This window comes from Ochotona curzoniae, unplaced genomic scaffold (assembly GCF_017591425.1).
Source record: "Ochotona curzoniae isolate NIBS_2020 unplaced genomic scaffold, NIBS_Ocur_1.0 scaffold_3208, whole genome shotgun sequence".
NCBI lineage: Eukaryota > Metazoa > Chordata > Mammalia > Lagomorpha > Ochotonidae > Ochotona > Ochotona curzoniae.
In genome coordinates, this window is record NW_024467106.1 from 16390889 (window position 1) to 16674848 (window position 283960).

Here is a 283960-nt window from a genome sequence, read left to right on the forward strand (position 1 = left end):
TTATTTTTTAGCCTAAACGCACACCCGGTGCTAATGACGATGCATTTCTGCAGGAGTGATGGTGACACGGCCGGCTCTGGAAGGAATGCGCTCCTGTGGCAGAGCACCTGGCGACAAGACATTAGGTAGCTTCAGAAGAGTCACGGATAGCCCTGGCCTGACGCAGCCCCTCCTGAGTTCAAGGCCACGCCTTCCCTCAAGACCCGTGCACCCTGTCTTCCTCTCCGGCCAAGCCCAAACACGTGGTGAAAGAGCAGACATTCCCAAGTCCATAAGTTAAAAAAGGAATCTCTACTTCTGGTTTCTAGTAGAGATTTTGTGGTGGCTTTTTTTTTTTTTTTTGGTCTTTTTTTTTTTTTTCCTTTTTCCTCCTTAACAGATTACCTGACAAGCATGAAGGGTGATGCTAGGAAAAAACAGAAAGTCCCCCAAATGTGGTCATTTAGAGGACAGAACGAGATGTGGGACAATGCCTCACATCAGAACGGTCCTTCGAAGTCTGTGGTGAAGACGGTAGCACCTTCAGAATCTTAAATAAGGTTTTCTTCAAAAAAAAAAAAAAGTCACATACACTCCGAGCGCCCCTCGGGAGCACCAGTTAGCTCACGGTGGGAGGTAGCAGACGGGAGCCCCCAGCCCTGGGGCCGCGCCCCTTCCCACCCTCACTGCTCTCCCTCAGCCTCCACCTTTCCCAGGTGAAGACCACAGTAACGCACTTCCTGCTTTGTGTTTAAATAATCTATATAGACATCTTTCTTTCCTTTCCTCCTTTTTTTTTTTTTCATGTCTCCTTTGTAATATTGCACATCGAAAGTTCCCTGGCGGGGACCAGCCGACGAGACGCTCCGTTCCCTCCTGTTGGCGTCAACGTGGGGCTCTTTGGGCAGGAATCTGGGGTGGGAAGGGGCTGGTGGCAGAGCTGGGGGGTAGGCCACCAGGAGACAGAGCTGGGGTGCCGGCCCAGCTGGCTTGGGCTAACTCTTTGGTTGGTCTTTGGGGCTAAGATGGGCTGGGACAGCTGGGACAGCCTGTCCCCTGCTCCCCACTTCTATTGGGCAGTACGAACACAGCTGGGGCCTGCCCCAGGATGCTAGAACAGGGGGCTGCCTCTCCTGCAGTCATCTGCCCCTGGGGACCCTCCTCTTACTCCCCTCTCCTCATCCCTCTTCTACGAGGCCTAGAGGAGCCCGGAGGTCAGAGGAAGCACGCGGGTCCCACTTCGAGGCGGTACTGCTTCCCTGATGAGGCAGGCGGGAGATTGTCCACACCCACGATGGGCAGCTGCTGGGGGTCCTGGGTGCGGAAGGTGAAGAGCGTCCGATGCCAGCGGCCGTCCTGGACCTGCAGGTGGAAGGGAAAATGAACATGTCAGCTGTGGTCTCATAGCCCAACCTGGCACCCACCCCAACTCTCTCCTGCCTTATTTCCTGCCACCAAGTCACAGTAGCTGGAGGAATTTCTGCTACTAGAACTGCTGGTTTCAAGGACAGGGACTTTGGGGGCGAGGGCAGCCTGAAGTGGTTAAGGTCACAGTCTGAGACATCAGCCTCTCATACGGGTGCTGCTCCACTTCCGTTCAGTTCCCTGCTAGTGTGCCTGAGAAAAACAGCAGATGATGGCTCAAGTGTTGGGGTCCTTGCATCCATGAGGGAGACCTGGATGGAGCGCCTGACTCCTGACTTTAATCTGGCACAGCTCTGGCCACTGTGGCCATTTGAGGAGTGAATCAGTGGATACAAGGTCTCTGTTTCTCCCTCTTTCTGCAACTTGGCCTTTTAAATAAATAAATCTCTAAAATAAAATCATAAGTATGACATGAAGATGAAGTTGAGTGTCCTATTAAGGCAGTATCAAATGCTTAGGCAGAACCTTATGGCACAAATAGCCTTTGCCCTCCTCCTAACAGGTGGTTACCTTGCAGCCATCCACAGACACCTCTGGCCTGAAAGGACCCCCAGCCTCAAAGATCTGTCCGTTCCAGGCCCGGAAGCGCACCGCCCGCTTGGCTGGGATCTGCCCGGTGCCCTCCTGCCACACCGTCAAGTTCAAGCAGTGGATGGTGATATGCTGCGTGACCTCAGAGCTGAGCAGGTGCAGAAAATTCATCTGGACCCGGCTGACAGCAAACTCAACCTGTGGAGCAGACACAGCCGGGGATGGGGACATGGAGGCTGCCTGCAGCTCTCAGAAGTCCCCTTGGGGTGGGGTGCTGGTGTTGGGGTGGGAAAAGGACCAGGTAAGCTCTAACTCCTTCAGAGACCAGGAAGCTGAGGTCCCCACATGAGCAGGTCCCACAGCCCTTGGCTGCATAGCAAGCACATTCTGTCAATTGTACATCCAGAGGGTCCTGAAGTCATCTGCTCCCCCCGCCCCCAAATTCTACAGGTGGTCTCTGGGGCTGCTCTGAGATCCAGAGGCTGAGAGAGAGAGAGAGAGAGAGAGCAGATTGCATTTTGTGTAGCCTTGTTAAGCCTCAAGATCACTGAGGAGAGAATAATCCACAGGAGCAGTGGTTTCTTGCCCACGTCACGCCTCTCCTGCTTCTGAGCAGGTGGCAAAATGGGTCAGAAGGGCAGTGGCATTTGTCAATCCCCGCGCCAGCTGCACCTTACCTAATCTGTGAACCACAGGGACCTGAGCCTGCAGAGGTCACTGTGTGTCTGCTGGCGCATAAGCTCTGGCTATAGAGGCAATACCGAGTCTGACCTCCCTGCCTGACACATGGGAGTGACCCAGCAAAGACTCGCTGACCAGCTGGTGACTGGGAATCTCAGGCTCCAGAGCTGGTTTGGGCAATGCCAGGCAGCTCCAAGAGCTTCCAGGAAGGCAGCTGGGGCTGAGGGAAAGGCACATCTGGGATTCCCACCTCGGTTTGTTGACGGATTAGCCTGCATCACCTCAAATGCTCAGCATAGACAGGAGTACGAGGCAAACGGGGCAGAGCAACAGCTACACACATGTGCCTGCAATCACTTGCCCCATCGGGGCTGGGTTCACATGGGCTGTGCGTGGGTCTCAGCATGCATGGCCAGTGGCTCCGCTTTAGACAGGAGGCCCAAGCGGCTGCTATCTTAAGACTCATCAGGGTCAAAATCGCTTAGAGGAGCAGAAGCCACAGAGGCGAGCGTTTCACTTTGTCTCTACACAACACTCCAAACCTTGGAAGTAAGGGCTTTCTAAAGCCAGGCAGCAGGCCAGGCCAGTGCTTAGAACAGAACTCAGCAAACCCAGAGGGCCAGCCTGGGATGCCACGGGGGCAGGGGATACCTTGGAGGCCGTGATGGGCTTCAGGCACGTCTGTCCTCCGTGAGTGAAATTGCAGGAGACTTCAATGGTGTCAGAGGAGCAGCCAAGGTTGGGGTCCACCCAGTAGGTACCTGCAGGTTATGTACGAGGGGTGATGGAGAGGTCTGGGGAAGAGCCCAGGCCCTGTTGGGCCCCTGATGGGCAGGGTTCCCAGGAGGTACCTTCCCTGCAGTGGGTGGCACAACTGAGGCCTATGCTGTTACTGGAGGGGGTCCTGGGAAAATGGGGTCCAGGGCTTACACCCCAAGAGTTAGGCACTTTAGCCTCTTCATCAGGCCTCCTAAGAGCCATGGCCAACTCGGGGCCTCAGTGGCCACAGCTGGTCAGCTGAGAGCCTGTGACAGGCCTGGGGCATCGCTGTGCCAACACTCTTTTCCCTGTCCCAGAGGGAGTTGTGCCCACAGTGGGATGGGGGGCAGTCTATGGGCTCTCGAAGAGGCTGTTTCCCACACCGTCCCCATAGCCCAGCTAGACAGGGTCCAGCCCTGTGGTGGGGTAACTGCCGGGTGCAACCCTGAAGGCAGGGCTGAGAATCCAACTCCTATCTCCCCGCTTTCAGCCCCTGGCTCCTTCCAGAATGTTCTTCCCCACAGCCCTGCCAGGCCCGCGTACCATCCGCCATCTTGTGCTCACAGTCCATGAGGTCCCGGCAGACCCGGGCGGGATTCTCCTTGGTACCCAGGGGTGTCTTAATGCTCTGGATGAGGTTGCTGAGGTAGTGTAAAGTTTTGAAGATCTGCCCTCCCTGATCCAGCACCAGGCGGTCCGAGGAGCTATAACTCTACCATAGGAGACCAGGTAGGCATTATTGTCCTGGCCTGGTCCAGCCCAAGGGTCCGCCACCCCAGCCCCCAGACCCTGCCGGCAAGGAGGAGCAAGCAGACATGCTTGTAGCAGGGCAGCACAACAGGCAGTGAGCTCCCCATCACAAGAAGGAGGCAAGGCTGCCCCGGCAGCTAGCAACAGGGTCTCTGAGTGAACTGGATCTGGGCCAGAGGCTCAGCAGACACTGCCGGAGCCCTTGGCTCCTGCAGCAAAGCGTGGGAAGCCCCTCTCCCTGACTCCATCCAGCAAGGTTGCCGAGACCCCCAAGGGGCCTTCAGAAAGAGGTCCAGGGTGTCCCAGGGCCTGCTGTCCCAGCTGCCTCTTCTGAGCCCCAGGAAGACGTCTTCAAGGCCAGGGCCCAAGAACACTCAGTGCCCACCAGTGAGCAATGACCCCATGCACACCCCAACTTGTTGCCTCAGAAGGAACTCCATGTGGACAGAGTGCCTGCAGCAAGTACCTCGGCTCTAAGCATTCCACTCGTGTCCATCCACGTCTGGAAAGCTGCCCCGAGGTCATCTTGCTGCTGTGCAGGAAGTAAAAGAGGGTGGGCATCCTGCACCTCCCACATGGGAGTCTGGGGTGTCCGGCCATGAGCTCTCCCCCTCCCCCTCTCCCGGTGGGACAATGCCTGAGTGACAAGTCCAGCTCAGAATTCTTTCTCTCTCTTGGCAGACAGAGTGCACACCCCTCTGGCCCCTCCCTCCCAGCCCTTCTATAGCTCCCCAGTGCCCTCAGGATTCAAGTGCAGTTCGGCATGACTGCAAGGTCCACTCGGAGTGCTTTCCGGTCACATGCACTCTTAAGGAGCTTTTGGAGGCCCTCTTGTAAGCAATAAAAAAATGAGAGCATGACATGGCATGACCCCAGCCCCGCTCAGCGGACATGCATGAGTCAGCTGCCTCTCTCGCCCTCCTTCCTCTCCCTTGGGTCTCACCCCTGGGAGGCCAAAGCGAATGCCAACTTACAAACTGGATTGGACTTCCTGGAGGACCCTGGAAAAGAAGACCGTGGGGTCAGCAGTGGGTGGGGACTGAGGGACTGGATGCCAGGGTGCTGGCAGGCTGTCAGGGACAAGCTGGTCTCTGTTCTCCCGAAAGACTGGCCACCCTGCCCCCACCTCAGGGCTGCTCTGCACGTTCCTAGAAGTTATGGGGTACAAGAACTGCATGGGCTCCTACAGTCTGGCTTGTTCGTCTACAAAGCCTTGGGTGTCGTTCAAAGGAACCCCACCTCCTGCCTCCGGGAGCCCAAGATGAAGTGAGTACTGAGTTACCTACCGGTGGGCCGGGCCGCCCTCTTGGGCCAGGAGGACCCTGTGGGAGAAAAAGAAAAGTGACCCGCCATTCCTCCAGCCTCTCCCCCACCCCATTCCCCGCCCCTCCCAGGGAACCAGGTACCCCTGACACACTTGGGTACAGATGGACTGGATGGAGCCCAGAGCAAGAGAAGTGCCCAAGGACATCAGCAGTCACAAGGACGAGACCCCAGGGTACTGCCCTCCACACTGCCCCCAACCCTCACACCAAGCCCACTCACCCTCGGACCTTGCAGTCCCTGCAGGCAGACAGAAGCAGGAAGAGAGGGTTAGGCAGCTGGGCTGAGCTGGGGTCCTACCCCAGAGTGTCCCCTTTGCCCAGCCCCTGGCAGCAGCACGGCCCCTGGCCCATCCACTCACCAAGTTTCCCCGGCTGCCTTTGTCCCCTTTTGGACCCTGCAATGAACCACATCCCAGGGGACAGTGATCAGAGGGGAAGCGCCGTGCCCCATGTGGGGAGACTGAGGCACAGACTGGCTCACAGAGACCATGTGCATCCAAGAAGAAGGGGAGCGAGCAGTGGTCATGCTCAGATCTCCCAACATACCGGAAGTCCGGAGGGTCCCAGGATCCCGAGGGGTCCAATGATGCCTTCCTTGCCCTGGAGGAGAGGGACCAGAGGCTTGACATCCTTCCTTATCCCAGGTACCCGAGGGGAAGGATGGAAGGAAGGACGCTACAACCGGTGGCAACAGCTCAGTGAAGGTGGGTGCGGGAAGGCTAGGGGGGCGGCGGGGAGCACAGAGGGAAGGGACAGGAGAAACAGGAGGACAAGTGCTTGGGCTGCTGGGATACAGAGGGGCTTACCATCAAGCCAGGAGGCCCCCGTGGGCCCTGGATGCCTTTGAAGCCGACATCTCCAGGGGGACCCTGCAGGATGCAGAGGAAATAATAGGGCTTGTCTGTCCACAGCAGCCACCAGGCAAAGGTCCAGCAGCAGCTCCTATGGCGCCGGGACCCATGGCAGGTTCCCCCAGGCCCAAAAAACATCCACAGATATTTAGCAGGTTCTAGCCTCGAGCTGCGCGGTGCACCAATCCATTGGTTGATTTGCTACAATCCTCAACTATGAGCTTTCCTATTTTCCAGATGGGTCAGCCAAAGCCCAGAGGTACCAACTGGCTTGCCTGAGGCACCAAGAAAGTACACTTTAGAACTGGGCTTGGAGCTCAGGGCTCTTGGAGTAAGACTGGGGGTGAGAGAAGGCGAGATGTTCTTGCTTGAGTCCAACTGACTTTCAGCCTGGGCAGAGATTGTTTAATGAATAAATGAACTAATGAATGGGTAGATGGATGGGACCTTCACCCCTCCCCTGCCCAGGAACAGTGCGGAGTGGGGACCATACCTTGGGCCCAAAGAGGCCAGCCATTCCCGGGAAGCCCATCTCGCCAGTGTCACCCTATGGGGAGAACAGAAGGGTTGGGACGAGGGCAGCAGGACATGAGTGCCTGGCTGTCCCCCAGGAACCTTACCGGGGCCCATGGGCCTGGCATCCTGGGTTGCCCTGTGTCGGGAGGATGATCACCAGCACCCAGCAGCTTGGGACCCACAGCTTCAGGGAAGGGAACAAAGACCCCTCCTACACGCCCCCCGGCTCCATAAGGAGGGAGTCTCCATAGATAACCCTGTCAGTCAAGAGCTGCTGCGTGCCTGGCGCACCACTTCCCATGCGTGCTCCATCAGCCTAGGCGGACGATATGGCAATATGGCCATTGCTCGCAGAAGAGGAAATGGACACTCTGACAGCAGGACCACACCTCAGGCCCCCATGGACCCCATGTCATGCAGTGCATGAGACTCAGCCCAGGGACCTTTGTGACCCAGGCCCCTATCTCCAAAGGAGGCAGGCATGACAGGGCCGGCGGGGAGGGCCAGGGGACTTGGCATCCACAGAAAGCCCTGGGTTGGAATTTCCTGTTCATATATGGTGACACCTGTGACAAATCACTTCCCCTTACTGATAATTTTGAGAATTGCCTGTATTAATGCCCAGGATAAACACAGATGGCCCCTGACCTTGGATAGTTCTACTTCTTCGTGGCGCTCAAGCTGCATGCATTGCTTAGAAACTTGACTCTGAATCTGATCTCGCCCCACACCAGCAGCATCAGGACACTCCTTCCGGATGCTGTGCAACAGCAGTGAGCCTGGGCTCACAGTAGGGTGTGCTGTCATGGAAACAAGTGATTCCCTGTGGCCCGACCATGCATGGTGCTGCTATGATGGCCAGTAAGCCAGGGGCAGTAACGATATCTTTAACTTACAACAGGCTGCCTGGCAGGTAGGCTCTGCTCAGCCAAGGAGCACCTATAGCGGATCTTATTGTTGAAGAGAATTGCATCATAGGACGTACCACAATTTGTTGCTCTGTCTGCCATCTGACGGATGCATGTCTTTCCCCCCATGTGGAACTACTACACATGGATGGAGCTGGGCTGATCCGAAGTTAAGAGCCAGGAGTTTCCTCCCACACAGGTGCAGGGGCCAAAAACTTGAACCACCTTCCACTTCTCTCCCAGTCCATAAACAGGGAGCTGGATTGCACATGGAGCAGTCGGGACTAAAACCAGTGTCCACATGAGGCTGACTGCAGGTGGACGATTAACCTGATGAGCCCGAGTATGGACGAATGTGCTCATTCGTCTTGGGGGTGGGGGGCGGTGCACAAAATGGCTGGATGTTAGGGTAGACATTTGTTGACCTTTTCAACCAACCACTCAGCTAGTATGAAAATTCCAGACACTTCACACCTTTGCCAACATTTTGTATGATCAGCTGCCATATCATCCTTGGTCACTATTCTAATAGCGTGGGAGCATCCTAGAGCGGTGTGATGAGCATGGGGCAGTGGCCAATGACCTCAAGTTTCTTCTTGTGGCTTCCTTTGCTATCTGTGTATCTTCTCTAAGGGATTTATTCAACTCTCTGACCCACTTTTTTTTTTTTTAAACTGGGATGTTCATTTTTAAAGATTTGTTTTTATCGGAAAGGGAGACGAAGAGACAGAGAAAGCTTTTCATTCACTGGCTCACTCCCCAAAAGCCAGAGCAGAGCTGAGCTGACCCAAAGCCAGGAGCCAGGAGCTTCTTCCAGGTCTGCCATGTGGGTGCAGGGTCCTAATGTTGGGCCGTCCTCGACTGCTTCCCCAGGCTACAAACAGAGCTGGAAGGAAGTGGGACAGCCAGAACACGAACCAGTGTGTAGGTGAAATGCAGGCACTTGCTGGCTGAGGATTATCCAGGTAAGTGATGAAGTTGGCCCCTGCTCATTTTCTTAATATTGAGTTTTAATAACTCTTGATATATCCTGGATTAAAAATCCTTCCTCAGAGATATGATGAAGCACAATTTATCAGCTTTTCTTTTAGGGATCCTGATTTTTGATATCATACGCAAAAGCATCTGTTTAATTCAAGGTCTTAAAGATTTCTACCAGCGTCATTTTAGGTCTTACAACTAAAGCCTGTGTTGATGTCTGTACCTGGTAGGAGATATCCACTGGTCCAGCACCACTTGTGGGAAAACACAATTTTATCTTCATTGAATTGCCTTGGTTCAAGGTCAGTTGTCCATATGGGGATAGCGTATTCTGGGACCCCTAGTCTGTTCTCTGATCTATTAGGATATTTACAGCAATATCATTGTGAGTCTGAAAATGAAGCTCCCTGAGCTTGAGAATGAACTTGTCATCCCCCATAAGAGAAGCCCGAAGAGGTTTCAATGGCAACCAGGCTGAATCCTCAGACCAATCTGAGGCAAGAACTGATGTAACAACATGGAGTTTTGGAGCAGATGTTCCTTGCAGTTAATTAAATTTAAACTTGCTTCTAACTAGGGGTGTGCGAGCACGGGCTGCTTGCTTCCTACCATCCCCATCTGCATTTTGTTCCCCTTCTCCCCTTTCCAGGTCCTGGGAGAGACGGAGCACTGTGCCAGGAGTCCACAAGGCTGGGGTGCCCAGGCCAGGATGGCCTGTAGCGCTGAGAGCATGGCACTGCCCCCAATGGAGGCAGCTTCTGTGGTCTGGTTGTCCTGTAACTGTGTGTGCACGTGGGCAGTGCACGCAGATGGACATGTGTGTGCCTGAACAAAGCATGTGTGCATTCATGTGAGTTTGTGTGTGTTGCATATGTGTACAACCTGGGTGTGCAGGTGTGTGTGTGTGTGTGTGTGTGCAGGCAGCACACAGTGGTATATACATGTCAGGGTGCACACACTCACCGGCTGGCCTTTGGAGCCAGGCTCCCCCTGGCTCCCAGGAAGTCCTGTTCCGCCCTCTGTGCCTCGCTTGCCAGGGGGCCCCAGCTGCCCAGGCAACCCGCTTTCACCCTTAAAGAAACATCAACATTGTCAGTCAGCAGAAATGGTTGGGGGGTGGGGAGAATTGGGAGAAGTAGGAGGGTGATCCCAAGGGTCTCTTTGGGTCTCAGGACGGTGTGGGTAACAGATTGGGGCCTTGAGAGAGAGCAAAACTTGCCCAGCTTTCTCTGCCCTCCCCCGCACCAGCTATCCACAGCCCGTCATGCAATTCCCATTGCAAGCCTCCCAGTGCTACAGTCTGCGGCTCCTGCGGCCAACCACACTGCAAGCTCAGGGAGGGCACGAGTCAGGCTTCAGCCCTTTCTCTCAGCCTCCCCTTTCGTGTCTGGCCCTGGGTTCTGGCTCCTGCTGGCACCAGAGGGTTCCCAAGGGCTCCTTGGAGGAGAAGCTCTTGGGCAGGAACTCCTGCTGTTTCACGAAGAGCCACCAGAGGGTGCACGCGGACAATGCAGCTGGCAGTAGCCACGCTGGACCAGCCGTGACCTTGGGGCAGGGACCTCGAGAAAGCTCCATGACATGGGCTGCATTGCCCAAAGCCCTGCGACAAGACTGCCTGAAGAATCCATACGACTGCAGCCAGTGCCAAGGCAGAAGCGGGGGAGGGAGGGGTCTGACCTTGAATCCGGGGGGTCCCTGTGCTCCTGGCAAGCCTGCCACGCCTGGATTTCCTCTCTTCCCCGCAGGGCCCATGAGGCCAGGGTCCCCATCGTTCCCCTGCTCGCCCTGGAAAGCAAGCAGCAAGGGTGGTCTTTCATGTTTAGAAAGTCACAGAGGCAGGACAGCATGGCTGGGATGGGGTGGAGGTGGGACGGAGCTGGGTGTAGCAGGAGGTGGCTCTGAGTAGGGACCAGGTAGCATCCTAAACCAGGAACCCTACACATTCAGCAGATGAGCGGACCCCGCTGGGCATTGAGGGGCCACACTCCCAGTCCCCAGGGGATGCAGCCAGCGTGCCTCCCTGGGAACTTCTGGATCTGATGGTCCTGCTCCAGTCCTGGCTTCTCTGGCCCATGGCCCGAGGAGCTCCACAACACACACACCTGCTCTCCAAGAGAGACATTCTCCGTTAGCTCTGCTCACCTGCTGTCCAGCTCGACCGTCCCTGCCAGGAAGCCCATCTGGTCCAGCAAAGCCCTCGGGGCCCTGTCTCCCCACCACGCCTCTGGGCCCTGGCAGGCCCTGCAGGCCCTATGAACACAGAAGACATTGGTGAGGGTTCCTGCAGAGGGGCAAGTGGCTGGAGGGACAGCGGTGGCAGCCACGGAGTACTCACCTGGACCCCCCTCCGGCCCGGTGTCCCAGCCTTGCCTGGCTTTCCCTTTGGTCCCTGAAAAAGCAAGGGCTGAGTGACAGAGGCCTGCCTGGAGGAGGTGTCGACCCCCAGGAGCTCTGGAAGAGGGGCACTGAAAGGAATCTGTGGCTTTCTGGGTGTCTGATACCACAAGGAGGCCACACACACTGGCCCTGGGATCTGCAATGCTGTGGCTGAGCAACTCTGGGCATAGGATAACCCACAAATTTCCCCTACCACACACACACACAGACTCTGATTCTGACCATTCCTGGAGGGCTGGCCTAACTTGTTCTCAGGAGTGTAAGGTTCCTGGGGTGTGAGCCGAAGGGACAGGCTGGGCCAGGGGAGGGCACTACGGCAGTGGCAGCACTGGCCAAGCCTCTATGTAGGGAGGCACAGGGGTACCAATCTGAGGCAGGAAGTCCCTTCTCCCAAAGACTCTAGGTGTCCTGCCCTTGCACACTGGCCCTGGTCCCCTCCCACTGTGTACCCCAGGGGACCTGGCCTGGGCTGTTAGCTGGAGGGTGGTGGGGGTCTCTGGTCCCAGGTGGGGCTGACCTCAGATCAAGGCCCTGTAAGCTGGGCCTTGTCCTCCATCCCTGGCTGCTTAAAGGGAATGAAATGGCTTCAGTCCCCTCCTAGGCCTGCTCCTGCCTCCTTCCCCTCTCTCCCTGCTCCAGGCAGCTGCGCCTCAGTTTCTCCAAAGTGAACATGCAAACCTCTCACCTGTTCACCTTTCGATCCTTTGAGTCCCGGCCGTCCCCGGGGTCCAGGATGCCCCTGCAAACAAGGTGAGATGACGCAAAGCAGCCCCAGGATTCTCTCCCGGGGGCGGGCAGCCAGTCTCCGCCTGGAGGGGGAGGGCGGGGAGGGGTTTTGGGGTGCAGGCTTTGGGGGCTGTCCCAGCCCTGCCTGCAGGGAGGGTTGCCATAAACTTCGCAGGGCCCAGCTCCTCCACCCCCGGTGTCCCCCGACCCTGGTGGTGGGGGGGGAGCGGACAAGCAGCACCACTCACGGGTTGTCCCTGCTGGCCCAGCTTTCCTCGCAGGCCTGGCACACCCTCCTGCCCCTGGAAACCAAGGAGAGACAGGTGAGCACCCATCTTGGAGCAGGTGAGGGCCAAGGCTGGGGCCCAGGAAGTTGTGAGTCACTGGGGCTTCCTTGTGAGCAAAAGAGGGTAAGACGGTGACTCCAACCCCACCCAGCCTGGATGGAGGTGGGGGTAGGGGTGGGGTTGCACTGCCTGGTGGGCAATGGGCAGCCTATGCAAGGTGCGGCCACCCCTGCTGTGTCGTCTGTGTCCCCCTGCAGTGTGAAGAGAGGCCCTGGCAGACCAACGGGGGCTTGTGCCTCTGGCTGGGGCCCTGAACTGGACAGGAGGGCTTGTGTCAACTGAAGCCGTCCTCAACTAAACTCCTGCACCCACCAGCAGGGGGCACTCTGCTCTGGTACTTACAGGGTATCCAGGGTCCCCAGGCTCCCCGCGGTCTCCTCGGTCACCCACAGGGCCCTAGATGACAAGGACAACAAAATTGGGACTCCTTGATGGAGGGGACACCCCACCACCACCCGGCTGGTGCCCAGCCTCCCCTCTTCCCTCTCTAACATGGGGCAAGTCAGGGTGCTTACCCGATCTCCAGGTGGCCCTGGGGGCCCCTCAGCCTTGCCATCCTCGCCCTGCTCGCCCTGCAGACACAGAACCGGCTTTAGGACCACAGAATGTGGAGACACCAGGCCCAGGGCTTTGGGCACAGGTGAGCCCAGCCTGGGCAGAGCCACACCCGGAGAGTCTGATGTCAGACAGCAAAGGGGTAAGGTGGATCTGAGGTGGGCCCCGGAGGCAAGGAACTGGAACTGTGGCACCCATAACAGAATCCTCCTTGCTGTCACCTGCCTGGGACCTTCCTGGGGATCAGGGAGCTTAGCTGGGGCTATCAGGGCCATGTCCCAGCAAGTCCCTCCTGCCTCTGAGCTAACCTCCCTCATCCTGGGAAGCGGAGGTGGGGAGGAGTGGATGAGGCCCCTGGGCAAGTGATGGGCATCCCCAGAAGTGACGCACAAGTCCCTGAATGGTGCCTGGCCACACTAGCAGTGGTTGCAGCCACAGGTCCACTGCCAGGGCTGGGCACAGGCAGGCTCCCCAGAGCCTCCCAACCCTGCTGCACAAAGCAGGTGCTGACAGCCCCACTTCACAGACAAGGCTGCTGAGGCCCAGGTTAGGGTGTGACTGGCTCAGAGCTGTTCAGCCTCAAGAACAGCCTCTTTCTCTGAGTGTGGCCAGGAGAACCTAGACAAAGAACCTTGGGGCCACAGAGAAGGCCACCGCAGGGTTCTGCCTGCAACTGCCTCCTGCGGGCAAAAAGGATGTAGTGCTCCACAGTGCCTGCACAGAGCTCAACCCATGGCCATGCTGACCCCAGCAGTGACCGTGAGTCGCACAGCTGTGACCAGAGAGAGGCTGGGGCAGGGGCAGTGTGGAGGGGAGGACACCACCCTAAAGCCCTGGATGGCAGCTGCCAGCTGCAAGGAGACTGAGCAGGAGCCATCGCAGGTGTGTGGAGCGCTCCAGCTCGAGACAGCATGGAGGCTGACGTCAGGGCATGTGCAGGGACAGGAGGGGCCGCTGGAGAAGCAGGAGCCGGAAACTGTCTCGAGAACAAGACCGCAAACTTGGCCAGGGGCGATCCTGGGAGCTGGCGGCCACGTGACTTGGCCCTTGGCCGCTGTGGCTGCAGGGACTGAGGCTGGAGGTAGGCGGGGCCTGGCCCAAGGCCTGGAAGAAGCTGTGCCCAGGGAATGGCTGGGAGAACAGGGATTCTGGCTTCTCCCCACCCACTCTGGTGGTGAGCCGTGTTGGAACCCCCACAGTGGCAGGCAGCAGGAGGTGGCAGGACTGGGGAGCGGGGTTCGGGGATGGGTCCAGTGCTGCCCTAGCATGTTCTGGGTGCCAAGCAGCTCCTGAGACTTCTCTCATGCACAATCTCATAGCTGACACAGTTGTGCAGCCAACACCCCGACCACTACCCGCCACTGTCCTTGAATTTATGCCTGAGTGTCACAGAGACAGTCTGCCCTTAGCCCTGGTACATACAGGTTCTGGGAGAAATCCTAGGTCTCCACCTGCTCTCTCTCCCTTCTCACAGCCATTCAGGGCTGTGAGCTTGTGATCATGGTCGCAGCCACGTAAGCACGTGTCCAACAGTGACCATGCCCAGAGGGAAACAGCGCCCAGGTCTGTCCTAGTCACTGTGGTCTGTGTGAGCACATGCTGCAGTGTCCCCGCTATCACCAAACCCTGCAACTATGCATCCACAGAGTACGCATTGTCTGAAACAGACTCGAGACTGCTGTGCCCCTGAGGGGTCCCTGCCCAGCCCCTGGATAAGCAGCCAGAACACATCAGAGGAATGAGCTGACAACGCCTTAGCAGCTGTAGCCTGCACCTGACTGTCAGGGAAGTGAGATCCCATACAGCCCCACATCCTAGGGCATTTAAGAGATACAGGGCAAGGCCTCAGGGGCCCTGGGGAACTGCAGTGGGCCTCAGCAGGTTAGGGCAGGTTCTGTGCTGGGTTGTTCTCAGACAGCCCAAAGTGCCCCTGGGGGCACGATGGCTCCTCTTTGCTTTGTGTCCCCGGTCACCATTCCCAAGCCAGCCTCAGCAGCAGGAACCCCAGGATATAGACCATGGGGAGCTGATGCAGCCAAGGAAAAGAGGGCTCTTGGAGGCAGAGGCCACCAGCTAGGAATGGTTCTGGCCAAATCATCAGGTAGGCGGGAGGGACTCGACATTGGGTTCCTGACTGTGCTGCGCTCTACAGAATGGGAGCCTGCTGGTACCTGCTGGCCTCCACATCCCCTGTTCCCTGAACGTGGAGCAGGTGTTCCACTCAGCCAGTTTCCTTCCGGCAGTCACTCCGCCTGATGTGGAGCTGCAAGTCGGAGTGGAGATACCTGCCACTCTGCCACTGTGGTCCCTGCTTGGCTGTAACCGTGCACTTTCCCATTGGTCACCTAGACCCGTCCCTCACTGTGGTCACCCGACCTCATTCCCATGCCATGCCTCACAGGGACAGCTTGTACTCTGGCACTTGTCACATGAGTCCATGTCCCCTGTGCGGCCCCAGGTCCTGTGGGGGCAGGAATCATGGCTACTCCTAGGCTCCGAGATGACACCTGATCCAGTGCTGAGCCTGGACCTGCTGGTCCTGACCTTCCAGGCATGACGGCAGTGACACTGGCCTTGGGGCTCCCTCCTGACCAGCCACAGTGTTGGCTGGAGTCGCTATGTGGGTCCCGTGTTGCTCTTGGGCCACCCTAGGACTCAGGTTGGCCCTGGTCCTACCTCTCTGAGATCAGGCACACCCACCTTTTCGCCTTTGGGTCCAGGGGGTCCAAGGGGTCCCACAGTGCCTTTGTGTCCCTGCAGATAAACAATAGAGGTGGGCACATGGAGTGGGGAGAGTGAGGACTCAGAAGGGGGGAAGGAAAGGAACCCAGGCTGTGCCGCTGGGCCCCGACTCTGCCCAAGCTGGCTATGTGGCCGTCTCTAAGCCCTGGTGTCCCCAGAAGTGTGACCTGGGTTTTGCATAGCCGTCCCTGCGCAGGTGCCAGCTTAGATGAAAATAGGCTAGTCTGGGATGGGGAGAGCAGTCGGGATCTCCCAGGTTGAGGCTGTAGACACCTCCGGAAGTGTGGCAGAGGTCTTGCGTGGTAGGTTCACCATCTGCCCTGCCCCTGCCCAGCCTACCCATGGGCCCCAGGCTCATGCAGAGAGCTTGATGTCTGCTTACATCATAACCAGCCAGTCCTGGCTCTCCTTGGGCCCCCATCCGTCCTGGAGCTCCCTAGGAGGGGAGAAGATCCTGGTTGGCATATAGTGGTGGGGGAGGGTGTCCCACAGCAGGGGTCCTCCAGCCCCTCCCCATGTTTGAAGAGATCAAAGTAGGCAGCGAGCAACCCCGGCCCACCCCACCTGGCTATGGCCCTTCTGACTCCCGACTCCAGTGGGGCATGGCTGCCCACAACGGCCAGGTTTCCTGAGATCTCACACGCTAGTTTCGAGTGAATGAAGCCACCATTAAAAATCAAATGTGGCAGACCTAGAGTTAAATCTCTTGTGTTAAAGATATGTCACTGCAGTGGCTGGAAATCGGCCACGAGGGAGTGTGACAGCACAGTCACAGGTGACACCATAGAGCAGACAGGTGTTGACGGTCACAGACCGTCCTCTCCCCACATCTCCCCTCCCCCCTGCCAGGGTCTTCATCTCCCAGTAGACCCCTTCTCTCAGGGCAGCCCTGCAGCCTCAGAACATCATCATGGTCAGCCAGGGCCCTGCAGTGGTTTCCTCCTGGTCCTCCCGTACCTGCTTCCCTAGGGTGGCTGGGCCCTTAGCACAGCAGGGTTTGTCTCTGGGAACACAAGGAGTCTCCTGAGGGACCCTTGCTCTGACCCCTTCAGGTGGCAAAAAGGGGCTGGAGTCTGTGAGCTTTCCCAGAGAGGAGCTACAATTCCCTGCAGGTCCCCAGAGGGCCCAGGGGATCAGGGAGGGTGATGAATCACCCAGGAATTCGGCAAACAGCCACGCAAGGGAACCTGGTACCTCCCTCCCTGCCTTTGGCCCTGATCCCCTCCATCCACACACCCCAGCCACAGTGTCCTCACCGTTGGTCCCAAGCTGCCCCGTGACCCTTTGGGGCCTGGGGTACCAGGGGGTCCTGATTCTCCAGGGACGCCCATCTCACCCAGCTGTCCTTGGTAGCCCTTGGCACCCTACAGTGGGAGGAGAGACGAGCTGTGAGCAGACCTGCAGAGTGAGTGGGCAGACAAAGGGGCCTGGCCCTCACAGCACAGCGGGCAGCCTACCTTGGCCCCGGCCCGGCCCTTCTCGCCTTGCTTCCCTGGTTTTCCTTCTGGACCCTGCAGGGAGAAGGAAAGTAAGAAAGGAGGGACAATAGAGGCTGAGCCAGCTGGTACATGCTGTCACTTGGTGGCCCTGTGACCTTGACTATGACATGGGGAAAGTTGAGACTGGCGCAGGGTTGGGCTGTCACCATGGTTACCACCAGGTACCCAGTGGCATTCCAACAGGCACAGTGGTCTGTATGGAGCTCTCTCCATAGGCCAAGCACTGCTCTAGCCTGCTATGGCTCTGTCCAAGTCAGAAGGGGTCCCAAGGGGTGCAGTGGCCTGCCCAGAGCCAGCAGTTAGCCACGGAACCTTAATTCCACAACAGAGCTGCTGGCTGCAAGACCAGGAACTTTTTCTACCTCCCAGCTCTGGGTCCCTAGTAATGTCCCAAGGTAGCAGGAGGCATTTTCTGGGCTCCTGTGTCACTTAACGAGTGTATGTCACTTCTGTATGATCCTGGAAGCCAGGGTCCAAGGCAGGGTCTGCCTCTCCGAGGCGTTAGGCAGGACTGCTCCTGAGGACCCCAGGTGATGGCCTGTGAAAGGCCACTATGTCCGCTCCCTGGCAGGACATCCCAAACGCTTCCCTGTCGCCTCTCCAGAAGCGGTGGGCAAGGCTCACCAAGGTGTGCTGGTGAGAGTGTGCGCTCAGACACAGCTACAGAAGCAGGGAGAGTACCCGGCCTGGGCTTCCTAGGAGGAGACACAGAAGGGTAGGGCAGGTTGCCCTTGCTGGCATCGAGGCCAAGCCTGGAGGAGTCAGAGCATGTGTGTGAGAGGGCACAGAGGCCCTGGGTAGGGCTGCCAGCATCCCTGAGCCTGGTCCACTTCAATATGGAGATCTTGGACCAGCCCTGCAGATAGATGGCCTGAAGCCACGTGTGGCTGGAGAGCTCCAGAAATATAAGACTCTTTCAATTACTTTAATTTGAAAGCTGATAACCCACGTCAGTTCCTGGGAAACTTTTAAGTGCATTTGGAACAACTTGGGTACATGAAACGCACCTTCTGCGGCAAATGTTACCATGGCTGGCGTCAGGGTACAGTGGGCTAAGCTGCTTGGACCCCTGCACTCAGGTGGGAGACCAGGATGGAGTTCCTGGCTCCTGGCTTTCTCTTATAGCCATTTAGGAAGCAAAAGAGGGGAGAGCTCTCTCTGTCTCCCTCCCTCTCCTTCCCTCTCTGTCACTCTTTCAAATAAATGCATAAGCTTTAAAATAATAAACCTTTAAAAAAGTTGTGAAATTTAATCCTGATCAAATATCTCCCATGACAATTTGCATCTGAATGGAAATGCGCTGGCTCAGCACACAGATCCAATTTCAAACACTCAATACTGAAAAAAAAAAGAGAGAGTAAAAATGCAAAATCCCTCCCACTGCATTCTTGCTTTACTCCCGTGTTGAGATGGCAGTGTTTGGAATATCTGTACTTAATAAGGCCTATTACCAGCAACCATGTCATCTGTTTCTTTTTTACCTTTGTACAACGTGGCTAAGAGAAAAATCCAAACTGACACATGTGGCTCCCATTCTGTTTCTCTTGGACATCGCTGGCTGGGACAGTCCCAACATGGGCTGATGCTCTGGTTATCAAACATGAGCCGTCCTCCCCACCAGACCCATGGACCAGGCGCTGTGGCTGTGTGCCCTTGTGCACATTCTTGAACCCTTGGGAGGAAGACGCTCTCCTGGCCCTTGTCGAGCTGAAGGTAGGACCTGAAGGTGGCCTGGCTGGGTGAGACAGAGCCAGGGCTCCCTGCTTTTTGGGCACATTTTGTCCCGAGTTGGTCCCGGCTGGACTGTGCAGGAATTGCGTGCAGTGGCCGGTGGGATTTGCTGGCCCCTCCCTTGTCAGACAGGATGAGTCAGCAGCAAGGCCCGGGGTCTGAGCTAGGGGACTGGAGACTGGTCTCAGGACACGCCTCCTGCAGGAATGCTGGGCCCTCCGAGCCAGTGCGCCCCATCATGGGCGTCCCGAGTCCCCCAGGAGCCTGCAGTGGGAGAAGCCTGCAGAGCCCCAGCCAGTAGTCCCAGGTGCCCGGATGGGACAACATTCTTAGAATCGCATGGTGAGGCGTTTCTGTCACTGTGAGGACATGGGTGCCAGAGTGCATGACACGCAACATGATGACATCACACATGATGACTTGCCCTCGTGGAACCCACGTGGCAGCCACTATCCACTGCTGACCAGAGCTGTGTTACATGACACGTGACTGTGTGCGTTTCTGAGAAACCCTGGATGACTCAAATTCTATTTTTAAACATCCAGCTGTTTGCAGGCCAGCAGCCCTGAGGTCCAAGATACTGATGGTCAGCCACCTCGCTGCCCCCACCATGTAACACCCCATGCCCCAGTGTGGCTCCACCTTGCTGCCCCTACCATGTAACACCCCATGCCCCAGTGTGACCCCAGGGAGACTTTCCAATATCAGCATATGAGGATTGGGAGCAAGAGCAAAATGCAGACGTTAGCACCAGAATCACCATTACCACCACCATCACCACTACCACCAGTGCCACCATCACCATTACCATCATCATCATCATTACCACCACCACCATTACCTATGCTACTATCTTCCTCTCCCCACCACTAGCTGCTGGTCCTCTCTTCCTCCAAATTGATAAAGAGTGGTTTAGATCTCCGGTGCATTTTATGAAATGTTTTCTCATCTCAAGCTTCATGCAATCTTCAAGATGAGAAAACCAAAGGCCATAGAGGGCAGCAATTTGCCCAAAACCGCATACAGAGTAGGTTGCTTGTGCCAGAAATGGGTTCAGCCTTGGACCTCTGCCTCCAGGGTGATTTGTGCCACTTGTTCTGTCCCTACGGCTGTGATACCCATAGCTCACTAAAGAAGGGTCCCGGCAATGCTGGAATGCAGGGTGCAGTTAGCACACATTCCTTCCAAACCCTTCCTCCCCTAAAGGCCAAGGGTTGAGAGGAGAGACACAGCAGACTCCCTGGTGAGGAATCGTGGCCAGCACCCCCGTGGCTCAGTTCTCCACTGCGGAGTCGGGCCCAGGGGAGCCTGGCATGGCTGCAGGGCTGAGCGCCTCCCGGGTTTCTCCAGTTGTTGGGTGAGCTCATTCTGTCACAGCTGTTTTGGGGGATTAGCACTCCAGTTCTATTTTTAGGAAACAAGCATTTTCCCACCACTGTAGCTGTTACAGGCTCATTTGGCTCCATCCTGAGTGAGCCACGGCAGTCCTGCTGGATAGAGCAACACCATCCAGGGCAGGCACCAGTGCACTTGGGCTACAGGCTGCAGGCTACGGAGGAACTTGACTCTGCACTTGGGCCTGAAGGATGAATGGCAGTGCCAGCGAGGAAGCCGAGGTGTGGCCTCACACCTGCTGGCATTGGTGCAGGCCTGGACGCTCAGGGCCACCTTATCCGCTGTCCCCTGGTGGGGCAACTGCAGTGATCCAGAACTCGCCAGTGGCACACCTCCTTCTCAACTGTAAAAACCAGCCTGGTCCCACTGTAAGGCAAGCTTTAGCTCATCTGTCTGAGTCTGGAGATGCTCTCAAACCTGGCTTTCACCTGCTGCCCAGTCTGTGCCTCATAAACCCGCAGCCGAGGCCTAGAGACGCATGCCACACGGGAGTGGCGTGTGAGTCTGGGGCCTGCCATTTCTCACTGGGTGAGTCTGGGCAAGTTCCTCAACTTCTCAGATTTTTGCCAGAGCTGCTGCCATCTGTTTCAAACAGAGAACATTCTCGAAAGCACTGGGCAGGGTGCCCACACATGAAAACAGGGAGGTTGTAAGAGCAGGGATGCATTCTGAGTCATCTCATTAGCCTTAAGGAGCTTGATCCAGACAGCACTTGCAAACGCCTATGGGCCCACGAAAGACACTTCTGTGAAGGACAAAGGGCATTGCCGCTCCTCCTGTACTTCTAAACACCAGCACTTGGTCACCTCCTGGTACAAGACTGGATGTTAAAGACGCACATGCAAACCATTTGTCACAGGACTTCTGGGGACAGCCTGCACACTCACCCGGATTCCAGTGATGCCAGGGGGGCCAACGGGCCCCTCCTCACCTTTCAGCCCTTCCTGGCCTTTCTCTCCACGTTCACCATCGGGCCCTGGATCACCCCTGTCCCCCTGGAGGGACGTGAATAGGGAAGAGAGAGAGAACAATTAATGTCCAAGCCCATCTGAGCCCTAGACCCCTGGGCTTCATCCCAATACCCATGGCCAACCAGACCCCTGGAATCCCTTAATATTGCCAAGAGCTGCAAGGGGGCCAAGGCGGGGAGCCACAGGATGCCCTGGCCTCAGCCAAGATGGGCCCATGGGTCCAGAGGAAGGCGTCAGCTCAGGAAGACACCAGAGACACACAGGAAAGGACGGAAGAAATGATCACCAAGAGAAACACTTTGCCCTGTCCGTCTCTCAAACAACTGTGTCCAGGCCTCTGTGCTGAAGTAGTTAACAACCACAACAGCGAGGGACAGGTAACAGCTTAGATCGCTGTGTGCAGGGCTCAGGAGGAGGCAACTGCTGTCAGGCAGGGAGGCCAGAGAGCATTCCTGGGCCAGCTGCACGTGCACTCCCTGCATGGTCCTCCTGTCCCAGTCCTTGCTCCTGTCTTACTGTCCTGCTGATGCATCCCTGGGGCATCACTGCTCACTCCGTGTGGTTACCCTCGCCGACCATCTGCATTCCAGGGGTGTCAAAAAGTCTGTGCCATGATGGCATTCGAAGGCCAGTTGACTTGAGTACCAGAAGTTTTGAGGTACACGCAGTTTGTTCATGCTACACACTGTGAAGTTTTTGTGAAGTTTTTCCCACCTACCCCAATAGCCGTGACCACGTGCTACCTGCATCTGGGAGCCTCTGCAAGCAAAGTGGCTTAATCCTGTGAGAAGCCTCCCAAGCAGGTGCTCTTTGCATCCCATTTTACAGATGAAGTCAAGGTAGGGCCAGGTCATCTGACCTGAAATCCCGTAAGTGGAGAATGGCTGAGCTGGAGGGAGGGGGATGTCCCCTCACAGAGTAGGAGGTACCCAAGGTATTCTTGGGACTCCAGGGTTTGGGGGAGCCTAGGGTTACCTCCCAGGAAAGGCAGTGCTTGGCATGGGGTTAGGGAGCCCAGAGCAGCTGGCAAGTGTTCCCAGCTTTGCAGAGAGGTTTTGAAACAAACCACACATGTGTCCCCAAGCCGGTCTTATCTCATCACTGTCATCTCCGCTTGTTCCTGGAGTGGCTTGGGCAGGCCAGACCGGAGCAGACGGAGCAGTGGCTGCTGGGGACAGAGCAGTGGTCACCAGAAGGCAGGGCTGATGGGTCATGTGGGTCTGTGGACCACCCAGGTGTCCCATGGGAGTGAACATGGAGTCATGTGTAGGAGAAAGGAATGGGCAGAGGTAGGGATAGGCAGGCTGGGAACAGCAGAGGGCAACTCTGCTAAGTTTGTTTCCCTAGCACCATGCTCCACCAGGACACTGACTCATACATGTGTGTCCAGAGGGCAGAGGGCAGAGGCACAACTCAGGCTGCTGGGGCCTGGGACCTGGACTGGCCGAGAAGAGAGGTTTGGGGTTGCCATTTCTAGGTGCTTACCACTGCTTGAGGCATGTGGGTGAGGTCTATGGAGAGTGGGAGTGGCTGGAGCACTTTCTAGCCCATGATCCAGGTAAATGGAGAGACTCTCAGTTGGTTCATATCCTAGCAATACAGATCTGGGCACTAGACTGGGTTCTTGGGGCCTTCCCACTGGCACGCTCTGCTTCCAAACCTGGCTTGGCATGAGGTTTGGCTGGTATTGCAGACTTCCCCGGACAGAGCCCCACTCCTGGCTATTCTTCATGGCCTCCTGTTCTGACATTCAAAGGTAGGCAGGTTGCTGTAGGCCCTGCAGGAGCCCAGACCCCAAGCATGACTCCAATCCCTTGCCATGGCCCTGGCTTCCTACACAGCTGGAGTAGAGGGTCTCTTGTACCCCATGCGAAATGGGCTCTAGGGATTCCTAGAAGACCCCAGAATTCTGGGACATCTGCCCTCTCAGGTGCTCCAGAGAGCCTTAAAACTGCCTCAATCTACAGATGGAACAATTGAGGCCCAGAGATAGCACAGGTGCCCTGCTGCCACACAGAACGCCATGACAGGCACAGTTTAGGCCCAAGGGTCTGGTTCCTTCTGACGCCCAGAGGACTATTCCATCTGCCGGCATCCCTGGATGGGGCTGCTTGAGTTCAAGTTCAATAGCTACATGACCCTGGGCATGTCTGATTTGTAAAATAAAGATCAAAGCATGACTGTGAGTACAGAAAGAATCCAGGCAAGGTGCTGAACAGGTGCAGGCAGAGGGTCACTGTTGTTGATCACCTCCACCCTGGCCTGAGAGACAACAGGCAAACAAGGACTCCAGGGTACACTGCCCACCATGGTGCTCTTCTGATGGTGACATCCCAGTCAGACATCACGGTGGGAATAGTCCCTCCTGGGATTTGTGCAAAGATGCTGTGCATCTGAGTGACAGCTCTGGTTCAAGCACTATGAGAGAACTGGCCATGGAGGGAGTGAAAGAAGATAAAGTCGGGGCCACAGAGCTGTGAACCAGGAAGGAAGAAAGACTGCACGAGACAGTGCAGCCTGGAAGACCCCTCTTGCTCCACCCCAGCAGAGGATCCAGGGAGCAGATAGGCAGCCACCTGGAAGTGGAACAAGGCAGTGCTGTGTGGTGCCATAGGCATCTCCTCTGTGGAGTGGGGATGGTCCTGGTCCTTACAGGGAAGATGGAGCAGGTGAATGCCTGTGACACAGCGTGTTTTAGCCACAATACACACCAGCATCATCCTGCCGTGCACAGCAGTGTGTACTTGGCAAAGGGTGTGGAGGCAGCTGGTGGAGGCTCTGGACCTGGCTGCTCCCTGGGAGTGAGAGAAGCTGGACTGTGACTGATAGGGGGCGCTCTCATGCTTGCAAAGAACACCCAGAGCCCAGGGCCTGTGCTTAAGGCCCTCTGGGATTGCCTGTACCAAGAGGAGTATGGGAAGGGGAAGCCGAGGTCCAGGGAAGGAAGTCCAGATCTGAGATCACGTGATAGTTGGGTGGCAGAGGGGCTCAAGGCACATGGGACTCAGGACTGGGGAGCTAACTTGCATAGAGGAATAGCCAGGCCTGGGTCAAAGATAGGGGACGGAACTGCAGTGAGGCTAGCAAACCAGAGAACAGGGCCTGCCCACACCTGAGCTGAGCCCCGTGCTTCCAAGATCCCAGCATCCTGGCTCCCAGGAGATCCTGGACGGAGCAGGAGGCCCATGGGAAGCTAACAGGTTGAGTGAGCCATGAGTTTGAATTTCAGATCATCAACTCCCAGCAGATGCTGGGTAAACATACCTCTGCCTTCCTCTAAGCCCCAGTCTTCCCTCCTTTAAAACAGACACGCTGAGCAGTGGAGCAAGCAGAGGAGCTAGAGCCGGCCGAGTCCAGATTTGGGTCCTGGATATGCCCCCTATTAAGCTGTCCATCCTTAGGTAACCTGCTTAATTTATGAGTCTCAATGTCTGCATGGAAAGACAGGACTTCGCTCTAAGCACTGATAGAGGTGCCACCATGTAAGGCTTAGTGCCTGATGGGTCCTGCCCAACAGTGTCCTGGGGTGCACAACTATTTCCTCTCCATCTCTTGGGACGACTGAGCACCTGGTGTGAATCTGACTGAGGGTGGGTACCCAGGAGCCGTGCTTAGCCAAGTAAAGCTGATGTTTGAAGAAGAGCATCTGGGCAGACAGATGGGCAAGGATCCAGGCGTGAGCAGGCAGCCAGGGCTGAGGATGAAGGCAGCAACCACTGGGCAACGTGGACTCCCCACCCACAGACCTCTATGGGGTCTGATCTCAGAGCTTTGTGGGAACACATGATTTCTAGGAGGTCCTGGATGGGAGGGTGGGGCCTGGCCAGATCCTGCCCACAGGGCACTTACCTTCACCCCATCGGGTCCCACAGGGCCACTGTCGCCTTCCAGGCCAGGCTCTCCCTGGAAAAGATTGGGGGAAAGATATCACTGGGGAGAGTCCCACACTAATCCCATTTCTAAGCTGAGGAAAGTGAGGCCGACTCTCAGGGAATCTTGCCAGCAAGAGCTTTAATGGCCTTCGGACCCTCAGACAGGTTCCCTGCTGTCCCCACCGGCTCCCAGCATGTCCCTGATGCCTCGGTTCCCTAACACCTGTCCAATGAGGTGAGGTGTTCTCTAAACTTTTAGAACACTCATGGCAACTCAGGGCCAGAGGAAGAAGGGGTGGTTAGACACAACAGGTGTGCAGATACTGCTCAGCTTGCACCTGCAACAGACATCACTAATCAATCCACCTACACATGACTTTTCCGACACAGGCCTTCTCTCTCTCATTGCTGTGCACTCAGTGTGTGGCCCACACGTGTCTGTCATTCTCCTCTGTGCCATCTGCCATTGCTTTCCCAGGTGCATTAGAGAGAAACTGAATTGGAAGTGGAGCTCAAACCAGAGCCCCTATGGGACGGTGGAGGCTTACCATACTATACTGTAACTCAGCCCTACTGATCAATTGGTAGCATCTGCTATCTCGGGGTGCCAAGCTCATCCTTCCCTGTTCTCTCTTAGCAGGAAGCATTGGAATGAGGGAAGCTGACTCGAGGGCCTTTAGCCCCTGAGCTGGACCCTCTGTGTCCACACAGCACCCCTTGGTGGGGGGGTCCTCCACTCAATCTAATCAACCAGACACAGAGCACAGAGTGGTGGGCACAAAGTCTTGCATGACTTCCCAGAGCAACACAAGCTCCACTGGAAAAGGAAAAGTTGCATAGAACGGGTTTTTTCAGTACAAGTACATGGAGCTTCATCTGTCGGGAGGCTGTGGGACTGATCCAAAAGAAACCAACTCCTTGACCGCAGGCCTTCTCAGAGCCTTGACAGTGCCCTTGTTAAGGGACCACAAGAACGCAGAGCAGGCGGTGAGTCCCACTGGTTCTGATACTGCATGACGTCAGCATGCAGAAGCTGCCAGGAGAGACTGGACGGGGCTGCAACCACTCTGGCTCCAGGAGGTTGGGTCAAGCCCTGTTCTGCCCCCTGCTCCCAGGCACCCTGGGGACTTCCCAGGGAGACTGCTTTTTGCTTCCACTTACCCGCTGCCCAACGAGGCCCTGTTCCCCAGCGGCACCCAGGGGTCCAAGGTCACCCTAGGAGGGAACAAACACAAGGTCGGTCACCCATTGAGGAGTAGCAGCCAGGCCCACTTCCCTCAGCTCTGCCCTGAGGGTCAGGAAGGAGGAAAGGAAGGGCCAGTGATCCCCCACTCCCAACCAGCCCCTGCCACAGGCTTCTCCCAGTCAAGGGCAGAGGGATGAACACCAGGGTGGCCACTACCTCAGAGGTGACAGTAGAAGCAATGCTGTCATCTAGCCTTGTTCTAGGGACCCTACTATGTGGGCCCCCTCGACTGCTGCCACAGCCCTGCAGGGAACTATAAGCATCCAGTTCCAGGGAGGCCACTATGCCAGCACGGACTCGGGTCTGGATGCAAGGATTCCAGCTGGCATGGGGTTCATCAGCCTCTTGCCTCTCCCCTGCAGACTCGGAGGAGGAGGCCCTCCTGAGCTGGAGCAGGGGTCGCATGCCCTCTGGAAGACTCCAGAAGGATCTCTCTCATCCAGGGAGCTTCAGTCTGCAATCTGTGCTGACATGTGAGGGCACAAGGAGGAACACAGCAGGGCTAAGTCCCCCCGCCACCCAGAAGGGACGACCCCCCCGCTTCCAGCTGCTAACTTCCTTCCTTGTCATCGGAGCAAGTGATTCCGGGAACAAGCCAAGTGTGACAGTCTCAGGCCTGCCCCAGCACCCTCTCCAAAGGGCAGGGAGGCCCAGCACCAGGGGCGATCTGCCTCCGGTCCCACAGCCCGAGCCAGCTCCCTTGGGCCCTGCCTCCACAATGGTCCCCAGCCGGAAGCAGCCAAAAAAGCCTGAGTGACGAGTGGTCCAGGGCTGGGGCGGGGCACTCCCCAGAGCCCAGATCAATGGGCACCTGTGTCTCAGCAGGTAATGAGGGGCACTGGCGCTGGAATGCAGATGCTATCGCATGAGGCCAGCGTGGAGGCAGGGGCAGGTGCCAGGGAAAACATCGCCAGGCAGGGGGCAGGGGTGGGGGGCCCTGGGGCCGGGTGGACACTCGATGGTGGCTGTGGCCAGGCCCCCCGCTGCCCAACTAGGAGCACAGAGAACCCATTATCCAAGGCACAAGAAAAGCCTGTTTCTTCTCCAGGGAGAGAACTCGGCCGCCAGCTGGGAGCCCATTCCAACACACCATTTTTCTCCTCTTTTCATCTCAGCTCACCTTCATCCCAGCATCCCCTGGAACGCCTGGTTCTCCCACTGCACCCGGCGGCCCCTGCAAGAAAATACCACGGGTGCCTCCCAGAGCTGGGCCCGGTTGCATGCTATACGTGAGACAGAGGGGAGACTGAAGCCCAGAGAGGGCAGACAATGTGCCCGCGGTCACCAGCAGGACAGACACACAGTGGCGAGCACTTGGAGCTGGCACTTGGAATGGGGAGGGGGTAGGAGCGAGGAGGGGGCAGGAGCGGGGATGGTCAGGCCCAGCCTGGCCAAGCCTCAGGACTGCCTGGCGGCAGCTGGAACCTTTTCCCTTCCCACCAGTGTGGTTTACCACAGTGGGAGCCCTGGGCAAGCGTGGGAAGAAAGATGCTATGATTGGTGTAGGGTCAGCGAGGAAACACTGGGTGCCATCTGTCCAGGGCTGTGTGATTCTAACCTTGCTTTCTGCAGGTAAGCCAGCGCTGCCAGGGCAGGAGGGGTCCGGAGCTAGCCCCACTGGCACTGGGCCTTGCACAGCCCCCTGGGACCCGGTTTCCCCCTCTGGATGAGACTCAGGTGCCTAAGGTTCTTTCCAAGTCTTCCTGAGTGGTCCTCAGTGGGCAGGCACCAGCCCAAGTGCCAGGAGGAGCATTGGAGCAGGAGGTGGCTGCTTCCAGGGATGCCTGAAGGGCCTTGGAGACCCTCCCAGTGGGTCCTGGCACCCCTTGATGCCTGGCTCTGGGAGTCAGCTCCCTCACTCAGCTCTGTCCTTTCGGCCCATATGCTTGGTTCCTATCCTTCCCTCCGTGCAGCCTCTAGGGCAGGGCGTGGCATGGCAGGGCTCTAGAGGAGTGTTGGGGGATGCTGGGACATCTGCAGAAGCAACAGCAACAGACAAGGGTCCCTAAGCACTCACCTTGGGTCCCATGTCTCCCAGAGGACCTATTGGCCCCTGGGGTCCCTGAGGGCCCTGGAAGACACACAGATACATATACAGTTTTGAGGTAGCAGCCTGGGAATTCTTTGGGGTCTGAGGCTAAGCAGCCAATTGTGGGGGACAGAGGACAGGGAAGGAGGCAAGGGAGGGACCTGCAGCCCCAGAAATTATGCAGTCTGCACCCAGAGCCTGAGCCTGCCCTCCTCACCATGCACACCCACTGGACCCTCATCTCAAGCCACCTGCACCTTACTATTCACCTGGGATGAAACCCCTCCGACCTAGAACCCCCCCTGCACTAGGGCCTGCCTCACTCTGGGTCCATTCACCTGGGGTCTTGCCTTTGGGAGCCTCCATTCCCACTTCCATCGCCCTGCCCCAGGCTATGTAGGGTTCACAGCTAACTTCCGGGCAACAGCAGTCTAGCTAGTGGAAGCCCTCTGCCCTCCATCTGCAGGGTCCTGGATTTCATCCACCCAAGACCCTTGAGAGTTCTATTCTCTCTCTCTCAGATCTCCAGCAATACCACTTTCAGCAGCCCTGACACCTGGACTGGCCCCCAAGGTCTTCCCTCCCAGAGCAGTGTTGAAGGGCTCCCTGAGCTGGTCCCCCCCCCCTCCGGATTCTCTGTTGCCTTGCTGGTCTGTAACCTACTTCCTCCCCCAGGCCCCGACCTGTGGTAGCTGGCAGGTTTATTCTCATCCTCCTCCTTCTCTCCCTCCTTCCTGTGGCCCTGCACTGGTTATGCACACTCTGCACATTTTCTTATTTCATCTTCACAACAGAACAGCTGGGGTGAAGACAGCTAGCTGTCTCATTTTTCTGGAGGGAAAAGAGATCTAGTAGGCTTGGACTCAGACCACAGCCGGCCCTTGGCCAGGACTCCAGCTACTTCCCTAGCCCTTGCTCACTCCTTCCCTCATCTGAGCACTTGTTCCCCAGCCTGGGAGGGTAGCTCAGCTAAGCCGGCCTGTGTAGGCAAAAGTCCCAAGAGGGAAAAGATGCATACCGGTTCTCCAGGGAGGCCCTTGGTGCCAGGTGGGCCTGAGGGACCAGGGAGGCCCTGCGGAAAAAGACAAAGGCAACTGGGTCCCTCCACGGCCTTCTCCATCCACCTGCTCCTCTGATCCCACGGGTTTAGGGACCCAGACAGCCTCCAGAAGGAGGGCAGTGTGCTGGAGGGGCTTCATGCAGGAGCAGGTGGCCAGGAATCTGTGGATCCTAAAGCGGGATGAGGACTCAGTTAACGTGGCCATGATCCCCACCCCAAAAGTTCCCACAGAGAGAACTGCAGGAAAGACTCACGGGAAAGCCTTGTGCGCCAGAGTAGCCTCGCTCTCCAGCTGGCCCCTGGAAACACATTTTGGGGGGGACCATCATCAGAGGTGTATGTCTTGAAGCAGGGGTAGGGAGGGGGTTGATCAGCTTAGAGTTGGCCCTGACATACCTGCTGTCCGGGCTGGCCAGGTTTGCCCTTTGGTCCTGGAGGGCCCTGCAGGAAGCAGAGCATGTGAAGGTGTGTCGGGGGGAAACTGCAGGAGAGACCTGATGCAGGAGGGCCTTTCCCCAAAGAGGGACCTGTGAGACCATAGCGCACACCCTCTCCCCATTGTGCAAGTGAGAAAATAACCATATCCTCCCCCAGTGGGTGTAGCTTGCAAGCCCACATGTGCTCAAAGAGCTCTATCCATGGGGTAGCCAGAGGTGGGGTTGGCTCTCAGAGGCTGGGGGTGCAGGGAAGCTTTGGGGACGCTAGTCTTGGGACTCCTGAGCCAGCCATGGTGATCAGTACCTTCTGGCCCTTGGATCCCTGCTCCCCAGTTGGTCCATCCGGTCCTCGGGGACCCTGAAACAGGAAAAAGAGATTAACTAGCATGGTGGATGGCAGGGGTCTCCCACAGGTTGAGAACCAAGAGGGCAGGGCCACCTGGTGACTTGGGCCTCATTCTTGCCTTGCACAGCCTGGGGCCCAGCCTTCTTCTTCCCCTGCATCTGCCACTGGAGGCAGATCACTTGTGCAGCACCTGTTGAGGTGGCTCTGCAGGGGACACAGCACAGGGAGGACTTGGCTAGAGTCCCTGCCCTTACAAAATGAGGCTGGTTGTGAATAAACTTTCAGTCTCCCAGCTAACCCATCTCTCAGATGTGGAGACTAAGGGTAAGAGCTCAGAGACAGATACAATGGGAGCAGAAACTGGTGCATGGGTCTATGGAGATAAAATGATAGGGGCAGACATGGAAGGGGGATGGGTCTGTGGCCAGGTGTGTGGTACAGCCCCTGTTCTCCTCCAGCTAGAGGTATGAACCAACAGGCTCAGGTCAGAGGAGATACTGGCTCCCTTGGGCTCTGGTCAGACCTGCAGACAGGTGTCTCAGACACCCCAGAAGCAAGTGGAGTCCACCCCAACGCCCAATGCACAGATGGAAAGACCGAGGCCCAGCCACAGAAACTACACATTAGTAGTTGGTATTCCCTGCGGGGTACCCAGTGCTCCATGGAGAGTTGCCTCCATGGGGATGCTCCAGGGCCATGGAGAACAGTCTGGCGTTTGTTCCATGGTGGGTTGAGGGGGCCTAAGCTGGGAGAACAACGGGATCCTGGGAAGGTGTCTGGCCAGCCCTGGGCCAGGAGTCAGGAAGACCAGCCTGTGACATTCCCAGACCAAAATAGTGGTGACATGTGTGAGTGTGGATGGGGACAGAGAAAGCTAAATGGAGGGAAATTAATGAAAAAGCAAACAAGGACATTTTGAATTAACAATTGGGCCAGAAAGTATGATGTTTCCATGTAATGGTTGTCTGTAGCTCCCAGCCTCTCTACCCCATAGTCTCCTAGGGGCTCTGGCAGGGCTACAGATTGATCAGGGGCCCAAGGCCGGGTGGGCAGGAAGAGGGTGGGAACTCCAGCACGTGGCTGTACTCCTAAGAGACAGGTTCTGTCCCTGGCCGAAGCACAAGCTCCCCATAAAGGGGCAGCTCTTGGCATACAGAGCTCAGAGAGGCCAAGAGCCTAGCCTGAATCCCATGGCACACTGCTCACCCTTTTCAGGAGAGGGGCTGTGTGATGCTGTGATGGTAGGGACATCAGCAGCAGCAGTGACACCAGTGACAGCTGCTGGCTGGCCTCCTTTCATAAGGGTATGGGCTTAGGATGGCAGTGAATGCGCCCCCAGTGACACAGCTAGCCAGAAGAGGTGTCAGCTAATGCCAGGCACTATTGATTGGCAAGGGAGTGAGCTTGCCATCATTGGGCGTATGTAAGCCACAAAGTAGAGGAGCCTGTGCTGGGGAAGAAATGTGCAAAAATTGCTCTTCTCAAGGAGATGCATAATTCCCAGGGAGCTCAGGGAGAAGCTGGGACTGGCTTGAGGGAATAGGAGCAGCCTCCAGCCACCCTTCCTCCCTGTCTTCCAGTGAAGGGAAAGGAGCCAGGGCAGCTGCATGCCCTGACCCTTGCTATGAGCCACCTGGCAGCTTATCCCCCAACAATCTCAGGCTGTAGGCAGGCCTGGGCTTCCATCAGAGCCACATGTCACTGTCTTGTACATGCTTCCCAAGAGGCTTGTAGCCACAGCCAGGGCTGCCCTCGAGCCAGGCCTGGAGCCTCAGGGTCAGACTTGGCAGGGAGGAATATCTGGCCAGCCATTGTAATGTATGGACAAGGAATGAAGGAATGGGAGGAAAGAAACGTAGACTACATTGGTCTGAGGCTCTTGCTGAGCTCAAGATGTTGGTTAGTGATGGGCTCTGTGACCATCTGCCCAGGCTGATCCTCTGCTGGCCCATCTCACAGTGGGAGGCCCCAGGTGCACGGGGAGGAGTCAGTACCAAGGCCAGGCCTGCTGAGCTTCCTCTTAGCTCCCCACAGCAACACGCAGCCTTGGGCTCTTGGCTCTCAGAATCCACAGCCCCCCTGGAAGGGGCCACTCCAGTCACACTAACTCAGTGAGATGAGAAAATCCCAGAGAGGTTAAGACACTGGCCCTGGGTCCCACAGCTGGCAACTGTGAAGGCTCAGCCTTGCCGCCAGAACTGGGAGGACGAAAGCAGGTAGGTGTCCGGTAGGTGGCCCCAAGGCTAACGCAGGCCTGACTTACCCGGAGTCCCTTGGCTCCCCTTGGGCCTGGTGGGCCTCGTGACCCTGGAGGACCCTGTGGGTGAGAGAGTGGAGAAGGCTTTGTCAGGGACAGAGAGCAACACAGGGCTAGGAGTGCGGTGGGCAGAGCTCACAGTCTCAGTTGGACACTACACAAAGTCGCCCTGCCCCAGCTCCTGCAGCCACCAGCTGAGAGACGGGGTAACATCTGGGCCAATGCCCTGGGAGGGGGGCAGGCCCTGAACTTTCTGGGTAGCAGAAAAAGGCTCCCTAGATGAGCCGCTTCTTTCCTGTTTATCTCACGCCAACACAGAGAAGCTTCGGGGCCACTTCCAACCAATGGGCTCCCCAGCTACCCACCTCCCTTTGCGTCTGGCATTAGCCAGGGAGCAGGGAGGGTGATGGCCCAGCCTCCAGCCCTCACTGCCACGAGAATACATTCTTCTACCGCTACCCAGGATAGAAAGGGCCCAAAGCCCAGCCCTGGAGTGAGTGTGAGAAGCAGAGGGGGTCTAGCGGAGCAATCAAGGAGGGAGGCAGAGCAAAGATGGGCTCTGGGGGCAGAGGGAAGCTGCCCAGTTCATGGTCATCTCAGACTGATGCAGAAAGGACAAGAAGGGTTAGGAGACACAGGGTCATTAAGCCAGGTGGGCTTTGTTGTTTGCACCAAGCAGTCTGTTGAACACACAGCACAACATGCCAGAACATCAAGAAGCCATGAGGGTGAGGAAGGAAGGCGACGAGCAGAAGCGGGTGCCTCCCTCCTCGCTTCTCTCCTTCCAAGCCCAGGTCCCCATGCCACCCATGAGGTGGGTAGCCCTCTGACACACCTCCGAGCTCAGACGGGGTGGGCTCTCTTAAACAAGCCAAAGCCAGCCCAGCTGCCATCTGCAATCCTTCCCAGGATTCTCTCCTCCCATTAGGAAAGTCAAGGCTCAAGGAGGCTGAAGCCTGAACTGCAGGAGGCAGAATTTGGTGATGGACTCTGAACATCCTTTTGCCTGGGTTTTGGTCGTACCTTGGGCACCTGCTATCCTAACAGATGCCAAGGCTGGGAGGGAGGCTGGACATTAGCCATTCGCCTGGGGAGACGGGTGCTAGAAATCCCAAACCCTCATCCTCTGGCCTTGCCAACCACATCATCAGCCTCTCGAGCCCCCAGACAACTATTCAGGTCTTCAGGAAGTTCATGGAAAATGTATGTAATTTAAAAAACAAAAACAAACCAAAACACCTGCAAGAGGACAAACACTGTGGTGTAGCAAAGTAATTCTCTGCCTGCAGTGTCAGCACCCAATATGAGCACCAGTTCTAGTCCGGGCTGTTCCTCTTCCCATCCAACTCTCTCTTTATGACCTGGGAAAGCAGCAAGGATGGCTCAAGTCCTCAGGCCCCTGCACCCACACGGGAGATCAGGAAGAAGACCTTGGCTCCTGGCTTTGGATTGGTTCAGCTCTGTCCAGTGTGGCTATTTGGGGAGTGAACCAGCGGACAGAAGATTCTCTATCCCCTTCTCTCTGCAAATATGTCACACACACACACACACACACACACACACACACACACACACACACACTTTAAATAGAGGAGGATAAGAAGAGTCCTTGCAGGGCAGAGGGAATAACACAGAGGAAGGTGGTTGTACACTCCGTCAGAGCCAGAGGGATCGTGGAATTTGATGTTAGACTTAGTTCTGGTCACTGGGTGACCACGGGCAGGTTCCAGACCTCGATCACCTCCCTCCACATCTTGCAATGGGGGTCAGCACGCTACAGGAGAATAGGGATGTCAAAGTGATTGGCCAAGAAGGAATGGGTGGTAATATTCCTTTTGTGATAACAGCTCACTGTCAGCGGTGTTGTTAATTACTGCTGCTGGCAAGCCATTGTGCCGGTTGGCTTCACAGCGCTTTGTCAGGGCCGGGAGCTTGCTAAGCACTGCATCACATGCTGGCCTATGCATTTCTACTAGCGGTCTCATGATGAAGATCACGCGAAGCTGACTTAACAGATGAGGAAACCGAGGCTTGGAGAAGCTAGCAACGTGGCCAGCCCCTTGGCTGAAGCAGGAGAGCTGGGATGTGACTCCCACGTGGACTCCAGTAAGTCAATTTTTTGAGTCTCTGTGCTGTCCTCTTCCCCCTAACAGCATGAGGGGTAGCCAGTTGCCTGCACAGAACCCCACGAGACCCAAGAGACTAGCCCCCTGATTCTACAGTGCATGGTCACTGGCAACCCTGGCATCTGACCGCAGTGAGCATCTGATTGTGCTATGTTAGATTGGGCCCACGTCATTTTTCTGATCACTGACTCAGATGCCCCACTGTTCTCTCATCTTCCACTGGCCTTCCATTTGATCCAGTGACTCCTTCCCAGGATTCTCTCCTCCCATTAGGAAAGTCGAGGCTCAAGAAGGCTGAGGCCTAAACTGCAAGAGGCAGTTTGGCAAGTACACAAATCAGATGGGAACTGAGCTGGCCCTTCTCACTGATGGGAGTGGGCGACCTGACTGTCCATCAGAGGCTCCTAGGTCCTCCTCACCAGAACTGAGCTCATCACTCATCAGCTCTATCCTGATTGGGGTCTGATTTTCTACTTGCTGACACCCACCCTGGAGTGGGCCCCCAGTGCTGAGCCCTGGCCAGAGCGGAAATAAGTGTCCTTTCCCAGACTTCACTCTCCATCAATTAAAGCAGGAGAACCCCAAACAAGTTTTACTTGCTCCAAATTAGAACCACCTTGCCCCTGGTCCACACTGTCCTTTGATATCCCAGTTCTCCTGCAGCCTGCTGAGGACATGGGAGGAGTTCCCAAGTCTGGGTCCTCCTAGCTGCACCCCTTCCCAAGTCTCCCAGCCTCTCCCATCATGCTCTACATTCAAAAATGTCTCTGCTTCTTCCGAGCTTAGCCTCCCTGGCCAGAAGCTGTCCCATCTTCTCCCCTCACAGCAGACAACATTGATTATTGGAGTCTTTTTGCCAGGTGGAGACTGGCTCTGCCTTGCCTTTTGCCCCAGCTCCTGCACCTGCCCAGACACAGGTTACCCCTGTATCCTGCATCAATGGACTAGCAACAATGCTGCTAGTACCCAGGACGCTAGAGTGATGACCACTGATGACCACTGAAACAGATGTCAGCCACTGTTGCATGTAACTCACACAGTCACACTGTCATGACCACAATCTTGTCTCTGCTTAGATGAGCAAAGTCTCCAATGACTTGTCTTGCGAGGGAGAGGCAGAACTCTGATTTGGTTTCTGGTCTCTCCTATGCCGAGGCCTCCTTACTGCCCTCCACCCCAACCCCCTGGCAATGGGTTTAAACTTAGGGGTCCCGAGGGCTTTGCTTACTGGGGGTCCAGGCTCTCCAGGGGTCCCAACACCACCTGTCGTTCCAGAATGACCCTGCCAAGAAAGAAGAAAACAGAGGGGTCAATAGGGGGAAGCGCCTCTCCCTCCTTCAGTTCTACCTCGGCTGGCTCAGCCCAGGGCATGGGGCCAGCCACCAGGCAGCCCCAGTGGGAGAAGGAGCCAGTCATCCCAACGGAAGGGGCGGAGGGGCGGGGCTGTCACCTGAAGCTGCAACAGAGAGGGATCAGGATGCAGACTTACTCCTTACCATCGACCCCTTAGGACCAGGTGCTCCCGGAGGCCCCATCATGCCTCGGTCACCCTGTGGCAGAGAGAAAGCAATACAGAGAGGTCATGGCTGCGGTAGCCCCTGGCGGCAGGGAGGGGGCAGGACCTACAGGGACCTGCCCAAGGCGTGCAGAGTCCCCTGCCTGTCTCCTGGCCACACCTCCCATGTAGTGAGCTGGGGTTTCACTCACTGAACACCAAGACCCGGGGTGATCCTCACTGCAGTGAGCCACATGGCTGTCCCCCAGGCCAGGGCAGTCCTCAGTAAGGGTGTGATAATCACATTGTCCCCTTTAGGGTCTGCATCATTGTTTCGTGCCATCTTCACAGTCAGGACAGCATGGAGATGGCAGGTGTAGCAGGCAGAGCAGCCTGTGTCAGGTTAAAGTCCTGGCTCTGTTTGTGGGAGGCTATTTCTTGCATCCTCCCAACCGACAACCACTGCCTGAGCATTTGCTATGTGCCTGGCACCATGTGCCAGACCCTGATTAAAGCATGGCAAACAGAGCTGGACCTGCTTGTGTGCGGCAAAACATGCAATGTCTCAGGGAGATGGCCTGCCTCATTCCAACAGCTGCAGCTCGGAGTAGCTGCGGAGAGGGAGGGGCCAACAGAGGCCCCCGACACCTAGGTGGTGGGGAGGGCTTCCTTCTGGAAGCCCAGTTGGAACCCACAGCTGAGAGATGATGAAGAGTCACCCAGGGAAGGAAAGGCAGGGGTGGGGAGAGAGGACCTGGTCCAGGGCAGGGACAGCCACAGGCTGGAGGTGAGAAGGGCCACGGGACATGTGGACAACACAAAAGGACACAGTCAACTGTGCTAGGGGACCTCAGCTCTGAGGGGTATCACCATGCGAGGAAGTGGGATTAAGGGTACATGAGACTTCCTGGACTAACCTGTTTTTGCAATTTTTTATGAATCTTTAATTATTTAAAAAGAGTTGGGGTTGGGGCCAGCACAGTGAAGCAGCGGACCAAGCTGCCGCCTGCGACATCAGTGTCACATATCAGTGCCACTGAGTTCCGGCTGTTCCACATCTGATCCCACTCCCTGTGAGCACATCTAGGGGAAGAAATCAGCAACCTGGGTCCCTGCACCTGAGTGGGAGACCTCACTGGAGCTTCAGGCTCCTGGCTGTGGCCTACTTGAGATCTGGTGGTTGTGATAATTTGGGGGGGGGGGTGATTCTCTCTTCCTTTTCTCTCCCTCCCTACTCCCTTCCTCTCTGCAGCTCTTTCAAATAAAATAAGCAAATCTTAACTAAAAAGAAGGGGGAGGGATTGGATTGTGGCATAGCACCTTAAGCCATGCCTGAAACAACATCCCAAATGAGTGCCAGTTCAAGTCCTAACTGCTCCACAACTGAGCCAACTCCTTGCTGATGGTGTTCGGAAAAGCACAGAAGATGGCCCAAGTGCTTTGGTCCTTGGATGTAAATGGGAGACCTGGAAGAAACACTTGGTCTTTGGCTTCAGTCTGGCTTCACTTTGGCCAGTAGGTCTATCTGGGGAGTGAACCAGCAGATAAGACATCTCTCTTTCCCTCACGCTCTCTGTAGCCCTGCTTTTCAAATGAGTAAAGTATATCTTCAAAAGAGCATGGTGGGGCCCGGCGCGGTGGCGCAAGTGGTTAAGGTCCTCACCTAGCACGCCCGGGATCCCATATGGGCGCCGGTTCTAATCCCGGCAGTCCCGCTTCCCATCCAGCTCCCTGCCTGTGGCCCGGGAAAGCAGTCGAGGACGGCCCAAAGCTTTGGGACCCTGCACCTGCGTGGGAGACCCGGAAGAGGCTCCTGGCTTCGGATCGGCATAGTATCGGCCCGTTGCGCTCACTTGGGGAGTGAATCATCGGACGGAAGATCTTCCTCTCTGTCTCTCCTCTCTGTATATCCGCCTTTCCAATCAAAAAATAATAAAAATAAATCTTTAAAAAAAAAAAAAAGAGCATGGTGATGGTGGCAGAGGGTTTGGGGCCCTGGGGTGAGGCCCAGGGGTGGGCCCCAGGGTGGGCCTGGGAGGTCAGGAGTGATGAGGCAGCCTTTCTTGTCTTCAGTTGTCCTGTGTGTCAATGAGACTAACACTGATGAGACCCACATGGCCAGGCAGAGAAGGTGCTGCCCTGAGAAGACAGAGCCATGAAAGGGAAGGCACGCGCCTTCAAGGCAATGGGCTGCTCTTGAGCAGTGTGGCTTGACAGAGTGTGGTCTTCCTGATGAACTTGGTGCACACCTCAGCTCTGTCACTTACTAACTACCTGGGTGACCACCTTGGTCAGGGTCTCATCATCTCACCTGCAAACCAGAGGTGTTGGGCTGGTGGAGGCAAGAAAGCACCCCAAGGAGACACTCGCTCTTCATTTCTCTAACAGAGGGGCTGCTGCCTCCTGCTGCCCACCCCATGCAAAGCCAACAAGCAATGATGAGGGGTCGTCACAAGCGTCAGCTGCTTTTCACACAGGTATCTGATGAAGAGTGATAGCAGGAGGCAGGGCAGCAGCGTGCCAGTAAAAGGACATTGGCCCAGTCCATGAGGGAGTCTGGTATGGCAGGGGCAGAGTGGCCTGCAACCTGCAGGGCACCTGGAGAACTTGAACCCCCAGGCATGGTGTCTTCCCCTTTCTCCCAGTGCAGCTTACCTTTTCTCCCACGATCCCTGGCTCCCCGACCAGACCGATGAATCCCAGAAGTCCCTAGGAGACACAGTGAAAAAGGCAAGAGGGAGCGATGTGACTTAGGGACACTGCACTTTCAAAGCCCCCTGCCTGTGATTCCCCCACATCCCTGTGGAGTGCCAGGGCCCAAGTGTCACCTGCCCTGTGCCAGTGAGGAGAACATGGCCTCTCTCTGGGCACTGTCCTAACTCCCTTCGCTCTACCAGATGGCTCTGATCCTGTGGTCAAGCGCTGGGGCTGCTGCCAACACCTCCAGGAGCACCACACACACTTTCTGTGCCAGAGCAGGCTGGGAGGCAGCCGTGTTTGGAGAGCTAGGCTGGGCAGGGTAGCCCTAAAGGGTGGCTGGTAAGAGGCCATCTGTCCCCATCTTGTGGGGTTCTGGGGTGGTTTCAAAGCGGGAAGTAGACGCACTGGCTTGGGCAGAAACGCCACAATAGCCTCTGCCAAAAGACCAGGCTATAATTTGGAAAGTGGAAGCCTCTATACTATCTTTTGAAACATGTGCATAGGCACACACACATGTACATATACACACCTGCACACACACACATAGTGTGCATGCATCCACAACATGATGACCACCTACTTGTATGTTTTGGGAGCTATTTCATGTTCAAGACCTCCCACCCCTTCCCTGCTTGAGGACATGCATGCAGGGGTGGGAGCAGGATGAGACGTTCTGTAGAAGTCAAGAGTGCAAATGTAGTTTTGGAAGCACCTAAAGTTGCAGCCCATAATTTCTGGAAGAAATAGGAAAGACTGGGGTTTGAGTGGATTTGTTCCACAAACCCTGCTTCCTGTCACCCCAACCCTAGCCAAGGCAGAATGAGAACCTGAGCTGCACCTGGCACAAGAGGCGAGGGAGCCTCTCAGTAGCAAAGGGTTAACCCTGAGATCCACGCTTCCTGCTCCACAGATAGGGACAGCTTCAGCCAGGACCAGCCATGTGTGGCTGCTGCAGCCTGGGATGGTGACTCTGGTTGTGGTTCCAAAGCCCACACGCACATGCCTCTTCACCTTGAGGACCCAAAACACACGGCAGTGAGTGGGTCCAGGTCACTCCGAGGTCATGGCTACATAGAGGGGGAACCAGGTCGATCCCAGATGAGATGGACCTGGTACCTGGTATGAATGAGGACATGGCTAATGTGTCCCAGAAAACAAGCAAGTATGAAGCAAGTATGCATTTAACTTCTGCAGCCATTCACATTAAAGCAATAATAATAATAACAGAGTACTTCCAGGGCGCTAGCAGTGTTATCAACACTGACTATCCCAAGCACTGAACCTGACATGTTATTGAAGGCACTGTCATTGGTGTGAAGATGCTGGACCTTCCAGAGTGTTCCCTGAGCCTCATCTGCAAGATGGGCACAACCAAGCTCCCTCCCTCCCTGCCAGGGTTGTCCTGAGCATCGGAGGTTATGCACAGCACCTACAGGTGCTTGACAAACAGCTCTCCCATCTCATTGCAGCTTATTTTCAAAGGGCACAGGGTCCAAGCTCCCACAAAGGAGCAGTCAGACATTCAGGGGATACAGAAGAAAAGGAAACAAAACTGTGGAGCTCCTGCCTGCCTGGAGCTCAGAAAGAAATTTCATAGCTACTTTGAATTTATGAGTTGCTGGGTCCTGGAACACAGGCAGGTCAAACAAGAAGCCAAACAGAATCCTAATGAATAAGGACCATACATACAGCAAGTGCCTGATTGCCTCCTTCACACATGCCTCACACTAGGGGCTCCTGGGGCACTGTCTGGGAACATCTGGGAAGGCCTGTCCTGTGCATGAAGCCAAGACTGGTCCAGGGAAGGCAGCCCCAGAGGCCAAGGGTTTCTACCTTATGGGTCAAGGAGAGAAGTAACTGTGAATGCCTCAGGTGTGCTGGCTCCACAGTGCTGGTAGAGTGCACGGGGAGGAGGTGGCACTACAGGGGGGCATTGTGCAGGTAGGCTCCAAGTCCCCAGGCCCGATGCCCACATTGCCTGCAGATGGAGGGCCAGGGTCTGCACTGGGGGTGTTCCATCCTCCTTCTCTTCCCCCTACACACGGCATTCTGTTGGCCCAGCACACACTCAGGGTTAGGGGCTCACACACTTGGCTTCCCTAGGACATAGCTTCCTGCAGGCAAGGCCCTTGCCTTGTCACCAGCACTTAGGACAGGACCTGGCAGGCAGTCTGCATGGCACCGATCAGCTGGCAGATAAATGCCAACACTTAGGGACATGGGAGATTTCTAGTCTCTGGGGGACAAGTCGTAGTCCAGCAGACTTCAGTGTCAGCCTTGGCTCTGACAGCTTCGACTGCCTTGAGAGACCTGGGATAAGCTGCTGGACTGCAACACAGAACTGAGGCTCCCCAGTCATAGGGTGTTGGGAGGTGGAAGGAGAAGACTGCAGGTGACAGTCCAGATGGCATTGGGACCTAGCAGGTGGCCAGAGCATACAGCTGTCACTGTGATTACAACTCAGTTCCGTCAACAACTCTGTCATGGGCATCCCCTTTAAGTGCCTGCCCCTTCCCTGTGACCACATGGAGAGGGGTCAGGGACTTGACCAGTGTGGCACCCAGCATGTCCTAGGGCAGTCATAGGGTCCAGCTCTGCCTCTATCCTACTCACTTGGTCACCCTAGAAGACCACCTCCTCTCGATGATGCTCCAAATACCAATATGCACTGGATTGGAGGGGTCTCTGTGAGGCTCTGAAGGTGGATTTCAGAGAGCCCATGAATTTAAATCAGAAAAATGCATAATTTTATTTAACATTATCCTCTAATTGATACTGAACATTTCCTTCTGAGTGTAGATAAACAACCGTGTTACTAAGGTTTGCCACCATTTCGAAACTTACGGGACCTTAGGCAAAATTTCATTGTTTAGTGCATTCATAGAGAAAAAAATATAATAAGGACCTGCATTGTAGCACATTAGGTTAAGCCACCACATAACATTCTGATATTCCATATTGGTTGATGTCTAGCTGTTCTGCTTTAGATCCAGGTACCTGCTAATGCATCTGGGAAAGATGGTCTAAGTGCTTGGGTCCCTGCCACTCCCCTGGGAGACTCAGAATGAGTTCCTGGCTCCTGGCTTAGGCCTGGCCCAGCTTCAGCCATTGTGGACATCTAAAGAGTAAATCAGAGTTTGGAAGATCTCTCATCATCTTTCCTCCTCTCTCTCTCTACTAATTGCTTTCTAAATAAATAGGTCTCAGGCCGGAGGTGTGGTATAGCTCAGTTTAGCCTCTGCCAGCAGTGCCAGCATCCTATACGAGCATCGGTTCTTGGCTGTTCCACTTTCAATCTAGCTCCCTGCTAATGGCCCTGCAAAGGATGGTTCAAGTGCTTGGACCCCTGTAAGAAGTTCTTGGCTCCTGCCTTCAGACCGGCTCAGCTCCAGCTATTACAGATATTTGGTGAGTGAATCAAAGGATGGAAGATTTTTTTTCTCTCTCTCTCATTTTCTTCTCTCTGTGTAACTCTGCCTTTCAAATAAAAATAAATCGGAAAAAAATTTTTTTAAAGCATATATTGGGACATGTCGCAGTAAAATGTATTTCCTAGTTGCAATATAATTGCTTCTCTTTGTTTATTTTATGCATTAAAAAAATTCTACTCCATGAAGTGAGCTCTGTGGCTTTAGAATTGGGCACCAATGTGAGCTGCACCAATCCACTATTTAGGATGGAGTACCATTCTCCTCAGGCCTGGGGCCCTGCTATTAGCATAACTATGAAATTGAATTTGCTGATCACACTGCCCTCCCCCCCCCCCCATTAGGAAATACATCCAGGCCACTGTACTCTTTCCAAACTCCCGGTCTTCCCACCAAATGTGCTGAATGACACTGGAAAGCATTCAAAAATCCAGGCCTCCTCCAACTTGAATTCCTCTTTCCCCCAGCAGATGCTGCAGGTCCAGTGAGGAAGCACAGGCTACGTGACTCTCACGCCACTGACGGCAGCAGAGACTGCTCCTGCAGGGTTCCAAGCACCCTTCGGCCTCCTTCCCAATGAGAAAGCCCCTTCAGGGGGTCTCATGAGACAGCAAGGACATGGCCACCCTTCCACGGATGTCAGTTGTGAGGCAACGAGATAGGCATTGTGTGTCCACCCAGCCCACAGGATTCCCTCTCTAGACTTGGCTAATTGAAGGCTGTCAGCCCCGAACCCCCTTCTAATGGCCGGTTGTGACTTCTTCAGCAGACCTCGGCCTCGTCTCCCAGTCAGCCAGAGCCACTAGTTCAAATTTCATTCTTTGTAATTTAGGGATGCCTGGACCAAGAGCCCCGGCATGCGGTTACGTTTCTCTAACTGTTGGCATCCTGATGGGTAGCAATGGCTGCCATGTGTCCAAGTCCTGGCAGCTTTGGGTAAAAGCACCAAAACCATGGTTGCAGGCAGGCCGTAGGCAATGGCTGTTGTGACGGCGATAAGTGGCTTTGTCACACAGGGCTGCAGGTCTCCAACAGTCAGCCTGCTCTGCAGCTGCCCTGAGGTGACACATGGAGTGGGGGGCAGGAGGCACAGCAAAGGGCTCCACAGCACACTAGTTGTGCTCAAGGAATGGGCTGTGTTCACACATAGTCGCTCACTTACCTGCTCGCCCATGGGCCCCGGCCGTCCACGATTCCCAGGTTCTCCCTGCAAAGAAACAAAGAGAAGGATGCACTGGAGTGGGAGATGGGAGGCACGGGCATTCTCAGGGCCACTGGCCTTGGTGACCACTGCAGTGCAGGGCGGGACCCGCAGCTTCATCTCCAGAGCATGGCCCTGTGGACCTCAAACACACAGCAGGAACAGAACCAGATATGACACTGAGTTTTCCATGCCCTCTAAGTGGCCTTGGGCAAATCACCTCGCACCCTGAAGTGTATATTTCACCTGGCTCTGTCACTAACCCATTGCACTTGTAAAGGTGGAAAGTGAGGCCCAGAGAGGTGTGCTGAGCCACTCAGGATCACACAGCAAGCAAGCAAGAGCAGGGGCTAGGGCTAGAACATGGGTGTGTCTGAGAAAACACTCATGCCCGTGACATCTGGCTGCCCCTCTGCAGGAGCAGCAGACAGTTAAGAGGTCAAGGTCTCCAGGGTCTAGATGCCAACCTATTCTGGATATGACCCCAGCACCAGGTTGGCCTCACTGGTGAGTTCTGTCTCAGCTCTGGGCTCAGCCTCCCCAGCTGTGAATTGGGGAACTGAGCTCGTGTTGTCTTCAAAGTTCTTCCTCGCCTTCAGAATTAGGGGCTCTGGCCTGGCAGCTTTGTCCCCGCCCCCCCATGCTGGGTGAGTCCCGCTCTGTGGGTGACCACAGGTGCCTTAGGGTCTCCCAGCAGAAGCTGGAGAAGCCAGCAGGAGACTGTTCGTGTCACCCCCTCCCCTGCCCTGCCATCACCCAGGCCCCCTGTCCCGTCAGCATCTGGGGCAGAAAGCTGGCCGACTGGCTCACAAGGAATGTGGCCCTCCCTGTCAGCCTCATACCCAGGCAAACCAGAGACTGGGCTCTTCCATCCTGGGGGGGAAGGAGCTGCGACCTCCCTGGACTTGCCAGCTCTGCCCCAACCTCCTCCCATGGGTTTGACAATTTGCAAACCTGACCCAGCAAGCTTTTGCCCCAGATGGCTGGAAATACCCAACCCCTCCAGGGCAATCCTTTGCAAAACCATTCAACCAGGTTATGATTCCCTTACCCTGGCCCAGATCTTATTTTGTGATGACTTAGAAAAACACTCAACCCAACAAGGGCAATGCAGACTTGTGGGACACACATGGGAAAAAACATGGAAAATCTCCCTGTCCTCCACTCTGAGATAAGCCCTTCCTGCCTCCGTCCAGCAACATAGCCTTGCAGCTCTCCGCTTCCCCCTTGCTTCCTCCAAACAGCCCCTGCCAGGTGCAGGCATCCCCCATCTACTTCCCATTTCTTGAACAAGCCCACATCGTTGCACTTTTAGGTTAGGTCTTTCATTTGTTTTTCCCTATGTTACCCATACTTGGGTGACAAATGGAGACCAATTATTCTTTCCCTTCACAACTGGATCTGGGGCTTAGGCTGGTCCTGGGGTGTGCAGATGCTGTACCGTCCACCCTCCACTTCATTGAGGCATCCCTAGGTGCCCTCACCTTCAGGCCATCTGGACCAGGCCTCCCGGGAAACCCCTTCCTGCCGGGCAGACCCTGCAACAGACAGAGAAAGAGCAGGCGAGTGAGGCAAGTTGGATAGGCACAGTCTTACTGGGGTCTGGGGAGATTGCAGGACCTGGCCCAAGGTTGCCATGTGCTGGAGCGCACCACAGTATCCTGGAAAGGCTAGGACAAAGGACCTTAATGCCACAGGACAGCCATGTGTCCTAGAACACAGAGACGGTCTCCTGCTGTGGGGTTCTGGAAGGAAACAAAAAAAAGTTTCTGTGCTGATGTCCTCCTTTGCAAGCTAGGAGGGAAGAGGACCCCTGTATCAAGGAGCAGGGCCAAATACCAGGGATCCTGGGCAACACAGATTGGAAGAGACTGGCCCTCAACCTGCAGCCTCGGGAGAAGGCTCACAAGGCCAAGGCTGTCCTCCTAACAACACTACGATGCTCCTTCCAGTTCCAGGAGTGCATGTGCTGCAGGGCGTGTGGGATTCCAGCAGCCTGAAACCAAAGGCAGAACTCAGAGTCCAGCTGCGTTCTATTAAGCCAGACATGAAAGCGATTTGCAGAAGATGCTAAAACAATGCCACTCTTTCCATTGTTCTGCCTCGGAAAATATGGTGATTTCTGGTGAAAACATTATTTTTTTTTTTCGCTAACATGAAATGGATTTGTTACTAATTTTCAGTGAATTAATGATCACATTGGAAATTCTTTTTTGTTTTAATGACTCATATCAAGAAACATACGCCTACCCACAGAAATTGGATCCCTAGGCTTTTATCAGAGTCTAAAGAGGCAGGGGCTGGCGTTGTGGCACAGTGGGTTAAGTCACCACCTGCAATGTTGGCATCTCATACGAAAACCTGAGTACTGCCTTCTCCACTTGTGATCCAGCCCCCAACTACTGTTCCTGGGAAAGCAGTCGACAACAGTCCAAGTGCTTCGGCCTCTGTCACTAACATAGAGACCCAGATAAAATTCCAGGTTCCTGGCTTCAGACTGACCCAGCCCTGGCCACAGGAGCTGTTTGGGAAATGAATCAGTGGATAGAAGATCTCTCTCTCTCTCTCTCACACACATACACATACAATTCCACCTTTCAAATAAAGAAATAAACCTTGTGTGTGTGTGTGTGTGTGTGTGTGTGTGAGACTCATGAATGCTGGTCTCCATAGTTGCTAGCATGAACTTGGGAGAGAGATCAGAAGCTTCTGGAAGGATGCTTGGAGCAGTGCAGAGAATCCAGCTCTCTGTTTCCAGGCAGGGCACCCCTCACTTGCTGGGCCTCACCCATCTCCTCGCTCTATTCAATTAAAAACAAGTAGTGTCCCTCACAGGAAAATCCAGCAAGAAAATGGGCATGAAAGCGCAGACACAGAGTGCAGACAAGGGCATGCAGTCTCCTGCCCCTCTCCTTTGGGTTTGTCCTTCTGCAACTGGCTGGAGGTCCTTCCTGACCACCGCTCCTAGGGCCACAGACCCCATCTCCCCCAGGCCCGAACTCACCTCCAAGCCCGGGGCTCCTGGCGGCCCCATGGGCCCCTCGTCTCCCTAGAGACACAAAGAAGGGGAAGGAAAACAGAAATTAATGCATCAAAGCTCTTAGAGACCTGTGCTGGGAACAGAGCAGGGAGGGTACAGGGAGGGACTGAGCTGGGAGCAGGGTGGGAGGGGGCTGGGGGTTGGGCAGAGCTGGGAGCAGGGTGGGGAGAGCCAGGGGTGAGCGCCCCTCTGCAGTGGAAACATGCACGCTGCTCCCTGGCCCCTGGCGAAGCTGTGGCTTGTGGCCCAGCAGCCAAGCCATGTGGCTGACTCCCAGGGAGTGGCAGTGAGGAGCGGCCTCTCGTGGCAGCTCATAGGTGTGGAGGGCTAGGCTCTGGTGGGCCTCAGCCTCACTACACCTCAATTTCCCCAGCATGGAGAAGACCCTCCCACCCCAACCCCTGGCTTTAGGGAAGGCCGGGAGGACAGCGTCAATGATGTCAGCCTTCTTTCTGACATCACTCAGGATGGTGGATGTTTGGTGAGTGAGTGGATGAGTGAGAGAGAACAGACACAAGCAAGGGGCAGGCATAGGAAATGTTCTGGGCAGTGATGAGGGGTGTGTCCACAGAAGCACACAGCCAGTATACTGCTGTCTCCCTTCCTCTGCCTTCCCCTCCCACCTCTGGCCCACAGGCATCGCCAGGCAAGCCGGCGCCCCTCCCCTCCTCCCGCCAGCTCAGTCATCAGACTGGCCCATCCTGGCAGGCCAGACCTAACCAAGAAGCTCCTTCCAGAGCTACCCCCCAGCTTCCAGGAAAGCAGCCCCACGTGGCAGCTGCCTGAGCCAGCACTGCGGCCTGGCCAGACCCAGAAGCAGCCCCGAGAAGGGATCTGTGTCAGCCACTGGTCTGTGGTCAGGGTGACTCCGTGTTTCCCATACCCCCTCCCCCGGGACTGGAGCCTGAGCTAAGGGGAAGCCATGGGGAATCTCATGTAGTCCTGAGGCTCCCTCAGCCCAGAGAGAGGCCCTGTCAATCCCAACCCACTGTACCAAGTAACTAATGAGCCAGTTCCCTCGGCCCCAAGCCCCATGCTAGCTGTGCAAGTCACAAGGGCTTTGGGCTTGCCTGCTACTAACCTGGAGACCTGGTAGTGTCTCTGTACTTCTCTGAGTCTCAGTGATCTCACCTGCAAAATGGGCTCCCCTATCAAGGCCTCAATCAGTGGTTTCTGTGAGCATGAGCAGCTACAGCAGCTTTGGGAGAGACAATCCCAGGAGAGCAGAGGGTGACCTCTGCTGCCAGGCCAAGGCACAGAAGGTTCCGGAAGGGCCCCCGGGTCAGGTCAGTAAGGATAAACTGGCCAGAGAGCCTGAGGCAGCCACAGACCATGCACTCTTGCTGTGGCTTGGGCCTTCAGCACCCAGGACAGAGCAGGCTCAGGCCAGGCTGGACAGCGCAGGGACTAGGCAGGGGACAGGGCCAGACGATCTCACCTCAGGCCCCAGCTGCCCACGGGGTCCTGGCAGGCCTCGGGCTCCAGGCTTACCCTGGAGAGAAGGGAACAAAAAGATCATCTCAGAGATGACACCTCCATGTCTACCACAGCTGGCAAGCCAGGCTGCTCCTGCATGTGGCACTGTGCTGGGCAGGGACTCACCTTCATGCCTTCCGGACCATTGTCCCCAGGGGGTCCAATGTCTCCTGGGAATCCCTGAGGGGAAGCAGAGAGCAGCGTCACTCGAGGCCTCCTCCACCCACACTCCACAGGGAAGTGCTAGGGGCTTGGAGCCAGGAAGGACACATATCTGGTTTCCATCCCTCTCCATCCCATCCTGGCTGGGATGTGACTTGGGGAGAGGTCTGAAAGCACTTTAACCCTGCCATCCTCAGTCCATAAGTTGGGTTCTTTTTTTAGCATTTATTTTAAGGGCAGAGTCAGAGAGAGTAGAGACAGAGAGGTCTTCCATCTGATGCTTCACTCGCCCGAATGATTCTCACAGTTCTCAAAAGGGATGCTGGTACCCAGCCTAAAGCTCAGAGAGCTGGTGGGGGAATTGATGAGAACATCCAGGGACTTCCAAGCTAAATCCCACCCAGAATTGTCAAGTGCTGTGCTACCCCTAAGACTGAGAGGGAAGAACGTCCCAAGGTACTGTTGCCTGGATGGCTCAGGGTACAGGTACCATACCGGAACTTCCAGTTGAGCTTCCTGCTCAGGCGCATCCAGGAAGGCAGTATGGGGAGCTGTACCATGGCGTGGGAGAGCCAGTTGGAGCCCCCTGACTCCTGGCTTTGAGCTGGCCCATCCCTAGCCGTCATGGACATTTGAAGAGTGCACCAGCAGATAGCAATGAGATCTCTTACCAAGTGTGTAGGAGTGTCTGTGTATATCTCCCTGCCTTTCAAATAAATAAAGAAAAGTACTGGCTCAAACACCCTCTCCCCCTTTCTGCTGGCAACAGCAAGGATAGTTCTGAACGTGGAGCTAACACAAATCAAAGCCTATCTCCTTCAATATGCAAAGCAGAAAATCCCTGTGCCCCTTCCCCTCATCACCGTGTGGCCCTAATTAAGCTCCTTGGCCTCTCAGGTGTCAGCATCCTCATCCACGAAGCAGTGATCCTAACACAGTCCACAGGCCTGCTCTGGGATTGCAGATGCAACACTGCAAGTAGGAAGCCGGCACCCAGTATGCCACCCCTCAAAAGCCCACAGCCCAAGGGTCGCAGGTCCCCAAGGGTAGGGAAGTGTGTCTTCGGTGAGAACTTGGCAAAGGAGATGCTGATCACATTCTGGTACTTGCACACATCTGGCTCATCAATGAGCAGAGGAGATAGCTCGCCCGGGTGTTTCTGAGCTGCCGCTCCCTGCCCCGGCAGCAGAGAGAGGCACAGGAGCCAGCAGAGGCGCTGACAGCCTCGTCAGCTCCTGCCTTCCGCGGAGCAGAGCGTCTCCCAGTGATGGAGTCAGCCAAGCCAAACAGAACAGAAATGGGCGAGGCACCACCGCCTTGCACTGGCCCGGGACCCAGCAGAGCCAGAGGAAGCCTTTTCTGCTACCATGTGGCATAGTGATTCCAAGGAAGCCGCTGCCCTGTGCTGCAACTCAGTTTGCTCCCATGTGCATGGTGGGAGCAGTGCCTCCCTCAAGAGGCTGATCAAAGGTGCCGACCCTGAGTTGACACCAGGCATGCTGGCACCAGGGCCAGCCTTGGGACATTCAGGAGCACAGACACCCTCCCTGAAAAGACTGCTGAGACACCTGGACTCTCAGTGACCAGGGTGGCAGAGAGGCCGACTCCATCTGTCTAAAGATATGATGGTGTCATGGCCAAAGTCAACACAATGGAAAATCAGAGCCGGCAGCTTTCAGGAAACATTTTATAACCCAGCTAAACAAATCCAAAAGTGATCTTTGGAAAGAGCTGGAGAGCCACAGGGTCAGACTTAAATCTTGGAGGCAAAGACCTTGGGGATGAGCAAGGCCCAGAGGTCAGGTGGCTGTGGGCAATGGTCAGGGGCTCTGCTGGGGGGTTGATCCCAGGATGGATGGACAACAGTCCCGGCTCCTGCTGGTCTTTCCCCAGGCCCGGTCTGCTTCATGGGGAACTCAGCCTCACCCCCCACTAAAGGCAAGCTGAGTAGATAGGTCAATGTCAGGTATCACAGCCACGCAGTGAGAGTGGCTGCGATTAATGACCAAGCCCAACCTTCATCATTGCCCACTTAGCATTCAGAAGTCCAGCCTCAGGTTGGATACCTGGCACCACACACCTGGGAGCTCCAAGGGTTGTATTCTGGGTGCCTGAGGGCCCCCAGGGCCACTAGGAGAGCTCCTTAGCTTTCCTACAGAGGACCTCTGTGACTTGGGAGGGTCCAGCTAGCCAAACCCAGAGTTCACACGGAACTATGCAGCCAGGGTGGCCACAGGCTAGGGAAAGACTTTATCTAGCTCTTTGGTCCCCACAGCCTTTGAGCATCACAGGTGGGACAGGAAGAGCAGCGAAAGACAAGGAAAGATTGCCGATCTAGCAGTTTCTGTTCTAAATCTCGTCTCTGATATGTTGTGTGAGCTCAAGCCAGTCCACCCCCGCTCTGAGCCACAGTTTTCCAAGGATGCTCCAACACAGCCTCAGTTAGACATGGGGAAAAAGGGTAGCACCTACCTCAGGGCCAGGGGGCCCAGGAAACCCAAGAGATCCTTTGTCTCCAACTCTGCCCTGCGAAGAAGAGATTGTTGGGGTGCAGGGGCAGGCAAGGGAGGGCCCAGGCTTCTACCAGTCACCTGCCTTTCCCCCTGGCTGTGGGTGGAACAGGAAGTTCTAGGGAGTGGTGGAAATCTGTTTCAACAGCAACAAGTAGCCTTGTGCAAACTCTTGTGTGCTAGCCATGGGGTGGCGGGCCAGTGGCTCCCCCAGCTTCCTCATCTCAAACAGAGGAGTACAAATAGGCCCCCGAGTCCTGTGGGTATGCTGCCTTCAGAGTCACAGCCCATGAGGGGCTGATGCCCATGGCCGCTAGACGTCACAGGTACCTTACAAGGCACCTAGAGCCTCCATTTCTCCTCAGGGTGCTATCTGTGATATCCCTTGGACCTCAGTGGTCTCATCTGCCAAATGGGCACACTGCCATTCCTGCCATGCCCTCTTACCCCTTTCACCCCTCAGGCTGTTGCAGGAGGAAACAAAGTCTTGAGCGTGACTCTGCCCCCAGACGCATCTCTTGAGTAGCAGGGGGGTATGAGGGGAGGTACTCACCAGAGGTCCTGGCTTCCCCCGTGCACCTGGGAACCCTGGCAGCCCCTGGCTCCCCTAGAAAAGACCCAGAGCAGCCTGGGGTTAGTGCACAAGAGGAAGGGCAAAGCCCATGTCTGAGGACTGGCAGCTCCTCCCCAGCTTCCCCTGCTGCAGATGCTGGCCTGGGTGACACCTGCCAGGCACCTTGGAACCTGAACCCCAGGAATACTATGGTGAGACACCAGTCTCTATCCTCACCAACACCCAGCAGAACACACAGTTGGGCTGCGTGGCTCACAGCTTGGGGACACTGAACTGGGCCAGGATGGGCTAGCTGGGAGGCTGGGGAATGGACTCAGAAGGTCTGGGAGAGGGCCACACAGTACAGGACCCAGGCACTAAGGTCTCAGTAGGCTTGGGCAGGGCTGGACTCTGGAAGCCAAGGCCACCAGGGTTCAACCCTTGGCCAACCTGTGCAGCAGTAAGGCCAGTTACTCCCTCCTTCCAACGTGTCCTAGACATTATCCACCATTGGGTCGTTTAGGGCCCTCCAAACCAGGAAGGTGAAGGGCAGGAACAGGAGAGTGTCAGAGCAATCCGCTGATGGGGTCCTGCAGGCCTGGGTGGGAAGCAGGACTTCCCTCCTGGAGCACAAGGCCACCACAGAAAGTGGGTGAGCTCAGAATGTAGCTATTCCCTCAGAAGAACAACTTGGTGACAGTAAGGAAGACAGACTGGGAGGGAAGAGGTGGCAAACAAGCTAGCAAGCTATGTGGAAATTCAGCAGTGATCAACGAACAGCTGAGGAATAGAAAAGACAGAACTATTGGAAATGGAGCTGTCGCACAGGTGTCTTGGTCCCAAGGGGCCCTGGGAAGGAGTCAGGCCTGGGGAGCAGCTGGGCAGGAGCAGGGGTAGGGAGGAGTGTGCGATGTAATTACCTTGTCTCCTTGGAAGCCGGGATCTCCCGACACACCTGGAAGCCCTTGTTCACCCTAAGTATACACCAGCAAAGAAGGTTACCATGGCAACCATAAGCCCTTGAGAAGTACCACCCCCTCCAGACCAGTACCCAGGGTACAGCCAGGATCAGGTTGGCCCCAAGTCAGACGTGACCAGGAGCCTGGATGACAGACGACAGGACGGGCCACCCAGATGGAGACAGCAGGTCCTACATGAGTGCCTGCTGAGGCACACAGTCACAGACATTGAGCTGCCTGGGGTCAGAACCCACACTGGTAAAGGGACTGGACCCTCCTAGAGCCTTCTACCCAGATATCATTAACCGGCGCAATCCCCCTGAGTGACATAGCCCGTGTGCCAAGGCCTCAGCCTTGTCAGAGCTGAACATCTGTGTTTACTACCTGATTTGTGTTACCATCAGGCTGTGAGCTCTCGCCCCTTCCCTTTGTAGGAGCTGCCATGCCAGCCATCAGCATCTACTTCTTATTAGTGGCTTTCCTCAGCTACAGCATTAGATGCCAAATTGCCTGTACGCAGGGTGAACTGGCCTCTGCTTGGGTCTGGCATTTTTCTAGGGACAGTGGATGGCATGGGCCCTGGGATGCTGGTCCGGGGAAACGTCCCTGGCACCCCTGCTTTCTGCTGTGTTATGGTTCCCAAGCAGCTGCAGGCTAGTCTGGAGAACGGCACTTCCTGAGACCAGAGCCGCCTCAGCCTGTCCCCACCATGGCCAGCTCTTAGGACTTCACAGCCCCAGGAGCCGGCGGCAGAGTGGGGAGAACAGCCCAGGCGGAATGGAGAATCTTAGAAAAGCCATACAGTGCAGCCAGGGCCATGACCCAGCAGGAGGACTTCCTCTGCAAGAGAAAAAGCCAGCACTGAAAAAAAATTTTTTTTCATAATTTATTTTGATTTTTCCAATTTGGAAAATCCTGTACAACATTCTGGAGTTTTAAACATCAAGAAGCTTATTATTTTTTTTTTAAAATAAAAGTTGAAAAGAGAAATGAGATTAAAAGAAAAAGGAAAAAGAAAATGGGATGAAAGGAGAGCTGGAAAAAGGCCCCTAGGAAACCAGGACAAGGGGTTTGGAGAACGCTGGGCAGCAGCCGGTGTGGCTCCAGAATGCGCCTCCATGCTGGCGAGGGAGCCAAATGGTTGTAAGTGGGACTAAAGCCGGGCTGGCTCATGGAAACTAGGGAATCTGGGCAGCAGTGACCACAGAGCACTGAGGGACAGTTAGGTCATCCCCGGGACCACAGAGAGGGGGTGCACAGATTCAAGCAGAAGACAGTGACAGAGCCCCCCAACCCGCTCGCCGCCTCTCCCCACCCGCCCCATCAAGACTTCTTTGATTTTCCTGAAAACTACAGCCATGAAAATAATTTCCTTCCCCACCCCCTTTTTTTTTTTTCCAGAGCTTTCTCATTTCTAAGTGTCCCCGGCAGCCCCCGGCAGCAGCCCAGCCACTTCCATGTAGCGCATTTTTTTCCATGTTCCCAGTGCACCAGGGAGGTAGGGGCCAGCTCCGCAGAGGAGCCTATAAAAGCTCCCGGGCCTGCACTCTGGCTTTCCTTCTGGGCACCGGTGACTTCAACATTTCCAGGGCACTCATGTTCCATCCCTCAGGAAAAACAGGTAGGTGTGGGCATCCTCCTGCCCCCGCCCCGCCCCCACCTCCACCAGGAAGCTCGTTGGGGAGGATCCTGGGAGGGGACGCTTCACAGGCAGCAGGGCAGAGCTGGGGGAAGGGGGCCTCAGGGGGTGGGCTCCAGCAGGAGGCATGGCCATGACAGGAGGCAGAAGCGATGGAAGCAGGTGGAGCAAGGGCCAGGGCTAGTGCTGTGCTTGGCTGGCTATGTGGGAGTGAGCTTTCAGAACATCCTCTGGGTTCACGCCCATCCTGCCAGCCCATGCTGGCTGCCCCCAGAAACCCATCACATCTTCCTTTGACAGGTCCGTCACCGCCTTTGGGGTCTCAGCATCCTCGGCTGTGACAAGTAGGCACTGGAGAAAGGGTATCATCTTCTCTAACCTTCTGACTTCTGCTCTCTTGAGAGCCAGAGCCCGGGATCTAATTCTGACCCTCTACTTACCTGCTGTGTGGCCTGGGGCAAGCTTATGTCTTAGCAGGTGGAGGAGGAATGGATTAATTCATGTAGCAATCAGGTGGTGCCTGGCACCTGGCACTACGACTCAGGTGCAGGAGAAGGCAGACGGGAGGAGCCAGACCACGGGCAGCAGGCAGCCTCTCAGATCCCCTGTGCATACTTGGCACACTGCCCCACAGCCCTCCCCCTATCCCCTCTTAGCGGTCCTGGTTTGCCAAGGGACCAGGGTTAGGACAGGGCACAAAGAGTACAGGACCCTGTGTCATTCAGATGCTGCCTGCCTTGGGCTCCTTCTCCCTCACCAGTTCTGCTTTGGCACAGGGTGAAGGGGTGAAGGCTCCTCACAAGGTAGGGAGGTCTCCCCCATGGCAGCTGGAGGAGAGGCAGATCGGTGGCTCAGAGGCCCAGCCAGGTTTCCTCACATCTGCCCACAGCGCACTGTCTGGGGCAGCGATGGGTGGGGATCTTTTTCCGGCCTCTTTTCCCCAAGGCTATGGGCACTCAAGGAACCCACCGTGGTCCCAGCTCTGCTCCCCAGACCCTCAAACAGCCCCCACCCCTTTACACACACTGCTCTATCTGGCAAGATGTGCAAGCCCACCTGCCTGAGCCTGCCTAGACTGTCCAAGAGGAAGTTAGGAAGCAACAGGGAGGAGGCAGAGTGCAGGGGATGGACCTGGAAAGAAACCAGCAGCAGCCTCCGGCGGGCAGGTGCAGGCGGAGAAGGGGTGGCATGCAGAGGGCCCACAGTGCAATAAGGGAGCATTCAGATCACCTTATCACCTTTCAGTCCGGGCTCCCCCACGCTGCCCATCAGCCCCTGCAAGACAAAACCCCCCCAGGGAGCCAGATGTGAGGGGGGGCTCCAGGGCTCCTGTCTGCCCCAGCTCACACTCGCTTGCTTGCTCACTCCAAGATCCCCAGCTGAGTGCTTCAACCCAGGGCTCAGAGTTCTTAGCTGTAAAATGGGACAAGGACTGCCACAGATCAGAGTAAGGGTGTGGAGCCACAAAGCTATGAGACGGGGCTCTGGGGACAGCACCTGAGGCAGAAAGGGAGGGCTTAGACTACAGCAGTGTCACAGGCATGCTGGTTCAACTGGGCTGTCCTGGCAGTTGCCGCCTGCCCTGCCCCCGCAAGCCCCTCCCACTTGGGGAGGAATTCAGTTTACTGGTTTGTCATGGTGCTGTCTCACCTCTCCACCAGACTTCCAGTGCTGTGGGGCCTGGGACCACGTTGGTCTCCTGCTCAGCCCAAGGACAGTAGTCCCATAAAAACATCTGATCCCAGGGACATGCAGATGATAACTGACTGGTGTCAGCCCAGAAAGAAGAGAGCTCCTGCCCTGGCCACCTTCTGCTTCCCACAGAACATCTACCCCGCATCAGCAAAGGTCACCCCCCTTCTCCTGGGCTGCCATGGGCGGCGTGCCCAGCTGGGAATTGGCCACCTTGCTTACCTTCACGCCCTTGGGTCCTGGGTAGCCAATCGGACCCAATGCTCCCATGTCACCCTGGGAAGAAAAAGAGAAGAGAATGTGTGAGTGACAGTGGCTCCAGGAGGACCAATCCCAAGGTTTCAAGTTCAAGGACACAATTCCTCTCAGAACTGAAGGTGGTCCTTGTTCTGTTTACCTGCACTCAAAAGCCAGAACACAGTTCATGCTTTCATTGCTACCCCTTCTTTACATAGTAGAGACCAAAGGACTCAAGGTCTTTCCTTTGACTTCTCTGGACCTCAGTCTTCTCTATAAAGTGGGGAGAGTGATCCCTCCCCATCCTACTGCTGCAAGAGCTAAGTGAGGCAACAACCAGAGCTTTCACAGACCCTCAGAACAAACTGTCAACCCCAGCATAGAAGATGTCCCTGCAGGAGACGGAGCTCTGCAGGCAGGGCCTGGCCGCCGTAGGGAGGAGATGGGGACAGACCGGGTTGCAGGGCCCTTTGCAGAGAGCTCTCCTAGGGAGGAGAGGCAGAAGTCACAGTGAGGCACAATCAGGCTGAATGGGAATGAATGAGCGAATGAAGAATCCCATTTGCCTCCTAGCATTGCTTCAGCAGGAGCTGATTCACCTGGGTAGGGAAGGCTTGGCTGTGCCTGCAGGCGTTCCTGGCTGCCAGTGTGCAGGGTGCTACCTGAATCTGGTGGACAGAGGCTGGGGTCACATTTAGTGTCTCCCAAGGCACAAGAAACCATATCCAGCCCAGGATATCTATAGTTCCCGAGACAAAGAAACCCTGATGGAAAGGGAAGCCACTTTCTGTAATCCTCTCTCTCCCTCCCGGCCAGCACAACAAAGAATATACTGAAGTGATATACTGAATATCCTCCCCTTCCTCCTTTGCCTATCCTCTGCGCTAAGTGCTGCCATGTGACTTTAGTCAACATGCTCGCCCTCTCTGGGCCTCAGCCTCCTACAACAACCTCAAGTCAGACTATGGCAGGCAGGAGCACGGCTCAGACTGTAAGCTCTGGAGACACAAAGTCCTCAAGTTTCTGTTGGAGCTGCCTGGAGACGTCTCTGGGGGTAGGGGGGATGGGGAGCTGGCCAGAGAATGAAGAACCGCATTTCTGCCAGATTCCTGCAGCAGGCAGGACAAGCGAGCAGTGGATGACAAAGCCTGGAAGGTGCAGGTCCCACGTGCAGCGTGGTCAGCTCAGAACAGAAGAGGCCTCCCTGGCCCTGACCTGCCGTGGAGGGGATGTGTGACCCCAGGGCAAATAGGTGACAGCAGTAACACAAGCACACCTGCACCAGGCAAGACCTCAAACCGGTGTCTTCAGCAGGTCTCTTGGTTGCTGAAGCTTTCCTCTTCTCTTCCTGGATGAAGGGAGTGAGGGGTGGCCACCCCTAGCCCCCATGGTGTGCAAATAAATACAGATAGCTCCATGGAAGGAGGCTATTCTGCAGCTGGGCAGCAGGGCAGGGTCAGCCAGAGGCTCTGAGAACACACTGTGGTTCAGCACATAGGCCTAACGGCAATGTGGTGGGTGGAGCTCCATTCAGTACCAATTGGCATAGCCTGTGGATACTGGGGGGTAGGAGTTCAGGGCCAAGGGGGCAGTTGGAAGATTGGCAGCGAAGGGGCTGAGGCCCAGTGTGATCAGCTACACACACAATTCTCTCCCCTCTCATACTCATGCATCAAAAGGAGAAAAGCCCCTGCCACCCCGCATTAATCCTGAGCCTCCAGCATGGCACTGCAGACTCAGACGCCCACCAAAGCCATAGTCAACCACACCAGTAACTGGTCAGGACCCCACATGTGCCAGCTGGGTACTGGGTACTTAGAGCAGTACTGGGTACTTAACTCTAGCCAGATGTTATCGGAGTGCTGGCATGGGCTTCCACACCCACTGCCAACAGCGACGCCCTGCTGTCTGCACTATGGCTAATCCCACTCACACTGTCAATGAAAAAACCAGAGAAGAACTGAACCTGGCCCAGAACTGAGCAATATCTGTGGCTAAGGCAGCACCAGGACCCAGGTCCACCTGCCTGCCTGTCTGTCCCCAGCATCACAGGCTGTTGAATCCACAAGGCTGCCTTGTGGCTCTCACTCATGCATGAGTAGCCAAGAGCACAGGTTTAACACCAGGCAGGGTAGACACCCAGGTCAGGATGTGTCAGGGACTCCTCCCAGCCCCAACCAGCCCACACAGCTGCCCTGCTGTTCTTTGGGCCATTTCCCTTCCCCTGATTCCAACTGCCTTTGTGCTCTGTTCCACCCCTCTGCCCAGCCACCATGTCCTCAGAGCTAAGGTCATATCTCTGACCTCAGGGACCATGTCCCACCCCGCTGTTGGGCACAGAGCCCCCCACTTTCTGCTTATAGCCCTCCCAATACAGACTGTCATTTCTGTGCATGCCAGTGGGGACACAGCTAGCACCAGCCCAGGATCAGGTGGCATCTGGGAACCTTGCTTCTGCAAGGCCAGCATCTGGTACAGGACACAAAGCTAAGGGGGACTGGATCCATGTGAGATTGGCTGCCAATGGCTTAGTGAAGGGCGCAAAGAAAACCTGTTCATCTCATTTACAAACCTTCAAAGGGAACTGTCTGCAGGGACAACTGTGCCTCCTTATAGAGTCCACAAAAAGGGGCCAGCAGCTCAGGGGAGCTGGGGGGCTGAGGCCTTGTCTGGCTCCAGCTCATGTGATTGCCAAGGCATCATCTCTTGCAGAAGAAATACCCTGGTACGACAAGTTCATGTGCACATGCATCTGCCATCTTGTGCAGCACCCTGAGGCTTGCAGAGCTGGCCACATGAAACATGGGAAAGATCATGAGGTCTAGGGTCCGGTCTAGCTGTAACCTTAGGCAGGTGCCTCACCCTCTTTGAGCCTCCCTGAATTGTGAAATGGTGATTCCTCTCCCCACCCTCAGAGGGCAGGCAATGAAATTTCTGTACAGGGGCAAGGTACGTGAGGCTTGGGGAAGCAGCAACCAGCAGGACTCCTAATTTTGCTTTATAGACAAGAAACAAAGCCAGATGATCCCCATGACAGGATGTGGTGGACTGTTCCACCGAACTCACATGTTGTGGGTTTTGGCTGGAGCGAATATTCATTGGGTCTCATTAAACAGAGGAACCCAAATCCCCTCTGTGTCCCTCAAAATAAAGGAAGACAGAAATTGTCTTTGTTGAGCAGATTCTGGAGCCGGGTACCATTTGCTTGAGGTCCAGCCAAAGGGTTTCAGTTACTCAAAGGAGCCGTGAGGAAGCCCGTGTACCTCCGGGGCTGCAGGGAGCCCCTGGTGACTGCCGGAGACTGGGGACAGTCAGACCCTGGTAAGGAGTCTGACTCTTCCACCCTTCCCCCAGTCAGTGAGTTGGGGCATGGTGACACTTGCACAGCTAATGCCTGTCAAGCACATGCAGAGCTCTACAAATACTCACTATCCTCTTGTGTCCTTCCTCTGGCTTCAAGGGCCAAGAGAGTGGGGGAAGGTGGGGAAGGCTGGGGCATCTGTCTGCATGCAGATCACAGTGGCTGACCAGACAGAGGCGCTGGGCATGCGTGACCCTCCATTCCCCAGGGCTATCAGTACACACCATTCCCACATGCTCATCTGGAAACTTGTGTCTCCTGGAATACCATAGATGACTCACCATGCTGTTTCCTGGTTAGAAAATTCCTTTATTTCCCAACTCATTGGAGAGAGAAATATTTCCCAGGTACAGAAGCTGCTGTTCCCCCAAAGTCCAGAGTGGGACAGTGAAAGGGAGCAGCACTTGCTTGGAGAACAGTGGTAACGGGGGACTCGGGTCCAGCCCTGTGACACCTGCCTCCACGAGGCAGCAAAGGGCATCTAAGCACAGGGCTCAGGGAAGATAAAAGTGGACAGAGAAAGGCCTGGGGCAGGAGGGATCTGAGAAGCAGCCTAGATCAGTGTAGTGGTTAGGAGAGTCCCAGAGTGAGCACAGGGTCAGAGAAAGAGGGCTGTGTCCCCAGCTCTGCTTACTCTAAAAGGGGCAGGAAAGAATGTTCTGAACTGGAGTTGGAAGTCACAGTTAAATTATACTCCTGTCCTTTTCTGCCTTGTGTGTGATCTTGTCCAAGGGTCTCAATTATCCTGACTGTTAATTGGGATTCTCCTAAGAGACTCTGCAAATGGAGTCGTGCGAATGGACACATGAAATGACAGATGCAAAGTTACGTTTGAACGGCAGATAAACAACAAAAGGTGTTTCCCCAGTATGTGCACTCTAAATACTGCAGCTGACATTCAGGCGCAGCTCAGTGTCTTAGATCGTATTTGGCTACACTAACCACGGACAGCAGGAGCTGGGAATGAGCTGCCAAGAACCAGGATGCCTGAGGGCTGGGATGGCCAAGTCTGCGCCTCCAGGATCCACAGTCACCCGGCCAAGCAACACTCTTGCCTCTCTCAGGACAGTGTAGCAGTGGCTGGGACAATGACAATTGGAACTGTGTGCCAACCATGACAGCCAGGAAATGTAAACTCCTAAAAAGCTCTGGGGCCTGGGATTGCTGCGCCTGGAGGAGAGGCCTAGAGAGGAAGTCACTGGCCATCTTTGCCCCTTGAACAGCCGCTGCCAGAAGCAGCAGGACAGACTCAGGCTCCCTATACAGGGAAACACTCAACAATGAGAGCCCTGTTAGAATGGCCCCGACTCCTGGGGACAGAAGATGGTGTTCAAGTGACCAAAACATCCAGGAGTTTCCTGCTGGCTTACAGGGAGCTAGACTGCAGACTTACGGAGAATTCTCTAACTTCCATGATAAACGTTTCTTTTTCCAAAACATCTAGGTCAGCACCTTGTGCCAAAGAAGGTACTTGGCAAAGTTTTATTGAATGGACAATAGGGTCAGCAAGTGTGTGACTCACATGGTAACACTTGTTTATCCCAAGCCAAGGCAGACATCACTAATCAATGGCTGTGGCCTTTCCCAGATAAGTTTTGAAGGGACTGAAATCTTTCTCAATTCAGCAATTCCAGAAGCTGCTCTGAGGCATAAAATATTCTGTGCACATATGCATGTGTGTCTGTGATTGCACAATCCATTTATAAAATAGCAACACAAGCTAACACAACTGTATCTTTGGTGCTCATGGCATATGAGGCACTTCAGAAATATTGGTTCATTTAAATCTTTACAATGACCCTCCAAGCTAGGTACTAACATTATGCCTATTATTCAGATGAAGACACTGAGGCACAGAGAAGTTAGGACATTTGCTTAGGATTTCCATTAGCAAAGTGGCAGAGCTAGAATTTGAATTCAGGCAGTCTGGTACTAGAGACTGCCCCTAAGCCACTGGACTGGACTGAACTATGTCCTGACATAAGCGGATCCAGGCACCGCACTTTATAGAAGGGGTCCTGAAGACTCAGGGACACAAAGTCACAAATGAAGAAATAAGCCCAGGAGGTGACAAAGCCAGCATCCGGATATGGATTGTGTCCTAGCTCTCCCAAGCTTTGTTCCCTCCACCCACCCAACCACCTGAGATGGCCTCTGGGAGCCCCAGGGGAGGCCTCCTCCTGGGAGTGAGGCCACCCCTGCCCCAGCCTCCTTCCAGACTCACTGTCTTCACACATTGCTGTAGTAGCAGAGCTGGCTACTCATTTGTAAAGCTAGGGGGAACAGCAGGCATGGCCCTGCCCTCTGCCTCAAATCCCATGAGCCCAGGGTATGTCCCCAACCAGCCCCCACCCCAGGCATCTGTGTACTTACAATGAGGCCGGGGAATCCTGGGGGTCCTGGCAGGCCCAGCTCCCCCTGCAGATAGAAAGCAGGTGGTTATATCCCTGTTCCGACAGGGCCGCTCCCTCTGGGCCCTCCTCCAGGTGGTCACCTGGCGGGGGCTCTTTGGGAGCAGCCATTCTTCATTCCTAACCACAGAATCCAGGGGGCTGTCCTGGGTCTGACCTGGAATTAAAATGAGACTCGGCCTTTGCCATCAGTGAAATGGGTAGGGTGGGCTTGCACAAACAGTAACCTCATCATGGTAACAAGAGTGTGCAGAATGCTTGTTATCTCACATCTACCCTTGAGATTGAAAGACAGGGCTTGGCAGACAACATGACAGGCCCAAGTTAGGTGTGAGGGGATCAGAAACGAAGATGGGCTCTAAGCTAAGGACTACCTTTCCAGTCTCCCTACTCCCTCTCCACACAGGGCTGGGAATTCTTGGAGAATCTTTCCCACTGATCCAGGCTCTTGTATTTCTTCCACCAGGGGCTTCTGAGATGCCAGAATGCTTCTACCAGGGAATTCGGGGAAGAAGCTATGGGTATGATTTGCCCCCTAAAGTTCAGAAACTGCACCTCTGAAAATGGATCTTCCTTAATCACTCCAGCAAAGACAGGTGGACAAGCTAGACTCATGATCAAGGTGGAAAAGAACAAGACTCGGGGCTCTAGAAGTTGTGCCTGGCGCCAGCATCTCTTGGAGGTTTGTGTGGGTCAGCCCAGGTGAGAGGTCGTCCGTTGGCCACTAAGAAGGAGATGAGGAAGGAAATTGGGGAAACTGAAACCCATCAAAGGTAAGTGACAGGTTGACGGTCACTTAGCAACTTCGTGGCAGAGTTCAGAGTCGACTCTAAGTCCTTCTGCACCTTTACACCACGAGTGTCAAGAAATCCCTGCCCCTCCGTGAGGGAACTTTCAAATGATATGGCATAATGGGCTGGTTAATCCAATAAGGAACACTAATCCAATGGGAACACTGCTCTGACTTCCCATTTTCTGCACCTGCAAGTTCCCCCTGGTTTTTCCCTCGTCCCAGTTCTGGTGGTACCATACAGTCTTCCCTGCTTTTCCCTCCACCTTCGATGCCATCCGTCTCACTGCCTCTTGCACAGTGGACTGGGCAGGGAGCTTGTGAACCTCCAGGAACTGTGCCTTCATCAGGTGGTATTTGCTATCAGCTACCTGAGTCACCACTTACCACCTCCCAGGGTACCTACCCATTAATAGGAAGATGGCATCTGAAACCTAGGCACTCTGATATGGGCTATAGGTGGTCCTTGTGGCATCTAACTGCTGCATCAAACAGTTATTCCTATCAGACATTTTCAGTAGCTCTACCCACTTAGCACCCACAGGTGGGCCTAGTCCTTCCCCAGGCCTCAGTTTCTCTCTCACCACAGCCCCAGGGACAGGCATTCTGACCCCTCCCACCATACCCCAATGTACATACAGGGAAATGGGGGTTCCAAGAGGTGAACTGATTTGTCCAGGCTCACGCTACCGGGAAGCAGTGCAGCAGGATTCTAACCCAGGTGCATCTGGCTGGGGTGGGGGAGGGGCAAGATTAACCCCTTGGGGTGCCTGGCAGGCTCAGGCTCAGGGAGCAATGATGGCAGTGAATCAGCCCATCATCAGGCGCAGAGCGCACAGGCAGGCAGGGCCGCTCAGGCAGGGGGTCCCAAGGAGAGGTAGGGGCTGTGGCGGGTGTCCCAGTGAACATCTTTCTTGTTTGAGACAGACCCGGAAGAGGCGGCCTCAGCTCCCTGGGGCAGGCTGACCTGGCTCAGAGAGGGGACAGGGCCTGGGCCTCAGATTATTTACAAACTCTATAAACACGCTGTGGTGGAGAAGCCTTTGGAACTCGGCTCTTCTCTCCAAACAGGGCCTGCAAGTTGTTCACTTTCCCAACCGCTGGGGCTCATAAACATTGCTGAGGTTCTGTAAGATGACAATGGTGTGGGGAGTGGCCATGAACTCCCCTTGGTGTCAGGGATGGGTGCAGCCAGGGATGTGGCAGACAGGAACTAGGTCCAGGGAGGAGGTGCCACCTGTCTGAGAATCCTCAATAAGCAGATTGTAAGGCTGGGATTTGACCCAAGCAGGTCTGTCTGACCCCAAAGCTGAGGCTCCTGAAGTCAACCTGGCTTGCTCTCTCTCTTCCCCAACACTTGAAAACAATTACCGGGTTTCCATCGAGTCCAGGAGGGCCTCTTTCTCCAAAGTCTCCAGGGAAGCCCTGAGGCAGGAAAGAGAACAAAACAGGGTCAGAGTATGCACCTGCACGGGGCTTAGATCCCCACCCCCATGGGGGACAACACGAGGACAATGTCTGAGGACACCCACTACTTCCTTTTGGGTCCTGCAGTCACCCCCTGCCATCAGCTGACAGGCACACAAAGAACTGCGCAGGGGAGGGTGGGGAGCACACACCATTGACCCTCTTTCATAGTCCATACCACCCGGTCCTGAGCCTGGGACCTCGTCCTCTGATGGAGTGGGAAGGACACCTACTGGGAGCCAAAAAGCTGGATCTGGACCTGGACCGCTTGTTGACTGTCTGATGGTTTTAAGAGCATTTTCACCATCACCAGCAACCCTGCCCCCAGCCTCAGTTTCCCCACTGATCATAAGGGGAAGGACTCTGTGGTGTGGTCTAGTCCAGACTACCATCCCAGGTAACCAAGATCCTTGTTTTACTGGTAGATAAAATGAGGCTGTGAGTGGTCAGGTGCACATGAGATCGTACTGCTGGCGAGCATCATTAGCAGGGACTCCACAGGTGAGCTTCAGCAGCTCCCAGGGAGGTGGAGCTGCCCAGCCCAGGCAGGTCTGCCCGCCTGGCCCTTGCCTGACCCCACTCCATGCTCTCTGGGGAGTGCACAGCTGGGAAAACATCAGCTGTACAGGCCAGGGGAGGGGGTGGAAAACTAATTCCATTCCTACTTCAAAAGGAAAAGAAAGTGCTCAAGTGCAGAATGTGGGGAAACCTGCTCTCTTCCCCTCCTTGAATTCACATCATTGTTTTTCCAGAGAAATCTAATAAAAGGCCAAGCACGTGTCTCCCTGACCCAGTGGCTGGCTGAATTGCACCACCAGCAGCACAGATGCCTCTTGGAGGGTCATTGTGGCTCTGCTGGGGCATTAAGCCCAAAAGGACAAACCTACAGACAAAACCTGCAGCAAGGACCAATCTTTACTGGCCAGTAGAGACCAGGAGATGTGCCTCCGGCAGAACAAGCCTACTCCCTCCTCCAAATCCCTCCTCTGTCCGGAAGTCCTCTGAGAGCAGGAGAGCAGGCCACCCCCACAGAAGGAATCACTCAAAAGCAGGAAACAAGGACACAGCCACAAGGTCCCAAGCAAGCTGTACTGGCATTCAACAGCCATCCTCCAGAGAAAGGGGTTATTGGTCCCATGTAGCAGATGGGGAAATGGAGGCTCAGCGAGAACACATGACTTGGCCTAGGTCAGAAAGCATGAGGCAGAACACCCCACTATATAGACTGCCAGGCTCACGTGAGCTGTGCACAGGCAGAGCCTGGCATGCAAATGTGGTTGGAATGTGTGTGTAGTAGGTGGTGGAGGAATACATGTGTGCATGTGTCTCTGTGTTGGGGGCCATCATCCGGTCAGGGGTACACCTAACTCCACCCAAAACTCCCTCCCTTCCTGTCATTTTGGGGTCCCCTCCTGGCAAATTCTAGCCACACCTCAACTCTACCCCTCTCTGCCATGATGTAAGGAAGATCTGTCTCACTTCCTGAGACAGGAGACATCGGCCCAGTGGGCTGCATCCTTTGGAAGGCTTTGAGTTTCCCACTCTGGCCTTGGAGGCCAGGGAAGAGAGGCTGGCAGGACATGAGAGGGACCTGGAGGATGCTGTCCTGCTGGCCCGAGGGGCACAGACATCACTGCTCTGTTCTCCAAGTACAGCGTCTGCAGCTGGCCTGGAGAGGCCACTTGCTATCCTGCAGTCTGGCTGTGTGGCCTGGGCAACCCCTCCCTGGCCATGTCTCCCCCATGTTAGGATTGGTGTGGGGGGGATATGAGAGCTCCCCTTAGGTGCAGGGATGCCACCCAGCCTGGGCACTTGGACCATGACAGTAGCCACAGCTCAGCAACTGTCTGCAGTACCCAACAGGTTCACTTCCTGGCCTGAGTTTCATTCTGAGACTGCTCCAGGCAGATCCTAGGATTCCTCTGAGATTCAACAGCCAAGACCCACGACCCCACTTCAATCCTGGCTCCATCACACACGGGCTTCTCCGAGCCTCAGCTTTCCCTGCTGTCCAAGGGTCAGAGATGTTGAGAGTGAGCCCTGGGAGCAGGGTGGGCTGCAGTAATACACAGGTCCAACTCTGTGGCAGGATGTTGAGCCATAAACCCAGTGGGGGTCACTTCCACAGCCAGAGTACAAACAGTGAAGGGTGACAGTGGGATACATCAGACACTAACAGTGACAGCAACACGGGTAGACGCCCAGTGGCCTCAGGAGACAGGATCTAAGATTAGCTTCATGCTACAGATGGGGAAAGTACAATTTAGAAAGGTTAAGAGACATATCCAAAGTCACACAGCTACAAAACAGCAGGGCTGTGACTTGAACATTATCAGGCTGACTGCTATGGCTATGAACTGACCAAGAGGATGGAACAAGCCTTGGACCTCTCAAAGGCATCTTTCATGACCCTTGAGATTACAGACAGGATAGACGTTGAGGGCTGAGTCGCCCGGCTGTTCCTATCTCCTGTCTCTGTCTTTACGCTCCCTTCCTACAAAGGGTTAAGCAATAGCTGCCAGGAAGCTAGGGAAGTCACTAAGAAAAAGCACAATTGTTGGGGAAAAAGCAAGCATTCTGAATGTACTGGAACAAACCCTGGATTGAAACCATCACAGATGGTCCCAGATGGAAGCAAGGCATTCTTGATCTTCAGTTCCTCCCTGCACCAATGGGGAAACTGAGACCCAGAACATACCTGAGGCCCCAATTCTCCAGCTTTCCAGCAGAAAGGCCCATGCCCAGTGGCCACCTCAGGGTCCCCAAAGCCTGGCCCTCTGGATCTCAGAGCGGTGGCCACCAAGCTGGGCACGCGAGCCCCCACATCCGTCCTGTCTGCTTCCTGTCCGCGTCAGGCAGCCACATGGCCAGCATATTCAGCCTGGTCAGCAGCAGGCACTGGTCCTCCACAGGCCTGAGCTCCTGGCGGCAATAGGCTGGCCCCAGGCCCAAGGATGGAGCCTGGCTCCCTGCCGAGCCCCAGCCACGTGGTTTCTGCACTGCCCCAGGTCGGGGCCCCTCTAGGGAACTGTACACTTCGTCCTTGGAACTGAGCAAGGCCTGGGAGGAGACTCCATGCTCTCTCACTCCTGCAGCTCGGAGGTGAAGCAGGAAGCCTCTGAATCCATCTCAGCCTTTCCCCTGCCTCTGGGTAGGGTCCACCCCAGCTGTCTGCTCCAGAGGGTGGGCTTGGGGGGAGCAGGAAGCACGCGACATCTGGGATCTAAAGTCAAGCTGAGGCCTTTATGGCTTGGCTCACTAGCCTACAAAAAAGGCAGCCCTGCCTTCCTCCCCAGGCAGGGCCAGGCTAAGGAAAAAGAGAGACATTTACGATCCCTTATGTGCCTTTGTCAGGCTGCATAGAGTTTGTGCCCACAGGGGCAACTCCTCAGTCCTGGAGGAAAAGGAGCCCCCCCCCCAGTGGGTGCCTCCTGGCAAGGTTTCAGTTCTGCCGAGTCACCAAGTTCCTCCCAAGTGCATCCTTGACACTACACTTGAAGCAGCCTGCATTCTTCACAGAAAGCTGTGCCTCCAGGAGTACAGACTCAGACAGAGTTCTGGCCACTCCACAGTATTCAGTATGCTACCGTCTCTTAGAAAATGCAGCCAAGGAGCATCACCTTGGGGAATACAGAGGACTTGGGAGGGCAGCATCGTCCACAGGGACCCTAGAGTCACCAACAGCCCTGGGAAGGCTTGGAGTCACATCTGGGACATTGGGCACCCTAGCTCCCAGCTCACGGAATCATCACACCTTATAACCTAATCTTTCTGGTCCTCAGTTTCCCTACTTGGAAATCAGAGTTCTCTGTCTCTGGGATATCTGCTTCCCAATCTGGCAGCCAGGGAGGGCCTTGAGCTTGAAGCTGAAACGCACAGTGTTAAAAATCTTGTGCTGCCCTCCTCCCCTCCCCAGGCAGCTGCAAGGCCTTGGGCAAGCCCCAGTGGTCCCTGAAGCACACAGAAGGTGGCTAGGGTAATAGGCTGGCCTTGTCAGGCTCCCAACAGACTGGTGGGGAATTCAGAACATACATGGCAAAAGGACTCACATAGCACCTTGCCAACCTGTGGCAGAGATCCTGACTGGGAGGTATGGGTTAGTCCCCTATTACAACTACCCATAAAGGCCAGGCCAGGCTGGAGACAGCTGTTAGCCAAGCTGCTAACATCTTCTCCCTCTATACATTCTCCTTCAAGCAGGAGATGCAGGAAGTTAAGAGAGCTGCAGGAAGCAGAAAGACATGAACAAAGACAGCAAGCCCGGAGCCTGGGTTCCAGTGCTGGCCCTGCCACCGATTTGCTGTCTGACCTCAAGCAAGTCACTCACCTGTGGCCTGCACCTGCTCATGCCTGACAGCCCCACTGTGTTTCTACCTTCATTGTCTCATTCTCGGTTCCCATCAGCATGAGGCCCTCACAAACCCTCCTTGCAGATTAACAGCAGAAGAGGCCAAGTGCAAGGACCCAGGGATTTGCTGGCCAGGAAAAAATCAACCAACAGCAAAACCATCACCAGTGAAACTGAAAACGCAGCCCACTGTGGTCACTTTCACAGCACTGCCTAGACATGGTCTGGTCCTGAACTGGGACAAAGATAAATCAAAATTTATGGAAGGAGCCCTCTAGCCCTGGCCCCCAGGGAGATGAAATAGCTAGCAGCACTGGCTACAGACAGCCCTGAAGATGGCGCGGGGCAGGTGGGCAAAGCCGTAAGGACTGAACTGATATGTGGTCTATTACACCCGTATTAAATCATATCTGATTAGCCCTTGCCAACTTGCTGGCGGTGCCGGCTGGATCCCAGTTGGGGCTGTTGTCAAGACTTTCCTAAGCATTGTGTGGGCCCCAAGCGGTTTGGTCGAGAAGCCTGGTTTTCTCCTACCCATGACTGGCACCCTGGTGCCAGGGCCCTCTCCTGCCTCAGAGTAGTAAGCAAGAAGCCAGGAAGTGGTGATTCAGTAAATGCATTTCAAGCCTGGCAAGGCTTCAGAGGATCTCTGAACTAATAGCTTTGGTGTGAGTCTGTTTATCTCATCTGGACTTATTGGGGAAATCCTACATGGTTAGAACAGTACACACAGAGAGGCCTCAATAAGTGGCTCTCTGTCCCCTTAAGGAGGACCTGGGGTCAGGAGCACACTGTGTAGATGGCTTTTTCTGCTTACCCATCATCAGCTGGATAATCTAAGGCCACCAGCCCCACTGTACATATGTGGGAAACCAGCCCCAGAGAAGAGTAGGTGACTGGGCCAGAGCCCCAGGATGCTCAGCTCCTCTGGGCCATAAAGGAAGAAACCGAAGCAGAACCTGCTACTGTTCACTGAGACCCACTAAGTGCACAGCAATCCCAGGAGCCAGATACTACCATCCTCATCTCAGATACAAACACCACCATTCAAAACAGTGTGAGCCCAGAGCCTTGGCAGCTGCTCTCACTGTTACCTGGCATATCTTCCCTCGAAAGTCCCACTGCTCCCAGGCTTACTCCCTCAGGTGCCTCACCAGTGAAGGAGGTTCCCATCACAACTTTGCTGACAGCCCACACCCAAAGCCCTCAGGGTCCAAGCTCCTGGCCTCTCAGCAGCCCACATGATACAACCCTCATTAATCACACCCTCTTTCATTCCCCCATCAGGGACTGGGTGGGTCTGTCCAGCTGCCCTATGGAAGGTGGGCCAAGCACTGCAATAGGCCTTGTAGACCACACAGGTCCAGGCCTGGGGGTGGGTCTTCCTTCCCCATGCAGCCCCAGCCAAGCCCACAGATGGCCCAGCCTCACATCCAGTCATGGCGAACACACCCAGCCCACTGCTTGGGCCTACATGTGCTAGGCGGGATGGGGAGGGCAGGTGATATCGTTAAGAGCTCAGGCCTGTTGGGAGGTGATGAGGTGCCACGGCAGAGCAAGCTATCCTGGGAAGGGCCTGGTGCCATTCTCATGAAAAGGGCTCCTTCCTTGCCTGGCTCCATGGCCCCATCACACCAGCTGCCCCCCATCCTCAGCCCCTGCACTGCTACAATGCCATTTCCTGAGAGGCTGTCCCCTCTCCATGCCCTTGGAGTTCCACAACCATGAGCCAAGCATACCTCCTGGCTCTGTGCAGCATCCCTCCGCAACCACAGAATCACAGACCCCTCCTGGTGCCCCAGGGCCAGCTAGGGCTCACCACAGATAGCCGCAGAGGTGGCTGGGGGCTGGACCCAAGAGAGGCGGCTGGGAGTTAGACCTCCATGACAGTCCTCTACCTCTCGGGGCCTCAGTTTCCCCTTGTGAGTGAAGGCATAACTGGGTATAACTCCATTGTCTCCCAGGTATGGCCATTCTACAATGTCCCCACCAACTGAGGACCCCGAGGAGCTATCTTGCCACCCCTGAGCTCACAGCTGAGGACAAATGCCCTGACTTGAAATCCTGACACCATGGTTCCTCAGCCACTTAATGAATGTCTCTGTGACTTTACTTCTTCTGCATGCCCAGAAGATTCCCGAACAAGAGGAAAGACCACTGCAGAGGCAGAGACAACACTGCAGACCCCACCAGGGTCTCCCCTGCCAGGGACTTGGCCACACATCCCTGTCCCTCCAGCTTTGTGTATGCGCATGAGAAAAATCATAGAACAGGGGAACCCCCAGACAACACAGACACTGTGTGATCCTCTGAAAAGGGAGCACACCGCCCCCCCCCCCAGCACTATCAGGCCCTGGACACAAGCACCCAGGACAGAAGCCCCCAGACTCAGTGTTGCCCCAGTGAGTGGCTAATGCCCACAGGGAGAGAGGAACCCTCCCGTGGAAGCCCTGATCCCCACCCAGCAGCAACAGGACTTGTGCACAGACATTGAAAGCAGAACAATAGGCAAGCAGGGAGCAGTGGAAAAGGCCAGGCCACACGGCCCACACGAGGTCAGGGCACCCATAGAGTCTATATAATAGACACGGAAAATCTTTACCGGCCTACCCATCTTGCCCCTCTTGCCAGGAACGCCAGGCAGACCCTGTAGTGGGGAGAGAAAAAGGAGAGGTCAGGGAGGATTCCAGCAAGGGACAGCCATGCCCGCCCCAAGCCTGACCACAGGAGCAAGTCCTAGAGGGCTTGGAACCTGGGTCCCATATACAGTGGCACCAATTACATGTACACTGGCTAGGTGGTCCTAACACTCTGTAGGGTCAAAGTCTACATGGACCTATGCTAGGGGAACGAAAGTCCCCTATGCACCTGGTATTTAACAGATTCTTAATAAGTGCTGCTTTTGCTTTCCTAAGATTCCCCATCCTCAGATAACTTCTAAAGTTATACCTGCATTCCCAAATGTAGACTCAGGCAGGGAGGAATAAAGTCTCCTGGCCACCAGCCAGGGGCTTCTAATAGACCTGAACTCCAGGCTCAGGATCTGTGGGTACTTCTTGTACTCGCCTAAACCAGACCCAGCCCCATGCCCAGGAAGCTGCTTCCACACCAGCGACCAGGAGCCCACTGCAGCCTGCCCCACCTCTGGCTCCCCCACACCTGCCCTCCAGCTCTACTGCCCACAGCTAGTTTACAAGCTGCCACCACCCTGGCCTTGAGATCAGGGGACACCCAGTCACAACTACTGGAATAGAGGGAGGATCTGTCTGATACAGGGGGCCGGTGGGTGTTTCTGTCCTAGGGCATACCAGGCTCCTTCTGGCTCTGTGGGTCCTAATGGTCCCTTGGGTTCTTCACAACTTGGCACTGCCACAGGACACCAGCCTTTGGACAACAGTGGAAGGAGTGGCATGGCCAAGTTCATATAGCTTTACTGGCCCTTGAATATATAGAGTGGGCCTGTTTCTTATTTGCTGAAAGCCCTGGAGTGGCACAGCGCTCTAAAGTGCCCGCAGACCCTCGCCCCCACTCACCCTCTACCTCAGCACTGAGTGGTGAACTTGCCACATGATCACACGTCCCTGGCTTTGCACACGCTGCTCCCTATGCCTGGAACGCATCTGCCTTGATCCGTCCCCTGGGCAGACTCCTGCTGAACCTACAGACACCTCCTCCAGGAGGGGTCCCATGACTTCTCCAGGCTGGGACCAGTTGGGCAGGGACTAGGTAGAGGGATAGATATAAAAGAAGCAAACTTACCCGTTCTCCATCAGACCCTGGCAGGCCAAAGAGCCCTGGGAGTCCAATGTAGCCCTAGGAGAGAGCAGAAGGGGGATCAGAGAGGTCGAGGGGTAGAGTGTGGCAAGCACAGCACATCCCAGCCCGCCTTTGCCATCCCACGCCTGGCTCCTCTTCCTCGCAGTGGCAGTGTGGCTCCTCGACGACAAAGGCCTTGAGGCAAGTGTATATGCCCATGGACTGCATGGTGCTGGCTTCCACGATGTAGTCCAAAGGCACATACCCTCACGCCAGGGAAGGGCATGGGCGCCTGCCCCATGCCAGGACTCCGGGACCTGCAGGAGGAAGCTTGTGGCTGGATTAGAAGCTAGCGGGTCTCCCAGTCCTACCCAAGCCAGACATGCTTGTGGGGGCCCATGGTTCCCACAGCAGCATCTCGCAGGCCTCCAAGGTGTCCACAGCCCAACCTGTGTGACCGTGATATAAGCCTTCCTGATGACTTCGCAGAGCAACTGTTGTACCAGTCACTAGACACACATGGAATCAGGCTTGGGGGCTGTCATGACACAGTTTGTCAGTGATGGAGGGGCTGGTCCCTGGAGCCAGGTTCTGACAGCTGACATGAAGGCCAGGGGGCTCCTCTAGTGCAGGAACCCTAGCCTAAAGGGTGTCTGGCCCGCAGCCCTCGATCACACTGTTCCATCCAGCAGGCATGCTCTTTCTAGCGCTCAGGATGGCAGGGTTAAGCCCTCCAAAGCCTGCCCTCCTGTCTCCTCCTCTGCCACATGGCCCTTGATGTCCCCAGCCAGGACCACCCTCAGCCCTGGTACCAATTTGCACCTCAATAAGTAGTACTCAGCACTTGCTCCCTGTGTTTCTGTTCTTTGCATACAAGTTTTGGACACAGCCCAGGGCTGTTTCTGCGTTCTCAGTCTCTCTCACTCCCTATGGATCAATTTCACAGCAGCGGGAACGAAAGCTAATGTGCGTGGAGCACCAATTGCACACCATTTCTGTGTACCAAGAAGAAATCATTCCATAAGATCACTGCTTCATCTTTCCAGATCCATTTACCCCCATTCATAACATTCTCAGTCTCATGGCCCACACAGCAGCCCACACCTTAGGCAGCCCTATCATCCCACTAGAGGTAGGATGGACCTCACTCCCATTTTACAGGCAGGAAATCTGAGGCCCATGGGGATCTTGAAGAGAGATCCAGCAGTTCTGGCTTAGACAGCCTGTCTCTACCAGGCACCACTGTCCTCAGGAGGGTGTCACCCCTGTTTCTATCGGGTCAGCTGGGGGCAGTCGGGAGGCCTCTAGGAGTCCCAGGCAGCTGAAGCGGCCCCCGCTCTGCGGATGGCCCGAAGGACACAGTTAGCAAGCGTCTGACGGTTTGCACCTGACCCACGGCCAAAGCTCCAGCAGCCCCCAGGATGCCCAGCCCTAAGGTACCAAGCTGCCCTCCGTTCTGAGGGAGCACTCAGGTGCAGGGTGTGGGGGGAGGCCTCAGAGCCCTGACCTCCCACCAAGCCTCGAGAGGGACCAGTGATACCCACCCAGGCCGCACCTGGGAGGCCCTGGCCAAGGACCACTTACCCGACTGCCCTTGGGGCCAGGATCTCCTACTGGTCCGGGAAGTCCCTGGAACACAGAAGAGAACAGGGCAAGGACATATGGAGACAGTCTACCTGCTGCCCACAGCCCGGCCTGGTCCTGGCTCCTTTGGGACTTTGCTACTCCCTCTGTGCAATGGGTCCAGGGTTAAATCAGTGGTCTTCAAGCCCAACCCCAACAGTTCTGGCTGAACTGTTCTAGTTGGATCCCTGAATCCCTGCACTCCCAGCCACACTCCTGAGCATCCCTGTACTGCAGTGTTTCAGCCCCCTGGTCACTTTGTCTTGGGACCCGCACAGCAGGGCAGCTCTTGCCCCCGACCCTGGCCCATTGCCTCCCTCTGCCTGGGGCACCCGTGGCCATTTCCACATCACCATGGCCACAGAGCTTCCAGAAGCCATATACTGCACCTGCCTGCCAGGGTAACCTTTGGCCCCTGGACTGCCCTCAGGTCCTGGCTGCCCCTGTAAAGCAACAGAGAGAACCATAAGGAAAGGAGAGACGGTGTTGGCTGCAGCCTGCAGCTGAATGCCTGGCCACAGTGGGGCTGGAAATGGATAAAAAAAAAAAAAAAAGCAGCAGAAACGTGAGATGAAACAAAAGGAATGGGAGGCCAGGGGCCTGCTGGGATCCCAAGCCCACCCTTCAGTGGAACCAGTCAGACCAGCTTGGAGGGACAAAACCCCCTCTGCTTGCAGCCCAGGAATAAGAAAGGCCCGAGGAGGCCTGGCCCATGCTCCCACGCTGGCACGGCTGCTGTTTGACTTGGGCCAGAGCAACCCAAATTCCTGCAAACCCCACAGCGGCGGTGGCGTGGATAATATCCCTTAACATTGCTCTGAACAGGCCAGCTATTCATGGCTCCAACCGGAGTGGAGAGGCTCGTGCCAGTCCTGGGCCAGCCAGGACTCTGCTCTCCCAGGCCAATGTGGCTGGAGGGAAGCGGGGGGAGGCGGTGTGGGCAGCCTAACAGCCAGGTTCCCAAGATTGCTGCAAGCCAAGCCAAGAAACCAGAGAGCAGCAGGGAATGCAAGCAAGCAGGGCAGGACAGGGCTGGGCCTCACCTGTTCTCCAGGGTGCCCTGCTGGTCCAGGATAGCCCTTGTAGCCCTGTTAAAGGGAAGAAGATGCATGAGGCAAAGAAGACACTAGGCACCTACAGACAGCCGTGGGGGCGCCAAGATTCCCTGCCTGCTTCAGTCAGCACTGAGAGCACCATGCCAGTGGCCCAGCAGCCACTTCCTAGATGTACCTGCTTTCGGACTTTGCAAGCCCCAGCAGCTGCGTCTCAGCTCCCGGCTGCCCCAGGACCAGAAGAGGTCATAGGGCTGGTTGCTCCTTGGTGGAGTTTGTGAGCTGTCCTGGTCCCCAGGGACTCAGTTTGTGGCTGAGTGCTGCTGGATCCCAACCATTCCTTCCAAATGCAGAGGCCATCAGGAGCCATCAGAAGATGGGACAGAAGAATTTGTCAATCATGCACAGAAAGAATAGGACCAGAGGCCAGAGATATGCCTAGCCCCCTTGGAGACACACACATACACACACTGCCCATGTGTCCCTCTCTCCAGCTGGTCCCTGCTCCTATGCCAGGGAGGACAAGGCCCAAATGCCCAACAGCAATGCCCCAGGACCCACATTGACCTCTGTCCTGATGATTCAAATAGCATTGGTTCAAGGCATGCGTGGGTCAGCTCTCTGGGTCGAACTGTTTGTGTGTGCTCCCACGCAGCCCTTAGGGCCACCACCTGGCTGTTTTATAAGAATTAGGGTGTCTCCAGAAGAGACCCCAGACTTCAAGCTGCTGGCAGCTCAGAACTACAGCGACAGTCAGACTAAGCAAGTTCTTCTGCCTCAGAGGTGAAACTACACCCCAGCTGTTAGATTCTCTTACAAAGAGAGCTCCTGTAACGATTTACACAGGGTCTGGTTGTCCTGTGCAACTCTGGGTGGATTACTGGGCCTCTCTGAACTTAACATGGAGCATCAGAACCCTGAGGCTCTTCAGCTTTGGTATTTCAGAACCTTAGAGTCGTCAGAGTGCCCCAGAGAGTAAACACACACACACAACTGGAGATGCACTGAGGTTTCCAGAATCCACACATGCCCAGACTCCCTGCACAGGCTGCCACTTCCCCTCTGGGGGAGTGTGGGGAGTAGCTGATGAGCTCATCAAGCTCTTGCAGCAGCCAGATAAGGTGGAGGGCACGAGCCTCACCTCCACTTCACAGAGAAGAAAACTGAGTCTCAGGGAGCAGGAGCCACCTGCTCTAAATCTCACTGCTGAGCAGCAGTAGGTACCCAGCCACTGGGCCTCAGTGCCATCTAAGCCCCATGGGAAGCCTTACCAACCTCCCCCAGTGCCTCCAGCTCAAGCACCTGCACCAGTGCACAGAGGCACCCTCGTATGGTGCCCCGCCAACGCCCCAATTATAAGCAACAGCATCAGTTAGATGAAGAGGTCAGACAAGCTTACGAGCATTCCTTCTGTACCCATGCACGCATGCCCAGCAACACCTTTATGCTCACATCCTGAGGCAACACAACTGTGGGAGGGCATGGTGGCTGGGGCGCAGGCACAGCCAGCCGCCCGCACACAGAGCAATGAGGACTTTGATTTCACACTGGGCTGCATTCCCGGGCTGTTCCCCAACTGGGTGCCCATAGGACCCAGTGCCAATGCTTTCCACCTCTCTAAGCCACGTTTCCTTGCACTGCACAATGGTCACATAAGGGTTGGAATGTGCATTCCATGATGTCACGTGTGCAAAGCCCCTAGCACGATATCTGGCATTGGATCCAAGGCCCTGCAGAGATGGCTTTTATCACTGTGATCTTTGCATCTCATTCATTCATTCCACCAGCACTTACTGAGTCGGTATGTGCCACCACCATTCTAGGCAGAGGACTACAGACAGCCAGACAACATCCTCCATCACAATGGCAGTTTACATTCTTATTAAGGAGCTATGAAAGCCCAAATAAACATAAATATAACACTTGGCATGCATGCAAGGAGGGGCGGGGAAATGCTGAATGCAAGCCGAGTTTCAAATGTGCAAAACAGGAATATTCCAGGGACTGGGCACACAATCAGGTGAAAGCATCTAACTCTGCCAGCCTGCACACTTACGAAAGGTGAAGGCAGCAAACTGTAGGTTATGCATTGTTTTTCACTTAAAGAGAAAAATCTAGAAAGAGAAAAATGAATAGTTGGAGGTGCTGAAAACTCTGAAATAAAGTCAGCAACATGAGGGCATGGGACAGGGCAGCCCAGGGAAGGGTGGTCGCTGCAGGGTGCTGCTCTCCAGGGAGATGCCCCAGTGGGTGATGGGACATGGGTTGGAGCCTTGGGGCCAAGCATTCAAAGAAATGCCAAGGCCCTGAGGGAAGCATGCTCATCAGGTTTATAAGCCCAAGGACGGGACAAGAACAGCATGGGTGAGGGTCAGGGGGGGAAATAGGAGTCAGAACATGGAGCACGCTGTTAGGGAGACCGTGAGAAAGCCCAGGGAATGCAGTGTGGGGACACTGCAGGGCACAATGCCATGTACCACCTCTGCCAGCATTTTCTATGCAAAGCTGGCAAAGGAGGCCCACACAGAGGCTGTTCCCAGCTGAGATCCAATCCAAGCCTGGAACTCCCAGCTGTGTGACTTGGTACTGGTGGTTGCCCTCTCAGAACCCCACTCGGCCAGTCCTCTGCCTGAGCAAATGGGGGCCGCAGAACATGGACCCCAGAGAGTCTCAAGAGAGGGAGGGCCATGAGGGTTCCTGCCACTTCCTCTGTAGCCACAGAGAGACTGACAGAAACCCTTGACCGTGGCCATGAACTTCTCGGTGCCTGCAAACTGGCCTGTCACAACAGTGTCTGAGCAAAGCTATAGGCGATGGAGGGAGAGGTGCTGACACTCCCTCAATGCACCTCCACAGTGTTTACCACGTGGGCCCAGCAAACAGCTTCAAATGACAGGGCCCAGGCCAGTGGGGACTCTAGGCCATCATCTTCCCCAGGGCCCTACAATTAGGAGGTGGCCTCGATGGCAAGGTGGATGCCCAAGCAGGCAGTTCCCTGTGAGTGAGAGAAGCTGGATGGTGCTGGGTGTGTGGGGGATGGGCAATGGGAATACAGAATGCCCCAGGGAGCTCCAGGAACCCCCAGCAGGCGGGTCCCCACAGGACCTGTGTTTATAGCAGAACCCAGGCTATATTTTGATTTGGGAGCCAGATTAATCATTGCTTACAATGCACACGGAGAAACCAGACATCACCTCACTGTTGCTACAGACAGTCTCCCTGGCCGGCTGTGAGGCTATCACACTTAGGGCAGGCAGGGGTGGGTCCTGTGGACCAAGGCACACTCAATGGTTCACCAGGCTGTACGGAACTGCCTCATTTCCTGACACTCCACCGTCCTCACTCCAAAGCTACCGGTCACCTTGGCTGCTTACCACCCACACTGGGCAGTCAGGAAGACAGAATGAAATAGGAAAATACTCCATGATCCTGTGCAGGCCTATTTCCCCAACAGTCAGATGCCAGACACCAAACTCTACTCATGGGTCCTCGAGACAGGTGGGGCAGGAAGGTGTAACTTCTGTATGGCTCTTTTATTCACTCATCCCATAGATGTGTGTCTACCCCAACAATGGCTGACAGCATGTCCCAGAAGTCAGGTCACCCGGCGAGTGGAACGAACTCTCTCTTATACTAGGTGGAGGGAAGAAAAGCCAGGTGCAAGGACAGGTTAGATGCACCAGCTGGGAGGCTGCACAGTATGTCAAGGTTTGAAGGAGGAGCCGTGGTTGGACTGGAGACATGACACACAATAGGAGAGACACCAGCAGGACTGGGTACCTAAGCTGCGATGCAGGGGAACCTGCAGAAAAATCCCCAGAGAGGCTCCATGGATCTGGGGCGCCACCCCCAACCAGAGCTGTCCCTCGGCCTTGAAAAACGCTCCCAGATGACTCCCTTCCCTTTCCATTTCAGGACAGCTCCCAGAGTGGCCATCTAGGGTGGCATCAAGAGGGTGAGTAGGGGCCCAGCGGTGTGGCTTAGCGGCTTAAGTCCTTGCCTTGAAAGTGCTGGGATCCCATATGGGCACCGGTTCTAATCCCGGCAGCTCCACTTCCCATACAGCTCCCTGCCTGTGGCCTGGGAAAGCAGTCGAGGACAGTCCAAAGGCTTGGGACTCTGCACCCATGTGGGACACCCGGAAGAAGTTCCTGGATCCTGGCTTCGGATCAGCATAGCATCGGCCGTTGCGCTCACTTGGGGAGTGAATCATCGGACGGAAGATCTTCCTCTCTGTCTCTCCTCCTCTCTGTATATCTGACTTTCCAATAAATAAATAAATCTTAAAAAAAAAAAAGAGGGGGAGGGGCAAGCCAGGCTGGAAGGAGGATAAAGAAGTGGCAGTTTGAGTACCAACTCCCTCCTGTTAGTCATAGCCACCTGGGCCAATGTGCTAACAAAGAGTCTGAGGTTGGACCAAAGTTTGGCTTGAAGCTCACTGGTGATATATGCAGTGGCAGGGGAGGGAGGAGTGCGTGAGTGGGGATGGAGTCCAGGCTTGTGTTCAGCACTGTGAGAAGCCCCAAGTGGGGACCCAAAAAAGCACAGGTTGGGTTCTGCCCTCTGAGCGCTAGCTCCAGTCAGGGACACCCACGCAAGGCTCCCTAGGTAGAAAGCCCATGGGCCCCAGGGGCTGCGCAGACAGGCTGGGTAGTTGGAAAAGCAAGCCGCATCTTCTGCCCACAACAGGTGCAGGGGCCAGGCTCTGGGGAGGACTGCATCTGAAGATTGAAGCCAAGGGGCAGCGGTGTGAGGTGTATGTGGAAGAGGAAGATGTAGGGGACACCACAGAGGCAGAGAGGGGTGAGAAAGCAAGAAATGCCCCCCGCCCCTTGGATGGAACGAAGTCAGGACTCCCCTGCAGCTCAACTGCTCTTCTTTTGTTTTTAAGATTTACTTTTTTAAAAGCAATGGAGAGAGACTCAGAGATCCTCCATCCATTGGTGTTCATTCTTCAAATAGTCGCAACAGCCACATCTGGGTCAGGTGGAAGCCAGGAGCTGGGAACTCTGTCCAGGTCTCCCACATGAGCGGTTGGGGTCCAAGTACTTGGTGCATCATCCACTGGCTCCTAGCGGCATTAGCAGGGAGATGGATCAGAAACATGGAGCAGCTGGGATTAGAATGGGCATTCTGACCACAAGACATGAGCATCTCTCAAGCACAGGCTTAGTTAAGCTGCAGTGCCACAACCCATCACTGCCTGTCAACAGGGTTTCCTGAGCTCAGCCTGTGGGTGAAGTAGGGGCTGTTGTGGTTGAGGGGATGGTGGGTAGGGGCTGTCCTGGGCACTGTGGGATATCCAGCCATGTCTCCAGTTAACAGTACTCCTTCTTCGAAGCCTGCCTAACTGCCCCTAGGGCGAGAAGCAGGTCAGTGCAGGGTGCACATGGGGTGCTGGAGGAGTTAACCGGCCAGCAGTGAGAGGATGGACAAGACTTTCAGCTGCTTCTCTGCCAACATCCTCAGTCAGTCATTCACACATGCATGCTCAGAACCTGATGCTTGGCTCAGAACAGGGACAACCCTTTGAGTAACCCTGCAACCCAGGTCACTTGCCCAAGCTCCATAAGCAGGAGTGGGACAGAGCTGGGACTGTGGATGGTCCAACCTGAGCCACCATAGGGCAGGCAGGGAGGAGACCCTCTTGTGCAGAAGAGGGTCAAACTTACCAAGAGAGGAATGGCCTAAAGGTCAGGTTCAAATCCTGGCCCTACAGCTGTGTAGCCCACAGAAGGGCCCTCCAGTACGACAGCAGTGCCTGCAGGTCTTGACTGGCAGTTGGCAATCAGTTGCTGGCATTCTGAGGCCCCTGTCTCAGTTCCACTGAGCTCAAATCCAAGCAGTTGGAACACAATCCCCACTGTGCTCTTAATGTCCAGCGGGGTTAGATGTCCACAGGGACATCCTGTGCCAGTGACCTCAGTTATCACTGAATGCCAGAGCCAGCAGAGCCTGGTACCCAAATGCAAGTTTGTTGAATAACTAGAAAACTGATGCCCGAGTGAGTCAAAATGAAACCTTGGTTTTCTCAGCTGTAGAATAGGCACAGGCCATCCAACTCCTAGAGACGGCTGGAAAGAAGTGACAAGACAGAAACCTGTCTGCCTCCTCTCCCTTGCCAACAACCCTCCCAGTCTGCCCACCACAAGCCGCCCCCGCTCCAAGTGCTTTCCCTGCAACCTTCTCCATCTTCAGCCACGCCTCGTGCTTATGCTGTGCCCCACACAAGGAGACCAGTTTTCGGGGCTGCAGGGGAACAGGGATTTTTGTCTCTGTTTAGCTCTGTGACTGACACACAGTAGGTGCTGAGTACATTCTTGGTGAGTACATGCATGCATAAGATGACTGGATCTCCTTGAAGTGGCACCATGATTCAACCTGCTGGTGAGCAATGGGGCTGCTGACCTCACTCATGCATGTCCCTGCCCCCTTAGGGACCCTCATGGAGACAACACAGAAAGTCACACTGGGGGGTCAGGGTAAAGCAGCCACTGGTGTCACCAGACACACTTAGGGGAGGAGAAAACCTTGCAATGCTACCCACCCATCATCTTCTCCCTGCCAACCCCCCACCCCACTCAGGGCCCCTGCCTGAGCACCAGCTGTGAGGGGGACACCGCTGGCCACAGACCAAATTCCCCCAGGTTTGCCTGGGCAAGGAGGTCTCAGTTAAGTGTTTTGGCTGTGCTGCAAGATCTTCCTTAACTCAGCAAAGATGCCTCTCCACTGAGAATGGGTGCTCTTGGCCTCCCTGGACGTCTGCTGAGGACAGGGAGCCTCAGAACCCCAGGTAGGAGCCAGGCTCAGCCTGATGTGCCCATTGCCCCCAGCCTCGGCTAGACTTCCAGCCCCATGCAGAGTGAGACTACCACTGGTTGCTTTATAAGCTGGGACTGGAAGGAGCCTTTTCCACTCACACCTCATCCATCAGGAATCACCAGAGCCTGCCGGGAAAGGGGGGGGGGGGAGAGGCAGTGGTGCCCGTGTGTTCCTAGAGCCGGGAAGATCACATTTCCGGCTCTCTCACAGCCTAGCTCGCTGCCTGGGGCTGACCTCCAAGCACTGAGGCATGGCCAGCTCATGCCACAGCAGGAGCAGAAGGAGGGGGTATGCAGACGAGGTCCTCTTCATCCCCCTGTACCACAGGGACCCCTGGAGCAAGGGCAGGATGGAACAGGAAACACCGCAGCCATCCAGATGACAGCCAGATGGTCCAGAGAAGGGACAGCTGGGAGTCACAGCTGGGAGCCAGGGAAGAAGTTTAGGACATGGCCCCAGTCCATGTGTCTACCCGACAACCCATCAGCATGGGAGAAGAGCCTGCAAAAAGTGGCCAGCCCTCAGCCTGAGGGGCATTCCTGTTTCCTGAACACCTGTTATGTGCAGTGTCCCTACTAGGCTCAGCAGGGAGAGAGCAACAAACAGGGGTTTTACACTCGCAACTGGCAGGGCAAGACTCAAAGTTGAAAACAACTAAGCTAAGCTGCACTAAGTGACCTGAGGGCTGGAATCTCCCAAACGGCTCCCTGGAGTAGGCACAACTAGAATAGACTCTAGAGGGATGGAAGACCCTGGCTGGAGAAGATGGAAAGGAAGGAGTTGGGGGAGTGGGGATAGTGAAGGCTGCAGACCCCACAGCACATCCAGGCATGTCCCCTTAGCTATCTGCAGGGACCAGGACCAAACTGAGAAGACATGGCAAAGCTGGGTCCAAATGGCCTGAGCGCCTACTCCCTAAACCTGCTAGCCCCAGGCAGGCCTGGCTCCTGGGTCACCTAGCCCCAGACTGTGGGGAGCCAGGAAAGGGTGTTGTCTCTCCATTTCATACAGAGGAGCAGGCAAGTGCTCAAAGACAGACCTCCAAGGCCACTGAGGCAGCAGGATAGATGTGGGCCCTCTCTGCTCTGCAGCCAGAGCTCTTGACAGAGCACAGGTACCCTGGGGGTTGGCCTCTGGAAGCAGCTAGGCCACCACCAGGGCAAGCAGAACAAAGCAAGGATGCTTCCTGCTATACCTTATTAGCTATGGAGGTCCACTGCAAGGCCAAGCCACCTCTCCCTCCCACCCCTGGAGCCGAAGGGGACTGGCCTGGATGGGGGCAGGAGAAGCAGGTGGGCTTCAACACCTGGATTGCCAGGAAGTCCCCACTGGGCAAAGCCAGGGGTCAAAGTCAAAGTGTACCTTGCGTCCCAGAGGTCCTGGATTCCCGGCGAGCCCCGGCAAGCCCACATCGCCCTGCAAGACACAGACAGGAAGATGAGAGGGTAAAGAGGATGAGGGCGGTCCTGGGGGGCAGAGACCCTGACCAAATGGCACAAGTGACCTCCCATACCTTGCTGACCCCAAATGGGGTTCATGGAGGGGTGGAGGCCTCAGAGGAGATTCAGGGGAGGCCCCAAGGACAGGATTGGGGGGACAAGGGCAGGAGAGAGACAGGGTCTGTAGCCTGCTTCCACATGGGGAATAGAATCCAGTACTGAATCTGACTCTGACGGGCACACTGCAGTGCCGTGCCAAGTGGTGCTCCCTGGGTGTGTCTGAGATGCCTTCCTGCTACTGGGCAAAGATGAGCATCAGGCAGGGGGTGTCTTCGGCACCTCCACTCGACTTGAGAGCAGGACAAACGACCAGGGCCTGGGCACAGGTGTGGTGGACCTGGACTCCAGCAAGCCATCCCTCAAGGGTCTCTGTTTTCTCATCTGCAAGCTGGACCCATCTGCCAAGGGTGCTGAGATTATGAAGTGGGTCAGATGGGAGTCATATGGGGACAATGTCCTGGGAGCCTGGGTCATCCAGTACATGCTTGCTAAATGAGGTGGGAAAAAACCTAGCAGTAAGAAGGTGAAGCTATGGGCTCCTGGGAAAATAGATAAGAGCCACAGGGAGCTGGGAAGAGCAGCCAGACACCAGAGCCAAGCGAGATGCCAGCCAACCTCGCCAGGGGTGCTGGGCTCCCCTCTTCCCACCTGTCCTGCATCGCTCCATCTCTCTTGCTGGTTGCATCAGGAACAGATGGGGGTCCTTCAGCCAAAGCATCTTCTCTTTGGCGAACAAGTTTTCTGGTGGACCCTGCCCACTCCTGTCCCCTTTTAGAAAGCCACTAAACTTGCTACTGCAAACAACAACCACAGCCTCAGAGGGCCCGGGAGAGCTCAAGGTTTTGGCTGAGAACTCCCTGAGCTCAGATGCCCAGGAAACATCTGGATGCCAAAATTCACCAAGCAGGTCATGCAGGAAGCCCTGCCAGGTGCTAAGCAAAAAAATGGCACCCAAGGTGCGTGTCCCATCGGTTTTGCTGGCTGCTTACTGCCCAGGAAGAAGGCAGTTGAAATGACCTTGGCTCTAGCATTGGGCAAGTTCAAGAAGAAAGTCACACCACACTCTGACCTCTCTACATGGGCTTCCTCCATGGCAAGATGGAAGGCCACAGCCTATGCCAGGTTCTATATCATCTACTCCCCATCTTCCTTGTGCACTGGGTCCCTGGAACCTACCTTGGCCCCATCGTGGGCCTTTCCTGGTGAGAGCCCCGGGTCCCCTTTCTGTCCCTGAAACAAAAACAATTCCACTTTGGCCACGGCATTACCTAGAGATGATCTCTCCCCACAGACCCTGCTGGAAACCCTGCTCCCCACCTGCCCCCACCCACATGCCTAGACAGGTCCTCTTGGACACCATTATTCCCACCCTGACACCTTCCACAGCTCCCACTGAGCGCAAGATTGGACAAAGTCCAAACCCCTCTTCGTGTTCATGTCCTGTGCCACCTGGCTGCAGTCATCTTGTCCAGACTCCAGCCTCCTGCCACCAGCCAGACCCACATGGAGAGTCTGCTCGCTCTGGCTCCAGACTCTGACCCTTCCTCGCGGCCTGGATCACTCAGAAAGTTGCCCTTTTGGAAAGTCAGTCCATTCCAGTGTTGCCTCCTAACAGCTCCCAATCCATGTCCCCACCTCCACCCCACTCTGTGCTCCCTCTTGTTCCCAACTCAGAGCAACCCGAAGTTGGAAGTCCTGGAATAAAGGCCTGGGCCTGCCCTGGACTCACACGGGTTCCTAACCTGGAAAATGGGGAGCAGATGTACAAGCATGCACACGACTCACCTGGCACACACACTAGGTTCCCAGGTTTCTAGGCACTGGGAAAACAGCTGTGACACAGGTAGGGGCTGGTTTGGCTCAGCATGCACAAATGAAGACAACTGGGGCCTTCTCTTCATTAAGAGCCCTGGCTTGGTTCAAGAGTGAGTGCATGCAGAGCCGGAAGGAGACAGCAGAGGGAAACGCAACCGAGGTCACCATTTGTGCACATGAAGGACAGGACTGGGGCTCTGCAGTCACAGCCTGTGCTGAGCTGGCAGGGCAGAGGGGCAGGAGCACATGGGTCCCAGGGCTCTCAGTTGCAAATAGAGACCCTGGATGCTTCCCCTATACTCCTTCCTCTTACTCCTAAAGCTCCCAAGCCTCCCAGATGAAGGCCAGCAATTCCTCATCCAGTCCCCAGGACTCCTCTCTTATCTGCTTGGACCTCCCAGGTCACTTTCACTGAGGCTACCTCCGGATCTACCTGGCACCACAGCTGCCCCTCATGGACAACTCTCACCCCTGCTGCTCACACAGCCAGCTCAATGCCTTTTATGTCCATGGTGCAAGACCAGGCCCAGGGCTACTGAGGATTCCAATGGCCAAAAAAGGGCAGAAGCTTCTCCATACCACCCTGGCCCATCTCACGCTGCAGCTACCAGATGAGCTGGGCTCAACAAGCTCTCAGAGGTGGGTCTCGGTGCATCCTACTCTGTGATTTTACACAAAGGAGAAACTGAGTCCCAAAGCAATGACAGATCTGTGCCCTGGCCCGGGGCATTTTAAGATTTCATGAATTTCCCTGTGTATTCTCAGTAGTCAGCATAGTGCTTAGAACATAAAACCCTGCCCAAACCCTCCACCCGTGGGGACAGTATTTATTAACGTCGGTTATAAGCCAAATTCTCTGATGAACACAAGAAAGACCAGGGCAGAAGTGGAGACATTCCCACGTTTATGGAGACCTCTCAAAGGAAAAATGAGTGATGGTAATAAGCACTAGAATGATTTCTAGCTCTGGAATGATTTCTAAGCTGCGGACGCATATACTCATCCATTTAATCCTTCACGCCTATGAGGCAGCAGCTATCACTAACCCCATTTTACAGCAGAGGAAATGAAGGCTTAGCAAGGATCAGTCGTTTGTCCAGGATCCGGCAGGCAGCCTGCCTGGGTCCTGAGCCCAAGATCCTGACATTGCAATGTGCTGTAGTGACATTGGAAGACAGGGGAAAGGCAGGGAGGACTTTCCCCTGATGGAGGACAGATCCCTCCCTGGAGAAAAGTTGGGATGGCAGGGAGATCTTTGCCCCTGGTGAAGAGCAGAGTTCTCCTTGGAGGACAGTGTCGGTGATAAAATCACAGAAAGACAAGGCAGACCCAGATGAAGCCACAGCTCCAGGTGGCTCAAGGTACTCCTGGATGGGTGAAGAAGGGATGACCTTTGGGATGCAGAAGTCTGGCCATCTCCCCTACCAGACCCTGCAAATTCCTCCAGGGGTGAAGTTAGGAAAATAGAAGGTCTAACAAGCGTTTAAACCATTTACATCACAGCCAGGACAAGAATCTGCTCACCAGACCCAGCCCTCCAGCCAACAACCCTGTGTGTCCTCGAGCAAACCACTGGCCCCCTTCAGTGAGGAACAGTGGGCTCTACCTGGAATAGAGTGGGGTAGGGAAGCACTAGAAGACAGAGGGGAAGATATAATCCTTTTTTTTAAAAAAAAAAACTATTTATTTATTTGAAAGACAGAGTTACAGAGAGTAAGAGAAACTGAGGCAGAGAAAGAAATCTTCTTTTTACTGGTATATTCCTATAATGGCCACACAATGGCCCTTGGGCTTTATCTGAGTCTCCCACAATGCATGGAAAGAGTCCATTGCTTGGATCCTCTTCTACTGCTATCCAGGCCAGTAGTAGGGGAATGAATTGGAAGTGGAGCAACCAGGACCCGAACCAGCACCCACAAGGGATGCCAATGTTACAGGGAATGGATTAACACGCTACATGCTAAGTACCCTTTCCTGCAGACAGGGTTGCAATGTGGAGGAAAGAAGGGGCTCTGGGTGACTGAAGGGCTGAGACAAAGGAGAGGCACACTACAGAGGCGGGGAAATTCTGGGCTAACACCTCCCCTATGGAGACACATCTAATCTCCAGTACCCAGCAAGGGTTAATCCAGAGCAAGTGTCTCACACTTCACAGAGGAGTGGACAGCGCTCGAGGAGTCCCCAGGGAGAGCAGGACAGGGTCAGAGCTGGCCCCAGAACTTCCTCTGAAGATCTGCTGGATCTCTATCCCTGTGACTATTTCATGCGTTCGGAATTCCAGGCTAATGCAATAAGGCAGGAAAAATAAATAAGGACTACCAACTTTTGAGGGAAAAGAGAGACCAGTAAGTCTTTCTTTACAAGCAATGTAAGTGTCTATGTAAAAAAAAAAAAAAATACAGGAAGCTAACCGAAATGCTATTAGAATTAGTAAGATAATTCAGTCTGGGAGGATAATTATAAACTAAACACAGACGGCACAAAAATATAAAAACCCATATCTCCCCTCAAGAGCTGAGAGGCAGCGAGGAAACATAATGGGGAAAATATTCTATTCATAACAGTAACAGAAATATAAAATTTCCAAGTATGAGCTTAATAAGAAACATGAAGGGCTTATGCAATTAAACCTATAAAAAGCTTCCTGAGAGACGTTCCCAAAACAGACAAATGGGAAGATATGCTGCGTCTCTAAAGAACAAAATGTAACATTTTAAAAATATTAATTCTTTACAAATTAATGTCTATATCTAACACAATTCCAATAAAATCTCAAGAAGTTTTTTTAAAAAGAAATTTGCAAGGTGGCCATAAAGTTTATGTGGGAGAAAAATAGCCAGAAATGTTTCATAAGAAGAAGGGAGGGGACATAGGACGAGAAAAGTCAATATCATAGAAGATAGTGTTTTACACTTGATCGTAGCCAAAAGGCCGAGAAACGATAATAAGATCGTATTTTACTAGCATTCTCGTCTACAGCAGAGCAACAAAGCATCATGCCCTGGCCTAGCACAGATCCTGGTCTGTCACATGACAGTCAGTGGGGGGAAGCTGATTCATAATTGATTAACTCTGAGACTGAGAGATAGTATCTCCTTCCTATCTACCTCCACCCCCAATTAAGATTCATTTCAAATGGTATAAAATCGTTAAGGGTGGGGGGGCCAGTGAGGTGGCTTAACAGGCTAATCCTCCACCCACAGCACCAGCATCCCAAATGGATGCTGGTCTGGTACAAGTTGCTCCACTTCGAAACCAGCTCCCTGCTTAAGGACTTGGAAAAGAGCTAAAGATGGCTCAAGTCCTTGGGTCCCTTAACCTACATGAGAGACCAGGAAGAAGCTCTTAACTCCTGGCTTTGGATCAGCTCAGCTCTGGTTGTCATGGCCATTTGGAAAATGAACCAGCACATGAAAGATCCCTCTCTGTCTCTCTGTAAATCTGCCTTTCAAATTAAAGTGAATAAAGCTTTTAAAAAAATTAATGGTATGGGCAGTGTTGTTACATGACGGACTAAGATTCTAATGGTGATGCTAGATCCCATATCAGAATAGGGGTTTCAGTTCCCTGCTTTCAATCCTGCTCCTTGCTAATGTGCCTGGATAAGGGGCAGAAAATGGCCCAAGTATTTATACCCATGCACCCAAGTGGGAGACCAAAGTGAAGTTTTTGGCTTTGACCTGGCCCATCCCCAAATATCACAGCCATTTGAGGAGTGAACCAGCAGACAAAAGCTCTCTTTTTCTCTGTCTCTGCCTCTTTCTGTCACTCACTCATTCTCCCATAAATAAAGCAAATCTTTCTAAAAAAATTTTTTTCTTTAAATTGCCAGTGGCCAATACAATGGGTAAGGCCAATGCTCCCATATGGGCACCAGTTCAAGTCCCAGCTGCTCCATTTCTGATCCTGCTCCCCGCTAATGCACCTGGGAAAGCAGTGAAGGATGACCTAGGAGCTGGGTCCCTGCACCCACATGAGAGACCTGGAAGAAGCTCCTGGCTCCTGGCTTTGGACCAGCCTAGCTTCAGTCACTGCAGTCATTTGGAAAGTGAACCAGTGGATGAAAAATATATCTCTCAATATCTCTGTCTCTGTAACTAACCTTTAAAAAATTAGGTGTTCAGAGGATATTATGAAATGTCCATGAATAAATGTGAATATCTATATGATCTCAAAATGGGAAGGAATTTCTAAGTATAACAGCAAGCTAAAGAGGCACATGCTTACCAGCTCAGTTGAGCCCTTCCAAATGATCTGGCATATTCTAAATTCCTGGTAAATGCTAGTTATTATGGCTCATCTGAAAAAGGGTTCTCACATTGCCATTCATTAAAGTCATCATGATACTGCTAATAAATAAACAATAACCTATAAGGTGGATGAAGTTTTAATAACTTCAACATGTAAACAGGAATGATTTCTACAAGTCAATAACAAAGGACAACATTTCCAATCTCAAAAAAAAAAATTCATGAATGGAAAAGTAAAAATGAAAAACAGACATGAGAAACCAACTCATCTCTCAGGGCGGGAAACCTTTTTCTGCCAAGGGACCATTTGGGTATTTATAACATCATTCACAGGCCACACAATATGATTAACTTAAAAACCAGCCTGCTATAGATTAATTGAATGTCAAGTCCTGCCTGCGGTTACCTTGGCAGGGCCAGTCCAAATGAGTTTGCAGGCTAGGGCTGGACGATCCCCACCCTGTGGGGACAATCAATGAAACAGTAATGAATGGCTTTCTTCCTAATACATAGTCCTATAAGGCTGGTGGGAGCATGATTAGCTCAACTTTGCTAGAAGGTGATCACTAATTAAATAATAGCTCCATACTCGCTCAGTTCTTACACACAAAGCATGCAATCAATGCATATTAATGTGCTGACATATACCTTGGAGATATGCACACACACATGCAGCATAAGCTTTAGAAAATCCTGTGTGAGAGGATCTGTTACCATTTCCCTTTATAGAAGTGGAAATGAGGAGGGGGGAAGGCAGGCAGTAGCACAACAGCTCAACTGGTTGATCCTCCACCTCCAAGTGCCGAGGTTCCCATATGGGTGCTAGTTCATGTCCCAGCTGCTCCACTAAACCTGGGAAACCCATAATAACTAGCATTTACCTCTCATGGGGGAGAGGATAACCCCAAATCTTGGGACCCTGCATCCACATGAAGAAGGTTTTGGCTCCTGGGTTCAGATCAACCAGTCTCTGGTGCCTTCCCAAGCCATAAACCAGGAACTGGATCAAAAGTGGAGCAGCCGGAACTAGAAACGGTGCCCATAAGGATTGCAAGTGCTTCAGGTAGAGGTTTATCCTGCCAACACCATCATAGCAGCCCCTTTTCTTTTTTCAAAGACTGATTTACTTGAAAGGCAAAGTTTCAGAGACAGGGAAAAAGACAGTGAGAGAGGTCTTTCATCCACCAGTTCACTCCTCAAATGCAGGCAATGGCCAGGGCTGGGTCAGGTCAAAATCAGGAGCCTGGAACTCCAGCTGAGTCTTACACATGGATGGTTGGGTTCCAAGCACTTGGGCTATCTTTCCAGGTGCATCAGCAAGGAACTGAATTGGAAGTAGAGCAGCTGAGACTTGAACCTGCACACCTACAGGATGACAGCATCACAGGGGCTGGTGAACACCACCCTTGTCAGGTGTCCAAGGACTCTGGACCTGTCTTGATGAATCCTAAAACCCTCTTACTCAGCTTGGCCCCACATCTACTACAGTGGTTGGTCTCTCTCTCCCTCTCTCTCTCTCTCTTGCTTGCTTGCCTGCAAATCCCTCAAGGTCAGAGACCATTCTGTCTGTGCCCCTTGAGTTTCCAGCACCTTGCACACGCTGACCTACTGGCCCTCAAGCAGCACTTCACCCAGGACAGCACCATAGCCACAAAATGACTGCTACTCCTTACGACAATCGAAGGCAGGCAGCTATGCTTGTTATTTTACTTTCTTGATGAGGAAACTGAGGCATAGAACACACATGGTTTTCTCATGGTCCCAGAACTAAGAGGTGACAGAGTTCTCATTGGAACCTGGGCCCTCAGGCTGCACAGTCTGTTCCCCCAACTGTTGCATCCTCCTAAGGCTGTGACTCTCCAGGCAGTGGATGATTGAATCCATCTGCAGAATCAACCCTGAGGCCTGAGCTCAGCCCACACTGCCTGAAAGACTCCAGCCTCTGTGACTCCTTCTCAAAACCCTTGGCACCATGTGGGAGCCGATGAGCCCTCTTCTTGACCTACTGGGGTATTTGCAGGCAGATGGTACCTGGGTACAGCCATGGGCTTCTGGAGGCAAATCCGGTTATCGTCTGCTTCTGTCCTATACCTGCTGTAGAGCTCTGGCAAAGCTTTTCCAACTGGCACATCCCAGGACCCAATGTCCTGCCCTCCCATGGCTGGGGTCAAATCCCAGCAGGTCACCTAGAACCTGTGACCTTTCATTCTGGAAAGTCAGGAACCACATTTTTGCTTTTGCATCTTTTCCTGATCCTCCCCCACCTGCCTACCTCCACCCCAAGATAGGTGGAGGGAATTTTATCCCACAAAGCCATAGGCTCTGGAGAGTAGACAGTACTAAAAGAGATGACTGCATGGAAGCTGGCCTGAAGCAAGGGGGGGCTCCATGCCACCTGTGCAGGTCCTAAATGGCTGATTTCCCCTAGAAGGGTAAGTAGCAGGTGCCTCATGACCAATGGAAGATGAAGGGACAGTAGCTGGTCTGGCCACCAACACCACACTTAGGGGGTGGGAAGGAAGGCCAATTAGTGACCCTGCAGTTGACTTAGCAAATCATGACCTTGCACCTGGCCCAAGGAAAGGTCAGAGGTTCTCTTTACCCTGGTTACCTGACAGACAGCACAGGCTGGCCTAGGCAGCCTCCTATATGGCACCCCTCTGTTCTTGCTGGCCCGCCCAAGTGTCCCACATAGTCCCAGTTGCTGTTCCCTTGGCTTCCATTCCAGCATCTCCATCCCCTCCTCCATCTCTCCAGCCACTCCCTGAGCTTCCTCCTGGCCTTCTGAGCCTCTCACCCCAGACATCACCCCAGCCAACCCTGTGCTAGGCCTGCATTCCAGGAATGACCCAGGAGCCCAGAGGCTTGCGTCAGCGTATAGCAACACAGCACCAGCCACTGTGATCTCACCAAAGGTATACTGGATGCCTGCAAGAGGGCTCCCTGGGGCAGAGGGCATCCCAGTTGGCCATACCCCCAGGCTCTGTCTCCAGGTCAGCATGTTCCCAAATTCAGAATTCCTGTCCAGAATGATGGACCACTGGCTGACCCACAGCTTCCCCAATGCAAAATCTTCTTAGGCCTTCCTCTGAACCAGTCACCCAGGCTTTCACCAGAGCTGCCACGTCCCTCAGCATGCTGTCTGCCCCACTGTCTCTACGTCCCAATGTGGATATGGGCTGGCCTCCTCTGTCCTCATATCCTTTGGTCTCTGGCCCCTACCAGCTACCCATCCTGCTCTTGGCATCTAGTGACCTTCCCAAAACTCTGGCCTGCCACCTCCCCCTCCAGGCCAAAAATTCCCCAGGGTACACAGTACAAGCAGTGTCAACCTTATACCTTCCTGGGTGTGACAATCAAGAACCTCCCTTCTGCAGCAACACATTACCTAGCCTCATGGAGGGGTGAGGTCCTAGCCATCCTCCTCTCCCTCTCTCCCACCTAGAACTTGAGAGACTCCTCAGTAAGGCCCATGGGGGCATCCAGCCTGACTAGCAAAGCCCCTTCCTGCCAGGAACCCCAGCAGGTACCCAAACATGGTTCTACCGCAGACCCATTGAAGGCCAGACCCCACAGCAATACTTACCTTGGCTCCAGGTGGCCCAGGAAGGCCTGGATTTCCATAAGGCCCAGGAGGACCCTGTCCGGAAAAAAAAAAAAAAAACAATTAGATGAGAAGACAGGAGCCATCCTAAATCCAACACAGGTGCCTTCCTCCTGCCTGTTGGTGGGGCATCCTCTCCCCAAGCAAGCCACCATAGCAAGGTTCCAGCTACACAGCCTACGATGGGAGTCTCCTACCTCCAAGGATGCACCTTGTACATGGCTCCTCCCTTTATCCCGCCATCTTAAAGGTTGGTGCTCTAATTCCTCCCACCTCTTGGAGGTAAGAGGCCAGTGCTCAAAGAGTTCTGACCCTGGAGCGTAGGCCCTTGATTCAGTTTCCTGCCACCGGTCCACTCTCTCCCAGCCTGGACTGGCCCAGCCTTTCCTGCTTCCTCAGGCTCAAACCATACTTGGCCATTTGCTTCTCTGTTGGTGGCTCCTTCTGTGCCCACCTAGACATGTCTTTCCCATTAGTCCCCTGCAGCTGAAGCCTGACTGAGCCTCTGAGGCCTGGCTGGAAATCCCTTTCTCCCAGTAAATCTTTTGGAGTCCTATGGTCGACTTTCACAGGAGCTCTTGCATCCCAGAGTTCAGGGAAGGGTGCACTTGATGTCTTTTGGCGCTCATGGCTGCAGCAGGCAGCTGGAGCTCTCCTGCAGACCACTCCAAGCTCTCAACTTGCAAGGCCCTCCAGAGACCATACAGCTGGGAAGGATGGACTTGGTCAAGGTCACAGAGCAGGGTTGCTGCCAATTGAGAGTGGGGTCCAGAGCTGATTCATGCCACTGGATTTTCCCAGGCCATATCCAAATCCCCTCTCTATGACAGCTGGGTCCTTTCAGATCTGCTTTCTCTACCAAGAGTCCTAGGTTTGGGTTGTCCAGGCTAACAACCTAACCAGAACCACCACAAGTCGGGACAGACCCAAGTGAGGGTCCTTGTGTGGCAAAGATAATCAGTGGCACCACAAGGGCACCACTGGCTCCCATCTGCCACCAGCCCCTGGACCCACAGCCTGGGTCCTGGCCCTTCCTGCCCCTTGGGCCAGTTAGGAGTGAACTTGCTTCCTTCTTCACCCTCCAAGTCTCCAGCTGCAGCCCGGCTGATCCATTCCTTGAGGTCTCCCCATGTCCCCAGGAGGAACACTGCCCAACAGAGAGCATGCCCCTCGGAAATTTTAAAATACCACATGAGATCCTGCATCTAGCACAGTCAGCTCACCAAGCACCATCTCCTGGATCTGGGGGAATTTGGCAGCGTACAGATCACTCTTGGCAATGCCAGCTCAGTTCCTTCCCTACCCCTGTAAATAACCTTGACCCAGTGCTGCCTAAGCAACGTGGAGAGCTCAGGGGTGGACTCCCAACTCTGGTGGCTCTTGTGGTCTCAACCATGGGACTCAGCTGGAATGGAGCACAGGTAAGGGGGAATGTTTGAAGAAGGGGTCCCTGGTAGTGAGCATCCCCACAGTCAGGTGTGGGCTGTATGAAGTCAAGGGTGGATGGCTGCCTCTCCCCAGGCAGGATCCCAGCTGCCCCACAGAGTGTGGGCTGAAGGGCTCAGCCACCCCAGCTTCCTGCCTCCCCACCCCCGCTTCCCCAGCCCTCCACAGCCATTGCTTTGCAGCCGGGAGACGCATAGTTGATCCAGAGCCAAGCAGACCAATTCTATAAATGTTGCAACCCGGGAGAGCTGGATGGGGGGGCAGGACCCGGGATTCCCCCACATCCCTCCACTGGCCCTCAGAATGTATGGAGGAGGCAGGGTCCAGCACAAAGCTTTGGGTGACCTCAGGTGGAAACCTGCACCCCAGGGCCACCCTCTGCATGGAGCAGCTGGGGCTTTTTCTTCCAGCACTCTATTAGCTTGGAATTTTGGGATCTATGGAATTTCCAGGCTAGGAACAGGGTGGTGGGGGTGGGGTGAGGTAAGCTAAGAGCCTGGAGGCGGGTTGGGAAAGGAAGTCACCAAGGGTTGGAGGGGGAAGGGAGGAGGCCTGCAAGTGTCTTACTAGGGGCTCCCTGATTTCATAGATGGGGAAACTGAGGCTGGCGGAAGGAAACTAAATTGCCTCAGATCAGGCATGGTGGAATTGTTTGGGATGTCCAGATTAGCATTCCTTACGTAATCACACTTCCTGCACCAGGCAACAAGGGAGAGACCCAGTGCGATAAATACCTGACGGCCTTCAGGCTGAAAGCAAGAAAAGGAGCACAGGGAATGGCTAAGCTTGGGGGCTGGGAGCTCAGGCTGCCTGGGCTCAGTCCAGGCTTTGACCGGATCCAAGGTGACTGAGCCTTTCCAAGCCTCAGTGGCCTCCCCTGTAACAGGGTAGGCAAGATGGGAAGATCTCGCACATGTGCAGCCCAGGAAACAACCCTGTGGTCAGCAGAAGTTCTGATTAGGAAATAATTCAAGAGCAGCAGGTGGACTAGTGCAGGCACTCTAAGAAGGGCTGCCTATCAGAATGGGGAGGTGGCATCTGAGCCTTGCCCCCATGAGAAACTGGCAAAGGAACAAGCATTGGGAAGAGCATGTGCTCAAAGCCAGGGCTCAGAAGCTGAGGGCTACGGGAGAGCTTTGGGAACTGAGTTGGAGTATCTGGAGTGCCTGTCATGCTAGGAGGGAAAGTCTCTTCTTGGGCTGGTCCAAGCTGCACAGTCCCCTGTGCTAAGAGTGTCCCTGATATCTCTGTAGCACCCAGCTAGGGGCCTGGGCTCCCTGGAGGCCCAGAAGGCAGGAGAAACGCCAGATAACTCCCGGGCTCTGGGCCCAGGCCTGTAGAGAGCAAAAGCTCGAGTAATTACTTAACCAGAACCATCCACTAGGCTCCGAGCTAAAAAGACACCCCAGGTGGTTATCTCTGCCAGTCTGCACTAGGCACCCAGTGTGATAAAGGCTGATGTAGCCTGGGCATTGATGCCGAGTGCCATTCACCCAGGGGCTGCAGGAGAAGCAGGCAGGTTTCCCTTCCTGAGGCCTCCCGAGGGTGCCAACCTTGGATTTGCTCCCTGGGCTCTCATCCTGCTCTTGCTATTTTCCCTGCAGCTCCTTCAGTCCTACAATGAGCGTGATCACCTGGCCCTTTGGGGCATAGCGAAGGGGTGAAGATAAAGAGCCCTGCCTGGCTGCCCTTGGCCTCTGGACCACCCTCCAAGACAAGGGGGCAATGGGGTGCAGGCCAACCAGAGCAAAAAGGGACAATATGCACTTACTTACCCGAGGCCCTCGGGCACCAGGAGGGCCAGGCAGCCCAGGCAGCCCCGGGGGACCCTGGAGAGAAAGTACAAAGACAGTGTGAGACAGTGCTACCCAGTGGCAGCGATAATGTGCTCCAGCAGTCATTCAACAATCCTGAGCTCTGGGCATGGAGACCCCAGGGTTGAGAAAGGGGATCCCCTGGGGTCCATCTGCCCTGAGGAACTCATACCCTTTGGAGATTTCAATTCAGATGCCTGCACCTGTTACCTATCAGCTAACACATTATCACCTCCTCCAGGATGTGTTTCCTGGTCAGTTTCCTACATCCTCCCCCCACTCCGCTATTTGAAGGACCACTCTCTTAACCTGCTTAGAAGCCTGGTAATAACTTCTCTTATAGAAGCCTGGGCTCCCCAAGGGAACCAACGGGATGTGAGTCATCTGTCTTTCCCCCAGGCTCAGCCAAGTGTTTGATAAAACCAAACAGCAGGAGATTTCAGCTCTGCCAAGTTCTCTGCAGAGCTGGAGCAAGAGAAGGGACTGAACCAAAGTCACACCAAGCACTCGCAGCAGGTCCAGCCCAAGCCCAGGTTCAGAACCACACAGCATCGGTTCAGACCCTCCACTACCATGTATCAGCTGAGCTACAGCAGGGTCCTCGGCCACCTGGCCTCTAAAATAGGCACCTACGGGTGTAGGCATCACAACTACCAGTACCACTTGCAGAAAAATCCACAACAGGCCCCTCCCTGGTCTCCCCCCCTCCACACAGACCCATTCACCTTGACAGGGTTCATTCCCTGATCAACAATCTTCCGTAGCTCCCTGCTTCTCACAAAAGAAGGGCCTAATCCTGAAGCACTGACACTTAGGAAGCATCTGTCCAGCTTGCTAACTCCGCCACTCACGCAGGAAGGGAAGTTATAAGGCCGTGAGCTGACCTTTGCTCAAATCCTGGTTTTACCACCAATAGTCAGGGACTCGCAATTCGTTCCACCTGTTCATCTGGGGTGCAGATGCCCTCCATTTAAAATGGGTCCACGGGGTTGATGCATTGGCTCAACTGACTAATCCTCCAGCTCCAAGTGCCAGCATCCCATATGGATGGTGGTTTTTCTCCTGATGCTCCACCTCCCATCCAGCTCCCTGCTTATGGCCTGGCAAAGCAGATGAGGATGGCCCAAAGCCTTGAGGCCCTACACCTGCATGGGAAACTCAGAAAAAGTTCCTGGCTCCTGGCTTTGGATCAGCTCAGCTGCAGATAAATTCATCTCCGGCCATTGTGGCCATTTGGAGAGTGAACCAGTAGATGGAAGATCTTGTTCTCTGTGTCCTTCTATCAATCTGCCTTTCAACAAAAAAAAAAAAATAAAATAAAAAAAAGAAAGTGGATCCAGTAGCTCCCCCACAGAGGAGCTGCTGAGCATGAACTCCAACAACTGAGGTGAAGCCCTGAGTTTAAAGCTGTAGGAGGCAGCCAGGCTTTTGAGGAGGTGTGAGGCCTGGGGAATTCATTTGTTTCAAATCACCATCAAGGAGATGCCAGGTTCCTTGCTCAGAGATCAAATGTGTTAAAAAACCCGGACGCTTTGGAGGGTAATTAATCCAGCTCTCACACTGGCAGCCTCAGCTCACAACTCTGACCTGTGAACGCCACGTGCTTGCTCGCCCGTGAATAAAAATCACAGCAGAGATCCAGACAGGCAGATATGGGTATTGGGGCCTCAGTTCACTGGTGGGAGGAACAGGGAGGGTGGACGAGGGCTCTTGGGTACAGGGAGCAAAGACTGCAAATTCCAGCAGGCTCTGAGCAGCCCCCTTCCACCTGCACTCAAGGGCTGCATGAGTGGGGAGTAAGGGTTTGCCTCTGGCCCCACGTCCAACTCTGCAGGTTCGGGACTTGGGGTCAGGTTAACCCCGTGTCCTCCCCCAGTTGGCTTTGGTGGAAGCAGGGGATGACTGCACAATCGGTGAATACTCTTGGTGGGGGGGCAGGGCTGGATCTCCCTGGCCACGCCCACCTTCTGGCTTGGTGACTCTGGACAAGTGACATCCAGTCTCCCAGCTGTGCTTTCCCTAAGTGTAAGAGAAGGATAAGTATAGCACGTCGCTGACAGATAATCTATTTTAAAAAGTGCTAATCCTGGGGCCTGGCACACAGTTCGAGCTCCAAGAATGCTAGCTCTCGCTTCTGCTAGGCTCCTTCCCAAGAGGCCCCCCAAGTCAGCGTGCTCCTTCCTGCACAGCTGGCCTGGGGATGCAGCAGGAGGTGGCTCTTCCTAGAAGGCTCTCCTTGGCCCAGTGGCCAAGAGAATCACAGGGGGCTGAGGCGAAACCTCCCCATCGGAAGTACCATACACTTTGATCACAGGAGAACCACAGAGAGGTAAGTGGCTTGTGGAGGTTACACATGGCCAGCAAGAGGCAGGGTCTAGACCTCTGGGCTTGCTCTCTCCTGTGCAGCTTCCCAGTGGTCCTCCTACTGCAGGTGTGTGGTCTTAAGCAGGCACCTTCCCTCTCTGCTACCAACTGAGAAACACACCTCCTAGAATGGCACTGGCATTTCCTGAGCTCTGGGGGCAGGGGAGACAGGCAGCTCCTCCCCGAGGTCAACAAGACCAATGACAGGCTTGTGCCCATCTCACAGAAAAGAAGGTCAAGGCCCAGGGGAAAGGCAAAAGGCTGGTGTGTAGCTCACGGGAGGGAAACCTCTGCAGGGTGTGCCTCCATTGCTGGACCCAGGTCCAGGCCACAGCTGCAGAGGCCCGGATACTCCCTCCTGGCATTCCTTCTGCCCTAGCAGTGGGGGCGTCCAGGCTGGAGTCTGACCTCATCCTTAACATCTGCAGAGCAGACTGCAAAGTGCCAGTCGGAACCCAAGGCGGGGATGCTGATGTCAGCCCACGGGCCGGCCCCAGCCCTAGGCCCGGCCTCCCTGGCCATCCCACTGCAGCCGCGGGCCTGACCCTGCCTTCCCATCAGAGCTGACTTTGTTCACAGCCGCCCCCGCCCCCTCTCCCCTGCTCCGCGCCCCCCTGCCTGTTCCCAGGCAGTGGAAAAACGCTGCCATTTCTTTCCAGGGCCCGCAGCCTGAGTGAGTGACTCCAGGATGATTCACAAGGAGGTCGGGGTGGGATTTTCCACTCCACTCTGCAAACAACGGGGCCTCTGACAGCGCCTGGGGCTGGGGGCAGGGAGGGGAGTGGGGCTGTAGGCTGGGCCAGAGGCGCACACAAATAGAGCACGCAAACAGCAGTTCCCCATTCCAGGCTTCCCCTGGGGTCCTGGCCTCCAAGAGGGAATCCCAGCCCTTGTCTTGCCTTGCCATGCCTTGCAGGCAGCAGGGAGTCCCGGCTTGCATCTCCCCTGGCAGGAGGCAAGGAGAGGTTTTGCAGGCCTAAGCTTTGGATCTGGGCGCACTACATGCAGCATGAGCAAGTCATAACCTCTTAGTCTCCGGGCTCCTACTTGGTGCCCGTGCCCCGTTGGAGGTAGGTGAGGATTGAGGGGGCATCAAAACTCTCAGAGCAACCATGGAAGTCGGGGTTCCTGTCAAGGCCAGCCCTCAGGGTGCTGAGCCTTGTCAGCCTCTCTCCTGGGCCCTGACCTGTGTCTGGTTGTGGAAGAGGGTGTGAAGCCCCACTGAAATGAGCTTCATACACCCACAGATGAGTGTTTCAGGGTTCTGGGAAGCTGACCCCAGAGCAACCACATTCCCTGGCTTCCTTGCCCTGCAGCTTCTGACTGCGTGTGGCCAGTGAGCGAGGAGGCAGTGCACAGGGCGCATGCCCCTCACCCTGCTAGGTAATCCCTCCCGCTGGGATACCCCCACTCAGCTGTGTGTGATCCCAAGGCTGTGGGTGTTGATGGCTTCCTGTCATTCCTCATGAACCTGTGATATCCTGCAGCCCCTGCTGGTGCCTCCAACATTGCCCACATCCCTGTGCCCTGTCCACCACCACCACCACCGCTGTGTCCAGATACAGCTGGCACACTGCACAGCATCGGGTCTGCCCCACAGCCAAGCCAGACAGCCATCAGCCCTCCTCGGTTCTACATGCTGCCGGGAAAAGAGGGTGGGTTCCCAAGTCCTGGGACCCAAAGCCCCATTCCAGGATTCCCAGAGCACAACCCTCTAAGCACCTGTGACACTGGGCCCGGAAGCACCCAGCCCTAGTGATGCAACAATGCCCCCCAGTTCCCATCACAGCCCCGGAACCCACATTTCTACACAGGGTACACAACCTCCCCCATCTCACTGAGCCCGCTCATCCCAGAAAACAGCTGGCATCATATCCACATTTTCGAGAGACCAACAACAGCCCAGAAAAGGTAGGTGACTTGCCCAAGGTTGCACAGCACCAGGCACCTACAAGATGCTGGTTCAACAACTTGATGAATGAATGGCTGGATACAGAAAATGGCTCCAATCCAAAGCCACTTTATGTTTTTCCAGCCCACAGCCTTCACAGCCCCTGCAGGAGGCATCTGTGTCACCCTAGGGAGCCTGGCTCGGTAGTCAGGACTACTGGGTTTTTTTTTTAAGAATCAAATGCCTTTGTTCATTGCACACAAATAGTCCCAGAGCATCAGGCCCTTAGCCCAGTCCCCGAGGGGATGCCGCCTGCACACAGCGCAAGTGCGTGCCAATGCCAATGAGTAAGGCCTTGCCTGGCCTCCTGTGGCTTCTGTGCGGCTTCTGGGCTCCAAGTCTTGCTCACCCAGGGCCCAGCTCAACTTCACCACGCCACCCGCCCCATGCTCCCGCTGCGCTGCCTTGCTTGGCAGTTACAACTCCTGGCAACCTCTGCCAGGTGATCTCGTGCCCGACCCAGAACCACACAGAACAGGACCAGGCAGGTCTGCAGAGCCAGCCGCTGTGCCCTGCTCAGGCACCCAATGATCCTAAGGTCACTGCTAAGGAGAGAGCTTTTCTGATGCCCTAACAGAGGGGAGAGAGATAGGATTCCCCTAGTCACTCAGCAAGACTAAACGGAGATGGGCCAACTTGCTTCCCTTGGAGGATGACTTGTTATACAAATTCTCAGGTAGACCTTCCCGCATGCAAGAGTACAGTGGGAGCACCTAGCATCTTACATCCTAACCGCAGACCAAAGCTCCACAGGAACCACAATGCTCATAATGGGGGAGGCAGTTCTGATTGGGAGACCCACAGGCTTGAGGCCCCAGGCAGCAATGAAAACGGTGTCAAATTGTGAGTGAGCTTCAGAAGTTCATGGTAAGTATATACTCTAAAAAATGTATAGACTTCAATTGTTCATTTTACACAAGAATAAACTCATTTTCACATTCCATTTGCCATGAACTTTTGGAAGTCTTACTGTATTATTTGGGCAGCTGATGAAAAAAAAACCAGTCCATTTCCACCTGCCACATGATACACAAAGATTCTGGTAGCTCCTAGGTCCTCCTGGAGGGAGGCCTAGTCCCACACTGGAGGGAGGGTGTGCCAGGGGCAGGGCTGGGGGCATGGGTAATGTTCTCCCTCTTGCCCTTGACATGAATGGGGCAGCAGGTAGCATCTTGGTCCTGGCTGAATGAGGAACCCAGAGCTGTACCCAGCTCCTGCAGGAACATGCTGGACATCCTTGGTCAAGGTCTTTACCTACCCCACCCCTCTAACTCTTTTGACCTTGCACTTGCCTCCTTATTGTGGGCTAAGGGACAGGGTCTGACTCGCCTGTGGTCCCCAGAGTCACTCGTCCTAGGTCCCAAAGCCTCCGAGTGAGTGGACGCTCAGGGGAGCAAGATGGAATGAGCTGCTTTTGGTTTGGGGTCCAGGGTCTAGGGTTTGGGCTGCCTCCCAGTGCTGTGTGGCCTTGGACAAACCCCAGCTGTCTCTGGGGGCAGTGTCACCTCCACTCAGCCAGGACTCTCTCATCACCCTCTCTTGGGAGGTGACTGGTCAACCCCTTCCAAACTCACAGGCCAGGGAAGCTGAGCTGTCAGTGCCCCAAGGCATCTAGCACTAAAGGCCAGCTCCCTTCCCACCAGCCAGGCAGCCTGGGGCCGAAAAAGGGGGGTGGCAGTGAGTGAAAAGGACTCCTCGTTCTTTCTCAGCAGAGCGGAGGCTCCCAACTCCATCAGCTTGCCAATTTCAGAATACAAACCTCAACAGAACATTGACATAAGTGCACAGCAATGCATAGCCGTTCCATAAGTCCCACAATATGGTTATAATAAAAGTGCACACTCAGTCCCCTTGGAGACAGGCTGCATAAATATTATTGCTAATGATTATTAAAACTCATTAAGTATGTTTGGAAGACCCGGGAATTTCCAGCATCTGCCACTGTGTCCACATGGTCCAAAGCTCTAGACGCAGACATATAGCCCAGTGGGAGACCTCGGTCTGAAAGGGGCAAGAGAGAGGCCACCCCTTGCCCCTTGGTGGTCATCCCCCTGCGCCTGGAGGAGGGGAGGTGGCTAAACTGTCTGGAAACTCCATGCCAAGGCTCCCCACCGAGGAATTGGCCTCCAGCTGTGGGAAGGCCGTTGCCCCTGGAGACAGTTCCAGGCATCAACCCAGAGCCCATGCCCTGAGAGACAATGTTCTTTTTTCTTCCTCTTTCCCCCTGGTTCACACTAACCTTCCTCATCCCCAACTTCTCCCCCAAGGGTTTTGAGGGGGCCACAAAGCAAGGCAACTACAGAAGCAGTCACAGCTGAAAGAGCTGCTAGGAAGACTCGAGTGGGAAGAGGGGGGACATGTGCAGAATGAGAGGGCCTGCTTTGCTGGATGGGGTGGTCCACGGGCCACTGCTTCGCCCCCTCTCCAGAAGCAGCCGTTTACCAAATCTTTTATACAAAATTTCTCACATTTTTTCCAATGTTAATAATGTGCACTTTAAGTCCATCCCTCCCCCAAAGAATGCTGCATGTGCCAAACCAAACACATCCAGGGCTGCCCATGGGTGACCTCCATCCCTGGTACCCAGACAAGCACTGGGCTGAACGGGCCCTGGTTTAACCATATCTGCAGAGCCATGGCTGGCAAGCTACTAGCAAGCTCATGCTGCAGACCTGGGGCCGGCCAGCCAATGCTTTTCCTGAAGACTCTTGACTTTCACAGTGGGGTAAGCAAGAACAGCCCTGGACCTAAGTCCAACTAAAACCCCAGGGGTGCTCCCCACCCCAGAGTGGACCCCATTCCTGGGTCTGTGCCCTGCAAATGGTGAATCTAGAATGGCAGGGGCACTCACAGGCAGCAGGCAGGGAGACAATCTCCTGGTTCAGCGCTTGCCCCTTACCCTCTGCCCTTCCCAGAGGCAAGAGCTGGACCAAACTGCCGAACCAGCTACTTGAGCCCCAAATAGCACACAGACCCCGTCCAGGCTTACCGGCATGCCACAGTCTCCCTTGGCCCCAGGAGGCCCCGTCAGCAGGGGGAAGGGCGTGGCTCCTGCCAGGTGGAAGAAGGAATAGCCACTGCTCGGGGAGGACAGGAATCGTGCTGGGGCCACGGCCAGGGCCGGGATGGCCTGCCCACCAGACTGGGGCTGTCTAGGGCCTGGCCTGGTAGTCGGGGCATTTAGCAGGGTGTCCCTGGTTGCCTTCTCAGGTCTGAAAGGAATGAGCTCTGGGGAGCTGCTCTTGGCTCCAACTTTCTTTGAGGCTTCCGATCCGATGGGCTTCTTATTTCCAGTAGTGGCCAGGCCAGGCGTAAGGGTGGGAGGTGGCGTTATTCTGGGAATTCTGGTGCCCAAAATGGGAGGCACCAATGTGGCTGGTGGCCCAGGGGACCTGGTAGAGTCAGGGCCAGGGGAACGAGGTGGGGATGAAGCACTGTGTCGGGGAGGTTTGTGGGTGCTCATGTGGGCAGAGGCTGGTTTGCTGGCACGACTAGGCAACCTGGCCTCTGTCTGGGCCCTTGTGGGGACAGGCTTTTTAGAGCTGCCCACAGTGGGAGGCAAGGGCCGGCTGCTAGGTGACAGAGGTTGGGTGCTGGGTGGTCGAGGCCGGGGCGTCATGGGGGTCTTCTCGATGGACTTCCCTGAAGGACGGGAGACTTTGGCAGGAGCTGGGCGGGAAGTGGGTGGCATCGGCTTCTGGGTGTGCGGGTCAAACCTTATGGATGAAGACGGAGCAATCTTGGGGGCTCGTCCGAGGCTTTTGGCAGGGGGTGCTGACAAGGGGGCTGAGGGCTTGGTTGGGAGACTCTGGGGGGCCTTGTGGATTTGGGGGGTTGTGATGAGTGACAAGATTTGGGCAGCTGTGGGGCGGGGTTCTCTGGTGGAGATGGCCAGAGAGGCCCCAGTGGCTGGAGGTGCAGAGGGAAGCACTTTGCTGGCTGAGAGCTTGGCAGGTGGCAGTGCTGTCCTGGCTGGGCCTCCAGCCGTGACACGCGGGCGAGGGTCTGTGGAGTTAGTCCTTAGAGGCTTGGGCATAGCAGCAGGAGCCACAGTCATCTGGAGCCCCCTGCCTGTTGGCCGTGACCCCAGGGCTGGTATGGCAGTGGTCAAGTTCTCCATGCCTGACAGGGCCAAGTCAGCGTGGAAGGCCAAGGGTCTTCCAGGGTCTCGGGGGAAGAGGGGTCCCAGCTGGAGCCGGTACACATCAGCCTGTCCACACTGCTTTCTCAGATGACTGCAGTAGTTGTGAGCTACCTGTGGCACAGGGTGGATGCTGAACTGGCACAGGGCACCTTCAAACTGGACAGCCCGGGGGCTCATCTTCCCCAAGAGGAAGGAGCCTTCAGGGTCAAGCACAGGGTCCCTGTGGAAGGACAGCGGGACAGGCACCCGGCGCTGCCCACAGGCCGTCACCAGAGTGACAGTGCGGCTGCGTAATTCCAGGGCCAGGTGGTGCCAACGGCCATCGTGCACATCCAGGTCGAAGGCCACAGAACGCCGGGGCCCCAGGTGCACAACCGTCTTCCCGGGGAGAAACTGCAGTCCCAGCTGCAGCTTGTGCTTCCGGCTGCGGACGGCGAAGAGAAAGGCATGGTTCACCCGATGGGAGCAGAGGCTGAGTACCAGCGCCAGCTCTGAACCCAGACTGGCAGGGATGACAGCGGCTGTGGGAGCCTGGAGTCGTGCCCTCTGCGTGAAGATGAATCCTGACTGGAAAGGAATGACTCCTGGGGGCGCGGGGCTCCGACCGACCCCTGCCTTATTCCAGCTGAGGCCCAGCCGCTGGAGGACGTCCACATCTGAGGAACAAGTAAGAGAGAAGTCACGGGCAGGGCCTGCACAGCTCAGTTACCTGGGCAGTGTGGCTGGTGCACCCACCATGTCCAGAGCTACATGGTGGTTGTACCCTGCATCTAAACACTGCCCCAAAGGGTCGCGGCAAAGAGCACGTTGGGTGACATCCCCTTGTCTGACTGCATGAACAGAGTTAGGAGATACAGTCCCTGGAACCAAATCTCATGTCAGTGCCTCAGTTTTCCCATGTATTCAATGAGACAAGAGTGGAACCAATCTCAGAAGGGTGCTGTGATGAGCAAGACCTAAATAAAATGCCTGGCGTAAAATAAGCAAACCACAGCTATGGCTCCAAAAAAAAAAAAGAAAAGAAAAAGAAAGAAAAGAAAAGAAAAGAAAAGAAAAGAAAAGAAAAGAAAAGAAAAGAAAAGAAAAGAAAAGAAAAGAAAAGAAAAGGAAAGGAAAGAAAAGGAAAAGAAAAGAAAAAACCCAAGGAAGTGCCGAATGCTCGCTCCTGCTGGGCGAGAGGCCATACTCCAGTTTCCCTGGTTCCCTAGCTCAGATACCCTTTCCTCCAGGCAGTCACTCAGGATGAGGAGTGCAGCCATGTTGTCAGGGCCTGACTGGCTGCACCCCTTCCACAGCCCTCCTGTGGCTCCCCCCTCGCCTCTTCCACCCCAGGGCTGCCTGTGGCTAGAGCAGGCTGCGGGGAGCTGCTGTCTACTGCCAGTGGGAACTGATGTCTCCATTCCTCAGCTGTGCAGCCCTGGGGAGAGCAAGGGAAGTCAGACAGCCATCCATGCGGACCGCATCCTCTGGCAAAGCACATGGACATCTGACCGTGGTCTGGCGGGTCACAGCCACCCCGTAATTACATCGGCAGGGCTTGCCCAAGCAGAAGAAGGGTTTGTGGAGTGTTTATGGAAAGCCAGGCCTTGCCTCTGCTGGCTCATTGGACTTGCTTCGGCTGGCTGGGCTGCCAGCACCTGCAGAAGCCAGCTCCTGGGATGCCTCTTGGTGAGAAAGTAGAGGCGCGGTCTCTGGAATTGGGGTCTGGATCATGCCCTCAGGGTTCTCTCCCTGAGTGCTAACTGCTCTCTCCCTATCAGTTGCCTGATACAGAGGCCACGCTGGGCCCTGCATGCTGTATCTGGCATTTGGCAGGCCCACGGTTGATGCCTGTTGGATGGATGGATGGTAAAGGGATGAATGAAGGGACAGGTGGAAGAATGGGGGGACAGGTAGACGGATGGATGATGGGCAGCTGGAGGAAGGGAGGGATGAGTGGGTAGATGAAGAGATGAATGGATGAAGGGAGGATGGGAAGAGGGAAGGATGGGTGGACGAATGGATGGATAGACAGACAGATGGATGGACGGAGGGCTGGGCTGCTGGAGAGGTGGAGGGCTCAGGTGCCAGCAGTGTGACTGCGGCTCCACAGCAGCCTTCAGAGTCAGAGGCCCGGATATAGCGTCTGCCTAGGCTACCTGTGCACCTGGCCTCTGAGCTCAGTTCCTTGTACCATGAAATGAAGCTGCAAAGAGCACCTGCATACCAAGGTAGCTGGGGGGAAGAGATGGTGGTCTTCAGTACTCCCAACCTGTACTGCAGACCCCCACTCTGGCCTCTTCTGAATTCTAAGGCCTTGACCTCTCTGCCTGCAGGAGGGCCTCGAGGTGGCACCAGAGATGAGCATCCAGAGCTCCAGGGTGCTGGTTCCAGTGGGCTGCAAAGGCCTTCATTTTACCCTAGGACCCAAGGACCATGTCACTTTAAGTTGTGTCCAGTTTCTCAGCTACTACTAATCACTCACTTAAGGGCTGTCCCAGTCATTGTGTATCTCCTGTGTTTTAATCACAGAAACCTTCTTATCATAAAGTACTATTCACTCCAAAGAGCCTAAACATGGCAAGAGTCACTTGACTGAAGCAGAGGTGGGACAACAAATCACAGGCCCCCTTCCCCAGTTGCCACTGCTATAGCCCCCCAGGCCTTCTTACCACCCCTACCTCCATGCAGGAAGCCCACAGCCAGCTGTCATGGCCTTGGGAGAACCCCAACTGGTCAGAGCAAGGGGTACTTGGGAGTGCCATGTGGGTCTTGAGACTGGTCCCCAAGGGCCAAGCCCTACCACGTTGACACCTGCTAAGCTGCTATGAGACCTTGGGTGGGCCCACAGGCAAGGCTGTTTCTTGCCCAAACTTTCCAAGCGAATACAATAATGAGTAGCAATAATAAAAGCTAGATTTATGGAGCACTGCTGTGCATGCATGGAGGGCTTTATTTGCATGCATTATCTCGCTTGATTCTCACAGCAGTCTCGACAATAGAGACTCCTTGCCTTCCCACTTTAGGGCTGAGGGTCACAAGAGGAGCTGGAGAGAGACAGCATCACGTGCCAAGGCCACGCAGCTTATAAAAGGCGCAGCTGGGGTTTGCACGCATGGCCCTCTCCCTCCCCTCCGCCGACCCCTACACTGGCCGGAGCCTCCCAGATTGGATGGAAGGCAGTGTGGAGACACATCCAGGGTCCCATCAGCGGGGAAGAGACAGGGGAATGGGAATGAGTTCAGCCCAGCGCCAGCAGGCAGGGACACAGCCAGCTGGCCACAGCACGAGGCCTTTATTACATAAACCTGCTCCGCATAGCTCCGCCCCTCCCCCTCCATGCATGACTCAGGACTTGGGACAGCTGTTCACCTACTTCATAGGGGGCAGTACCGTGCTTAGGAAAGATGACATTTGCACAAAATGCTGCTGGGTGGCAGAAGTCTCTCCCAGACATACTCCTGCCCTCCAGGGACTCACAGTGCAGCGGCTGCCGACTGCTCCAGTGCGGGGCTGGGCATGGAGCAGGGTGGGAGGCTATGTAAGGAGGCACTGTGGCTGTTTGACAAACAGCCAAGCAGCCAGCCCACCTCCAGTTCCTCCAGTAACGTACAAGTCAGGGAGAGACAGGCTGTCACAAGCACGGGAGGCTGAGGCCCAGGCATGGCCAGCTTCAGTATCAGTGTCTCCTCTGAATGGTGTTAAGCATGCCCGTTGCATAAACAGGGATGACCGAGGCTTCCTAAACCACAAAAACTGGCCCAAGTCTGTCCCAGATAGGAATGTAAGCATTGCCCTTGCACATTCTGCTCTCAGTCCTCGCTACTCCTTACAAAGCTCCCAATGTGGTTCTTTCAAGCCCCCAAAGGACGTCCCCATTCTACTGACAGGAAAATCATGGCACTGAAATCCAGGTGCTGGCATGAGTGTCTTCCACCCTTGAGCTCAGACCCCCTTCTGGCCTCCTTTGTTCCCCCTGGACAAAGAGGAGAGATTTACCTTCAGGAGCTTCTTGGGTGAAGACCAGGGGACAGGCGAACGAGACCAAGATCCAGGCGAAGAGAAAGCCCCTGGAGACCAGGAGATAGAAGTAGACACGCATCAGCTTCCAACCCTCGCGCCCAAAACCCTCGCGCCCTGATCCGGCTGCAGTAGCTGGAAGAGGATCCCCCAGCCCGCGTCCCAGCCCACGCCCCAACTCGTGCCCCAGCCTCAGCCCCAGTTCCAGCCCACATCCCAGCCCAGGCCCCAGCCCACGCCCAGCCCATGCCCCAGCCCCAGTTTCAGTCCACGCCCTCGCCCATGGGAGGCAGCAGGCAAGTTGAAGCTGCCAGAGCCCTTTAGAGCAGTGCACAGTCTGGAGCCTCCAGGTACAGTGTCAGGAGCAGGACTTACTGATGCAGATAGCAACACAACCTTGCATCTCACAGATACACAGACCAAGCACATGTGCCAGGGAGTCCTGGCTGGGTGTCAGAGGATTTGGGGTCCAGCTCAACACCCAGCACTGCCTCCACGAGGCAAGCAAAGGCCAGCCATTCCCTTCTCTGGGCCTCAGTCTCCCCATCTGCAAGCTTCGTGATCTGGAGACCCTTCCCAGGGCCCCAGCCAATGGGAAGCAAAACCAAGTCTGAGAAGCAGATGTGCACAGCAGATTGGTCAGCTACTCCAGGTTGGTCAGCTACTCCCACACAGGACAGCGGTGGGAGGAAGGGGTGACCCTGAACCCGTGCAGACACTGAGCCCAGGCAACTGTGACCCTGGCTTCAGGCCAATGGAGAATGGAAGAGAGATCACAGGGACAGTCTTAAGAACAACGCTGACCACTACACCTCCCACTGCAACCCCAGCTGAGTCACTTGGTCTTTCTGAGCCTCCCTCACATCCCCAGTGACCTGGGCTGACACTCACAGACTAGGCATGAGTGTCCAACCAGTCCTGTGCACATGCTCTGGGCTTGGCCTGGGTCCACCACCACAACAGAGCACCTGGGACAGTCCCTACAGCAATGCTCTCTGGGACCAGGAAGGGTTAATGTGCTGCCCAGAGGCTCCTGCCAAGCCAGGCTGATGCAGCGATCCGATTTCGCCTTCCTGTGGGAAAAGCCACTGGTGACACTCGAAGCCACCAGGGCATCTGATCCTCCAGTGGGCAGACAGGAGGGCGGCACGTGGCCAGGGATGGCTGGGTTGCAGGCTGGAGGGGCCGTGCCAGGCAGGTGGTGAGGGCAAGGAGGGGCCAGACAGGTCTGGGATCCATTTCCAAGAGGGAAGCAGAGAAGACGTGACACTGGGGACTCATGCAATCCAGAAAAATCCTCCTGCCAAGGTCAGCATTGGTACCTGGGGTTCCCCCCCAGAACCCCTGACTCCTGGGAACCCCTGACTCCTGGGAGAACAAGCTCAGAGCCTCAACTTCTCACACTGAGTTCCCCCCACAGCAACTGTGATCACTCACAATTGCCACTTGGGCACTAGGGAAGACACTGGTGGTTTTGTAGCCACAGCCACCTCTCCTTCCTGCTTGCTCACGTAGCCATGAATTATGCAACATCCTAAGTGAAGTGGAGCAAACTTAAACCAATCCTGCAGATGTCATCTGCCACGCCAGTGGCTGGTTCTGCCATAGACACATGAGCCCAATGTGGCCAACGAGATGGGAGGGATACCTGGCACAGAGATGTATGGTGCTGAAGCTGCTGCAGCCATTTTGTGCGTCTGAGGTAACAAGCTCCATGACTACGCAAAGACGGTAGGAGCAAAAAAGAGTGGAGTGACTGATGACACTATTGAGAAGCTGATTTAAGTAACCCTTGTGCTGTTCTTCCTTGGGGCCTCTTGCTACATGAAGTCACAACCACCCTGTTGCTGAAACAGTACTGAGCGCAGAAGGCAAACAAGCAAATGGCACTCGAGTGCCAAGCACAGAGCCTCAGATGCCTTCTCTCGCTTTGTGTGTTCTGTCCCTGCTCCCTAGGAGCCCGCTGGCCCCTCACACCAGGGCGTACCCCAAGAGCACTCGTTGTCTGCTCTCCTGGTTCCCTTTCCAGACTAAGTCCCCGCAGAGCAAGGACGCCTGTCTTACATCCCCAGCTCTTGGCAGACTCACACCATGAAGTGCAGCTTTGCAGGATGAATGCACATGACCCAAGATGGATGACAGGATTCTTGAAGATGTGTCCCCAGATCTTAATTCTGGGGCCTACATGTGGTGTAGTGGATTAAGCAACAGCAGCATCCCATCCCAGGTCCCAGTTGCAGTCCAGGCTGTTCCACTTCTGAATCAGCTCCCTGCTAATGGTCTAGGAAAAGCCACGGAGGACAGCTCAAGTGTGTGGGCCCCGGCACCCAGGTGGGAGACCCAGACGAAGCCATCTGGGGAGTAAACCAGTAGATACAAGTTCTCAGTCTCTCTTTCTCTCTCTCTCTCTCTCTCACTCATTCTTTCAAAACAAATAAATGCTTGAAATTACGAAGCACACAGTGGCCTCACTGGTCCTGGAGAAGAAGCTGAATTGGACAAATGAGGGAACTGAGGCTCAGAACGGGCAGGGCAGGTGTTTCATCCTGCAGCCTGCCCTGGACAGTCTCTGGGTTTCTGATTCCTCGGTGCTTTTCCGCATCCACCAGGGAAATGCAAGAGGCCTTGGCCTGATCCAGCAGAGAAGAACCGACCCCTGGGTCCCAGGTCTGACAGTTTCCAAACCACGGCAAAGGCTCTGACAAGTCCTGCAAGGAAGCAATGGACTGTACTTTCTGCCGCTCGGCAACCCCACTAGTTTCTCTTCCACTTCTTTCTCAGCACCCCTCCCCCAGCCACAGCCCTCACTTCTACGGGGCTTTCACTGCATCATGTTCCATCCCCCCTTGGAGGATGGCCCCCACACTGGCCGAGAGAGGCCAGGGAAGGACGAGGCACAGCAGCTGCACGCGGCCCCAGCGAGGCTTTTTGTAGAGAATGAGAGGGTGAGTTTAACACCCCAAGGCGAGGAGGAGACTCAGAAGAGATGACATCCAAACCTCCTACCTGGCCACCTGCCACCCAAGTCCTGGGTCAGAGCAAGTGTTACTCCCGACACATTCACCACCTCAAATGCTGCAGCCCTTCCAGGCCCTCAAGTCGGAGTGCACTTGACCCATTAACTCACCAAGCGTGCAGCACTTCACCCTTGACACCATCTAGACCTCACCAGAGAGATGCTCAAACAAGGCCCAGAGAGGGGCAGGGACTCGGCCAAGAGCACACAGCATGTGGACAAACAGCCCTTTGCACCTGTCTTGTTTCCGATAGGGGAGAAGCCGGAGGCTTGCAGGGCCTGCCTCCCCGCCAGAGACAGGAGTCCCAGCCTCCTCTGTCAGGGGCAGGGACACGGCCCAAGGAACCAGGGAAGCGCCCAAGGCAGCTCCCGGCCTGGAAAGTTGGCTCCCACAGGGAGGCCCCACCAGGCCCTCAGCTCCTGTTCCAACCCTGTTTAGGCTACCGCTAATAACGTTTAGTGCCTGCGCTGGCTCAGCCCTTTTGTTCTTCCAGGCTTCTGTTTTCACCACAGCCTCGTGGGCCTTGGCTCAGTGATGTTAGGGCTCCAGAACGCCAGGAAGGGCACTGCACATGCACACACATGCACGCGTACACGCATACACACACACATGCAGGGCCACACAGGCCAGGAAGTACTGGAGATAGTCACGCGGAAGGCAGCCTGGCCACCCAACCCTCTGAGAGGGGACCTGCGGGTTCCCAGCCCTTGCCAAATGTCCCCTGCCAGCGTTCCACATGTGGCTGCTGCCGGCTGGCTGTGCTGCCAAGGATCTGTAGCCTGGCTGGCCAGGCTCCTCACATCTGCACTACCTGGGAACACCCAGGACTCAGCCACCCACGGCAGCCTGAACGGGCACCGAGAGCATGCGGCTGAGACCCAAGTCTAAAAACACGCCAGGCAGCAGCCCTGCAGCGCTGCAGAGTGGCTGTCCTCTTGCAGGGTGCTGAGCAGGGCTAGGGTGCCTGCTGGGACACAGAGGGACAAAGAAGGTAGGTCATCTCTCCAGAGTCTGGCGGCCCCCGGGGCCCTTTCTGCACACCTGACACCTCCTCCCGGGAAACACGGATGGGTCATCCGTCTGGACAGGATGCAGCTCAGAGCTTTCCCACTGACTCACATGCCCCATTCATGAAGCAGTGCGCGGTAACATGAATAACAGCTGCCTCTCTGAGTGATCCCTTGCTACGTGCCAGGCACCATTCTGGGTTGTCTACAAGCAAGGGCCCCTGAACCCTCACAAAACCCTGCTTGCCAGCAGCAAGGAAGCCCATTCTGCGGATGGGCACATGAGAAGCAGGGAGCCAAGAGTCACTCAGGTGCGCGGTCAGCATTCACAGAAGAGCCTGTCTAGCCGCAAGGCTCAAACCTGTGCTTAACTGGCCTCCCAGTTACATCAAGGCTGTAGCGTTTCCATTGCTGCCCCCTGCTTCCAAGGGACAAGAGATGCCCCCCACCCCCCTGTGCCAGGGCAGCTGGTGAGCAGAGATGGCAGGAGAGACAGGATGGTGGAACAAGGAACCGGACACAGACTAGTGCCACCAGGGCATGGATAGCTGTTGAGGAACTGCATGGCATGTGAGAGCATGGGAGGGAGCATTGTGGGCACAAGGGAGAAAGGAGAAGGAGAGCCAAGGCTAAGTGCCCCTCAGACAATGTCCCAGCGCCTGGGCTGGGGACACTGGCGAGCAACGCTTCCAGGAACACAGAACCTGGGAGCTGGGGCAGTGCAGTGGTGGGGGAGCAGAGGCTGGCTCCCCACTTGCCCAAAGCTGGGGCACCCCCCATGGAGGGCTCCCCTGGCACCATTTCTTGGCCCAAGCATTGGCATTTGGCCTGGCACGGGGTGGCCTGGAGAAAATGAGTCAGCAGTGTGCTCTGGGAACCCTGCGTGTGTGTGCCTGTGTATGGGTGCGTGCAAGTGCCTAGGTGTGTGTGCGTGTGTGTAAGCAAGCGTGTGCATTGTTGGCGGGCAGGATCTTATGCAGGCGGTTTTTTTCCAAGATGCAGGAGAGGAGAGGGACATGCCCCTCCTGCCAGCTCTGAGGAGATGCAGGGCGCAGCTACAGCTCCCAGGAGTGCCCCGGGCCTGGGGGTTAGGATGGAGAGCCACCAAGTCGCGAGCAGAGACAAGGGTAGCCAGGGAAAGGATGTTCCACACACCCCGCCCAGGACTGGCTCCGCTCACAAGCCGCTGGGGTGTCGGCTCTGCACCGCCCCTCTGTGGGGATCCCCTGGCCATCAGGGGTTCCTCTCAGGGCCTTGCTGGCACACGGAAAAGCCAAGGCAGGCACCACCAACAGCTGCCAGCGAGAAGCTGGGAACGCCTGACACCCAGACCCGCGCGCGCCACACACACACACACACACACACACACACACACACACACACACACACACGGAGACTTCCAGAAATGCGGGGGACGTGCGGACTCACACAGACGTGGAGTAGGCAACAGGCCCGGAGACCCAACAGCGTGTACAGAGTTTCACAAGAAAAGATGGAAAGCGAGACCGACCCGCTAGATCTGCACACCGGCAGCTACCGGAACACACCGAGGCAGGCCAAACCGAGACCCCCGCTTCTCGGCCCATCCCAACATCTCCCGCCGACTGCCCCACCCCCGGCTGCGCGCTCAGGGAGCCACCACCCACCCCCAGCCCGACCCTGACCCCAGGGTTGGCCCTGCCCCGACCCTCCCCAGCTGGGCCCCTACCCCACCGGGATCAGCTGCCCAGTCAGGCACGGCCGGACGACCGGTGCTCGCCAACCCGTGGGGCGCAGCACCCTGTTAACCCTTTGCCTTCCGCCACTCAGGAGCCGACAGGAAGCTGACGTTTCGCTAGCCGGCGTCAGGCTCCGCCGCAGCGGGGAGAGGGGGACCCCCCAATCGCCTGCAGATCCAAGCTGCAGGACTGAGTGTGTACTCACCCCCCGCGTGCCTCTGCCGCCGCTGTGCCTCGGGCCCCCGGTGCCGATCCCGCGCCCATGGCAGGCCCCTACTTCATGCTCCCGAACCCGGGGGGCAAGTGTGGGCGCGCCCCATGGGGCCGCCAGCCCCCCGCCCCGTCGCGCCAGGCCGGCTCAGAGCGCGCGGCCCCGGTGCCCCCAGCGCAGCCCAGCACCCAGGGGCGCACGAGCAGTCCAGCAGCACGGCCGGGGCCCCGCGGCGGGCGCCCGCGCCAGGCCCATGGTCTTGGGAGTCCGGCGCAGCGTTCGCCCCTGCCTCTCTCCTTTTCTGCTTTCACCGAAAAGGAGGGAGAAGCCAGAAAGAGTAAAGAAAAAAATGTTCCAACTTTTGGGGGCGGGCTGCTGGCGGTCCCTGGAGGCAGTGCAAGGCCGGGCGAGGGCGCGCGGAGGGCGGTGGAAGCTGCCTCCCCGCCGGCCTGGGGGAGGAGAGGAAAAGGAAGGATTTGGGGGAAATGAAGGCGATTTAAAGTCTCGGCCGGCGGCAGCTCTCCACCTTCCCTCCTCCCCGTACCGGGCCGCCCTCTGCTGCCCGCTGCTACCCCCTGCCGGCCGCAGCCGGGCACACAGCGTCGGCCGGCCCCACGGGGACACCCGCCCCCTCTCGCGCCCACAGACCCGCCAGCAGATTCAGAAAGCAAGGGATTACACCCGGTTGCAATCATGGCCCTAGTCCTGAGATTCGGAACTTGAGGTTCCTCGATCTGGGGACATGGGGTGGAGGAAGAAAGGGAGAGGAATGTTGAAGGGACAGAGCCAGGGTCCAGACTTGATGTCTAAGCCTCCCAAGACAGTCTGTCCAAACCCTCAAGCGCCAACACACGGAATGCACTCTCGGCGTGGGAGAGCCCTGCAGAGCCTGATCCCCTCCTGTTTCCCTCTTCTCCCTAGCTTTCGTCAAAAGCGGGAATTACACCCACAAACCCGCAAACGTGGCTGGGGGGTAGAATTGCACACCCTGACCTACGGCACCACCGCTTCGTGCCCCTCCACACTCACGCATACTGCAAAGGCGCACAGTGGAACCGTAAGACAAGAATCTCCCTCCACCACTCGTGCACCGCAGCTCCGCACGCACTCACTGGAAAGCGCACCGCCCGCACGCATGCTTGCCCAGCTTAGCCCGGACACACACGCATTCACGTGCAGGAGCAGCCACGCACTCCTTCCCGGACTTAACAAGGAACACAGTCTTCAGTGCTTCCAATGGGCATGCACACGCAAACACACAAGAGTGGAGCACACGCACACCGAATCGACCCCATCGTGCACACCCTCTCTGGTGCTCATTCACGCGCGCACACCGCACTGGCACCTACCGCATGCGTGAGCCCAGAAGCCCACTCCACGGGTTTGTAGCCAAGTCGCACCAACCCCAGTAGCTCCCAGCGCTCCAGGGGGCCCGGGCACTTACTGGGTCCATAAGCGCGAGGCTTGACGGTCGGTCCTTCCGCGGTCGCCTAACGGCATTTGTATTCATGGGTCCCCGCAGCCCCAGGCGCGGGGGCGGGGGTGTGTAGTCCCCTTCCCTAAGCACGTCGCGGGCGCACGGACGGCTGCAGCACCTGGAAGGGCATGGGCGCATGGAACTTTGCCACCATCCAGGTACGCCTACCCTTGAATTTGGGCAGCTCGGCGTCCTCGGGCTCCGGTGCAAGCTCCAGGCGCGGGGGGCGGCTCATAGGTGCTGGGGCCGCGGCGCCCGCCGGGCCTTTTGAAGTCTCCGCTGGGGGCGGGGAGGGGGCGCTGAAGGCGGCCTTTTAAACTGCTGCTGCACGCGGGCTTGGTGGAGCAAGGTGTCTGGTTTCAACCAACTTTAGGAAAAGTCCCAAGCCCGGCGGGGGTTGGGGCGAGGAGAGCCGCATAGCTGTGCGCTGCTTCCTGTAGGGGGCAGCGCACCCAGGCCTGCCAGGAGGGAGGCCCTGCGAGGTCCTAGGAACCCGCAGGCGGCTGGAAGGCGCGCGGAACCGCCGGCGCCCGCCGCCCGCACCCTTACGTGCAAGCGGGACTTCTCCACCTCCCTGTGGACGAACCGCAGGGCGCGCAGGAACACCCATCACACTGTGCACGTATTGTGCTTGCTCGTGCCGCCTTCTGGGAGAGGCGCCGCGGGTTTTCCCCGCTGGGCTTCGGAAGTCCGCAGCCCCTGGCAGGCTGAGAACTCCCTGCTCTCCCCCTCCAATCACCGCTGATGTTTTTGAGCTGCATACTTGGTGCCAGGAAGATCCTGGCTTTATTTACATTTGGGGGGTATTTTGTTCACAGTGGAGTTTTCACGTTAAAGGGGGATACTTTTAAAGCATTTGCATTAAGATAGGATTATCTTGATCGCCTGGAGGCTGACACCCCCCTTAACATTGGTTTCCATTAGCACCCTTTCTTGGTGTTTGTTGCTTTTTTCCCTCAGCCTCCCCCCAGCGCCTGCTCAGTGCCTCGTTTTATTCATCTGATCGTGGGGAGATGACACAGCTGAGCTACCAGGGCCAGCCTGTCTGCGGCCAAGCTACTTCAGGACCCTGCTTCCTCCCAGCTTCTCCCAGCGCCCCATAGTCAGAGCCTCAGAGTCTATTTGCACCCCCTGGGTACAACTCAAAGCTTGCCTGACTCTGTGGGGCTGCTGTGCCCCCTTGACACTTCCATGCAATACCCCTAACGTCCCCCCCAAAGGTGTGCTCCACATCGCAGAGCTCCGTCCCCTCTCCCCGCACAGGGCCAGCACACAAAAAATGCTCCTTCAACCATCAGTAATTGAAGTCTTGTAGTGGTTTGATTTTTTTGAACTCCTACAACATGCAAGTTTGCAAGCGGTTGATCCTGCTGCTGTGCGTGTGGATGGTAGACATGAAGACACGCACAGTGAGTTTGGGGTGGGGAATGGCACCTGGATGGGAGACGTCGGGCCCCTCTGTATCAGGAAGAACCCCCTCCCCACCCCCCGCAGTCCCATAAGGATAATGGCAGGAGAACTGAGAGATGCAAATCAACTGGATCTTCCAGGTGACTAAGGGATAGAGAGAAACCAAGGAGGGTTTCCAGGAAGAGGAAGCATTCAGCTCCTGGATGCATTGGAGAAGCAGGCTGCTGTGATCCAGGGCGTGTCTGTGAAAGTCACAACAAAAACAAACAAAACAGAGCCAGCAGGGATGGATTTCAGGTTTTAAAAACACTTTTTTTTTTTTAAGATTGACACATTTGTTTATTTGAAAGGCAGAGGACACAGAGAGATTTGCTCATCCACCGGTTCATTCCCCAAACGGCTGTAGCAGCCTGCACTGGACTAGGCCAAAGCCAGGATCCAGAGCTCTGTCTGAGTCTCCCACGTGGGTGCAGGGGCCCTCCCATTAGCCAGGGAGCTGGAGCAGAAACAGAAATGCAGGGACTGGAACCAGGACTGGGACATGGAAGACTGGTGTCACATCGCTGAACCTGCTATACCCCTATATCAACCCAGGATTTTGGGTTTCAAGAGAAAAATAAGAGGCGCCCAGCTGAGAAACTGTCTAGTTCTTTTTGCTTCCTCCAGCCTGCCTCATCATGTGAGCAGCACGACACGCCTCACTGGCCACAGAACCGTTTCCAGACGGCGGGAGGCAATTCCGCCAAGGTCAAGGACAGAGAGTGGTTGGGTGTCAGGCACTTTTCACCTTTCACCCACAAGGCAGATTATGCAAATGCTCAGTGCTGGGAGCCTGCTCCCCTGGGTAAGGACACACAGGGATCGGGACAGGGTTGAGATGGGGAGGAAGAAATATCCCTTGAGAGCCTGAGAGGCATCCTCTCCCAAGCCTCCCTCTCCCCATCTGTGAATTCAGGGGTGGTGTCACCAGAGGTGTGGTCGTGGGCACAGGCCCTTGGAGAATGGAAGGATGCAACTGCGACTCAGCTGCAGAACAGCTGAGAGCAAGCTCCCTGCAGGTTACTCGGCTGTGGCTGAGAGGGAGGTTTATGGTCCTGCAGGCGTTCACAGTCAGCTGGAAGACAAGGACCCTATCAGAATTCCAGGCAACTGATCCCTGCCACCTCTTCGCAGCAGTTTTTCCACCAAGAAGGTTTGTGGGCACAGTTAGCAGGATGAAACGGAAGGCTTGCTGATATAATAGGGTGTGGAAGACACAGCCATTGCTCACCCTGGGAAGCGAGCGGGGCCCAGTCCAATGCCCTGGAGACCCAGTCGGATAGCGGTGCCAGCCCTAAGCAGACGCATAGGGCTTCCTGGCCAGTTGGGGACTCACAGCATCCTTTGCTCCCTGATGTGTATACCAGCCAGGGACCCAATGCTCTCTGAAATGCAACACCTTAAGAAAAGCTACTGATCTTGATAGCTTGGGAAGTGGACACAAAGCAGGCATGCGATCAGCAAGTGGGTTCTTTTAAAAAGAAAAAAAAAATTATTTGAAGGTCAGAGTTATATAGAGAGAGAGAAAGAGAAAGGAATCTTCCCTATGCTAGTTCACAACCCAAATGATCACAATGGCTGGAGCTGGCCAATCAAAAGCCAGAAACCAGGAGCATCTTCTGGATCTCCCACAGTGCAGGGGCCAGGCACTTGGACCATCTTTTGGTGCTTTCTCGTGGCACATTAGCAGAGAACTGGCTCAGAAGAAGAGCAGTCAGTACATAAACTGGCACCCATATGGACACCAGCATCGCAGGCAGTGGCTTAACTTGCTACACCACAAAGCTAACTCTCTGAGCAATTTCTTAATAAGCCACAAGCTGAAGTGATGGGATGGAGATTGCACACCATCCAGGTGTTGATGCACATCCATTTATCCACGACGCTGTTTGAGGACCCATGGTGCACCAGGCTATACAATGGCCTGGGGGAGGAAGGCAGGAAAGAGACAAGCAGGCAACAGGTGTGAGGAAGTCCTGCCTCAACCCTCGCTGCTTTAACTGCTACTGCAGAACAGAGCAGAGAGCCAGGGCCCTACATCCCAGTGCCCTGATGTTGCTCATGCCCTGCACTACTATTGGGCAAACCCTGTTGGCCCCTGTCCCAATGTCAACCCACTCGCTGATTGCATGCCTGCTTGTGTCCACTTCCCAGGCTATCCAGATCAGTAGCTTTTCTTAATGTGCTGTGTTCAATACACTCACAGCACATGTCTAGTAACAGACACATTTATTCCCTGGTCACTTAGTCCATAGAGAGCTGCTGCCCTGAGTCCAGCACTGAACTCGGGGCTCTAGGACCTGTGTTCCTCCCGTCTCCCCAGTCTGGATTTATTTTCCCCAAGGCTGGGCTAAGTGGCAGGGGACTAGTCAAAGCCCACTTTGTAGGGGCTAACCTTGACCAAAATGTGGAAGCTCCTGGGAGAAAAATAAGGTCTGGAAGAATCTACAGAGCTGCCTGACCCCACTTCCCCATTTTACAGATGGGAAAGCTGAGGCTCAGAGCCAGTATATGTGATAGTCTCTAGGTCACATGCAGTCAGGGCCAGGGCTTAGGGGGGAAAGTCAGGCTTCCCAGGTTTGCCTCCAACTGTAGGGGATCAAACCTATCTCCTTATCTTTGTACTCCTTCAGTCCTTGGAAGAATTAGATCCATTTTGCAGATATGAATGAGTGAAGCCCTTTAGATTCCCGGCCAGCCAGCAGGCATAGAGACAAAGCAGTTGGTGAACTTGGAGAGGTTGTGCTTCCCATCCTTGGCTCCTGGGGCTGCCTCTGCCTGCAGGGCCCTTCAAGCTCCTGCCAATTTTCTTACAGCTCATCTGTGCCCTGGACTCACCCTGCTGGTCTTTAGCATGATGTCTGGGACTGTCTTACCTGCTCACTGGGAGCTCTTCTAGAGACTCAGCCTGTGTCTTTCCTCCCCAGTAAGTGCTGGCTGAGTGATGGAAGGAAGAGACTGCAGGGCGAGGTGAGGAGGGACGAGGGGAGAGCTGGGACTGGGTGACTAGCACGCTGGGACATGCCCACAGCCACTAACAAGATTTCGCCTCCACCTGCCCTCGTTGACAGCCTGCCCCCTCAGGTGGAAGCTGCGTCCCTCCCCAGCATGGACAAAGCCCACCACAGTGAGCCCCTGCCTCCAGCCAGTGAATGATTCAAGAATGGACAGAAGATAGAAGCTAGCCACTGAGAAGTGGTAGGCATCATGTGCTGTAGGGTCCTCACACATAGACAGAAACCAGCGCCTTATCTCCTGCTTCTCTTTGGTCCTTGTCTACTTAGGATGTTCCACTTAGAGAGATTCTAGCCCTCCCGCCACCCAGAGATGACAACCCTAGATCCATGGCTAGCAGGCTGAGGATGGCAGTAAGAAATCAGGTCCTTAGCATGCTAGTGGGAGGATGAATTGTGTACCAGGGCTGCCCCCTTTTCAGAACAGCGGTAACCCCTGCTATTAGAGCCACTTGGAATGGCATTTTGTCTCCCTGGCAGGTGATGGCATTGGGGTCTGTGTGCCAGAAGAGCAGGAATATGGATCTGCAACAGACAAAAGGATTTCAGCGATAACAACAGACAGCCTTCTCTGGAGATAACACAAAATAATGTCAAGTTCATATCTTGGCTTTCTAAGCAATAATCTCATGAGATAGATGGGACAGATATCCTCACCTGACGTTTAGAGATCCAGAAACCAAATCCACAGGGAAAGATCTTGCCCAGTTCATTGAGCAGCAAGGTGAAAAGTGAGGGCTAGAATCATGCCTACCCTCACCCCCGCCCACCCACCACTGAGTCTAGTGCTTATAATGAAAGACCAGGTACCACAGCTGTATGAGGAGTAGATGAGGCTTCGTCACAACCCTGAAAGTGACTAGTGTGACAGTGCTGACAAATGGTAGGACCACTAAGAGGATGTCATGAAAATGCATCCAGTTCCATGCCTGCAACCTTGCCATTCAACTCCTGCGAGCCGAATCTGCTGTCAGACACACCAACAGACAACAGAGTTAGGGTGGCACCCATTCCTCCTCCACCAGCTGCCATCTGCGTCCCAAGATCCTTGGGGCTGTTTAGACCGTCTCCCCCATAGTACCCTGCTGGAGCTCCTTGGCAATGACTGCTGGAAACTGCGACTATGGCATGAGCCAAACCACTCTGCAAGCAACAAGCTGCTCCTGACCCATTCTTTCTTCAGCCCCCACCTTCTTTCCTCCAATTACTTGTCATTCGGTACCTCTTCTATGCCTTCTACCACATTTGCCTCAAAGGCACTGGAGTTTGCACACCCAGCCATCATCGGGGAACTCCAGCAAAGTTCAAGGGGTGGCTTCTGATCAGCCTAGAGTGGAATGGGACTGTCACATCCCCCCATGTGTGTAGGCTAAACACCTGGTAATGCAAACAGAAAGTGCTTCCTGCACTGGCATTTCCGAAGAAGAGCAATACAGCTCTCCCTCTCCCCACTGCCCCCCACCAACCACTCCAGGTTCTTGTGGCCCTGGAGCCTGGAACCACTGTGTGGTTACTTGTTGTCCCCTTTTCCTACAAAGAACTGTGGATGAGTACGCCTAGTCACTGTTAGTGCTGGCAGTTGGCTCTGGTTATGGAATCCTTCTGGCTGCCACTGTGGTACAGGGCATCTCTGCATACACTCACCTTTGCACAGGTGAAGAGAAAGAGTGCAAACTGTACCAACCAGTGACCACATTCTTGCCTAAAATCTCACTTATGTTGGCATCTAGAAAAGGTTCAAATTTTAAACCCCCCCCCCCAGCCTGCCCAGTCCTTAAGGCTGGCTGCAGGATGTGGCCAAGCCAACACACCAGGATACCTGTTACAGCCCCATCCTGCTCAGCCTTGGGACATAGCCCATTCCTTCCTCCCCCTAGACATGTTCATTCATCTGTTAAACTGGGGGAAACTAACACATTTCCACTGTAGCTCTCCTTTCTCCCAGCTCCAGTGGCCCAAGGTGGTGAGCTGGCACATCCAATCCAGCCGGCCTTATGGGGGCTCCTCCCTCTACTACCCTAACCACCAAGGCTCCTGCCATCCTTGCTGTCCATGCTGGTGGTGGCAGAAACCATCTCAGGTAAAATTCCTGGTTCTGTGATCGCGGACATAACATTCAACTCACTGGGCCCACATTTGCCTGTCTGGAAGTGGGCAAGCAGTAGCAACCTTATATTTTCAATTGGGAAAAGAGTACATTCCTCGTGTCCTAAATCTGAGGATCAAATGAGTTCCTCTGCATAATGCTCTTAAAATAATGCCAGGCCCACGGGAAAAGGATGATCAACACAGGCTGTGTTGGCTACTGCCATCATCACTGGTATCTTCTCGGATGGTGCGGGTACCAGTTGTTAAAGCACTGCTTTGGGCATTATAGCCCATGCAAGAGCACCTGGCTCCAGTTCCAGCTCCACTTCTAACCCCTCACCCTGAGAGGCAGCAGTGATGGATCAAGTATTTGGATCTCTGCCATCCACATGGGAGATCAAGGTTGAGTTCAGACTCATGGCTTCAACCCTGCCTGGCTTGGCTCTCGCAAGTGTTTGTGGAGTGGAGCAGCAGGGTGAGAGATTGCTCTGTGGCTCTCTCTGTTTCTGTCTGTCTGCCTTTCAAGTAAAACAAAAAATCAATATACTGGGGCAATTGAATTCAGAAAGTGGGGACTGTGCTAGGACCTCAGGTGAGAGGTCAGAAGGCAGATGTTCCTTGGATTCCAGGCCTCTAGTCCCTGTCCCTGGGCGTTGTCATGGGAGACCACCATTTGTCACGGACAGTGGCAAGATGAGCAGAGTGGAGTGGTGGAGACTGCACAGGAGCTTGCGCATCCATGTTTGATGGAACAGCTGCAATCGGAGGGCATCAAGTCTAGTCCTTGTACCTGGTTCCTGCCTCACCTGGAAATACAACACCACTGGTTTTCCATTCTCTCTCAGGACTCCAGTCAGGGCCAGGAAGGGCCCTCAAGGGCTTTGCTTCCCTGGAAGAAACCTCGGCTGCTTGCCCAAGGTCCCCAGCCAGGACCTGATGAACCTGGGTTGTTGATGGTACTGTCAGCATCCCGAGTTCCAAGCTGCAGAGCAAAGGCACCTCCCAGATGGGCTCCGTCCAGCCCGAGCCCAGGAGCAACACAAGAGAGGCAGCAGTGGGCACATATGACTATCTCGCTCCTCCCTCTGACCTGGCCTTGGGACTTCTCTGCATTCGCTTTCCACCCCCTGCCCCGCCTACCTCTTCCAGTCAGTCTCCAAAGGGAAGACAGATCTGCCCAGCTCCAGCTCACCTGCCAGTTCTCACTTGGAGGGGTCAGGAGAGGGGAAGGAGATAAGGAAGCTGTAAGTGTCTTGTGTGCCAGGCTCTAGACACTCAACGATTCTTTTGACCTCAGGACAAGATGGCAGGTGCCATCACTGTGCCTACTTAAAGGATTGCAGTGCCCTAATGGGTGTGGGGAAACTTTCTTCAGCCAATGGCCTCTTAGATGTTTACAGCATCATTCACAGGCTGTGCAAAATGATCAATTTTTTTTTAAAAAAATGAGCCTGCTGGGGTGGGCATTGTGGCACATCAGGTTAAGTAGATGTCTGTGGTACCAGTATTCCACATGAGTGTTTGAGTCCCGGCTGCTTCCAGTCTAGCTCCCCACCAAGGTGTCCAAGAAAACAGAAGAAAATGGGCCTGGGGCTTGGGCATATGTGGGAGAGCCAAAAGAATACTCATATATCCTGGCTTACCGCCTGCCAAAGTTCCAGCTGCTGTAACACCATCTTGAGAGTGAACCAGCAAATAAAAGATCCTGCCGCCCCATCCCCCACCCCACCTGTTTCTCTCCCTCTCTCTGTTTGCTTCAAAGAAACAATAAATAAATCTTTTTAAAAATTAATCTGCTCTATAGCAGGTTTGAGTCTGGCGTGTGGTTGCATTGGCAGGGACAGAGCAAGTGAGTGGCTCCACATCCTTGACCTCAATGGAAGTCAGTTGACATATTTTTTTATTAACATTTAAATCCCTTAAAATAGGAACCTGTATTGTGACATCATGGGCTAAGCTCTGTCTGTGGCTCCAGCACCCCGTATAGACACCAATTCATGTCCTAGCTGCTACATTTCTGATCCAGCTCCCTGCTTATGTCCTGGGAAGGCAGAGAGGATGGCTCAAGCCTTTGGGACCCTGAACCCATGTGGGAGATGTGCAAAAAGCTCATGGCTCCCAGCTTCTGACTGGCTCAGCTCTGGTTGTTGTGGTCATTTGGGGAGTGAACCGGCGGATGGAAGATCTTTCTGAGTTCTCCCCTTTTCTCTATCAGTCTGCCTTTCAAATACAAATAAAATGGGTCTTTTTTAAAAATCTTAAAATAAAAAGTAAGAAGAACTTGCATTTCCGAGCAGCACCAGCTGCTTCCCATGGATTCCACAGGCCCATGTGGCCACTGGCTACTGTAGTAGGGCTAGTCAGTTGAAACACAGGATGCTCCCGTGCTGGCAGAGTGCCCTGCTGGACAGCGTCATGTTGAAAAAGAGCAAGGAGTTGGGGAATGATTTGCCTGGAGCCACACAGAGAGTTGCATACAGACCTGGGCTGGGCCTTGTAGGTCTCGCTTCCAAAGCCTCTGCTTGGAATCCATTGGCCACCACTTGGCCCCGGAACAGGCAGGATTGTTTGCCTGGGATGCGAGGTCAACTCGGGAAACCAAACAAGAGATCAGAAGACTGTGGGGAGATGCGAGAGTGGAGAAAAGGAGCCAGCTGTTCTTGAGGATTATTTTTATCCTGCCCAGATATCCCAGCGAGTTGCCTTTCTCCTGCCGAAAGCTATTTTTATCTCAAAAACTGGGCTGGGAGCACTCTGCCATTGGACGGGCCGAGGGATTCGCTGACACATCATCAGCGCTGCCGTACCAGGGCTCCCCGGCTGCTGGGTGAGTCCCAAGGAGGGTGCTCACTGCCGTTCTCCCAGCAGCTCCAGGGGGACCCCCAGGACAGATAGACAGTGCAAACCCCAAGTTACAGATGGGGAAACTGAGGCCTCAGTGGGTAGAGCAAGTTGTGTGCAGTATAGCTGAGATATTTTTTTCTGCACTTGGACTGAGACTAGGCCCTCCTCTCGGGGGAGGGTATGGGCTTCAGGGGAGGGGTGTTGAAACATCGAGACAAGTCCATGGCTGGACCCTGTGTTGCCCTGCCTTGCTGGAAGCAGGCAGGTTACTGGGCAACACTGGGCTTTTCTCCCTGGTCCATCATGCGGGGTCTTCACTAACCTCTCTCCTGCCTTCACCACAGTCCCACTGGGAGTCTGGCCAATTGAAAAGTTTTTGGTGACCTGGAAAACACCCAATGTTGGAAAAAGCTTTTTGTCCTCCTCCTCCTCTTCTTCATCTTCCTCCTCCTCATCATCACCATGGTAAGCTGTGAGATCCCTAATGGTGTGCATTTCCTACCCCTTCCCCTGCCTGCTTGGGCCTCAGTTTCCCTGACTGAAACCTGAACGCTTTGGCCCAGACTGTCCCTGGGGCCTCCCTCCCCACCCTGGCTGGCCGTTTCTATGACCCATTCATTCGGTCAACAAGTGTTTATTGAGTTCTAGGAGCCTCGCGCAGTGGGGAAACGCAGCCCCGGCTTCTGCAAAGCAGGCCCCCCCACCCCTGTTTTGCTGGCCCCAGCCACATGCGCAAACCCCTTGTGTTTTCCAAAGGCAAGTTAAGGCAAACATGTTATTCTCCCAAACACACTCGCTGCCCCATCTCACAGAGGAAAAAAAGAAAATCCTCTGACCCTATGGAAAACACAGCCAGCAGAAGACAGAAGCCATCCCCAGTTCCTCCTGGCAACGTGGCAGGGGTTGGGTGATGGGCCGGGAGTGTCCCCACTCAGACAGGAGACCCTGTGTGAGACCTGTGTCCCTCAGAGAAACAGCCTGTGTTTGTCCCTGCCATCCTACAGGGCAGCCACAGCCAAGCAGGAAAAAAAACAGCCCCATTCTGTACCCAGCCTGTCCCCAGAGCGAGGAAAATTGTCCATAAATATTTTTATCTGTACTGTCACCGAGGGAGCTAAGAGGAAGCCTTTGATTCTCCCAGCCCCTAGCCACCCCTTTCCTCCTGGGACCCCGTGGTCAGAGCTGACCTGGGCATCCCACGTCCCACCCTTAAATTATAGGCTGTTGCCCCTGACGCCTGGCCCCAGGAGGTGGTGGGATTCGAGGGGGGACCACACTGCACCACCACAGCCAGCCCTTTGGCTGTCGAAACAGCCTCCAGCAGCCAGCTGGTTTCCTGCCGGGAGCTGGTGGTCAAGGCTGAGGAGGTGTAGGACCCAAAGATGGAGCTGGGGTTACAACCGGGGTCCAGGGGTGGTGGGGGAGAGAGAGAGAGAGCGACCCAGGGACACCAACTGGACCTTGCATTGCCTCACTCACCAGGGCCATGCCCAGGAGGCCACAAGAGTGTTGTTGACCCAGAAGTGATTTATAGCAAAGCAAATTTGGGAGATCAAAGGTTATAGTCTTCCAAGATCCAAAGAGAGTGCATCAAATGGTGGAATGTCGGCCATAACCTCTGACTCCACAGCCAGGGATAGGATCCTGACCCGGAACTTCTGACACCCTCCTATACCAACAGGACCACTTGCTTCCTGTCCGACCTTACTGTAATTTCTTTGAGAAAACTCACTACTTCTGGAAACTTCTAAATGGGAAGGGAGGACTGGAGAACCACCAAGCGTTGTGATGCTGTGGTTCTTAGATCACCTGCGCTGTAGCATTGGTTGCCCCAAGGGCTATGCTTGGAATGCCTTTGGATAGCAAAAACCCAAGCTGCTGCAATCCTGGAGTTCTGCCTGGTGCTGCTTCCCAGATCCATGACTCTACACTCCTGCAGCTAAGATTTCCATGATCCTCCAACTCTGTGACCTATTTCAGGGCACACATGGAACTTGCACAAGGGGGCATTCATTTCCAGCAGGGATTAGGTACAGGGGAGCCCCATGGGGCCAACTGACCGCTCCTCCATCTGTGATGGGCAGTGTTCCATGGTCCCAGGCCCCCAGGGCCCAGATTGCCTTCTGCCTGTTTCCTGTCCATATCCTCGGGTGGCCTTTGCTTAATTCTGCACTGCACTGCCCAGCCTGTGTCTCCTGGAGCAGGCCAGATTGTGCAGCACAGGCAGCCATACCCAGGCCTCCCTAGGGCAGCGTTTAGTCCCGTAGAACAGAGGGCAAAGGAAGTGGGATGTTTGCTTCCCTGGCAGCGTGTCCCCCAAGGATGCAGAATGGAAGGTGGGCTTGTTGTTGGACCCAGTTGTGACTTGTTTCATTGTGGTTGGCTCAAGCCACCTCAAACAACCTCAGAATAGCCCTAGTATATCCTTCCTTGTGGGCAGTCCATTTCTAGGATACCTCCCTCTGGGTAGAGACTCTGTTAGGGGTGGGCATTGGGGGGAATTTTTGAACATCCATTCCCCATGTCCAGGTGCCAGTTCTAGCTGCAGCTCCTCCACCTCTGATTGAGCTCCCTGCTGCTGTGCCTAGGAAGGTAGCAGACAATAGGCCAAGCTTTTGAGTCCCTGCCACCCAAGTGGGAGACCCAGAGGGAGTCCTGGGTTCTTGGCTTTGGCCTGGCCCAACTCTGGCTGTTGTAAACATTTGAGAAATATCTCACTGCCCTTCTCTCTCTCCCTCTTTCTCTCTCTCTTGCTTGCTCACTTGCTCTGTCTTTCCATCTGTGTGTGTGTGTCACTCTGTCTTTCAAATAAATAAATAAATAAGGCCCAATGCAATGGCTCAAAAGACTAACCATCACTTTGCAAGTGCTAGTATCCTATATGGGTGCCAGTTTGTGTCCTAGCTGCTCTACTTCCCATCTAGCTTCCTGCCTTACAGACTGGGAAAGCAGCAGAGCATGACCCAAGACCTTGGGACCCTGTACCCTCATGGGAGACCTGAAGGAGACTCTTGGTTCCTGGCTTTGGATTAGCTCAGTTCCAGCTGTGGAGGCCATTTAGGGGAATGAACAAGAGGACGGAAAAACTTTGTATTTTCTTCTCTCTGTAAATCTCCCTTTCCAATGAGAATAAATAAGTCTCTTAAGAATAAATAAATATGAGAATAAATAAATAGATAAAACTTTACCAAAAAACAAAACCAAAAAAAGACTGAGCTGGAGGGAACACAGTGCCCCTTCCTCCATTTTATTGTCTTACTCATGTTTTCAACACATGCGAGGACTAATCCTTAGCCCACATGGGCCTTCCTCTATGTCCCTAGAGTAAACTGAAAGCCAACTTTGAGTACCACATTGCCATGCTGGCAGAAGTTTCAGTGGTGGTCCTGAGACTCCCCTCCAACCACCAAACCTGAACATGCAGACACCCTGGATCTCGAGCAGGTAAACCCATGCCGAGATGCCACTCTGTCCTCCTGCTCCCTCCCGTCCCCCTGAGGTGCTCACTGTACCAGATATGTTTTCCTTCCAGTGACCCGGTGTATGTGCTGAAGCTAGGCAGTCTAACCTGCTTACAACCCCAGGAGGCATGCCCTGGGACTCTCCTTGCTCCCTTACTAAAAACCCTGCTCTCTTCTCGTCTTTTTCCTCCTCCTCTTTCTTTTTCCTCCTCCTCCTTCTGTTAAGATTTATTTATTTTTACTGGAAAAGCAGACTTACAGAGAGAATGAGAGACCTAGAGAAAGCTCTTCCATCTGTTGCTTCATTCCCCAAATGGTCACAAGTGGAGCTGAGCCCATCCAAAGCCAGGAGCCAGAAATCCCCTTCAGGTCTCCCTTAGGAGTACAGGGTCCCAAGGCATTGTGCCATCCTCCACAGCTTTCTCAGGCCACAAGCATGGAGCCGGATGGGAAGTGGAGCAGCTGGGACATGAACCAGCATCCATATGGAATGCTTGCAATGGGGGGAATAATGCAACTGAGCCATCCAGCTACCCTAGCCCTGCTTACTTCTGTCTTTTTGTCTTCAGAGGTCCTCTGCTTTTGGGATCCGAGGGTCCTTGCTTAGCTCACAGAAGATCTCAGGACTTCACCGCAAGCACCTCAGTCCTCAGCGCTTCAGAACACCAGCAGCCAGGACAACTGGGAGCAGAGGACGTGCTTATGTTGACATGTGGGAAGGTGCACACAGCTACGGCGCAAGTGAAGACCTTGCTGACCCATCGCCAAATATGCACTTATTTGCAGACAATCTTGCAAGATTCCTTGCAGTAGCTGTCTGGTTCTCTGCCAACAGACAAGAGCCAGGTGCTGAAGGAATGGGGCCCCCAGCATAGGAATGGTCTGTGGGGTTCACAAAGGGGTCAAGGGCTGAGCACACAGTTCCCTGGGAAATTAGAACTAGGTGCAACAGTGTGAGGAGAAGAGGAGTTTGGGAAGTGGATGGGGCATTTAGGGAGAGCTAATTAGCTCAGTATTCCCCAGGGAAGGGTACTGGTCATGCCAGGGAAAGGAAGCCATGCCCTGACAGGTAGATCTGCCAACTGCACCAACAGCACTGGGTAAGGTATGCAGTCTGGAACCTCAGTTTATGAACAAACACCCTCCCTGGGTTCAGCTCTCCATTTGCAAATTAGACTGTGGATCTGGGTGATCCTCCTCTTCTGCCAGATGTTAGTTACCTCCTGCGGATTTAGTCCTGCTTTCCAGATGCCCAGGAAAACATGACTTCTTCAGGCTGTCTAGTTTCATCTTCATATTTATCCCCATTGAGTCTATTGCACCATCTTCAATAGAGCTGGCCATCGGATGTGATCTGAGTGGGGCCTGCTCTACAAGCAGTTCAAGGATGCTGAGGGGCTGAACTGGAGTACTCATTCTAAGTGGCTGCTTCTCCTGGCTCCTTTTGTCCCCCCAATTTCAGGAGCAGTGTGTACTCCTTTTACTCCCACATAACCTTCTCACTATGCAAGCTCAGCCTGGCCCCCTGAATGGGGCGGAAATGGCTGTTGCAGAGCCTCAAAGACCACCCTCAAGGCAATAGGAGCCCTGGGACCCAGGCCTGGCATGTGTGGTGCATTTCCCTGGCACTAGCACTGGCCCCATCTCAACCCTTGGTGACCCAGCCACATGGAAGCAGGCCCAGCTCTGGATGGTAACAATGAGAGAGGGAAAATTGAGTCACAAAATCTGAGACAACAGAGATACAAAGTTAGAGGCTGTCAGGAGCAGAAAGGGAAGCAGAAACAGACAGAGAGGAATAGAAGACAAGAGAGAAGGGAGACAGAGTCCCCCAGAAGGAGAAAGGCGAGGACAGGAAGCAGAAAAGAGAGAGTGACATGGAACATGGCTGAAAGCTTTTCTTCAGGTGGAAGAAGCACTGAAGGAGAGATAGAGGGCCCAGGCAGAGAGGGGGGAAGAGAGAACCCTCACACAGGCATACACACAGGGACACACACTCCAAGGACAAGCTAGGAGAGGAGTGAGGGCCCCTGGCACCAAACCTTGAATCAGCCGGATGCTACACAGCAAGGCTAGCAACGACCCATGGAAGCCCCACATGTGGTGTGAGCCCAGCTGCTCTTCTCCAGTGAGGGGAACTTGAAACTTGTGGTCTTGTCTCCACTCCTGTCTCAGCTGCCCACACTCACAGCCTCCACGTCCTGGGTTACCTGGGGCTCCCTTGACCAAGGACTTGGCTGTGGCACAGGTGACATGGGAGAGGAACAGCAGGAGGAGTCATGTGTCCAGGGTGCACCAAACCCAGAGATCCAAAGGCCCCTGCCCACTTTAGGACAGCAAGGAAAGGAGGGTCCTCCGATGAAGGTTTGTCATAGCGAGTGCCTCCTGGACGGGACTGGCCTAGGCATGAACTCGCTGCCCCAAGCTCTCTCTTCTGGGTTTCAATCCCTTGCCAACACCAGACTGCTGCTTCTTCTAGCTGCCAGGTTCCCATCTCCAAGCCAATGAAAGTCAACCACTTGTTCCGAAAGATTGTCCCTAGAGAGGACTGGGAGGAAACAAAAATGTGTCTGCACCCATAGGAAATTTAGGCCACAAAGCCCCTCCCCTTGCCCTTCCTCTGTGCTGTCTTGCAGCTTCTCACTGCCCACACTCCCAATTTTTTTTTTAATATTTATTTATTTATTTGAAAGTCTAATATACGGAGCAGAGGAGAGACAGAGAGGAAGATCTGTCCATTGATTCATTCCCCAACTGGCTGTAACATCCGGAGTTGAACTGATCCTAAGCCAGGAGCCAGGAGCCTCTTTCAGGTCTCCCACACGGGTGCAGGGCCCCAATGCCTACGGCCATCCTCCATTGCTTACCCAGGCCACAAGCAGGGAACTGGAAGGGAAGCAGGCCACCAGGATTAGAACAGGCACCCATAAGGGTTACCGGCACGTGCAAGGTGAGGACTTTAACCACTAGGCTACCTCTGATTATCTCTTTCTCTCTCTCTCTTCCTCTCTCTTTCTCTGTCTTCCAACTTCTGTTAGACTTTGTTTCTTGGGAACTCAAAGAGGCCCACCTCTTAGTTTCTACTCTTTCTGAAAATTAGAATAATTAAGATTTACACTTAAGGGTGGTTTTAACAATTATGTAAAATTGGTATGGAAATCACTTGATATGGGGCCTACTAGAGTAAGCTCTTGATACATAATAAGCCTTATCATCATCATACTTGATGATCCTATCATCATTGCCATCACCACCATCATCTCCATCATCATCATCATCACACCACCACCATCATCATTGCCACCACTATTACTACTGCCATTATTATCTCCATCATCTCCATCACTGTCATTATCACTATTTTCACCATTATTACCATCACCTTGATTGCTATAACCACCACTGCCATCATCATTAGCACACTGTCATCACCATTACTGACGTTGCCATCGTTACTGTCATTCCCATCACTACTGCCATCACCACCACTGTGTCTTCACTGTCACTGCCATTATCACCACCATCTATGTTGTCTCAGTTATCACCATTACATCACCATCATCATTGCCCCTTCAGGGGTGGCTGGGTAAGCAAGGAGATAGAGACCAGGCAGTAAGGAATACCCTGCCTCCAGCTCTGTCTTTTTCCATGAGCTGAGTGTCCATCTTTCTAATTTCCCCGGGTTCTCCCAGTTGTCCAATGGATGCATCATACCCAATTTCTCCAAGACTGCACTATCATCTACCCATCACTCCAACTTGCCCCCTGCCACAGTGCTCCCCTCTCACCACTCGGCATCCATTCCAAACACGTCCCAAACAGAAACCTAGAAGTCATACTGGAAGTTCTCCTTAACCATGAGAAGTTACCAATCCAATGACTGGAAAGAGAGACACGATGCCACTTACTCCTATCTTTAGTGGCTGAGATGCCACCTGCTGAATGAAGGAATTAGAAATGGCCACAAAACTGGGGTTCTGAGCCAAACACACACACACACAATGTGATAAAGGCTGGAATCAGACACAGAGCACCCTCCTTCTCAGGCTGCTGTGTACACAGCTGCCAGCAGGAACTGTGTGTGAATACCAGCCCAAAGCAGTGTCTGCCCCTTCTCAGTCCCTCTGACCCTGTGGAATCACACCTCACTGCCATCTCAGCCCCACGACGCTCCCACGTTAGGGAAATGGGAAACACCACCAGGAAAGGACAAGGTCCCTGATAGGCTCTCACAGGGAGCAGGCAGCAGGCCCCCAGGAGCTCCTGCTTCATCCAAAAGTTGGTCTTGGCACTGTCTGCACAGCAGGTCCCCCAGGAGGTGGATGGTTCTCCTCACCCTGGGGAAGACAAGCAGCTGCTGAACCCCACCTCACTGAGTCCTGGGCCTGGAGGACTCGGGCGCCATGGTCCATTACCTAGATGGGAAGACGGAAGCCCAGTGGGATCACATAAGGTCACTCTATGAGTTGGCGCAATGTTTTGTCCACTACACCTGCTAAAGTCAGAAAGACTGGTAACTGCCATAGCTGCTGCTTGCCAAGTGTTCAATGCCATGCTGGGGACTTTGGCTCTAGGATCTTACTCAACGTAATGGCTGCATCGCTTCCAAGACAAAGGCTTTATTATTCACATTGTAAACAAGATGATACTTTCAAAAGTCCATCGGAAGTGGAATTTAAAAATGAGTCAGTCTGGGGACTACACATGCTGCAACCCCTGTGTGGTTCTCTCATAGAACACACTGTCCCTATACATTTTGAAGATCCTTCACCTAGGAGCACTGGGCAGCTAGTTCAAGGTCACATGGCTTTCACATGGAACTCCAAGGGTGGCTGCAATCACAGCTCCTCACAGGCAGATCCTACAGGTCTGCCACTTGCCTGGGGGCCCAGGCACAGGTACCCCGCCAGTGCCGAGGACAAGGACTCCCAGCTCCACAGCCCTCCCTGACAGGCCCTCAAAAAGCCCCTTTCACGGGCCTGCTCTATGCCCCACTGGGGAGGCCCAGACAAAACTGCCAGTGTTGGAATTATTTTTCTATTTCCAGATGGATCCGCTTGCTGGCTGCATCCAGGGCCTGCCATCACTGCGTGAGGGCTAGGGGCCCTGAGCCAGGTTCATATTAGGAGGCAGCAAGGAAAAAAAGGCAACCTAGAACAGCTCCTCCTCACAGAATTTTGGGCTATTTCCCCATGTAGCCCCTGAAGACTATTCCTGAGGCATTTAAGAGGGTCTGGCAGCCAGGCAGGGCACAAAAAAAAAAAAAAACAAATGGACACACATTTTATTTAAGGAAGCTCTGGGTTGTCTCATTTTGGCGTGGGGGGTTGGAATGCAGTCCCTGGGAGATGTGGGTGGTGAGATGGGCTCCCTACTCAGCCTGAGCTTGGGATGGAGGAGGTGTGGGAGTGAAGCTTGGAATGGGATAGGGTGGGAGTGGTTTACAGCACAACTGTTCACTTAACCACTATTTCATGTGCACCTTTTACTATCAGGTGACGGGCTCCACACAGGGGACAAAGGCTGCTTCTCGCAGAGCCCATGGTCCCTGGTGGACAGATGTTGTTCACTGTCATCACATCTGTGGACAGAGAATTACAAGTGTTGATAAAGTGCTATGGAAAGCAAGTTCAGATAGGGACAGTAGCAGAGGTCAGTGGCTTTTCTTACTAAGAAACTACCCAATCTCAAGACCTCATCTTCTTCAAAAGATGAAAGATGCATAGGACTGTGCCTACCCACTTGGGTGCAAGGCTGGATCCTGGTATGAAGTTCAAGTTTGATCCCATGGACTAGAGCCAAGTGTGAGGAAGTTGTCTCCAAAGATTGTGGGACCTGCCTGCTTCAGAAAACGCAACTCAGGTTCTGCTATCAACAAATCCATCCAGACCAAGATGGGAGTATCTCACCTACCTCCTGGCATTTGCCTGGACTCTGGGGTTACCCGTGCCTGGTAACCAAATTCACAGATATGGGCAGAGTCTTGTGAGTCTAGGAGGGAAGTTAAGGCAAGCAGAGCTGGGAGGCCCTCCAAGGATCAGTGAGCACCAGGGAAGTTTGACTGGAAGCACTTGTAGGGGAGGAGGCCGCTGTGCACCTACAGGTACACCTGTGTATCTCTGTCCACAAGATCTGGATGGTCCTACAAAGAAGCCTCACACTAAGGAAAAAGTTCAAACAGCAGAAGGGTCAACAGGAGGAGGAGGAGTCAGCCACCAGGCCTGGTGGAAGGGGAGACACCAAGACGTGAAGGGAAACCTCTGACCTGGGCCAGAATCCAGGGCTAAATGAAGCCTACAGACATTGTCACACTTGGAGCCCACTAGGAGACAGCACACTCTAAGGTGCTCAGCTGAAAGGTCACACCATGCTGGGGGGAGAAGGACGGGAGAAGACCAGAATAAGTGGGATAAGAGAGTCAGAAGCTCACACATCCGAGTACTGCTACTGTGAAGCATCACAAAGGACCAGCATGAGCTCAGCAGAAATGCCCAAAGCAAGCCATGCTAGGAAGAGCAGGCCCACCTATGGGAGTCAACCAGGGTGGCGCTGTACCTTGGGGCTGGTGTTCACGGGAAGCAGGGGTGAAAGACAGTGTTCCTTGAGCCAGGCCAGCGTGGGAGCCATGGAAGGGGATGCTGAAAGAAGTCACCAGCACCACAGCTATGGTAGGAAAGAGGTGGAGCAGCATCCTGACCTCTCTGCTCTCCTGCCTTCTGGTTGGCAGCATCTCTCATAGATCAAACCCATTCAAGAGATCAGGCGTGAGAGAGCCAAGGCCATGCTGCCCAGCCCAGATAGGCCAGCCTCCCAGGCATGGGACGGGACCAGGGAGGGCCACATAGATGAGGGTGTGTTGGTTAATTTTTTAAAATGATTTATTTTGTTATTGCAAAGTCAGATATACAAAGAGGAGGAAAGGCAGAGAGGAAGATCTTCTATCCGATGATTTACTCCCCAAGTGACCACAACAGCTGGTGCTGCACCAATCTGAAATTAGGAGCCAGGAACTTCCTCCAGGTCTCCCACGTGGGTGCAGGGTCCCAAGGCCTTGGGCTGTCCTCGACTGTTTTCCCAGGTCACAAGCAGGGAGCTGGATGAGAAGCGGGGCTGCCAGGATTAGAACCAGCTCGCATATGGGATCCTGGTGCGTTCAAGGCGAGGACTTCAGCAGCTAGGCCACCGTACCAGGCCCCTGTTGCTTAATTTGATGCAACTTGCCTGGACCATGGGCTGCCCAGATTAAGCATTCTTTCTGGATGTGTCTGCGAGGATGTTCCCAGATGAGATTAGCATGCCAACCACCAGATTTGGGCCAAGCAGATGGCCCTCCCCTGCAGGGGTTGGTATCATCCCGTCCCTCACATCCCTCAAGGGCCAGGTGAGAACCCAAAGTGGAAGGAGCGGGATTTGCCTTTTACCTGTGTGCCCCCTTTCCACTGCATCTGTTGAGCTTCCACTCTCAGAATGGGAGTGACTCCATCAGCTCCACTGGTTCTCTGAACTGCGTGCGTGGACCAATGTCTATTAGTCTCAGTCTCTCTCTCTCTCTGAATGGAGAGAAGTGATCATGAGCTGTGTGAAAAATGAGTGCACATGTTGTGATTCAACCCAGTAGCCTGTTTCATGCATTGGGATTCTGGAGGGCAGGTGTTTGGGCAGGGCATGGCTGAAGAACTTGATGCAACTCATGAGACCTGGGGCTTCAGCCAGAACAGCTAAGGTGGCTATGGGTGACTTGGACAGCTTGGGGCTGCAATCATCAAGAAGCATCTAAAGTCATGGGATATTCTCCCCCAACCCCAAGGATGCCCACAACCTGATCCCTGAGACCCATGACTATGCTAGTTTATAGAAAATAGGGTTGTAGAGGTGGTTAAATGAGGGATTTAAAGTGGGATGATCTTGGATTATCTAGATGGAACCAAAGTAATCATGGGAGTCTGCAAGGAAAGAAGGAGGTAGGGAAGTGAAAGAAGGAGATGGCTACAAGGGAGCAGTGTTGTGGAGCATCAGGTTAAGCCACCACAGTGGTGCCAGCATCCCATATTGGAGCACTGGTGTGAGTCCCAGCTGCTCCTCTTCCTGTCCAGCTCTCTGCTAATGCATCTGGGAAAGCATCAGAAGATAGCCCAAGTGTCTGAGCCTGTGAAATCACACGAGAGACCTAGTTTGAGTTCTAGGCTCCTGCCTTCAGCCTGGCCCAGCCCTGGCTATTGCAGTCTTTTGGGAAGTGAACAGCAAATGGAAGTGCGCACTCTCTCTCTCTCTCTCTCTCTCTCTCTCTCTCTCTCTCTCTGCATATGTGTGTGTTCTTTCTGTCTTGTATCACTGTCTTTCAAATTAACAAACAAAAAATATTTTTTTAAAAAAGAAAGAGAGGACCTGGTGAGATGGCTCAATGGCTAAATCCTCACCTTGTAAGTGCCAGGATCCCATACGGGCACTGGTTCATATCCCAGTTGCTCCACTTCCCAACCAGCTCCTTACCTGTGGCCTGGAAAAGCAGTAAAGGATGGCCCAAAACCTTTGGACCTTGCACCCAGAGGAAGCTCCTGACTTCGGATCAGCTCAGTTCTGGCTATTGCATCCATTTGGGCAGTGAACCAGAAGATGAAAGATCTTTCTGTAAATCTGATTTGCCTTTCCAATAAAAATAAAAGAAACAAATCTTTTTAGAGAGAGAGTATGCTTGCACAATATATGGTAGCCAATGAGGTTTATCTGAGACACTATTATTGCTACTTTAAAAAGGGAGAGAGAGAGAGAGAGAGAGACAAGGATGACAACAAAAGCCAAGGGGGTTTCTCTGTCAGACAAATCAGAAGATGCTTATCAGAACCTGTTGACTTCCAAGGAGGACAGGGCTGTGAGTCAAGGAATGCTGGCAGCCCCCAGGAGCTGAGCCAGCAGGGAAGCAGCCTGCACCTGCCCACACCTTGACTTTAGCCCAGCAAAACCCACTGTGCCTTTTCGACCTCCAGGGCTGTCAGAGAACACATCTGTGGGGGGTGTAGCCCTATAGTTGCGGGGATGTGTCTCAGAGGTCATAGGAATCTAAGATCACATACCTGCCTAGTGTCTCGACTAGAACAACTGCAAATGGCCTCAACCGACTAAGGAAGCTCCACCCCTACCCATGTGGCTCTGGCTGCCTTGCAGTGTGACAACTCCAGGCCAGCTGGACCCCACCCCCTCTGCTGGTGCTTTAGGGCCCCAAGCACACCTGCTCCAGTCCAGAAGGCGGAAGCTCAGGGGCTCTGTAAGACCCAGGCTTGGAGGTCACACTGCAGATTAGTGGGGACAGTACCAGGAGCAGCTGGTGTCAAGGGGTGGGGACAGACGTAATCTCGCAGCAGGAGCGTCTTGTAGTCAGAGGTTTTTCAAGGCACTACAAGGCTTGAAGCAAAGTGGTCATCTGGGAAGATATCTGTGGAAAGTGACGTCTGAAAAGAGCTTACAGAAAGTGAGGGTGCAAAGCAGGAAGCCTTGGGGGAGCAGGAGCTTCCAGCAGGAAAAACAGCATGGCCAAGAGGTCAGAGTCAAGAAGCCCAGAGTTAGGCTAGTACCCAGGCAATGAGGCACCCCAGGACAAGCAGTGGGGTGAGATCCCTAAGGGGCTGGGAAGTTGGCACAGGGAGGGCTGGCTGAGCAGAAGACTGGCCGTGGGGAGTGGAGGCCCATGGTGTGGGAGGCACCAACTCTGTCCCGAAGTCCACTGTGCCCTGCAAGGGCCTGAGGCCTAACCTGTCACCCTGGGTATATGTGTGTGTGCCCAGCCAGGTGAGACCCACGCAGACCCTGGGGCTCCGGCCAGCCCTCCTTGCACCCCTGGGCCCCAGCCCTTGCCTCACAGACGTCCTTTGACTGGCTCTACCAGCTCAAGTCTTAGCTAATTAACCCAGGGCTCCACCAGTGCACTTTCTCATTAAGGTAAACAGAGCCAGCCGGCAAGAGAAGGAGGCAGTGTTCACAGGGGCGCCTGGCTCCGGAACCGGACACCCCCAGGCCTGCCTGCTCCGCCAGCTTTCAGACCCAATCAAAGCTGTCTCCCTTTGCAGCTGCAGCCCGGTCCAGCCAGTCAGGAAGGAGCCGAGAGAAACCCTTTTTCTGGCCCCTGGGGTCAGCACAGGAAACTCAAAACTCTTCCCAGACAGCCGCCAGGGAAGTGTCCCCAGCACAGGGGCCTGGGGTGTAGAAGGTGCTCTCTTAGTAGTCACTGCAAGAGAGAAAGACAGTCAAGCTCTTCCTTCTCACTCACCGCCAAGATGCTTCAGAACGTGGGCTCTCACCTGTGCAGTCTTGGGTTGCAATCTTGGTTCTTCCTGTTACTCCTTTACTGTAAGTCGGGGTACCTTGCTGAACCTCAGTGCCCTCATTGGTAGAGTGGGAGTGAGCAGACCCATACCTGGAAAGGCAGGGATAGTGAAAGAGGTCTCTTAAAAGGGCTGGGAAAGATTATGGTGGTGGGGAGTAAGACAGATGGGACACATGGAAGCCATTAGCCCTGGGGTTGGCCCTCGGATCCCCCAAAATCAGGGCGTGGCAGCCTCATCACTCTAAGAAGGACTTCACAGGTGAAGGAGAGGAGACACAGAGAGTGTTAATATCCTGGTGGCCAGGACCTGTGCAGTGTGGTGCCCAAGCCTGACCCCTGCTCTCCCAGGAGCCCGAGCTACACTATGAAAGAGCGGCTGGCAGGTTTCCTCCACTGGCTGGCAAGCACCTCCAGCGTGGAATACTGGCTCCTTCCTGCCTCCTTGTGCCTGGCATTAGGCTGTGTCCACTGGCAGATTGGCAGGAGTTAGGGGGCTCTAACATGTCACCCTCAATATCTTCTTTTCATTTTATAAATATTTATGTCTTTATTTAAAGGATAGAGTAACAGAGAAAGAGAGCATCTTTCATCTACTGGTTCACTTCCCAAAAGGAGGCAAATGATCAGGAGTTGGACCAAGCCAAAACCAGGAGCTCGGAACTTTATCTGGGTGAAGCTCATGGGAAGCAATTTCCAAGTACTTGGACCATCATCCACCACCTTCCCACATGCCACAGCAGGGAGCTGGATAAGAAGCGGACTAGCCAGCACTTGAACCTGTGTTCCAGTATGGGATGCTGGAATGGCAGGCTTCAGTTCAGCACACTGCAGCACAGTACCAGCTCCTTGTCATAGCCACTAACAGGAGGAGTGCTCTAAAGTCAGGCTATTTCGAGTTGGATCCTGGCACCACCATTTCTTGGCCGTAAGCCTTAGTTTCTCTACCTGTGTAGGGAGTGGGGGAGATGAGGGCGTCCAGGACTAGGGAGGTGCTCCGTGAGTGCCAGTGGATGTTGCCTGCCATCATCACCACCAGAGTGTTTTTGTTCTTCCAGATCCACACCCCCTCCCCCCTTTTCTGCCCTGGACCCTGGCCACGCTGTCCTCCCGGGCAGCAAGGAGTTAACAGAGACTCCTCTGGGGACAGCTCACTGAGAGGCCAGATCCCAACCCCCACCCCTGACTGGAGCACAGCGGGAACTGAGCCAGGTGCTGGGCCCTGTTGCACCCCAGCTCAGTGGCCAGAGCTCCAACCTGGAATCTTTCTTCTCCCACGCCTTTTGGAGCAGTGGTCATAGAGACGAGAAACCAGATCAGCCTGCGACGTGGCTGGATGAGGGGGTCGGGAGGGGAGGTGTGGCAGGTGGGTATATGAGGAGGGGTAACACTAGCCCTCACAGCGGCTCCTCCCAGACAACACCAAGTCTGCCCTGTGGCCTCCCCAGAGGCCTGGAGTGGAGAAGGTCCTGGGTTGGTGTCACACTGTTTGGGGTTTCTATCCTGAAGGTCCTATATCCCAGAGTCCTGCGACTTCCCCCCTGCACTGCCACTGGCCACGCCCAGGAGCAGCAGACAGACATGGAGAGGGGTTTCCTGACACCTTCACACACGTAGGCCTGGGACAGGGAGCTGGGCCAGAGTCTTCCAGCAGGGTTAGGGCAGCCATCAGGCAACAGGATCAGGTACCAAACTTTGCCTCTTTGCCTGCAGGCTGTGCCCCAGGTAGGACTAGCTACTCCAAGAAATACTGGGAGCAGTGCAAGAGGGTGGGAGTAGGGGGTGGATTTCACTGCCTTCCCCTCTCCAGATGTCTCCTGCGGATTCTGCCCCTTGTGTGTGTGTGTGTGTGTCTGTTAAGATTTATTTATTTTTATTCAAAAGGCAGATTTACCGAGAGAAGGTATTCTATCTGCTAGTTTACTCCCCAAATGGCCTCCATAGCCAGAGCTGAACTGATCCAAAGCTAGGAACCAGGAGCTTCCACTGGGTCTCCCACATGAGTGCAGTGACCCAAGGTCTTGGGCTGTCTTCCACTGCTTTCCCAGGTCACAAGCAGGAAGCTGGATTGGAAGTGGAGCAGCTGGGACTTGAACTGGTGCCTATAGGGCACCACAGGGAAGATTAGCCTGGTGAGCCACTGCACCGGCCCCCAGTATCTACCCCTTTTTCACTCTGATGTTCCAAATCTCACTGCTCACCCAAATCTCCCATCCCCTTCTCTGTTCTTTGCCTTCTTCCTCCTCCTCTCTTCTGCTTCCTTCCCCTTCTTTTCCTTCTGTCATTTCCTTTGGCCTTCCTAGCTAACCAATAGGAGATAAGAGCTGGGAAGGATGGGCTCAGTGGCCCAGAGTGGGGGAGGGCAGGCAAACAACCAAGAGGCTGCTGCAGTGGCCATGTCTGAGGCCTGTGAGAAGCACAGCTGGTAAGGATGGGATGGCTGTGAGAAAGGCTGTAGGATGATGTCATGGGCCCCGAAGATGTCATGGGCCTGGAAGGAGAGGCAGTGAAATTCAGCTTGAGCAGGTACAGGGGAACTTTGTGGCTGAATCATAGGCCTGGAGTTGGGTGGGGACAAGTGGAGCTAGGAAAGGCAAGACAGCCATGTCAAGGCTTCTAGAACTCTCTGAAGTTGCCCCTCCAGCCACACATACCCTGGGAGATGAAGCTGGTTCCTGGCCAAGGGGAGCTGTTGAAGGCTATGGAACTATGGAGGTGTAACTTCGAGCTGCACTCTAGGGGAGCAAATTTCAGAGGGCAGAGGGGCCGGTCAGGTATGGCCCCAATTTCCTGGAGACTCCCACAGGGTGTCCTGTGGGAACAGGGTGTCCTGGAAGAATAGGTCTGAAGGCCCAGCCTGGGTGGCTCTGACCAGGACACCGAGCATCCGAGCTCAGATAACACCTCTTTGCTGTGAGCCAGAGGGATTTTCAGCTTACTGCTGCCGAAGACACCTGGGTCTGGCCAGAGTGGCACAGACCCAAGACAGTAGCCCCTGCTTAGCTAGCCCAGCCCTGTCCAAGCCTCTCTTCCTACCCACCCCCTCAGCCATCTCTTGCCTCTGTGCCCTGCTGAGTTCCAACCTGTTTATACAATGAGCAGCCTTGATGCAGGTACTGTCCCTGAGCTCTCAGCTGGGCCAGCATGGTCTTGGCAACAGTGAATTCTCATTCCTGCGTTCTATTAGCCCATTTACAGATGGGGAAACTGAGTCTAAGAGAGTAGGGAGACCTGCCCAATTGGTCCCCAACTAGTGGGTAGCCTTGGCAAGCCTACAGTTCACTGCTCAGGCCCGGAGCTTTTTTGCTTGTACTGAAAGAATGGTCTTCTAGCTCGTGTCCTCTTGCAGCCCCCACTCCTGAGGCTTCCCATTGCCATGGCCTTGGCCATAATCACCACCTACAGACAGCTCAGATTCAGAAAAGATCCTGTGTCCTCCGTGCTGGTGACTACGGAGTCAGGATGGGACCCACGTGTGCCCAGCAGCAGGGCCAGACCTGTGCCTCACACCACTTCTCTTTCTCTGGCTGTCATGCACAAGGGCAGCAAAACTGGCCTACCTTGATGGCCAGATGTCCAGGAACCCACATGGCACTAGAAGACCAGTGTAGGAAGCCCTCAGCTGCTCTGCGTCCCTGAGCAAGCAGCAGAGCCTGAAAGGAGATTGAGTTGGCCATGAACTCGGTAGTCTGCCACTGGCTTGCTGTGTGCCTGTAGCCCCACAGATGCCCTTCTCTGGCTGTGCCTCTGCCTCCTCCTCCTTGGAACCCAGGGGAGTTGTCCTAGCTACCCCGAGGGCCATGCCAGCGTGGGTGCCTGCCATTCCCTGGCTGCAAGGCCACGTCTCAGTGCCCTTTGGTCAGAAGCTGTGCCAGGCTAGGGGTTTGGCACACCATCTTTGCTGGCCTTGTTTGGGAGTGAGTGTCTTATTCCAGCAGGAGCCACCCCCAGGGTGGCCCACTCCAAGCCCCAGTGAGTCACTTAAGGGGTGAGGGATGGCAAGGCAGGGGATGTCTCTGTGGCTCTTGGCATCCAGTATCACCCACGGGACCCACGAGCCCACGCTGGGCGGGAACCTGTGTCAACCACTAACTCCTATAAATCGCAAGGGGCAGGCCAAGGTGGGACTGTCATCCACCCTGGGAGAGAAAGGCATGTGTGCCCTGGAGAGGTGACCTGGAAGGACCCGGGCCACTCCCCAAGGATGTTAATGAGAGTGCCATCTGGGGCCATCCCCAACCATGAACCATGCTGACACAACATTTCGATCTGGGGGGCAGTCAGTGAGGGAGAGAGCAAAAGAGTGAGAGTAAGAGACAGCATTCCAAGGCCAGCAAACACTCACTTTTTCCAATCCGGAAAAATTTGCCCCAAGAAGGGGAGATAGAGAATGAGGAGCGGAAGACAGCCTGGCTCCAGTTCCTGCCACCTGAAGCCGGAAGGGCTCACAGGACATTATTCACTTGCTGCTCAGCGAGGAAACCCTGGCACAGTGGAGCCGAAGCCCAGGGGACTAGGCAACTTGGAGTGGGAGGGGTGGGTGAGTAACATGTTGGGGCCAAGATGCAAATGTGACCTTTCTTCTGCCAGCCCGAAGCCCTGACCATTCAGCCATCCTGTTGCCTTCACCAAAGGCCAGCTGTGTCCTTGACCCCAGTGGAATGTGGACCCTGGAGTTCCCCTTCTTAGACATCACACCATCTCCAGATATTTCTCCTAAGAGGCACCTGAGCCTTGCCTTCGAGGGTTATCATCTTCCAGGTACAGAGAGCTCCAACGCTGACTGTCAAAATCACCCTGGCTATCCATGCTTTCTCAGGACCACGAGGCTACCCCTCAGCTCTGCTCTAGAAGCTTGTCACAACACCACCCTGTGAAATATTATGAGGCCCATTTCACAGATGAGGAAACTGAGGTTCAATAAGTATCTCTGGGTCATACAGTGAGACGGTTCTTGACTTACACCAGGAGGAAGATATTTGTACGGCGAGTGTTAGGACCCTTCTGTGCCAAGCAATGCTGGGTCGGTATGGAGGACCCTCATGGCAGAAACAACAGCTAACAGTTCTGCTCTCAAATTAGCCTTCCTCTCATACATATCTATCCACACATCCATCATCACTATCCATCCATCCACTCATCTATCCTGCCATCCATTTATCCATCCAACTATCCACCTATTTACCCACCTATCCAACCATCCTTTCATCCATCCATCCATCCATCCATCCATCCATCCATCCCACACCTATCCAATCATCCTTCCATCCATCATCCATCTATCCACCTGTCCATCATCCATCTATCCTTGTTCCCATCCAGCATCCATCCATCCAACCATTGGTCATCCAGTCATCATCCATCTGTTCAGTCAACTATCCATCATCCATTTATCCTCCTTTCCATCCACCCATTCATCCATCATCCAGCCTCCATCCATCCAACCATCAGTCATCCAGCTGTCGTGCATCCCTGTCTGTTTGCACTCACTGTTGACTCTCCTGTGTGTGACATGGTACGTGGAACATAGCAACTCATCAATCATTATTTGCTGAGAGAGTAAAGACAGATTGGGTCTTTGACCAGGAGCACTGGGTTACTAACCACTCCACTCTCCCACTCATGGTGCAATGGGTGGTGAGGACTGCTGAGCCCACCTTGCTCAGGACTCTGGGAGGCTCTGAGGGTGAGTAGGTGAAATGCCTGACCACCCATTGAGGGCTGCGCCAACCTCCTCAGTGTTGGGGTGCTGAGTGGCGCACAGGCACCGAGGCCTGCCGAGCTGGCTCTGCTGGGTCCTGTAGGGGAGGCCTGCCAGAGCTTCCCCTGGACCTGCCAAGAGGCTCAGAAGGAAAGGAAATTGACATTTAATGAGTATCCCTGGTGTGCCAGGACCTTCACCTACCTTAACCCTCTCCTTGTTCTTCCTGTATCAGAGAAACCTATCATTTGCTCGAGGTCACACAGCTCAGATTTGAACCCAGATTTGAGAACCCCAAAGCCTGAGCTTGTGGTCTTACCCCAGGCCACCTTTCCTCCAAGTCCTCTTGAGCCCACACTGTTCAAGGTTGCACAGCACACTCCTGGCAGTGGTTTTTTTTTTTTTTCCATCTAGTTTCTGTATGATTTATTTCCCTTTTGATTTATAAGAATTCCCCTCCCCCTTTTGTTTACAAAGCCAAGCCCACACACACGTTCTCTACATACACACATGAACCTGCGTCTGTCTGAGGTGGCTCCCAGGCAGTCATGTGTGGGGAAAGGGACGGAAACTCACACAGCTCAGCCCAGCTTCCTCAGCTCCTGGTTCTCAGACCCCCGCCAGAGTTCACACGTGGGTGTGGCTGTGCTGTCTGGCACCATCTTAGATGGATGGCCCTGCCTCCTAATTCACAGGCTTTCTGGGACCCCTTCAGCAGAAACAGCAGCCTTCTAGGGCCTAAAACCCAGAGCCCATTGAGCTGCCTTGCTGAAGTCTCTAGTCTGTACCACAGGCCAGGCCAGAAAAAGAAAGACATGCCCACAGCCACCAGGCCTGGACCACCCACGGAGCCCTGACACAGCACCGGGCACTGCCCCAGCATCCTTGCTTTGGGTCTGCCCCACACCAAAGCTTGGTCTCCATGACCCCATTTTACAAATGGGGATGCTGAGGCCCAGGAGGCAAAGCCAACTGCTCAAGACCGCACAGCTGGCCAGGGGCACACTACAGCAAGAAGACATGGCCCTTGTCGACAAGTTGCTTCAAGTCCAAGGCTAAAAATAAGCCACGGTACACGGGCAGTGGCAAGGACTTGCATGCCACGTCCTGTGTTCAGTTTTGAGGATCCTGACCTAGAAGAAGGTGGTGGTGGTCAGTCTCGGTTCTGCTTCAGACTGCTGGGTGGCCTTGAGCTTGATCACTGTCCTCTGGACCCTCCTGTGGGAGCGACTTGAACGCTTTCATCTTCGATGCCATTCCTTACTTAGCTATGGGCTGTGCTAGGGTGGGCAAGGAAGATGATAGAGATTGGGGCTCTCCTCCCAGGGACCCCCATCACCAACACCCAGGAGACAAAAGTCCCAGGGAAGCGAATTAAGGTCCCCCAGGAGAAGACGGAGTAAAGGAACTGCGAGCAGCGCCATCCTATGCTTGCAGAGCAGACTCCCGCCGCTCACACGTGGATGCCTCCTTCCCAGCCCCTCAGCCCCAGGCCCCATAGCCCCGGATCCCCCAGCCCCAGCACCCTGCACCGCCCCTTCACCCTACCCCCTGCCTCCCCACCCATCCTCCTGGAGTTGGCTCCAGCACTAGCCTGCTCACCATTTAAGGCTCCACCTCACCCCTTTAAATTCTATTTTTTCAAACCACATTCTTGAACTTGGCAGATAACACGGCAGCCCGACAAGAGCCCCATTTACTCAGGGCGCCGTGAATGGGCCCTTTATAACAAGCTTCATTAATATTTCTACCTATTGGCCGGCGCGCCCTCTCCTCCCCTCCCCCGGGCAGACAGATGCTCCACACAGAAAGACTTTTCAAATGCTCTTGTTGACTTTCCCCAGGGTGTGCACACGGCCGTGCAGGGGAGGGGCTGTGTGGCCCGTGGGCCCGGCCTGGGCAGGAAGGAAGGAGGCCCACTATTCACAGCTGGGGCAGGTATGCCAGCCCCACAAAGGCACGCGGAGGCCAGCCGCCCCAGCATGGCGGAGTCAGCGTGGGACACGTGTCTTCTCAGCCTACCTCCCAGACCTCACTGGGCAGCCAGGTGGGACCATCATTTGCTCCTCTAAGCCTGGCTCCCCTGCAGCGGCAGCAGGGGTGACAACAGCCCCTGACAGCCAGCCGAAGGTCTCAGTCCAGATTTGCTGGACCTACCTCTGCAGCATGTTACAGTCGTTAAATGCTCGTGGACATGGCAAACTTCCAGAAGTCTCTGATCTGTACCACCGCCCCCTCTACCCCCACCACCAGAATTCATAAGCCAGCCCAGACTTAGTGCCCTGTGCCTGTGGCCCTTGTTGAGAATCATCACATAAGACCAGACAAGTCAGTTGGGACAGCCACAGCCTCATGCTACAGACTCTTCAGCGCTGGAGACAGCCATATGAAGCAGTCTTGTCCATTGTGCTGAAGGCCACACCATGCTGGGAGGGACCACCTTGGACCGCAGAGGCTGGGAGGGCCTGCGGAGGTGGGAAGAGAAGGGGCTAACCCTGTGCCTAAGGTATCTACCTCTAGGGCCTGTGATGTCATGACTGAGCATGCTCACAAGTGACCTGGCAGAGCTGGAGGGACAGGCAGACTCGAGCTGGACTGTTGGCAACAGCACCCCACCCTCACCACACCTTCCCTTCTCTTCCCTTCCCTTCCATGCACTCGCGCAGTACTCCCTAATCCTGTGCCACGCCTCTGCTGGGCCATGGGGACATTACAGTTCATAAACCAGGCTCTATTCTTGCCATCGTGGGGCAAGGAACAGACAACAATCAATGCAAAATCATTAGGCACAGCAGGGAGGTGGCAGAGAAGGGAGACAGAGCCAGCTATATGTGCGGGAAGTGGAAGGGCTGCTTGACTAGAGAAGCTGTCCATGAACAGTGACTTTTTACACTCAAACCTGAAGACAGAGGGATCGGGAAGGAAAGGTGCTGATTGGGTGGGCATTCGAGGCAAGTGGGGAAGCATGTGCAAAGGCCCTGGGGCAGGGGGAAAAGAGTCAGCATGGTGCCAGCATTCATCAGGGAGACTCAGGGGTAGGGCTCACATCCACCTTACAGAACTGCTGGGAGGTAGACAGAGGTCAGGGCAGATGCTTGGAGCAAGACGTACCTGCGTTTAACTGACACCCTGGCCCTAGCCGCTGTGTGACGCCCCATCAGAACTGCTCTATGTTCTTTCTGTCTCTTGGGAACAGCAGAGGTCATGGCCAAGGACAGGCTCCCCTGAGCTGGAGGAGCTAAATGAGCTGTCTGTGCGCATTCTTGGCTACCCACATCTTGTTTTTTTGGGGAGGAGGCAGCTTGTCATTCTCCCTCCGTCCCCCACCTCCCCGCTCGGGATGCATGCCCAGGTGGGCCACTTGGACAGGAGTTTTTGACCAAAGACCAAGACCCTCCTGGGAGCACTGAGCCTGCCAGGCAATCTATATTCCGCACGCAGGCCAGCCTTTAAGTACCATACTGGAATAATCAGGTCTCTCTGCCCCCTGGGGGCTGGAGGGTACTCAACACCATGGCCTGAGTGGCTCGACAGTAGGTGGGGTAGGAGGGCTGTCCTAAGAAACACCTTGCTCCTGGCAGGCCAAAGTGCAGGGCTGGGCTCAAATCTGGGGCTGGCCGCCAACTCCTAGGAGCCCTCGGAAAAGCCTCAGCTTTCTGAGACCCATTGTCCTCAGCCAGGAGAGGGAGCAGATTGCCCCTCAGAGGGTCACTGGAAGAATCCGGGAACACCCAGGGCTCTGCAGACTGGACTGCACACTGCGGAGGGGGGTGGTGGTTGGGATGGGCACTCACAGGGCACTCAAGGTCACGAGAAAACTGGGGTCCAAACAACACTTCTTAGATGGCAACTGCCTTTCCCAGCAGTGATGGCGACAGCTCCACTCCCCTCCTTCCAGGGCCACTACCGGATCCCATGAATGCAGACCACGGGCACCACACAGTGTCCCTTCCAGGGGCTTACAGGCCAGGACACACACCAGACACCAAAGGACCAGAGGAGGAGGAAGAGTCCAGAACTGGGACCTGGCCTCCAGCTCGCTGCTTGAGAAACTTGCTCGTTGTTTTCTGTTGTTATCGTTTTTAAGATTTATTTATTCAAAAGGCAAAGCATCAAAGACAGAAGACAGTATCAAACAGGTGTCTCCCAGGCTCTGTTCTATGCCCTTCATGGCCACAGTCACCAAGTCTGGGTCAGCTCAAAGCCAAGAACAAGCAACTCCGTCCTGGGCTTCCATGTGGGTAGGCAGTAGGGCCCCAAGTACTGCAGCCATCTCCTCCACTTCCCGGGTGCCTGTATCCAGATCTGCTTGGACAGAAAGTGGAACAGCTGGGACTTGAACCAGTATTTGAGTAGGAGATGCCCATGGCACAGGTGGTAGTCAAATCCACTGCACCACACGGCTGGCCCCTGGTTTGCTTAGGCAGGTCTCAGTTTCCCCAGCCACAGAGAGGAAGACTGTCAGCACACAGTGGCCAGTTGCTGTGACCACATCAGTCAGCTGCTGAAGAGGCAGCCCAGCTGCGTGTGACCCAGAGCATTGGCTGCTATTAGAAGTAGTAGTGATGGGCACGGCATGATGGCATAGCAAGCTAGTCACCCACCTGCATTCCATATGGATGCCACTTATGATCTAGAATCCTGCTTATGACCTGGGTAAGCAGCAGAGGTTGGCCCAAGTCGATGGGTCTGTGCACCTGTGTGGGAGAGCCAGAAGAGGCTCCTGGTTCCTGGCTTTAGATTGACTCGGCTCTGGTCATTGCAGCCATTTGGGAGTGAACCAACAGTTAAAAGATTTCTCTCTGTGTCTCTCCTCTCTGTAAATCTGCCTTTTAAATAGAAATAAATACATGTCTTTTCTTTTAAAAAAAGAAGTAGCAGTGAGTAATATGCATGCATCTTGGTAAGTCATGGTAGTAATAAAACAGCCATAGGGCACTGCCACAGTGATGTAATAGGCTAGTGCTCTACCTGCAAATGCCAGAACCCCACCTGGGCGTTGGTTCATGTCCCAGCTGCTCCACTTCCCATCCAGCTTCCTGCTAATGGCCTGGGAGAGCAGCAGAGGACGGCTTGGGCTCCTGCACCTGCATGGGAGAGCCAGAGGAGGCTCCTGGCTCCTGACTTTAGATCGGCTCAGCTCTGGTCGTACCTCTCCATCTCTTTCTCTCTGTAAAAATATGCTTTTCACATAAAATAATAAATAAGTAAATAGCCACCGGAGGATGAGGTGGAGGGGAAGCTGCGGAGGAGACCTGGACAGGAGTCAGGGCAGTACCGTTCCGCTGATAGTGGCATCGCTCACACTCACTGTGGCTGCAGAAGTAGTCGTAGAGCAAGCACCGCACCAGCACTAGAGGGCTGGAAGTCCTGGCGCGGTGCTGGTGATGGTAAGAAGTGGAGCGCCAGCAGTGGCGGCAGCAACAACAGGTCTCTCGGGACCAGCGGGCACGGGGCAGGGGCGACGGGGTGGGAGCAGTGGTGGTCGGGATCCTAGGACAGGTGGCCACGCGCCCGAGGGAGGTGAGACCCTGGGAGTACAGCCCCCTCCGGCGAGGGCCCAGCTGAAACCTGGGGAGAACGGCTGTGCAGGCGCAGAGGCGTCTCTCCCCCCCTACCTACATCCCCTTGCCACCTCCTCCAGCAAGGCCGAAGCTGTGCCTGCCTCCCCAGCTCCCTGCCGCAGGCCCTCTCCTAGCCCTGTACCTCGCGGAGAGGAGGCCGGGTCCCAGTGTCTCTCAGGCAGTGCTGGGAGATTGGGGCGCTGCTGCGTCCTGCCGGGCCCAGCCTCCCCGCTGCTGGCTGCCGCTGCCCTGCTCCACGGTCCAGCTGGAGCCTCCTGCTGCGTGAGCCGCGCGACTCAGACTGCTCAGCAGCACGCCTCCGGGCACTGACCCAGACCTGGGAACTTGGTGTCCTCGGTTGATAAGGCGGGTGGGGCTTCCCGGGAAGAGGCCGACGGAGGAGGCAGCCCAAGGAACTGTACCACGGAGGGCTGCGTGGGTGGTGGCGTCTCTGGCCAGGACCCTGTCCAGTACTTCGGAGGAAGCTTCTGGCTTCTGACAGCGTGGAGTACAAGCCCACACTCCAAGCCGCCTCCCTCCCACGCCACAGTCATCTACCCTTGAACTTGCTCCACCTCTGCGTCCTTGTGTGTCTTCTGCTTGAAATGCCTGTAGTCTCTCTTCTGCCTGCCCCAATTTCTTCCCATGCTTTCAAGCCTGTCCCAAACCCACCTCTCCCAGGCAGCCTTCCTGGATTCCGCAGTCTTTGCTCTCTGGTCAGGGTTCAAGTACCCCTCCTCTGTATCCTGAGCATCCGGTTTCAGCTGCGCTGTGAGTTTACCAGGCACGCCCCAGCAGCTGTTCAGATTCTCCCACCTCTCTCTGCCTTCTGAGAGCTTGGAGTTCTACAGCCAGATGGATGTCCACACCTGCCCCATCAGCCCTGCCTAATGAGCAAGGTCATGGGGCCAGTGCAGGTGGGAGGAGGTGGGTCCTCAGGGAAGGCAACCCCCGTCCCCCCCCCACAGCTCCCCCCCCACCATGTCCCAATCCAGGAGGGTTTTCTGGGAGAGGAGGCAGCCACTCTGCCAAATGACAGAGCGGACCCTTAGCTCCAGTTTGTGACCCAGCATGTGGTGGGCGGCCCAGGTGTGCTGAGTTGACATTCAAGTCAGCAGGCGGCTTTCCCCTCCTGTGTGGGACAGCAGCATCACCTGTGTGATGAAGGAAACCTTCAAAGAGTTCCCAGGGCCCCACGTGCAGACGCTGCAGCAGACGCACAGGCCAATATCTCATCACACTCCCAGGGGGAGATGGAGAGAGGATGCTGGCGGGCTACAGGGAGGTGGCTCTTCAGGATATCTGGTCCCAAGGGAAGAGTGGGTGGACTTGGAGAGCAGAGGCAAGGTCTCAGGATGCCCCCGGGGCCCAGGAAGCCCTCAGGTAGTAGCCCAGCGCCAAGCTGAATGGTTGGCTTTGGTAACCAGACAAGATCAAGACCCATGTGCGTTAGCGCCAGCAGCACTTGGCAGTCACCCGGGTGCCTAACCAGTGCCCAGCCGAGCCTCCACCTCCCAGACCACTCCTCGGATCCCCAGGGGGTAGGGCCTCCAGGCACCAGACATCTCTGACTCTGGGTAGAGCTCTGCTGGCTTCTGCCAGGGGGACTTGGGAAATGTGTGTGAGGATTAGAATTCTGAAATGGGTTTATTTTGATACCCAAAGACCACCTTTTGAAGTTCATGCAAAGCGTTTTATCAGATGGACTTTCCTTCTATTTGTGGAAGAGATTGTTGCTTTCAGGAAAGCAGGCAAGGTAGTGTGAAAGGTGCAAAGCGGAAGCATGGAGCTCAACAGAGAGAGCTATAGGAAGACAAACAGTGTTGGAGACAAGAGGTTTTGCCCTGCCAACGGGATGCACAGAGGAGCCTGCTGAGCGCTCAGGAGGCAGCCCAAGCTCCGGCCTCAGGCACACTCCTACTCTGCCACTTTGAACAAGCCACTGAGCAGGTCTGTGCCTCAGTCTCCTTGGCTGTGAAATGGGGACCTTGCTGCGCCAGTCCCAGAGGGCTGCTCGGGCACGTGGTTGACACAGAGCAGGGCAATGTGCCCACGGTTGAGTGGCTCTTCACTGCCAGGCTTGTGAGCCAGCAGGTTCCCAGCATACAGGGCCTCGTGGGGCACTGCTGGCCAGGCACCAGGCCCAAGGCCCTTCCTACCCTTATCTTCCCAGCATTAGAGGAAGGCATCCTGGCCAAGGCAGGTCCCTATGGAGTACTATGCACACACACTGACTCAGGGATCCCAGAAAGGCCCCGGGGATCCCCTTGATGAAGTAACCACCGCTGGAAGGCAGCCTGGCCCAAGGCTGGTTCCTTTCCTCCAGCAAGCACCCTCATCCCCTCCACACTCCTGGGGCAACATGCTGGGACCAGGTCCTGCCCAGCATCCTAGGATGTGAGCCCCACTGTCTCAAAGCTCCTGGGCTAGTGAGAAGCCTGGCATGGCTGCCAGGACAGAGAAGAGCCTGGTGTTCATGGACGGAGTAGCCCCTGGGGGTGCCAGCCAGCATCTCTCCCTCCCCATGGGGGCATAGGCCATGGCAGCCTGGCCTGGCCTAACCTTGACTTTCCTCATCTGGGAGATGGGTGTGAAGCAGCAGCTGTGCCCATATGCCCAGAGCCCCGAGGGCCTTTGTCCCAGAGGATGGTTTTTTTTTTTTTTTTTTGCCCTGAGTCCTGTGGCTGACATGCTCGGTTTCATTCAAGATTTCAGCAAGCTCGGTTTGGAGGATTTCACAAGAGGCTCTGGACGCATCTGGAAGTGGGCCCTTTTCCACCACTGGTGTGGGGGGAGGCTTGTTTTTGAGTGGAGCCGTGAGGAATGAGAGTGTGTGCAGGAGGGAAGGTTTCCTTGCAGCTTTCTCCTTGCTGCTCAGTTCTCCATCCATTGCAATACTGGAGAGGGGGTTGGAGGAGAGGTACCCGACTACATCTGTCGAGTGTGGGGTGCCCAACTTCCTGGGATTCCCATGTACGGCCGGCCGGTGCTTGGGTGCGAGGCCAACTTGGGCCAGCCCAGGGAACATCTCCGGTAGCTGGGCACAGTCAAAAGCACTTGCAGCGGAAGCTGCTGAGGTCTGTGATAACTGGATCTCTGCACGAATACTGACATCATCAAGCCGAGGGTTTGGTTAGCCCTGGAGGGAGGGAGGGAGTGGCATGAGGTCAGGAGTAGGCAGGGCTGCACCCATCCAGCACAGCGGCCTCTCACCAGCCCTCCCTCCTGCCCCCCAACCCCTCCACGGCTGAGCTTCTACGATGTGCTGCTCTAACACCAGAGGGGGTGACTCAGACACGTCCCTGTCCCTAAAGAATCAGGCAGAACTGCCTGGTGCAATCGAGCCTCTGTGAAGGGAAGCCCAGGAGAGTGTGTGTGTGGGGGGGAGGGGGCAAGGGTAGGGAATAATCGGGAAGGTGTTCCAGAGGAAGGCAGGCAGGATGAGAGCATGGGTGGAAGGGCATTCCTGAAGGGGAACAGCATGTGCATGGTATAGAGGGATCAGAGGAAGGCAGGAACACCAGGATGCAGGGTCAGGGGAGTGGGCTGGCACAGGCACTGGAGTCAGCAGGAGACAGGCACTCAGGGAGCTGAAGACCCCAGATGGCAGACTCAGACTTGGGTGTCCCCCAGGTAGAATAGCTGAGGCTGCAGGGAGCAGAGCAGATTGAAAAGGGTGGCCCTAGGGAGAGAGGGGTATCCAAAGGAGCCCCTCATTGCACTATCCCCTCCATGCCAGGCTGGCAGCCCTGCACAGGACACAGGCTCAGGGAAAGTAGGAAGAGCAGGGCCACCAGGGACAAAGCCTGCTTTGTAGGGTGCCCCCCCTCCACACTGGCACTCTGTGTGTGTGTGTGTGTGTGTGTGTGTACACACGCGTTCGCGCACGTGTGTGTAGGGCTGGCATGGCGCTCTGCTGCCCTCTAGTGGGAGCTGGACGCTATGGCCGCCAGGTAGGGGTGTGTGTGTGTGTGTGTGTGTGTGTGTGTGTGTGTGTGTGTGTGTGTGTGTGTGTGTGTGTGTGTGTGTGTGTGTGTGTGTGTGTGTCCCACCTCATACCTCCTGCTGCCCCTCGCTTATCAGAAAGGGTCTCACTGCTAACCAGAAACAGATGCAGTCTTCAACAGAGCACATACTCCAAACAGGACACAGTTGGGAGAAAGGACCTTGTGGGGAGGGGTCAGGGCCAAGAGTACCACTGACTGAGTCGAGTTGGGGGTGGCAGACAGGTGTTGCATTTTCATTTACTCAAGTGATGAAATACAACTTAGAAGGTGTAGGAATGATGGTGGTGACAGTGGCCATGTGGTTGTCGTGATGGATTATGGGGGTTGCTGGCTGTACAGATTTTGGCCGTGGTTGAAGCAAGTTATGTTGCTGGTGGCAGCCACGGAAGTGTTGCCAGCAGCTGTGGCCCTGAGCACTGGGAAGCATCTTGCAGCTCTGGCCGCATACACCTTTTCCTCCTAGGCGTGGATCCAAAGCGGAATTGTGGGGTTGTAAGCTGTGTCTGTGCTAGCTTCGGTAGGCACTATCATGGGGTCGCCAGGAAGCGGCTGAACCCACACTGTCTCGCATAACCCACCCCGAGAGGTCTCAGCACACTGCGTCCTCAGGTGTGTGTGCAGGGACATCTTCACTGCCTTTAGTTTCATTTTCCTGAGGACTGAACTTTTTGGTCATACTTTTGTTGTGTGATATTGAATATCATCTTTTGTGACATACCAGTTCAGATCTTTTGGCCAATTGTATTATATCACCTATTTATCTACTTATTAAAATGGCAGAGTTACAGAGATGGAGGGAGAGGCAGGTAAAGGAAAGGGTAAGAGAGAGAGAGAGGGAGAGGGAGAGGGAGATAGGATTACTAACTGCTGGGTCACAGGGCAGGGGTGGCCCAAAGCCAGTAGCCAGGAGCTTCGCTCCAGTGTTCCATCTGGATGCAGGGGCCCAAGGACCTGGACTCTCCTATGCTACTTAGGCACATTAGCAGGGAGGTGGGTAGGAAAAACAGCATCCAGAATCCAAACCAGTGCCCATACAGGATGCTGGCACTGCAGACAGTGGCTTTATCTGCCATGGCATAACACCAGCCCCTACTTACTTATTGTTGAGAGACAGAGAGACTCCTATGTGCTGGTTCACTCCCCAGATGCCCACAAGGTTGGCGTTAGGCCAAGGCTGGGCTAGGAGCTTTCCATTTGAGCCATCACCTGCTGCTCCCCAGGTCCACATTAGCACAAAGCTGCGTCTGATGTGGGATTTGGGTGTTCTAACCAGCAGCTCATCCACCAGGCCAAATGCCCTCTCCATTTTGATCAAATATAAATTTGGGACTAAACTGGGGTTGGAACCCAGAGTTAGGAATACAGTCAGGTCTCCCACAAGATGTTCCAGGAACCCAACCACTGGAGCAGCCACCTGCTGCCTTCCCAGCCATGCATGAGCAGGAGGCTAGAAGTGAGTCAGTTCTAGAAGTTGAACTCACATACTCTAGTATGGATTTAGACATCCTGACTGGTGTGTTAATTTAGGCCAAGTGTCCATCGCTATTTCGTCACTTTTTTCATATGTAGTTTTTGTACTTTTTCCATTAAATTAATTTCCAATAAATTGATTTATGAAACTGCTCTAAATGTTAAAATTTTAATTTCCGAATGTGTATTTTTATATGTAATCTACCTATGGTATATAATATAGGCTTATTGATAAAATCCAGACATGTCCATAAATCCATGAACACAGTCAAGTTTAGACTTATGGACATAAAGTTGCTTAAATCTTATTATTCGTTTGCAGTCTGCAGTATTTTTAATGAAATATTCTTTCTTTTCTAATTGTAGTAATTTGTATTTTCTCCTTCTATTTTCATTATTAATCTTCTAAGTGTTTATATTGGTCATTGGTCTTATCATAGAGCTCTGTGCTCTTAGCTGTGTAATTTCTTTCTTAAATGTATCATTCTTTTTCTAGCTTCCTATTGATTTTTCAACCTTCTTTTTTTTCCCCTAAAATAAACAAGGTTATACATTTCCAAAAAAAAAAAAAAACCACTATGGAACTATACATGTACATTTTGTTCATGTCAAAATATTTTCTAGTCAGCACTGTGGTTTCCTCTTTGATCCAGGGGTCTTTTGGAAGTGATTTTCCAAGCAAGGAGGGGGTGGTATTCTTTAGTTCTAGGTTCTAGGCGTTAGGTTAATTCCTCTGTGATCAGAGGGCAGCCTTGATAGGATTGCAGTCCCTTGAAATGGTAGTCTGGTCCGACAATCCAATACTTATTCTGGCTAAGGTTTCATGTGCACTTGAAGAAGCAGCGTGCAGTTATCGGGTTCTGTGGTCTGCGTGTGTCATTTAGACCAAGCGGAGTAACAGTGAGGCTGCAGCCTTCTGAATGCTTCCCGGGTTGTGGCCCGTTGTCCCACAGTTAGTGAAACGCTGTGTTAAGAATGGCATCAAGAATGGTAGATTTGCCTGTTTCTAGTTCGTTATTGGAGGAATGCTCTTTGAGGCTGTGATGGCTTCCCACTGAAGCACATAATAGAAAGGGTCTCATTCTCTCCGCTGAAGCTTCTTGCATTTGGATTCACTCTGTCCCATGTTACTAGGGCTGCGTTGTTTTCTTTGGTTGCATCTTGTGAACCTATCCTGTATTTTTTCATATATTTGAAACAGACTTTTACCACACATACACACACACCATGTATCTTATATCCACCATGTGTTTTCATGTCTGATAGTCTTTGTCTTTCATTTGGAGTGTTCAGCTCATGTACAATGAACATGAATGTTTCCTGGTGCCTCAGGTTTAATTGCATCTTTTTTTAATATTTGTTTAATTTATTCTTTACGACTCTGTTTTTACTTTTTTTGTCTTTCGATCAATTACTTTAAATATATTTGCTGAACTATTAGTTTCTCAGTTTTAATTTTTATTTTTGTATCAGTCACCTTTCAGATTTCACCCTGATCATCAGAAGGCTAGCTTTAGTGAGTACTTTGTCACTTCCCAACAATTGAAGAATCAATTCTGTAACTGTGTGCTTAATTCCATTCAATGCTTATACCTTTCATACTATATACAGTTATGTTTACTTTCAGATATATTTCAATTACAGAAGGAAACTAGAACTATTTTAGATTTGAAATGATCTTGTATGCACTTGTTTAATTCTTCACTCAGTTCCATGTTCCACATGTTCATTCAACCTAAAGCAAAAGCCTCCTGTAGCATTCATTGCAGTGGTGATCAGCTGTGATTAGCTACTTCAGCTTCTGTTTGTTTAAAACTGTATTTTACCTACTGTTGTAAAGGATATTTCTCCTGAACAAATAATTTCAGGCTGAATTTTGTTCTCTAATTTCCACACTTTAAAGATGATGTTCTATTGTCCGCTGACATCCATAACTTCTGTTTGAAAATCATACTCTTGTTGATCTTTTGAAAATTGTATTTTCCCTGCTCCCTGCTTACCCACCTATAAGGGTTTTTTTCTCACTGTCTTTGGCTTTTGACAGTGTAAGAAATGCTTGCTATTCCCTGCATTTGTACTTCATTTCTTACATATTTCACCCAATGTTTTAACAAGGGTCGACTGTATTGCGAGGATCGTTATACTCCGGTTACTTTCCATCACCCCCATTCTCAATCCAAAGCGAAAGCCAGGTCCCTGGAGTTGCTTACAAGTTTCCGTGCGCAGACGCCATGTCGCCTATGACCTTTTGTCTCCCTCCGTCCCTTTTTACCCTTTACCATCCTTGGTTTACTCTGCTCCAGCTACCCTCCCTGCCCTTTCCATTCCTTGAACACGTTGGTTATACTCCACTCAGCAACCTTTGGGTTAGACAGTGCTTCTTCCAGGATAATAGTCCCCCAAAGATTCACTTGGATAACTTCCTCCTTGTTGCATTTCTCTTCCTTGATGTCTTTGCTTGACTGCCACTTTCTCAGTGAGGTATTTTAAGACATACTATTTAAACAACAACCCATCCCCCACCCCAACACTCCCGCTCTCTCTCACCCAGGCTGTCTTTTTGTCTCAGTATTTCCCATGCTGTGTAAAGTACTTGCCAGCTTTTTCTCAACTTCCATCTCATTCAAGACTCTATTTTGTTCACTCATGTATACCAAAGACCTAGAAGCCTGGCACACGGAGGAAGCTTAATCAAAATTGGCTCCTGAGTGCTTCATGGAAATGTAGCAGACAGTCACACTCACTGTTGTAGCACAGAACCAGAATTTTTGCTTGTGGGCTTCTGATGTTGCCAACATTATAATTCAGGCTGGAAAACGCATGAAACAGCTCATAACACACACACACACACACACACACACACACACACACCCCCCTTGCCCACAGCCCTGTCTCATCATTCTCAAAATCCTTCAGGATGGTTTGCTCCCAGGCAGTCAGAGCGGTGGCAGCATCTGATTAGATCAATGCACACTAAGCTGTGAATCCCCGTTACTTCTCAACATTTACCCTGGCCTTCAACGGCCAGTGGCCAGCCACGGCAGGCAGCCCATCACACTGGGTTTATACTCAGTTCTGCCAGCTGCAGCCATCTTCTCCTCAGGCAACCTTCTGTGCCCGCTTCTGGTTTCCTGTGTCTTTTTTTTTAATTTGCAAAATATGAAGAGTAACAGGTCCTTTTCACCACAAAGTCGCAAATAATACAATAGATTATGAAACTTTAGCCTTAGGATCTTGGTGATCATCTATGGATTCTTTCCTCTTGCTTTTAGCTAATTGTTTGCAACTTTCGAGTCACTTTACCAGCATGTAAAACAGGAGAATCTTTTTAAAGAAAGGAAACAGGTTAAGAAGGCACCAGGCTGTATGGTTAAGTTAGCCACGGGCAATGGATCTTTGCAGAGGTCTCCTTAGCGCCATCTAGTGGGTCCCTATAACCAAGAGACCAATCTTGCACAGCTCCAGTGCATGGAGAGCTCACTGCCTCCGGAGAGAGCTCCTTCCCCAACGGGGTGGCTTTGCTCACTGTCTGTCATCTGTGGCAGTGTGGAGAGGGCTACAGTGAAAGCGTGTGGTTTGGGGGCTTTTCCCACTAATATGCATTTGTGGGAGGGGAGTTTACTCAAACATTCTGAGAACACACAGAGACAGCTGATGGCAGCAACAATGCTGACACCCTGACAGTGTCATGTCCACGTCTGGAACCCTTTAGTAGTTCTCGGGCGGGTTCCCTCAGAAGTAATTGATGTACTTTCCACGAGCTGGATCCAACCTCAGACCACCTCTCCTGAACCCACACCATGGTCTGCTTCCTCTGCTTGGAACACCCTACCTGTCATGCTCACTTCCCAGCCCTCCTGGCTCCTGTGTGCTGTTAAACTTCCCAGGAATGTCCTACACTCTGAATAGGACTTCCTGTCTCCAGAGGGGCCAGACAGGAGCTATGGAGTAATGAATCCCAAGTGGTTCCTGGGATTTAGTGCCCAGCGCAGTGTCCACATAAACTACGTGACCACAAGTTCACACATGAACGTCTCTGTTGCTCCCATGAACTGGACCAGGAGGGGGTTAAGCAATTACACTGCTCTTGGATTAGCCTTGGCACCAGGAAGGCAGGTGTGCCATGTTTAACCAGATGCTTGGAAACCTGTCAGGACAGCCCTGTCTCCCTACAGCCCTGAGTCCTGAGCCCTGCCCCTCCCAGGGCTCAGAGACAACCTGAGGTGCTGGGGGGAAGGGGTGTGGGGAGTAAGAAGCCTGGGTCTGCTCAGCCTGGGCCGTGGCCTGGCCCGAGTCCTTCCCTTCCCTGCTCACTTTCCCTGGTAAGTGCACAAAGGAGGCTGGCGTCGGTGGTCCTGTGGGTTCCTGGTGGGATGGGCCAAGAGTAAATGGCAGTACACTCCAGAACCCCCCTTAGCTAGGCTGAGAGGCTTTCCCTGCTCAGAGGTGGGGGCAGGTAAATCGTTAACCAGGTAGCCCGAGCCTTTCCGCCCGGCTGGCCACCAGGGCTGGGAGGGGGGCTGGGAATGCGGGTGTGTGTGGACAGTCCCCGTGGGGTCGGGGGGAGGGAGGGAAGGTAGCGGGGGTGGAAAGGAAGCCAGCAGACTCCAGGGGAGCTGGCTACTTGTGTGGAGCTCAACATGGAGGAGCGCGGCTCTCCCGACGGGTAAGCCACCCTCAAAAAGGCAGGGCGCCGGTGGAGTCAGGATGGGGGGCCATGCTAACACGCACTGCCGTCCACAGGGACCCCGCCCGGAGCCTGGAACAAGGCCCAGAAGGGGCAGAAACGTCCATCCAGGTTGTGCTCAGGTGGGTAGAGATTGGCTAGGTGGCCCGTGGGCGAGGAAGGGGCCCATGGGGACATCAGGATGGACCATCTGCCCTCCCGCCGGGCCCCAGGGTGCGCCCTATGAGCGAAGCGGAGCTTCGAAGGGGGGAACAGAGCGCCCTGCACTGCGCAGGGACCCGAACTCTACAGGTGAGGAACCCTGCTCTTCCCTCATCCCGAAAAACAACCTGCCCCTCGCAGGCCCTCCCCCAGTGCCCCACCCTCCCCGGAGTCTCCGCCCTCCCTAGATGGCCCTGCCCCTTCCACAGGTGAGCCCCCCGGGCGGGGGCCCTGACGTGGCGTTCCGCTTTGGGGCCGTGCTGGACGGGACACGCACGCAAGAGGACGTGTTTCGGGCTTGTGGCGTGCGGCGCCTGGGCGAGCTGGCCCTGCGTGGGTGAGTGAGGGCCTCGGCCCTGGCCCGGCTCCTGCCCTGCCCACTTCATCTAGTGCAACTCCACCCACCGCGGGCAGCAGCCTGGGCTCATCCACGCGCCTGCCACCCTGCAGCTTCTCCTGCACCATCTTCACCTTTGGACAGACTGGGTCTGGGAAGACCTACACCCTGACCGGACCTCCACCCCAGGTGCGCCCAGCGCCAGAGGAGCCCTCGTAGGGCAGGTGACCCCGAAGCCGTTAGTGCTGCGTAGAGGGAGGGCAGGGGCTTGGATGATGCCGATCGCCCCACTGATTTGGGAACAAGGAACCTGAGACATGACCTATTTGGAGCGTGTGGACTCGAAGTTTGGCTCCTGGGAACCTTATCGGATGAATGTTACTAACTTCATCTATAAAATGGGAAATTAAAATGGGATATGTGGAACCTTGGGATGGTTCCTAGTGTGGAGTGTTTCACAAAGAATAGTTGGGGGTGGTGATGATGACGATGGCCCAGGCTCAGTGGCTTTTGCCTCCAGGGAGAGGGGGAGCCGGTCCCCCCTAGTCTGGCAGGCATCATGCAGAGGACCTTCTCCTGGCTGTGGGGCCGCGTGCAGCAGCTGGGGAGCCCTGCCACCCTCGGGGCTTCCTATCTGGAGATCTACAATGAGCAGGTGAGGGAGCCAGGGGGCAGTGAGGCCCCCAGGAAGGAAGCAGAGGAGTGGGGGTTGGGGCAGACAGACAGGTTGGGGACTCCTGGGTGAGTGGAGGGGGGTCAGAGATAGCCCCTGCCCTCACTTTGCACTCTTAACCTCCCAGGTCCGGGATCTGCTGAGCCTGGGGTCTCCTCGGCCTCTTCCCGTTCGCTGGAACAAAACTCAGGGCTTCTATGTGGAGCAGCTGCGGGTGGTGGAGATTGGGAGCTTAGAGGCCCTGATGGGACTTCTACAGCTGGGTGCGTTCTCCCCAGGAGCTATGGGGATGGGTGCCCAAGCCTCCACTTTCACTGACCAGTGGGCCCAGCCCAGGCCTGGAGTTGGGGCCTGGGAAACAACAGTGGCAGGATAGCAATTCCAACACTTGCCCTAAGGGTGCCCCAGCTGGTCCCCCCTCCCCAGGCTGGCTAATGTCTGCCTTCCAAGTCCTTTGCAGGCCCTGTTCTGCTCCCCCAGGCTGGACGTCAGCCCCTACCCACCATTCTAGGCTCTTCCCTGCTAATTTGTTTTAAGACACAATGCTTCATTCTCCCTGAAACCCACACCCAAAGCCCTGTGTCTGCACTCCCGGGGAGCATTCCTACCAGGTCCAGCTCCCAGGGTTTCTCCCCCTCCAGGTCTCAGCCGTCGGAGGAGCTCAGCACACACTCTGAACCAGGCCTCCAGCCGAAGTCATGCCCTGCTCACGCTCTACATCAGCCGCCAAACTGTGAGTGCCCCCCTTCTCCTGCATTAGGGGCTGGCAAGGATGCGGAAACCAGCTTGGATGTGAGCAGGAGGTGATGGCAGGCCGTGGACACCCTTCCCGTTGTGATCTCCATGGGGACAGTTCTTGCCAAGCCTCCATCCAGCCTTGGTTCTCCCTAGCCCCAGCAGATGCTTCGTACAGACACAGGGGAGCCCCCTGCTGGTGGGAAGCTGTGCTTTGTTGACCTGGCAGGCAGTGAGAAGGTGGCGGCCACAGGATCGAGGGGGGAGCTGATGCTAGAAGCCAATAGCATCAACCGCAGCCTGCTGGCCCTGGGTGAGAGCTGGGGCTTTGCCGCTCTGCTGTCCCAGGTCCCTCATCGGGGGGTGGACCCACAGCCGGGGCAGCTGTCGTGCTCTTGTCTTCTCTGCTCTTAGAGGACTCTTTATGAATCTCTGACTCTAAGGGGTTGCAATGCTGGGTTCCCATCTAGGAAGTGGAGAGACTCAGCCGCAGAGCACAAACCCCCCAGACACGTTTGATTTGTCCCCTCGAAGCCATCCCCACCTCAGTCCTGATGGGCTGGGACCTTGGCTCCTCCATGCTGGGCGAGGGAGTCGTTAGGACATTTCTTTCTGTCCTATCCATGTGTCAACAATCACCTGAGTGCCAGGCCCTTTGCTGGGCAGTGGAGGCACTGAGAGGATTGCCTGCACCATGGAAGAGCGGCAGTCTGTTGGTGTGGGACAACCAGGAAGCAGTGGCATCATGGGAGGTAGATTGGGAGAGGCCCACAGGCCTGGGGAGAGCTCTGCTCTGTGAGGGGGTCCCTGTTGAGGGGTCCTAGGCAACCAGCTTGCTCTGTCCACACAGGCCACTGCATCTCCCTGCTGCTAGACCCCCAGCGGAAGCAAAGCCACATCCCCTTCCGAGATAGCAAGCTCACCAAGTTGCTGGCTGACTCGCTGGGAGGACGCGGGGTCACCCTCATGGTATCATAGGGAGACTGGGAGGGAGGGCTTGGTTCCCAGGGAGGAGCATTCAGGCCGAGTGTCCTCCAGGTGGCCTGCGTGTCCCCATCAGCCCAGTGCCTCCCGGAGACCCTCAGTACCCTGCGATATGCCAGTCGAGCTCAGCGAGTCACCACCCGGCCCCAGGCCCCCAAGGTAATTCAAAAAGCTGGACGGAAAGATGGGGGTGGGGGTGAAGAAAGGTGTAGTCAGGCAATAGCCAGAGCCTGGATTGGTATCACAGTTGAAATCTGAGATGGGCTCAGAGTTGAGTTCAGGGTTGGATCCCTGTGTTAAGGTTGGGTGAGGTTAAGCTCAGGGTCCCTGCCATGGACAAGGTCAGGGTTTGGGCATGTCTAGCATTGGAATCTGCATTGAGATGTGACTCAGAGTCAAGCCAGGATCCCAGGCAGTCTCATGGCTGAGTTTGGATTGAGCTGGAGGTGTGGCCAAAGTTTGAACAGAACTGAGTTGGGGTTGACTTGGATTGAGTGCCAAGTCTGGCCTAGAGTCAGGCCTTCCAGGATGATGGAATTAGGCCAAGGCACACGCTCCACGGTGATGCAAGCCTGGCAAGTGATGCTCAGGCCAGATTTTAGGCCCCATGCACTGCCCATCCCGAGAAGCCCTTGTGCAGTGCGCAACGTGAGCAACTAGAGATGGTGGCTCAGGCTTCTCCTCCGCAGTCTCCCAAAGCAAAGTGGCCTGAGCGTGTGGAGACGGAGATGCTGCAGCTTCAGGAAGAGAACCAGCGCCTGCGGCTGCAGCTAGAGCAGCTGGACCCCAAGGGTAGGAGCTCCCTGGGGGCATGGGTATAATGCGTCTGGCAGCTGGGACTCTAGCGCCTGGGCCCCTGCTTCTCCCTACAGCCCGTGGGCAAAGCGAAGCCCGGCTGGCCTGGGCCCAGCGAAATCTCTACGGAATGCTCCAGGAGTTCATGCTGGAGAATGAGCGGCTCAGGTAGGGCCCGGCCCACAGTCCTCCCTGCTGGGCTCAGACAAGATGCCTCACTTCTCTGGTTCCTCTCAGTCAGCACCTGCCTCCTGGCTCCCATAAGCAGGACCTGAGACCCCGGCCAGCGCTGCCACCATCACCTTCCCATGTCTTGCTCTCCCTAGAAAAGAAATGAGCCAGCTACAGAATAGCCGAGACCTGGCCCGGGAGGAGCAGCGCATCTTGGCGCAGCAGGTACATGAGCTGGAGAGGTGAGTATGGCTAGTGACCACTGAGGCAAGCTTAAAGACAAAGGACAGCAGGGCCGGGGTGACTCAATGCAGTGGGTGAGACCTCCCCTCTAGTTCAGCTCACCCCCTCCTCCTGGCTATGCCTCTGTAGGTGAATCATTTAGGCTGTTACTACTTCTGTAAAAATGGTGGGTCACAGTGTTGCCTTTCCTACACAGGGTGTTGTAGAGATCTTTGTAAATGAATGAACATGCACACTGGGAACCTGCTGGTGCATCCTACATGTTCTAGGCATTTCTGTTGAAAACAGCGGCTTGGGAGCCAGCCTGGAAATAGGTTTGGGGGCCACCAGCACAGACCCCACTGTTCTTTTCCAGGCGCCTTCTCTCTGCCCGCTACCTTCACCAGCCAGACCCCGGCCTGACCCCACCATGTTCCTGCTGGATGGGACCAACTCCTCCATGTCATGTGAGTCTCGGCGCCTAGCCTGGAGGGGTGACATAGTGGGGATGCCACACAACCCTGATGTGCCTTCTTGCAGGCACTGCCACCCCTCTGCTCCTGCCCTTGCTGCCACCTGTGCCCCCTGTGCCGAGCGCCCCTGGCCCACTGGGCCTGCCCACGTGGGGAGTGCCACCTGCCACAGGTAGGAGGAACCCAGGTGAGCGAGGGCCAGGAAGGTTAGAAACAATCCAGGGTGGGCAACAGGCCAGGAGAGCAAGAGGGTCCAGAGTCTCAGTGACTTGAGGATTCCAGATGGCATTATGGGGCATGGCTGGCTGTCATTCAGTCATTTAATCACATACTCACGTGTGCTCGGTTACTCATGTGTGTCAAAGGCTCCCGGTGGTAGTCATTCTCCTCTGAGCTCTTTTTCTGTGCCAGCCACGGATGTGGGCACCAAGGGGCCTTAAATGGACCAGGTGCATTCCTGACTGTGGGGAGGGTCGTGTGGCTGTAGGAACAGACATTACAAAAGCCACTTCCTGGCCACACAAGAAAGGGAGCAAGACTCTCTCTTTTTGGACCAAGACCCCACCCCCCTTGTGGACACCCTTTTTTGTGCTACCCTCAAATTCTTGGCACCCTGTGGAGGGCAGGCATGGAGGCTGGGGGCTCACGGCAAAGGTGGGCAGGACTGGGTCACCCAGGGTGTACTCTGGGCATTTTCCTGCAGGTGCTGTCCCCTGAGGCTCCCAGCAGCAACATGCTCCTGTCTGGTCGGCCCCCACCCCGGGCACCACCGTGCAGCCCTGGCTCAGCCAAGTGTCCGGGCGAGAGGTGGGCCCAGCATTGGGTTGGGGGAGGGGAGCAGGACACTCACTGGCTCAACTCGCACTGCCCCCCACACCCTGGTCCATGCCTCACAGAGACTGGATTCAGACTCGAGCCCTGGCAGAGCTGCTGACCGAGGAGGAGGTGGCACCCTCTGCACCCCCACTGCCCGTGGAGCCCCCCGGCACTTCACCTGCCCTGAGAGGTGAGCAGGGAGTGAGGACGGGCCCCTCCTATCCTCTGTGATATTGGCCCAAACCCTTCCCTTGCTGGGCCTCAGTTTCTCTGTCTGAAATGGGAACAGTATTCAATGCTGCTTTCAATTTCTAGTTCTCAAAGTTGGAATTCATTTTTTAGAGTTTTGCAAAGCCTAGATGAATGCTGGGGCCCCTGGTGTGTGTGGAAGTATGGGGAAGGGTGGGGTTTACTACGCAAGACTTCACAGGATGCTGGGGCCTGGACACCCAGTTAACGCTGGCCTCGTATCTCACTGCTTCTTAGGTGGGGCCACGGCTCCCAACCTGGCCCAGAGACTGGAGGCCCTGAGGCAGCAGATTGGCAGTTCCCTGCGGCGAGTTCGGAGCCAACCACCTGCCCGCCAGGGTGCTCAGAGCTCCAGCCAAGGCCACCCAGCCCACTGAAGACGAAGTGGAAACCTGAGAAAGAGGCTGCAGTGTGGCCGGGGCTCAGGCACTGCGCTCTTTGTGTTCCTTCCTCACTGTCTAGGAGCTGGGCTTGCAGCTGTTCCCTCCTAGGGCTGGAGAACAGGGGTGCTGGTGGGGCTGTCAGGGATCAAGGGGACCCCGAGAAATACATCTGAACTCAGGAAACAGGGACATAGTGTGAAATATGGAAATAAAAAGATGTCACTTGTGAGTCAGGCTGGTCCTATCCCCGAGCAGGGTTCCTCACAGGTGTATATGTTCCCTTCTGATGTGGAATATACCAGGTTCCTGTGTCCACCCTAAGTCGCTGCAAGGTGCCCGCTTGCCAGTGGTGTTGATTGGTGCTGATTGCTGGTGATTTCCGGGAAGGTCAAGGTTAGTGGAGGTCGAGCTTGGGGAAGTAGGGGGCAGAGTGGCCAGGCAGCACTGGCAGCCAGATCAAGGATGCCCACAAACTGAATTACACGGGTGCCAGTCCCCACGTGGTCACTTGGCACCAGTGATCCTTAGCTGGTGACTTCGCTGCTCTGAACAGAGCCTCCCGTGTCCCACCTGCGGGCGGCATCCTTGTATAGAGCTGTCGGGGTCAAGAAGTGAGTCCCAGAGCCTCGTGCCTGCTGCCCAGCGTGACCATTTGATAGCGTTGATGATATTCCTGCAACAGTGCACCTTAGAGAACCTACTTCGGGCTAACCTTGAACTCTCCTAGGTCAGTCTCCTTACTCTTACAGAACACAGACAAGACACAGAAAAATAGATTCAACATGTGACAGCTGGAAAGTGACAAAGATGGTGAAGGCAGAGGGTAGGGGGTCGGACCCCGCCAGGACTGGGGTGCAATCTTAGCTGTGACTTCTGAAGGTTCTTGTAAAGGAGACATAGGAACACCTGCGGTTTGGATGCCCCATCGATGCGGGTTCCAATGCGGGGTCATGCCAGAGCCTCACCTCCCTCCCCAGCACCATTATCTTCCTGCTGGTGGTCCCTCACATGCTGGGAGGTCTCCAGGCTGCAGCAAGAAGGCCCCTGGCACCGACCAGCAGAGCTTTCCTGAGCTGCCAGGGAAGAATGGATGGGGACCACCCAGGGGGACCCCAGCCGAGGCAGGTTTATTCGAGTCCAGACATTTCCTCCTGGAGCCAACCACGATTTTCCAGTTCTGAGTTGCTGCTCATTTGCGTTCAGGCCCAGCAACATCCCTGCTTCCTTCTGCTAAGGCAGACCCGAATAGGTCTGAACCCCTGGGAGGGACAGGGGTTAAGGACAGGGTTCTGTAGGATAACAGGAGCTGCCATGAGCACAGATCTGTTTGGGGCTATATGAGCACACACAGACTCAGTGGGACACAAGTAGAATGCTTAAGACTGGTCCTCAAGCAGTGATGCCCTGAGCCCAGGCCGTGGGTCTCTGTCACTCAAGTCCCTGGGGGCTTGGATGCAGTTTTGGGCTCCTGGTTTTAGTCTGGTGACAGCTGTTGCAGCTGTTTGGGGGAATGATGGAAGATCTGTCTCATTCTCTCTGCCTCTCCAGTAAGATTCAGAATCTCACCCAACTTCCCACGGCCACTAGGTGGCAGAAGTGGGATTTGTACCTAGGTGGTTGGGCTCCTGAAGACCTGACCCACTCCCCATCACTCTGTCCAGTGCCAGCTGCTGAGGCCGTGAAGAGGGGAGACAAAGGGGGATGTTTTACCTGGACTCAGAACCCCTGGTGTGCACACAGTAGGATGCACAGGAGAGGGCGCTCTCCACCAGAAGCAAGCGTTGGCCAGCGTTGGCTGGACTCTGTGGGACACTTGGGCCAATCAGAGGAAGAGATTATGCAGCCTCTTTCCCTGTGTGGCAGGGCTGTCATCTCCCCCAGACAACAGGACCCAGTGTCGCCTCAGCAGCAGCTGGGGGACACTGAATATAGCCTCTGTGGCTGGGGTCCTGGCCATCAGGATGCCTGCAGGCTCCAGAACATTGGGCAAGCTCCAGGCTGTCTTCCCAGCCTCCCTGTGCCTGCCATGGCTGTCGTGGGAGCCTGGTCATGGAGCTGAGCACTTTGAATTCAGGTTTCCTGCCTTAGGGAGTGACAATCAAGCTTGTTTACCCTCCGAGGAGTTCATCAATGCTTGTCCGCAGTAATTCGAGTGTTAACCCGTGGGACTGGCACAGCAGGTGAAGCCACTACATGTGGTGCTGGCATTCCACATCAGAGCCAGTTCTGGCCGCTCTGCTTCTGGCTTTGCTCCCTACTCATATGTCTGAGAGGGTGGCCAAAGATGGCCCAAATACTTGAGTTCCTGTCACCTGTGTGGGAGATCCAGATGGAGTCCCTGGCTCCCGTCTTCAGCTTGGCTCAGGCTTGGCTGCTGTGTGGCCATTTGGAGAGCAAAGCAACAGATGGAAGGTCTCTCTGTGTCAGCTCTTCAGCACAGGGGCCTGGTCGGGGCTAAGGTGTTGCAAGTCTTTCTATCAGAATGGTTGAGATTCAGTCACCCAGGACACAGGCCAGGCAGGAGCGCCCTCTGCCCTTTCCAGGCTACTGACAAAGACAGGTTGATTTGTCTTTATTCAAGAGAGAACAGAGGTACTGGCCAGAGGCCCAGCTTGCCTTGGCTTGGGAAAGAGCAAGTTTATCTCCAGTGGCCAGGAGATGCCCCTTCTGGCCTGTCAGGGAGGCAAGGCAGCCCCCTCTTCTTCAGTGGACCGATGCACTAAGCCTGCTGCGGGCAAGAAGGTGCCTGTGTTTCATTTCTGAATATTCAAGGCCATGGCAGGTGACTTTGGGAGCCCCTTCTTCTGGGGTGCCAAGCTAGCCGGAGTCTGGAGCCATAGGCTCTGTGCCCAGGGAGGCCAGATCTCACCGGGACACTCAGAGCTCACACAGGGTCTCACTTCCAGAGCTGGCACAGCTCCTCCAGGCTCAGCCATGTGAGCCCATGGAGAGGAGCACTGAGGGACTGCCTTCAGGGGCACCCTCGCCCCAGGGCTGCCAAGCAGCCTGTGCTCAGCTCTTCCCAAAGAGCGAGGCTGCCACCAGCTGCTTCCCAGTTCACACCCAGCCATCCTGTGAACTCTGCTTCCCTCCTAATCCCCCCACACTGAACGGTGGGAAGGAGGCAGGCTCAGATGGGTGGAGTTGTTCAGCTAAGATCAAACTGACAGCAAGGGGCTGCAGCTGGGGCTGTGGTCTTAAAAATGCCTGGGTGCAGAATTTAGCTACCAGGCAGAGCCAGGCGAAGCCTGGGAAATCACCCCAGCCACAGATCCCAAATCCAGGCCTCAGGACTCAAAGAGAAGCCCATGGGGAGCTGGAGCTCTTCATGTCTTAAGTTGTGCCATAGAATGGCCCACGCACCCCCTCATCCACATGTAAGCGACTTTGGGCAGGGGATGTCTCTGGTCCCTCGACCTTCTTGTGATTGGTTCTCATCACGCCTGACTGCGCCTGCTGTGTGCGCCCCGAGGAAGCTGACAGAGTGTGCACTTGGTGCAGCAGATGTGACTCACACCCTTGACCAAGGGAGGAAGCAGTAGGCCCCCATAAGCCCAGCCTGCATAGGGAGACTTCCCAGTTCAGAGTGTCCCATGAACATAGCTGAAAGGGGCTGCTTGCTCTCAGGGGACCCAGGCAGGGAGGTCAGAGCCAGCAGCCCCAGGTTGGGTGACCTCATCTCAACTTCGGTATTCCCCCCCAAGGAGCATTCTAGGGTGGACAAGGGGAGCTTGGGTTCTCTGCCTGTGGGCCTCGCTCCAGGCCTCCATCAAGGCAGAATCAGTGAACCAACCCTGGCCTGCAGCCTGGAAGTTCGCTGCTGCCCCCTGGTGGACACAGGACACCCATGTCGTCTTCCAGTCATTCCAGCCACATCAAGCGCCCCTGAGATGCGGTGGGAAGTGACTGTGAGAACACGGGGTCCCTCAAGTGTACACCATACATGTCTCATTCTGTATTTCACCCTACCCCATCAAGGGAGCGAATGTCTCTCCTGTCGGGAGGTTGGGATGAAGGAGCCGAGGCCAAGGAGGGAAAGCTTTGTCTCTGAGTGGCTCTGAGGACTGGGATTCAAGTCTTCGGATGGTCCAGCTCCTCTCGACAGACCTGGGGACTCAGAGACAGCGCCCGGAAGAGCTGGGACAGGCGGCATCCTCTTGCTCACGGTGCTGGTCACCAGGTCTCCGGATGCTGCCCACTTTCACCTTGGCCAGGATGCCCACAGGGAGTGAAGAAGGAAGCTTTTCCTGCTGTTCCCTCAGCCATCACAGAGGAGACCTACACCCTCGCCGCCCCTTCTAGTCAGGGGTGCCCCTCCATCCCTGCTGGCACCAGGGCCACGCCCCCTCCATCTTCCTGGAATCCCTGCCAGGAGCACCTTGCTGGGTCTGCTCCGTCCACTGCCTGGTGCTCCGTGTCATCTGACTGCAGCTCACGTGGCCGCCTCTCTAGCAAAGCCACCAGAACTCCCAGCCCACCCTGCACACACCCCGGCCACCTCCCTGGCCTCACTCCTGCCATTCCCCTTGTCCCCCAAGCACCAGAGCTGTGGTTTTTCTTTTTCTTACTTTCCCTTTTTCCTTTCCTTTTCTTTTCTTTTTCCCATTCCCTTCCCTTTTCTCCCTTCCCTTCCCTTCCCTGATCTATAATGCATTTATCACTCCCTCCATCCTCCACTTCCAAACCCTCCCAATTGCTCTTCCCTGCGTTTGGAACTCACCCCACCCTGCCCCACCTTGCACTTTCACTTGCTGAGTTTCTTACTCTGCAGCCTCGTCTTCCCTCTCCTGACCTCAGCTGGGTAATCTTAAACAAGTTTCGCTTCCTTCCTGAGCCTAGGACCCAGGTCTGGAGGCCGAGGCCTCTGTCACCTACTGTGTCGGGCACGCACAGGCTCCCTGCATGGGCCAGGTCCTCCCCTCCCGCTTGAAATGAGACTAGGACCTAGGCAATTATTGTGGGTCCTTGGACCCCTGGGATCCCCAGGAGGGCAGGAGCCCAGAACCTCTTACCCTCACACCCCCACCCCAACAGCCTGACAGCCTGAGGGGGAAGAGGTGCCAGCATCCTCTGATGGCTGCCCAACTTGCATTCTTGTGACCCCAGAGTTAATGTTTAAAAAGCAGCTCAAAGTCCAGGCAGCCCCAGGCAGCTGAGCGGGGCTCTCTCTCTGTGCACTGGTTAATAATCTCAGGAGTGTAAACATCCCCAGAGGTGGGAGGCGGGGTGGGGGAGCTCAGCCTTTCCCCAGCCCAGGACAGTGACCAGCCCTGGCCAAGCAAGCTGAGGTTGGAGCTTCTGCACCTCTGCATACCTCAGGCTTCCCACCTGGACAATGGGTTCAGGAACCCTTGCTGGGCAGCTCCACTGTGAAAGTCAGGCAAACTGTGCTGGCTCTCTCCAAGCAGCCAGCTTGGAGCCATGGCCCAGGGCAGGCAGTGGGCAGCTCGCAGAGCCTTCTGTGCACACATGCACACACATTCTCCCCCTTGACCTCTTGGCCAACAGAGCAGGACCTTTTATCTCCAGTTTGCAGATTAGGAAAATGGGTTTCCAAGATGGGAAACCACCCCCACCATCATAAGAACAGCCTTATGGTTTTGAGCTTCCTGGCAGCCAAGGCAAAAAAAAAAAAAAGGGGTGGGGGTGGGGTGGGGGAGGATGCAGTTGTTGGCCAAGTGGTCAGTGATGGTTCAAAGGGAACACACTTGTGTATGAGTGGAAACACATTGGTTCTGGATGCTGTTGAGAGGGCTGTGTTTAGACTGGATCCTACACAAGGACGTGACGCAGACTTGTCCATGAACCATGCTAGGGGAGGGGCGAGCACATGATTCTCACATGAGCAGGGGGCTTCTTCCCCTAGCCAACTGTCTCAGGGGTTAGTCCAGGTGCATCAAGGACATTGTTCTGGGTGTGGAGTGTGCCGTGCCAACAGCAGGGTGGGGCTCAGGACAGCAGCTCTGAGTACTGACCATCCAGCAGCACCTAGGCGATCCACGGCAAGCATCTTAGTCCTGGAGACGAGCAAACCTGGGCGGGTAGAACTTGTCTCTCAGACTTATTGCCATTGGTGTGTTGCCACACATAGGAAACACATCGGCAGCCGTGGGCCACAGAGGAAGTGCTTGCTCCAGCATGGGAGGCCAGGAACCCAGGACCATGTCTTCAGGGTGGCCAGCTTCCGGCTAAGACTCTTGGGAGAAGGGCTGGCAGCTTCTTGCTAGCTTGGGGCACTGCCATCCAGCAGCAGCTGCCTCCCAGTCCCTGCCATAGTCCCCACGGGGCCATCTTCCCTGTGTCTGTAGTGCTGGAAGGAGACCCCTCACTGTCATCAGTACAGCTGAGCTTGGTCACCTTGGCAAATGCGCCAGCATTCTGAGGCTCCCAGGCAGATAGGTTATGGTGATATTTGGTACCAAATACCAGATCCTTATTTGGTAAAGATTTATTTTGTATATATGAAAGAGAGACAGAGATTTCTCCACTGGCCAGTTTCTTCCTCCAACTGATCACAATGGCCAGGGCTGGACCACATCGAAGCCAGGAGCTTCAGTTGGGTCTCCCATGAGGATACAGGGGTCCATAAACTTGAACCATCTTCTGTGGAGCTAGATCAGAGGTGCAGTAGCAGGACTTGAATCCATGCTCTGATAGGAGGGGCTAAGGTCACAGATGGCAGCTTCATGTGCTGTGCCATGACATGGGTGGGCACCACAGATGTGACTTGGAAAGGGTTCCTAGTTCTGCCCAGTCTCGACATAGGTACCCAGAACTGACCCGGGCTGCCCTCCTCACCATTTTACCCCATTTAGCAGGTGAGGAAACCAAGGCACCATGAGTTGCAGAGACTGGCCTGAGGTCACCTGGCTGAGGAGGGCAGAGCGGGCTGTGCCCTCCACCACTGCTACCTGCCACCTTTGCATCCAGGAGAGCCTGTGGCAGTTCCTTCACTCCTCCATTTCCTCCTTCTCAAAAGAGCCACATCCTGAGGTTCTTGTTGGGAGTGTGTCATTGTGTGCCATAAGGAAGGGTGGCAGGGACCGGGTTAGCACCAGGCAGGGCCAGGGATGTTCCAGCATCACCTGCGAGGACTCAGGGAGCCAACCCTCAGGCAGGTAAGGGACACGGAGCACAGGGTGCCTGGGTTGGCATTTAGCCCTGCCCTGGAATCCCTGGGATTATCGAAATTTTCCATGGCTCTTGGTTTTCTTCTGTGAAAAATGGGCCCCAGTAACCTTGACCTACTGGCTCCCAGGGGGTGCATGAGGCCCAGGTGGAAGGGTCTTGCAGAGATAGTCATGTGCTGCCTGTCGGTCCACCCTGGCTGCTCCCAGTGATGGGCAGAAAGCCTGTGCTGGAGACATTGCAGGGGGAGGCGTCTCTGGCTTACACCAGGGCCCTGTGATGTTTGGCCAAAATCTCTTCTCATAACCGCCCTGGCCTCCTGGCTGCCAGTTTGGGTGCCGATTGGGCTCCAGCAATCGATTGGAACTGGCCTCAGGGGTCCTGATTGGTCCTGGCTGAGCAGAGCAAACACCAAGGCCACTTACAAGTCACGGGCCCCTTCCCCAGCCTCAGTTCACCAGCCGTCCTGGGCAGGGAGGTCACGAACCCTCTCCCTGCAGTCCCAGAGACACCAAGGCCCGACAGCCCAGAGCCATGCCTCATCTCAGGGCCCTGCTACTGCTGCTGGCAACCAGCCTGGCAGTGAGGGCCAACCCGGTACCCAACGTGCCAGAGACCATCCAAGTGCAGGAGAACTTTGATGTCTCTAGGGTAAGACTGCTGGCTCCTGGGTGCTGGGCCTCCTGTGGGGGGTGCCGGGGGCAGGGGTTGAGTCCAGCTGGGCAAGCCTTGTATGAAGCAGAGCCCCTGGCACCACTTGAGTGGTCAGTGGTCAGTCCCTAGGGGATCTGGGGTTAGGGGCTTTGAGATTAACCTTTGGGTCTCTCTTCCCACTCTACCCAGGGTCCCTAGGTTCCATGGGCAAACCACATTCTGGGGAGGCCCTAACCCAGAGCCAGTGCTCTCCTGGCTGCTGCTGTCACAAACAACCCCCACCCAGCTCCCCACTAACACTCCCAGTGCCAGCTTTGCTATGTTGAATAACAACACCCTGTCTCAGTCCATCCCACCCTGTGGACCTAGCACAGGTGGACACAGGTGGGCATGAGCCCCCTAGCTTTGCCATAGGGTGTAGGGGATTCTGGGAGGAGAAGAAGCAGGACTGAGGGCAGGAACCAGAGCAATGTACCCTGGGATGGGCACGGACAGTGTCTGTTGCAGTTAAGTGCTGGGGTTCTCGTTTGAGTCATGGGGTGACCTTGAGCAAGCTCTGGTCCTCCTGGGGTCCTGGCTGTGTCGTCTGTGGGCTCTCTTGCTTTGAGGGGCAAGGAAAGGTTGTGGGTAGACAGTGGTGAGCTGAAACAGGTAAGGGGAGGGGGCAGGATGTTGAAGGTTCTCTCACATCCTCCCCACATGCCATCAGGAGGAAGCGGAGTTCCTAGGGGGCTGTGATGATGACCTCAGAGCAGGTGCAGACCTGGTCCAGGTGCACAGCCTGACAGGGTTGGTAGGGGAGGAACTCCTGCATCACAGGGGAGGACGGCTTCTGCACCCCTCTGCCAGACTCCTTCCCCAGGGAGTTTTGGGGCCTGTGCCTCCACCAGGAACCACAAATCCTATCTCCAAATGACCACATAGTGGAGAGGGGACAGGAGGGGATTAGCTAGTCCCAGCTTTTGTGGCTGCTTCCTAGATCTACGGGAAATGGTACCACCTGGCTGTGGGCTCCACCTGCCCATGGCTGAAGAAGATTAAGGACAAGATGTCTGTAAGCACGTTGGTGCTGGGAGAGGGGGCGACAGAGAACGAGGTCAGCATGAGCAGCACACGCTGGCGGTGAGTGAACGTGGGGCCCCAACTGGTCACCCTATCTCTGCTTTCAGTAAGCTACGACCCCATGGCCAGCACCCTCCCCATCCCCAGCATAGTGCTTTTCTCACCTCAAGGGTAGTGTCCTCCCAAAACAGTGGCCTGTTTTGCAACCTGCTTCTCCCCTAGGGTGCCTTAGACTCCCAGGAGCCCCCTCTAGTTCACAAGGGTACGGCCTGGGAACCAGGACAGTAAGGGCAAGGGGTGTCCCTGAACCCCCCTCTCCTTTGCTGCTGACTGCTTGATTCCCCCACCAAGCCATGCCCGTTTGCTTCTGAACTCTCTGATCTGCTGCCTCCTATATGCCACCTGCAGCACCTTGCTCCAAGCACCCTCCAGCCTTTCCTGCCTGTCTCCAACAATCTCTGTTCTCCCTCCACCTCTGATCGCCACCTTCCCATCCAGTCCACCCTCCCTGCAGAGATTCATCAGGAAAACTTCCATCTGCCCAAGACCCTCCCATGGCTCCCCACTGCCCTCAGTAGTAAGCTGCGGCCTTCACTCCCACCTCGCCCAGCATTCGTCGCTCCATACCCTGCACCCATGTAGGTCCTCCTTCAGTTCCTGGCATCCTCACCACCGATGTTCCTCCCACTTCTACCCACCTCCTTAGGCTAATTAGAGGAGTTTTTTGGGACTTGGGCTCCGTATCACTTCCTCCGGGAAGCCCTCCCTGTGACCCCAGGCTCAAGGTCCATGGCCTCCTTCGTGCTGTCAGAGTACTTGCTGGCTTGTGCCTGTGGCACCTGCCACACTGACTTTTCTGCCTCTGGCCAGAGTGCCCTATAGGATTGTCAGCTGTATATGGGAGTGAGGTCTGTCTTTGTCTTGCTCCACTCTGTACTCTGTGTATACCACTGTGCTTGGCACCTGGATGCTGCCCAATAAATCCTCACTGCATGCCCAGTGGGCATAGGATAACTCCAGCTTCAGTCACCCTGTCTCACCCCAACTCTCCACATCGCTCATCACACCCTCACTTATGGCCATGTGAGGGACAAAACACATTGTCCCCGGTTTACCAATGAGGAGACTGGAGAAGGATAGCTATGACTAACGATGGAATCCATGCGTCTGTTTATCACATGCATCACATGAGGGTTGGATTAGGAAAAGCGAGCAATTGGAACAGCAGCTTTGCCAAGAGAATGGAGGGATAATTTCCTTCCCCCATTGCCTCCTTGTTCCCTCATGTGTACAATGAGGGTCTCCAAGGCTGGTGGTGAGATAAACAGACACCTCCTGCAATTATAAAATACTAAATTAGAAGACAAAACAAAACAAGGGATGTGGGACCACCTGGTGTCAGGGTCCAGGACTGACCTTCCTTGTGATTGGCTCATTTGCAGGAAGGGCGTCTGTGAGGAGATCTCCGGGGCTTATGAGAAAACAGACACCAACGGCAAGTTCCGCTACCACAAGGCCAGTAAGTGCAGCACCATTGCTCCGAAGCAGCACGCATACCTACCCCAGCTCTTCTTCCTCCTGTCCCACTCTCTCTGCCCATCACCCTGAGCTGAGATGTCACCTGGCCTTCTTCCAAATTCCTTCCCCTTTCCCCTCCCCTCACCTCCTCTTTCTCTTCCCTCCTACTCTTTTCTGCCCCTCTCCCCTCTTCCCATGCACGACCCCCGACACAGGGTAGGAGTGCCATGTGCTGAAGACAGCATCAAGATTTCAGTCTTCTTGTCCTGGGCTTGGTGTGAAGTGAAAGGAGGACTTGGCTGTGAACTTCATGAGCGCAGAAGATGTATATTGACAGTGCTCTAGGTGCTAGGTGCTGAATGGACAGGGGTTCGGGCAAGTGGATGGACATGTAGTTAGATGAGTGGACAAACCAATGATTGGTCAATGACTCCATGTGTGAAGAACAGATAAACGAACTGACCAGTTATCTAATGCATACACGGATGGAATTAGCAAGCAAGGAAGAAGAATTGGCTTCATGGACTGAGGTAGAGCAAGGGAGGGTAGTTAGAGTGATGAAGTGATAGAGTAAACGTGAAAGAGAGATGGGAGGATAGAGGCAGACTGAAGATGGATGGATTGAGAAATGAAGGTGTGCAGGCCTGGCTGGAGGTGGGATGTGCAGGTGAACAGCTACTGGGCGTCCAGCTTGAGCTTCTAACCCTGGCATCTGTGGCTGGCCTGCTTCTCCCCCAGAATGGAACAAAACCATGGAGTCCTATGTGGTGCACACCAACTACGACGAATACGCAATTTTTCTTACCAAGAAATTCAGCCGCCGCCATGGCCCCAGCATCACTGCCAAGCTCTATGGTATGGTCTGAACCCCAAGCAGCCTGCTGGGGCTGAGAGTGGCATGAAATGAGTGCATAGGGTCAGCCAAACCCAATTAAGAGGACAGGGCATGCACTTACCCTCCCCAGCAGGTAGAGCCCCATCTCTGTTTGAAATAGGATCCTCTGCCTGGGATCATACCACTAAAATTCCAGAGCTAAGGAATGCCGGGGTCCTTAAAAGAGCCCTGGGTGGGTGGGGTCTCAGCAGGGCTGGAGGCATCCAGGGAGGGCATCTCTTCTTCCCTGGGTGCCTGTCTTCAGGACAACTTTGTCCTAAATGGAACTTCTGCTGCCCATGGGTGACTGCCATTGTCCCCTCTGCTTTCCCCATGCAGGGCGGGAGCCGCAGCTGAGGGAGGACTTCATGCAGGAGTTCAGGGAGGTGGCCCTCGGAGTGGGTATCCCTGAGGACTCCATCTTCACAATGGCCTACAGAGGTAAGTAACACCCGGGCCCCCTCTCCACTTCCCGTCACCACCTAATCCTGCGGGGTGGTCCCCTCCCATTCCTCTAGATCTTTCCCGTGACTTCTCTGAGATAAACACGGACCACTGTCGGTGTGACTGGCCTTGTGCAGAGGCCATCCATGTAGTGCCCACATTGGCACTGCAACAGAAATCCATCGGAATGGAGGTCTGCTCCCAGCTTGGCACTCTTGTTCACTCTTCTCTCTTGTTCTCCCACCTAGGGGAATGTGTGCCCGGGGAACAGGAGCCAGAGCCCGTCTCGGTGTTGGTGAGTGCCCCCTCCCTGAGGATCCTTCCCCACTCCAGGCATCACACACACCCACCTGCTCACTGTTGACTCAGCTTGGGGCTTGCAGTGTTTGGGGCAGAGACATCAAGACCACTGAGAAGAGGGAGTGACAGGTCTAAAGTCAGGCCCACCTGGGCTTGGTCCCAGTTCTGCCACATGGGTTCTCTGCCACTCACTCTGGACATCAGTGTTCTCCTCTGAGAAATGGCACAGTGACACGGATTCTCTGGGTTGTGCTAGAATTTAGCACCAAGTCAGAAAGGCTTTGGCTGCCCAAAAGCTGTACTCTGTAGTGGCTGTTTCCTAAACAACAGCAAAACGCCGATGTTTCATGTCAGTTTGCTGGGATCAGAGTTCAGTTCTGAGCCTGACCTCAACCTCTTGCCTAAGGTAGACCTCCATGAGGCAGCAGTGATGGCTCAAGTGGCCAAGCCTCTGCTGCCCACGTAAGATGGACAGGTGGAGTTCCTGGCTTCCTAGCTTCAGCCCCTGGGCAAGTGGGTGTGAACCAGCAGGTGGAAGACTTCTCTAACAAACACATCAACAAAAAACAGAGAGCAAACGGCTCTTTAAACCAGCTCCTTCCCCAGGCTCCCCTCTGGTTTTCTGGACTGTTGTACTTGACCCCTTCACTTCCTTGTGTTTTACTGAAGGTTTGCCTGGTTACTTATAAGCGATATAGCTGGGCTTAGACTCCTGATGTATATGCACTCCCCAAAACTCACAGAGAAATGAACTCAGTGTGCTTAATTTTCATTTCTTACTGGACATATGCCTTGTGACCCTCATTCTGGCGGTGCCTTTGGGGACAGTGTTCATGAGCCTACCTTGGAACTGTGCTGCTGGCTACACCCTGGTTCCCAGAGCAAACAGGCTGTGTGTACAGCTCTGGGCACAGGTGGGCAAGAGTGACAAGACCTGACCAGTGGCCTCTTCTCTTTCTCATCCCCAGAGAACCCGCAGGGCTGTGCTCCCCCAGGAAAATGAAGGCTCTGGGATAGGGCAGCAGGTCACTGAGTTATACAAGAAGGAAGGTAACACCCCTTCTCCTTGCCCCAGAGGGCAAGTGCCCACAGCTGGCTCTTGGGGTAGGGTGGAATGCATCCTAAGTGTCCTACCTGGTGGTGGGTATACTAGTAAGTGCTGCTCTGCCTCCCTAGACTCCTGCCAGCTTGGCTACTCAGAAGGCCCCTGCCTGGGACTGATGGAGAGGTATTTCTACAATGGCACATCCATGGCCTGTGAGACCTTCAATTACGGTGGCTGCCTGGGCAACGGCAACAATTTTGTCTCGGAGAAGGAGTGTCTGCAGACGTGCAGGACAGTGGGTGAGCATTGCCTGGCCCCTGCATACTGCCCCTGTACCCCCCATGGCCCTGGCCACCTGGCCAGCCACCTGCTGGCCAAGACAGGGTATGCTCATGGCAGACTTCAGGGCTGGAATCTTGATGCCATGGGACCTCCACGCTTGAGGCTGGCTACCACGCTAGGTTACTGTTCACTGCAGGCCGCAGTTTCCCAAGCTGTAAATGAGGGAACCCAGATGGACCCAAAGGTTCTGTAGCTGCCTCTCCCTCCCATCCCGGGCAGCAGTGACAAGTCACCCTGACGTTTTGTGCCTTGTTCAATCCCACAGCTGCCTGCAGTCTCCCCATAGTTCCCGGCCCCTGCCGTGGCAGTTTGAAGCTCTGGGCATATGATTCCACCAAGGGGAAGTGTGTTCCCTTTATCTATGGAGGCTGCCAAGGCAATGGCAACAAGTTTTACTCTGAGAAGGAGTGCAAGGAGTACTGTGGCAACCCTGGTGACGGTAGGAGGCCCACTGGGTGCCATGTTGTGCGAGGGAGGGAGCTGTCGGGGTTCCGGGTGGGTGAGTCCTGGGAGGCAGTGGAGTCTACAACTCGGGGTTCTAGATTCTGTACTCAGTGATGGGCCCATTCATTCTGTCAGCATTAGCTTCCCATCTGTGAAATGGGGCCAAACCCAGGATCCTACTCTGCCGGATTCAGGCATGTGGCGGAGGGTGAGTAAAGCAGGTTGAGGAGCAAGGCAGAGCTGGGCTGCAGTTGCACTGGCCCATTCAGACTAGCCATGTGGCACAAGCGCTGGCTGGTGCCTTGATTTTCTCTCCTGTGAGAGGGGACAGCATACATACAGCACCTGGCCCAGAGCTAGAATTTGGTTAGAGGTAGCACCTGCTGCCATTCATGAACATAATGTAGGGCTAAAAGTAACTGTGGAGTAGGGAGCTGCAGCCATTGGATTTCTGGGACCTGGTTTTCCCAAGGAGTTAGTGCCTTGAGTAGGTCAGAGGAACAGGCAAAACATCAGGCTGTTCTGTGCTGTGCCTTTGAGAGAAGTCTTTCAGCAAACACCTGTTTCAGGTTCAGCCTCAGCAGCAAACCCTGGGCAGCCCTGTGCATCTCCCCACCAGATCTACTCATGCATCTCTGTGTCCACAGGGGAGGAGGAGCTGCTGCCGCTGTCCAACTGACAGCACAGCCTGGCTGATGGCCATGCCCGGACCCTGCGGTGACTTGAGTGACTGAGTCCCAATAAAAACAAGTCAAAATCTCCAGAAAGTTCATGTGTTTGTTGTTCTTGGAGGTGCAAGGAGGGGAAGGGAGGGACAGGTAACAGTGATGTGTGGGGTAGGAGCATGAGGGACCCAGCTCAAACACAGGCCAACGGTGTTATAGCTCTCCTCAGTTCCCCTACTGGGCTTATCCCCCATCCCAGATCTGATGTGTGCTGGTGGGAGCTGTGGCACAGTCTGATGGAGGCACACCTCACCTCGACATTCACTGGCTAGTGCTGTAGCCTGCCTTGGCCCAGCCTGCCCCAAATTCCAGCTCATGCTGGCAGGTGCTGCAGCATAGCCCTGTGCAACCAGCCTCTAGTCCTGGGCCTAATGTGAACTGGATGGTGTTGTGGCCCAACCTGGCCTGTCATGCACCCCATTCTGGCTCTCACACCTGTCTGTGGGTGTTATGAACTAGCCCAGCCTGGCCTGCCTCCAGATCTAATCCATAAACACGCCAGTATATATATATAATATATAATATATATATAATCTGGTTTTGTCTGGGATGTTACCAGTCTTGATTCTTGTGCTCAACTGCAGCAACTGTGTCCTAACAGAAGGGTTCCCTAAGCTCCTTTATCAAGTCACTGTTAGTCTCATATATCTTGTATACACTGGTGGGAGCTTGGCCCAGCCTGACCTGGCCCACCTCCTGTCCTGATAGGTAGAGCAGCCTTGCCTGACCAGCCCACAGCCATTTCAGCACTTATTGTTGGGTGCTACAGCTCAGCCCTGCTGGTCTACCCTCAGGTCTAGCTTTCACATGGCTCAGTAGGTACAGAGATCTAGCCCAGTCTGTCCTATACCTACCCTGGCTCCTGTGAGCATCAGCAGTGCTGGAGCCTAGCCAAGTCTGGTACACCCCAGACCCAATCCACACCTACGCTGAGGGATGCTACAGCCATGTCTAGTCCAGTTTTCTGCCCCCATTCTGGTTCTTGCACTCACCAGTGGGAACTCCAGCCCAGCCAAGGCATTCCATTAGCTCCCTGACCAGACCGGCTCCCAGCCACAGGTTTTGCCTGTGCTGGTGGTTGGTCCGACCCAGCCTGGCATAACCCATCACCCAGCTTGGCATTTGCCATCAGATGCTGCAGCCTGGCCTGGCCTGTCCTGGCCTGTCCCCAGTCCCAACTCTCTCTGGTGGGTGCTGCAATCTAACTCTGCACAGCCTGCCCCAATCCCTGGCTTTTATGCAAGTTGGTAGGTGTGATGGCCTACACTAGCTCAGCATGGCCTGTATCCCATCCTGGTTCCTATACATGCCTGTGTCCTAAGGTTTAGCCTGGACCTGTCCAGTCTGCCCCCTACAGAGCCAACCCACTCACCTGCCGACAGTGAAGCATTGTGCCCAGCCCGGTCAACATCTAGCCCTGACTCTCACCAGTAGGAGTGATGGCCCATCAAGAGAGTTCCCCAAGTTCTCTCATCAGGCCCACTTCCAGATCCAGATCTTATGCATGTTAGTGGGTGCTAGGTAAGCACAGTCTGTCTCTCAGTCTTGAACTTTATGTGTGCTGGTGTATGTTGCGACCCACCTCACACCAGATTCTCAGGTGTGCCTGCAGGGGTTACAGCCTGGACCAGCCCAGCTTGTTCACTATCCCAGTACCCATGAGTGTTGGTGAGGTTCATGGTCATGCCTAGCTCAGCTCACCACCACCACCAGCCCTTGAGGAAACCAGCTGGCATGGCAATCCCATAGGGGTGAGCCCACAATCCTCCACAAAATGCTCCCAGATCTGGCTCTCTGGAGTGCTGGTTAGTGTCATGGCTCAACCTAATATTGTCCACCCCCTGTCCCAACACTCACTAGAGGGTACTGTGGTCAAACCCTGCCAGGCAGGCTCCCAACCATGGCTTTCATGTGCACGGTAGGTGGTGGTTGATACCAACAATACTAGCTCAGGTCTCCCACATAGGTGGGTATATTGGTTTGGCTCCAAAAGTTCCTCCAGTTTCCCTCATTTAAACCACCTGGTCTCAGCCCCCTCACTTACCTACAAGTACAGTAGCCAGGTTTGTGGAAGTCTCCCAGAAGTCACTCCTCACCTGTCACATTCTCCCTTAGCCATCCTCCCTTCCGCACATCTCCAGATCCCTTCCCTGAGCCATCCACACCGCATCCCCCCCCCCCCCCCCCCGTGTCTACAGAACTCCAAAACCTGGTCCTCTGGTAGTGTGTCACGCCAGCCTGGGGCCCTGCCAGACTACCCAAGGTCCACACACACTTGTGTGTGGGTTCCAGACTCTGTCTGCTGGCATGGCAGCATCTGACCCTACATATCTTTTTTTAAATAATTATTTTATTTTGATAATCTTTACATAGTTGATAAAGGCACAAAGGGTCAAGGGCTACAGCAAAGTGGGTAAGACTATTGTTTCCACATTCTCTCTCTCCTTTTTTTTTCTGTATTGAGGGTAAGGGGGGAGATAAAGGGAGAAGCCCCACCCAGCTTCCCACCGATCCTAGGGTCCCTGACATGGGGCATGCTCCTCTACAGATCTTTTTATTTTTTAAAATAGAATAGGCAACTGTACTGGCACATAGTTAATTATGTGGTAATTTAGCATTAACCAGGCCCAGGATGTCTGTCAGCCATTAGCTGCCTTCCTCCCAGCTTGCCTAGGTACAATACAACGTAAGCAGCTGCTTACATTTGGGGGCTCATGGGGCCCAGTTATTTCTGCACATGGTCCTGGGGCAGCCTCCTGGGATTCTATACTGGCCTTTAGCCCTTGAAGGAGGGTATTTGCTGGCTTTCCATGACACCCAGGCTAAGCAGTCAGGTCCCTAGCTGGAGCCCACAACCCCAGGTCTGGTCTGGCTTCTTTCCACCCTGGAAAGAGAAGAGGTGCTCCGTCTGGGGCAGCTTGTGCACCCACCTGGCCCAAGGACAAGATTTCCAGAGCCCCCAGCTGGGACCTACCTTAACCATGATCATCCTTGCTAAGGGTTGCAGGTGACATCTAGTCCCAGAAACTGGATCTGGCAGGGTTTGGGTTATGCCTCTCTGGGGTGTGCTGCATAGGCCAGTGGCCAACCTGGCCTTGGAGATCCCCTGCTCTTAGCTCCTTTGCTCAGAAAGTCTGAGAGGAAGCCAGGAGGGAGGGGATCCCACATCTCTTGCTTAGAGCATGAGCCTCGCACTCTGGGTAAGGACTTTGTGGTTACCCCTCCTGGTATCTAGTGGAGAGTTTGAGACTGTAAGATGCCAACAGAGAGAACCCTCCTGAGGGATGGTGTTTGAGGTCACAGGACCTCAGGTCAGAGGTCTGAGAAGACAAAGGTGGGTGAGGAGCAGGACAGGCAGTTGTTCAGAACGGGCACAGGCCCCCTCACCTGGGATTAAGAAAGGCTGTCACGTCCCATGTCTACACCCCTCCTCCGTCCTGCACACGTGCCTCATACACCAGTGCCAGCTGGAAGGTGCCACTCTGCAAAGCAAAGCTTTTAAGTGATCCGAAGGACAGGGCAGCTGCAGGTGCACGGGGCATGGCTGTGCTGCTCAACTCAGTGTTCTGAGTTCAACGTTCAAAAACCAAGCTTCCACATCAAAAGCTGGACTCCTAAATGACCTCAAGATACCAGGAAGCTCCAGTAGTCCTGGCCCTGCAGCTGAGGCCAACAAAGGGCCAAGCAGAGTAGAGTAGGCCTCTCTGGACAGGGCCTCACCATGCAGTACTGCAGCCTTATCCCCGGCCTGGCCTTGGAGGTCTCTGCCCCATGACACCTGCCAAGACTCTGCTAAAAACCAATCCAACCTACCCAGAGTACTCCTATTTTAGCCCAGAGGGGTGCAATGGAGGCAAGATGCACACCAAGTTCCAGGACTGGCCATGTCCACTTTGAAGACATGAAGAACCATGCACATTTTGGCTTGTCCATTCCCTGAAAATTTCCTTGGCTATTAATGTCATCCTCACTTTTTTTCACCTTGCAAGGCACTGGTCACATTTATTTCTGGTCCAAAATTGAAGTGTTTGCTTCGTAGGAAAATCCTTTATTTCCCTCTTTAAGACAAGTCTTTTAAACTTTATGCAGTGAGGGCTCCTGGCCTATACACCTTGTCCTTGTTAGAAGCTGGCATTCAAAAGCATGGAGAATGCTCTCCACCCACGGGGGCGGGGGGGGGGCAGGGTTTCCTTCACCATACAGAACTGTTTCCATCAAACTCTAGGAGATCAGAGATGTTTACAATTCACTTGGCAAACTCTGACGGATTTAAGAATATACATTTTCAATTTGTTTCTTATTTGACAGGCTGAACTAGATGGAGGGAGATCCATCTTTGCCTGCTGGTTTACTCCTTGATTGTCCACAATAGCTAGGGCTGGGCAAGGCCAAAGCCAAGGAACCTGGAACCCAATCTGGGTCTCCCCAGGAGGGTGGCAAAGCCCCAAATGCCATGAATTCTGCCCACCAGGACGGACCTTACTGGGAAGCTGGGCTGGAAACAGAAGAGCAGAACTTCTAATCAGGTATTCTGATGTAGATTTTGCAGATGCCAAATGCCTGCCTCTTTGCAAGCAGGACTGAGGCCTTCTGGGAGGGCAGCGCCTGGCTTTCCTGGCTTCCACATGTCATTAATCCGCGCGGTCTGATGATCCAAGGTAGACATCCTCTTAGTTATCAGTACCTGACTGACCCTTCACTTGTTTACAGGGGCTATCAACATGACCCTTCACTTGTTTACAGTCTCAGAGGCCATCAGGAATTGGGCCAAAGCCACGGACATTTTGTCCCAGCAAATGGTGGGTATACACAACAGTCACGATGTTACAGGAACCACTGGATGGCCAAGTTGTTGGGTACAGGGCACAAGAGTCACATGCAGGATCATGGGGCAAGGTGCACCTGGAGGTGAGCCTGCAGCAAGGGGGCTCTCAGGAGCCAAAGGTTAAATCCACCCCTTCTACCTGGGACAAGTCCATACGGCTTCTTCCTGGGCTACAGCCCTCTCTGGGCTGTGACACGTTGGGGACTGTAGACAATTCCAGATACGGGATTGCCAGCTCCGGTTTCACACGGTGGCCCCCTTGGAATGAATGGACTCACATTGTCACCAGGTGCCTGGTCTTTGGTTCATCTCCACACCCCAAGCCCATGCCCCTGCAGGCGTCCTGGTATGCGGATGGCATGGCTTAATTCAAACCCAAGAAAAAAACACAACCACACACTGCATCTTCCTAAAGGTCGTTTTATTGTAAAACCATAAATACAACACTGACATGAAATCATTTCAGCAACTGATCCTCTCTAACCGTTAAAAGGACTTTTTTTTGTTTTTTGTTTTTGCCTTGGCATCAACCAACCATTGTAAAGAATTCAGGGGATGGGGGCAGGGGAGGGAGGTACTGAATCCTGGGCTGGGGCTTTTGGCGATTCAAGGAAACAAGTGGACATTTCCTCTTTTCTCTGGGAATGTTCCACTTTTGGACAACAGACAGGTAAAAACAGCAACATTTAAACAGCTTAGTTTTAAATTTTATTACTTTGTAAAAATCTTTTCTCTTCTGTTCCTTTCCTCCATTTGACATCAGTTAAGTTTTAAACATTGTAAAACCGATTTGGCTGTAAATGGAGAAATGGTACCAAAACCAAAGTGAAACCAAAAACAAAACAAAACAAAAAAACAGAACCCAAAAGACAAAAAAACAGAAAACCCTAAATACACCCTCAAGTTTGGTCTCGGGGGTTCACACGTCCCAAGAAGCATCAACTTGACCCCCTCCCAATGCAGTCTGACTCCTTGGAGAATCACTGGATCCTACCAACCACACAGGAGACCGGAACGACATCTTCTGTTAATTAACACAGCAAGTGTGACACTAGGTAACTTTTTTTTTTTTATTTTTTAAAATACAGTACATGGTACACAGAGCCCAAGATGGCCCTGTCTAAACCCCTTGTGAAGACTTGAGCCAAGCACTGGCTGTTTATAAAAATATTGTGTTGCTACAAAAGTATAAATTAATGCTACCGGTATTAAGAAATATTAAACACATAAAACTTATAAGGATTAAGAAAAATATTCATTAATACCTGTAGAAAACTCTGGCCTAAAAAAGATATTTTTTTGTGTGTTTGCTTTTTTGTAAATTTTTTTTGTGTTTTTTTTTTTTTTTTTAAGATGACTTAAGTTTCTTGCACTCGAAGAGAGAGACACGGGTGTGTCTGTGGTATTGCCTAGAACATCCGAACTACAGGGAAAGATGCGGGGTGCACGCACGTGGTTACTGAGTGGCCAGGTGGGGGAGAGGGGCACCAAGGCGTTCTCAAGATTTACCTGATGTGAACGAATCACCGATGTGAAATCACGAGGAAATGAAAAAAAGGTAGGATCAGAAAACAACAAAAAATAATTTACGATTTTTAAAAAATATCTCTGTGGCAGGTGTTTGTACAAAATGAATTCCTGATGCTTGGGATCGGAACGGCGCTGCAGAGTGACTGGCCGGCAAGACCTTGCCCCACGTTAGGCCTCACTTCCATTCTTATCCCCACCCCACAGGAGGAAGCCACCTCCCCCCAAATCCCTCTCAGTATCCGCCCATGGCTGGACAGGAGAGAGGGTCCTGGGCAAAGACTGACTGGCACCTGGGTTATGGGAAGAGCCCCTCCTTCCGGCTGGTGTCAGACCCCAACTGTCTCTGCCAACCCAGATTGGAGCAAGTGCCATGGGAATCCCAGGCCCCTGAGGTTGTGGACAAGGCTGGGCTGTGCCCCTGTAAGGAACTTTGGTTCGAAGAGTCAAGGTGCCCAGTGGGATGCTCGAGTTGGAAGGACCCTTGAGGGTGGTGATGCTGACACCCAGCTGCAGCCCTGGGAAAGCCATCTCTGGAAAGGAAGTGATGGGGGAGGGGAGCGGGAAGGGAAGGTGGCTGAGCCTGCCTGCCAGCCAACAACCTGAGCATCTCTATCCACACCCAGGTGGGAGCAGAGCATCTCTGTACATCAACCAAGGGCTCCTTCTGCAAAAGGAAGGTCACACCACACTCCTCAATCCCGAGAGAGAAGGAACAAAAATCACAGCTGTGATAAACCCCCAGGGACACCAGGCAGGACACAGTAGAAGGAAAACACTACATCATTGGTTCACCATAACTGGCCTAGCACACGTTAGCCACAGTGAAGGGCATGGCAGCTTCCCACTGGCCCGGCCGGATACAGCAGCTGGGGGCCGGCAGGGCTGGGACTGGAGCCTCTCCTGTTTCCGGGTTCTGTCTACACCGTGAACCTTCCTGGAGCTGCCCTGCAGAGACAAGCTAGAAACAGAGGCACTGCTCCTGAGGCAAGGGCAAAGCCATGAACTTGGGGAAGCTGGGCAGGGCAGGCACTTCCTCTTCAGACAGCTTCACCCTTATGGCAAGCCCAGGGGGGGAAGGAGTCGGGGGCAGAGGGAGGTAACCCCTCCAGGGTCATCTCACAGGGCCTTCCTTCACCAGCCACACAGCCTGGTTTCCTTGTCAACCTTCCTGGTGATTGTGGGAGCCCCGAGAGTCCGTGCTGGATCCTGGAAACATCTCCAGATGCCCACAGGAGTGCAGCCCATGTCCAGACAGAGTTGATTGCTCCAACAGGGGACTGCAGAAGGTGGTGGTTCAACTTCACAGTGGAAAATACACCTTGTATCATTTTTCTCTGGGGTTTCTTCAAAGTGCAGGAGATGAAGGGCCAGATTTAAAGACAGAACCCTTGCCAACCTACACACTTGGAACAATAAAATCCTTTCCTGGAATCCCCGACTGCCCTTGGCTCACTAGGAAACCTTGGTGTCCTTTTGCAAGCCAAGAGCTGCCAAGTCCTCAGTGCCCGGCATGAAGCTTCCAAGCAGGACAGTGGTAACACTAACCCACATTCTTTGTCGCCAATGCGTGGAGTTAGTGCAGTTTCACAGAGGTGGGCCTGGTGTGTTGCTTCCTGGTTTTCAAAATGCTCCAGCTGAGACAGCCTGGCTGGTGTGTCCAGGTTTTGGGAAGAACCGTGCCAAGTGCATCATCCATCTGTGGCTGGAACAACCCTGTCCCTCCTGGATCACTAAAATCCAAGGAGTCCTTGATTTGGGCTTTGGCGGTGAAGCAATCTGACCCCAGGTGGGACTCATCACATGTTATGTGGAGGTGCGTGTTCTCCACCCCAGTTCTTGGATCCACATGCACCAGCATGAGGCCATGCCTGTTCTGGGAAATCACACGGGCTCTAGGCAAGCTGTTTCCAAGTCAGCAGGCATCTACCTTGCGCTGCAGAGAATCACACGACTGGCCTGACTTGCCCTCCCTCAAAGGCCTGAGGTGGGCAGGCCTCCAGTGGTCGCAGAACGGGGAGGCAGCTGAGAAGATCCTTTACTCCTCCCCAAGTCAAGGCCAGCACATGAGCTGGAAGGACCTCGTCTCGATCCTTTGGCTGAACTAGAATTTGGTGAGGCTGGATATTGCTGGAAGCAAGGGGCCGGTGGCTGGATTGGAGAGCTCTTTGGATTTTGCTCCGCTGTTTGCTGCAGCAGGATCTGCATGGTGGCATGGCCTGCACGTGAGAAAGCAGGCCCAGAGGGTGCTGTGGTTGAATTTTGTGGTTGGTGATACCAGCTCCTGCGGAACAGAGCAATGACTGCCTGCCACCGTGTGGTCTGCCTGGAGAGGGCAGCCCCAGGGGACAGTGTAGCAATTCACTTCAAATCCGCAATGCAGGCCCCTAGGTATTGAAGGGAGGTGAAAAAGAAGATTGAGGCAGAAGGTGACTCTAGGCACCTAGCATTGAACTTGGCCTTACTCTGACTTCCTTTCCGAAGGGCAGATTTTCTGTGCTCCCTGGAGAAGGAGGCTGAGTGTTCTAGGGGCACATCTGGCTGGGTCAGGTCCTTGATGGCTTTGCAGGAGGGTGAAGCTGCTTTCCCAGCTCATTGGCTCAGTGATGGAGCCTGCAGTGAGGTCTGCTCCAAGAAGGGAGGAAAAGGGTACGTTCCAGCTTTGCTCTCTCTGACACACACCAAGGGCCAGCTCCTGCTGAAGTGCCACAGGCCAGGCAGAAGCTGTTTTCCTGGCAGGCAAGCAGGCAGGCAGGCAGCAAGGCTGCAGAGACCTTTTGCAGCAGGCACCTGACCCTCAGCAGTAACAACCCCCTGTCTCCCCGCGAGACTAGCTTGTGGCCACTCCTTAAGGTCCTACCCCAGTGCGTGCCGATGCCTTCACTCTCACTGGGAAGTGATGTTTGGTTCCCCCCCAACATTTCCCCTGCTCCAGGACGGGAGGATCTGCTGAGGAGGATGATGCCTTAGCAGCAACTGCCTAGAACTCCGGGAGGACAAACAGCAGGTTGTTTCCGAGACCACAGCTTGCTGGCGTGAGGGTACACAGCTGGTCCGTTTTGATCCATTTCGGAAGGACTCTCGAGGGAGAGTGAGGTTAGGGCTCACGAGGCAAGGTGTGCGGGCTCAGCCCCCCCGGGCCAGTGTTCCGGGTTCACAGTCCCAAGACTCGAGTTTCACACGGACTGTACTCCTGCTCCTGCCTGGGAGCAGGGAAGGGCCGTGGTACAGTGCTATTTTGTAGTCGAGGTATCTCATAGTTGAGTAATGCTTTGCAAGAGGGGAAAATGCTTTGTGAGGGTCCACACTCCAGATGGGAGAAAGAGCCTCTGCCCACAGTCTCCCACCACGGGGGTCAGGGGAGGGGGTTACTCTGAGCCTGAAGGAGCCCTGTAGTCACGGGAGGGACTGTGGCAGCCCAGCATATTATTCGTTGGGGAGGTGGGCTGGGTGGAGGTCAGCTGCTGATCCAAGGGACCAGCTTTTGTGAAGGAAAGTGGGGGTGATGTGGCGGGTCACTGCCTCCCAGCGAGTGGACTGGGCATTGGTCCCTCTGGGACGCATGGCTGGGACATGGGGAGGAAAAGTCTGAAGACATCTTTCACAGCATCAAGTGGGATGTGGCTGGGTGCCCTGCACCCTCAGAACTGTCTCCACAGCAAGGCAGATGGCTGCAGGCCCTGCAGGAGTCGGGCAGTGGAACCCCCACCCCTGGGATCCCTGGAACAGGAGGAGGGGCGGTGGCCTAGGCGTGGCAGAGGCTAACAGGACCATCTCAGGAGCCCCTGCTGAGTGGGAAGGGGGCAGGAACAGGGCCAGTAGTGTAATGGCCTCTGCGCACATAATCACACACTGGCGGAACAGGGGGGTAGCTCATCTGCCTGTATGAGGCAGGACCCCTTAGCTACCCTTCCCCATGCTGTGGCTTCCACCAAACCTGCAGAACCTGCCCTTCCTCCCTCGCCCCCTCCATCTCCTGACAGCACAGCCAAGAACTTGGCCTTGGCCGCCAAAATCGATGAAAAAAAAAACTTACTGTACAGAAAAGGTTCATGAAAGCTTAGGATACTGACTCTACCACTGAGATGAGCTAGTTTACAGTGTGACTTGAACCAAAGGGGCAAACAAAATTCCAAAACATAAGTTATAGACATTCAGTGCCTCCTAGCGGAGTCTACATTGAATCTGAAAACAAAAAACCCAGAATGAAACGCACCCTTCTCCCCAAACAGGTAGAACTTGCTATTATGGTAGGATAAAAAAAAAAAAAAGAATGATTAAGGAGTGGAGATAATACCTATACTTCTCTGAAAAATGTCTTCTTCCTTTTTTTCCCCCCTTCCCTCTCTTATCTTGAACAGCAAAAAGTCAGCGTTTCGGTTTCTCGCGTCTCCTCTCCTGATCTGGGGAAGATAGATGTGTTTCTAAGGCGGCTGCCCTGGCAGGGGGGCAACAGCTCAATGCCCTGAAGGTGAATGAGAAGCAAAGTCCAGTGTAGACACTGTCCATCTGATGCCGGCGGGGACTCCATGGCACAGCAGCCAGGTTAGGTGGTGGTGGTGGTGGGGGGAGCAGGGGGTAGGGCGGGAGAAGTGGAACCATGGAGAGGGGACCCAGGAAGGACAGAGAGCGTCAAGTCACTTCAGATCTCAGCTGCCTGAACATTTCACGACCTCAGCTTCCCACCCTTCTGCACACCTGAAAACGGAGTCTTCTAAAGCTCCCATCCCGAGAGGAGGAGGGGGAGGGTGGCTGACGCCCTCCCTCTCCGTCACCCAGCCTTCCTGACACACCCAGCTTGATGCACTCGAGCCTGCCTGCGGGCCCACTCGTGTGCATGCACCAGGATTGTGTGTGTGTGTGTGTGTGTGTGTGAAGTGGTTCTGGCTGTGCAGACAGGCACAGAGGTGATGTCTGCACCCCCACAGCCATGGCACACGTGTTTGGACACGCATACCGGGGTGTGGGTGTGGACACACATGCACACACACACACTGGAAAAAAAGCACTTAAGTTTCCAGGGGGCATTTATAATGAGGTCCACAGTGTTTAGAACTTAAATTCCTTTTGTTTGTGACAGTGTTTTGTGTGTGTTTTTCCCTAATGTTCTCTTGTTTTTGTTTGTTTGTTTCCCAGAAGTTAACATCTTAAAGCATGTTGGATTTTAGAAACATGAGTTTGTTCATATCTTCCGGACTGAGCAGTCGTCTCCTTTTGATTAGGAGTGCTTGCTCACACATATTTACACACCCGCTCCGTGCCCCCACAGCTGGGACTGCTAGGAGCCAGAAGGCGAGCTTGGCGAGTTTTGTGTGCTTTTGGGTCACGCACGACCAGTACTGGAAGAGATCTGGGGTGGCCTGGAAGAGGGGCTCCTGCAGGTAGTCATACACCTCGTTCTTCCCCAGCCGATCGTCGTCCTGAGCTGCGGGGTTCTCGCCTGAGGTCACGCGGGCCTTCTTGGCAGCGGGTTCGAAGTCAGCCTCCTCCGTCCGCGACTCCTTCACCTCGTTGATGAGCTCACACACCTTGCCGATGATCTCCTCGTGCTGGTAAGGCGGCACGGGCCGCAGCTTCTGCTGGGGGTCCAGGATCATGGCCACCTTGTGGGCAGGATGTACCTTGAAGTTCTCCTTGAGTGCCTCCAGGAAGAGGTGGCACAGTTTGCTGACAGTGCCCGCGTCATTGGCCTTGGCCGTGAACAGCTTCTCCAGCCGGACGTAGGTGGGCAGCACCAGCTGCAGGGTGGGCTGGCTCTCGTTGCTCAGCTCGATGACGGCCTGCTTCACGGGCGTCAGGATGGCCGCCAGGTTGCTCAGCAGGTGCTTGTTGAGGCTCTGGATGAGGTTCATCTTCTTGGCCCGGCTGTAGAATTCGCAGATCTGCTCGTAGCGTTCGTGCACCAGCAGCAGCGAGTCCGTCACCGAGTTCCAGCAGGGTGGGGGCGGGGTCTCTTCCAGTGACCCAAAGGTCTCCTTGGCCAGGCCCGTGGAGCCAGCCAGGTCCTCACACACGTTGAGCAGCTCTATGACTTCGTGCATGCTGCGGGCCTGCAGTGTCCGTTTGCTCAGCACGCTCTGCACCACTGAGTTCAAGGCGCAGGCGGAGCAGCGCAGGCACATGCCGGCCTTGGAGAAGGCCGACGCGCTTACCCGGCAGTCTGTCACATACACTGTCCTGATCTCCGACATCACAAACTCTGACAGCACATTCTGCACCCAGTGGTGCACCAGGTCGCCGCTATCACGGATGTCCGCGCCCTTCACACCCAGTACATAGCTCTTGATGTGGTTGCCCTCAGCCTGGTAGGCCGTGAGGATGTAGCAGGAGTCGGGGCCGACGCTCTGTGAGTGGCAGGTGACGCCGATGCCCAGGCAGGCATTACTGCCCAGGGCACACGTCACTTTTACTTTCACCTGGTTGTACATGCGTGGCAGGTGCTTCAACGCCAGTGTGTTGAAGTTGCCCAGGAACTCAGTGACTGAGAAGGCGCCGTAGCGGGCACCACTGTCCACCAAGGTCTGGGCCAACTTCAGGAATTCTTTCCCACTGACGACGCTCAGTGCCCCCAGGTCAGCACACATGACCCGTAGGAGCCGCTCGGCGATGTTCTGCCGCTCCTTCTCGGGCATCATACTGTTGGTTGTCAAGCCACCAGTTGTGGCTGCCAGGGGACACAAGGAGAGATGCAATTAATGCAGGCACTGCAGGCTGCCTGGGTATGACAGCAGCCTCACCCTCTAAGCAAATTTTCTTAGGGAAAATAAACAGATTTTTCTTTTCCGTACAAACTGGTGGTGCTGGCTGCGTATAATACGCCATGATCTTTCAGGGATAAGGTTCCATGATTGACTACTGATGTGTGCTGTGGACGTGGGGCTAGACTGTGGTGAGCTGTGTCCAACATGTGTTCCATGTGTCATTCACCTTAGTCTTGGAATTCAACTAGCCCTACCTTGTCCTTGGGGTGGGAATTCCTTCAATACAGAGGTCCTCGGTGAGTCAAACATAAGCGGCTGGGGTGGCAGGGAAGAGCAGCCGACAGAAATGGAAGAAGTGGGTTCTGATGCTGATTTGGACACTAATTGCTGTCCTGTGACTGCACACACACAAATCATCTCCTCTCCTTAAATCTGCTTATGTCTGTCCTGTGAGTTAATAGAGTTTGGCCTAGCAGTTATGATGCTGGCTGTGACAATCGCACCCCATAATAAAGACCTAGATTCGTTCCTGGTTCTGCTCCCTATCTCGTATTTCTACTAATACACACCCTGGGAGGCAGTGGATAATAGCTTTACCCCTGACCTGGGCAAGTGGGGGCAGTGGGGAGGATTGACTATGTTTCTGTCTCCTGGCACTGGCTGGGTTCTTGCAGGTATTTTGGAAGTGAGAGGGATAGAATAGCTCCGTTTTTCTGCCTTTCAAATAAATGAAATGAACAAAGTATTTCCTCACTGGTTATGTGTCACTGTTCATTGGCACAAAAGGCCCACCTGATGCAAACAAGGGACACAGTGGGGCTGGCAGGACCTCCCTCCACATGCTCTGGGCCCTAGCCCCAGTTGGGAGACCTACTGTTATTGGCGCTGTTCCTCTGGGCCTGCGGTTTCCACTTCTCCTCCACGACAGCAGGTGGCGACCGAGACTGGTTGGAGGCAATGTTGTTTTCGTTGTCAGCTGTGGACACAACAGGGACAGTGAGTCACCTTGCAGGGTACAAAGCACAGGGGGAGCAGAGAGGCAAAGAGACCAAAGCCTGTGCTAAGACCCTCGCTCTCTTTAAACAAGCACCTGTGCTTACACAGCTCCCTGGACTGAACTTGGGAAAAGGAAGATAATTCCACCATGGCAGAAGGGATTCAAGGAGCTGACGCAAGAGAGCTGGGCAGGGTGCCTGGTCCAGGATGAAGGCAGTAAGTACAAATCATAGGATCCCGAGCCTTGCAATGCAGGGCAGGCCACCAGTTCAACTCCAAGTAGCCAAGCTGCCACACTCCCATCTTTTGTGAACCTGCCTTCTCTCTTCTTTTCCCCCGCCAATATCCAAGAGTGCTTCCAATGCTGCAATCCAGAGAGCTGGTATTGTGGCACTGTGGTACAGCCGAAAAAGCTGTTGCCTGCAATACTGGCATCCCACAGGGGTACCAGTTCATGTCCTGGCTGTACCACTTTTGATCCAGCTTTCTGCTAATGGCCTAGGAAAAGCAGCCAAGGATGGTCCAAGTGTCTAGATCCTTGTTACCCATGTGGGAGACCTGGAAGAAGCTCCTGGCTTCAGCCTGGCTCAGCCCTGGCTCTTCCAGCCACCTGGGGAGTAAAACAGCAGGCAGAATCTCTTTGTTTCTCCCTCTCATACAGAATCCTGCTTTTTCAAATAAATAAATGAACCCTTTTAAAAAAAGTTGCAATGCATGCATACAAGTGGACTTTAAGACATTCATGGAAATATGTGTTGTGGGAAAATCACTCATGGTCTTCAAATATTTTTTTGTAGCTCCTCCAAAAAAATTATCCTGCAATTCCTTTTTTCACCTATGAACTGTCTGAAGTGGCCTCATCTTGAGTAGAAGGAAAACAGAGTCCTACACTGAAAGAAGTAGTCAATGACCGCAGCCCTCAGTGGGAACATGTGGAAACTGACATCCAGGCTAAGAGCACACAGCGGGGCTGGGACAACTTCCTGGATGCCCCCTGGTGCAACCCTCTGGAGTTAGGCAAAGGCAGCCAGTTCCAAGGAGGTGGTCTAGACCATGCTCCTCCCCGCACTGAGACCTCTGGCCACCTGAATGTAATCACTTTTCAGCAGGAAGGGTCTGAGTCACACTCCCGTGTGACAAATGGCCATGCACAATTGATCTGCCCTGGGCTCTGCCACTTTTACCAGCATGGCTCTGCCAGAAGCCCGCTGCTGTTTGTGACATACAAAAATGGACAGTGTGGGCCTCGTCTCCACCTACTGGCACAGAGTTCCCGAAATCTCATGGGTCTGCTCCATGGCAGAACTTGCAGCCCTGCCCATCAACCTCCAGGCAGGGAGGTAGGGAGGACTGGCAGGTTGAGTTCATTACCAGCAAACTGTGACCTCCTTAACCATGCCTGTAAAGCCTCCATTAAACCCCAAAAGGATGGCCCAGAGAGCTCCCGGAATGGCAAATAAGAGGTGGGGTAGAAGGGTGTTCTTGGAGGGTGCTGGATCTCAAGAGGTTATGGAAGCTCTGTGTCCCTCCCACACACCTTGCCCTGGGCAGTTCCTCCACTGCCTGTTTCTGAGTCCTAGTTTCTTTACAATCAATTGGATATCAGGTAAGAAAAAGAACTGCTTTACTTCTGCGAACCATTCTAGAAAAGCACTGAGCCTGAGGCCCGGTCCATGCTACCGCTAATTTGCAGGCATCAGTGGCAACCTGCAGCTGTGACTGGCATCTGATGTGGGGCCCATTTTATGGGACCAAGTCCTCAACTACTGTGGTCTGTCAATGTCTCCAGGTAGTGCCAGAATCGAGTGAAACTGCAGGACACCCAGTGTCTGCAGCGACACAGTCCTGAGTTTCTACACACTGATACTCTGCCACTGTTTCTCTGTGCTTTTTTGTTGTTGTTGTTGTTCCTCATCTTCCCCTGCTCCTTTTCCTTGATGGGGATTTCATCCTAGACACATCGTCTGAAGGCATTGATGGCGTCTCCTCTGGGTTGCTCGACCTCTTCCACCGTCCTTAGTTAAAGGCATCAGGCCTGAGAAGTTAAGACCAGACTTTAGTTCTCTAGAAACTATATCTGGTCTGTTTGTATCTGGACTGTCCCATCTTCTGCTGCAACAGGAAGTGGCAGGGTTTTGCAAGCACTGTAGAGGTGATGTGCAGCTTGCATTTGGTGGAGCGAGGACACCATCCCCATCCACTCTTGTTCCCCAGACTTTAGAGTTCTCAGACAGTTACAGAGGCAGTTGATTCAGGGTTTCCGGCTTTGCATTTCAAAACACCAGGCTAAGGTAACTCTGCTACTGTCCTCTCCGCCCACTCTCTGCACTCCCTCCAGCCACCTAGCCCCCAAGATAGGAAAAGCCCACTGAGTTTTGAAACGTCCATGAAAAGCTACCTCGGCCTGACCTACTCCCTCATCTCTCTGAACTCCCCAACCTGAGACCGCCCAAGCGCCCTGAAATCTTGGCCACACCTTCAAGTGGGTGGGAGCACCAATGGGGAACCTTTGACCTATAGGTTCCTGCCCAACAAGGAGGGGTCAGGAAAGGCTTAAAACCCCAAGACCCTTCCTCAAACCTTCAGTGTCTTTCCCTCTCTCCTTTGGAGAGGCATCCCACCTCCCAGCTCTCTCTTAGGGAGGGTGGTTTTTACTCCTGTACATTAGAGAGGCCTGCCATGGGATTTCCTTTTCCTGATGCAAATAACTACAAAGCCTGGCAGAACTATTCTGGGACACATACTCAGGCTGTGATCCCTGGGAGAAAAAGAGAGAGAGAATGAATAAGTGAAGAGAGTGCTCCGGCTAGCCCAGCTGACATCCGGTAGCTGGTTTGCAAGCTGGGGAACAGGCAGTCTAATGCACTAATATAACTGGGTAACAACAAGAAAGTGGGGGTAAACATGGAGATCTCAAAATCACATAAAATACAGGTTCTGACCAGTCCAGAACTAAACCAGAAGAACAAAAAATATTTTTGAAAAATGGAACCTCTACATAAATAAACTTTTAGGTAATCCACATGTCAGAAAAAACTTAAGTGTAATTAGAAAATTCTTTGAACTAAGTGAAACATATCAAGGTTTGTAGGATGTAGCTAAAGAATTGAAAGAATTCTACCTACAGCATCAAGTCAGTATATTAAAAAAGATTTAAAGTCAGTTGTGTAAGCTTCTCTCTTAAAAAGATCTAGGAAGAGTGAGTTAATAAACAAAAGGAGGAAACTATGGTAAAAACAGAAATGAATGAAATAAAAATGGACAAACACAACTGAGAAAAGCCAATGAAACTAAAGGCTGGTGGTTCTTTATTACAAAAAAAAAATTATTAAGATGGATAATCCTTTAGCCAGAAATATTATAGACAAAGAGAGAGAACCCAAACCATCAGCAACGGGAATTAGAACGACCTCACACCAGTAAGTTCAACAAGTGAGACAACCTGGAAGCCACCAGCAAGCAAAGCTCCCGAAAGAAGAACCAGGCAACCTGCAATAGGACCCAGGTTATGACAGCAACTGAGGTCATGGCTGCAGAACTTGCTGCCCAGAAATCTTCAGGCCCAGCAGTTTCCCTGGTGAACACAACTGAACAGTTACAGAAGAAATAATACACATTCTGCCAGAAAAGAGAAGAGACAAGGACACCTTCCAACTCATTTTATGAGGCTGGCATTCTGATTCAAAACTCAGGAGGCCAGGAGGCCATTAAAACAAAACAAAACAAAAAAATAAAACTACAGGCAAATACAAGTAACAGAATATTAGCAATAAACCCATGTCATAACAAATGCAGATTATCCCACAAATATAAGTTGGTGGTAATAGTTGAAAAATGACCCTTATAATTCATATATTGAGAGAAAATACAAGATACTGAGAGGAAAAAATACATATACTAGAGAAAACAAACAAAATCATCTTTATAGAAACTAATACACAGTAAAATATGAACCAAATTCAACATATATTCATGAAAACTCAGCCTGAAACTTCCTCAATCTGATGAAAGGCATCTAAAAGACCCTTTAAGCTTACTGACTTCATAGAAACAAAAAGCATTATAAAAATACTATCAGAAGTAGTACTCGAACAAATTAGATAGCCAAGATGAAATAAATGTATTGTATTGATGTATTCCCAGCAATACATAAAGATAAAGCAAGAAAATGTATTTGGGGAACAGAAAATCCAGACGGACTTACAGAAAGAAACTTAAGAGGTGACAAGGTAACAAGCCCTTCTCCCCATTGCCAAGGCTAAAACAGCATCACTGCTGAGTTCCATCATACGTTAAAAGAACTCTTCACAAGCTCTCCCAAGAAAACAGAAGAGGAAGACACACTTCATAATCCAACGCATCATTTATAAATGTTATTCTGATTCCAAAGTCGAACATAAACACACACACACACACACACACACACACACACACACACACACACAGAGAGAGAAACTAAAGGCTAATAGCCCTTAAGAACACAGATATAAACATTCTTGGTTAAATATAGCAGACAAACCCAGTAATGCATAAATAGAATTTTATACTATGAACAACTAGGATTTATTCCAGAAAGCTAGGGAATATACACACACATTTATTCCTTAAATACACACACACACACACACGAATTAATAAACTCAGCAAGATAAATACACAAAAAGCATATTTTTATATTAGCAATAAACATCCCAAGGGAATAATTCCATTTATAATAATTTCTGAAACAAGACAGTTAGTATTAAATTTTTTAGAAGCCATTCAAGGCTCATTCAATAAAAGCGTAAAACATTACTGAAAGAACTCAAAATATGAAATCAATAGAATGATATCCCATGTTCATGGATTGGAGGGCTTAATATTGTTTAAACAGTAACACTTAAAATATTAAAAAATAAAAAAAGTTGGGGAGGCTCACACTTCCAGATTTCAAAACTACTACAAAGGTATAGTGATCAAGACAGCATGGTAGTGGCATGGGTTTGCACATACAGATAAATGGCAGTTAGGAACACAGCAATGGATGTTCACATTTATGGTCCTCAGTTTCTAACAAGAACACCAGGATGATTCAATAGCGGAAGAGTAGTGTTCATAGCAACTGCTGCTGGGACAACTGGACAGCTACTGTAAAAGAGCAAAGATGGACCCCAGCTCACCGCATAAATACAACTTAACTCAAAATTGAAAAAAAGATCTTAATGGAAAAGACAAAACTATAAAAATCTTAAATGGAAACACAGATTAACTGAATCTTGGGTTTGCCAGTGCTTTCCTGGCTATTACACAAAACGACATCAAACACCAAAATGATGAGAGAAAAAAAAATTAGATAAATGAATATCAAAATGATACATTTTTGCATTTCAAAGGATGGCATCACACAGAAAGGGAGAATACATGCAAATCACGTGTCTGCAGGGGGCTTGTATACAGACTATACAAGGAACTCTCAACATTCAACGAGAGTAAAAGAAACTGAAATGCGTACAGGATCCAAGCAGACATTTCTCCAAAGATACGCAAGTGGCCAATAAGCACATATAAAGATGCTTGGCACCATTATCTGTCAGAAAGATGTACATTCAAACCACAATGAAACACCTTCATAGGTACTAGGAAGGCTACAAATAATAAAAAAAAAAGTACAGCAAGCTGGACAAGAAGGTAGAGAGAGCTGCCACACAGTACTGGTAAAAACGCACAGAACTGCAGGGCAGCTACTTTAGGCAACACTGTGACAATTCTTCAAATGGTTAAACATCTGACACTCCACAAACCAGCTTCTCCCCACCGAGTTTCATGCCTGCGAGAGTTACAAACACTCGTCCACATGAGGATTTGTACATGCAAGTTCACTGAAGATTTTTTTGTAGTGCATGCAAAGTAAAGACATTATTTGGAATGGAACACGGATGAATCTCAAATGCATTTTTAAGTGAAAGAAGCCAGATATGATTGGCTAAATGCTGTAGAACTCCACGGACAAAAATCTTTCAGACAAAATCTTTCACAGACAAAATCTCAGTGAAAGCAAAGTCATAGCCAAGTTCAGCAGTGTTGCCAGTGGCTGGGGCCAGGTTCTGGCTGCCCTTTAGGATGGCAGCAATGTTACATATTGTGATGGGGATCATGGCGAAATGTCAAAACCCATCAATCTGCAGTCTTTTAAAATATTTTTTAAATTTTTATTTTTTCCATTTATTATTATTATTTTATGATATAGTTTCATAGGCTCTGGGATTTCCCTTTCTCCCACTCCAAATCCCCTCCCCCCACTGATTTCTCCTATGTTCATAAACAGTCATATGTCCATCATTGTGGGTATGGACAATGGCAGAGAGTTCAGCATCCTATTGTCAAGACATACTTAACATTTTCATTAGGAGACCATCCTTATCTGGAAGTAGAGATGCATACTGCATTCCATTCTCACATTTGGATATGACAGTCTCCATTACACAGTTACTATGCATCCCCTTAAATGAAAAGCCACAAAACAAAATCAATGACAGGAAGAAAAACAGAAGTTTACAATACCATGGAGTTAAATAACATGCTACTGGGTATCTAATGTGTTGCTAAGGAAATGAAAATCAAAAAACTTATTGAAGAAAATGATGCCACTATATGACCTATGAGTCAGTGAAGAACTTAATATGGAAAAAAACTTTTTTGAAGAGATGAAAATAAAAAGAAAAACACCAAAATCCATGAGATACAGTTTCTGCTGATCTTTGTTGGTAAAATATGTCTCCCGTAGGCAACATTAAGATGGATTTTGCTTCTTGATCCAGTATACTAACGTATGATATTTGATGGATAAGTTTAAGCCATTTAGTTTAAGGGTTACTATGAATAGCTAGTAATTTGGTTCTGTCATTTTAGCAATGGGTTGTTTATTGTTTGATTTAGTCTGCTGTTATTTTACTGGGATGTTCTTCACATTTGCCTTTGGTTTTGGCTGGTGTTATTCCTTTCCTCTGTCAAGAGAACATCTTCAAGTATCATTTGTAGGGCAGGCCTTGAAGAAGTGAATTCTTTGAGCTTTTCTTGACTGTGGAAGAATTGTCTTTCATGTTCAAAGACAAAGGAAAGCTTCACTGGGTACATTATTTCTGGGCCAACAATTTTTTCCTTTTAGAATCTGGAGTATGTCACTCTACTTTCTTTTGGCCTATAGAGTTTCCTGTGAGAGATCAGCTATGAGTCTGACTGGCATTGCTCTATAAGTCAATCAATTTTTTTCACATGCACATTTAAGATCTTTTCCTTATGTTTGATTAAAGAGAGCTTAATTATGTATTGTGGTGAAGACTGCTTTTGGTCAACTCTATTGTTAGTTCTGTGCCCCTCCTGTATTCTGTTTCCAGCTCAGTGCATTGCACTGGTTTCACAGGGATAATAACACCGACTTTGGTACCTTGCAGGTCAAAATAGGTCTGGGTGGCCCTCAGACTTAACGGCCAGCAGGTTCCGGCAAGACCAATGCCACCAACAACCCAGTTATTAGGTCATCTGGTGTCTCCCTAATCCTGGGAACTGCTCGAATTGAAAGTGAAAGAAAGGCTGTACAGACAATGGTGCACCCACAGCACGGATCACAGGAGGTAGAGAGTGGTGAGTTACGAGTGGGGGCTACGGAGACCATTGTGGAAGCCTAACATAAGAATCCAGACCTGAAACTTGCTGGAGGGAGTAGCACAAGTGACTGCAAACAAAGAATCGGGTACCAAAATCAAAATGTAGACCTGTGGGTGACAGAGCTCAGAAACCTGCCCTAAGGAGAAGAATCTTCTAACCAGAAGTACAATGACCAACAGCAAAAGAAGAGTCAGAGGCACAATGAATATTAATGAAGAGCGCCAGCAAAGGAGCAAAAGCCTTTGCCAACCTCAGTGTTAACTGAATACATTGAGGAAATGGGGGATAAAGAACTTAAAAATTTTGTTATAAAGCTTCTTATCAACAAAAAGCACATACAGGAATTTAAGGAGGATGTCACACAAGAAATAGTAACACTGAAACAAAATCAAGCAGGATTATTAGAAATGAAGGACACAATATAGCAAGTTAAAGATTCATTGGAAAGTCTTATAAATGAATGAATGAGGCAAAAGAAAGAATCTCAGAATTGGAAGATATTTCTTGCCACAATGGGGAAACAACCAAAAAGCTGGAAGAGGAACTGAGTCAAACTAAGTTAAGGAGTTAAGAGTTAACTCCTTTAAGAGTTAAGGAACACTATTAAAAGGCCAAATATAAGTGTTACAGAGTTCCAGAAGGCACAGAAAGAGAAGCTGGGCTTAAAAATGTATTTAATGAAATAATACAGGAATCTTAAAACTGGTAACTTAATAAGCCTGATTTTATCATAGATCATAAGGAGACACATTAAACTGGCAGTGGGGGTTTACTTGGTGAGATGACGGCTTCTTAGTTTTATAATTTCTGTGCTGTTTCCCAAGGCAGAGTATGCATTTCTTTGGATGGACAGATCTCCTCTTTTCAAAGAGGGAATGAGTAAACAAGAAGAGCAGACAATGTGGCTTTTCCAGTCGATTTTTCCTGCTGGAACACAAAGACCCAGGTCCAACTCAACCAAGCACTGAGCTGCTTTGCTGCTTTTAAACTCTTTGGGTCTCAGCTTTCCTTCCTGCATCCAAAATGGTGGGAATTGCATAGGTTGTAGGGTTATTCTCTTATTCCCTGTTCTGCTACAGGATGTAGAACTGAGATTACTCAGCTGAGTGATACTCGTCTCTCACATTTGCTAAAATACTTTTCCCCTCTCAATCTCGGACACTGCTCCTGATGCGAGGCATTCAGTGAAAGTTCTGTGCAATGCCCAAGTCACAGCTGCAGCTGAGAACTGGGCTGACGCTGCATGGCCATCCTGAAGCGTCTGCCCCTCCTCCAGGCAGTCATGAAAGCTCTGAGACAGAGAACCTTCCAGAGAGGAAAAAGCGCCTAGAGCTTGAGTACGACTAACCTGAAATCCAAAAATGCTCTCAAATCTCCAATCATTTGAGCACTGACATGATATGGCAAGTTGATAATCATACAACTGATTCCAGGAACTGTGCGCAAATAACAGTCATGTCCAGAAAGCTACCTTTAGGCTGGGTGTCTAAAGTGCACAGAAAACCTAGCTAAATGCTGGGTGTAGATTTGGGCCTCAATTCCAAGAGGCCTCATTTGGGATATGCCGGCAGCCCAGAGGCTGGAATCTGAAACACGTCTGGTTGCAAGTCTTTCAGCAAATGGATATTCAGCTTTTGTTTCTGGCAGGAGATGACAGAGGTGGCACCTGCTGGAGCCACTGAGCATAAGACTGATTGGCCCAGGGAGAGCACGGACCAGTGCATTTCATGGGGGAGAAAACAGAAGCTCAGGGAGGCGAGGTTACCCAAAGGGACCAGATCCCAAGAGTGACTCCTGCAGGTGCCACCTGTGATTTGTGAAGTCCCCTCGCCCCCGCTGGACCAGCTACTTGGCCACTTAGTGCCTCAGTTTCCCATTTTGTAAGCATGGCTCCAGTGGCATTTAAGAGAGTGGTTCTGAGAACAGAGCAAGGTGGAAGTTCAAGTTCAAATTGTGTTAGGGTTTCTACTGACCTATGCCTATTTGGGCCAGTGATTAGGTTTTGTGGCCTCAATTTGTTCACCCACAAAGTGGGGATGAAAATGTCAAGTAGCTAATAGGCTTGTGGCCCAAGAGTCTGCAGACATAAGCTACAAAATGTCCTAAGCCCCACAGCCATCCTCCCGCCCCCACCCACACGCTCACTACCTCTCCTATTTACGACCAGAGGGCATGCTCCTAAGCCGTCACCAGACCCACGCAGGTTGTCCTCCAGCACAGAAAGGAAGTTGATTAGAGCGAATTACCCCATGTCATTCAGCAGTCTCCTAATGAGATTGGTGTTACTCCGGCTGATTCCCCTTATCAGCGCGCCATGAACTGCGCAGCTCACGATGCTTCAGTTCTCTCAGAGGAGCCGATCCCTTAATCCTGATTCAGCTGGGCTGGGATTCAGCCTGGCTTATACCACACTGCCGCTCAGCCATTCTCCGGCAGCGCTGGACCAGAACAAAGCAGTCAGCAGCAGCTCCTGGTGGAGATCAAGTCCAGCTGCTGGGAAGAGGCGGGGCTACCACTAGACACAGCCTTGATTTTCTTATTACAGCCTGTGCCAGTCCAATGCCCCGGAATGGGAAAGCTGGGGCACCTGGACTCTTTCCTGATTATGACATGGCTCCCAAAACCCGGAGGGGGCATGTGTGTGTGTAAAAAGGAGAGGGAGGGGCCCAGCAGCGTGGCCTAGCAGCTAAAGTCTTCGCCTTGAACATGCCTGGATCCCATTTGGGTGCTGGTTCTAATCCCGGCTGCTCCACTTTCCATCCAGCTCCCTGCTTGTGGCCTGGGAAAGCAGTCGAGGACAGCCCAAAGCTTTGGGACCCTGCACCCATGTGGGATACCCAGAAGAAGTTCCTGGATCCTGGCTTCGGATCGGCTGTTGCGCTTACTTGGGGAGTGAATCATCGGATGGAAGATCTTCCTCTCTTTCTCTCCTCCTCTTTGTATATCTGACTTTGTAATAAAAATAAATAAATCTTAAAAAAAAAAGGAGAGGGAGGTGCTGGGAGTCCGGGCTGTGGAGATCACTATGTCCACCCAGTGGTCCCCAGGTAGACTGCCAACTGCTGCCCCTAGGTCCTTGGGTCATTATCCTGAGCTAGCATCCCAGGCCCTCCCTGCTGAAAGAGGGTGGATGGAGGCAGAAGAAAGCAGGCTTGGGAGGCTTGGCATGAGGAGGGAGGCTGGCAATCGGGGCTTTAACGCCCTAGTAGGAGTTGGAGACAGTGCCCACTTGAGGCCAGACAGCACAGAGGTATGGCAGCTGGAGCAGAGCTGGGACTCCAGCACCTCAGCTGCCTCTGCAGAGCTCTGTCCTGATTCTAAAGAGTTTATCAGGGACGAATGACAGCTCCCCTCTCCCCAGAGGTCACGGGTACTCATGTCTGGTGCAGAGCAGGTACCCCATAAGTATGTGCTATGGATAGATCGAGGGATGGCCGGACAGAGCAAAGAAGGGAAGGAAGGCGGGAGGGAGGTACAGATGAACCAACACATTTGGCACTAACAGAATGACATCTAAGAGATTCTAGTCCCAGCCAATGGGGCCAGAGCTGGAGGATTATAGGCAAGACTTGTAAACCTTAGAAGGATGCTTAATGAAAACAGCAGAAACAACTGTGGCTGCAGATAGCACTGAGTCAGGCAGTGCCTGCCACTATTTCCAGTGCCTCCAGGAGACTATTCCCTGGTGTTTCCATCTGCAGGTGTCAGGCTCTCCTCAGGCAGGCAGGCAGGCACTCTGGGCACACTTTCCCTGGGGTCTCTGGCCGGTTACAGGATTAATTCTCCACCACTGGCAGTTGAGCAGTGAGATGTGGCACTGCTTTCACTGTAGGAAAGACATTTGCCTTCTCCATGGTCCCACCCTGCACCTACCAATCCAAGAGAGCTGGGAGTCCAGACACCCAGGGCAGGATGACTCACAGATGGACCATGGCCAGATCCCCAAATTCTTGGGGGACAGCCACCACCCAGGCTGCTTGTACTCAACTGGAGTGTGAGAAATGAACGCTGCATGTTAAGCCACTGGGAATCTGGAATTATTCACCCGTGACAGTCAACAGCGCCTCCCTGAGATAGAACTCAGATCCACAATGGTGCTGCCCCGGGAGAAGCCTACAGTCAGAGAAGCTGGTGTGTAGGCTGCACAACAGGGGGTAAAGCGACCTCCATCACAAGGCCAAAGCTCCATGCAGGGCAGTGGTAATGTGGGCTGAGCAGGTGGCCGGGCCTGTTTTCCTCAAAGTGAGGGTCCTGGGTCCCACAGCAGGTGACCTGCCTGAGGGCTTCCCAGAAATACAAACCCCAGGCCCTAACCCAGGCTGCACCATCCAAACCTCAATGACTCTCGCCAAGTTCTCCTACTGACTGCCCTCAGCTTTCTAAGGTGTTCCAGGGCATCACAAAGGACCTCTGTTCTGAGACAGCCCCAAGCTCAGGTTGCTGCAGGCTGCACACTTCACTCCCATCCGTTCTCTGCGCCACCCTCTGCCCCCAACTCCACTCACCCAGGGTCCCTCGGCACTCACACTTGGTCCCCACCTCCACATCTCTTGCTGGTCAGCTGCTATCCAGCCTTTAGGCTTCACCCTAGAGCCCCTGTACACTTCACCCACGCTGTGTATGGGTCTCTAGAGGCCATGCAGAAACACTTGCTGTGTGATGAGCAGCTGGGGCGGTGGCAGGCCTTACCTGCGTGGGACTGCATGTGCTCCAACAGGTTGTTGTAGAACTGGAACTGGATCCCACAAGCGCCACATGTGTAGGGCTCTGCAGGGAGAAACGAGGCAGCCAGGTGAGGCCAGAGCCAACCCAGATGCCCAGCTCCTGGGCTACGGGTAGCTTTGGAAGCAGACACGGAAATGCACACCAGGTCTCTGGATTCAGGTCTCTGGACCTGGCATGTCTGTCTCTGCTGTCCCTTGGCCAGTAAGGGAGATACCAGGGGAATGGGGAGTGATATGGAATAGGAGATACCTAGATGAAGACTGACTCAGTTGAAGTGGATCTTTACTGCATGCCATGCACCATGCTGGATGCTTGGGAGGGGCCTGGGCAGCACTTCACGAATGGACAAGTATTCTCTGCGGCCAGTGATCAAGGCTTAGTGATTGCCATGGCCAAGTGAACCACAACCAAGGTCAGGAACCCAGAGCACAGCGTGGGGAGCGGCAGAGGGAGGAGCAAGAGTGAGAAGGGAACACGGCCTGGGAAGTACGGGTGCGGACAAGCTTCTAACATCTAGGTGCGTGCTCCCTGTGCTTAGGTCAGGGCCTGGCAGAGAAGAGAAAGATGACCAGGAGAGCCATGAAGGACTCAGGGGCTGCGGGGACCACATCTGGCAGTTAGGACTCTGCTCCGTCCAGGTCCAAGTTCCTCCACCCACCTGGGGCCGGACCCCTGAGTGGCCTGTGCTAGCGGTGCAGGCTGCATGGAAAGGTGGCTCATGGTCTTGCTGGCTCATAACAGCTCAGGTCAGATGCCCTGGACAGGCGGGCTGCACTGACCCCCTGCCCTGCCTTGCTCTGGTCTCCAGGTCCCTGGCTGGGGCACAAACACTTACTATGCAGGACAGGGAAGGACTAGAAGCTGAGGAAGCTCTCAGAGGGCAGGGCAGGGGGAGGAGCTGAGGCTGGCCTTGAGGCCATGCCCTTTAGAGAACCAGTGGGCTGTGGTCACTCCTCCCAGACACCTTCAACTCTGGAAAATCAAGGCCACCAAAGTGCTAATCAGAAAATGGCCTTACAGAGCTACTACTTACACCAGGGCAAGGAACTGGTAGCTGCTTTCAAGTCTGGGCATTGGGTGGAGATGGCACCAATGCCAGAGCAAGCAGATGGGGGCTGTGCTGGCAACTCCCCTCTCCTGTCCCATAGGCCAGGTGGGGAACCCAGGCTTCACCATTCATACTTGGGGTGCATGGCACTGACTAACCCTCAAGGTATGCATAGCTGAATCTCAACTGTGCAATAAGAATTGGGGCTCTAGCAAATGTAATCACAATGTGTGATGCCTTGTCCCTTCTGCCTGTCCCTTACTATGCAGCCTGGCCTATTATGTTGTCCTGGGACACAGTAACCACCCATATCCCCTGCCAGGCTACCAGGTCCCCCTCCACCTGCACAGGGGTCCTTTGCAGCTATTCCCAAACCTTAGCCATCAGAGGGCGCCAAACACCACTGGAACCTCAGGCCAACAGACTGGCTGCAATGGACTGCCAGTGAACCTTGGCATGGATGGTGCTGGGTTCACAGTGGGGCCAAAACTTGGGGCCTCTGGCTCTCAGCCCACAGCTCTCTCAGCTGCACACTTCTGCCTCTTATGGAAAGAAACTGGCTGTGATGCTTGCCTTAGAAACAGTACTGGCTCTTTAGGCCCAAGCACCAGGGCAGGCTGAGTAGAGGAGGTAAGTTCTTCTTCCACAGGGAAGAGACAAAGAGGAGCCATAAAGAGACATCCTTCCCATCCCGTCCTCTTCTGTCCGACCCTGCTTCCTCTTCCCCTGTCCCAGCTGCCGCCCAAAGCAATCCGCTGAGTGCACAGCAGACTCCGCCCACAGAGCACCTGCCAAAAAGCTGGAATGACATCACCACACTCAGCTCTCGGCACTCACCGCTCGAGTTCTGTGAGCTGCTGTTGGTCTCTTCAAAGTGGTTTTGTGCTTTGCTTTCTACTCTCCGACTGAAAGCGCTTTCTGCTGGGTGAGGGACCAGAGGGAGGGAGGGAAAGAAAGGGAGAGAACATAAGCGAGAAGCACAGTGACTGGTCAGCACGGGATCTTGAGACAGACCCATGGCATGAGGCCCCAGGCTGGGGGAAGGCTAGGAAGTCAGTTCAGGGAAAGGTTCTGGGTCCTCAACCACGTAGCTGGACCACCTGAGTTGCAGGCACCTTGTCAGGGCCCCAAGAGACACTGCTGGCTGTGCCGGAGGGTCCTCACAGCAGCGTGAGAGGCCCAGGGATACACAGATGAGGTCCAGCTAGTGAGCTGGGGCTGGGTCTCCCAACTTTGGCTCCTTGGGAGCCTCATTTGCCACACTAAGTCCCTTCAGTCTGTCACTCACCGCTGTTTTTAACATTTTGTTGCTGCAGGTCCACAGGGAACGGGGGGGGGAGGGGGCAGGGAGGGTGACTGCAGCCTGTCTCCTGGCAGTGGCAGTGCTCACCCAACTGGAGGGCTGCTGATGCCAGCTCTAGCCCTTGGGTAGCATAGAGGACACGCTGGCACAGCAGGCTTGATGGGGTGAGCTGGGGCAACCCCACAGCCATGGAGGTCAGAGTTTGGGCCAGCGTTCCCCATGGGGAAGGGCCTCACTCACTCCCAGGGACTTTCCAAGCATCTCTGTGTGGTCCTTGCTCTCACAGGTGCTCTCTGGAACCCTGCCATACACACAGAGTCCCAACAGGTGCAAACCACAGACACGGCTACACCTCCCCAGTGAGGAGTTCCTGCACAGCAATGGAGCTGGACAATCACCCAGCTTCTTCAAGGTGTTCCTGTCACACGACTCAGGGGATGAAGGCTTCAGGGGACAGGTCCACCTGGGATGTGCAAGGGACTCAGTTCCTTTCTTAAGGAGACAGAGCTTGTGAGCGGATGTTATAGGCTCAGAGAAGTTTGACCAATAGATCCATCTGCTTTACTTAACCTAGCCTTCTTAAGTTCAGCGGGGGTTTATACAAACACACACACACATAAAGAATCCTGGGAACCCACTTTGACAAATACCATTTTTATCCCAGCTCCACTCTACAGGGGAAAGGGTGAATGCTTAGGCTGTGGTTCCAGATGCTCATGGGGACAACAGAGGCAAAAGCAAGCCAGAGGTGGCCCTTACAAGCCCTGCTTAGTTCCCTGCCCTCACCTTCCGCCACTGTCCCCATGCCCTGGCATGGCCTCCTTCCTGCACAGGGAAGGCCTGTCACTCATTCTTGCCTCTGAGATGCCCAGGCCAAGCCTCGAGGGCACCTGCAGGTGGCTCCTGAATTCTGTTTTCTCAGGAAAGTGGAGGGGGCTGTTATACTTTGTATCTTGGGTCCCCTTTCATCTTCCCAGCACCCAATGGTGACTATGCTGTCGTTTCCACGTGGCAGGTAGAAAAACAGAGCAAAGAAACCATCAAGTGCCTGGGGCTACCTGTGCTTCTAACTCATGAAGAGAGTAGATTATGCCTCCATTCTTGGGGCCCAGGTTTCCTTTGGCTGAAGGGCTAGGGCAGAGACCTTGGCCATATAGGGCAATGGATATCCATCTATAGAGGCTTTCTGCACTATCCATCAGGTGCACAGAACTTAGCACTGCTGAGGCCAGTTGCTATTACAGTCAGCAATAGTTGCCTACTATTGAGTCGGACACACCAACTGTGCACAAGTCTCCCGGACCCCAGCACCTCTGGCTGCAAACCAGTGTGCAAGGTCTCCCAAGCCAGAACATGCACTCACACAGGAAAAGCTGCTTCTCCCAGGACGAGCAGGGCAGGGGACACCTTCTACCTCCAATGTGCAGCATCTCACAGCCCCCACAGGCTCCTGCTCCTGGCCTGGGGACCCCGGTACCTGCCCAGCTGGGAGGCTTCCAAGGCACATCCTGGCAGCTGCAGGCAGGCTGCAGAGCACAGCAGCCCCTGTAGGCTGTTCTCGGTAGAAACAGCAGGCAGGAAATGTGCCAGCACACCAGTCAGGAGCAAGAACAAGATGTGAGAGCTGTGATCCGACGATTCAGCTGAGCCAATCTCTACTCCCAGGGAGACCATGATGACCAGTCTGTCTTGAAGTAATTCTGACTACTGTTGCAAAAACAGCTGTTACAAGGTGGTGTCTGAAAAGCCATATAACTTCAACGCTGACAGACTGTTTTCCCTTTGGGGAACCTCCCTGCTCCTTGTCAAAAGCCCAGCCTTGAGCAAATTGGCCTCCAGAAGGAAAGAGTACAGTAATCACTTGGCTAGGTCAAGCGGGTCGTTTGCCTGAGTTCTCAACCTGATTCTGGCCACCTGAGGGCATAGGGAATCCCCAGGGTGGCAGAAGCAACACCTCCCTGCAGCCTGCATCCCACTGGGTCAACCACAGAGCCAGAGCTTCTTTCACTCAAGCATGAAGCCGAGTGTGGCTGATGGCTGGTGGTCAGATTTGCTGTTGTGAACTGTTCAAGTGGCCTATTCACCCTTCTGCATCAGAGTTGCCTTCTGCATGGCCTGGAAGGTGGCTGGAGCCAGCATAAACCAGTTTTCTGTTGGCCCATGTGATGGACACATCACATGGTGAGGCCAGGAGAGTCAGTTCCTCATGCAAATGAGCTTTTCAGCTTGAGCTTTTCTGAAAGGTGGGAGATGCCACTCATGCTAAGGAGGTCTGGGTAGGTGACAGAAGCAGATGAACCGGGCTGGATGGAGACAGATAATAGTAGGATCGCAATGAGAGATGACACCTGCCACGTGCCCACCATGTTGGAGCTGCAAAAGGGAGTGATAAGGACTGAGAGAGCTGGCTACTCTCTCCTAGGGAAGTGGGACCAAAGAAATCCAAATTTTACATAAAACCACCAAACACTCAAATGATGGCAATTAATTCTTTTTATACATTGTGAAGGTCAAATAAAACAGGTTCTTTTGGCCAAGGTTTGGGGCAAAAATTACTGCTTATAAAAACAAAACAAAATACAACACCCCACCTATTTGCCAATCACCATAAAACCCTGATCTGGGGTAAAAGAACCCAGGCTCAGAAGGGTTAGCTGCTTGTTGTGGTTATAGAGCCAGCCAGGGAAAGCAATGGGACTTGGCTTGGGCCCCAGGGGCACGTGGCCTCTGCTGACCCTGGGGGTGGCGGTGGCAGGTAGAGGAGGCAGCGAGTAGATGAAGCGTGGAGGGACATAGAGGCCATAGGTACCTGCAGTCGCCTTGCTCGCTGGAGATCCCGAGTTTGGAGTGCGGAATGTCTGGGTCTGGGTGGCTGGAGGGGTGCGGTGTAGGAGGGAGGCACAACGCACCACGGAGGCTGGAGCCTTTTTTCCTGACTGGCTCGTCGGGGTCTTGGTGGCCACAAAACGAGGAGATGGGGACACCTCTGGGTGTGAACACTCCGAGCCCGTGTCTGGATCATCGGGAGGCTCCCACCCGGGAGCAGTACCTGGAGGGTAGGTGAGCAGCTCTCAGTCCCAGAGGTTCCCAGGGCCAGCCACCAGCCCCCATGTTCAAGGGCTGCAGTATCTATGCCCACCCACTCGCTGCTGCTTAGTGGTTATGCCCACTCAGAGCCCAAGAATCTAAAACCTTCTCTGGTTCTCCTGGAGGGACACGTGCCTGCCAGTCCCCATTCAGCTCCCTGCAGACCACTGAACATCCTCTCCATCACTCCCTCCAATCCCCTGTGTAGGTCACTCATTGCCCAAGCAGCCCAGCAACCTAGCCTGTGAGCCAGGCTGAAGGTCATGGAACAAGGTAACCTAGGCTCAAGTGTACAGTCTTGCATGGTGGCTATCTTCCTTGGAAGTAAAGACAGAGAGTGGGTAAGCAGCCCACTCTGAGGTGGACTGGTAGGTCAGGGGGAGGTGGAATGGTCCTGATTGTGCCTCTGGATGCTACAGGCAGCAGCGTGTCGGTATCATGTGGCGACGAGTGAAAGGCATTGCTCTGGGTCAGTCAACTGATGCCTGAAGCTTTCACAAAAGTGCGTGCCACCACAGACCCTTATGGTCTGGGGAGCTCATGTCACTACACACAGGGCCCCACCTCGCTTGGTCCTCAGAGGCTGAAGTCTTAAATGCCAGGGGCTGACACTCATGTGGCCTCTGTGGACAGCACTCTGCCCCAGGGATGGCAAACCCCCAAACCTAGACATCTGTTTGCACTAAACACAGGGGGCAGGGGCAGGGGCAGGAGGAGAGAGACTGAGAGGGGAAGAGAGGACAGGGATGGGAAGGGGAGATGAAAGGGAAGGGAGAGTAGGAAGAGGAGGAGAATAGAGAGGAGCAGAGGCAAGGGGAGAAGAAGGAAAGGGAGAGAAGGCAGGGGAGAAGAGGCAAGCGGAGTGAACCAGTGGATGGTGGAACTCTTTTCCTCTCTAACTCTGCCTTTCAAATAAGTATGTTTTAAAAGGCAATGTAGAGCTCTGGTTCATGAGAAAAGACAATGCAAGCACCATGGCCAGTGCAGCATTGGATGTGGGGAGACCTTCTATACCAGGGCAGAGACAGGGTACCACAAAGGGCACACACCTTGCTGAAGCAAGGAGTCAGCCACTGGCTGACATTTCCTGGAAAGAAGGACAAAGAGGGGAGAACTGTGCCAAAACAAGGCAGGAAGCTGTGGAGTTGAAGTCCCTGGTCGAATAGCCAACTGCAGCTGTGCAGATGGAGCCACTGAGAAGCTCCAGGGTAGACAGCTCCTGGAGCTTTCAGGTGAAGGAAAACTGAGGTCACACGAGACAGACTTGGAGATGGCCAAGTCCTCACCTGCTGCAGGGGAGAGCTTGCTGAATACTTTCAGCATTCAGCTGAGATCCAGGAAGTCCATAATTACAAAAGCTACTCTAACCCAAGATTAAGAACCATTCTAGGGTCATTGTGACACAGAGGGTAAAAATTGCCATCTGTGATGCCAACACCCATATGGATGCTGGTTCAAATCCCAGTCATTCCACTTGCAATACAGCTTGCCACTAATGCTCCTGGGAAAAGAAGTGAAAGATGGCTCAAGTATGTTGCTTCTTGCACCTATGTGGGAGACCCGGCAGAAGCTCCAGGTTCCAGGCTTTCCCCTGGCCCTGCCCGAATTGTTGTGACTATCTGAGGAGTGGACCAACTGTTGGAAGATCTCCATCTCTAAATCTGCCTTTCAAATACATAAGAAAAAGAAGAAGAAATATGCTGAGTCTATCCTAACACCTCTTTCAATAAGCCTTTGAAGCACCATGTTGATCTTAAGTACATCCTTTGTCTTCCAGAAGAAATTCAACATTTATCAAAGGAAAGCAAAAAAAAAAAAAAAAAATCAGCAAGTCAACAATGTAACATCTACAAAATGCAGCACTATCTTTCAGGTGAAACAGAAAAGCGTGACCAATAATGAAGAGGAAAATATTCAAGATAAACAGACATGTCAGGGATGATGAAATTAGGAGACAATGACCTGAAAACATTATAAATCTGCTTATGATTTATTTAAATGAGAACATGAACACAGGGAGGAGAGAAATAAAAAAGAAACCATGTGAAACTTTCGTGGATGGAAAATGTAAGAGCTGATATGGATTTTGGTAACAGCAAATTAGACACTGCAGAAGAAAAGATGCATAGAGTTGAGGACGGGGCAACTGAAGCACAGGCAGGAGGCAAGGTGGAAATAAGGGCAGAGCTTCAGCTGATCTGTAAGCATGATCAAACACCTAAAACGCACACAGCTAGCGTCTCCACAGCAGAGGAAACAGATCAGGAAACTAAAATATTTGAAAAAATACTGGTGGAAATTTTCCAAACTTAATGAAAAAATATAAGCTTGCTGACTGAGGAAACTCAATGTATCTCAGACAGGACATAGGAAAACCTGTACTTCATCACCAATTGTGAAAAATCAGTTATGTGTGTGTTTAACAGCATCCATAGGGGGAAATAAAGGTAATTAAATACAGAAGTACAACAAACAGAATGATTTCTGACTTCTCATCAGAAACAATGTAAGCTGGAAGATAAAGCAATGGCATGTTTAAAATGCTCAAAGAAAAGTTTCTCAAGCTCGAATTCCACAGCCAGAGAAAAATCCTTTTAGAGACCTATGATGTAAGAAGTGTTAAAGTTCTTCAACAATAAAACTAAACAATAAGGGATAGAATTCAGATTCACACAAAGCCAAGAAAAGTGCAGAAACTGGTAAGTGTGTAGGAAACAAAGGCATTTCTCACCTGCTAACTATTTAACAAATGATGAATTACAAAAAGCTGAGAGTAAATTGTTGGGTTTATAACATATGTAGGTGTGTGTCCATGGTAAGAACAGCACAGGAGATGGGGGTAGTAAATGTGTGATGCACATTCAGGATTGACTGAAACACATCAAATACATTATTATACACCACACAGTGATCACAGCTAGAGGCTGACAGAGGAAGTTTTAAAAATATACGAATAATATCGAAGAAGGTCAGAAGATAAAGAAAATGAACATCTCAAACAATGAGGTCAACAGAAAAATACCAAGTGGTAAACTGAAATCAAATTGTATCAGTAAGTCACATTCAATGTAAACAGATTAAGCACTTCAGGAAAAGGCAAGGGTTGCCAGGTACATACAGCCCCAAGAACCAATTACACATACATACTTCCAATACAAAGATTCTGAAAGATTAAGAAAAAGATGAAAAAAAGTAGTTATCTTAGTTTGTGTAAGTATATTCTGATGTTTGCTTGAAAACACTATTCCTGAGAAATCTGTAGTGGCTACAAAATCAAATAAAGTAACAAGTGTTGCCAGAAATTACAAAAACATTGTACAATTTAAAAAGGGGTCAATTGAGCACATTAAAATGAGTCTAAGTGTAACGAGAGTCTAAAACTGAATTAACAAAAAAATTTTTTAACAGACCAACAGCTGAATCCACAATTATTAGTTGAGGATACTGACACTTTTTTTTTCAGTATATGATAGAACATAATCATTTTTTTAAAGGAAGAAATATTGTACAGGTTTGCCCTTATTCACCAAATTAACCTTAAGCACTCCAAGATCCTAGATATTTATTGTTTTTTAAAATCAAGTGGATGTGAAACAGGCAGCGAGAGAGCATGCAACCACATACACATCTCAATGATTAAGGATCGTAGGGAATATGTTCTCCAACTACCATGTAATGAGATCATGTAGAGATCAATAACCAAAAAATCTGGCTAATGGAATGTTTGGAAATGGAATAAAACGTTCCAAGCTTGGTGCCTTCGCTGTTGAGCTCTACAGAACATTTATGGAAAATGATAACCCATGTACACAAGCTCTTCAAGAAACGGAAGAAGGTGGCATGTATTTCCCAATTCGTTCTACTAGGCCAGCAGCACTCTGACACCCAGACTAGAACAGCATGATAAGAAAACTGCTGGTCGGAATGGAAAATGGCATAACTAATTTGGCAAACAGTTTGGTTGTCCTACACCTACTAAATGACCCAGCCATTTCACTAACAGGTATTTACCCAAGAGAAATCAAAACATTTATCTATATAAAGACTTGTACACAAATGTCACAGAAGCTTGAACTGCTTTAATTCCGAACTATGAACCGCCCAAATGTTCACCCATATGTGAACAGATGTAGGAACTGTATGTTCTTCTGATAATGGAATACTGCTTAGAGTCATGCACTGTATAGTGTTTGGATCAATGACCGTCTGTGCATGCAACAACAGTCCCATAAGATCCAATTACCTAGCGACACAGTAGTTATCTTTGTCTAAGTGCATTCTGATGTTTGCTTGAAAACTAAATCACCCAGTGATGGATTTCTCAGAACAGATCCCCACCATGAAGTGACCATGACTGAATTCACCAATGAAAAGGAATGAACTACTGATATCTGCAAGCACGGATGAAACTGAAAACACTATTCTGAGTGAGAGAAGACAGACTTAAAACTAAGTCCATAGCAGCAGGAGGCAGACCAGTGCTTGTGGACCAGGAAGTGGTGGGCACAGCATCCCAAAGTGTAGGACAAATGCTTTTTCATGACATTAATTCTGGTGCTAGTCCCACAGGTGCAAAAACAGGTCAAAACTGACGAAACTGTACACTTTCAACAATGGGCACTTTTTGTTGCATGACAATATACCTCAATGTGGATTTTTAAAATCTTTAGAAGAAATACTTATTTTCTTGATGATGACCGTCAGCAATGCACCACTGGCTGAGTGTGGACACTATGTGACCCTAGGGCCGGGGTCCCTGTCCCAGAAGGGACCAAAGGCAGGTAAAGTATCAGGGAATTTTAGATACCAGTGAGCAGGAAATGTGCTCTTGAAAGCAAATTCACTATATAAATTCCTCTAGCTCTTTTCAAGCAATTAAGATGCCTAAGCAAGAATTTGATTGTGGCAGTTCTTTCACAATATATAGGTATGTCCAATCATCATCTTAAATACACACAAGTACTTCAAAAAGCTTGTGGAAAAAGTATATTATGAAAAAAACTTCGCATGGATTTCTTTTTTTTGTTACAAAATAAATCTAACTTTTAATTCAAAGTTTACAAGCACTTTAAAAAATTTTATTCCTTTATGTGAAAGGGATATAGAAAGAAAGGAGGGAAAAGGAGAGGAGAGAGAGAGAGAGAGAAAGAGAAATCTTTCACCTGCTGGCTCATTTCTCAGATGCCTCAATGAACAGGGCAAGGCCAGGAACCCAGAAATTAGGAGAGAATACCCACAACACATATGTCTGATAAAGGAGATCTCTTGGAATATACAAAAAAATGTCTACAAGTTAAACCAAAGGAAAAACTGGACAAACATCTTACCACAGACAACTTCCCATGTAAAACACACAAATGGCCAACAGTGTCCTCCAGGATTGCCACATGGGTGGCAGGGGCCTAAACACTTGGGCCACCCTTCTGCTGCTTTTTTCAGATCATTACCAGGGACATGATCAGAAGTGGAGCAGCCAGGACATAAACCGATGCCCATAAAGGAGGCCAGCACTGCAGGTGTTGGCTTTACTCCCTATGGCACAATGCTGGCCCCTCCTCCAGGAACTCTTGGAAGTACCCTCAAAGTGAGGGACAGAGAAAAAAGCCTTGCTTCTGTCAAAGAGGAAACTTATCAATATTGCAACTTCCTTCAGTTCATGGTTTGACTTCCTGATTTTAATATTTTTAGTAAAGCGTAGGCACCAAAACTTTTGCAAAATAAATCCTACAATCCACAAACTAACAGCATAAAGTCTAAGAACCTCAGAATCACTTTTGTAGATGTAGGGGAAAAAATTCACATGACACCAGATTACAATAAACGTTCTCAGTGGACAGGAACAGAAGGCAACTTCTTCAGCTGATAAGGACTGCCTATGAACCTAATTCAGATAGTACAATCCTTAATTATGGAAATTCTGAGAGCTAAGGCTGAGGAATTGAACCATATTGTTAATAATACAGAAAGAAATATCTATTGATTTCTTCCATTCATGCTAGAGGGTCTTAACCAGGACTACAAAAGGAAAAATATTAGTAGGAATATAGACAAAGTAAAGCTACTTTAGAAGATAGCATCATCATGTGCAAAGAAGTATCCTAAATGCACAGAACAAATAAAACTAATAAGTAAATTTGCAGGATCCAAATGCAATACACAAAATTTTTGATGTATATATAAATAATTAGGAAATTAAATTTAAAAATCTATAACATCAAAAAGCAAAACACTTATGGATACTCCAATGAAATATGTGCAAGACCTCTATTCTGAAAGACACAACTGCTGAGGGCAACTTAAATGAACCACAAATAATTGGACATACCATGTTCATGGACTGAAAGATTCACTATTACTACAATGTACACTCTTTCCAAGTTGCTCTGTAGTTTTAGTGCAGCCTCAAGTAAAATCTCTGTTCACTCTTTTAGTAGAAACTGGCAAGAAGAGTCTAATATTTATACAGAAAAACAAAATTCCTAGAATAATAATGTGTTCTTTGAAAAAACACAACTGAAAAACTAAGAGTAGGTATGTAAAACCTGTAATAAAGTTTCAGTAAATAAGACCACGTAGAGCTTGCAAAAAGACAGAGAAGTGAAATAATTTCACACTGAGCTTCCTGTAAATCCCAGCAGCTGCCTGCCTGAGGGGTGCCTTATGTCACACGCGTCTGTATTCAAGATTCTAGGGCTGGAATGACTTGGAGAGCTTGCAAGAAGCAGACACAAGGCCCCACAGCAATTAGGGGTCAAAGCAGAATGAGAATCCCAGGCCAATGCTTGCTGTCAGTCAGGATTAAACAGCTTCCCCATAGGGAGACCGTTAGAGCCCTGCCCCTCTCTCTAGCAGACAGGGCTTCTTGGAAAAACCTCCAGCACCGCCCTCTAGGCCCTCGACATACCTCCTTTTCTCCCAAGTAAGTGTGGGGAAACATCTGCTTGTGCGGTTGCCAGCAATGACCCAGAGGGTGATGGCCACCCCAGACCACAGGTGCCTCCACCTCTCAGAGCCTTGTATAACCTTGCCCTGCCTGGGTCTTCCCATCCACAGAATGGGGAGCAGGATCCCCTTATTTCTGCTAAGAGAAACCAAAGCAGCTGGACTCCTGTATGGACTCCTTCACCTCCCACCCTTTCTGCCCTGGGACTTCAGCTTTCTCCCCTTGGCAAGGAGAGGTGGAAGAGGGCCTCCCTGCCTCTTGCACTTGGGACTTAAAGGTGGAGTGCTGGCCGGCCCCTACCCCTACCCCACCTCCTCCAATGAGTAGGAGAATTAGCAGGTAGACCCTGAGCATCAGCATAGCAGAAGGCCAGGGTGTGCTCGTGGGCAGGGCCCTCAGTGCCCTCTCCCTTCCCCCAGGGCACAAATACAGATGGTGGGCAGCTGTGGAAAGAGGGTTGCCCAAGCTCACAGCAAGCCTATGCTCCTGCTGGGGACTGATACCTAGGACTTCCACCTGACAAAAAACAGTCAGTGGTGCTCACCAACCACTCCTAGCTGGGCTAGCCCCTAACTTACTTAGACTGTAAGATCAGAAGGTGGTTAGAGGACGCAGGGACAGGGTCACTGAAGAACTTGGGCAAGGGATGCCTACCTTGCTAATCCTAAATTGCATGGGCCCAGGCCTCTGAGTCTCCTAAGGGAGGATCTTGATTCCACTGAGTCAAAAGGGGACCTTCCAAACTCTCCCAGGTAGTCTCAGGCTAGTCCCAGACACCCAGAGACTCACCCCAAACCATCTTCCCCCTAGCAAAGCTCTGGAGCCCTGCCCGGTTGGCTTGTACCCTGCCCCTTGCCCCTTCCCCCCTCCTCTATGCGCCTGCTCTGCCCCAGCCCCAGAGAAAGTACTCACTGATGGGGGCGTGCAAGGCCACATGCTCCTGGTAGGGTGTGTAGTACTTGTACTGCTTCCCACAGAATTCACAGGTGTAGTTGCCAGTTTCTGCTCCGGAAGGAAAGGAAGATGTTAAGGGGCAAGCAGTCTCCATCTAGAAGCATCTATGTATGTCTAGCCTCCCCTCCCTGCCCTCCACAACAAGCTCCTCCTGCTCCTTCTAGGACCACCAACTAGAATTAACTCTGACTCTGAGGTCAGGCTGCCTCGTTAAAACTCCCAGCTCTGCCGCTTCCACCTGTGTAGGCTCAAGCTAGTAACTTAACTCCGCTGCGTCTTAGCTTGCCTATTGGTCAAGTGGAGATGCTACTTAGGACCATCTTCAGGATTGCAGTGAGGATTAAATGTCTATGGCAAGTGCTTAGAACAGTACCTGGCACATGCTAGTCTTTTCCCTAGCTCCCCCTTCAGCTCTGGTGCTCGGGAAATGAAAACAGGTGAGGTGACCCCAGTTGACCTCCAGCGTCAGACTACACATCAGTCTTTTTGCAACAGGCACACAGCTCTAAGACCATTGATGCCCCCACTCATCGGCAGCAAGGGGTCCCTTCCTCTTCTCAGGTCCCAGTAAACCATATCTTTACCTCTATTTAGGCAATGCCTAACTTCTTTCTTCTTAAAGATATCTGGGGGGAAATTATAAAACACTGATAAATATAAATCTGAAATTAAAAATTCAGTCATCTGTAACCCCAAAAAGCAGTATCCATACTCTTGGGGCAGAGCATGCAGCCTGCTGTCTCCCCAAGTGCCCACCTTCACCCCCATCCCAGGCCATGCTTTGCTCCATGAGAACCTCCTGTGGCCTTGAATCTGCTGGCCCTGATTAATCATCTCTTTGTAACCTGGTGTATCCAATTGACAAGACTTTGTGGACATCCTGCCCAATCAATACATATGGACATCCCTGCACTGATTGGCTCCAATGGTTCACACCAGACTAGGAACTTGCTGAGCCAGTCCCCTCCACCAAAGGACATTCAGGCTTCTTCACATTCTTTCCTAATTAAAAAAAAAAAAAGCCATGATACACAGCCCCGCAGACAATTTTGTATGTCTGCTCATTAGTTTTGCCAAAGAAAGATTATCACACTGAATCTTCACACCACACTTCTTTGGGACACATTCTGAGAGGCAGGCAAAGGGCAAACCATACACATTTTGAAAGCTTCTGAGAACGGTGGTAACGCAGTGAGTCGTACAAAGGTCTGCTGCATACATCGCAGCCAAGCAGCACAGCGCCCAGACCCGGGCCACTGCTGGGCATGGTGACCGTGGGCTGCCACTTCCCACTCCCGCGAGTTCTTTTTCTCTTTCTCTCTATCTTTCTTCCTTCCCTCCTTCCTTCCTTCTTTCCCTCCTTCCTTCCTTCCTTCCTTCCTTTCTTCCCTCCCTCCTTCCCTCCTTCCTTCCTTCCTTCCTTCCTTCCTTCCTTCCTTCCTTCCTTCCTTCCTTCCTTCCTTCCTTCCTTCCTTCCTTCCTTCCTTCCTTCCTTCCTTCCTTCCTTCCTTCCTTCCTTTCCTCCCTCCTTCCTTCCTTCCTAAGAAATGCACTGGGTGGCAAATTTGTCAGGGTTCAAACACCATCCTATGTACTTAACACAAACTGACAACGGCCTCAGTGTCACCTGACACCACGGTCTTACAGGACCACCAAGGTACCGATGTGGGCTGCGGAACTTTTAGAATTGGGAGTTCGATCATTTCTGTAACCGATTTATGCCCATTGAGAAGGGTACATACAATGTTTGCTGCTGGCAGGTTTCGGAGCTGTTTGATCAACTGTAATAATTAACCAAGACCCGTAACAGTGTGAACTTGCTCCTGCACAATCAAGTCCTGTGAGAAATCCTTCCAGGTCACCGTTTTTGCCAGATCTGCTTTGCACACACAGACATAGGAAAGAAGATCAAATCATCACACCAACACGTTTAAAGCCATCGTCAGGACAGGTGCTCTCAAGGAGAAGCACTCAATGTCAGGAAAACCAGTGACAGGGATTTAATCAAGTTAAGGAAAGAGTTTGTGAGAAAGAGTTCAGAGTAAGTTCAGTAAAAGATTTGTGTCTTTGAATAAATCATAAAATATCGGCTATTTCTAGATGATTTCTGCCTTCCAGTAAAGACTATTCTCCCGCTTTTCCCATCTTTCTCTTCTCTCTGTAAATCTTTTTTTTTTTTCCTAATAAAAATGAATAACACAAAAAAATGGCCTGGTGCAGTGGCTCAATTGGCTAATCCTCCCCAGAGCAAGTACTGGGATCCCATATGGGTGCTGGTTCATGTCCTGGCTGCTCCACTACCTGGGAAAGCAGTGGAGGATGGACCAAAAAGCCTTGGGACCCTCACCCACATGGGAGACCCAGAAGAAACTCCTGGCTCCTGGCTTCTGTCACGATGGCCATTTGGGGAGTAAGCCAGTGGATGGAAGATCTTTCTCTGTTTCTTCTTAGCCCCATAAATCTGATCTTTCTAATAAAAATGAATACATCTTTCTCATGTAGGCACAGAGCCCAAGGCTTTGGGCTGTCCTCTGCTGCTTTCCCAGGCCACAAGCAGAGAGCTGGATGAGAAGCAGGGATGCCAGGATACAAACTGGTGCCCAAATGGGATCCTGGCTCATGTAAGGCAAGGACTTTAGCCACTAGGCTTCTGTGCCGGGCCCAACTGGTATCTCTTTTCAAGTAACTTGGAAATGGGTATGTGGGAGAAAGAACATGTTTTTGAGCCCTTTCCTGTATTACATATTAGTTATAATTTGTTCTCAGATTAAAATATTTCCCTCTCAAAATATATCTGCTTGACACTGAGTACTACAAAGGTCTGAGGTAAGCATACCCTGAATAACCATGTAGGGCTTTTTTTTCCCAGATTTATTTTTTATTTTTATTGAAAAGTCAGATATATAGAGAGGAAGATCTTCCGTTCGCTGATTCACTCCCCAAGTGACCGCAATGGTTGGAACTGAGCCAATTAGAAACCAGGAGCCAGGAACCTCTTCCAGGTCTCCCACTCGGGTGCAGGGTCCCAAGGCTTTGGGCCGTCCTTGACTACTTTCCCAGGACAGAAGCAGGGAGCTGGATGGGAAGTGGAGCTGCCGGGATTATAACCAATGCCCATATGGAATTCTGACATGTGCGAGGTGAAGACTTTAGTGGCTAGGCTACTGCGCTGGGCCCAACTTGTTTTTCTTTCCAAGTCTGAATATCTAGATCCTTTCCTTTGGTGTCTATAGTTTTACAAAGCCATTATGATCTATTTAGCTAAGGGTCTTTCTATTCTGACTGTAGCTGACATGTGATGAGCCCTTTAAATCCGCAATAGAATAGCCCTTCATTGTAGCAAAGCACATTTTCATCAAGTAGATCTTTGGATACTGCTTCTGTCCCATTGGTACTACAATTTCAGTGGCCTACAATGGGCTCCCTATTGTCCATTAGATTTCTAAAAAAAGGGGGAAAAAAGAAAGGAAAGGCAGAGTTAGAGAGAGAGGGAGATAGAGATCTTCCATCTGCTGGTTTGCTCTTCCAAATGGCCACAATGGGCCAAGGTAAAGCCAGGAGCTTCACCTGGGTGGTGGACAAGGACCCAAGAACTTGGCCATCTTCTGCTGCTTTCCCACACACATCAGCAGGGAGCTGGAAAGAGTGAAAAAGCAGGGACTCCAACCAGCACTCTTAGGGGACGACAGCAGGCACGGGCCTCTCGGGGAGGGCCCTTTTAAGAAGAGAGCTAAGAGAGTCCCATGAGAAGGTAGCCAACCGCAAGCCCCCAGACCACACTGAGTTTGACGGCCAGCCTCCAGACATCATGGCATCAGCTCCATGGCTTGTGGTATTTCATTACTGCTCCTGAGTGGACCAAGGCTAGTTACATTTTCTTAGATTCAATTCCTACAGATTGCGCAGTAATCAGAGACATGTTCTTCCTGCGAATTTCCTCCATTCTTTTTCTTGTTATACAGAATACTCATAGTTCTTGGAAGAAACTGCTCCTTACGCAGTAAGCTAGAAATGGCCAGCTCTCTACAGGGCCTGATATGGCACAACCAGACCCTGTGCCATCCATGGCGCTTGACCTGGCACTTCTTGACCTGGGGCTACTTCAGCTGCTTACAAGCAACAGGAGCCCAGGAGCAACACTCTGACCACTCAGGGCAGTTCGGAGGGCTGCAAAGGGGCAGCCGTGCACTGCCAAGGCCTTCATCCCTGCCAGGTCAAGTTGGCAGCTTGCTGGCAGCCAGCCCTGATGTAACCTTCTCACTGCAGCACCACACTCCTTAATCTATGAGTGACTCTTGGGCCCCAGCATGGTCTGGCTGTCAGAGCTCATTACAACATGCACACAGCAAGTGCCCCTTCGCTCTGTGTCTTCCTGGTCATTAACAGTTATCACTTATTCCATGTTTGCCAGGCCCTGTAGAAAGGACTTTGCCAGTCCCTTTACATATATGATGTCATCTTATCCTCCCTCCCTCCTGATCCCATCCCCGTCCCCACCCCACCCTGTGACAATCTCAACAAGGTGAGCTGTATTGTCACCACCCACTTTAGAGGTAAAGAAACTGTACATTAGATCGAGGCGAGATCTTGTAGGACACTACATAGTTACTAAGTGCTAGAGCTGAGACCCATTTGGGCTGTCTCTACAACTCTTACCCTTGGTGCTGGCATAGTGGTTAAGCCACTGCCTGTGATGATGGCATCCCATGTGAACACTAATTCGAGTTCAGGATGTTCCACTTACGATCCACCTGGGAAAGCAGGTGTGAAGGGTTCAAGTGGTTGGGCCCCTGCCACCCATTTGGGAGAGCTGGCTGGAATTCTTGGCTTCCTAGCTTTGGCCTAGCCAAGCATTCTCTGGCCGTTGTGGCCATTCAGCAAGTGAACCAGTAAACTGAAGATCTCTGTCCTCTCTCCGTCTTTCTCTATAACGCTGCCTTTCAAATAAATAAAGGTAGATCTTCTTAAAACTCTTGCTTCTCTAGGACTCAGTGTGATAGCGTAGTGGTTAAAGCCCTCACCCTGGGCACCAGGGGCCCATATGGGTACAGGTTCTAATCCCAGCGGCCCTGCTTCCCATCTAGGTTGTGTCTGGGAAAGCAGTCGAGGATGGCCCAGAGTTTCGGGACCCTGCACCTGCGTGGGAGACCCAGGAGAAGCTCCTGGCTGCTGGCTTCGAATTGGCTCAGTTCTAGCCATTGTGCCTGCTTGGGGAGTGAATCAGCGGATGGAAGATCTTCCTCTCTGTTTTTCCTTCTCTCTGTATATCTGCCTTTCCAATAAAAACTAAATGAATCAAAAACAAACAAACAAACAAACAAAACAAAAAACCTCTTGCTTCTCAGGGAGTCCCTCAATCATACTCCAAGTGACTCGGGAGCTGGGCTCAACCCTTTGTGTGTATGTGTCCTCCAAGAGCCCTGGAGATTACATATTGTTCTCGGCCCCATCTCACTGAAGACACAGAGAATACCCAGAGGGACACAGGGATGGCTGGTGAAACAGGGACACCAGTGTTTACCTCCAAGCCACTCTGATAACAAAGCCCATTTTTTAAATGACAATGCCCCAGTCAGGAGGGCAAGGCCTCGCTGGGGTTGCCAGTAGACTGGGGCCAGGGCTGGGTGAGCACAGTCCCCCAGCCCTTTCCTGGACCTGTCTCTCCCACACACCATGAATCCATCGAATGCCAGACATGTGTCTGACCCACAGCTGCAGGGCCTAACTCACAGCAGTGTTCCTGTCGAGGGCTGAACTTCCCTTCTCTTCAAGCTGATTCCAACACTGCTGGAACTTATTGGAGGTTTATGGGACAAGCCCTGGGCCCACCATCTTCTCCATACACTCTGCTCTTCAGTGTCCTGAATGACTCCAAGTAGAGTTCAGAAGGAAGCAGAGAAGCATCTGCTCATGGCAGACAGTGCAGGAAGACAGGAAAGCCTTCTCAGGGACCCGATGGGCCCTTCCCAGCACCTGATCGAGGACCACCAAGGATGTCTCAGCTCTGCGGACCTTCCTTCACTCATCTGCTTGTTGCTGTTTCTTGTGAATTTCTGCAAACTGCCTTAGCTCCATGCAATAAGAGAGACAAGAAGGCCCTCTCCTGGATGGCCAGCAAGTGAGGACTGGGGAACAGAGAGGTATATGAAATCCTGTGGGGCTGTAAAAGGTAAGGCTCATTCACCTGTGGTCCCTATGTACTCGCCTGGCGTGGCCACTGGTGCCTCCAGTCTAGACTCCTCTCAGCAGCTACCCTGCTCTTCCTTTTCCCACCTGGTCACCTCTCCAGCTCACTCCCAAAGTCCAGGGTGCCATCTGGCACTTGAGGTCCCAACTCTACTTTTCCATTCTCAGAACTAGTGCCACTTTTCTGCCTTTTCTTGGGGTGCAGGGGCTAATTCCCTGCGCACTCCCTTGGTTCTCGCCCAGCTCCCCAACTCTCTGCACTTCTGTGCTACTAACACTCTGCTTACTTATCTGTTGTCACTGACCGAGGATAGAGTCATGTTTGTCCTGTTTACCACCTGTCCCCACAACACTTGCGATGAGATGGCCAAAGCAGGAAGGTCACTGTGTGTCTCCCACCCTCATGGGGTATCCTGGGACAAGGAAAAGAGGGCCTACAGGAGCTGCCTTGGGTGGGCTCCCTGGCTGCTAAGTCCTTTTGGTTATTGTAATGGCAGTCCCCTTCCAAGCACCTACTATGTACCAGGCACTGTTGCTAAGAAGTGGCTCACAGCCATGATCTCATTTAATCCTCCAACAATTCCTCAGGGAGTGTCACTCCCATTCTACAGGTGGAAAGGTTGATGGCCAAATGGGCAGACAGCCTTGGAGGGCACAGCATGACACACAGATGGCATAGAGGTGGGTGTCTTTCATAGCCCTGACTTTGACCCTGTGCTGCCTGCAGCTCCTAAACATATTAAGTTCCAGCCAGACAGGCTCAGCTTGCAGGTAGGCGCTCTTACTGCAGGCTGAGCAAGGCCACGCACCTCCCCAGCGGGGAGGGAGGGACACTTGGCCTTGCCTCCCCATCAGTCAGTCCTCACCCAGCCCCAGAGAGTCCCGCATACTTGGCCCGATTTTCTGGAATGGTTCCGGGGGCTCTTCTTTCACCTCGTCTGTGGCCACAACACCCTGGTCGAAGGGGTCTGCAGGGGAACACACACATGGCACTCAGCATCCTGGACACCTAGAACTCAGGAGCCCAGCTAGGAGCAGGGGAGGGAGCAGCCGCTGAGGACGTACCTGCCCGACTCTCGGGGGCTCCTTCCACACTAAACACTGCGCCCAGGCGGGAGGTGGTGACCGCACAAGGAAAGAAGCAAATAGGAGGACTGTTAATCCCTGCCTACCACAGTCTCTGCCAGTGGGGCTGCTCAGGCCAGTGAGGGAGCCATGGAAAACCAGAGGGCCCCAGGAGGAGATGCAGCCGAGGCCTCAATGCTCCATCCTTAGTAAGGGCAGTGAACAACCCAGAGCAAGCAGAAGCTCCCTGCCCGGACCTGACTCGGCACTCCCAGCATGCACTGCAGAAGCCAGAACAGGAACAAAGAGAAAGAGGCTGGGAGGAGAGGGAAAGAGCAGGTGAGAGGAAGGGTGGGCAGTGGCCACAGGCGTGGGCCTGCTTGTCACAGCTCGGAGTGAGCTGGGGTGAGAAGTCAGATACAGTGGGGACCCCAGGATCCTCTGTGAGCCCAAGACCCTCTTTCTAGAATACCTAAGACTCTACAAATATCTAAAATTATTCTAATTTCCAACTTTGTAGCCTAAGATGTTCAAAGTACCATCATTCATTTTTAAAAAAATTAACCTAATTTTACCAGGGCATGCAAAGGCTCTATTAAAACTGTTAAATGACATGGTATATGACCTTATACTTTGACCCATATAAACAGCAAACTCAAAGAGAAGCACACATGGAAGTGGCGGGGCTACCCTCTTCCCCCAGGTTCTGTGGGAGGGGACAGGTGGATGGGCTGGGGTCCAGTGAACCCAGCCAGGGTATCCTGGGCATGACTCAGGGAGTGAGGGGCTTGACTCACCGTCTACTGCATGCAGGTCTCGGTGCTCTTGGAAACAGCTGTAATATTTGTATTTCTTGCCGCAGATGTCACATGTGTACCTGAAATTGTCTGCGAGGGAGGGAGGACACACAGGGTTACCGAGGCTTCCATCACCCAGGACAGGAGCTTTGTGGCCAGCTCACTGGCTTTTGGAATCAAGGATGGGATGAGTCCCGTTTGTCCCAGCTGCGGGATGCTGTGGCAAGCGAGTCCAGGGTCTGAGTCCTTAGGGCCCAGTGCACTCCAGGAGTGACCCAGCTGTTCCTCCCTGAGTGAGTCACACTGCGAGGGGCAGATCCAGCTTCAGGCCTGCCCCAGCTTTCACTCTCAACCAGCTCTTATTACTCCTGGGGTTCCTAGGTCTTGGATGGAGGTATGCGGGGTCCTAGAGGGAGACCCAAACTACACAGTGACCAACAAGCCTTGAAGGGACACCCCCCCTCCCCAGTCCAAGTCCCAGATGGCCTAATTCATATCAGGTCCTCTCCACTTTCCATTGAGGTGATGCGGCAAGGGTGACAATCCCTGTGGCTGCCTCCTGCTGGGTGAGACTGTGTGCCAAGGCAAAGGTCTTCGCCTGCAATTCCTCACTCCTACAACACAAGAAAGGGGCAGCCCCTCGTTGTACACAGGCCTTAGGACAGGAGGAGTCTCTCTGACCATGTCCGGGAGCCTGCAGGAAAGGAGGTATGTGACCAACTTAAGACACAGGGCTCACGCAGTTGGTGTTTACACCCTACATGATCTGAGTGCCAGACTAGGGAAGGCGGTTTCTCCTTTGCTGTCTGCCACTGGCCACCATGTTGCCAGCTGCTCCCCACAGCAGGCAAGCAACTGATGGCAGCTTCAGTGAAGAGCTGGGGAGGGGCTGTGACCCAAGGCCTCACAGCTCTGCATGACTGAACTCTGTCAATGTGCATGAGCCTGCGGTGAGACACAACCCTCACCAACACCCAGAGCCAGGGACCCATCCAGACACCTGACCACAGGACAGGGACAGTCAGCACTTGTTGCTCTTAGTCACTGAGTTTGGGGGACAACTGTTACATGGCAATACAGGTCTGAGTCTAGGGGACCTCTAGGCTAGAGTCACATAGGACAAGTCAGCAACTTTTCCCCTGATGTCTGCACTGGCATGGACCCTCAATGTGTGACCCAGGGTATGCCTGCCAACCATATGCCCCCAGATGTCCCAGGTACAGAGAGAGGAGCCCTGAGCCAGGAACCTGCAGCTCTCGCACCTATGGTCACACTAAGGCTGGTGGGACCAGACTCCTACAAGGCAGGGCTGGTGGGGGTAGGGGGCAGGAGAGGCCTGGTCTCATGTCTTGATATTTTTCCCCCTTAAAGTGGGGAGAGGGCTATGGAGGGACTGAACCCTGCAGGCATTCCCAGGCTCATGGTTCCAGGGTTCCAAGTCTGGCTTGGGTTTCCAGCCTCTCCCGTGGCTGGAAATGGGACTTAGGCAATAGTGTCTCCATCCTGGCCCATTCAGGTCATAGCCCATGCCTCCTGCACTGCTCAACATCTTGGCACAGAGAGGGTCTGGATCCAGTCAGGGCTCTGTCCCTTCAACCTCCTTCCTGCTCTGCCCAGCGCTGGCTGCCACAGGCAACTGCCTGGGTACCTGCCTGGTCCCTCCTCCTCACCACCTCTGACACAGTGTGAACTCCCAGCTTTCGGCCATGAAACAGTGCTACCCTGTTCTGTTGAATCCCACACCATGGCATCCTCTGAGTGTAGCTGGAGACCATGTTTCCAATTCCAAAGGTGGGAGTGGGAGATACTCCACTGGGGGCAGGGGAGGAGGGCAAAGTGGTTTTTCTGCCCACGGACCCATGTTCCTTAAGAATGCCTAATGTCTCTGGAAACAGTCCTGCAAACCCACTGTCAAAGGCAGGTGCTGCGATCTGGCTGCTTGAGCACAAACCCCACTCTCCCACTTGTGAGTGGACAATCCTTAGGGATGTTTTCTAACCTCTCCACCTCAGTTTCTACATCTGCAAGTTGGGAATAAACACAGTTCCTTCATCTCCTAGAGTTACATAAGAGAAAACAGAATAGATGAGTACAATGTCCAACCTTTGACAAATATTTGGCAAATCTACCCAATGCTGTTTTCTACAACAAAGCAACAAGACAGCAGCCAGACACGTGCTGTGGGGCTGACTCTTTATTTTCTTATGTGAGATGGAGTGACCAGGCCTGTTGCTGTGTCTCTGTAATATCACTTTCCTAACAAACAAATGAAAGGTACCTGCCGGTCAGAATAAGACCAGGTCTCATGACTTTTAAGTTGCGTGAGTTTCTCTGAGACTCAGTGTTCTCATGTGCACAATGGGTGGCCGATCCTCTCTGTGGGACCTTTCTGGGTCCCAGGCTGGGTCCCCGCGGGGAGGTAAAGACAGGTGCTTCACACAGGTACTGCAGGTCAGGGCCAGAAGGCGGCAGAGTCGAGATGCACAGAGCACAGGGGGCCCAGCGCATGGGGTTGGCAAAGGGGTGAGGAAGGAGACAGAAGCTCCGGGAGGAGGCAGGGAAGAGCACGAGCAGGACTAAGAATATGGTTGGCCAGCAGTGAGCCCACATGGAGTGGATGCATGGCAGAAGCCAAGAGAGCAGTGAGGGATGCTGGGAGTCTGGGTGCCCAGGAGAGTGTGGAGGGAAGAGATAAACAGGGAAGCTCTTGAGCTGTGTGGCTGACCACAGGCAGATTGCAGCAGCCAAAAAGAAGTAGCTATGGGGGAAGAAAAGAGTCTAGAGTCAGGTAGGGGCAAGTCAGGCACAGGTCCACCTCCTCCTGGCCCAGCCATGGGCCCTAGGGAATGTGTTCTGCTGAGCTGAGGCTCTGATACCCTGTGCAACAAGGACCTGCCTCCCTTGTGGTCTGGGGAAAGTGTTGTAAAGATCTGATGTAGCTAAGGCCCTTCTGGTGGCCTCTCCAGTAGGTTTTGTATAGATCTTAAAGGTTTATTTGAAAGGCAGAATGACAGAGAGGTAGAGGGGAATGGAAGAGAGGAAGAGAGAGAAGCGGAGATTTTTCCATCTGTAGCTTCACTCCCTAAATGGCCTTAAGGAAGCTAGGAGTCCAGTCTATCTGTGTTTCCTACGTGGGTGGCACGGGCCCAAGTACTGAGGCCATCTTCCAGTGCCTTCCCAGGCACATTAGCAGGAAGCTGGATTGGAATCAGAGCAACCAGGACTTGAACTGGCACCCTGATATGGGATACCTGTGTTGCAAGATGTGGCTTAACTCGGTATCACCACACTAGCCTGGGGTTTGCATAACATTGATTTATTATCTTAGAAAACTATGGCAACATAACAAGCCCACAGACCGAGATCTGGCATACTACATGCATGGGCCAGTTCCGGCCCACCATCTTCTCTGTTAGGGAATGAATTTATGTATGCTCTTGGTTGTGCCCCTAAACCAAGGGAAGCCTGGAGGTGGTGGTGATGGAGACAGCAGGTCCGGATGGTCTGGCCCTCTTCAGAAAATGCTCCCTAACCTTGGCATTCACAAACAGCCAACACCTGGGTCCCAGCGCCGAGCTGCAGAAGCAGAACACAGAAGCCCATCCCGAGGGCAGCCTGTCTCCCGACAGCCACCAGCACCAGGCAGTGCTGCCTGGGGTCAGCCTGGCTCTGCACAAACACTTAGCAGACATGCTCCTGCATGTGGCTGATGCTGCTTAGTGCTGGGTTGGTTCTCAGTACTGGGGGGCTGTATGCAGCTGCACATACTCTTCCTTCTACTGACTGCATGGCAGTTACACATGAAAAAGTGCTTTTCATCCAGGCAACCAGTTCCAGCGGGCACTCAGGTGGTTGCTGGTTTGCAGGCTGCTAGCACTAGCACGCTAAGAACATTCTAGTTTGTATTGGGGCAGACCTGCTGGCTTCTGGGACTTAGTGTTGTTGGATAGAAACCACACCACACTCCATAGCCCCCAGACTGGTAGCTTACCAGGCCCATGGAGGTGAGGACTGAAGGGAAGGCCAGTGAGCCTGTGAGCAGCAAAGCCCCAGGTGGCAAGGCCTCCTGGGCACCTGAGGAGTATCCCAGGGCAACCTCCCCTCTGCCACACACCGTTCAGCCTGTGGCTTGGGTGCCGAGGGGATCAATGCTCTGAGGCATAATTTCTCAAACGCCAGGCATGGAACCTGAGACCCATATGTGAGTCTGAGAGCCAAGAGATGGCCGAGAACTCTAAACTTTGGGGTCCTGTCTCTGGCTGAGATACCCATGGCAAACACCTGCTCATCTGAGTGTAGCATAAGGGTTCCCAAAGCTACCCGATCAGAGAGCCCTGACTGGCAGAATGCCTGCCAGCCTCCCTGGATCAGCATGCTGTGGAACCCAGCTTGGGAAGGGCTGCTTTATGCAGCCTAAGGATAGTGTAGGTCAAGAGCCTGGGAGGGTTTCTCCTGGGCCACTCGGGGCTGTCTGGGAGACGAAAGGGACAGCAGTGTTCAGGGAGAGCCCTGCACTAGGAGTGAGAAGGAAGATGCCTGGAGAGAACAAGAACTTGGCAGGTGAATGTGTGCTAGCTTCATAGTGATCCAGATCTTGTCTGGGCCTCTCCCATTCTCCTCCCACCTGGCCTCGCCCCAGCCCACAAGGAGGGACAGGTACTCACTGCTTTGGGAGGCGCCCTCCCCTGAGGTGGCTTCGGTATCTGTAAGAGAGAAAGGGCATGAGTTGAGGGGGCCAGGAGGCTGTGGGAGCCACGATCTTGCAGCCTTGTCCTGGGGCCCTGACCCTGTGCCTCTCCTCCCTGCCCACCCGGCTCACGGAGGAGCAGGTGTCTTCCTGCTCATGTATTTGGCTTTCTCATCTCTGGGATGGGAAGCGGTGGCACTGGCAGTGGTCAGGCTCCACTCATGAGTCATCACAAGGAAGACAGAAAGGATAACAGTGCCTCCCAGTGCCTCCTCCTGGGAGGAACATGGCTTCCGCACCCATCCTGTCCCCACGTACAAGGCCTCTCTCCAATGGCACAGAAAGGGTATAGATTAGAGAAGGCAGGCCAGTGTTAGCTCTGGCCCGGGGGCCCCCCTCACCTCGGTGTGCCCGGACGTGGGTCTGGAAACAGTTGTAGTACTTATACTTCTTGCCGCAGATTCCACACTCGTAGGACCCTGGAAGACAGGACCGCAAAGGCCCGGTCAGCCTGCACCTGCACCAGAAACAGGGCCCCAGCAAGCAGGCAGGCAGCCAGGCCCTGCAGGGAGAGCCCCGAGTGAGGAGGAGGAGTGCCTGGAGTCAACATGAACTCGGCAGGTTAACGTGAGGCTAGCTTCTTAGTGATCCAGGTCTGCCTCCGCCTCTCTAAGTGATCCTGGCCCAGGCACCCCATCTCTGTGCCTCAGTTTTCAAATCTGGAGGATGGACAAGGAGCCTTCTTCAGCTAACTCTCCTCATACTTTGAGAGGGAAAATAAGAACATTAAAGTGCTCTGAAGGAAGAGACTGCATCCATCAAAAGGCAGCATTCCTTAACACATGATGATCTGCTGCCACCCCGCCTCCTGGCCAGGACAGGACAGGGATGAAAGACAGTCTTCAAATTGGGCATCCCCACTCTGCCACTTACCAGCAGCATAGCCTTGGCTACATCGTTAGGCACACTACACTTCAGTCTGCTTATCTGCAGAATGGGGCCAGAGGCACCGACCTCAAGAGGGCAGCTGGATAGCACCTGAGGAAGCACCTGGCCCCCTTGCAGACACGCTGGACCAGCACAGGATGCCCCACACCTGCTGAGGAGTTGTATTTCCTCAAACACATGCACACCAACATGGTGTGAACACAGATTTGGGCCCCCTGCCAGGCAAAGCAGGAGCCTACCGGTGCAGAGCAGGGGACAGAGGACCATGGCAGGACCCAGTGTCAGACCCAGCTTGACCCAGCACAGGCCTGGTCCTCTGCTGTGTGCCAGAGCTCATGCATAGTCCTGGGACCCACAGCGTGGACACAGCAGAGCCTCTGGCACCCCATCCTGGCCAGGCTGAGTGCCCCCTTAACAGCTGGGCTCGGTGCCTAGGAATCTAGATCCTCAGGGACTCTGGTATCTGGCAGGAAGGCTTGGGAACAGCTAGCTGAGGGAAGACCCAAGGTGGGCAGACACATCTGCCACTACCTGACCGTCTGGATCTCTTTAGGAAAACAGGGATGATATAAGAGGGATCACATGAAGATTCCAAGGTTTGAGCAGCGCCAGACTCTCTGTGCATGGCGGTGATTGGAGGACATCCCCTGGCTGCGGGCTCAGCTGCAGGTGCAAACCCACTGCCTGGGGCTGTACTCAAGGCACCAGGGGAAGCCACTGCAGCACTGCCTATGGAGTCTGCTCAGCCCTTACACCCCCCTTACCTGGACCTAGGGAAGCCCATTTCCTCACCTGCAAACATGACTGGGCTCAGACATCTTAGGATTGAGTTCAGGATCAACAAGTGAGCAGCTGGCATGGACAGAGGCAAGGAGAGGCATTCGCCAGTGCCACTCCAAGGGACAGTGTAACTCTGACACAAGTGGGGGGCCTGTTGCTTAGCAATGGGTAGTTACTCTTGGCACCCATGGGAAAACATGAACACACAGAGGACAAAGTGCAGAATGTTCATTTATCTCTGCTCAGCCCTGTGACTGGCACAGACTGAGGGCACAAATATATGCATGGCCATTTTGCTGTTGGATGCACTTGTCGCCAAGTACTCCTGACCCCAGGCTCTTTCTGCCATCTCTAACCACTCTGTCATGCTTTCTGCCAATCCCCCACTTAACTAATTCATAATTCACGGAGCTTCCACCACAGTTCAGGCACTGAGTCCTCTGCCGTGAACAAGAAGTGATGCTGGCCCTGCTGTGTAACAGGCAGCAGGCAGGTCACACAAGGTGCTGGCATTGCAGAAAGTCCCAGCCATGGATTCAAACTCAGCTCTCTGCCTCCTAGTATAGTGAGTTGCCAGTCAAGTCACAGTATACCGTGCAGAACAGAATGCTGCTATGACTGTCAGTGTTTTCCCAGCGCTTTCTTTAGAGCCCAACTTCTGGAACACATCACAGGAGGAGGAGGAAGGGGAGGTCCGCGGCTGAGCAAGTGAGGACAACCTCTAGGCACAGCCCTATGCGGGGTGGGCACAGGACACAGGAGCCCCTGAAGGCACTGAGAAGTCCTGTAGCCTCAGGAATCACCACCTAGGGTCTCCCAGTCATACAGGGCCTCTTTGGGACCCACAGGAAGTGAGGTCAGAAGAGTTGAGATGTCCCAGACTTGTAGATTTTAAAGCCTTCACCATCCATCTGGTACCTTGGGGTTTATGGCGTGTGTTCACTTGCACTAGGGATGGGGTGTTGGGCAGAGTGGCCCCAGGTGGCACTGGGAGATGCTGGCAGGGCCTGCTCACTAAGGGGTCTGAAGCCAGTGGCTCTGTCCAGCTGTACCCCCTCCCACCATGTCGGCCTGCATCAGGCCCTGCCCCTTGGCCATCACGTACCCGATGCATATCTCAATGCTTGGTCAAAAATCCAGGTCCCTGAATACCGGCTTCGCACAGATCCTCGGTGGGGGCTGCCTTCAGGTGCTTTTCCATCTGAATCACGTAAGAGATCAGAAAGAGCCCTTGAAGTTGCAGAATGTCTGGGCATGTAGGGAAGGGGCAGGGGTGGCCAGGGGAGGAGCTTCAAGGAGGGCTGGCTTGTCACCTCCTCCTCCTCGGCCTTGGGTTCCCCAGGGGCTTATGGAGAAGGATGGGCAAGATAACACTTCAGGCCTCCCCACTCCAGTACTGTCCTGGCCACAGGGCCCCACATGCTTGGCTGTTATCTCAACTTTCTTTCCTTAAACCTCCCAGCACACAGCCTCAAAAACACTTGTGTCCCACTTGTGCTGGGTGGCCAGCGTGCCACCACAGACTCCAGGCTGGCACACCAGGGCATTGGAGGGCCTTCCTGGGGATTCTCAGCTGGGACAGTCTCTGACCTTGTGTTTCTACCTCCCTGGCCAGCACACTTGCCTGTCTGCACGGTCCCTCCAGCCATGATCTACAGCCATCACCATCACTCCCTTGTCTCTAAGGTGCCAGGCACTGGAGCTCATGTCTCCTGTGACACTTCCGCCCCAGCTGGCCAGATTTCCACGCACATGTGGGGAAGGCTGGGGTAGGTGTGTGTCGTGGCTTGCCCAGTCCATGCAGCCAGCTGGTTAGTGTGCGGTAGAGTCTGAATGCAAGGGCTTCCCACAACCATTCAGCGCCTCCTCCTCCTCACTTAGGCTGGTGATGGGATTATTATCCCCATTTTCCAGACAAGGAAAGCAAGGACCAGCAGGGAGACACACACAGGGCTGGAGCCTACTTAGATCTATCTTGCTTGAGGGTACCTAGTGTAGCTTCCACACAACTGGACACTCAAAAAGCTCCACAAAGAGACAGTACTCATGAACACTGAAAATGACCTAGGACACCCGGACCACATGTCCAACCCCCCTCCCCACCCCTGCCGGCCAGATCAAAGGCAAGCAGGAAGTTTTTTCTAGAGGCCAGGGTTGATTCACAGCTGGGCAGAGACTGTGCTCTAAGCTGACCCTTGGGGCTCCAGCACCACCTAGCTGTTATCACAGCCACTGTTAGATGCCAGGTGAACGATGTGCCCTTCCTGTCCTGGAGCTCCTCTGAGAGGCACAAGGGCTCCCACCACATCTGGACCCTCCCCAGGACTCCCAAGAGTGCCTTTCTCAGAGGCCTGGGATGGCAGCCAGGGATGGCTTATCACCGGTGATGCAGCAGAAAATCCACAGAACCTGCTCTGACACACAGGTGTTCACAATGTTTGTCTAGCCCATTCCATTAGCAGGTGCGGAGATCTTGGCTTGGCTTCCTCCCCGGGACTGGCAGACACAGCAGGGCAGGCCATGAGCACAGAGGACCTGGGAGGAAGGCAGGGTCTCGAGGGTGAGGGACGTGCAGCAGCTGGGACAGCAGCCTTCCTCTCTCTGTGCCTATACTGGGCTAGTCAAGATGCTCAAACACCTCTCGGGGCACACAACATTCAAGCAAGACAGGAATCCAAAGAGGCGAGTGACAGCAGGGAAATGCCAGGGTAGGGACAAGGATGGGGAGAGGGGTGGGGGGAGTTGTCCTTAAAACAGGCCTTCCTGGGAGCCACCACTCACAGAACATGTGCTACAGGAAGACCCAAGTCCCAGGCGGAAGACCAGAGAGCTGATTACGGGGATCTGGCAGAGGACAGGGCACTTGGAGAAGGAAGAAAGGCAGGGGATGGTGGATTTCCTGAAGCCTCTGGAGCAGGGTTTCAGGGTCAATGTCCTCGGGATCAGGGTCTCTGAGTGTGGCACAAATGGTCTGGGTCTCCCCCTGGACACTCTCGAAGGCGAGTGTGAGCAGGAGCTGTTTGAGGAGACTCCATCCCCCAGACACCAATTTCCAATGTATTCTTTCCCCAGTTCAACAAGCCGGACAAGAGGGCAAGCAGGAGGCCCTGGTGCTGCTGGTTCTCCCACGCTCACCTTCACCCTCCCAAGTCCTTCAACCCACTCCTCATGCTACATCAGTGACTCCCCTAGGCTGGGAGTGGACAGACACCAGGACTCCCAGCAAGAGATATTCTGAAATGTCAATGTCAGGCTTCCAAGGGGAGTGACAACAACTCTTTTTTCTTTTCCCTCAATATGGTGATTGCTAGTTCTTTGCCCTCAAAAAAAAAAAAAATAGACTCAATGCAGTTGTCAGCCAAGAGACCATTAAAATACTGTCTGATGATAGACCCCTGTGTGAATCTTGGCACACAAGCTGGAAACAGTTCAAAAAACTGAACTATATCGTTGGAAGAAAACTACCCCTCTCTAGCTCCTCATTGATGTGACAAAGTATCCCAAGCACTTACTCACCAAAAAAAAAAAAAAAAACCCAAACAAACAAACAAAAAGACCCCACAAAAAACATTAAAACAAAAAATGCCACCCACACAAAGCAAAAGCTAAAATCAAAAGAGAATCAAAACCCCCAAACCGAGAATGACACAGTGCTGAACCCTGTCTCATCCCGGCAATCAGAGGCTGATGGAGAGAACAAGCCAAGCCACTTCATTAAGAGACTCGATTTTAGTCTTGCATTTGGCTCTTAACGGCGACTATTCACCGACATTCACTTGTGACCAACTGTGTGCTAATAACAACTCAATCTGGATAAAAAGGTCTTAAAAGAGAACTAGCACTTTAGGATCCTGGATACCATTTATTTTTTTCAGAAATTCCCATTTCAATTTATGTACATCTTGTTGCAGCAGATGTGTGTCAAACAGTGATCAATAAAAGACTTTCGAGCATAAAAAAATTTTTACATTAGGATAAAACCCAGTGGGGGAAGTGGAGTGGAAATAAGAGTTCAAAGAGAAAAAGGGAAGATGTGAAATTTCTGTCTGTTAAAGAGGAGTCTCTGCATACGTTCTTTTTTTCCCCCTCTCTCTCTTTTTTAAAGGTTTACTTGTTTTTATTTGAAAGGCAGAACTACAGAGAGAGAAGGAGACACAGAAAGAGAGAGATCTATCCACTGGTTTACTCTCCGAAAGGTCATAATAGCCAGAGCTGGGTTATCTGAAATCAAGAGCCCAGAGCATTTTTTAGGTCTCCCACATGGGTGTAGGGGCCCAAGGACTTGTGCCATCCTCCATCCCTTTCCTAGGCTGGTGGTAATGGAGCCACCGGGACTTGAATCTGCGCCCATGTGAGACCCTGGCACCGCAGGTTGAGGCTTAGCCTGACATACCACAGCAGCAGCCCCAACACACGCTTTCCAAGCGATGACAGCAGACCTCAACTCGCAGTGGTGTCTGCACTTCCTTGGAGATGCCTGAGAGGGGCTCACAGCTTTACTTCCAAAATGTCACTTTCTTTTTTAAAAATATGGTATTCCGGAAATGATATGCTTCGCAATTAGTTAAACTTCAGATAAAAATGTTCGATGTCAACACAAAAATGTGGAAGAGGATTAGACTGCTTTCCAAAAGCCTGCTTCCTGGAGGCTGCTACAGTTTGTGTTGAGAGTTGCACGGCCCTTGTGCCCACAGGGAGGAAGCTCGGGGACTGTGGTGTGACCTCTGTCAAAAGATTAGGGTTGATTTAAGCTGGTGGGCACACAGCCTCCAGGACCGAACATTGGTGGCTATAGGAGAGGCAACAGGGGACACACACATGTGGACATTGTGGCCCCCACTGTGTGACGGCCATCAGGGGAACCTTTTTTTCTGCCAAGGGCCATTTGGATATTTATAACATTATTCGTGGGCCAGACAAAATGATCAGCCTAAAATCCAGCCTGCTGTAGGCTTACTGAATGTCCAGTCTTGCCCGTGGTTGCCTTGGCAGGCCTTGTATGGCCCCACCCCTAGTCTGTGCCTTGTGCCATCCTAGGACTCTGCCAACAAGAAGCCCGTCCCCCTTGGACTCTCAGAAACAAGAATCAACATAACTTCTTTTTAAAATAAAGTCATTCAATTTCGTGCAGCTCATTATAGTAACAAAACCCCAAATTACAGAGGTATGGAATAAAACAACAAAATGTTACAAATCCTTGCCCTTGGGGCTCCCTCAATCCACTGGAAGCCCCACAGTTACCAATATCCCGAGGTTTCAGCTAAGATCAGTGGTGTCCATTTTGCATGTTTGTCCCCTGTTTAAAACCACTCAGACTGACACTTCCTTCTGTCCCCCGAAATGCTACCATGCATGCATGTACTGGGCAGCTCTGTAATGGACACATGGTAATGTTCCTACTGAACACTCAAGACACTGCGTGGCCCAGTTGTGGGGGGGCAGTCCCACAGCCTATTCAAGGTTCCCCAGCAGGCTCAGCCTTAGGTCTCCTGACATTCAGCCCCAGGTCCCTTCTAGAGGGAACCCTTCAGCCAGGACCTGTTCCCCTGGCACATCACCCAATAAAGTCAGGAGCAGAGGTGGAATGTGCCAGAAGCCCTTCTTTCCAACTGGCTGCAGCACAGAGCGGCACTGGTTCTGGCAGGCTCCCGCTCACAGCCCTGCCAATAACTGATCAAAACAGGAAATTTGCTATCAGCTGGCACTATGGAGCAGGACCTGGCATCTGTGCTGCCCAGGTTTGTCACAGGCCAAAGCCCACGTGGCTCTGAATGGCTGGCTCACTCCTCTGCTGCTCCTGCCAGAGTCATGGCCCAGCCACCATCTCCCAGGTACAGTCCTCTCATCCTTTCCTTCTTCCTCACCCTGGGGTAAAAGCTCAAAGCACATGGTCCAGAAACACTCATGTAGAATCCTTTCTCCCACACGATCCTTGCCTCCCAGGTCAGGGGACTGCTTTGCTCATCCTTGCTCCAGCCGCCATTTAGCTCCCACAATCACAAAGTCTGACCTTCTGCTGAGCTGAAATCACCTCCTGGTGACTTATCCTTCTGGGCTGGGGCTACCTATAATACATGGGCTTGGTCTTCCTCGGCACAATGCTCCAAGAAGAGAATATCTAGCCTCCGTCACCACTCCTAGTCTCTTTCTGCCCTGCACTAAGAGCCCTTAGCTCTTCCATGTGTTCCTCTCCACACTGAGCTACATCCTGGCAAACAGTGTGGCTGCCCCAAGTCCCTTGTCTGAAAAAGAATCCAGCTGAGGCTGGGCCACTGGCTTTCCCCCACCCCATGGACTCCTACACAGTACCCAGGAAGCCCAGTACCTTGCAAGTCTACACACACCCATGGCTCTCCCTGGGTTCTTGCACCTGTTGTCTCTGTGAGATGAAGGAGCAATTGTCTCCCATTGGTTGGGTTCATGGTTGTCCTCACATCTCAGAACCAAGAAGTGGTCCAGCTTGCCTTGTCTTCATCTAGGACAAAGTAGGTACAGAGATTTCTACTTCCAATTCTAATATTTGCATTCTGTGTTGACAAGGATTCTGAGGTGTATTGCTGAGACAGTGTGGAGCGATCAGCTAGCCACGTTGATTATGTTTGTAGCATAGCATTGACAGGGTACTGCTGTTAGGACAAGCTCCAAAGAGTGAGGGTGTGGATCGGCCTCTCCCTTGGGGATGCTGCAAAGAACTGCTGATGTTATCTACAGGCATGGGCAGCTTTTGCTTCCCTTCTCTTTAGTTTTTACCCAACTGAGCCAGCAGGTTTGGTATTCTCTCTGCTTTTCTTGCTCAAGAAGCAGCTCAGGGTCTTTCCCACAGTCCCACACCTGCTTTGACGGATGTGTGGTTATTCTGAAGAATGCACGGACATCTGTGAGTCCCCGGCCATGTGCCCTAGGGATACATCGATTTCCCCAGGCTGGGTTACAACCTGGGCAGAGGATGGTTAAAGAAGGCACATGATCCCACACCAGCAGGGGCCCCATCTTCCCTGCTCTGTCTTCAGAAAGCAGTGTGCAGCAGATGTTGGCAGGTAGAGGGGGCCCTGCAGGTGTGGAAGCAACCGTCTCTCACTGAGCGCCGTGTGGCTCTGGGTACCAGTCTTCTATAAGTTCACGCAGTTGGGGGCTGTCAAACTGACATCGTATGTCACCCTATTGCTACTTCTGCTATAGACAGACATCACTAATCAATCATACCACCTTGAGAATCCTGCACATGGAACTCTCACCACCCAGTGGCAACTTCCTGGGCCTGGCCTACAACAGACAATCCGCTTGCCACTTGGACATGAGGTGGGTTCCAAAGTTTCCATATTCATACTCATTTGCTCACGTCTTTGCTTTCCGACACTGAGGCCAGACCAAATTCCTCTGAGCCTGACCCTGAGGCAGAAACTAAAACGGGAAACTAGGGGCTCACGCCTGGGTAACCCCTTCTAACCAGCAGGGTATGTGCTGGTCCTACTTGGGTATTCAGTCCAAAGCAGCAGCTCCCTGTGTCACCAGGGCTTCTATACTCTTTCCCTCAAGGGTATACAGGGAAATCTTTCAATATGTATTTTTATTTGAAAGGCAGATTTATAGAGAAGAGGAGAGACAGAGAGAAAAATCTTCCATCTGCTGGTTCACTCCTCAGATGGCCACAACAGCTGGAGCTGAATCAATTCAAAGCAGTAAACCAGATGCCTCCCTTGGGTCTCCCAAATGGGTACAGCGTCTCAAGGCTTTGAGCTATCTCCACTGCTTTCCCAGGCCACAACAAGCAGGGGGCTGGAATGGGAACTGGTACCCACATAGGAGGCAGGTGCTTGCAGGTAGAAGGTTAGCCAATTGAGCCATGGTGTCAGCCCTGCTGTTTCTCATCTCTCTACCATACCAGCTTATTAGATTGGGCAAAAAGCCAAAACTCTGACCATACCCTGCCTTTGATTACGTATTTCATACTACAAACACTAGTACTACTACCAATAGCATCTTCTCAATTACTGAGCACAATGTCAGAGGCTCTGCATATATCTATTTTCTTGAATACCCAGATAACCCTTGGAATTTATGCTATTGGCACTGAGGTCCAGAGAGGGGCCAGTAATTGGCTTCAGGTAGCACAGCTGTGACATCAGAGAGACTGGTTTCACTCCCTGGCCAGGAAGTTAAGTTCATTGGCCTTCTGGGATGTGGTCCCTCCTGCTGTAGCATAGATGGCCAAGACAGGGACTTGCCTTGAGTCAAAGGGTACTCAGCCACACAACCTGGCCCAGAATCCTGCTGCCAAGTAGCAGTCAAACTGCAATCCAGCTTCAGTGGCTGGCATGAGGCTTGAGGGCCTGGGGCCTTCACTGCACACAGGCTGTACCAAGATGCTCTGGCCTGGCTATTCCAGGCTTCCCTACCAAACTTCTGGCTATTGGCTTCAGCGTAACAGGCAGGTTCAGGGCATCTCCTGGTGAAGAGCAAGAGTGCTCCTGGGTACAATGAGTCTTAACACACAGGAAAGGGAAAGGCAGGACAAGTCCTTTGTCTCACACATCTGCCCCGGCCAGCTGGTCTTTGCATCAGGATTCAACGTGAGGGTTGGGAGACAGGTGCAGGGCTCTGGAAAAGCTCCTTGTGCCACACAGAACAGGGGCATGGCATGCATACTTCTCACCAACCACAAACCCTTCTCCCCATTCTGCCCCGAGTGAGTGTGGCCGTTTATGCCCAGTGACTGTGAGCGAACAGCAGGGCCCTCCTTTCAGCAGTGGCAGTAACCAGTCTGCATCAGCCCCAAGCCTGCCTGACTTCTGCTGTGTGGCTGGCAGCGGTCATCTAACAGCCACCTGTCACCTGCGAGTGCAGCCCCCACCCCTGCTGATGCACGGTGGACATGTTGTATATATAAAAAAATAAGCCCTTCTGGACTGAAGCTGCCAAGGTCTCTTGGGACTTTCAGAATCCTCTGTCCTGTAGCGTTCCCCCGGCCCTAGGCTGACAAGAGTCATTGACAGTGCCAATGTCAACCACGTTTTCCCTGGTGGAGAGCAAGATACACATAAGGCGACTCCAGGGCTCTCAATCATGTGGCAGAGGCACAAGCACAACACAAGCGGCAGGGCGGGGGAGGGGGTGGTGGTGGAGTATCCAGGTGAGGGGACATTCAGACCTAAACAGAATCAGGAAAGCTTCTGGGAGGAGGTGACACTGCTACTGGCTAGATGCAGGAAAAGGCACTCCTGGGAGAGGAAATGGTACAAGCAAAATGCAGGCATTGCAGATTGCACTGGAGTGAAGGGTCTGGGAGGATCAGAACAAAGACATAGGCTCAGGTCATTATGAGCTTGATGGCAGATGCTGACCCTGGACAGCAGTTCAAAGCTTTCAAGGAAGCAGGTGTTTGGTTGGTGTTTGGTTTTGGCCATTGCTGGTTGGTGAGCAGCAAGACTAGGCAGTAGGAGGAGCCAGCAGGCAGAGAGCTGCTGAAACACAGCTGCCAACAGGAGACTGCTGGGACTCAGGTGGGGTAGGTGCTGGCTCTAACTCACCTAGGAAGGGAAACCAGGCTGGCTCCCAGAAGCCAGAAAGCAAAGGTAATGGGACTTGACTGCAAATCTGCGGACAGACACAGGGAGCCCCTGGCCGTCCATAAACCCTGCCTGGTGCACACGGCACATGGGCTCGCAAGAGGGAGGTGCTCATGAGCCAAGGGCAGGTGAGTCCGACCAAGACCAGGAGGAATAGCAGAAAGCAGGGAGGTGGCTGCCCTTCTAGAACACATAGAGCACGGGAAACGAGGAGAAAGGTGCACATGAAAATGGGAGCCCTGGGCTAGATAGGGGCAAGGGAGTTCCGAAACGAATTCCCATAAAAAATTTCATTTCCAGTATCTGGCCTAAGCGGGAGCCTGGCAAGACGGCACCTAGAATCCCCTCAGCCCCAAGGAGCTACTACTACAGATGTGTTCTGCCACCTGTGCCTCAGCTCATCTCCACAGATGCTCCACAAACACAACTGCTGGCCTTGTAGGCACTGGAGTCCACAAACCTGACTGCAGTGTGGGGAGCCCCTGCAGGGAGTTCCGGGTTCAGGTGGAGACCACTGTCCACAGAGTCCTCCTGGGCCTGGCCCACAGCCAGTGCAAGACATGGGTTGTAACTGATTGCATCTTGGCCAGCCAATTGTTCTGAGTAGGACTCGCACTGGGGGCTGTCCCTAGGACCTCCCCTCCACCCTGCCCCACCCCAGGCAAACTGAAGAGGGAGAAAAGCAAGGTAGACAAGCTTTCAGGACACCAGTGCCCAGACTGTGCCAGCCCAAGTCTGCCACAGGACCCTCAAGGCATGAGGGCTGCCCTAAGCCTGTGGAATGTTCCAGACATTTGCCTTCAACAAGCTTTGATGGATGGGGTTTTGCTACAAGGGAAGGGCTCACCAGACGAGAATCAGACAAGCAAAGGCAGGTCTCAGGTGCGCCTAGAGGTCTCTGCTCTCAAGGTCCTCTGCCAGGCCCCTTCTCCCCAGGCCTGTGGCCCCAACCATGGAGCATGGGCACTCACCCAAGGTCTGCTGGTTGCGGACGCCACCAATGACCACGCAGATCTCAGCAGGCACGTCGCCAGTCCCGTCCTTGCTGACCGCTGCCTTCTCCTCCTTGGCCTCGCCCTGCCAGATCACCTCCTGGATGTAGTCGTCCGGCAGCTCTGTCTTGACCTTCACTTCCGTCATCGTTCCCTGCTCGGAACTGAATGAGGTCTCAGCCGACACGGGCTCAGGGCCCTCCACCTTGCTGCTCTTCTGGCTGCGCTTCAAGCGCTCCCTGGGGGAGAAGAGACTCTGCTCAGATGGGACCCTGATGCCTGCCCCTAGATCTCCATGAAGCCCAGCAGCTCCTGGCCCCAGAGACACACGAGACTAGGGAGAGGGAACAGCCCCAAAGCCAACTTGCTCAGTTTCCCTCGCTAAGAAAGACCTGTTTCTGCAAGGAACCCTGGATTCCCAAGGACACAGTTTGCAAACCACTGGGCTGGTATGGTTCCAACCCCTTTTCCTTCACAGAGGGAGAAGCTGATGTGTAAAGAGGTACACAAATATCCAGCTGCCTCACCTGCTGCTTGTTTGTCCTCATCACAATCACAAGGACTGGAAACCTTTGAAAAAGGCAACCTCTGGCTAGTTAAAATCAGCTTTTCTCCAGCTTGCATGTGCAAACCAACTGGCTGGCTGGGGAGGGGCCAGTGTGGTGGCACGGTGGGATAAATCACTGCTTGTCACTCCGGTCTCCTCTATCAGAGGATGGGTTGGAGTCACCTACTACTCTGCTGTTTTTTTTTTTTTAAAGATTTATTCATTCTTATCATAAAGGCAGATATATAGAGAGGAGAGACAGAGAGGAAGATCTTCTATCCGAAGATTCACTCCCCAAGTGACTGCAATGGTTAGAGCTGCGCCAATTTTAAGCCAGGAGCCAGGAGCTTCCTCTAGGTCTCCCATGCGGGTACAGGGTCCCAAGGCTTTGGGTTGTTCCTTGACTACTTTCCCAAGCCACAGGCAGGGAGCAGGATGGGAACTGGGGCCGCTGGGATTAGAACCAGCACCTGTATGGGATCCTGGTGCATTCAAGGTAAGGACTTTAGCCACTAGGCTACCACGCTGGACCCCAACTGCTCTGCTTCTGATCCAGCTCCCTGTTAATGCACCTAACAAGGCAACAGAAGACGGCCCAGGTGCTTGGGTCCCTGCCACCCATGTGAGAGATCCAGAAATTGTTCTAGACATTTGACCTCACTCTCTCCCAGCCCTGGCTACTGGGGAGTGAACTAGCAAATGAAAGATCTCTGTCATTCTGTTCTTTCCAATAAATAAATTGAAAAGAAATCAAACTGGCTGGGCTGGCATCTTGATAAAATAAAGATTCAGGGTCAGCCAGTACGGGATGGGGCCCGAGATGTGCATTTCCAGTGAATCCCCAGGTGAGGCCAATGCCAGGGGTTTGCCATCCTACCCTGAACAACACGGGTGGAAGTGATCCACCGGGAGCCAAGTATCTAGTGCTGCTCCCTTCGCTCCTTGGCAAGAGGGCTGTAGAGCGCGTCCAAGCTCTTCTCCGCTGCCATTTCACAGACAGGGAAGTGATAATCCACAAGGCTTCCCGTTAGAGAAGTCACAGAGCCAGCCAACCCTTCCACAGCATGCAGGTGGCTCTGTGTGAGAAAACACCCCGAGGGGGTCACAGGCAGCTGGACATGTGTGACTGGGCCTCCTGTGGGGAGGGGGTCATTCGGAGGGGCCACGGATCACGGTGCGGCAGTTCCAGTCATTATCTGCAATGTGGGCATCTCCCATTGGCCTGTTATTTGGAGCCCCAGCTGCTCCACTTCTGCTTCAGCTTCCTGTTCATGAACCTGAGAAGTCAGTTGGATGATGGTCCCAGTACTCAGGACCCTGCCACAGCCAAGGTCAAACAATGTCACGTGGGTGATGCCTTCACTAGAACCCAATTGTGCTGGCATTTAGGGCATCAGCCACCAGCTAACTAACTGTGTGACCTGTGCCAGCCCCCTCACTTCTGAGCCTCAACTTCCCCAATGTTAACATGCTCACCTTGCAGGTTAGTCAACTTAGACATGGAAAGCTCTTCACACAGTGCCTGGCCTGTAATCACTACACCACGACACTACCAAGGGTACACTGTTAACAGTGACTTCCATGGGCTGGCACTGTGAAGTGGGGTAAGCCTCGACCTGCAGCGCAGGCATTCCATATGGGTGCTGGTTTGTGTGTGACCTGGCTGCTCCACCTCTGATTCAGCTCTCTATTAATGCACCTGGGAAAGATGATCCAAGTGCTTGGGACCCTGCACTCATGTGGAGACCCACAACAGCTCCTGGCTCCTGGCTCTGGACCAGCCCAGTTCCAACTGTTGCTGCCACTGGGGGAGTGAGCAAATGCATAGTTCTCTCTCGTGCGCTTGACTGGGACTATGTGGATGTCATGGTAAGCCGGTGCTTCCTGGCCTGAGACTCCCCAGTCAGAGATCAGAATGGGTCCCAGCCAAGGACCACCCCTTGCCCCTTCACTCCAGCCTTCTTCACTGCTGAAGTTCTAAGACTGGCCCAAGTCTTGGGTGTATGCAACCAGCCCAACCACAACGACTCAGAGTCTGCCCCTTCCTGCTCTCAGGGTGGGAGAAGGAGCTGCAGAGTCAGCCAGGCTGGGCATTCCCTCTCCCTTGTCCACTGCACACTGCACACCATGCAACCATAGGCAAAGACTGCCCTCTCTCTCTCTTCAAAGGGTCTTGTGGCCCTTGCCTGCTGCAAGCACACCTGTAAAAAGGCCCTGCCAGGAGCTGGCACATGTTGCGTCGCAAGGCAGCACTTGGCATTGTGATGACATTGGTGACAGCCTGACCTATGGGATGTCTTCCCTGATTGCTGGAGTTGCAGTCATTGGCTTTGTTCCTGGCTGCATGGGCCTCACCTGGGTGACTCTGCCAGCTGATCTCCCACTGCACGCTAGTGAATTCACCTGGGTTTATAGGTCACCTTTTCTACCTCTCACTCTAGCTTCTAGCTTACCACTCTGTTTCATTTCCTTTAGAGTTCCAGCTAACTGAAAATGTCTTGTCCATTTATGACTCAAAAACTGCATATGCTCTTTGACGTGGGATCCTTGGCAGTCTTGTGCATCCAGGTGCACAGCAGGTGCTCCCTTAAGGCTGTCTGCCGCATAACCAAAAGAACACTTGCCTCCTGGCAAGCAGGAAGGTTGCTTAAGCCTGCAGTGACTGTCCAGGATCTGCGGGACAGAGTGACGCCTTGGGATGTCTGCAGGTTGGTCAGTGATCCATCTGCAACAGGCAGGGGCATCCTAAGAACATGGTGCCAGAGGCCCCGCTCCAAAGGCACTGGGCTTGCAGCAGCTCAGGTCACATGGAGGACCTGCTACACTTGGGGGGTTGAGGTGAGGGCAGGGAATGACTGCTTCTCACTGGAAGGCAGCTGCTCCTACATCCCCTTCCACCCCACGCAAACCAGAGGCCACACCTACAGATACAGCTGTGGCTGTGCGACCAGCCAGACTTCTGCCCTAGCCACAGAAAGCAGGAGCCGCATGAGCCATGGTCTCCTGCCCCCAGGCACACTCCTACCCACCATGTCCTCAATGTGACACCCCCAAGCCTCCCTGTGCCAAGGACATAGGCCACTTCTTCCTCTTCCTCCCTCTACCCACTCCAACTTTGGCACTCTAGACTTACAAGCCCAAATGTTGCTTTTCTCAAATGCTCTGCATTTAATTAGGCGTCCTAATAACAATGGAATCACAGAAGTACTTATATCACTTTGAATTAGTGGTGCAGCTCCTTCTAACTTCCTTAACATTTTTTTTCATATATCATTTTTTAAAATAGAGCTCATTATTTTAATTATATCCATTTAAATGTACAGTGGAGCCCTTGGATATTCTCAGCACGAATCATTAGGTATATTAGTGAAAAAGCACTCGGAATCTATCTCCATGCTGACACTCCATAATCTATTCTATTTGTGTCGCTGTAAAATAGATTTATATATAGATAACGACAAAATAGTTGCTCAAGATATGCTATGAATTTTATATTTAACCCGAGTCACACTTCCACATAAAATCCAAAGTTGGGCACTAAAAGGATATTTTTCCCTAAGTACTTGCTGTCTGTGGCCATTGGTTACTGCCTACATCAGACCAAGTGGGACCCTGCCCCTGAAGGGCCTTAAGAGACCTCACCTTTCTCTGAGAACGTGATTCTCAAAGTGGGTTCCTTGAAGGGATAGGTGTTCCCAAGTAGTGGCTCTGATTCCCCAGAGGCCACACAAGGGAAGCTGTTCCTGGGCAGGACCCTAAAACCCCTCCCCTCCCTGAATCCCCAACAGGCACAGGTTTGCTTTATACCTGATGCACAGACATTTGAGCTTCTTCCTGTGGGTAGTCGGGGGTGAATGGTGGTCTCCCAAACCATAATCCCATGTTCTAGTCCCTAGAATCTGAGACCACAGATCTTACTTGGAGAAAGGATCTTTGCATATAGAATGAGGTTAGGAATCTGCTTTAAGCTCAGCCATCCACTGTCTAAGTGGACTCTAAGTGCAGTAACAAGTGTCCCTTGTAAGAGTCAGACTAAGGGAGACTTGAGACAGAGCAGGACAGGAGAATGAGGCAACGTACTGGCAGAGGTAGGAGAGAAGTCCAAGAATGCTGCCAGCCAGCAGGGACAGCCAGAGGCAAAGAACAGGTGACACGCTGTCAACAGCTGAGCTTGGGGCTGCTGGTCCTAAGAACAAAGAGTAAATTCCTAGTGACTAAAGCTACCCAGTTGGTGGTACTGTCAGTCCCCTCTCCTCTGTAGGGGACACCTTCCATGACCCCAGTGGATGCCTAAAAACTACAGGCAGTACTCAGCCCTCCATGCACTATGGCACAGACACGCAGTACCAGTCAGTAGGCTCCTCATGTTTCATGTCATGATACTTGGCATGCCCTCTCTTGCACTTGAGGTGGGGAAGGGGTCAATGTTGCATAAACTAACGGTCACTTGAACGCAAGCACCCAACACTGTAAAACTTGATCTGATCACCTTGGAGTGAGTGTGGACAGAAATACAAGAGGTTCTGGAACTTGACACAACAGTCAGAGCAGTGTTGCTACTCTCAGCCAAGCATGGTGCTCATTTATGGGTCTTCTGTATTTACTCATCTAACACACAAGAGGTCTTCAATACTTCATGGAAAAGGAGCATCAGCCAAAAAACTAGGGATGCATTCTAAAACACTTTTGCACAAAGATAAATGTATCTTTTCATTGCATTTTCCACAAACATTTGTAAGTCCCCTCTTACACAGCTACTCCTTTTTGTCTATTTTCTGTTCCGTTTCCTTAATTAGAGTATGAGCAACTGGGAGATGGGACTTGGTCACTTGGGTCACTGTATTGGAGCAATGGCTGACGAGTGGCCCATGATAACAGAGTCTGGAATAAGCCCAGGAAAGGACAACACCAGCACGGCTTGAGGCACCTGCAGCCGGATTCAGGTGAGCCTTTTCTGCAGCTCACCCATCACCATCACCATTACGATCACCACCACAGGCCTCCCTACTTCAGTTAACACTGAAGGTCCAAAACAACAATGTCTGGCTCATCCAGCCCTAGGGACAACACAGGTTGTGTGAGTGATATTTCTCTTCGGAGTGTCTGCCTCTTCTTTATCGTTTCTCAAACATAACTTGGCCTTCCTACTTTCTGAAATGCTATCATGGGACAGCCTGAGGCCTTGGTTTACAATTTGGCTCCTGAACTCACAGCTTAGCTCCCAGAGATGTCAGTGAATGGTTCAAAGAAGGTGGAGACTTAATCCAGCAACAGTGCTTAGAGAGAATAGAGATTAGATCAGATTAGGACTTCAGGATGGATTCTCTATGACTAAATCCTGCTGGTTCCATCAGAAGAGACAGAAACATGTGGACTCCTTGTCTTGCCATGTGGTTCTTGGCAGCACCTTGGGACTTGGCCAGCAGAAGTCCTCACCAGATGAGGCTCCTAGACCTGCAGCTCTGGAGTCACATGCCAAAATCAACCTCCTTCCTTTATAAGGTCAGGCTGCCTCCGGTGTGTTACTACAGCAGCGAAAGGCTGACTACAGTGCCCCGGGATAATGCTCCAACATCTTCTTTCAGGGTGCAGATTTTCACAATGAGGTGGGGCTCCCAAGAGATGGGTGGCAGTGTCAGTAACCATCCAGGAACGTGCACTCTCAGCCCAGCAGTCCTGCAAACATGCCCCTCTCTGCTTGTATCAGGTCCCTGCCCACACTCTCAGTCTACCTTCTGATGAATTCCTTGTGCCTCTGGGAGACGTTCAGGGACAAGAGCTTTCTCCCCCTGCATTTGCAGCCTTATGCCTGGGCCCCTGGTTAGGTGTCACCAAAGCCTGCTGAATGGCACCTAGGGAAAATGCCCAGGTGTGAAGACACTAGCACATAGGTCGGATGTGATGCTAGCAGTAAGACCACTGGTGAGAACGGCACACACAACATACAGAGGGAGGACACAGGCAGCTGTGATATCTTCTGCACTCCTGACTGGCAAGGTGCACAATGTCTCAAGGTTACACGTAATGTCTTCTACAGGAGGCAGTCTTGGTACAGAAAGGAGATGAAGGATCACAGAAGCATAGTGACTTCCCCCTTTGAGTGAAGAAGCAGGATTCTGCCTGATTCCAAAGCCTGGCCTCCAAAGAGAAAAATCAGTAGAATGCAGGAAGAAAAAATAGTCATCACACCTGCTCAGTGAATGAACAAATACACGCCTGGAAGACCCAGTGGCTCCAAGAAATGGAGAAGCACTCCCTTGCCTCCTGCTGGATCCAGACAGAACTGGGCATGTGCTGAAGGCCTAACACGGCACAGCAACAAAATGCAAAACGTCCAGTCTCTTCCCAAAGGAAGATGTTTGCAGGTGCACTTTAAACCTGGCCTCCAATGGCAGCCATGTTCAGATGCTTCCTTTGATGCACAGTCTCCCATTTGGACTAGTGAGGACAGCCATCACAACAGGAGAGAGGGGCCACAGCTCCCCTCATGGGCCTGGGAGGGCCAAGGTAGAGCATGGGAGCAACAATGCAGGGTCCAGAGATGGTCAGAGGAGGCTCTCTCTTCACCACATAGGCCTTAACACGCCTCGAAATTACTTACACTTTTACTTGTGTCATGCACCACTTATATATTTTAATACACAGTCAAACAGAAGAGAGCAAGACTAACAGGTTAAAGCTAGTAACTTATTATATACTCCCTAACAATCTAGAAATTAAAAAATAACCCACAATGCATAAATATGTCATTAGCTTGAGATCATCTGTAGGCATTTAGTTTGTCTCAATGCACACTGTCAGTCAGCCACAAGACAGGGTAATATGGCATCTCTGGTATGTGTATTGGGGGGAAAAGAGGATATGTTAAGTTGGAAATATTGAAGCTAAATTCTTGGTTCACTGAAGCCTAAAGTGGACTGGGAGGCGAGCACAAGCTCAGGGCAGCCCTGTCCAGGCACCTACTCCACAGTGCAGTTGGCTGAAGCTCTCTGTCGAAAACTGGGACTTTCTTTCACAGGTGTCAGGGAATGTGGGAGGCTGGGCTGTCATTACAAAGAGTTTCTGTCAGCAGCATATTCAACACACCTTGCTTCTGCTTTCCAACAGGTTGTGCAGTGGCACCATTTGGGTCTGTTAGTGACATGCACTATCCTCTAGCTGTGTCCCCACTCTCACAGCATCGTGACACCACAAACCCAGGACTTTCATCCAGGGAGCGTCCCCTCAATGGGCAGGTGGGAGCAGAAGAGGCAGTAACAGGTTCATGTTGGACCAAGGAGGAGAGAGGCCACCCCTAAACCCTCATAGACGTGTAAGTACACTGCTCCCAACCACCACCCTCATCTCCTGCCTAGGCTGTGACATGCTAACCAACCCTTCCCCTGGCTCTCTGATGGTCTTGTCCCACAGTGGCCTCCTCTCCACCTGCCAGCTACCAGCCCTTGAGACTAACAGGTAACAGAGTGAAGCCAGGAGCCAGGCAGCTGTGTCCATAGCACTTTGTGGACACAAGCAAACCCTGGGGGTCACTGCCAGAGAGACACAAGAACCAGACTCTGTGAACCACATGGTCCAGTAGTCCCAAAGCATCTGGGGATGCCTGCACCTTCCTATATTTACAGGCAAAGGAGGAGAGCAGTTAGCACCAACCATGGAGGGTGCTTAACAGATGAAAGCACAGCAGAGTGTAAGCATCAGCATGGCCCACATACAACAGCGGGGCTGGGGGCGGGGAAGCAGACCTTTTGGAAATGCCGGGGACCAGAAGGCTGTCAGATTTCAGATATTTTTTAGGTTCTGGAATAACTGTATCTACACAATAAGGGATCCTGGGGATAGGACTCAAGTCTAAACAACTAAATTCATATGTATCTATATCCACAGCCCAGAGGTAATTTTATACACTATTTTAAATAATTTTACGCATGAAACAAAATTTCACGCTGTGGAATTTTCTGCTTGTGGGGGTTATGCTGGTATCCAGAAAGTCTGATTTCAGAACTTTTTAGATTTCTGAGTTAGGGAATGCTTTGCCTGCACCTGCTCTATTCTTTCTTCCCATCCCTACCAGACACTCATCAGAGAAAAGATGAAGAGTTGGTCAAACTCTGAGAATGACATACTCTTAGGTCAACAATGGAAAATCACACAGGAAAGCAGAGGAGAACTTCTTAGCACCTAAGAAAGCAATAGCAGGGGCAGGTATGATCACCCTCCATGCGGTGGCAAGTAGCACGATGATGGGGCATGCTGCAGTCAGACCTCTGCACGAAGGGCAGGCAAGAGTGATCCAGAAGGTGGACATGCAGCAGGAACTGTGGCCTCTACTGATCAGGAGGAAGACGCTATGGGAAGTCCTTGAGTAACCAAACCACTCCCAGTGAAGCCACAGGTCGGGTCCTCCCTGAGGCTCTTCTAGGACAAGGCAGGACAACTGGGAATGCTCAGCACCAATGACCACAGGTGTTCCAGAAGCACTTTCCTTTGGGAGCACAAGTGGGAGAGCTCTGCTGTGCAGGTGGCTTGCAGGCTCCCTGGAGACACCCCACAGTCTTCCTTTGCTAGACCATTCCAAGGAGCTTTTGCCAAAAATCACTCCAATCTGTGATGTCCATGAGCTGCTGTGAATTGCATTTCTGTGGCACTGTCCAGAGGGCACAGCAAAGGCTGGAGATGAGTTATCCACAATCTGCCCCATGTATAGTCAGGTGGAACAACAAGCATTGAGCGAACTCTGCCCACCAGCACCAGGAACTGGCCTCTTTGGACTAAGTACGTGAACCTTGGCAGTGACTCAAGATGCTGCTCTTTATGACTTCTGTGAAGACTGTCCAGAGTTTGCCTGGCGGAGGACACACATTTCTAGGAATCATGTCTGCATGAGATCCACTCATGGACATGACCTTAAGCTTGAGAGGAAGCTGTGTCCTGATCAAGTACATTTGGTTTTCCAGTAATTCATGCTGTCAACCCCATACTATGCATTGGCCAGCATGGGACCAGCTGTTACTGTGAAATATGACCATGAAATTCTCTGGTTCAGGGATGCTTTTATTTTCCTACTGAAAACCAAAAGTTAACCAGAAAAGACATTATTTCAAGAATAATTACGGGGGCCGCCATTGCAGCATGCAGATTGAACCTGCAAAGTCCGCATCCTGAAGGGTGCCATTTAAGTCCTACCTGCTCCACTTCTTCTGATCCAGGTCCCTGCTGATGCATCTGGGAAAGCAGTGAACACAGCTTAACTGCTTGGGCTCCTGTACTTATGTGAAAGACTCAAAAGAAATTCCGGCCTTTGGCCCAACCTGGCCCCGGTTGTTGTAGCCATCTGGGGAGTAAACCAGTGGATGGAAGATCTTGATCTAATTCTGACTTTCAAATAAATAAATAAATAAGCTGTACACATATGGTTATCAAATTAAATGTTCCACTGGTTGAGGGTAAGACTCAGCTAGAATCAAAGGCATTTTACTACTTGGGTAACCTTCGACAAGTCAGTTCCCTTAAAAAAAAGTTGGGTGAGGGGGAGCAGTCACTAATTAAGAGGACTGCTGGGAGGATCCAATAAGGTATGGAAGGCTGCAAGGCAGAGTGGGTGTACTGTGGTAGGCAACCAATAAACCCAACCTCCATTGCCACTCCCTTCCTGATAACCAGGCCCTGACACTCACTCTTAGGAACTGAAACCTAATACCATGGTTATCGAAATAAATGTTTATCGAACACCTCCTATGGAACTACACATGATTACACTTAATCCTCATGGATAATACTAGACAGGTGCTAGTATGTACCCACTTTGCAGATGAGAAACACTGACAGGTGAGGGCGCTAGCTCCAGGTCCCACTCCCATGTCATACTCCCAGGACACAGATCTGGACCCAGCAGCCTGGAATCTTCAGCTCTGGGCAAAGCTGACTGGGCTAAGCAAGGCTTTAGAGGATGAGGAAGCTGCCCACCAGTGTGGGCAAGGAATGAAGGGCAGCATGGAGGAAAAAGTGTGGCCACAGGGATGTGTCTGCCCACCCAAGAACCAGCCTGAACCAAGAAGCAAGCTTTTGGATATTGGGTACATAACAATCCTTTGCTGAAAAGGAGGTCGCTCTCACTCAGTGGGGCTCATTACCATCTATCACTGCCAGGGCTGCTCACATACCATCTCTGAAACCTCCTGCCCCACTGCGTTTTCTGCTGGCTGCCACACCGTGACACTTCACTGTTCGACATCTCCGACGGGCTCCTGATCTCACACGGAGTAACAGCCAAAGCCCCAAGGACCATCTCCGAGAGCCCACACACAGCCACATGGACCTTCCTGCAGCTGCTGCACTGCGACAGACACCCCTGCACCTGCTGAGCCCTTTGCCTGAAATGCATTTCCTTCAAAGGACTGCTTGCTTGTGTGCCTCATGGTTTTTCAGGTGCTTCTTTAAGGGTTACTTTCCTAGTAATGCCTTTCCTGAACCACCCCAGATTACAGAGGTGACACCCTCTCCAGCTGCCCATCACTCAGTGGGGCTCGTTACCACCTGCTGAGCACACACCTCCAGGACTGTCTGTATTAGTTCCATTCTCACTAGAGTCTCAGTAGGCAGTGGCTTCCAGGATGGTCACTGCTCTTTGTGCAGCACCTGAGACATGACCCAAATATACAGCAGACACTCAATGAACATCCATGCAGTGAATGAATGAGGCCTGGTTTTTCTCTCACCACAACCTGCCCATCTACAGGGCCCCATTCACTCATTAGGCAATGAACAAATGAGTCCTTGAACTGCTCCTGTCTCCATCTCCTTATCTTCAAAAATCAGAGTGTTGGACCAAGTTATCTACAAAATCCTTCAAGCTCTGCCAACCCTTGGCTGACCAAGAAGAAAAAGCCTAACTCATCCTGGCCACAAGCCTGTGACTGTACTCACTTGATTATTCTAAAAGCTGCATTTCCTTTAGAATTTTCCACAGCTAAGATCCCCACAACCCCGGTGCCCCTTAGCACAAGTGAGGCTTGGCCACAGTTGCGCTACGTGATTTGTAACCTGCACACCAGGGCCGCATTAACCTCAAGTGCTGGGATCACTGGCCTTGTAAAATCGACCCAGGTAGGGTTACAGGGAAGTAAACCAAACCACATTTGGTTGTTTCTTAAGCTCAGAAACACCACCTCTCCTTGTCCCCCTCAATTTAACACTAATTCCTTAGCAGCCATGCTGTTGGTTTTGGGGTTTCGCCAGCAGCCCTCTGGAGAAATAACAAAACTATGTGTTCCAGGCCAAAAGGAAAGCGCTGGGATGAAAACAGATCCTGATGTAATAACACAGCAGGCCATGCAGCCACGGGGGGCAGAGGGTTGGAGGTCCCTCAAGGTCATTCCTATTCAAGACCAGGCATACTTATTCTGACCATGGAGTATGTAAGGGACTTCATTTTCCCTCCCAAAACTAATGCATAAGGAGCTCTCATGATGCGCAAAGTGTCTGTCAGTTTAAACTCCACCCAGCCATGCTCAGATTCACCAGTAGAGTCAGCTGAGGCCACTTGCCACTACTGCTCTCTTGGTGTGTAACACATTGTTCAACTCTCAGGCCGAACCTCTAGCCATCACATCACAGTATCCACAAAGATGCTTGAAAAGTTCATGGAAATATGACATCCAGCTCCAGCTTCCAATTCCAGCTTTCTGGAAGGTACAGGAGGCATGTCAAGTAATCACAGTCCCATTACCATCTCAGTTGCAGCTCCCAGCTTAGGTCCAGAATGAACCACTAGATGGGAGCCCTAACTCTGTTTTGCAAATAAAAGGGGAAGATTTCAAAGATAAGGTTATCAGGATATAAAAATCTGAGTTCTAAGCAGACAGGTTTTAAAAACATCAGTGAAGGAAAATGCATGTTATGAAAAGTCTGCATGGGTTTCAAAACTCTTTGATGTGAAAATAAATGTGCCTTTACATACACCTCATCAATTTTTTTAAAAAAATGATTCATTTATTTTTACTGAAATGCAGATTTTATAGAGAGAGAAGGAGAGACAGAGAGAGAAGTCCTCCTCCTGTTGGTTCATTCCCCAAATGGCTGCAATGGCCAGAGCTGGGCTGATCAGAAGCTGGGAGCCTAGAGCTGCTCGGTCTGACATGTAGGTACAGGGACCCAAGGACTTGGGCCATCCTCCACTGCTTTCCCAGGCATACACATAGAGCTGGATTAGAAGTGGAACAGCTGGGACACAAACTGGCACCCATATGCCACCCATATGCCACCTAGGCAGTCACAGGCCGATGAACTCCGTTTCAGCTTCCCCATCTGTGAATGGGAATAATGTTGAGTACCTTCCTCACAAGGTAGCTACAGTGATTCTATAAAATTAATAAGTGAATAGCTATAAATCACTTAGCTCAGAGCTTGACAAAATCATTGCCAATGTTACCTGAAATCTTGTCTTTATGCCTCATGTTATACACGGCTCTAGAGCATGGGCTGGCCCTTATTGGTGTATAATCAGATGCTATGGTGATAACATGAGGCCCAGCCATGGCTTGTCTGGGACTCAAAGCAAGGATAGTTAGTCAAAGGAACCAGACAGAAGGATACTTCAAAAGTTCATGGAAAACAGGATTAAAAGGTAAGGCTATTATGGTGCAAAGGATTTTGAAATCCATGCATTTTTTTTCCCCATGGTACACATTTTCCGTGAAGAAACCTTGCAGGTGGCACATCTGCCACTCTCCTCCTCCCCTGACTGGACAGGCATCTCTAATCATTCTGAGCCTTCTTCTACCATCAACCATAGCCTAAGGCAGCACATACACTAAAATAAGACCACATGTTCCTTATATGACGGTGAACAGGTCTTCCCTCCCACAGCCCTTACTCTCCCCATGGGTATAACCAGACAAATGCCAAGGTCCCTGCAGTTTTGGTTTCTGGTCCAAAAAGCTGTTGCAGGTGTCACTGGGCTGAGAACTGTCCCTGCCTGGCAGGCCACAGCCTCGTACACTGATGTCACCCCAATTCCACACCAGGCAGCGAGGCGAGATGCTAGGCAGCTGCTGACCCCATGGCTGATCCCATCACCACCCATATCCATAGGCCACTGGGCCAGTCAACTCACCTCTGTCTGGGCTCTACCCATCCACTCCAGCCCACACCATTCCCTTTCTCATTGGAGCATCCATTCCGTGAACACTGACTGAAGAAGGCCTGCGTGGGATCAGATCCACAGCAAGTACACAACGCAGGTGTAATGGTCCCTGCCCTAGTTGGTGACACTTAAGGGACAGAGGAAAAGGTACAGACAGGAATGCAACAGCTGAGGGTGCACATGGACTACATAGGCCTCAGGCTAAGCCCTAAGGACTAGATTAGGGTGATGAGGCAGTGCTGCTCTGAGAGGGAAGCTGAAAGCAGAGCTGAGAGGACACAGCTTGAGGAAAGAGCAATGCAGAGAGCGTTACAAGCATCAGCTGAGCCCCTGCAGAGGCTCTCGGGTCGGAAGCAGTTTGGGCTGCAGTGATCAGGGCTACTTTTTAGCTATACTGGCAGAGCTAAGAGACCAAGAGGTCACAGGGCCCACAGAGAACGAATCACATGCCCAGCTACACACAGTCAGGTACAAGGCAGGAAGCCCCAGCCTAGTCTCACAGCCTTCATTTGAATCCATTTCCAATCTTCCTCCTCAAGGCAGGTGCTCAAGATGTTCCTGCAACATGAAGCCATACCCACCACTCCTTTGCACAGATAATTTAAGCAAACTGTGTTTCAAGGAACATATGCTCAATGGAGTAACTTTAATAAAAGGGTTCCCCAGTTAAGTGCATTTGAGAAACATGGCATTCTCTTCCCCTCCCTACCCCTGGGAGTGGGTCCTTGGCATGCACATTAGCACAGTCAAGGCTCTGACAATTACTACAGCGAAGAAACCTCTTTGATTTTGATTTACCTCCTGCCTCCAGCTTTCCTTCTAGGACCCTTATCCCTCCCCATCTCCTGCTAGTTTGAAAAGTGAGAACAAACTCAGAGACTGGCTAGGCAGGGTGTCTTATTGCCCTTGCTGAGTGACTGGTTCTGGGTGGTGGGAGGGAGATGAATATTAACCCAAGTGCATGGGCCAACCAATTCAAGAATTAGATGGAACTGCTCAGCCCACTTATCCCGTACGGGAGTCCACAGCTCAACAGCCAGGCTTAGATGCAGGCCTAGGCACTAGGCTTAACCACTGAGTGCTATCCAACATGAGTGGCCAATGGCCAGTTCAGGAATGAGTCATCCTTAGACCAATGTCCCAGGTACCTGCCCATGGTCTCATATTCTCTAAGGGCACTTACTGCTCAGCCAGAGAATTGGCCTGCACTTAGCTGAGGCAGAAAGCACCAGAAAGAGGCACGGGCGGGGAGGGAGAGTGGAGAGCTATACCTGCTCGGCGTGCTTTTCCTTCCAGCAGCACTGGCTCCACTGGCTCCGTCAGCCTGCAAGAGAGACCCAAACACATCAGCCTCTGGATGACACAATCTACCCACTGCTACTCACCCACTTCTGACTGAGCCGTGAGCAGGCCATAAGCCTCTGGCCTAGGCTGCCAGACTCAGAAAGCCTGCCCCTAGTGGTAAGGAGGAGTCAGCACGCTTCCCCTCACCCCCACTTCAGCCTTTTAAAACCCAGTTGAGCGCCCACTGGCAACACAAACCTAGTACACCTGCTCTGGAGACCAGGGGGTAAAGTAAGTAACTAGTTAAGTCTGAGATTGAATTGCACCACTTTCATTTTCAGTTGGGATTTCCAATAAAACAGTAGCTGCAGACTTATTCCTACCAACCAGAGGAGGAAAATCCCATTATGTTAAAATATTCTGTCCTTCCTCCCTCTCCCCTCTCCCCCACCCCGCCCATGAACAGGGGAAGGCATCAGAGTGCTGGCTCTTAATCTCTTTTATTTGAGGGTGGGGGAGGGGAGATAAGGCTGAATAAATGAAATTTATAGAAATGATAAAATCCTGGTTTCAGATGCAGAGACCAAGGCCTTGGGTGTGGAGGCAGCAGCTGGAAGTCTCCTGAGGACCCAACAACACACTCTTAGGAGCCTGAGTCTGGGGCCAACACTCAAGGGGTTCTCACTGGCCCAAGCCTAAGGAGGCTGTAGCTCTGGAAAGTGCCCAGGGCCTGTAGCCCTGCCTGTGCTGATGTACACTCCCTGGCTTTGTCAGGACAGCTGGAGTAGCAGCACGCAATAAGAATTCTGGCATGTCTGAAACTCTGGCGCATGCGCATTTCCACTCCAAATCCAGAATTTTTCCAGCGCTGTGTATGTGCCATACATTGAAACAACCCCAACAGGCCAGGTGGAGAGCCCTAAGAATCAAGCACCCCAATACTGCTGTGGCAAAACATGTACAGGCCTCCCCAGTGGGCCAGCTGTGGTCCACACCTGCCTCATCCCCTCGGGTCAAATTCTGCAGTGTCCCTTGGTACCAAAACTTTTTTTGTTTTCTAGCTTTTTGCAAGTCAGGATTATGAAGATAGGACAAAGGACCCAAAATAAAAACATCACTCTCCCTTCTAATGGGTGCTTACAAGAAGTCACAATTTAACAAAACCAGGCAGCAGACTTTGATGCAAGCCAAGTGGCAATAGGTAAACAAAAATGGATTTCACTCAAAATACTTGAGATTTCCAGTCCTTTTGAAGAGCACTGGATAATCCAGTAATGTCAAGTCCTACACCATGACAGGCAGCAAAACTGACATTCTAGTTTTCCACAGTTCCCACCCCTCCTTCTTGCCTTATACATAGGCCCCTGTGGGCATCACCATGCACTCCCCTGAATAACCTCCCAAAAGGCACTTCTGGGTAGACAGTTAACCTTCACACACACACACACACACACACACACACACACACACACACACACACACACACGGTCCCAGAACTTGAGCTGCTTACCAAGAGGGTTTTGTTGGTATAAGTCTAGGTCAGGGTCACTCTAAGGTCCCCTTTCCCAGCTCTGGAGTACTTCATCCCACCAGCAACTTCAGGAAAGCATGCTGGGAGATGGGGTGGCACCATGGAGCCCCTCTCCCATGTGGCAGAGATGGAAAGATTAAGGAGAGACAGGGAGGGAGAAATGGGATGTCTGTGTATTACTGCAGTATGGGAAACGGGCCCTGGGAAATGCTAACTAAATCCATGTGGTCCCTGAGAGCAAAGCAGGGGACCAGTCACAGCCTCTCTTTCTTGCATACCTGAAAGCTTGCACACAAGGCAAATGGGCAGAAGTTGTTGCTAACATTTTTCTTTGAGGGGCAGAAATGAAAAAGGATAAAAATACTGCTCTTTTTAAAAGGTAGATCAATCTATCTATCTATCTATCTATCTATCTATCTATCTATCTATCTATCTATCTATCTTTATTGGAAAGGCAAATTTTCAGAGAGGAGAGACAGAGAAGAAGATCTTCCATCCACTGGTTCACTTCCCAGGTAGTCACAACAGCCAGAGTTAAGCCCATCTGACTCCAGGATCCAGGAGCTTCTTCCAAGTCTCTTATGCACTGCAGGGTCCCAAGACTTTGGGCCTTCTTTGACTGTTTTCTTAGGCCACAAGCAGGGAGGTAGATGGGAAGTGAAGCAGCTGAGATACAAACTGTCACCATATGGAATTCTGGCACTTGCAAGGCAAGGATTTTGTCACTGATCTATCTTGCCACCACACACCCTCTTTTATTTTTAAATATCTACTTATTTATTTGAAAGGCAGAGTTACACACACACACACACACACACACACACACACACACACACACACACACAGATCTTTCATTTGCTGGTTCACTCCCCAAATGATTGCAATAACTAGAGCTGGGCTGTTCCAAAGCCAGGAGCTTCTTCCAGGTCTTCCACATGGGGACAGGGGCCCAAACACTTGGAACAATCCTCTGTTGCCTTCCTGGTACATTAGCAGGGAGCTGCATCAGAAGTAGAGCAGCTGGGACTGGAACTTGCACCCGTATGAGATGCTGATACCACAGAACCCTCGCCCTTCCTGAGATATAAAATTTCAAATGATCTTTTCTCTCTTGGACTAAACTCTGGATGTATACTTTCAGTATTTTGTACACATTTTTAAGTTGTATTTTGTGACCTTTTCTTTCTCAAATTTACAGAGGTGATCGGCTCCAGTGTCCATCTGATCATTGTCATCCTTGCTTCTTTTTACGGAACTGATGAGACTTTCACTCCCCATCACTGGTAGGACATCTTTTTCTGCTTTCTACCATTTTTATTAAATAGAGAAAAATTGCTATTTTTTTTTCCCCAGAAAGCTGTCAAGACAAATTCTTCAGCAGAGAGAAGGCAGCGGCACTTGCTAAGTACAACCACTGGAGGAAGACACCAAGCTCACGGCATAGGGGACTGGAGCCGCTAGAGAAGAGATACAGGTGATGGCAGTACAACAACGACTGGAGGAAGAGATAAAGATGGCGGCGGCACTTGGACCTGCAGCTGCGAGGAAGGAGAATGCCCTGGGAAGGCTGTGGCTGGCAAATGTGTATCAGTTTGACTTTAATGACTAGGAACAGCTGTCCCAGCTGGATCCAAGGCTCACAAAGAGCACCCATTCCCACTGTGGAGCTCCATTCCACACCAGGTTTCCTCACCAGTATCCTCATAAACACATGGCAGCGATCCTCCCTGACTCAATCCAGTTCAACTACGACATCACCATTTTCCTGGGCCTTAAGGGTCTAACCCCAGTGATGACCACAGCAACTCAGCCTCATCCTACCTTCTCACCTCCAACAGTGAGATCTGACGGATTCTCAGTTTGAAGTGAAGTTTAAGGGCATGGCGCTGAGGCCAGTGGTCTGAGTTCCAGTTTTGGCTTTGTCATTTTTGAACTGTATAGCCATCATCAAGTCACCTGTAGTTTCAAGACCTCCGTTTTTCCCATCTGTAAAAGGGCAAAAGACCTACTCCACAAGATTGACCACTTCAACCACAGGGGGATATAGCCAAGATAACATAAATGAGGCAACAAGCTTAAAACACACTGTGCTGGCAGGGATGCAGTAAGAATCACTAACAACTCCACACACAGCAGTGGAAGCTGTCATTTATTGGGTCCAGGAAACTGAGGCACAGAGTAACGGAGCAGGGAGTTCAAGAGTCCATAATGGATAAGCAAATTGCAGGGACAGCCAGGACTGGACCATGGGTCCTCCCTCCTAGTGACAAGGGTCTGCCCAGAATCCTAGGCTGCAGGATGCAGAGCGTCAAGAATGTCCCTGAAAACCACCGACAGTCCCAGGATGCCCCATGACCATCTGTAGTGGAACCTGTCAGACCAATACAGAACACAGCATGAGGCCCAGACCAGGTACACTGAATGACTGTCTCAGTAATGAGAACTCCTACACAGCTGCTGTGGCACTGGCATCTTCAGTCCCTGGACAATGAGGTCTTGAAGGATGGAGCTTCCTGCCTGGGCTCTGTGTGGGTCTCATTTGGAACCTTCAACAAGGGTGGGGGCGAGGGTCAAATCAGATCATCCCCCAGTCACTATTCCTTTCACCCGTATCATTCCATATTGAGCTTACCCAACCTGAACCAGATCCTGTGGTGGCAAATGGAAGGTAGGGGACAGAGGACCCTTGGGGAGCCGTCCTTCTCCATCTGATGTGGCTGGGTGCAGGTGCCCAGCCCCCTTTTCCAGCCCCTCCCATTTCTTTTGCACTAGCTTCTCCCCAGGACCTGAGCAAGGCTATTTTTGGTGCCATTCAGCTCTCTCCTTCCTTCCCAAATGAATGTTAAGTTGTTCTTTTCCATTCTCTTATTAAGGGTTTTCTTGGAAAGAAAATATTATTCCAAACCCAGAAATTTTATTTCTAAATTTGTGCAAATGTAAGTTGTAAGACATTAGCTGCATTTCACATTTTGTGCAAATGGCAGAAACAGGCAATTCGTGTGCTACGGGATGGGGGCTGGCCAACGATTTCGATAAAATAAACCCTTTTTTAATTTAAATGCTAATGCACTGAATTAAAATTTAATAACTGAGGAAATTGAAAAGCCGAGCAGGAATATTGGAAATAAATCCAAGCAGAAACAGCTGAAATTAAAAATTCTAGAGAGTGGGAGGATAGCAGCTAAGCTGTCTTATATGATTACATTTTTTTTTCCAGAATGAAGCAAAAAAAAAAAAAATCCTATCTCTCGCTGGCTCTCGGGCAGTAAATCCACAGTACTGTGATTTATTGCTCAATTTTCCTGAGGGAAAAAGGCTTTCTTTCATGCTGAAATATTTCATAAATTTCAAGCCAGCATAAATTCTTAATTTAAAAGTTATGGAGGTCACATTTAGTGCACTGGTACGGCTCCAAAACCTTAAAGGAATAGTAGCGACCAAATAAAAAAATTTTTTTTTCTTAAAAAGAAAAAAAAGGAGGGGCTGAATTTGCTTTTTTTTTTTCCCCTCCCTTTTTTTTCCCTTTCGGTTTTAATTCACAAGTTGAAATTTCATTATTAAGGATTCCTCCTAGAGCATAGAACCCACGCGTGTGGGGAACAGCTGCGTGTTTGGAAATAAGCAGCTAAAGATGAAGAGATAAAGATTTAATTCAATTACAAAAAGGCAATTTTTTTTTAAGCCACTTGAGGAATTTCTGGTAAAAATTTTCCCCCTTCACTGCCCGGGAAGGGGTGAGAGTGGGGGAGGGCGGCCACTGTAATTGCTTCTCTTAGATCTCCAATCTTTTGTGCACACTGATGTATTCATTTGTTATACAGCTGTTTGGCGGCGGAAAGAATGCTGGGGCGCCCATAATTCTAAGCAAATCAATCAAAAATTAATGATTTGTCATGCTTGCACAATGGAGGAAAAACAGCTCTGTGGGTCCTGGCTGCCTGATCTCTAAGAATGAAATACCTTTCTCTGATAAGATGGCCTGGCAGGCTGGGGTGCCACTGCAGAGGGCCCCCACCTCCAGCCTGGGGAGGGTGCAGGGGCCAAGGCCAAGATGGCACCCCAGCCAGCCACATACAAGCCAGACCTCAAAGCCCATTTTCCTAAAGGTATCAAAATCGAGATCTCGCCTTCTCCCTCCCCCCACCACAATGAAAATCACTTCCTCTCTCTGGAGAATTCAATGGAGCCCCCTCCCCGCAACTCGATTTAATTTGTCCCTGTTCATTGTTCTCCCAACACTACTGAGCTACAGCCATCAGTGTCTTTCACCCTCTGCACAGAGGACTGAGGACACGGCTCCTAGGGTGACTGTCATCCCCGTGTGTGTGTGCCGCCATGCCTGGGCAAGGACCACCTCTCACACAGGGCTGCATCTCCAGTACCCAGCTCAGGGCCCCGGGACATTGGGCAGACAGTCACCAAAGAGGGGGTGAAACTACTCACTCCGAGGACTCCCTAGGACCGATATGAGGCTATTTAGATAAAGGATGACCTGCTTGGATGAAATCTCTCAATGGATCTTACGGGTCAACCACTCTTTCATTCACTCAGCAGGTATTTCTTGCAAACCTACTATGGGTCAAGTACTGCTGGATTCTGAGAAGACAATTTCAAATACCCAGAGGGTTTCTCTCTCTCTCTGCCCAAGTCCATGGCCATCTCTCTGTACACTTGGCTCTTCATGGCCATAGCTTATGAACCAACCCTAGCCCCACACAACATGTACAGACTGTTTTCCTATTTAACCCTCAGGTTTCAATGCAGGCAGGCACAGGGAGTCTCATATTCACCAGATATTCCCAGCAAACACCTGCTAGGAGTTGTTTAGCTATGGAACAACTGCTTTGTGAGTTAAAGAAAAGATTCTGTTCCTTGGAAGCTAAACATATTATAACTGCTATCTAAACAGATCCTGCCTCTCAGTACTCAGTGCTGTGTGGCTGACACATGGTGCCTTGAGTTTTTAATCTTTCTGCAGTGAATGTGGTTTTACTTGAATTCACTGACTACCCTGGCTTCCAAGTGGAGGCTACCAGGGACAATCCTGGGAGGACAAAACTGGAGCCCCCATGGGCGCACACCACTTTTCCATAAATATTTGCAGAGTTCACACTTGAAGTGGCCCTGAGCCAGAACTTGGAGAGAAGGAGAAGTGCTGAGATGAACCAGATGTGACACCTCACACATTCCCCCAATCATGCATGCCTCTGCTGGACGCTATGGTTGCAGTAATATGGGCGGACTGTTTCTTCCAAGGGACTATGTGCTGTTGGAGGCTTGGTTTGCCATGTGATATGGAAAGGTGGCCCACTGGCCAGTTGCTAGGTCACTGTGGGAGCTGCCCTTAGGAGAGACCAACGCAACCTTTCACGGCACCCTGTGCTCTCCTCAGAAGGAGTGGTACCAAGAGGAATCACTCACTGGCTTCCTGTTTCCAGGTGTGGCTTCTTCCTCCCATGCATTCCCTGAACACTAGGCCCTCATCAGAGGCCACACCAGGAGCCCATCCAATTTTGAATTTTGAACGCCCTAAATTGTAAACCACGTAAACCTCTTTTCTTCATAAAATTAGCCTGTTTCAGATATCTGGTTATAGTAACAATTTAAAAACTAATGTATTGTCAAAGTGGCTACAATATACTGGGCACCAGGACAGTCACTGGGGACAGAGACAAAGAGAACAGTGGGAGAGTCAAACTGGCAATGTCACAACTTTGACTCCCCATTTATAATTACCACCTGAGGGGCCAGCACTTTGGCTCAACTGGCTAATCCGCCACCTCCAAAAACCAGCTTCCCATATGGGCACTTGTTCATGTCCTGGCTATTCCAATTTCCACCCAGCTCTTGGCTTACAGCCTGAGAAAGTAGTGGAGGATGGCCCAGTGCCTTGGGAACCTGCATCCACATGGGAGACCTAAGGGAGGTATCTGACTCAGCTCTGGCCATTTTAGTCTTTGGGGAGTTAACCAGCAGATGAAAGATTTTTCTCCTTCTCTCTGCAAATTTCCAATAAAAAAATAAGTGACTATTTTAAAACATACATAATTACCACCCACTGCATGCATTCTGCAGAGGAAGGGTTGAGTCCACGATCAACTCTGACAGCAGCGTCCAAAAGACCACAGGGTCAGGAAGGGCATCCAGACAGAGGGAGTCTTAAACAGGGAGCACAGAGCTCCTATTCCTATTGGAAAGTACAGAAGACCCAGATGTGAAATAGAACTAGCACAGGTTGGGTGCCAGGGAGCAGCACCTACCACATGCAGGGCAGACAGAAGGGCACTGCTGTACCTAGCTGGAAGGTCGGTGGTCTTCTGGAACAGGAAACCAGCCCACCAAAGTACAGAGAGGCTCACACAGGGGGCTGCTGAGCAGACCACCACCTGGATTTGGCAGCTTACAGCTCTGAGGCTGAAGGAACAATGATCTGAGTCGTTAACCATCTCCATGCCAGGTCATAGGGCAGGCGCAGAGACACCAATGGACCAACTGTATCTCCAACTACAAGTTTAACACAGGACAGATGATCAATGCTTTCCTTTCTCCTGGATATGATACTCTTCCGCCTCTCCCCAGGCCCTTGCTATCCAAGGTCAAGTGTAAAGAAGCAAATCAGGCTTCCTTGGAATAAAAGGAAAGGAATGTCTGCCTCCCATGTGTTTCTAGCTACAGGCAAATTCTCTCATCTCTGTTGGGCACCAATGCAGGCTGGACTCAGATCTTCATCATGGTCATGGCCTTTGTCATCACCATCCACAGTCAATAATTAGGATGCACCTGTCAACCAAGCTGAGGAGCCTGAGGCACGTGCACCCTCCAAAGCACCTGCTGATTGCACTGTGGAGCCCGGAGGCTCGGCCCATAGGCCACTACCAGGCCTTTAGAGAAGAGATGGAGGCCATCTAGGGGAGCAGGCAGAGAGGAAGTTCCAGGACTGTGAGCTGCTGGGAGTAGCAAGGATCAACTAAGATCCTATGAAGAAGGCAACTGGGGCACTACTGGCAGAGGGAACATCTGGTGAACAGCAGCAGAAGGTGTCACTGGTGTGTTATTTTGTTTTCAATAAAGCACTAGGGCCTGCATTGTGACACAGTAGACTAAGCATCCGCCTGGAAAGCTAGCATCCCATTTGGTACCACTTTATGTCCTGACTGCTCCACTTCCAATCAAGCTCCCTTCTACTAGCCTGGGAAAGCAGTATCAGATGGCCCAAGTGCTTGGGTCCCTATTACTCACATGGGAGCCCTGGAAGAAGATCTAGCCTCCTGGCTTCAACCTGGTCCAATCCAGGTGCTGGACCATTGCGGGAATGAACCAGTGAAAAGAAGATCTCTCTCTCTCTTCATCTCCCCATCTCTCTCTGTAACTCTGCCTTTCAAAAAAAATAAACTTTACAAAAATAAGCCACTAGAATTAAAAGAAAGAACTTGTCTGCCTTAGTCTGTGCACCGAGGCCTGGGCCCCTCTCTGGGCATCTGGAATTCCAAATCTAAAAGCCAGGGGGCTCCTGACCTCTGGAGCAACAGCTTCTTGTGGGCTAGCAGGTGCTACTCACCAGCCTGGATGGATGTGCCACCAGCACACAAATGCCCACATGAGGCCAAGGAGTTCCCAGATGCTGCAAATGTGTCCCTTCCATTCCCTCAGCAGGGGCCCATGATAACCGGTTCTAACCAGTGCTTTAGACAGGGCAGTGTTCTGGATTTAAAGGCTCTGTATAGTGGCAGTATCCTACATCCACAGAGGAGTTTCCCAGGTAGAACGGAGCCCCCAGATGTCCTTCACCCCACATGAGCAGCAGTGGCAGGTTGGGTGACAGCTGTGGCCCGAATTCTTTCAATCAGCTGTCAGCAGAGGTACACAGAGAGGCACCTGGACCAGGTGGGGACTGATGACAAAGTCCCAGAAGGGCTGAGCACAGGCCAGCTAAGACCTGTTCTTATTCCAGGAGCTAAGTCACAGAGCTTTTAGACTTTAGAGCTTCACTGGGAAGGAAGAAGTTGGTAGCGATGGCAGGAGCAGAGGTCACCACAAATCAGCCCCTGCCCCGACACGATCCCTGCCACCTGCTCGTTGTGGCCACTCAGGGCCTTCCCCTGCGACAGAGGTGAGCCCACGGCCCACATCCTGGGACAAGTGTGAGGACTGAGCGAGTTACCAGTGCCATGCGTGGAGCAGGATCTTGGCACCTGCACAGTGTCAGCTGGGGTCACCCATTCAGCATCAAGGGCCTCCAATGAGGAGAATGCAATCCAGAAGCAACCAGCATCCACGGTGCAAGGCCTGGCCGCCTCCCCAGCTTGAGGCAGGCGATGCAGCATCTCACTGAATGTCCTCAAGTGTCCCAGACAGGCATCATCAGCCCCAAGTTCAGAGCAAGGACTCAAGAGAAGAGGGGTGCAGGGACCAGTGGGAAAGGCTCAGCCAGGCCTCCAAGCCTACCACTCCAATTCCAAGTCCATGTTTCCCAGCTCTGTGCTATCCTGACACCAAGGATGTCCATGACCTTGGAGAGTGACCTTGCCCCCACCTTTCAGAGTGGACACGCTCTTCTGGACACACAAATGCTGCTGCTTGTTTTTTACTTCAAAAGAGAGAGAGAGAGAATCACATCTCAGTTCTTTACAGTCACACAGTTAATCTCTCAATTTACAAAAGAGCAAGTCACGTGATTGGATTCCACAAAAAATTTCTCTCCAGGTTTGTGATCTTACAGAAAACTCCCGAGAAAACCGCCTGGAGCGAGTTAAAACCAGATCAGCCATAAACCATGTCCCCGGTACAGCCTCACCAAGCCAAGACTCAGATTACTCATTAAATATGTGATAAATATGCACTTCAGATCAGCAGGAAGTAAGGCACGATTAGAAAAAAAAAAGAACAAGGTTCTGCTTCCTGGGGGGCGGGGAGAAACTATTTATAAATATAAAGGATTGCAAGCTCCCAATCAGGTGAACCCAGACTTGGGGAGGGAGAGCATTTACATTACCCCCTTGGGTTAGAAATGAAGAGGCTGTCCTCAAAGCTCTTGAAGGCAACCCACGGCCAGAGCTCCTCTGAGCTGACCACAGCAATGTTACAGCAAGATAAGCAGCAGCTTCCCACTGTAGGAGGTCCACTCAGCACCAGGCCAGTCTCAAATCCCTAGCCCCCTGTTTGCCTATCTGTCCAATGGGGCTGTTGGTCTTACGTCCTCTCAGAAACCTTGCAGTTCTGACATGCAGGGTCTGCAAGACAGACCGAGGTTCAAGTTCTGCTTGGGCCACTCAGGTGCTGTCATCCTTGTCAGCTGACACGTCTCTGCACCTTGGCGTGCTCTGCTGAGGACAGAGATGAAAGCTTGCCCTGACACCAGGCTGCTGGCGGGAGAGACGACACCAGGTGTGTGACAGTACTACAGGGGTCACAGAGCTGCAGATGGCATGATGACCATATGATAGTGGGTGGTCAAACGAAGGCGTGCAGATTGAGCCAGGGAGCTGCACATTGTCACTCCAGCAGGACTCATTGGACATAGCAGCTCTCAGCACAGTTCCACAGGTAGGAGGGCTGGCACCAGCACCCAAGCTGTGTGACGCTGGCAGAGTCCCTGATTATCCATGACTCCTGTCATATCAGTAATAACAGCACCCATCTCACAAGGTTACTGAGGGCTGCTGTATCCAGTAATTTGTGGAAAACTCTCCAAACAGCCTGGCACATAAGCAATAAGTGAGTATTACGTGTATAAAGTGTATCCCTTAGGAAAATTATTGAGCAGGGGTGAACTTTAACTGTATAACCACCATCGACTAAAACTCATGCAAGTCCCACTTTTCCACTGAGCCTCAGTTTCCCCAGCTACAAACTGGGGGATGGGCTCTGAAGACCATTCCTCCTCCCCAGCTCAACGAACTGCCAGTCCTGCCATCTCCACCTCTGCTTACAGCATCTCGCTGCCTAGATCATAGGCTATTTGTGACCGCCTCTAGGAAGCCTTCTTTGATTGAAGCCACAATGTCCTACAGTCCCAGGCCCCGTCAAGTATGGGTGGGGGGCAACCCTGCCTCAAAGGACACTGAAGTTTCCATGAGGGAGGCTGGTTTTCTGAGGTCCTCTGGGGTTCCACAATACCCAGGACTGGGCTCTGTGCATGCAGGAGGGACTTAGTAAAGATCAGTGAACCGGTTTCAAACATACAAGCACGGTGCTGCCAATATTTAAGAACATGGTGGTGCTGAATGAAGGCTAGGAAGCACCCAGTCTAAGGAAGGCAAAGCTGATTTTCAGTGTGAATTCTAATGATGGGCTGCTTGGGACAGTGTATTGAGCTAGATTTGAGGGCCACAGCTGAGCTCAGCTAGAGAAAGTGCTGAGATTGATTTGTGATGTCTGCAGCGAGGAAAGTAAAGTTGGGGATGCCAGCATGCTTGGCTCCTCTCTCTAGGATAGCAGCCTCCTTTAAAATTTTATTTATTTATTTTATTTACTTATGTATTTTAAACGCAGTTACAGAGCGAAGGAAAGACACAGAGATCTTCCATCCACTGTTTCATTCTCCCAAAAGCAGCAACAGCAAGAGCTGGGCCAATCTGAAACCAGGAGCCAGGAGCTTCTTTCAGGTCTCCCACGTAGATGTTGAGGCCCAAGCATTTGGGCCATCTTCTGGTGCTTTATTGGGCATATTAGCAGGGAGATGGATCAAAAGTGGAGCAGCCAGAACTCAAATAGTGCCCAGATGGGATGCCAGCACCATAGGCAGAGACTAAACCTGCTATACCACAGGCAGGCAGGCCCCAGTACCCTTCTTCAACAGAAAGAGAAATGGAGGTCTTCTAACTCCCAAAGCACTCCTTTGCCTATCACCATCTGTTCGTATTTGCAAAAACACTCTGACATGGACAGAGGAGGAGCTATGGTGTTTTAAAATGTGGAGCAAAGAAACATGCAAAAGAAGAGAAGACCAGAAATAAAATAAATGCATACAGGGGAGAAAATATGTAGGAATAGCATATGGCTTACTTCTGTGAAACAGATACAACAGGAAGGTGCAGTAGACTTAACAAGTCAGATTTTTTTTTTAAGAAATAAAAGTCTGGAACACAGGCTCAAAGTAGAAATCCTATGAATTCCTCCTGCAAAATAACTCTTGGTCAGCCAACCACAATCCCTATAAATATATCACAAGATCAACAGCCCGGGCAAACAGGGGGCAGAGTGGGGAGGGGAGAACAACTGCATGTATTTTTTCAAAATCAAAATAGTTCTTCTCACAGTTGGAATGAAAGCATTCACCCACTTTCTTACAAAAGGAGAGGCTCATTGGGTGGAAAAAAGATTGCAATTCCACACTTCCCAATAGCCTCCTGCTGAGAAACCTACACAGCTGGATTATTCTGAAATTATTTTACAATTCTGTTTTCTTTGTAACAAGAAAAAAAAAATTAGGTTCCCGAATTCATTAGGCAGCCATGGTCTTGCTGTAGCTTCTGTAGGATTACCCAGGGTGGAAACAAGTAGTCAAACACATTAAGGGGTCTCATTTGGGCATTTCCTTCAGGATCTGGGCCAGAGAAGTAGAAGTTATTCTAGGTCTTTCAGATGGAGGTAATTTAATATAGGGATTTGAGCACACAGGAGCTGAAGCAGCTAAGGGTCATCAGGAATTAGCACGTAAGGGAGCTACTGTTAAAACATTTGGGTGAGGACACAAAGGAAAGAAATGGTGTTATCAGCAAGTAGAAGAGGTGTGGCAAGGACTGCCCAATGGGTGTGGACTGCAGAGGGAGAGCTGGAGCTACACAGAAATCACTAAAGGCAGATAAGTCAATCAAAACTAGCAGAAGACCCATTGGGCAATGGCATCTGGGAAATGTAATTCCTTGCAATCCAGAGCCAGAGAAAACAAAGAGATGGAACAGAGGCTGAACCAACAGCTGATCAGCTCAAATAGGTTTCTCCAAGAGGCAGAGACATCTGATGACAGTATCCCGAACGGGTGAACAAGGAGTTCACCTGAGTCCAATATCCATGGTTGGTCTGACTTCTCCCCAAGCAAGGACTGCACCCTGTTTCCCACCATCCTACACAATCATAGCTCATTCAAAGGCATCTGAAGTCTGGCCATCAAGGGCCTGGGAGAGCCCATCAGTATGTTTACTTGCAGCTTTTGCAGACAACCTGCTATTGCCAGACAACTCATAAACTGGAAGACCAGCTGTCTCCAACCCGTGGCCCAGGAGACTCATGCACCCAGTAGGTCCTCCAGCAACAACCCTTGGCCAGACCTAGAACTCTAACCCTAGAGGATAAGGAGCAGGAAGGAGCAAAGTCTGTCACTAGCTGGGCTGGAAGTGGTGGGGATCCAGCTCAAGATCCTAGAACTTTCCAGATCCACAATGCAACATTTCCTTGCTTTGTGAACAGCATCCTGGAAGGCAGAAGTATCTCAACTTCACACAGGCCCAGACTCAACCTATGAACCTCTTTCTCCTGGCTGTTGCAGAAGGCTTTGACGTAACTCTGCTAAGAAAGGAAAAAAGAATCCTTCCCTTACCTTGAGAGCTACATTTCCTCCCTCCCCTGGCCACAGGGGCAATCTCCCTCCCCTGTTCTCTCAAAGCATTTATTGCCTGGCCCATTCAAGCAGTATTGATCAACCAGCTGGGATACTCCGTCCTCTTTTATGGCCTGTCTTCCTAGCTGGACCATCCATCTTCCAGAGGCAAAAGCCCTGCATCTGGATTCCCCAGTGCCCAGCAGACAGCCCAGCATATAGAGAGCGTCTACACAACATCCTTAAAGAGGACGATTACTCAAGCTCCTGGAACCCTGAGTCTGAGGTGAGGCAGGAATAACAGCATCTCTCAATGCTCCATGAACGTTTGTTTAGCTATTGACAGCATTTCCACATCCATTACTTCATTCAAGTCTCCACAAGGCAGTGGTCAGGATTTCCATTTCAGAGAAGAGGGAGTGGAGGTGATGTGACTTTGTCCAAAGTCGCATAGTTCCAGGCAGGGCTGAGATTCAGACCTATGTCTCCTTCCAAGATAAATACCAAGCTCCTTCCCTTTCCACCATTCCATGTCTTGTTTCTCTTTCATGCATTGAGTTGACTGAATGAAATCATTAGGTGATAAAAAGAGTTCACAGACGTTCAGCACACTTAGAACAGTGGCTGGCACAGACTCAGGGCTATGGAAAGAATGCCTACCATTGTCTTTGTTGTTAGTATCCTGGTTATTTCTCCATCGCCCCTGAACTCATTTCAAAAAGTCAAACTGTCATTAGTTAGCAAACTTCACAGGCAAAGCAGCAGACCATGGAAAAATGCTTATATTGCACTCCTACGGCAAGCCTTCTGATTTACCAACCAAGGAGAGTCAGGTGAAGACACCGTGACTCACAGAAAGCACAGACCTGCTCCACGCCAGGTAACCATGACACTTTCTTCAAAGCAAGGCACCAAATTCCCCATCCTGATTGCCTTCACTCGTGAATGCCATCAGTATACAAAATGTAGTACTTTCTCACTGAAGTCTTTTAAGCCAACAGGCCTGTTTAAGGCAGGGAAAAATATAGGCCTGGAAGCACAGGTAATAATGTACAAGATTATGTGTGGTTAAATGCAATTTGCAAGCCCCTTTCATGGGTGGTGTCTTATTGCCCCTCTACCAGGCTCATTGTGTACTCTGCAACTATAGGCTCTCAGTTTGTGCTATCTCGCATGAAAAAACGAATATCCCAGCCACCCACTAATGGTTTGTTTCAAAGTTTTTAAAAAAAAAAAGTGGAAGTCATGAATGGTAGAGAACTGAATGTAAAACATATACTAAACGTAGGCCCAGTGTGGTAGCCTAGTGGCTTAAGTCCTTGTCTGGCACATGACAGGATCCTATATGGGTGCCGGTTCTAATCCCAGAGGCCCCGTTTCCCATCCAGCTCCCTGTTTGTGGCCTGGGAAAGCAGTCGAGGATGGACCAAAGCCTTGGGACTGTGTACCTGCATGGGAGACCTGGAAGAAGTTCCTGGCTCCTGGCTTTGGATCAGCTCAGCTCCGGCCATTGTGGCCACTTAGAGAGTAAATCAGTGGGCAGAGAATCTTTCTCTGTCTCTCTGTCTCTCCTCCTCTCCATATATCTGACTTTCCAAAAAAAAAAAAAGGCAAAACAACAACAAAATATGCTAAACTCAAGTAACAAGAGTCAACTTTTTAAATAAACCAACATCACATTACATAAACCAACACTGTCTCTATACACATGTCTGCATGTATATAATACATAAACACACGCATGTAATGTTGGTTTATGTAAAAACTGTACTGCAAAATGAATGACCTATTCCTCCCTTCTGTTTACAGTTTCCCATTACTAGTATTTTTAAGGAAAAACTCATTGTACTTTAAAATACAATATACACCTATAAAGGCAGGTGCCTTCCTGGGATCCCACCCTGCTCCATCTTGAAGAGCTAGGACTCCACAAAGGCCTGTATCTACCTTTTCTACCCTGAAGGATGGGCCCAGGAACCCACAAACCTGGGGAAAGTGCAACACAGAGAGCATTCAAGTGCACCTGATGCTGAACACGACAGCCTCCTGAGTACCTTCAAGCACCAATATGCTCTTTCTAAGAGGCTCTTGCAGGAAGAAGTTCTTAAGCCCAGGGCCTTTCTATTACAGTAGTCCCAGCAAGTGAAGTTTTATGTTGTGTGCAACTGCAGACACCATAGTTGTATGACTGTTAATGCGTGCTGAGACACTACCATGTGTCAGTGCCTCTCTACAAGGCTCTTCAAATGTGCCTAAGCTGATCCCATGTCCTAATTAGCCAGGGATTTCTTTTTAATCCAATGTACAACTTGGGGTTGTGCGTACAAAATGAGGTTGTGAGTAGTGACATGACTTGCTCTTCTAGGAAACCAAGTTCAGTTGAAAACATTCACAGGGGAACAGTTCAACTATGTGGTACAATCTGGAATGTAAGTGTGGTCAGGCATCTATTTTGCTTTATCTTCATCACTTAACTCTGTGGCAAATAATATCACTACTACTTTTCTGACACTTCTGGAGTTGCTGCCACTATCATGATTTCAGACACAAAAAAACTATGGCTTAGAGAGGTGAAGCCACTTGTCCAAAATCACAGAGCCAACGAAAAACAGGGCCAGTATCAGAACTCAAGTGCTCAGCGCCAAAAACACCTGCATAGCCATCCTTAGCTCCTCTAAGAGGAAAAGAAATGAGAGCACTACTAGGAAGAACGGCACATTTTAACACAAGGAAAGTATGTTCACAGCCACAGGCAGTACTGTCCAGGAAGTGGTGAGTTTACCCCGGGAGGTTGTCATCAGAGAGTGGACGGTCATTACAGTTAAAAACAAAACAAAACAAAAAATGTCAACAAGGGGCTGGCATTGTACAGTAGCAGGTTGAACCACCACTTACAATGACAATATCGCAAATCACAGTGCTGGTTTGAGTCCTAGCTGCTCTGCTTCTGCCAATATACACAGGAAGGTAGTGCATGATGGCTCAAGTACTTCAGGCCCTGTCATCCACATGGGAGTCCCAGACAGAGTTCTCCTGGCTCCTGGCTTTGGAATGGCCCCCAGCTGGAGTTGTGGGCATTTGGGGAGTAAATCAGCAGATGAAAACATATTTTCTCTGCTTCCCTCCTTCCCTCTATCACTCTCTCTGATGATCTGCCTTTCAAAAAAATAATTATTTCAGAAATATATGTTTTAAAAAGCAATAGTTTTCAGCAAAAGGACGGATAAGTTATAGGGTGTATATGAATGGGAGTGGTTAAACAGGTAGTGTTCCTTGCCAGGAATATTCCAGTTCTGGAACCTTCAAGAAGATTCCAGTTCTTTCTCATGCTTCTTCGGGCCAACTTCCATTATCCAGCTTTTGTCTTTCATATTCAAGGGCCACCATCTTTTACAACAATTTTAAGAACCAAGTATTTCATTTCCTCTATTCCCCTTTTTCTGGCTTCACAAGTATAGTAAAAAGTTAATGAATCTATAAATTGCTCACTGGCTTAAAAAAAGAAAAACCAGCTAATGGAAATTTTAATAACTGATAGCAAACCCAGGACCAGAAGACCTGGCACTGAACGGCCCAAACTGGGTGCCACAAAAGCTTAAAGACAGTTACTGAAAAGAAGTGGACTCACAAGCACTCTGGTATCTGAATTTATCTGATGGCACTGACTCCTCTTCAGGCTGCAAAAAAAAAAAAAAAAAAAAACCAACCCTGCAACACCCAACTCCTGAGTATCCTCTTAAATAAATGTTAGACCTGATGGTAAGGTCCATGCACATGGGTTCTCCAATCCACGGGAGCCATGTGGATCAAAAATGCTTTAAAAAATCCAAAACATTCCAAATAGCAAAACTTGAATTCCCTGGGTTCCATGTGCTATCCTGAATCATATGAATGATGTGCTGGTATTACTAGGATTGTTATCTGTAATCTTTAGAAAATTTACACATCCAGGAAATCTGTGTAGATTATATCTAAAAAGTGTGCCATTTGATACAAGGGATTTGAACATTCATGGATTTGGACATCTCTAGGGTTCCTGGACCAATCATCCATGGAGATTGAAGGGTGACTTACTTTCAGGAAAAAGTACCCTAGCCATGCTCCCTTGCCCAGAAATACTGCTGTGATGTCCACTCCATCAAACACCAAGCTAGCACCTTGACCAGTCCATCAAGCCTCCAGGGCTCTTAAAGAAACATGTAAGAACAAGAGATTACCTGGAAATTACCACTGCGGTTCCTGGCTCTTCGAGATTCTGAAGGCGCTTGGCTTTGTTTTTCCCATAAACCAGCTACAATTAGCATGGAGGGATATAATTACGTTGTTAGTCTAATTGCCTGTTAGAAGCAGGATCTACGGGGGTTTAATGGAGGATAGGGGGGCGGGCAGATAAAATAAAAAGTCAGGATAATCACAGAAGACTTGTGCAATGTGACTTTCTTCTCAGGTACCACAGACAAGGCCTGGACTGCTTGCTGCCTTTGGTGCCAGCTTGCTCGCCCAGCTGGGGCAGACATCACTACCAGGTAGCAACTCTGCTGGAGGTTGATTCTGGAGACGCTGACCTAATTAATCAGGAAACGATCCTAGAAAGGCCCTCAGATTGGGGGCCTTCGCACTATTACTGGCAGTGACACACTTTCCCAGTGGCAGGCAGCACCTTTCCAGGCGGAGCAGCATGGCGACAGCTGGCAACTGGGCCATGAGGGCCACAGCCATGCTCTGCATAGCACATGAGAGGAGAGAAGGAAGAATCCCCCTAGGGCAGAATGGAGTAGGAGGCGGCTCTGGGCTCAGGGCAAAGTGAAATATTCTCCTCCTGGCATGTAGTGAGTGTTTGAACAACAGAGGCATACAAAAGTGGCATGACACTGGTGGGCACACAGAGGAAGCACTCAGAAGCAGCAGGATCAAATGACTTTGTGAGATCCGTCTCCAGACCAGGTGGGGCACGGGCGGTTCTCTCCCCAACAGAGCACCGTCTGTCTAAGATGAGCAGTTACAGGATTTGTACTGTGAAGACCTAACCTGGACAAGAGCTGTGGTAGGAATGCTCCTCTCACTCACCCTTCCAAACACACGCAGTGGCCACAGCGATGGGTGGCTTTCCTCACAACCCCACTAAATCCAACCACAGCTTCTGGGATGAGACAACAGCCAAAGACCAACTGCCTCACATCCCCTCTTGGGGGGAACAGAGCAACTGGAAGGAACTCCCAGATTCATGCTGTAGAAAAGCATGTGGCTTCCCTACCAAGCCAGTGAGCCCAGACACCTTGGTGGGCAGAGCTGGCCCTGATTCATACCTCATCCACAGGAAGGTGACAGGGGCTTCAAGTTGCCCACCCTAGCATAGCTGGATCCTAATATAATGGCTAGCCCACAATGAGCACTCAAAAATGCATGAGCGGTAGGCTGACTGTGGAGAAATGGGTGACGCTGCTGCTGGCAATAGAGCAAAGGGCTGGCTTGGGCCCTAGCTACCCCACTTAAAATTGTTTTTAAAGATTTATTTATTTCTACTTGAAAGGGTTACAGAAAGGAGGAGGGAGAGATAGACATAAAGAGAGAGATCTTCCACGCATTGGTTCACTCCCCATATAGCCACAATGGTCAGACCTGGACTAGTGTGAAGCTAGAAGCCAAAAGCCTTGGGTCATCCTCTGCTGCTTTCCTAAGCCATTAGCAGGGAGCTGGATCAGAGGAGGAGCATCCAGGAGACCATATGGGATGCCAGAGCCACAAGCAGAGGATTAGTCTATATGCTAGTGCCTACTCCCTCTGTTCCCCCTTGTCCCAGTTACTCCACTTCTGATCCAATTTCTGCTAACATGCACCCTGGGAAGTAACAGATGATGGCACAAGTGTTTCCACCTTTGCCAGTGTTGTGCGAGACCCAGGCAGAGTTTGACCTGACCCAGCCCAGGGTGTTGTAGGCATCTGGGGAGTCAACCAGATGAAGCCTGCTATCTCTGCTTTTCAAGCAGAACAAAAAGAAAAAAGAAAACAAATTAAAAAGTGAGTGGGTAAGTGGCACAGAACAGGCCCTTTGCCTTCATATTATTTTGAATGTATTTGAAAGTCCAAGTTAATGACAGAAACAGATCCCCATCTACTGGTTCGTTACCCAGGTGACCACAAAACCAGGGCTTGGCCAGGCTGAAGCCAGGGGCCTGGAGCTTGCTGCAAGTCTCCCACGTGGGCAGCAGTGGACCAGACATTGAGGACATATGCTGCTGGTTTTCCCAGGCCATCAGTAGGGAGCTGGATGGGAAGCAGGGTAGCCAGGACTCAAACTGGCACCTAAATGGGATACCAGCATTACAGGCAGTACTTTTTTTTTTATCTTTTACTTTTTTTTTTTTTTTTTGACAATCTTGACATAATTAGGGTAGAAAGGTTCAAGCACTACAGGAACATGGGTAAGACAGTTACGTATTGTTTCCTTAATATTATCTGATGTAAAAGGAGATTTTAAGGGAGAAGCCCCACCCAGTGTCCCACCCACCCCAGGTCCTAGATGTGGGGCATGCTCCGAGGGTCTTGCCCAAGTGGTTTTGATAGTTTAACAGTTCCGAATTGCTGCCACTCTCATCACTCCAAGCACGATGCATTTGTTGGAGATTCCACTGATCGACATAGTCCATTACAGCATCTCTATTTGCCCAGTATTTTCAATGCCATCATATAGCTGAGGTGACTGACTTGTTTTGTCCTCTGTAGTTTGATTGTTAGTGTTCTGAGTCCGAAAGCTCGATTGGGGGGGATCCCCAAAGAAACTTTGTCTGAGGTGTCCCAGACCAGATTCCTGTATGTGCTAGCAAGCACAGGGCCCAGAACAGACCATTGCCCCAATCAGCTAGTGGTTGCAGTTGCTGGGTTGGTTCTGTTTCCATCCCTGTCTTCCTCTGGAACCAATGGGTGCTTGCAGTCCAGCCTGGTTCTGCCCAGCACATACTCGACCCTCACATAAACCAGTGGGAGCTGCAGCCTAGCCGGAGCGACCCACATTAACCCCAACCAGGCCCGCCCCCTACCCTGGTTTGCCAGTATGTGTGGCAGACTAGTCCAGTCTGTCCCACATTCCCTTCTGCTCTCATACATGTCAATGGGTATTAAAACCTTATCCCATCTAACTAGCTCAACTATCCAGCCTTCACGGATGTTGTTGGGTGTCTATCTAGCCACCCGAGCCCCTGTCCTATTTTTCATGCCCTTCCGTGGGGGGTGGCAACTCAAGAGGGAGGAGCCAACTATTTCCTTCCCAGGGCACTCCTACTCCCAGATTATGCACTCTCCAGGTGGTTCTGTGGTTTAACTTGACAGAACTAGCTCCCAGCGCCAGCTTCTGCCAGCTGATGTTGTGGCTAAGCCCCAACAACCCTCACCCACTCTAATTGTAGATTGCATCAGCAGGAATAATCAGCCCAGCCTGGTTTTCCCTTGATCTGGTCCACATGAGGTGCACAGGTGCTGTAGCCCTGCCTAGTCTGGTCTACCCCATCCCAGCTCACGCTCTCCAGTGCAAGTAGCTGTTCAGCTAGGGAACCACCCCTTACTCCCCTGCCGGTTCTGCCCCCTCCCTTCCTGGTTCTTGCGTGTGCTGGTTGGGTGCTGTGGTCACATCTGGCTCAGGCAACCTCACCTTGGCATTCCATGTTGTGTACTGCTTTTGTCGTGACCGAACCTGGCTGGACCCACACTCTGTTCTGGTGTTCGGATTTGCCAGATGACATGAACTGATTCAGCCTGGTCTGCCCCTGACCCATGCCAAATGTATGCCATTGGGACACTTTCCATGACCTCTTGCAAGCAGTAATTTTACCCCGTATATCATAACACTGGCCATTAGAATGGGTTCTTAACTGTCAACTACCAGGTGGGTCTGTGAGAAGATACAAGATCCTTTGACTCATCACTTTCCAATTCCCACAGCCACATGCTGGCCCTGCTCCCTCCTTTGAGCCCACCACTGTAGAGCTGTGAGACTCGGAACCCAGGTTCCCATCTCTCAGGTTCCAGACATAGTGAGGGACCTGGATGCCCAGGTGAGGGCCATGGCCTAGAAGCCTGGGAGCTGGTGAAGACAGCGTGTGCATCTTTTCCCAGCCCACCTCCGATGAGCCTGCACCCACGAACACAGCCATCACATTCCAAACCTCAAGGCCGCCTGGGGAAAGTGGTTCTGCTGGGTTTTCTGCATATTCCCCTTTCAGATCGACAATGGCAATGGAGTGTGCTTGAGGCTCTCAGCACAAAGGCAGCAAGAATTCCACCGCTCCATTTATGAGGTTGCTCTGCATATGTGACCCGGAGCAGAAAGACTCATTGAAATCCAATAAAGACGCGAGGCGGGGGAGGCAGCCCTCCTTGCTCACAGGCTGCCTGGCTCTGCCGCTGACCCAGTGACCAGGAAGCTGCCACACTGACGCTTGACAAGAGCGGCAAAATGGCGACAAGAGGAACATCATGGGCCTCCCTCTGCTCGCTTGCTGTCACACCAGCAGTGTAAAGGACTTGGAAGGGGTTTCCTAAGAAGGTGAGGGAGCCAGCAAAGGGAGAGAGACAGAATGGAAATTTTAATATAATACAACCTACCATCTGCATCATTTGGTTTTTCTAGTGCAGACAACCAGTGGAGGTTGCACTTTCTAAAGACTGGGAGCCCTGGCCCTACTGGGAACCTGCACCCATATCAGCGCCTATTTCAGCCTCAGGAACAGGATGGGGCCAGCCTGGTGCTGAGAGGTCTCTGAGGGCTTAACTCTAGAATTCTCTTTCAAGCGCTGGTCAGCTCAATGGGCAGTTAGCCATCAAATGAGACATGTGGCTGTGGGGACTATTCTAGAGGATTCTGGCAAAGATCCTGAAGTGACAATAAGATGGACATCTCCAGGAACATGACACACAGAAGAACCTTGGAAGGACCTAAAACAGTAGGAGGTATAGGCGCCAGCTCCAGAGGCAGACCTTTCAGGAAACTTGTAGAATAGAATAGGCTATGGAGATGCAGTGGGCAGTCCTGGAAACCAGCAAGCACCTGCCAAGAGCAGACAGCCGACAGAGGCCTTTGGAATAAGTCAGTCCTGGGATGCACAGTTCACTGGTTGCCAGTATAGCACCAAACCCCACACTCTTCCTTCCTCCGTTCCCATCCCACTAGGCACAAGTTGGTGTCCCCTTTTCAGAGCCCAGGAAACAGCAGCTGGCGCATCCTTGGCTGTGCTGCTGATTAACCTCCCGGCTGGTTCCCACTTGCAGTGAGTAATTACAAGCTGGGTCAGGGTGGGTCCCTCCCTCTAGGCATGGGGTGTGTCATGGGGTGATGGGGAGTCTTGAAGGGTTGTCTGCCTTTGTGAACTCTGAGGAATTCCCTGGACTCCCCATTTCCTCAGAAAACAGTTCTCGGATTTGTCACCAATCAATTGCCTGAATCTTTTTTTTTTTTTTTGAAGGCTTCCCTGCTTCACTAATTGCATTCACTGCCTTT

The 283960-nt window shown here is 52.9% G+C and overlaps 4 protein-coding genes across 5 annotated transcripts; 2 read left to right on the top strand and 2 right to left on the bottom strand.

Moving 5' to 3' along the window:
- Nucleotides 1–363: 363 nt before the first annotated feature.
- Nucleotides 364–114056, bottom strand: COL27A1 (collagen type XXVII alpha 1 chain). The gene is made up of 61 exons (XM_040963284.1): nucleotides 113998–114056; nucleotides 108030–108100; nucleotides 102897–104707; nucleotides 95554–95607; nucleotides 92315–92368; nucleotides 83840–83893; nucleotides 82527–82580; nucleotides 74334–74378; nucleotides 73680–73733; nucleotides 73252–73296; nucleotides 71671–71724; nucleotides 70514–70558; nucleotides 63468–63521; nucleotides 61269–61313; nucleotides 55520–55573; nucleotides 54836–54880; nucleotides 51928–51981; nucleotides 51008–51061; nucleotides 50417–50470; nucleotides 47909–47962; nucleotides 47745–47798; nucleotides 46271–46315; nucleotides 44751–44804; nucleotides 43228–43272; nucleotides 38593–38646; nucleotides 35939–35992; nucleotides 35671–35724; nucleotides 32323–32376; nucleotides 30018–30071; nucleotides 29673–29717; nucleotides 29531–29575; nucleotides 29235–29288; nucleotides 28205–28258; nucleotides 27308–27361; nucleotides 26103–26156; nucleotides 24919–24972; nucleotides 20986–21093; nucleotides 16931–16984; nucleotides 16730–16837; nucleotides 15856–15909; nucleotides 15432–15485; nucleotides 12692–12748; nucleotides 12519–12572; nucleotides 12078–12131; nucleotides 11789–11842; nucleotides 11042–11095; nucleotides 10849–10956; nucleotides 10384–10491; nucleotides 9670–9777; nucleotides 6795–6848; nucleotides 6257–6319; nucleotides 5997–6050; nucleotides 5810–5845; nucleotides 5671–5688; nucleotides 5412–5447; nucleotides 5100–5126; nucleotides 4592–4657; nucleotides 3919–4087; nucleotides 3268–3377; nucleotides 1915–2133; nucleotides 364–1341 (listed from the first exon to the last, which is right to left on the bottom strand). The coding sequence occupies exons 1-61, from the start codon at nucleotides 114054–114056 to the stop codon at nucleotides 1195–1197; spliced, it is 5616 nt and encodes a 1871-aa protein (XP_040819218.1). The 3' UTR covers nucleotides 364–1194.
- A 45977-nt stretch (nucleotides 114057–160033) lies between these two features.
- On the top strand, nucleotides 160034–166113 carry KIF12 (kinesin family member 12). Its single transcript, XM_040962844.1, has 19 exons — nucleotides 160034–160059; nucleotides 160137–160202; nucleotides 160293–160371; nucleotides 160491–160618; nucleotides 160732–160807; nucleotides 161139–161273; nucleotides 161419–161554; nucleotides 161933–162024; nucleotides 162183–162339; nucleotides 162877–162995; nucleotides 163065–163169; nucleotides 163700–163802; nucleotides 163883–163973; nucleotides 164132–164218; nucleotides 164575–164665; nucleotides 164739–164843; nucleotides 165375–165480; nucleotides 165561–165677; nucleotides 165974–166113. The coding sequence occupies exons 1-19, from the start codon at nucleotides 160034–160036 to the stop codon at nucleotides 166111–166113; spliced, it is 1959 nt and encodes a 652-aa protein (XP_040818778.1).
- Nucleotides 166114–173706: 7593 nt separating this feature from the next.
- On the top strand, nucleotides 173707–180690 carry LOC121144705 (alpha-1-microglobulin/bikunin precursor). The gene is made up of 10 exons (XM_040963148.1): nucleotides 173707–173898; nucleotides 174881–175023; nucleotides 176406–176482; nucleotides 177220–177336; nucleotides 177695–177796; nucleotides 178048–178094; nucleotides 179068–179149; nucleotides 179276–179443; nucleotides 179752–179925; nucleotides 180578–180690. The coding sequence occupies exons 1-10, from the start codon at nucleotides 173782–173784 to the stop codon at nucleotides 180607–180609; spliced, it is 1059 nt and encodes a 352-aa protein (XP_040819082.1). The 5' UTR covers nucleotides 173707–173781; the 3' UTR covers nucleotides 180610–180690.
- Nucleotides 180691–192123: 11433 nt separating this feature from the next.
- ZNF618 (zinc finger protein 618) lies at nucleotides 192124–260438 on the bottom strand. Of its 2 annotated transcripts, XM_040963566.1 has the most exons (14): nucleotides 260389–260438; nucleotides 245409–245668; nucleotides 235977–236072; nucleotides 233545–233622; nucleotides 233121–233159; nucleotides 228457–228546; nucleotides 227660–227695; nucleotides 227485–227562; nucleotides 220367–220456; nucleotides 212234–212473; nucleotides 208959–209042; nucleotides 207038–207115; nucleotides 194583–194684; nucleotides 192124–193671 (listed from the first exon to the last, which is right to left on the bottom strand). In XM_040963566.1, the coding sequence occupies exons 2-14, from the start codon at nucleotides 245575–245577 to the stop codon at nucleotides 192155–192157; spliced, it is 2697 nt and encodes an 898-aa protein (XP_040819500.1). In that variant the 5' UTR covers nucleotides 245578–245668; nucleotides 260389–260438; the 3' UTR covers nucleotides 192124–192154. The 2 variants fall into 2 exon arrangements, with proteins under 2 accessions (XP_040819500.1, XP_040819499.1); XM_040963565.1 differs by lacking the exon at nucleotides 260389–260438 and having other exon boundaries at nucleotides 208959–209039; nucleotides 245409–245617.
- Between the last annotated feature and the right edge of the window lie 23522 nt (nucleotides 260439–283960).

Coding starts and splice junctions, on each gene's coding strand:
- COL27A1 (XM_040963284.1), bottom strand. CDS start 114,056: ATGGGCGCGGGATCGGCACCGGGGGCCCGAGGCACAGCGGCGGCAGAG. Junction 73,297..73,679: donor AAGGTTACCCTGGCAGGCAG/GTGCAGTATATG, acceptor TCTGTGTTCCAG/GGACTTCCCGGACCAGTAGG. Junction 10,492..10,848: donor ACGGTCGAGCTGGACAGCAG/GTGAGCAGAGCT, acceptor CTTGCTTTCCAG/GGCGAGCAGGGGAACGATGG.
- KIF12 (XM_040962844.1), top strand. CDS start 160,034: ATGGAGGAGCGCGGCTCTCCCGACGG. Junction 161,274..161,418: donor TGGAGATCTACAATGAGCAG/GTGAGGGAGCCA, acceptor TTAACCTCCCAG/GTCCGGGATCTGCTGAGCCT. Junction 162,025..162,182: donor TCTACATCAGCCGCCAAACT/GTGAGTGCCCCC, acceptor GGTTCTCCCTAG/CCCCAGCAGATGCTTCGTAC.
- LOC121144705 (XM_040963148.1), top strand. CDS start 173,782: ATGCCTCATCTCAGGGCCCTGCTACTGCTGCTGGCAACCAGCCTGGCA. Junction 173,899..174,880: donor AGAACTTTGATGTCTCTAGG/GTAAGACTGCTG, acceptor GCTGCTTCCTAG/ATCTACGGGAAATGGTACCA. Junction 177,797..178,047: donor CTTCACAATGGCCTACAGAG/GTAAGTAACACC, acceptor TCTCCCACCTAG/GGGAATGTGTGCCCGGGGAA.
- ZNF618 (XM_040963566.1), bottom strand. CDS start 245,577: ATGACGGAAGTGAAGGTCAAGACAGAGCTGCCGGACGACTACATCCAG. Junction 233,623..235,976: donor AGCATTGAGATATGCATCGG/GTACGTGATGGC, acceptor CCTGTCTTCCAG/GGTCCTACGAGTGTGGAATC. Junction 212,474..220,366: donor GGCCTTGCACGCCCCCATCA/GTGAGTACTTTC, acceptor CCTACCCTCCAG/GTACTGCTCCCGGGTGGGAG.